This window comes from Felis catus, chromosome A3 (genome assembly GCF_018350175.1).
Source record: "Felis catus isolate Fca126 chromosome A3, F.catus_Fca126_mat1.0, whole genome shotgun sequence".
Taxonomy (NCBI): Eukaryota; Metazoa; Chordata; class Mammalia; order Carnivora; family Felidae; genus Felis; species Felis catus.
The window spans coordinates 82,574,332-82,793,236 of record NC_058370.1 but is presented as its reverse complement, the minus strand read 5'-3'; the positions used below and the strand labels follow the sequence as shown (position 1 = coordinate 82,793,236).

The following is a 218,905-nucleotide window of genomic DNA, read 5'->3' as shown; positions in this document are numbered from 1 at the left end:
TACTTTCTTGGTGCACAGAACTCTGAATTCTTGAGAGTTAGGGCCCTCTTTTCCAAACCCATATTCAAGGAAGAGCAAAGAGGCTTGGGAGAGTATCCTTTCCACCAATCTTTAAAACAAAGCATCCACCAGGCAAAAGCTCAACTTGATGTTAATGGCCAGAGGCAGGGTTCTTGGGAGTCAACCTGGGGCTTAAAAACCACACTTTACTAACCTTGTGACTGCTTTTTCTGCATGTCCCAAACCCAAACCTTTTGGTGTAAGCATAGTTACAGTACTAATGCTTCTACTTCAAGGAAAATTATTTGCAGTCCTTCCCAGTCTTTTTCCTCTAGTGGCTGGGGAGGAACTGAGGGTAGATATGAGACAGGACAGGAACTGTTCTCCTAAAGAATCATTTGGATTCCCCCTACCCAGTCAGAGATTTTGCATCTAACACAACATGAGATGCTTATGATAGGTGCAAATAACACAAAATAACACGTTTTACACAACACAAAGTAAAATACTTATAATAGGCACAAAGCATTTTTTTTTTTGTCACTGCCATGGTGCAGATGATTTAAACAAAAGTAACTATGGTTTAATAGCTTCTTTCTCCCTAACTTCAGATGTTATTTAAACAATGAAGAGCAAGATGCTTTAGGAGGTTTTTTAAATACTTACTACAAAAATCGGTGGAATTTATACAACAGCTGCCTTATTTACAACCCCAACACGAGTTTTTCTATTCTATAGCTAAGGTTACTTACAATATAGTGGTTAAAGTCAGCAATTTGGCCTTTACAAGGTATTCAAGCTTTTAATAGGTCAATTTGAGCTGGAGGAAAAAAGTGAGCCTACAAATACTCCGGGTATTGTGGGTAGTTGGTCAATTAGTCCAAGATTAGATTACGTGTTAAATATTGAGCTAAAATAATTCCTTGAGCTTCTGGTTCACTGTCGTTGGGTGCCCTTACTAATGGTTCTAAAGTTAGTGCAGTTCCACACGTAATTATACAGTGGTCAAAGTTTATGGGCGAAGAAAAACAAACGAAGAGCATTAAAACACTCATTCTATCACCAAGGAGACCAAGGAGCAGTGCCCAGGAACTTCTTCCTCTGTAACACACGGGGACGGCTGTCACATTATTCTGGCAACTAAGAGCTTGGTAAGACACCAGAGGCAGACCTCAGGAAGTCCTGGGGGAACGTGGCCATGAAGGGAGCAGTGAAATCCAAGTGTACAAGTTCATGAAGAAGGAGAAACAAAAATTCTATCAGCTACTCCTCAGCCTCTATCCTCAAAGGCAAGTATGAAAGTAAAGGAAGGTGAGTTTTTAAAAAGTTCACCCTTTAGTTGTGTTAAAAATAATATGCCAAAAGTCTGCAAATGAGCTAAAAGGTCTTTGAAAAGGGTCAAGTGACATATATATCTGTCTAGCTTTCCTAACACTGCAAAAGCCACCTTAAGTCTTTCAGGAAACAAAACAGTTTGCTTGCGGAGGGAGGGGGGACCCTCTAATACAGCTGTACCTGTAATTTGCTCTTACTGCTAGTTTTTTCCTTTCCTTATTTAAAATCACACCAAAGATAAAGACGTTTTTTGGCCAAATAAAAACACAACATTGAACGGAACTTGGCCTAACAACTAGCATGGAATTGTCAATCCACCTTGCATTAGCAAAAATGAAAACATGAATAAAAATACGAAAATGAAACTAAAGAGAAAAATGTTAACAGGCAAAACCAAGATAAAATTCAAATTTACTTTCAAAAATCTGATTTTATTTTCTGAATCAAAAAGAAGTGTATTCACGTTAAATGTAGAATGTTTAACTCTCCATTGATCTCGCAAAACACTTTCCAGATATTGTTAACAGTGCTCAGAACTGTGTAAAAGTCAACATCCAATACCATGTTTTAAAGAAAGAAGTTTAAATGTAGGACTTATTTCTAAGAAACCCTTCACAAAGGTCAAGGCATTGGCAATTCTAATTTAAAAAGAAATTTTAATCATTATTGGAAATTTAAGTGACAATGGCTCTCAAGAGCTAAAAATCGGATCTCTTTTAAAACAGAAAATATGTTAGTTTGAGGGACTCCCACCTGACAACTCCAGTTAAACCTAATATTTCAACTACCCCCCAAATAACTAAATACATTATTTTGCCTTGGAATAGGAAAATTAGAAAATGGAATTTTAAAATTATACTATATATATAAATACACCATTTTAACTGTCCTGGTTGCTAGCAGAATACTGAAATTAAAACCAAGTTCTACATTCAAGGGGCAAATGATAAATGCTCTCTCATTGTTGTAAGAGTCCATCCTTGTCCTTGTTGCTTTCTACCCCCATATATTAAAATCATGACCAAAGGCCAAGAGTTCATCCAATTTACCTGAAATGAACACCTCGTAGGTGTACTGGTCCTACGTGTGTGTCCTTTAACAAGTCCAGGACTCAAAAGGCTAGGGGGAGTTAGAACATGATTTAGGAACACTTGAGAATTCCAAAATGACTGACACCCACGTCCCTAAAATCGAGTACACTTTATTCATAGGCTATTCACGTGTACTGAGGCATGTCCAGCATGCAGGTTAACTTCTTTTACTTGTTCAAAGTGAGGTAAAACAGACAAAAATACTTAATATGAACAGAAGCTGCATTATTAAAACTAACCTCCTTTTGCTGCTTATTTCATGTAAACTGACTTTTAAGCTTCTTCACAAAAAAGGTCTTAAAGCCAATAATTTTTCCAGATGTAGTCACCTAAAAACTAAGCTTCCTCTTTCAAAGCCATTATTAGTAAAGAATGTTTTGAAATGAAGGAAAACATTTTTCCCCCAGAATCTGCATTTTGTACTTAGCATGATAGAGTTTCTTATTACTTTATTTTTCAAATTTAGAAAGAATTCAAATCTGAGTACTATTTGATATTTTTTTCAGATACAAAGCAGTACCAACAGATTCATAAATATGATTTTCTGACACAGAAAAGTCTGCTACCACTTACAAAATACCAACAATTCTTCTTTCAGGCATAAGACGACTGAGACTTACTAGTTATGATTACTTTTTCAGCACGAATACAAATTTCAATCTTGATTTTTTTTTTTTGCCAACAACATTTTAAGTAGTCAAATTATACTCCACTTCCAGATTGCAAAATAAAATAATAAAAAGACTAATGAAAATTACCCAACTGGCAACAAGTCCCATGTTTCAATGTTATTTTTAACCCCAAAACTGTAACCTACCGCCAGTAATTATTTATACGCGTCTACTTCTTCTTAAATCAGCACTGGTCAGTTACGTGAAAGAGTAACTGTAAGAATGGCACTTGGCACTGGAGTACCTTAATGCTTCTGGTATAGAAAGAAGCATTCTTAAGCACTCTTCTAATCTGTACTTGGAATTTCCAAAAGCATTTTTAAATTGTCAATTGTCCACTGATAGATTCTAGGGAGTCTATTCCCAGCTAACATGGTTGATTTAAAAAATAAAAATTAAAAAAAAAAATCGCTAAGCCACATGGTAATGGAGTATTACACTTGCTCTTTACATCAAATGGAAACAGTTCCAGGCAGACCAAAAGTCGAAGAAAACCTGCCAAATCAAAGGACTGGAAATAAATTTCATCTTACATACCTCAGAGCAGAAAAGCTCAAAAATTAAAAAGTCCAAAGACCACCCCTTCCCCCCACGCAAAATCCCATCCCAAACACTTTAATTCTGAGCCTAACATTTCCCTACAATGTTAATTCCAGAAGCTTTAAGGTACTTAAACTGTGCAGTAACTGTTGAAAGCACCACACTACAGAGGAAATGCCATAAAGGGTTCAGCAGCTGCCCACCCATCCCTTACCACCCCCACCCCAATAATATGTAAAAGCTCCTGTTAAAGTTTTTTTCTTATGCTAATAAAGGCATACCACCTAGTGTGCTAAAGACTAAAACTAGCAGCATTAGAGCAGTAAAGTGAAAATAGGAAGCCGACAGGAATGATCTAAATGCCTACTTAGAAGAAACAAAGCAGCAGACGGGGGGACCCTTTGCCCTCTCGTTGTGTTTGTAGGGAAGTGGCTGAATTAAACAGATTTACCCACTTTAACAAAAATTTAACAAAGCTTCCCCCAAGACACCAGAATAAAACCTGACCTTTCCAGTCAAAGGGCACAGAGAGGACTCTTCCACGTCCTGGAGTTGAATGAGTTCAAAGATTGGCAAAAAGGAAAAAAGAAAGCATTAGGGGTGTGATGCGAGCAAGCTCTGGAGTGAGTTTATCGAACAGTCACACCAAGTTTCTCCAGCACACGGACACCCTTTTCTTGGTATTCTTGTCGGGTCATCCAGAAGTTGTCTTTGTCTTTCATGATATCTGCCAGAACTGCACCACCCAGGAACACCATGTGCTTTCTGCGCGGTGGATCTTCGATACGGATCTTAAATTTCTAAAGGAGAAAGAGGGGATCACAGAGTGTCACTCGTGCAGAATGCTTTCTGCTTCACGAAAATGACTGTTCATACATTCTCCTGTTGAATTCTCACAACAGTCCTGTGAGGTAAGCAGGACGGTGCGATTTAGTGTCTGAGGTACAGAGATATTTTTTGTAATCTGCCCAAAGCTCACAACTAGGAGATCACACATCCATCCCAGAGTGCTTAGAGCAGTCCTGATTTACACTTGTTGCCGCATCACTATTAACAACGCCCTCTGTCACTCTCAGAAGTGTCTTGATTTGGACAACAAATTCCACGATCAGCCTACTGACAGAGCCCAAGTACCACAGTCCTGATTGTGGCAGGTTTTCCCATCAACTGGTGATGACCACATGAGCAAATCATTTAGCCAGATGTCAAGTCAAGAGTTTGGGTAAGAGGACTTCTATGATTTCTTCAAGCTCTAACGCCTCTGATTGCAGTCCCATGTAAGAGTAAGACTGAAATTCTTTTCTTATAAGCAAAGCTCACTTTCTATTGCTTCAAATGGAAATGAAATGTTCTCAAAATAAACAAGACCAAGTACAGTCAAATAAACCTTGGGGATGCTGGAAAAAATCAAAACAGTACCCAAAATTAAAGATAAGTGGGAAAAGTTTTATAATCTTTAGCCACTATTGACTGCCTAATAAAAATACACCTCAATCTGTGTGATCAGTCGCGCTTCAAAGAGAAACCTTAAAATGCCATGGTTTAATTTACTGTGCCACAAATCCTGCAAGACTCCAAGTAAACTATGTCATGTTAAGTTGTCTTCACGTCACATAAATGGAACTGTGAGATCTGATAGTATATGACACCAGATCTGATAGTATATGACACCAGAACTGTGAGATCTGATAGTATATGACACCAGATCTGATAGTAAACACCAGTTTACTTACATAAAAAAGGGGGGGGGGGCCTGGCTGTGTTCCAATAAAACTTTATTTATAAAAACAGCCAGAAGTGAAATTAGTCAGAGAAAGACAAATATCATACGACTTCACTCATACGAGGACTTTAAGATACAAAACAGCCGAACATAAGGGAAGGGAAGCAAAAATAATATAAAAACAGGGAGGGGGACAAAACATAAGAGACTCTTAAATATGGAGAACAAACAGAAGGTTACTGGAGGGGGTGTGGGAGGGGGGATGGGCTAAATGGGTAAGGGGTACTAAGGAATCTGCTCCTGAAATCACTGTTGCACTGTATGCTAACTAACTTGGATGTAAACTAAAAAAATAATGGCCCTTCAAGACCCTGCTGCCCCTGCAGCTCTCTCAACTGGCTGCTGGTTTCCTCACATCACCATCTTCCTAACCTTGGAGGTTCTGATCAACTGTTGCTCTTCACTGCTGCGCCTCTCTCCCTCCTCCCTACAACTCCAAAGTTGAAGCTCATTCTATCAGACCATTCCATCCACCACTCCTCCTTGCCAAGTCACCTACAGGACCCCCAGGTTTCTTCCTCTCATCCCTGCTCCTACTGTGCATGGGGGTACGCTCTCACCACCATTTCCTGGTGTTATCCTTAGTGACTTTGTCCTCTGCCTCTCAAAACACCGTCTTGGGTGTTCAACTCTCTACTTTGTAGCTGCGCTCAAGGAACTGAACACAACAGGTGAGAAACTCAAAAGTGTTGGTTTGACTGCATCGCTTACCTTACTTGAGCCCCTCAGTGCAGCACGGCAACCCCATTACATGTCTCTTCTCTCTTCTCTCCAACACAACCATTTCACACCTCCTCCTCCATTTCATAAACCTCCGTCTCCTGTCTCCTCCCTCTGAGCCTGCAAACGCATCCTTTTACATCCTTCTTTCTTCCTCCCTCCCCCAACAATCTATTCACACCATACTTAGTGATTCTTTTTTAAAGACAAAAAAACGACTTGAACTCACGAGCCTGAGATCAGACCTGAGCTATCAAGAGTCAGACACTTAACCGACTGAGTGAGCCACCCAGGCAAACCCAGGCTTTGTGATTCTTTAAAAACAAGTCAGATCCGGGGCACCTGGGTGGCTGAGTCGGTTAAGCATCTGACTTCAGCTCAGGTCATGATCTTGTGGTCTGCTGAGTTCAAACCCCACATCAGGCTCTGTGCTGACAACTCAGAGCCTGGAACCTGCTTCGGATTCTGTGTCTTCCTCTCTCTCTGCCCCTCTCCCGCTTGCACTTTATCCCTATCTCTCAAAAATAAATAACCATTAAAAACAAAACAAAAAAAAGAGGTCAGATCTTATCACTTCTCTGCTCAAAACCCTCCCAAGGCTTTCTATTTCATTAGTACTAAAGCTAAATCCTTTACTGTGTCTGAAAAAGACCTACATCCTGACAACCCAGGGCTTTGGCACTTGGTATTCCTGCCTAGAAGATTCTTCCCGCAGATAGTCACGTGGCTCACCCGCTCACTCCATTCTCTGCTCAGAACTGATCTCATCAGAGTCTTTCCCTGACCACACAACACGAACGATCAAGCCATCTCCCCAATGACTACCACTTACTAGCCCCTGACCTCACTTTAGTTTTCTTCACAGTGCTTATTACTATTGAAGTATTATTCATAGAATAAAAGCAGTGATTTTGTTTCCATTTACCACTGTTTTGATTGTTCTAGCACCTAAGACAAGTGTTTAACACCCAGAAGGATGTCAAGAAATTTTTGCTGAATAAGGAAATAATCACCTGAGGCTAATTTTAAATTGTATGTATAACTCAATAAAATCAGACAAATAAGCGGAGTACTTAGACAACATGGCTCCTTTTGAGTCTTTTAATTTGTTTAATGTATGTGAGTCCGTACTCAATTTAATTTCCACAATTCGAGTCACAGATGTGACATTAGTATCTCCAAAACACAAGTCCTCTGTAATATGTAATCTCATTATCTAACAGCCAATCAAAGTTGTTGGGACAAAGAGGAGAACTCAGAACTGAATGACTTCTGGCTGAATGCAGAGTATACGTACTGTACTTCACACACTCCAGTGTTTGTAGAAGAAAAATCAATCCCAAATAACCATCGACTATTACATACTAGTTTAAAAATCTCTCTCTATTCTACACATCAACAACTACCAATTTAAGTCTGTTTCAAGAGCCAGGATAGCTGGGGAGACAAAATATTTGACACATGGTGTTTTACAATCTGATTAGGGAGATAAGACATATGCAAGAAACAGCCAGAAAAATAGCCTAGAATCAGAAATGAGACAGTCCAAGGGTAGCACTGAAGGCTGGTTACATATCCAAAAAGGTAAAAAAAAAAAAAAAACAAACTCAAAACCCCCAAAGAGGCATTTCTCTCTCCATAGTACAGCAGTCCCCTCTTATCTGCGGTTTTGTCTTCTGTGGTTTGCTACCCATGGTCTGGAAGCAGATGATCCTCTCTCTGACGTATCACTACATTCACAAGGCCTACGTAGAACACCTCGCTTGATCTCCTCACGCAGGCAATTTGTCATCTCACATCATCACAGAAGAGTGAGTGTAGTACAAGAAGATATTTTGAGAGAGAGACCACATTCCTATAACTTTTATCCCAGTATATTGTTATAACTGTCCTATTTTATTATCGTCGTTTTTTACTGTGCCTAATTTAGAAAGTAAACTTTATCACAGGCATTCACGTATAGGAAAAAATTGTATACGTGGGATCCAGTACTATCTGCGGTTTTAGGCGTCCACTGGGGGCCTTCAAATGTATCCCCCGCAGAAAAGGGGGACTCCTATAAGGCAGGTTCTTCCCGTGCATTTAGAGGCACCCTGACTCCAGGCTGTTACAGATGAATCAGAACATTTGGCCCTGGATCTCACTGCTTCCAGCCACTGACTCAGAGGTGACCAGGTAGGTGAGGTGACCAGGTAGCACAAGCATTCTGAAAGAGAGTTTACCTCGAACCATTCACTTCCTCTTATCTCTTCAAGGCTGCAAGTGACTGTATTAATAATTAGTTTAGGAAGACTTCATGCTCCCTCTGGTGGTTGTCAAGATTCACAAGCTACTTTACAGGGTTTTATTTTATTTTATTTATTTATTTTTTTTTAATTTTTTTTTTCAACGTTTATTTATTTTTGGGACAGAGAGAGACAGAGCATGAACGGGGGAGGGGCAGAGAGAGAGGGAGACACAGAATCGGAAACAGGCTCCAGGCTCTGAGCCATCAGCCCAGAGCCCGACGCGGGGCTCGAAGTCCCGGACCGAGAGATCGTGACCTGGCTGAAGTCGGACGCTTAACCGACTGCGCCACCCAGGCGCCCCTACAGGGTTTTAAAAGTATGTTAACAGCTGGATTAGTGATTGATACTTACAGAAAGTTTTTCCACATCTCCCTTTAAAACTCGTTCTAAGTAAAGCTGTTTAAGTTCTCGTTCCAACCGTGACGGCAGTCCAGGGTACATAGTAGAACCTCCAGAAAGCACAATGTGCTTATAGAATTCAGATCTAGAAGGACACAAAAGGTATTCATTTGGGGTTTCAGATGGGGAAAATAATCTCTCAGAGCTCCTTTTCGTCTGTCAGCTTCAGGGGACTGCTGGGAGAATTAAATAAAATCCAACATGGAAATCACAGGGCTGAATGTTTGCTATTAATACTGTTATAACAAACCCTCTCTACATGTAAAATAATTATAATTCTAATGAGAATACTTCTAAAGCACTTGACACAGGTTCCTGCAAATGTAACCGAACCTTTTAATAACGACCATAGTTCACATTACAAACTTTCATATTCGGACTGTGTTATCACAGTGCTTCCCCGGAGCCACTGTGTGATGTGGTTGTTTACTATAATTAACCATTTTCTACTATGATTTCAGTTCTTGCTTTTCAATGTTTACATTTGCCTTTTGTAGTTTTCCCTTTTGTTCCTTTGCCTTGAGACTGTCCGCTGTTATTTTTGGTTAGACTGATGTGTTTTGCTTCATATAGCAGTCCTCTCTTCCTTGAATATGCTGCTCTTATCATACCGATAATCAAATCTAAAATAACTGCTATGTACTAAAAGTGATTCAACCGAGTGAGGGTCTGAGGAACTCTTTTCATTGTAAAGTTAGTTCAGGAGCTGAGTCACATTTATTTTGGCCTCATTCAAACTGGCTTCTAGGTTCTGAGTGGAAGAAATTCTCAATTTGTTAACCCCAGCTTCTAGGAGAGCGGTATTTTTTATCTACCTGCAGAAGTATGCACGTGAACGTAGCCTATGCCAAGCAGTTGAGGTGACATGTACCCACTAGTGTTTACATGAACACTTTCAAAATGCAGAACACACAACAGCTGAGTTGTGCCACTTCCTAATGCCAGCTCCGTCGAAAGGGTACCGAACCTGAGTCCAGGGCTTCAGGCATGCCAACGCCTGAATCACCACTGAGAGGCATGCACTTTTAAATGCAATTTTACTATCAGTGATCATTAAATCAAGGGACAAAAGCGTCTACCTAATCCCTACTAAGGGAATTTACTCCCTACTCCAAGTCTAGATTTCTGATCGTCTTCCATCAAATTTATAGCTTGTTATAAGCCAACTGCGATTTTTATTAATTTCCTTTATTATCCTGTTCCTCAGCCATCCCACAAAAATTAGTTTGGTGGTTATTTAATGCAAAGTTAAAAAGACAAGTAAGCAAACACCTGCTTTACAAAATGCTTCTGAGTGAATTCCTCCATAACCTAGCTATATAGGAGGGCTTTCCAAATATGACTCAAATCAATTCTAGATGCAATATAAGATGTGAATTTAATAACTACGTAAAAACAAATTTCTGCATAGCCAAAAACACCATAAGCAAGAGACAAATGGAAAATTAGGAGAAGTATCTGCAATGGATCACAGAACTAGCTATAATAGCAAAAGAACTTTTAAAACGTGAGGGGAAAATATTACAAAAATTCCATACACGAAGAAGCAAAAGCCATGAACAATAACAACAGTCCTAAACAAAGAAAAACATGCTCAACTCCACTCTTAAGGAAAATACAAATTAAAACTACACTGAGGTATCATTTACACTCACCAGACTGGCATAAAAGTTAAAAAGTCACCACACTGTGAACAAGCTGTGGGGACACAGGTGCCCTCACCTGTTGCTGGCGGGAAGGAGAAAGGTACAACCCGCACAGTGAGGAACTGAGCAGTAACAAAACTACATGCATTTATTTACCTTTTGGACCAACAACTCCCCCTCTAGAAATTTTTTCAGAATGTTCATGCCCAACAATACAAAAATAAAGAGTACACAAGGTTATTAATTGCAGCATTATTTGCACAAATACTGGAATCTACCTAAATAACCAAGATTCACGGAATAAACGGATATGTATACACTAGAAAAAGGAGGACGATCCCTAGGAAATGGTACAGGATTGTTTAGGACATACTAAGTGAAAGAAGGGCAAAAAAGCATTTTTACTATGCTCCCTTTTGTGTAAGAAAAAATGAACATAGAAAGGATAAACCTGAAACTAATGAGACCATTTACCTGTAAGAGGGAGGGGGACTAGGGTGGAGAACAAGGGGCAGGGAGAGTAATAATACTTCAAAGAATACTTTTTGTATAGTTTTGACTATATGGTAATGCTTCACCTACAAAATTAAAGAAAGGCCAGGAATATCCTGTGCCACAAAACACAATGTGCTCAAAAAGATAACAGCACATCAAAGGATGCAAGACCCTGTCTGAAGGGGCTCTGGCCAAATCAGGAACAATTTGAGCATTAAAACAAATAAAAATGGTAATGAATTATAATCCACTGTACAAAATCATGAGTCCACGCTGATAACAAATAAAACAAGGAAAAGTGCTTCCTTATGCTAGAATGTCAACTAATACATATAAAAGGAATGACAGAATTAGGAAATCACCTTTTTTGCAACCACAACAAAAATGCATTTAGGTATTTTAGCATCAATAGACGCTAAAAAGGGTGGGGGGCAGAGTTTAATGAGGAACAGGAGATCAAGACAGTCTCAAAGTATTTTCCCACAAATTACTTAGAAACTAAGAAAGAAAAACTACAAAAACTAAACAGGAAACTTCATTAAGAGCTTAATACTAACATCACCAATAAGGAAACAACAGATCTCATATCTGGATGTGAAACCCTGAGAAGGACTCATCACTTAAGTAGTATTCTAGTCCCAAATGCATAACCTGAATCTATTCATGAGAAAAAATACAAACTCAAGTTGAGAAAAGTTTTCTAAAATAATTGGCCTGTACTCTAAAAAGATGTCAATGTCATGAAAGACTGAAGAACAGTGCCCAAGAGACATGGCAACTACATACCCTGTGTGATCCTCAACTTGATAATCTCCTGGGGAAAAGAAAAACTATATAAAGGGCATTATTGGGATAGTAGATGAAAGTGACAAATGGATGGCACATGACAGTGTATCAGTTATCAATCTCCTGAGCTCAATAACTGCACTGTGGCTACAGAATAGAATACCTCTGTTCTCAGGAAATAAAAAGAGAATATTAAGGAGTAGAGAGGACTTATACATTCAACATACTCTCAAATGGCTCAAGAAAAAAGAGAGAATGACAGAAAGAACATGCAGAATGTTAAACTTAGTAGAATGCAAAACTGAAAAAAGAGTATACATGAGTTATCTGTATTATTCCGGAAAGTTTTCCTTAAGTTTTAAATTATTAAAGAAAATTTTTAAGTGGTTTCTGAGACATAATGATATATATTCAACACCCAGTGCCACCCTCAAAAAATTATTTTGCCTTACCTGTTCAAAAACATGAGTGAGCTAATAGACAACTTGGTCATTTTAACTACACACATTCCATCTACTGATAAATAACTTGGAAGCCATCATTTATAACGTACCTGGTATCAATGTCAGCTGCCTGGATTGTGTTAAAAAGCAATTCAGCAACACCCACGCCCTCAACATTGATCAAGTGAGGCTGAAATAAAGCTTCTGGTGCTTCAAATCTCTCTCCCCCAACTTTGATAATGCGGCCATCTGGGAGCTAGAAACCAAGAATAACCAGGTATTAGTCAGCAAAACGTTATTAAAAAATTTCCCAGTGTTCTCTAGAACACTATTAAACACATCTGTTCTATAACCAAAATCATTACCAGCAACATATTATTCCCACAATAAATTCTTGAAAAAGAAAAAAGGTAAAATAAAATATATTCAGATAGCTGTTCTGCTTTTCAATGCAGAACATGCCATCACACCATGCTCCAACACAGCAGGAATTTCTTGGGACAACCACCAAGGCATGAGTGCATTACGTTCCTTTGCTGTGTACAGCTAAGCATAAAAAGGAAATGTTCATAAACCACTGCATTTGGATTACTGCTGGTGTCAATGCTGCTTCTCTATTGTAACACATCTGTGATTTTATGGATATTTTTATTATGTGGCATAGACACATATAGTTAAAAATGTTAATTTCTCTCACCAAATAATTATACCGTGAAACGTTACTATTTTGCCATCAAAACACTTTATATATCATGTGTAAAACTTCTGTCAAATCATTTAATCCAAAAAATGTGTTTTTTTAGTTTATTTATTTTTGAGAGAGAGAGCATGGTTAAGGGGGGAGGGGCAGAGAGAGAGAGAGAGAGAGAGAGAGAGAGAGAAAGAATCCCAAGCAGGTTCCATGGGATCCCACGAACCATGAGACCACGGCCTAAGCCAAAACCAAGAGTTAAATGCTCAACTGACTGAGCCACCTAGTCACCCCTAGACTACTTTTATTAAGCAATTCTGTGTCCTATTTACTAGACCCTGTTAATAAATTTTATTTTATTTATTTGTTTGTTTGTTTATGAGGGAGAGAGAAGGAAAGAGAGTGCAGAGCCCGGAGTGGGGCTCAAGCTCATCTGACACGGGACTCAAGCTCACCAACAGTGAGATCATGACCTGAGCCGAAGTCAGATGCTTAAACGACCGAGCAGGCACCCTTAAAACATTTTTTTTTACATTTTATTTTTAAGTAATCTCTACACCTACATGGGGCTTGAACTCACAACCCTGAGATTAAGAGTTGCATGCTCTACCTACCGAGCCAGTCAGGCTCCCCTCTAGCCCCCATTAAATTTTAAATAATGGATAAACATAATTTTAATTTAAGCAAATAAAATTTAAACAACAGATCTGACATCATTACAACATAACCTTGTATAGAAAACTCTTAAGTCACATCATGTTTAACTAAATGAGAAATGTTAAGTAAAAACTTTATTTATTTTTAAAATTTTTATTTTTTAGTAAACTCTATGCCCAATGTGTGGCATGAACGCATGACCTCAACATTAGCAGACAGATTACTCCACTACTGAACCAGCCGGGTGCCCCCCCAAAACTCCCTCTCTTAATGTCTACTTATATTTTTTAGAGAGAGAGACAGACAGACAGACAGAGGCAGAGTGTGAGTGGGGGAAAGGCAGAGAGAGAGACACACACACAGAATCTGAAGCAGGCTTCAGAGATCACGACCCGAGCTGAAGTCTGACGCTTAACCAACTGAGCCACCCAAGCATCCCCAAAACTCCCTCTCTTAAAACCACCTCACAACTCATTGGATTGACCTAAGTTTTAAGCATGCTTGTATATGCTGGCATTTGACCCATTTCTATAGGAGATACCAGAATTAGTTTTACATGAACATTTCTCACAGTATATTTATAATGTAATAAAGTAATTGTATTTAGATTCTAAAAATGGCTTTTCAGTATGACAAAGTCCCACAAACCAAGCTTTTAAAACATTTACTCCATGTTTGCTATAACTGTTTACAGATATGTGCAAAAGCAATCACATTTTTCAAAACTTCCACAACTGTCTTTAAATAAATTGTATCAAGTTAAACAAACAAAACAAAACCCAAAAATAAAAAAACCCTCAAGGATACTGATTCAAACATTTACTCTTAACAAAATAAAACCATCAGGTGAGTTTAGGAACCACATGAAATCACCTAAGATATCTGGAAACACTTTACACAGCACACTTATTGGTAAAACCTCTGTAGCTCACATTTCCAGCCTCTCTGTCAGAGGGGCTTCTTCCTGTACTCTGGCTGCTGGCCAGCGTGGGGCCACCCAGCCTGGGAACCACCTACCTCTAGATACTGACTGTTAAGACTGCAGGATTCTCCTCTTTTTGCACCAAATCTTATCCCATCCTTTCTCCCCCTTCACTTATCAGTTTCACCAGTGTACTGGTTTTATTTGTTGTGCAAATGACAAATAAGTAAGAATTACGTATAACATGTTTGTTATAACAACATGAGTATGAACTGCACGGGTCCTCTGACACATGGATTTTTTTCGATAAATACAGTACAGGACTGTAAATGTATTCTCTCTTCCTTATGATTTTAATAACATTTTCTTTTCTCTAGCTTACTTTATCGTAAGAATACAGTATAAAATACCTATAACATACAAAATAAGTGTTAATCGACTGTTTATGTTATTGGCAAGGTCAACAGCAGGCTATTAGTAAAGTTTTGGGGAAGTCAAAAGTTATACACACTGTATGGGGGGGGAGGGAGGGGAGTTGGTGCCCCAAGCCCCTGTGCTGTTCAAGAGTCAACTGTAGATGTTTTTGTAACCCACCTCAAATTCTTTGACAAAGGAGGGGAGAAATTAACAAAACATATGTACACTTCTAGTTCCCTCATCCTTTGTCTCAGGCCACTTTCTTCCTTCCCAACAAGTCAGGTAGATGAAAAATTATACATCTAGAGGAACTGTCAAAAAAGCTTCAGAGAAGAATCCCTAGGGCAAATCGTGAGATCACTAAGTTGCTTATCAATTATTTGGATCAGTATTGTTTAAAAAATCAAACAATATAATTTATAAAATTAATAATTATTTTTAAAAGGACTATTTTTTACATATTTGTGATATGTAGAGCTTACATGAATCAAATAGTTTATTTTTATTTATCTTTTTTATGAATCAAATAGTTTAAGAATACTGTACTTGCTTTTATTGCCTATTACTTGCTTTTATTTTAGTAATAACTAGATCAAAGACAAGATATGAAAGTACTTTATACCCAGATGAATATAATAGACTTAGGAGAAGAACACATTTAAAATTCAGGTAGGACCAACTCCCGTGGTGTAACCTATAACTAGGTTCTAATTCTTATTAGTTACACTTTCAAGTTAACATGTGTTTTGAAGATCTCATTGTGAAAACACAAAGTCAGGAAAACACTGCCACCTAGTGAATTATTAGAGCAATATTACAGGATGAGCACTTCCCAAAGCATGCTTCGTAGAACGTTTGAAGTCTCATGAAATGCTGGAATCCTGTAGTCTAATAAGGTTGAGAAACACGCAGTATGCTATATTCTCACAGGCACACACAAATTAGCACATCAAAGGCTCTGAAAAGTCCTTCAGTAAAGCGAAACACTCCCAAACTTACTGGACAATGTATACTCCACTGTAATTTTTGTGAAAATACTTAACATCTCAGGGAAATAACATTCTGTAAAGTGCATGTTGAAAATGCTATTCCAGATATTAGAATCTCAAAATAACATCTCTTATCAATTTATATCCTAAGGTAGAAAGGCTATTTATGATTCTTGCCTTATTTCACATTATATGGTATCCTAAAATAACTTAAAGATCTTATTGTGGAAAGACATTATAAGGTCACACACACACACACACACACACACACACACACACACACACACATATATAACAACTCAAAACAAAAATACTGATTCTAAGAAAATCTCTTTAAGCATACACCAATAGTCATGGTGTTCCATTTTAAAACCACACATTTTATACACTGGAAATACTTACTGTGTAAGATTCAACTAATACTGTGGTTTCTAAGGCCAGCTTCTGCTCTTGCTCAATATTATACCCAACATAACACAATTTTTCTTTAATCATGCGAACTGTTTCAAAGTCAGCAGAATGGTTGAAGGCGTATCCTCGCAAAAGAAGCAGCTGGTAAAAAAAAACAAAACAGTAAATTGACAATCTGAATTGAGTTCAACTCTGGAAAAGTGATCACTGCCCACTAAATAGCTCATGTCAATAACAAATGCAATGGACAGTGGATCCTTAGGACTCACTGAATATTTCAGAAATGGGAAATATTACTTTCCATAAAAGGATATATATTTGTTTCACAAAGAGTAAAAGAATTATTAACAGTTCATGAATAATAAATGGGTAAAAGAGCTAAAAAAAAAAACCAAGCTAGTTTTAAAAAAAGACTATTGTTTGAGTACCAATGTTCAGACAGTTTTGTTAAATAATCAAGTCTTAAGTTTTAAACGTTTTCATTTTAGAGAGGGAACAAGAACGAGAAGGGGAAAAGGGGAGAAGGGCAGAAGGGGAGAGGGAGAGGAAGAATCTTAAGCAGGCTCCACTCAGTGCAGAGCCTGACATGGGGCTCGACCCCACAACCCTGGGATGATGACCTGCGCAGAAATCGAGCTGGATGCTCAACCAACTGAGCCACCCAGGCACCCCAAAACTCTATGTATTAATACATATTATTTTAGTTCTGTACTCCCACAATCTGCCACTTGCTCAATCAATGCCATAGTCATGAAATATCCCTAGGTCTTAGAAAGTTTTATCCCTAACTTCTAGTATTATATCTGACACGTATTAGATGGGCAAGAGCATTTGTGAATCACATAAATTATAAGAATTCAAGTAGCTGACAGAAAAACCCTATACCATAATATGTAGCATAAACAAACTGGACTTTGCATATAAAAACTTTACAAATAAGTCCCATTAGCTAATCTTTGTGAGAAAACCCATGGAAAGTCCTCAGACAGAATTCTGGCCCAGAATGAGAATATAATTCTCATTTACTTAATCTCATTATTACTCTAAATGAGACGAAAAGAACACAATGTCAAGGTAAACACTTAATACGACCCATTTTATCACACAGATATCACCCTAGAATAGTTTCTCAACAGCAGCACCAATGACATTGTGGACCTTACAATTCTTTGTTGGAGGGCTGCCCCACTCATCGTAGGATGTTTAGTAGCATTCCCACACAGCTGTTAACAACCACAACATGTCTCCAGACATTGCTAAGTGTCCCTGGGGGGCAGCATCAGCCTTGGCAGAGAGCCACTGACCTGGAGGGAATATTCTAAATAACAGAATTCTGATATAGACAGTAGACTAGACTTTTTTTCTCCCAATATTAAAAAAATATATATACATGCCTCCAAATAATTGCCTTATACACTTTCTCCAGCAATGTTTATAACTTATTATACCCAGAAGTAAACTTTAATATAGTAAACACTAAAAACTGGGTTAATTCCATGAAAACTACTAAATATTAAAGTCTGGTGCAACAGGGTCCTGTTTTTAAACAAATAGCATTAATTTGCGATCACTGTATTTTCTGGGGAAGGACAAGAAAAGGCAACCCAATCAGGATTATGGCTTTAACATATACCTGTCAAAGAAAGGTTTTATGGCAGAAAAGCCTGCCTCTATTGTTCAAGGAGGTTTTAAGGTCTCTTCTATCTTTGAAATACCTCATTGCCCAGTCCCTGGGAATAGCAAACATAATTATGTAATGATGTGTTCTATTCTCATTACTATACCGGAGAGCATGTGTGTAAATCTTACTTGGATTTTTATACGAATATTGGGGTAAATGTGTCACTCCTCCAGTGGTACAGAAGATCTGCTATGGTCCTGAGATGATATATTCAAATACTGCGTTAAGTCAGTAAACACAAACTACAAAAGCTAATTTCTACAATACCTTCTTTTGCTTACCTTGATAAGGTATCTGGTAATATCCCTCCCTGCAATATCTAGTCTCCTGGTAAGGTGAGGGAGAGAAAAGCCTTCATACACTGGACAAATGTGAGTCACACCATCTCCAGAGTCCACCACTACTCCAGTTAATAAACCTGTGTGAAAACCATGAAGTTTTAAATAAAAAGCCAGACCAGAAAAAATCAAAGCCAGCAAATTTCAAAAATTAGCAGAGAAGCCAAACTAGAAACTTCCCCAACCAGAATGGTCTAGAAGCCAGCATTTCTTTATTGTTTGCTATTCTGCAGCTTACTTCTAGTATCTGGACACTAAAGTGAGTATTCTCACACATGTCTCTTGTGAGAGAGACTCTTAGTCTAACTATGTGCCATCCCAGGAGATGGGAAGAAACAGACTCTGAGCTCAGTACAATTCTTCTTTCCAATTTAATCTTCATCCCCAAATTCCCTTCAAGTGCAATTTTCTAAAGCATCATGGTAACTTTTATGAAAACCATTGTGAGAGATAAATACTACACAAGTTGATAGTGAAGCTTATTGAAAATAATGTACTTATTATTTTTGTCATATATTCAAAACTATGTTTTGGAAAAATTCCTATTGATAGGAATGACTACAAAAGTTACCTTCACACAAGGGTTAATGCAGGAAAAAAATACATAACTTTTTCTAATTCCTATTGATAAAATTTCCTATTGATAGGAATGACTACAAAAGTTACCTTCCTTAATGCAGGAAAAAAATACATAACTTTTTCTAATTCAAATTTTCTAGTAGTTAATAGTCTAATAATGTTTTTAACCAAAAAAAAAATTTTTTTTAACTCTACAGAATATGCAATGTCTATAACTTTCTTAACCATCATGTTATCATTTTCACATCCCTGAAGAGGCTCTCTCCATTTTTTTTTTTTGAGAGTGAGAGAGAGCAAGCACACACATGCAGGCGCACAAATAAGCAGAGGGAGACAGAGAATCTTAAGCAGGCTCCATGCCCACGGTGGAGCCCGACACAGCTCAATCTCAGACCTGAGCCAATATTAAGAGTCAGTGGCTCAAATGACTGAGCCACCCAGGAACCTCTCCCTCTTCCTTTTTAAAAAAAAAAAAAAAAATTTTTTTTTACATTTATTTATTTTTGAGACAGAGAGAGATAGAGCATGAACGGGGGAGAGTCAGAGAGAGAGGGAGACACAGAATCTGAAACAGGCTCCAGGCTCTGAGCTGTCAGCACAGAGCCTGATGCGGGGCTCGAACTCACGGACCACGAGATCATGACCTGAGCCGAAGTCGGCCGCTCAACCGACTGAGCCACCCAGGCAACCCTCCCTCTTCCTTTTTTTAAAAAATGTCTATTTATTTATTTTGAGAGTGAGAGAGAGCTAGCAGGGAAGGGAGAGAGAGGGAGAGAGAGACAGAGAGAGAGAGAATCCCAAGCAGGCTCAATGCTGTCAGCGCAGATCTCGCAAACCATGAGATCACGACCTGAGTTGAAATCAAGAGTCAGATGCTTAACCAACTGAGCCGCCCAGGTGCCCAATCCCTCTTTCTTAATACAAACTTGAATGTACTATAATATTTCATCATAATGATTTGTCTTTGAATACATTTACTTAATCTACCTCCTTTGGAGGCTCATATAATGTCTCTCCTTGATTGATGGTGGACATAAATCTTCATAAAAAGGTTCATAAAAACCATTTAGTACCTTTTAATGCTGCATTCCTTTCAACAAGAAACTTCTCATTGAAAAAAAGAGGAATCCACATCATTAATTCAAAAATACTCCCAGTAATATCAACTAAAGCAGGGATTTACATTATATTTTACAAACAGACCTTCTCATGCAACTTCTACTTATTTTCTCCCACTCCCACCAGGTTACACACTAGCCTTTCCCTGTATAATCTGATCCATTTTCAGTGCCCCCCTCTTTTTCACTGGATTACTCATTCCTTCCACTTCAATTCCTATGGATTCTTTAAGGTTCAATCTAGTTCATACCTTTTCATTTACACCTTTCCTGACAATTCTAACCTCCAGATCCCCTAATTCCCTTTATTCTCCTCAGTCCTGTGTGTGCGCTGTGTAGTCGAACATAGCTTCCTAACCCACCGTGTCACTTCTCTTGTTCAAAACCCTTCCACAGCGCTGAATGCTTCTTCCTACCTTTGCTTTTGTAACTGACAGCACTAGCTACCTTCAAGGAGAATTTTATTGGAGTTCTTTTGTTCATTACTAGACTATCATTTCTCAAACTAAGGAATCAACACTTAAACAAAAATGGTTAAATATTAGAAATTAAGTGAGGGTATCTTCTCATTGGATGCAAATAAATTTATGAATATCGCTAGAAAAATCCATTAAGGTCAACTGTATTTATTCAAATATAGTTCAAACAAAAATTCATTTCAGCAGAACTGTCCCATCCTCACCCCCTAAATGAAACTATTATCACCAGTTTCGAAGCTTAGATTCAAAATTTTTAATATCTACTTTTTCCAAAGTATTTTCTGAAATAATTTCTAAAATTTATTTTTCTAAAAATGAAATAAAATTACCTGGATACAAATGCTCCTTGTACAGTAGCAAGTAATTTTTAATTCCTTCCTCAAAGGAAAAATTATTCACAGCTGGACTGTAATCACCTTAAGATCAAGAAGACCGGGGCGCCTGGGCAGCTCAGTAGGTTGAGCATCCGACTTCAGCTTAGGTCATGATCTCACAGTCTGTGAGTTCGAGCCCCACGTCAGGCTCTGTGCTGACAGCTTGGAGCCTGAAGCCTGCTTCAGATTCTGTCTCCCTCTCTCTCTGCCCCTCCCCTGCTTGCATCCTGTCTCTCAAAAATAGATAAACGTTAAAAAAAAAAAAAGGTCAAGAAGACCACATCCAGCTTACTCACTGCTATATACTCTGCACTAAACAGAGTGCAAGGTACATTCCACTTGGTGAATGAACAAAGCTTCTTTAAAAATTTAATTCCCCTAAGTATTTTCTAAGAATCTCTACGTAGTACTAAAGATGGTTTAATAAGTCAATATGTATTTTTACAAGGTGATTTTTACTAAATATATATAAAATAGGATGGCGCTCCATGATATTAAAAAGAGTTTTCTAAGTACTATGTCACATACACCGCTAACTATTAAGGCTGGAGACTTAGCTCAGGTGTCCCTTCCTTCAGAAACCTTCTCTGACATGCTGAATCAAAATGATCTGTTTCAATATCTTTGCCCCCATTAGATTCCATATTCTATGAGGGCATCTTTACATTTCAAGTACCTCAGAGACTGTGTGGCACATATCTGACAGCCCCATAAGTTCTTCATAAGACCATCAGAACATCAGAATGTAAAGAGCTCTCCCCACACGGCCAATTTTTATTCTCAATAGAAAGGAAGGCAGTTACTATCGGCAGCACCAAGAAAACATATAAGTTAGGAAGACACTGCCAAATGTCTACCTTCTCCTTTGTATTTCATCTATCATGTATAAGGCAGGCGTGATCTTTACTAACTTTTTTGGATCTCTGTATTTTTTTTCTTTAACTCTGCCAATTCTAAGGACAAATCCCATGCTCGTTTTCCACTGTACAAAAAGACGTTATTTTAATACAGTCTAAAAGAGGGAACCTCCTACTTCTTAAAAATTGAGATGTTCTCTTCTTACCTTAGGTCTTTCATTGTTTAATGAAGAAAATAAAAATATATGTGAGATTTTATTTGACAAATTTTAGAAATTATGAAAATATTTGAATAAATCTATAATACTGTGCTTTTCTGGGATTCAAAACTTATTATAAAATCAAATTCCTGTGACATAAAATGCACTTAATGTCTGAATTGTTGTTCTAAAAATTAAGTTTCACCTACCTTGAGCATACAAAGTCAGAACCGCCTGGATAGCTACATACACACCAGAAAACTGGTAAGTTTCAAACATTACCTGAAAATGCAAAAAGAAAGAAAGAAATACTGGTATTTAGAAGTTACATAATAAATATTTATGCTTTCTTGATTGTCACAGAGTGGATTAGTTGCCAAGACAGAATCAAGGGACCTATAAGAGTCCTCCATTCTCCTCAGCTACCACAGAGCTCCAATGATGGGAACAGATTTTGGATAAATACCGAGTTCTCAAGCATTTCATAACTGTTACAAAGCATTTTTTTTTAATTTTGAGAGAGAAAGAAAGCGTGGGTGGGGGAGGGGCACAAAGAGAGGGACAGAGAGAGAACCCCTCGACGTCCACCCACATTGAGCCCCTTTAACACAGGGTTCGAGCCCACAAACGGCGAGATCATGCCCTGAGCTGAAATCAAGAGTCAGGCGCTTAATGGACTGAGCCACCCAGGTGCCCCAAAGCAAAGATTTTTGAGTGTTTTAGTCAATGGATAATTAGAGTGGAAGAAAGATTTCTGCATTTAAACAAGCCTTTCTTAATGATGTCCCTTAATGGAAATATCTTTTATTTTTAAAATTTTTATTTAGATTTTAGTTAGTTAACATACAGTGTAACACTGGTTTTAGGAGTAGAATTCAGTGATTCATCATGGAAATATCTTTTAATTCAAGGAAAAACTACAGAAATTGCTTAACTGCTGACCCTCCCTCCGATTCCTCTCCCCTAAGCTGAGCCAAGATTGTGGCTCTACCTTCAGCAGTTAAAAAAATGAAAAAAAGAAGAAAAAAGGAAGGTAGGAAAACAGAGGGCAGAAAGACAAAACTGTACGCAGTAATTCCTGAAGGCTGGCAGATACAGAAACTGCCTAGCTGGTACTCCCACCTTCCCAGCTTGAGCCCTGGCTGTGGCACTGCTCTCAGCTGAGCTATGATGGAGGGAAGAGCTTCCTTGTGCCCTCTCTGGTCACAACCATGCTCATTCTCTGTAGTCCAGGTGGGCTGGGAACATGCTGCAGGACTTCTGTCATCTGCAGTGACCACTCCTTGACTGGCATGGCTGACTACCACTCTGAAAATCTAGATACTCAGAAACTTTATAAGTCACAATGAGACTTATAGAGGATTTAAACGTTGTAACTCTGAAACACATATTCATCAATTAAGCAACTAGATGTTCTAAACATTATTCTATTCCATCATCCTTTACTCCCCCTCCAGAGAGAAGAAAATGGAAGCGTGAAGTTGTATTTGCATTTGTCATCTTGAAAGTCCGTTAGAATTTGTTCTTATCAGTAAGATGGTGAAAAAGTATTTCTAGTACTAAATCAACTTTCCGGATGAGATTAAAGTAGGGCATTATCAGTCACAGCCAAATTTGCACCCACAAGTAAAAAAGAATACTAAACTGAGACCTTACATGAAGGTCTTACATGACAATCCTTGACATGGAGGTCTTACATGACAATCTTACATGACAATCCTTGTCATTCTTGCAGATTAAAAAAAAACAAAAAACAAAACAAAACAAAAACCCCCAAAACTACGTGTCCTGGTCAAATAGCTAGCTAGTGGAAGAGGCATCCAGGTATAACATCATCTCCCTGACTTTTCATCTGATTTGAACGAAAACTTGGTTTTAATTCTGACATTGTGTTGCTTTCCTAAAGAGGTTTCCGTGTTTAGGAACCTTTCAGTTTAATGCAAAAATGCCTCTACTCTGATTTTACAATGCACTGCTAAAAATAAATACCAATGACACATCACTACTTATACATCAAAAGTATTAGTAGTTATAAGCCATAAGGAAATGACATGGATTTCCTAACTAAAACCAGGATCTTAACATTTTAAAAACACTTAATATGAAACTTAAATTTTTATCCAGAATTTAAAAATATTGTCTCACAACAATCTCATTTGAAATCCTTCCAAAATTTCCATCAACACCTAAACATGGTCATGGAGCAAAACAAAATATTTACAGTAAGTAGTGTCTGCAAAGCTCCTAAAACAGAAATAATTATTCCAAGTTTCTACCTCGTATGTAACAAAAAACAAAGACAGTTTTTACCTCATATATAAGCAAATATAATGAAAGACAACCTTGAAAAGTTACTTATCTGAACTATGAAGGATGCAGACTTCTTGCTCTCTGTGTCTGCTCCCTCAGAGCCCTTCAATCTGCTCTCACTAGCTTCCCTCTCCTTAGTCCTTAGCCTTCTCACCAATGTTTGATCTCTCTTCCCTGGTGAATGGATTATCTATATCCTGATGACTCCCAAGTTTCTAGTCTAGCCTCAGACTTTTCTTCTGATCTTGATCTTTTTTACAGACTTCTCCTGTCTGAAAGTAGAGTAATCCCATGAAACCTTTGGTGAAGCTGAAATGTTGTAAATCAAAGAAGCAATGACCATTAATTTATATGGAAATTAATTTATGAGTGCTCCCAGATGTCAAAAATAACTTCTTTTAGGCTCTTCTGATAGCTTAGGGCACATCTTGCTAATGGATGCACAAAATAAAACGAGATAAAGCACAGATGCTCACTGACACAGTTCAAAGCTAGGGCGCCTTGATGCTCAGATGCTGAGTGTGGTCCTGGGGAACCAGCATGGCAGCACCACTCTCCTGCTATGGGTGCATGCTGCCTCTCTAACAGCTTGCTGCAAAACCAATGCTGAATCCAATTTTTGCTTTTCCCTCTTTTTCATAGAAGTGAAAATCTTCAGACTTTGTTCAGTTAGCAAAAACAGGTACTAGCGTAGGTCTTTGGTAAAAGCAAAGTGGCATAACATGAACTTTTGAAAAGTGGGAGATACCTCTAATTATCTACGTGACGCTTTTGACTGGATGTCTAATGAGGCCAAAACTGAACTCTCGATCCTTCCCCCCAAATCCTGTTTTACTTATTTCGTCTTCTCCTACCTTGGTTGATGGTATGTCATCCTCCAGGTGTCCAAGTCAAGACGTTTGAAGTCATCCCTGACTCTCCTCTCTATTACCCATATTTATTTAATGCATCAGAACATGCCTTGGCCCTACCTTCAAAACAGATACATAATCTGGCCACTTGTCATTACTTCCACTGCTATTACCCTAATCCTAACAATCATTATCTTCTGCCTAGATAACTGAAAGCCTTCAAACTGGTCTCTCTTCCACTCTTGCCTCCTTATGGTCTACTCACAACCTAGCAGCCACAGAAACCTAAATCTGAGAATGTCCCTTCTGTGTAACAGCCCTTCATTTCACTTGGAGTAAAAGAACGATTCCCTTTAAGGGCCTGCAAGGCCCTGTATGATCTGGCTCCATTACTTCTCTGAACTCATCTCCTGTTGCCCTCCCATACTGGCTTCCTTGCTGACTCTCTAACATACCAGGCTTATTCCCATTTTAAGACCGTCACACTAGCTACTTCCTTTGCCTGGAATGCTTTCCCCTCACACATCCTGGGTGACTCCCTTACTCTTTGTTTTAATATCACCTTTTCAGGGAGGTCTACTCCCACATCCTATGAAAAATGTAATCTCCCACAGCTTCCCCACATTTAGCATCTATTATCTTCTAACAAACCATTCAATTAACTCACTTTTGGGTGGGGGTGTTGTCCCCTGACAGAATATAAGTTCCATGGCAGCAGGGTTTTGTATACTGATATATTCTACTTAGAAATAATGACTAGTTAGGTGCTCAATAAATAGGATCTGAGGGGAAACAATTATTTTTATTCCCTTGATCCTTTATTTTTTAAAAGATTTTTTATAATGTTTATTTTTGAGAGAGAGAGAGAAACAGAGAGCAAGCGGGGGAGGGGCAGAGAGAGGAGACACAGAATCTGAAGTAGGCTCCAGGCTCTGAGCTGTAAGCACAGAGCCTGATGTGGGGCTTGAACTCACAAACCGTGAAATCATGACCTAAGCCTAAGTTGGACATTCATCCGACTGAGCCACCCAGGCAGGTTCCCCTATTCCCTTTATCCTTAACAACAATGGTAAGATAAAAGAAAGAGCATTTGCTTTAACATCACATCACAGAAACACATATGTACATATCCCACCTAAAAACACTTACCTCTACAATCTTCTCTCTGTTTTTTGTTGGGTTCATGGGAGGCTCTGTGAGTAAGATTTTACAATTTCTGGTATCTATGTTAAGTTTCTCGGGTCCAAATGTATAATCCCACAGGTGTTTCATGTCATCCCAATTTCTTACTATGCCATTTTCCATAGGGTAGTTAACTTCTAACATTGAGCGTAATTCACTTGCCTCATCACCAACCATGAGATCCTAGAAAATTATAATATCAAAGCTTTAGTCCAAATTTTTGCATAAAATATCTTCAGAAAACTACATTCCCATGATATTTTGGAAAACTTGGGAATAATTAATTTTAATCTTTCTGGCACTTTCAGATAAAGTTCTTCATTCCACAAGTTTAAAAAATCTTTTCTTTCAAGAACAATGCCTTGGAAAGTTTAATCATGAATAATAAATTTTTACGTACAACGTGGTTTAAATCAATAAATGGACCTTACCTTTAATACATATGTTTCCAAAAGAAGAGCATTAGCACAAATAAACCCCACATTTTCATATTTTGGAGGGTTTTGTATGAGGTTTCATCTGTTTCTTTTGCTCAAATGTTCAAAAAATAAGGCCTGTGATATGTGAAATAGCACATCAGGGAAAAAAAGACTTGTAGAAAAATGCTCAATGCATGCAGCACAGTTCTTCGTACTAAATATCGAAATGGTAAGGGTAAATGATACGTTTTAATGGACTATAAAGCATAATGAAAGAAGCTAAAATTAAATGATTCTTTATTATGCTGTAATAATGCAGATATGCACCACATAACTTGCAAATTTCACAAATTTCTACCTGCATATACCTAAGTTAGAATTGAAATTGAGTTTCTATACATGCCTCACCAAGATCAATGAAAATTTGTAGAGCTACAAAAAAATTAAGACACAGGGAAACAATTTTTAAAAATCATCTCATGAGCAACATTTTCAATCTTAAAGTATAATACTGGAAAACTATGCGATCACACGTGAAGTGGAGTACTCACAAGTCTTGTCTCCAATGAGAGCACACTTAAGATGCACTTAAGATGACCCACATTTGAAAAGTCAAATTTTGTATGTATAATAGAGCTAATGATGTCCTAGAATTTAAGCTTATTTTAGAAATCAGCTAGTCAAGATATTAAATAATCCTGATTTCTACATATACTGATGAATTCAACAAAAAACAAAAATCAGAAATAGCTACTATTTGCTACAATACCTTAAGTTTAAAACATGAAGAAATGAAAAAAAAAAAACATTAAAATTAACATAAAATGTCTCAAAATGAAGTTTAAACATATAGGAGTTTAAAACTTTTGAAAATAATAATTAAAAACAGGTGAGGTCTCGAAAAAAGATTTCTGGAAAATCCACTGAAAGCAACAACAAAAAGGAAAAACAAAGTTAAAGCAGATGCTAGAAATGTTCACTAAAACTTCTCTGTTGCAACTAATTTCTTATAAAGTTAATTTAGCATAACTCAAATTTACCGTAACTTAAATATTAACTGTTTAAAATCATCTGATAGGAAAACCCAAAACTAAAAATCTGTATCTGTGAATTCTAGTCAATGACACACATATGTTGAATTATTTAGGGAGAAGTACATGGATACTTTGAAATACATCAAAAAATGAGATAGACTGATGGAGAGATGAATAAATATGTGATAGGTCAGTAGAGTAAATATTAATGTCAGAATCTAGGTGATGGGTATATGGGTTTCACTATAAATTCTTTCAACTTTGCTATACATTCTAAATACTTGTTAATAAAATGTTAAGGGGGAAATCTATACCTACAAGAACATACATTACTATTGACCATTAACAAATATAACACACAATTTTCTTACTTACTTTCCTCTAGAATGTATCTTTCTACGTGTTGCACAAAATTAATTAATTAATTAATTAATTAGATGGCTTATATAATCATTATACATTCACAATTATAGTTCAACAAATTTAGAATAAGTCTGATCTGATTTCATCAGAATATTTACTTTTTTTCCCATGCAGAAAGAGGGACTTACATATGTCTGACCCAACACCAACTCAAAATAAAAGCCTCATCTATCTACTTCTAGAACATACATACTATAAAGAATTAACTGAAAGAAACATCTGGCATTGAATATTTTACCATCCCTCTGAACAAAGAGGAGGGACAGTTAAAATGGAAAACAGGTGTTAACTGATTAAATTAGTACACGTATTTGTGAGTAGTTCAAGCACCTAATTTAAAATTCATCTCTATCTAAAAATTTTAATTAAAAATATCCTAAAACATATAATCATCCCTAGAACATCTCAACTTCCAAAAACTACAAGTGCCAAGAGCTTTGTAACTTGCCCTCATACCTCAGAACCTTAGATTTTTACCACCCATCTCATCACTGGACTTCAAGCCTAAACTATCACCTACTACCTGAAAGAATAAGAAGTCACAGTAACTGTCAGAGATGCTGTTTCAAAGGCATTTATATTTTATGAAAAGCAGGCAGTGTAGCTTATATTTGCCAAGAATTATTTTGAACAATGTCACCTCAAATTGGAAAACAGTGAACACACTTTAAAACCAAAGTCTCTGTCAAAGCTGCTCACAAATAGTATCAAAAACAGACAAACCTGAAAATACCTACTACTGAAGCACTTCAGGACTATCACAAAAAATACATATTAAAAGAGTGAATTGTCTGGGATGTGCCCATCTTGAGTTCAAAAGAAAAAGGAGCCACACAATGGTATTTATTTAGGGGGAAGATCTGTTGTTTATGGAAAAGTCTTATAAGACTTTCACATTTTTCTTATTTATTCTCAAGTAATGTTGTAAAATCTGCTCATCAATAAAAATGGTATAGGAAACAAGTCAATCTCTTTTCCTCCCCTTTTACTATCTATAGTTCATTTGCTTATTAAAATTTTGCCCAGTTTATTAAATACTATGCTATATGTGCTACCAAACTGGAATGCAAAAATATACAGACTATGATAGGCAATGTTCAATTTAACATTGATCAATAAAATAGATTTATCCAAATGTAACAACTTCATCCCAATTCTCTGGATCATACATATCCTAAATAAAGATATTTGGTTTCTAATATTATGCACACCACATTCCATTTTAATTATAACATTCATCTACAAGAAACACAAGGAAAACAATTCAAAACTATGTTAGTAATTAGTTCTGGTTTGGTCCATTGTATGCAATCAGGAAAGTACAGGACTTAATTAGTTGCTACCCAGTTGAAGCAATGAAAAAGGTTAAAAATCAAAGTACTTAAAATTAAAATATGGAATCACCCCCCTCCCCAATACTACAGGGACACAAAACAACAACTACTGTCCCATCAAGCAAAAGTGGAAAACAAACAGAGAGCATGTGTGTAACCTCACTTACCATCTTTTTGTTATTCTACTTCAACAGGTCAAGAAAGGTGAAGAAAGAGAAGGTAGAAGTAAGAGTCAGAAAAGGCCTAAATAAAATCCTCACTGAAATTTTTAAACATAACAAGCAATAGAGACAAATTAGGTAGAGGTCAGATGCAGTACTATATTTTACGGAGTTAATAATTAGGGCCAAAGTAACATGGACAGTTATTACTCCTGAATGAAAATTAACTCATTAAACAATTTAAGTTTCCAGTTTTTAGTCTATCACCACATTTTAGCTAACAAAACACAAAAAGTATAAGTCAATCCACTAGGCACAGGAATTCCAAAAAGTCAAGTTTCTTTAATTCTTTACTGAATTTAAGAATCTTAAATAAGGAAAATAAATGATAACAGAAAAGGTCTAGCTGAGTAGGTAGAGGGTGAGTTTAGACTGCTTTTACCAAGTGCTAGTAGTCCGGTTAAATTTGACACAGATTTCTTTTACTATTTTCTACTGGAAGAACAAATTAACTTGAGAGACTTAAAAGACTGAGCAGATTGAACAGAACTGAGCCAACAGAACACAGAATGACAAACCATACAAGCAAATGCTACTGGGGAATTCCTCAGCAAAAATGTCGTAGAATATGGGCTAGTTTCATTTCTATCACTTGGCCTTAAAAAGCAAGAAAGTGGGAGTGAAAAGATATGTAATTATTTCTGCCATGTTAGAGAATAAAAATGGTTATACATGACGTATCCTTACACCTCAAAAATGTTATTATCCATAAAGTATATAAAAAAGACATTCTTTAAAAGCCTGATACTGAATAAAAAGTGTGACTTCCAACTTCATTAAAAGAAGTTTGTCCTTATCACTATTATCAGTTAAATTTTAACTCGTTCATTTAAGATTAAATGCAATCAGAATGAAAGGCACTCACAAAAAGAGAATAAGGTATCCCCTAAATTTCCCAAAAGACCTTGAAAAAAACCATTATCATGTTGAATGTTCCGAAAATAACAAAACAGGGGCCAGAATCATTCATTATTTTAAGTCTTTAAGAATTTAACATAGAACCTAAGTTTCAGTTGTATTTTTATTCACTGTGTAACTCAATTCTGTAGTAACAAGGGCAGAGAGCTACCAAGTAGCTAATCTCTACTAGCTATTATCACCTTCCTAGATATCTCAAACAAATGTCCCAAAGAGGTACATCCTAATTCCTATTTCAAATGACTCATAATCTAACTGAAGTTTTGCCAGACTGTCCAGATAGGACCAACAATGCTACCTTGTTCACAATTCACTCAGTAAACAGGCCCCTAAATTCAACTGCATCATTTATAATCAGATCCCTAGGCCACCTGAAGAATTTAAGTCAATTGGTGACCAACGACCTTTTGATTGTTCTATTTCTTTTCTTTCTTTTTTTTTTTTAATATCGTAACTCCCACTTGATTTCCAATCCCTTGAATACAGAGGAAAGTCTTATCATCCTTAATGTCCAGTCTCTCATGTTAAGTACAGTGAGTAGGCAATGACAACTTTCCCTCCTCTCTCCTCATGGGAAGATAAATAATGCAAGGCCAAATAAAGACTTGCGGGGCTTCCTCCTGCACACTATGGAAATCAGTTATTATATTAGTGAAAACAGAAACCAATAAAATTGATACCCTATGTTTTCCTGACTAGCTATATTCAAAAGTAGGAAGATCAGGCCATGAGAACATGAAAAGTCTTAGGTCCCAAATAGACACTAACATATAATGAAAAATATATGGAATTGAAAGACATAAAAATATCAGGCTGATTTCTTTTAAACATTATACGTAACAGAACTTTGAGTCACTAATATAATATTCACATCAATATAGAAATCTTATTAAGAGTTTACTCCATTCAGAGAGTAATGGCATCAGTCATACTTAAAGTCAGATGAAATTAATTTGTTTTTGTGCCTTTCTTCAAGTGTTGATATAAATTAAAAATACAAGAAATTCAGTTCTCCCTCTTTGCTTTTCATGGCATCATATCTTAAAGCTACTTAATTCAAAGAACCCCTCACAAGTTTTGATCCTCATTTATCAATAAATCAAATATTACCTTGATTTCAATGTTTCCCACTTTGGTGGTTGATCTGATAATAGGTCTTCCAACCAAAGCTGGGAAGATGTGTTCTGGAAAGTTAGAGCCTGCATATCCACACTTCACAAACTGGAAGAGAACAGTAAAAGTGGGTTAGTGTCGAGGTATTCACTATGTCCATTTAAAAACAGCATCTGAGGGGCTCCTGGGTGGCTTAGTCACTTAAGCATCCAACTTTGGCTCAAGGTCATGATCTCACAGTTTGTGGGTTCGAGCCCCACATCCGGGTTCTGTGCTGATGGCTTAGAGCCCAGAGTCTGCTTCAGATTCTGTGTCTCCTTCTTCTCTCTGCCCCTCCCCCACACTCTCTCAAAAATAAACAAAATATTAAAAAAATTTTTTTAAATAAAGAATAAAAATAAAAAAGCATTTGAAAAATACCACTTTACATTTATGCAATATTTTAAACTTTTGGTGCTTTCAAATTATCCAAAGTAGTCACCCAACCTATCATCCTCCTTTTATTTCCTTTATGGCAGTGACTACTTCCAGAGTTCATGTTTACTTGCCAGTTAACTGCTTAATTAGTGCTTAAATCTCCCAGTACAGAGAAAGTCTCAGGAAAGCAGGGAGCTTAACCTGAGCAGTTCATGGTGGAGCCCAATGACTCAAAGAGACCTCAGCACACAGTGGTCACACAAGTGGGAAATGGACAGATTCACTCAACAAATGCTAAGAATTTTTTAAAAGAGAAACGTTAGAAACTGAACAGAACTAAAGCTTCAATTCTTTTTTTCTTTTCTTTTTTTTTTTTTTTTTTTGAGAGAGAGAATGTGAGGGGGGAGGGGACAGAGAGAGAAGGAGAGAGAGAATCCTAAGCCGGCTATAAACTGTCAGCACAAAGCCCAGTTCAGGGCTCAATCTCACAAACCACGAGACAAGGACCTGAGCTGAAATCAAGAGTCAGATGCTTAACTGACTAGCCACCAAGATGCCCCCTAAAGCTTCAATTCTAAAGCAGGCTTTCATTCATCTCTGGCAATTCCCTTAAGCAAAATTTATCAAAATAGCGGGGGGAGGAAATGGCATCTGGACTAGCATCACGTTAACGCAAACATTTATTAGGCATTTTTTAAAATGTTTTATTTTTGAGACAGAGCACAAGCAGGGGAGGGGCAGAGAGAGAGGGAGACAGAATCCGAAACAGGATCCAGGCTCTGAGCTGTCAGCACAGAGCCTGACACGGGGCTTGAACTCACGGACTGTGAGATCATGACCTGAGCTGAAGTCGGACGCTTAACCGACTGGGCCACCCAGCTGCCCCTATTAGGCATTTTTTTTTACCATTTATATTTTCATATTTAGATGGTTAGTAATACCAGGTAACATAATTTTATATTCAGAGAGTGTACTCCTTCAATGAGGGCATAACATTGACTCTGATAAGTTTTAAGAAACTGATACACTAGGAAACTTAACAACCACAGTAAACTGAAAATAGAAACAAGGTTTTTTGTTGTTTTGTTTTTTATTTCAGAGAGAGTGAGTGCAAGCAAGGAGAGGGGCAGAGGAGGGAGGGAGGGAGGGAGGGAGGGAGGGAGAGAGGGAGGGAGAGGGAGGGAGAGGGAGGGAGAGAGAGAGAGAGAGAGAGAGAGAGAGGAGCCTGATGCGGAGCTCAATCCCACGACCCTGGGATCATGACCTGAGACGAAATCCAGAGTCAGACGCTCAACTGACTGAGCCACCCAGGCGCCCCAAACCAAGGGTTTTTAATTCTTATACCAATAATATAGTCTGCTTAGTCTTACTTTTAAGAGCAGTCATTGCAAGGAAAATGCAATTAAAACTTCAGGGCAAGAGGAGGAAGCTACAGAACAGGATATGTAATCATAGTCTCTACTCTCTTCCTTAACAAGTCTCTATTCAATGTGCAAGGATGTTTGTGTCTATTGATGAATCCCAAGTGCCTAGAACAGTGTCTGGCATATAGTTAAGAGCATACTATATAATTGATCAATAAAAACTAGAAGTTTTGTTGTTGTTTTGCGAGTATGATACTGCGATTATTTTTTTTAAATGCTTATTTATTCATTTTGAGAGAGAGCAAGCAGGGGAGGGGTAGAGGTAGAGAGAGACAGAATCCCAAGCAGGCTCCATGCACAGAGCCCAAAGCAGGGCTCAATCGCATGAACCATGAGATCATGACCTGAACCAAAATCAAGAGTCGGATGCCTAGCTGACTAAGCCACCCAGGTGCCCCGTGTGATTATTTTAATACAGAGCACATGTTTCATATTGAGAAAAAGTGCATTGTTCATGGCTCCAGGCACCATACATTCTCCGAGAATTAAGGAGAAAAACAGTATCCGAATGTGACACATGACAGCAATAACAAAAAGGCTGACAGAAACTTTTAACCTACCCCTTGACAGAAAGCTACTATCTACAAGGAACAGTTTTATTTGATGGTGGTAAAAGTTAGCAACAATCTTAAACTTACCGACTTTTGACTAACTCCCCAAAATACAGAATTTTCTTATTTCAAAGATCTCTACAACAACCTTGGTGGAAATTTTGATGAACCACATTTAATTATAAATAGCCAAGAACATTCTGCCATCCAGAATTTCAAATGAATTGTAAGACTTTTATAAATAGAGCTTTTAAAATATGTTAAAGTCATGACTTATGCAGATTAATGCTATGAAAAAAATCTGTCTGAAATACCACCTGAATTCCTACCCTCGCAGTTCATATTTACATTCTAGAATCTACATAAAACATACTGTTCATATACATTTTCTTCCAAACCCACAAAACCTAGTCCTGGTCAGTTTACCTCTGAGCCACCAAGGCTGGGGAATTTTTCAGTTACAGATACCCATTTCTAAAACTACTTATTGGATTATCTTTCAAGGCAGTAGTACAATATGATGGCATAAGGAACAGATTACTTGTTTGCTCATACCTACTTCTCCACTTGAACAGTGGTTGACAGTGAAGAACTACAATATATTCTTACCCTAAAGGAGTGTTAAATGGAATTCAGTAGTGCGAATCCATTTTTACAAGATGTCTTTTCCAATATTTATCAGTGAGACCCAGGAGTTGGAAAGACAACTGCCACAGAGGAAATGAATAATATCTAATATTTTCAAGTACGTTCACATTAAGAGGAAAAAAATAAAACCTCTCACACTCTTCTAAATCCTAAACTCTTTTGTCCTTAAGTCAAAATTCAGCTCACTTGATATGAACTGAAATGATACGGAAGGACAGAGAATCTCTTGTCATTATTATTCCAACCATACCCAAATTTCTATATAAATAAAATCTGTCATGAGCATCAGCCCAGTATCAGCACTGGTCATAATTTACCTTATATTCCAAATAGAGAAAGTAAATACTATGCAGATATTAAATTCTTATGTTTACCTCAAAGTAATGAACAGATAAGGACACTGCATGGGCCAAAACTGTCCATTCACGTAGCTGAAAATGCTCACTTATCTATGTTTTTAAAGAAATTGCAGAATGACTGAAAAAAGAATCAACAAATTTGTAAGGGTCATCTTCAGCATATTAAACATAAACAAATGATTTAAGAGAGAAATCATTAAAAACTGGAGGTGGGAGGATGAGCCTGGCATAGGAAATAAATCAAGTCCTGGTGCGGGGGGGAGGCTGTGAAGGTTGACATGCCTCCCCTCTCATTCTGAGCTACACATACTCAGGAACATGCAACATGGCAAATCCATAAATAATCACAATAGTCAATGTTTACTGATTATAAATGTTCAGATGGGTGGTTTATATCTTAAAATTCTTTTTTGAGCATATTTTAAGGCATAAAATAGTTGCCAAGTGACTAACATAAGAAGACCTCCCTGAAATTTGAGACCCTCTGAAACTATAAAACCAATTGTAAACCTACTTATTTGTGCTTTACAAAACAAAAGGAAATTTGGCTTTAATTCAAAGATATCAATCACTTATTAATGAAATTACTTATTCAGCTTAAGCAGTAGCTTATTGGAAACAGATGCTGCCATAGCAATCCGGCGAGAGCGCTCCTACAGGGTATTAGATACTTAGTCAAAACGACAATAGTTGCACTCTTTTGCATTATTTCAAATGTGAAAGCATTAATAGCTATGATAACAAGAATTTAATTAAAATAATCTATTTCTTAATAACATAAAGTGAACAGACAATCCAGCATTTCCCTTCTTGCAAAAAGTCAGTAAAAAAAAAAAAAAAATCTAATTCATGTAATAAAATGCAAAGAAAATAGTCTTTTCTAAACTACTCAATTAGTATCCTTTCAATCCTTGAAGTACCTCCCCTACTCTAATCATTTTAAGACTTGCACTTAGTTCTCTCATTGTGTGTTTAAGAAATAGATTTTACCATATATAGTTTCCTCTTCATAGCACTGTGGTTTGAACTGGCTCCCTTACTTGCCACTGAGTCATCAAATGGTAAGAACATGAACAGTATAATGTTCTTTCAAGCAAAAATTAAAACAAAAAAATCCATCTACATTTGCTCTAAAAGTACCTTTATCCCCTCAAATAATAAACTGGGATTTACAAAGCCTCACTTGGGCTCATTTAATTTGTATTTTTCCTTTATTAATTTAGTTTGATGGTGTTGACATAATCATTAATTTAATTACCTAGTGACTATTCTGATCTTAAACCACCAAAATACTTATTCTATTCCAAAGCATTTTGCAGAGCGAAGCCAAATTTGTTTTTGGTTTGTTTACACTTCAAGTACTCCTAGGTTCAACATATAAATTAGCATAAATCTGATGAAGCAGGTCATAAACAACAACAAAGCTGAGAATTATAAATGAAAGTATGATTATTCTAGCACCATGAGCTACTTTGCATCACTAGACCCTAAAAATTGTACCAGTCACACAGTAGTCACAGAAGTCTTCCTGGTCAGTGAGCTATCTCAGTGCTGATAAAAATCACCCAACTTTGGTAACAATACACATCAGGGATCTGGGCCAACTCTTGAAAGACAGCTAAACCTAAGCAGATCTCCAGACTTTCACCTATCTGGCCATTTTCAGTAGCTCTATTTAGAGGGAGCTAACTCTGTGTTAGGTTTGAATGGTTATGAAGATGGAATGCATGAATTATTGGAATCAGATGAGTTTTCCTCCTCTGGGCTACCCTAATGAGGGAGACCCTGGTATAGTTGGGAGCTAGTGAGGAAGAAAGGCAGGACCAAATCTGGCACGTGATTATAAGAACTCACCCACTCTTAGAGCATTCAAATTAGGGCCTGACAGAGGGGTTAAAAAAAAATCATCAACTTCTCAAATAGCCTAAGTTTAAAACCTAAAATGTATAAGAGGCAAGTTGCTTTCGGAAAACAACTACTCACATATGAATACCTTCTGTAATATTTAATTGTAGATAACTCACTATAGCTTCAGGTACCTAAACAAAATCAAGATGACTATCAAGTATAAGCAGTAAGAAATCTAGAATTTCTATATTTAGAATCCTCTATGGGGCGCCTGGATGGCTCAGCCGGTTAAGCGTCCAACTCCAGCTCAGGTCATGATCTCACAGTCCGTGAGTTTGAGCCCCATGTCGGGCTCTATGCTGACAGCTGGGAGCTGGGAGCCTGCTTCGGATTCTCTGTCTCCCTCTCTCTCTGCCCTTCCCCAGCTCATGCTCGGTCTCTCTTCTCCTTCAAAAATAAACATTAAAAAAAAAATTTTAGGATCCTCTAAATTTTCAGAAATATCACAGCATTCCTAGCTACATATCACACCAGAACTGTTTCTTCACTTGAAGACAATCATGTCTATAGAAAATCTGGAAAAAAAATTAAAATAACTAGAAATATAACACCAGTACATAAATTTTTGTTCAAATTAACTACATTTTTCCTTTGTGTCATAGTAATTGATCTTTTAAGGCACAAGATTCTTAAATTATGGATTAGCCATAAGACTAATCAATAACATACAATCAGCTTTCTATCAGAAGTAAACCAATAAAATAGTAACATAAATGAATTCATGGCTAACATTTCTATTCTAATTGAATATCAAAAAACTCATACACTACAAAACACAGGGTTGGTTACCCTTCAAAGAGGAGGAATCCACTGAAATACAACTGTGTCTGATTTCTAAAAAAATTTTTTTAATGTTTATTCATTTTTGATAGATGGAGACAGAGCACAATCAAGGGAGGGGCAGAAAGAGAAGGAGACACAGAATCTGAAGCAGTCGCCAGGCTCCAAGCTGTCAGCACAGAGCCTGACGTGGGGCTGGAACCCAGGGACTGTGAGATCATGACCTGAGCCGAAGTCGGATGCTCAACTGACTGAGCCACCCAGGCGCCCCAGGATTTCTAAAGAGAATATCAGGCGTATTTACAAAACAAAATATTTTAAATTCAATCTTTGAAGCTTTAAATTTAGTTAGAGGTCAATTTGAGGCTACAGGGGGAATCAGGTTACTATATTTTTTAAAAGCACCTTCAACTGTAAAAGTAATACACACTTATCCCCAGTCTCACAGGTAACTACTACGAACATACCTTTCCCTCTAAAACTTTCATGTACAAGTTTGTGGTCTTACATAAACGTATTTAATAAAGAACACTCACACAAACGGGATCATTCTAAAACTTTTTAAAAACTTAACCAGTAAGTCTTAGACATGTTTCCATAGCAGTGGAACTTTTTTTTAAGCATGCCATTTTGTATGGATGTCTCATATAAGACCTCTTCTTACTCTCGTGTTTTCAACTTAGTTCATATAAAACTAGTATAATTATTGCTTGTAAAAGTCTGTAGCACAGTACGGGCAGTGTTACGTCAGTAAATATCAGCTCCTTTTTTCCTCTCAACAATCCAGTTTCTAAAATAATTTCAAGTAAAATCTTTTTTTTTTTCAGGGTACACATAGTGATTTGACAACTCTGTATGTTATGCTACACTCACAAGTGTAGCTACCATCTATCACCATATAATGCTATCACAATACCAATGGCTATAATCCCTATGCAGCACCTGTCATCCCTGTGATTTACTCATTCCGTAAGTGGAAGCCTATTTTTTAAATTCACGGGTCACATTCATGGAAAAGAGGAGGAAAGTTACAAAATACTGCAACTCCAAAATGGTTAGAAATCACGGTAATGTAGGGGGAAATGATCACTATCGATCTTATCCCGAATAAGTAACATTTCTGTCTTCTAATGTGCTGCCCTAAGTAAGTTTTCTTTTGGGTGGGGGGTTGAAAGTAACAACTTTCAAGTGATTTCTAAATCAGTGTTTCAGCCAGATTTTTATAATCACTTCCCTTATAGAATCTAATCTAACATCTAATATGATCTGTGTTCTGCACCTAAGGAAAAAAATGAAGGCGGGGGGAATACCAAAACTAATCAACTTCCTCTAAGGTCCAAAATTAACACTTGGGCCTTGAAAGGTCCTAGATCTCCCAATATCAATGGAACATACTGTCTCTGTGGGGCTGCACCGGGGCCAAATTCCCAGTATGCAGAGCAAAAAGTAAATGATGCTCTGCTAAACTCCCCCCCCCCCCGCCCCTCAAAAACTGCGAAAGGGCTGCGGCTCATTGCGTGACAGCACTTCCCCCTTTTTTTTTTTTTTCTTTAAACCCGTTTCCTGCCTCCCGTTCGGTATCTTCCACTATACAGGAAGAGGAAGGCCTCTTGGTTCTTTCTCCTTTCGACACAACCAGCGACCCTGGGGAATGGAACCCTCAACGAACAAACCTACCCAGCCTTTTTACCCCTCCAGTCCTTTAGCCAAACTGTCCCCGCTCGGGCGCGGAGCCGGCCCCTGCCGGGCAGCAGACTGGATCCCCCGTCCAGCGTCGGCCTCGCCCGCCGCCCTGACCCCGAGCCGCAGGGGTGGCAGGCTCGGGGACACCAGGGCTGGACTCTGTCCGCTAGCTCCCCACGCCCGCAGAGGCCGGAAGAGCTGCCCCGCGCCCCTGGCCCCGGCGGCCGGAGGGCCCAGGGGTGCAACCCTGGGCGCCGAGGGCCGGCGCGCCACTAGCACATCCCCGCCCGGGCCTGTTGGCCACGGCTTCTCCGCCGGGCTCTTACCCCGGTGCCGTTGTCGCACACCACCACCTTCCTGCCCTGGCTGTCCATCGTCCGCCCGGAAGAGAGCCGCCGCCGCCGAACGACCTACAGCCCCTGCTGCCCGGCCCTTTCCTCTTCCTCCTCCTCTTTCACAGCCCCTCCTTCAGCCCAACTTTCTTCCCCCAACCGGAAGTCACTGCCCGGCCCCACCCGCCATTTAAGACACAGCCTGCACGGAAGCGGTGGAGGTGGGAGGGAGGGGGCCGCGACTGGCAGCAGTACGCTCCAATAAGAGATGGAGCCTGCAACTGAGGCCCCGCCTACAACTCTGGCTTCAGCTTCTGTTCCAGCTCAGGCGTACGGGTTACCGCCCACCCAGGTTCTTCCTCACCGCTTTTAGTTCCTGGATCTTCTCCCGGCCGTAATGGCGGCAGATCTGGCGGATGCGTCGGCCAAAGGCGTTGCAGGAGTTGAGGGGGTCGCTTACCGGTCTGCAAAAGGTGCAGGCAGGAGAAAGACCCTGGATCTGTTGCGAGATGGCAGTGGAATGTAGCGAGGAGAGACAGCCGGCAGGGCGGAGGGCATGGGAAGTAAACCTGGACATCCCCGCTGACGACCAATGAACATGGCTTGGTGTATCATAGCTTTTAGGCCTTTTTAATGAGCAGAGCGGGGATGGATACACACACATGAAATCATGCGTTTATAGTCGATGTCTCCCAATTCCAGCCCAACCCCTTTTTACCCAATTTGCTCATAGTCAAGCGAGCAGGAGTGGGTGCCTACCTTTTCAGCGTCCTCGCTCACCACCTCCCTTCCAACAGCACATTGCTTCACTCTTCTTCAGTGTATGTATTTTTTGAACCCAGAGTCTCGGCTTTGAAATCAGACAACCCGAGTTTCAGATATGGCCCTGCCACTCAAGAATTTTGTGATTTTGGACATCTTGCTTATGCATAGGAATACTAACCTCTACTTCCATGGGTGGTTGTGAGGATAAAATGCATAAAGTATCCATTCAGTGGTGGCTATTTGTTATTAATTAAATACCTTTAAATATATAGTTCTTTCTATTTATAATGCCTTTACCTTTTTCGTCAATCAGGCGACTTCTGCTCATGCTGTAAACCCAGTGGTCACATCTATGAAGACTTTGCTGGATAACCCTCAAGATGCTCTTTACTCTCTTTCTTCACTATTAGTTTACCGTGGGTATGTGAATAATATTTTTGTCCTTATCACACTCAACAAATATTGGATGAGTGATATTAAAATTTATCTAGAAAAAATGCCATCATTTTTGAGAGGTGAGAACTAGAATTGTGCCTTTCATATGGCTGTACATGTACAGGGACTAGAATAAAACCTGGATCATGAGCCCTTCAGTCCAGTATTATAATACTAGGCTGCCTCTCAATTTTCACTTTGTTCTGTTCTTAGACCAGTGGTTTCTACACTGTCATAAAGGCATAGGCGACTTTATTCTAATTTAATCTTACATGGAACCTCAACATATAAAATAGATTAAAATCTGCCATAATTGTTGGAAGTTTGAGAAATTAGAACGGACAGGAGTCCTCAGAAATATGTCTTCCCCGCACCTGCTTCAGTAGTGGTTAAGGTACCTCAGCCTGCTAAACCGTGCATTCATTCGTTCACAAACTACACATCTTCCTTTTGTGGCCCCAGTGCCTAACACTGTGCCATTTTCCTCCTGGAAGTATATTTATTTGGTCTGAGCAAATTGAACTCAAACATATCTGTGTCCTTTTAATTTTCCTCTCTATGAAATTAAATTTCATACTTTTATTTTTTTTTAATTTTTTTTTTTAACGTTTATTTATTTTTGAGACAGAGAGAGACAGAGCATGAACGGGGGAGGGACACAGAGAGAGGGAGACACAGAATCGGAAGCAGGCTCCAGGCTCCAAGCCATCAGCCCAGAGCCTGACGCGGGGCTCGAACTCACGGACCGTGAGATCGTGACCTGGCTGAAGTCGGACGCTTAACCGACTGCGCCACCCAGGCGCCCCGCATACTTTTATTTTTTACTTTTAAAGAAATTATAATTTTTGTTTTCTTACAATTATAGAAACAATACATGCAGATGATAGAAAGTATCAACAAATATCTATTCACTACACTAATGAAAATGCAGCAAACCCCTTGCTTACGCAAATTCAGATTCAGTACTATTGGTAACTGGCTCCTGCCTTCTACACCAGGCACAACCTGGTCATTTCACTTTCCTCAAAATAATGTGATCATACATTTTAAGGCAATTATTTTGGTGGGGGGAGGGGAGGGAGACTTCATTTCTAGCCTTCTGTGGCGATTTTACATACATTATTCCACACAAAAATCTTACTAGGTAAATATCCCTATTTTACACATGAGAAATGGGGGCTTTAAAACATTAAGGTTAGCAAGGTGGTAGGTAGAAGCTTACATAACAGAAATCAATATATTTTCATATGTCATTAGTGAACAATCTGAAAATGAAATTAAGAAAACAATTCCATTTCCACGAACATCAGAAAACTCCAAATAAATTAAATGCAAGGCCTATACACTGACCACTGAAACACTGTTGAGAGAAATCAAAGAAGATCTAGGTAAGTAAATATACCATGTTCGTGGGTTGAACATCCATTGTTAAGATGACAGTTCTCTCCAAATTAATCTATAAATTCGAATGTAATCTCTATCAAAATCCCAACAGACTTTCTTTCATTTTAGAAATTGACAAGTTTGATCCTAAAATGTATACAGAAATGCAAAAGAATCAGAATAGCCAAAACGATTTTGAAAAAGAAAAGCAGGGGCGCCTGGGTGGCTCAGTCGGTTAAGCGTCCGATTTCAGCCAGGTCACCATCTCGCGGTCCGTGAGTTCGAGCCCCGCGTCAGGCTCTGCGCTGATGGCTCAGAGCCTGGAGCCTGTTTCCGATTCTGTGTCTCCCTCTCTCTCTGCCCCTCCCCCGTTCATGCTCTGTCTCTCTCTGTCCCAAATAAATAAACGTTGAAAAAAAAATTAAAAAAAAAAAAAAAAGAAAAGCAAAAGTGGCAGACTTCCACTGATGTCAAAACTTGTTATAAAGCTATGGTAATTAAGACAATGTGGTATTGGCACAAGGATGGACGTACAGATCAATGGTACAGAATAGCCCAGAAATAAACTCTTACATTTATGGCCAATTGATTTCCAGCGAGTGTGCTAAAACAATTCAATGGCAAAGGGTAATCTTTTTTTTTTTTTTAACAAATAGTGCTGGGACAATTGGATATTCTTGTATGTGGAGGATAAAAGAAGAATTTTGACCCTTATTTCACACTATACACAAAAATTAATTCAAATGGATCATAGATTTAAATTTAGAAGAGCTAAAACTCTACACATTCTGGAAGAAAGGACAAGAAAAATCTTTTGATGTTGAGGTAAGCAAAGATTGCTTGGCTACAACACCAAAATCATGATTCATAAAAAAAAAATGATAAACTGGACTTATCAGAAATTTAAAACTTTTTATTGATGTATTAAGAAAAAGAAAAGAAAAAAAGAAGCCACAGACTAGGAGAAAATATTTGCAAATCATATATCCAACAAAGGACTTATATCCAGAATAAATTAAGAACAACAATAGTAAGACATATTATCTAATTTTAAAGTGGGTGAAAGATTTGAATCGACATTTCACCCAAGAAGTTTTATGAATGGCTAACAAGCACATGGAAAGATGCTCAACATCATTAATCCTTGAGGAAATACAAATGAAAACCCTAATGAGAGTGGTGGCCTGCAGGCAGCAAGGCCACAGGTGGGCTGGCTTTGGTGCCCCTCTGCCAGGTAGTCAATGCAGGGCCTCCCCAGGAACAGCTGGGACTGCAGGGCAGGCGGCCCTGCTGGTTGGTGGGAGCTGCTAGGCGAAAGCCTTGCACTCCTGCGCAGTTTCAGCATCTTCCTGCAGGGCTGCTCTGGGCAGTGGCCTTCAGCACATCGAAACTCAAACCAAAGAACCAAAGCATGAAAGAAGATACGGTTTTTAGATACTTCCAAACAAGCCATAATTATGCTGTCCATCCACTTTGCAAACCTAGCAGGTCTCATTGAAGAGGATCCTTGTTCACTTCAGCTTCCTCTTGGGACACAACTGTGGGCATGCTGCTCACCTACATGGGCGTGCAAGTCCGTCTGCGTCTTGATAGAGTGGCAGCAGTGAGAGTCCCCGTTCTGATGAACGTGGAGACCTTCTGCAGTGCAGAGCCTAAGGCAGTGTGCTTTTTAACACCATGATCAAGACTTTTTAAAAGTCTGTTGTCTTCATCCTCCTCCTCACACATCAGTGGGAAAAGGTGGCCCTACTGAGTCCCCTGAAAACTCAGACCTGAAACTGGCCATCATCATGCTGATCATCCCCTTCCTCGTCAATGCTTTGATGTTTTGGATAGTGAACAACTTCAGGAGAAAGGGGAGGACGAAAGCTAAACTAGAAGAAAGGGGAGCCAATCAGGACTCAAGGGAGGAGAGCAAGGTCCACTGCAGGAGGGCTGAGTCCCACGTACAAGGAGTCGGAATCTGCGATCCTGATCTCAACGGATGACAAGATGGAGGTGCGCAACGTGGAGGGGCACCTGCGCAGACCAATGCCCTGAAGGCTGCCGAGAAAAAGGAGCACCGCTTACTGTTGCCAGTATGATATTCCCATGCTGAGGTCAGGTTTGGGGGCCCAGCCAGCTGCCTGGTGGGCCAGCAGTCACTCCACAGTGTCCTTCCCGTCTTACTCTTCCCTGCCTCTTCTACCTCCACTCCTCTTGCTATCTCTGCTCACTCCCAGAATACTATGGGAGGACCCACCAATACTGAGGGGAACGTGGTAGTTGGAGGCATTACAGTGGGGAAAATATGCAAGTGTAAAAAAAAACCAAACTATAATGAGATACCGTATCATACCCACACTAGAATATCTGTGATCAAAAAGACAGAAAATAACACATGTTGGATGTGGAGAAACTGGAGCCCTCCATTGCTGGTGGGAAGGTACAATGGTGCAGCCACTTTGGAAAACAATTTGGTAGTTTTTGAAAAAATTTAAATATAAAATTAGCATACCCAGAGATTCCACTCCTAAGTATATGCCCAAGAGAAACGAAAACCTATTTCCACAGACTCGTACACAAATGTTCATAGCAGCATTACTTATAATAGGCAAAATGTTAAACAATTCTAATGTCCATCAATTTGTGAATGAGTAAACTATGTGATATATGCATACAATACAATAGTATCGAGCAATAAAAAGAAAACAATACATACTATAAACATGGATGACCCTAACAAACATTATGCCAGATGCAAAAAACTACATATTGTATAATTCCATTTATATTAAATTTCTAGAAAAAGCAAACTTATAGATAAAGGAAGTGGATCAGTGATTGCTGGGGCTGGGATCTAGGTTTGGCTGAGAATAGGCATGAGAGAACTTTATAGGGAAATGAAAATGTTCTAAAACTAGATTTTGGTGATGGTTGCACAACTATATACATTTACTAAAAATCATCACACTGTACATTTGAGATATGTAAAATATATTTTATAATTTCAACAAAGTTGTTTTAAAAAATTAAGTTACCTGCCCAAATTCACCTAACTATAATATATCCAAACTATGATTAATCACACGCCTGGCTGACTCCAAAGCCTGATTACCCTTAGGATTTTTGGAAACTCCAGATCTGTCATGAACCTTAAGCCCCACTTGGCATCCCAGTTGAGGATGACTTTCCTGGAGTAATTCTAGCATTTCACTTGGACCTGATTTATCCTCTGTGCTTAGGTGGAAATGGATTGGTATATTTTTATGGTTATAGAGTAAAACAATGTTAAAATACACTTGTATTCTTAGATATGTATCATGCTTGAATTGAAAAGGAAAACAATGTCTTCTAGTATTGAAGTAAAATAATAAAAATAATAAACTCTTTTCTCTCCAGAATTTATAGATATGAATGATTTCCACAGTATAGTTTCCTCAAAAAATTAAAAATAGAATTATCATATGATCCAGTAATTCCACTACTAGGTATTTACTCAAAGAATATGAAAACATTAATTTGAAAAGATATATGCACCCCTATTATATTGCAGCATTATTTGCAATAGCCAGCTATGGAAGCAATCCAAGTGTCCATCAATAGATGAATGTGTAAAGAAGATGTGATATATACACAGACATACACACACACACACACACACACACACACACACATGAATATTACTCAGCCATAAAAAAGAATGAAATCTTGCCATTTTCAACAACATGGATCTGGAGGGTATAATGCTAAGTGAAATAAGTCAGTCAAAGAAAGACAAATACCATATGATTTCAGTCACAGGTGGAATTTAAGAAGCAAAACAAATGAACAAATGAAAAAAAGACAAAAAACCAGACTCTTAACTATAGAAAACAAACTGATGGTTACCAAAGGGGAAATGAGTGGGGGAATGGGTGAAACTGGTGATGGGGATCAAGGAGCGCACTTGTCATAATGAGCACTGGGTGATGCATAGAATTGTTGGACCACTGTATTGTACGCCTGAAACTAATATAACACCATCTGTTAATTACACTGGAATTAAAATTTTTTAAATTTTTTTCAAAAGAATGGTTTCCTTAAAAATACTGTTATTTGTATCTGCAGTATCTAAATTAATGAGCAAAAAATCCCCTTAGGGATGTTTTGAGTAGAACTCTAATTCACTCCAAAGATGTTTACTCATTTTAGAAACTGGTAGTGTTACCACATATATTACAGCATATTCTGCACCTGAAGAACTCAGGAAGAGGACATCCATGTCATTTATTTAATTATTTAGTTTTAAAAGTCACTAAGTCAAAAGATTTGTATTTATCCCAGAAAAGTATTTCTCCATCTTGTCAATTATCTAACCTCTTCTAGGTCATTCCCATTTGTGTTGCTAAGAGAAACGTTTATGTTAGAAGTGTTAAGTCAAATTAGATGGAAGTAAGTTAATCCATTTGAAAGTGTTTCAGACATCACATTACTACACTCCTAAATTCTTCAGCATGCCTATAAAAAATAAATGCAATCTCTTACAAAACCATGGCATCATCATATGTAGGAAAAATTAGCAATCCGTTAGATTCCATATCACCTAACACTCAGTCCATGTTCATATTTTCCCAGTTGTCCCTACAGTGTTTACAGCTGTTTTTCTTCTAAACCAAGATCCAATCAGGCTTCATACATTGTTTTTGTTGTTACGTCTCTTTAATCTCTTAATCTAGAAAAGTCTTCTCCCTTTTTTTCTTCATGAAATTAACTTTTTGAAGAAGTCAGATCATTTGGCTATAGAAATGTCCCATGTTCTGGATTTGTCTGATTGTTTTCTCATGGTCGATTAAATTTTAAATGACATTTATACATAACTTTGTTATAGGCAAGGTGTGTTGTATGGATCTTCTTTGCTTTGTATTGATATCAGAAACAAGTGAAAATCTTGCAATACTGTAAATAGTGCTATCGTCTTGATTTAGCCGAGGATGAGCACAATTATTATGAATATGCACGCATGCGCGTGCGCACACACACACACACACACACACACACACACACAAGTAGGGATCTGTGATCTGTGATTCCATATCTCTGTTGGGGAAGGGAATAAATAATATGAAAGTTAATAAACTAAATGCTTTACTATCCAATTTCCTTTGTTTGTTTGTTTGTTTGTTTGTTTGTTTGTTTGTTTTTAGTAAGCTGTCTGCCCAACGTGAGGCTTGAACTCATGACCCTCACATGTTCTACCAACTGAGCCAGCCAAGCACCCTTTTCCTGACTTCATTTAACCTCTTACTTGCTTTTGGATGCTCTGTATAACATAAGTACATCTCAGTATTGGAGGAAAATAATTCTGGAGAATTTATGTGCTTTATGATTTAATAGCTTTAAGTTATTTTTTTTAATAATCAATTTGATTACTATTTTTGGCTTTTAGCTTGGAGATTTTCAACACATAGAGAAGTATAGTAAAATATAAGCCCATCAGCTAACTTCAGCAGTGATCAGCTTTCTGGTGTTCTTGTTTCATCTGTTTCCTTTCACACACAGTTTTGCTATTCTTGTTTGCTGGAGTATTTTAAAACAAATCTCAGGCATCATGTTTTGCCTCCTTTAAATACTTTGGTATGTTTTCTAACAGATAAAGGCTTGAAAAACATAATCACAATACCATTATTACAGCCAACCAAATTAACAAATTCTTATTATCTCCTAATATTCAGTCCATATTCAGCTTTTCTCAGTGATCTCCAAAATGTCCTCTTTCATTTGTTTTTTTTCCAATCAAGATCTCAGTAAGGCCTGCATATTGTATTCGGTTGATATGTCTCTTAAGACTATTTTAGTTCATGACACTTCCCTCTCTTTTCTTATACCATATTTTGGGTGAAGAAATTGGATCATTTGTCCTCTGAAATTTCCTCATTCTGGATTTGGCTGATTGTATCCATGCAATGTTGTTTTTCTTGTTCCTCAAGCCTCCATATTTTCTATAAACTGGTAGATCTAGGAGACTGATTAGATCTAGGTTCAACTATTTTGGTGAAAGTATTTCATGGGCAATGATATGTAATTCCTATCACATCGCATTTGAAGAAACACAATGTGTGGATGTCCCGCAGTTAGTGATGTTAACATTATTCAGCAGATTTTGGTTTTATTCAATGATCTATTACAGAGTTCCCCAGGAGTTTGTCACTTAATGGTTTAAGCAGTCATCAATGATTGTTGCCTGTTTGGACCAGAAAACAATCAAGTATAGTTTGCCTGACCCACAATTTCTCATTTCCAAGTCTATTAGGTTTTGACCTAATTAGCCACTGCAGGTGCTTTCCAAGAGAAGAATTATAGTTTTAAAACTAGGTTAATTAAATTATTTTTAAAATAAAAAAACAAATCTCATAGGCACTTAGTGTGTATAAGCTATAGTTTTAGTTGGCATTTTAGTTGTGATATTCCTCATTAAAAAGGTTAATATTCCCTGCCCACATCTCACCATATACAGAAATTAACTTGAAATGGATCAACGATGTAAATTTAAGAGCTAAAACCATGAAACTCTTTTAAAAACATAGGGGATATAAGTCTTCACAACCTTGGATTAGGCAATGGTTTCTTAGATGTGATACAAAAGCACAAGCAACAAAAGAAGAAATAGATAAATAGGACTTCACCAAAACTGAAAACATTTGTGCTACAAAAGATACCATCAAGTGAATAAAAAGGCAACTCACAGAATGGGAGAAAATACTTGCAAATTATACACCTGATAAGGGACTTGTATCTAGCATATATAAAGAACTTCTAAAATTCAATAATAAAAAATAACTAACCCAATTTTTAAAAAGGAAAAGGAGAGGGCACCTGAGTGGCTCAGTTGGTTGGGCACCTGACTCTTGATTTTGGCTCAGGTCATGATCCTAGGGTCATTGGGTCAAGCCCCACAGTGGGCTCCATGCTTAGCTTGGGGCCTGCTTGGGATTCTCTCTGTCTCTCCCTCTGCCCCTCTCCCCTGCTCACGTTCTCTCTCTTTCTCTAGGATAATTTTTAAAAAATAGGAAAAGGATTTGAATAGACATTTATGCAAAGAAGATATATAGAATGGCCAATAAACTCATGAAAAGAAGCTTAGCATGATTAGCATCAAAGAAACCATAAGGTAAATGCAAATCAAAACCACAATGAGGTTTCACTTCGTACTCACCAGGATAGTTGTAATCAAAGTGGCAGATAATAACAAGCGTTGACAAGGATGTGGAGAAATTGGAAGCCTTATCGATTGCTGGTGGGAATGTTAAATGGTATTGCTGCTTTACAAAGCAGGCTGGAAGATCCTCAAAAGGATAAACACAGTTAACATATGACTTAGCAATTCCACTTCTAGGTATATATCAGGAAAATGAAAACATATGCCCATACAAAAACTTGTACATAAATGTTCATACCAGTATTATTCATAATAGCCAAAAAAAGTAAACAGCCCAAATGGCCATCAACTAATGAGTATACAGACAAAATATAGGGTGTCCAAATATGCATAATGGAATATTATTCATCCATAGAGAGGAGGGTAGTATGCTACACAGATGAACCTTGAAAACATGATGCTAAGTGAAAAAAGCCAGTTACAGTTCCATTTGTAATTTATGATTCCATTTATATGAAATACTCAGAATGGGCAAATCTGTAGAGATAGAGGTAGATTATGGTTGTCTAGGACCAGGTTGGTAGGTTGTGGGGAAGGAACAGAGAAATGAGTGACTGCTAATCAGTATGCAATTTCTTTTTAGGATAATGAAATGTTCTAAAATTGCTTGTGGTAATGGTTGCACAACTCTACTGTAGTATTCACTTATTTTTTTCTAGTTTTATTGAGGTGTAATTGACATATAGTGTTGTGTATATTTTAAATAAGTGAATTTCTCCACGAAGCCTGTTTTTTAACCTTTCAGGATGAAAGCTAAAGTACTCCCCTCAGGGCCAAATTGCTCTACTATTAAGGGTGGACTAGAACTTGAATTACTGATTCTATCAGTACTCCTTCCAACCCCAAAGCTATTCTTCCTACCAAACATTCTAATGCTATGACTTAACAGTACTCTAGGCCCTAAATGCTGAGACTTGCTTCACCAAGTAAAGCTGAGATGTCTGGCATAAATAAATTGAATGGATGAATGTCAGTGTTCTTTCTAAGTTAGTTGGGGGAATGTTCTAACATATTAGGACTATAAGACTGACAAGCATGGCCACAGGGGCCTTTTTAAAAGTAGAGGTTAGGGGCTAAGAATCTAGCATCATAAAGACTTGGATTTAAAACTGGGCTCCCCTCCTTTCAGACTCTATGAGCAAATTGCTCAATCTCTTAAATACATTATCTTATCTGGTCCTTATATCAGGTATTGGTAGTCCCATTTTTTACAAATGAGGAAATTAAAGCTTAGCAAATTTATGTAACTAGTCAAGTTCAATTTCTGTACGTGGCAAAATGTTCATACTTTTGTCTGCCCACCTTCAAAGCTATGCCTCCTAATCACTTACAAACCACAATGGCAGCTTATTAATTTACGATGGGAGATGTATCTATTGACCAAGAGGTTTGAATCATCTCTTCAAGGTTAATTTTCCAGTTTCAAACACTTAGGAAATTTAATTAGTAACCAGAATTTTGATAGGTAAGTGTGGACTCTGAACAGAAATAAGTGAGGAACTATTCTATGCAGGGAAAATCTAGACACTTCCATCTGCTTTCCTAAAACCAGTAGGGCTCTGACTTAACCAGGAGTCGTTATTCACTCAACAGCTATGTTTAGAAGATGTACCATAAGCCAGGTCCCATTCTAGGACCTGGGCATAGTCTTGGCCTTCATGAAGCTTACATTTAGTTGGGAGAGACACACCATTAAAGAAATGAACTTAAAAACATGATGAATTCAGATAACCAAAGGGCTATAAGGAAAATAATAGAGAGTGACTTGGGATGGGGGACCCCACTCTAAGAAGATAGCACATAACCTGAGCCTTTGTGTCCGTTAGGATTAGATTAAGCAGTAAGTGACAGAAAACATAGAATAAAAGTGACCTTTGGGGTGGCTGGGTAGTTCGGTCAGTTGAGCATTTGACTTTTGATTTCGGCTCGGGTCATGATCTCATGGTTCGTGGATTCTAACTCCTTGTCAGGCTCTGTGCTGACAGTGCAGAGCCTGCTTGGGGATTCTCTCTCTTCCTCTCTCTCTGCCCCTACCCCACTTGTGCACGCGCAAAAGTGACTTTAAAAAAACCCTGATGTTTATTTCACTGCTATGTAAACAAAGTCTGTAGGTGAGAATTCTAGGGTTGAATGACATTTTACCGCAACAAGGATCTAGTCTCCTATGTCTTGTTGCACCCCTTCCCCCATCCTCAGTCATGGTATCTGATGGTTGGTTGTGCTCTAGCTATCATTTCCACATGCCAGCCAGCAGAAAAGAGGAAGGGCGGGGAGGGGTATGGAAATGGTGAAGAAGGGCAAGCATCTTCCTTTTAAGAACCCTCCCTGAAAGTTGCACATGCTATTTCCAGTTCCATCTCACTGGCTCGACTTGGCTAGCCACATCTAGCTGTCAGAGAGGCTGGAAAATGGAGTCTTTGTTCTAGACAGCCACGTGCCAAGCTAAAAATTAGAGGTTCTCTTTCCAAGGAAGAGATGTTGGGGAATGACTAGTGATCTTTGCCTTAAATGATGAGAAGGACCAGCTATGTAAATATCTGGGGGAAAGATCTTTACAGGTGAAAGAAACTGTGAGTACAAAGACCCAGAGGGCAAAAAAAAAGAATGAGTAAATGAACGAAAGAAAGAGAGAAAGAAATGAGGTTGGTAGGTTGATTTCAAGAAACGGAAGTCTATAGATCAGAGTGAAGAGATTCGATTTTATTTCAGTCACAGTGGCGCACTTTTGGAAGGTGTCGAGTACCGGCAGGTTTTGTTTTAAAACTGAATTTGGAGAAACGGTGAGGATATCAGTTAAGCATAAGACATTTTCTCCACTCTCTCACTGATTTCACAAAAATGAGATAAAATTGTTGTTTGCTTGTTTGTTTGTTTGTTTTTAAAGAATAAAGCCTACAGGGCAAGAAATGTGGAAAAGAGATAAAAGAAGGAGGTCAGCAAATATTTGTAAGCTGCAGAGCAGAAGGAGGAATGACAGTTATAAACAAACCTCAGGAAGCTTAAAATTTAATGCCTGAGGTTGGGATGCAGGGAAAAGCAAGCTTCTTCTTGAAGCAGAAACCTGAAAAGGAATTGATTAAACATCGGTTAAAAATTAGTTGGACTCCTAAATATCCCCCTTTAGCCCTTTCAGCCAGATGACACCCTGCCCTGCCTCCCCCCCCCCCCACACCACCCCTTCTGTCATGGAATGGATTGGATTTTCTCTAGAGTGAGTTAAAGCCAAAGGGACTCTGGACTCAGGGACACACACAGCTGGGGACTACAGGGAAATTAATGGGAAATCTATACCCAAAACAGCAAGACACCCAGCCTCCTTCCTACTGAACTGCTAACAAACTAGTAATCAGTTTTCATATAGATGCGGACAGCTGGGGATCCTCTAACAAAAATAGTCAAACCTCTCTACTAGATCACACTACAGTAATACCCACTGGTCAGCAGGACTCAATACCCAACACACAGCTGCCGGTCAGTTTTTCAGTGTTTCTCTTTTAAATATCATTGGACAGCTTAAGATTGTCAAACACTTGAGGAAAATCTCTGATACCTAAGACAAAAACCAAAACAGCAACAAAGTAGGAAGAAGAGAACTTCTGAAAATCAATATCATTAATGTCTTTGTATCCTGAGAGGGATGAGAAAATTTTAAACAGGATAGGAGAAAAATTCAAAAGAAAGGTTGGAACATAAAGGTCAAGAAACTTTCCAGAAAGTTGAGTGAAAAGGCAATAAAACAGAAAAATTAAATTGGAGGCTCAGGCTAGAACGTTTACTATCAGAATAATGGAATTTACAGAAAGAAAGAACAGAAAACAGAAGGAAAGAAAGAATTTGAGAAATAAGACAAGATTAATTCTGAGAACTGAGAAACAATTTTGTAGACAATGTCCCATTTCTCAGAAAGTTACTAAAGGATGTACTCCTGGAAAATGGGGGCAGTTATTCAAGAAATATGAAATCAGGAGAATTAGGAGACCAGGGATTCAAAACAGAAGAAAGATAAGAATTCCATGATTGGTGGGGCGCCTGGGTGGCGCAGTCGGTTAAGCGTCCGACTTCAGCCAGGTCACGATCTCGCGGTCTGTGAGTTCGAGCCCCACGTCAGACTCTGGGCTGATGGCTCAGAGCCTGGAGCCTGTTTCCGATTCTGTGTCTCCCTCTCTCTCTGCCCCTCACCTGTTCATGCTCTGTCTCTCTCTGTCCCCAAAATAAATAAACGTTGAAAAAAAAATTTTTTTTTAAAAAGAATTCCATGATTGGTGGTAGAACATAAATCCCAAGGAATCTGTTGTGCATCACTCTAGAGTCTGAATCAGGACAGGGTATTTCAGGAGGGAAATCTCTCCCCCCCCCCACACACACACACTAGATCATCTGATGTATTTTAAGACTTTGGGAGCTACAAATATGTACTTTTAGTGGAGAGTTTGGTGATAAACTAGTGATTATTTCTTAAACAGAGGAAAAACCAGACAATGATTAAATCCAGGGAAAAAAATCTAAATTGTAATACAAAAGGAATGTCATTATGTATTCTACATGGCTCAGTATGGGTGTAACTCCCAAATAATGATCTAATCAAATATTATGATGTGTTGCTGCTAGGAGGATGGGGGAGCGTGTGTATGTTGGGAAGGAATTGTAATGGAGTTAAATGATCGTTAATAGTAGATGGTTAAGGGGTGATGTTTAAACTGGAAAAGATCAAGAAATAGCTGAAGAAGCATGCTCAGAAATAAGGAGTTAAGTATCCAAAGAAACAACTAAAAGAGTTAAAAGTAGTTGCTTTGGGGAAGCAGAAACTGAGAGTTGAGAGGGTAGGGCTGGGACCAGATGTTCATTATTATAAGCTTTGTAAAACTGACTTTTTTTCCCCCTAAAACTTGCCCAGACTATTTAATCAGGTTACTTACAATGTCCACATTCCTGAGAATACCCCATTGTAGTGACATTGTTTATTTCCAAATTTTTCTGCATTCAACTTAAAAGGTGTTTCTTCCCAAGAAACTGAACTTTTCTGCCAAATGCGTTTGATGGAATAGGAGAAATGGCTTCATAAAATGGATTCATTGCAAACTTTCTGTATAAATCATAAAAACCAGTAAAGAAGTTCTTTTTTTTCTTAATGTTTATTTTAGTTGAGAGAGAGAGAGAGAGAGAGAGAGAGAGAGAGAGAGAGAGAGAGAGAACAGGGGAGGGGCAGAGAAAGAGGGAGACAGAATCCAAAGCAGGCTCCAGGCTCTGAGCTGTCAGCATGGAGCCTGACGCGGGGCTCGAACTCATGAACTGTGAGATCATGACCTGAGCCGAAGTTGGACACTCAACCAACCTGAGCCACCCAGGTGCCCCAGTAAAGAAGTTCTTTATTCCATCGTCACACCTTGTTTCATGAAGCATAATACATCTCATATGCTGCAGTAACAAATGCTGAAACAAGCCACTCATTGAACTTGTCCACGGTTTTCAAGTACATGTTGTCTGACAGCCACATATTCTCATCTATGTGGTTGAGAGCAGCATGAGCTAGAAACTGGTTCAGATGATGATGATGATCTTTGGATTCTGCTTTCCCAGCTGGCAAAAATTCCATCTCAAACACTGGATGATCATGGTGGCCGACAGTTACAAAGTAGAAGCTTCCAGACATTGTCTTCAATATATAGCTCCTGCGGAGAGACACCGACAATGGAGACAGCCAGTCAGTTACCCCCGCAGACCCTCACTCAGCAGCCGCTGTCAGAACTCCCTGAAAAGCATTTGACTTTTTAACCTGTGTGTGTGTGTGTGTGTGTGTGTGTGTGTGTGTGTGTGTGTAGATGTAGGTGGAATACACAGTACTAAATAATGGCTGATTTTTATTTTTTTGCTTTTTGGCTTTATTTTTATCAAAGCTTCTTTACCCTCTGCAACATAAATTGCAATATCATAGTGGAGATACTGTATTTTGCTTAAATTAAATTTTAACCCTGGATTTGAGAGCTTCCTTAGACTTCTACGTACACTATGGAAGACACGCTAGCATAATCTCATCAGCACCACTTTACAAACTTTTGCAACTTGATTATATACGTTGTTACCTCAACTTAGCTACTTAGTGTTGATTCTTACAGGTTTCTATTTCCAAGTATAATTTTTTTTTGTCCTTGAGGTTTGCTGACCTACAGGTACACAAGGACTCTTTTATTGCATAAATTTTGTCACAAGTTGTATTTAAGATCCATACTGTATGGGGCACCTGGGCGGCTCAGTTGATTGAGCAGCCAACTCTTGGTTTTGGCTCGGGTCATGGTCTTCTGGTTCACAAGACTGAGCCCTGTGTCAGGCTCTGTACTGACAGTGTGGAGCCTGCTTGGGGTTCTCTCTCTCTCCTCTCTCTCTCTCTGCCCCTCCCCCGCCTGGATGTGCCCTCTCTCTCTCAAAATAAATAAATAAACTTAAAAAAAGATCTATACTATAAGAAAATGTATAACATTTATTATAACATTATATAACATATTATAGCATATTATAACATATATATAAAGCTAAATGCACATCCAATATAACATATATGATAAAACTTGTGTCTCTAGGGTGTGTTACAAAATGACAAATAATTTTAGTGAAGATTATTAGAGGTTTTAGACAAAAGTTTTAATTTAAGAATCCTTTGAATTATCTAGATAAAATGCATACAATTTGATTGAATTCAGAATTTATATACGTTTAACCTATGTAAGATACTCAACTACTTCGACACTGTGATTAAAATCTGATGGAATAGCTTGCTATGGAAAAGAAACACGAAGCTTGCGGGGGCAGTGATAAATTTAAATCTCTAATGAAAGATTAAACAGGGATCTGTTGAATGCCCAAATCTCCCAACAGCAGCATGAGGAACAGCTTTTGTCACAAGCTGTTCCAGGCCTTGAAGCTTAACAAGCAAGTCTCAAATAAAAATATGTGAGTTTATAGAAACGAAATGGAACCTAATAAGACTAAGCACAGGCCCTGCCTCTTCCACTGGCCTGGAGGCTTATGATCTGTTTCTTCTACTTCTTGAGATTACTTATCTGTGTCATGGTCTTTGTGAGTCTAGCTGAGATCTTCACCCACATCTCCCTGGTGAAGCTGTAAGCTCTCTTCCACGATGACTCACCTCCAGACCTGGCTTTCAGATAAGGTGTAGACAGCAGGAGGACAGAGCAGGGAGTTAACTCTGATGCCACTGTGAAAGCAACATAACAATCCTAGCAATCTAGTCTAGTGGTTTCCAACTTTTTCAGCAGGAAGATCCCTTTGAATACACTTTGCTGCTTAATTTTGGCTGTTGCTCTAAAGTGTTGCCGGGCAGAGCACACACTCTCTCTGCTCAGTTTAAGCAGGTGACTATCTGACATGCGCCCCAATAACTGTTGTGGCACACCCTGAAACAATCAGTATCACTATTATGAAATAACAGTATCACTGTTCTTTTGCAGAATATTGAAAATAGCCCTCAGCTACCTGTGACTACCTTCAGATTTGTTACAACCCCATTATTATTATTTTTTTAATTTTAAAAATATTTTTTTACATTTATTCATTTTTAGAGCAGAGAGAGACAGAGCACGAACTGGGGAGGAGGAGAGAGAGACACACAGAATCTGAAGCAGGCTTGAGTCTCTGAGCTGTCAGCATAGAGTCCGACACGGGCTGAAACCCACAAACCGTGAGATCAAGACCTGTGCTGAAGTTTGATGCTTAACTGACTGAGCCATCCAGGTGCCCCACAACCCCCTTATTTTAAAGATGAGTAAGCTGAGGCACACAGAGTTAAATGACAGAATAATGAATATAGTTATATCATGGAATATAGAATCGAGCGGGAAGCGTTCTGAACCATGAATTAGAAGGCCTGACTTCTAGTCTTCTTTAGGAAGACTTAGCTTTATGATCCGGGTCAGACTTTTTATGTTTTTAGGTTTATTTATTTTGAGACAGAGAGAAAAAAAGAGGAGCAGAGAGAGAGAGGGAGAGAGAGAATCTCAAATAGGATCCACACTGCCAGCGCAGAGCCTGACGTGGGGCTTGAACTCACAAACTGTGAGATCGTGACCTGAGCCGAAATCAAGGGTCAGACGCTCAACTGACTGAGCCACCCAAGGTGCCCCCACTCTTATTTTTGCATTGACGATGTTCTAAGTAGGATGAGCATTACTTCCTCATCATATACTTGTTCCTTCCTCAGTCTCCTTCCCTTGTTTTCCTTTTCCCCTTGATTAGCAGAATAAGATTCTCCCTGTTTACCCCCATGACCTGTATTAACATTTCTAGAAATGTGATCACTTCTTCATATTTGTTCAGGTAAATGTAGATATTGACACATTACACTTGAATGGAGTTCCCTATAGATTATAAATGTAATACACCGGTGCCTGAGAAAAGGTTGTCTTCGGTGCCATCATCTCTGGTGGCACAGAAACCTAAGTATGCTCAAGTAGACTAACTCATACTGGAGACCTGTCCCATAATCTTGGCAACATGGCACTCTCACGTAACACCTAGTGCAGAGAACTTGAATTTCCTTTTGAATATCTGGATGGTTTAATCTTGGAATGTGAAGTTGCCACAGAAACAGACCTGCTCAAACCTGTTTGGGCGTTCTTAAGGATGAATGATTGCTCTTTACTCTGGTTAAGAGGAAAGACTTTCCATTGTCGATTTGGTCTGACAATCACATTAATGTAGAAAAAGGCTTTGTGAAGCATTATAGACAGTTTTGTAAATTTTGAAGACCTCAAGGAGAAGAGTTTACTAGGGATTTGCTGCTACCAACTTTGTACAACGGAAAGGCACAATCTATTACTCATTCAGGAAGAATGGAATGAGATCACTCAGCATGTGATAGCATAACATTACTCCTGAAAATGAACACTAGTCCACTTATTGGAAGTGAAGAGGAGTCGAAGGTCTAAATAAAGCTCTAAAGAAAATCATACAGTCTCATTCTTAGTAGGAACAGTAGCTTACTGTTTACTGAGCAACTTGTTTCTGCCACACACTATATAATAGTCCTTTTATAATTTTATTTTTTTTAAGTGTATTTATTTATTTTTGAGAGAGAGATTGGCAGAGAGAGGGAGACAGAGAATCCCAAGGGGGCTCTGCACTGTGGGTGCAGAGCCTGACATGGACTTGAACCCATCAACTGTGAGATCATGACCCAAGCTGTTATCAAAACTTGGATGCTCAACTGATGGAGCCACCCAGGCACCTCATACACCAAGCCCTTTTATTTTTTTATTTTTTTAAATTTTTTTTCAACTTTTTAAATTTATTTTTGGGACAAAGAGAGACAGAGCATGAACGGGGGAGGGGCAGAGAGAGAGGGAGACACAGAATCGGAAACAGGCTCCAGGCTCCAGGCTCCGAGCCATCAGCCCAGAGCCCGACGCGGGGCTCGAACTCACGGACCGCGAGATCGTGACCTGGCTGAAGTCGGACGCTTAACCGACTGCGCCCCCCAGGCGCCCCCAAAGCCCTTTTAATATACTACGGAACTTAACTAAATTCTCGCAACAATCCTGGGAGGTGAGTACTAGTATCACTGGTGAGAAGTGAGACTAAGGTTAAAGTCAGCTCGGAGGGCCTCACGCCTGGTAGGGACATCAGAATTCAAACCCACGTCTGTCTGATTTGAAGTCTGAGTTCTTTCCATGATAAAACACTGCAGCTGTTTTTTATTCTTCTGTGCTTTTTGTTTGTTTTAGTTAATAGTTAATCACATAGATACAATGTGAATTCATTCTTCTTTCAACATATGGTGCATTAGAGATACACTTGAAGTCCTCTCTTTAAGCTCATCATTAATCTCAGTTCCTTCTCACCTTCCTCAGAAATAACATTGCTTTAAGTTTTGGAAGATCCTTAGACATCATTCTTAGACTATCCATTAGATACACAGGAAAAGCTATTCAACATCATTAGCCATTATGGGAATGAAAATTAAAATCACAATGAGATACCACCATACACCTATTAGACTATTAAGTGACTAAAATAAAAAATAGTGATAACATCAAATGCTAGTAAGAATGCAGAAACCAGATCTTTCAGACATGGCCGGCCAGAATGTAAAGTGATCCAGTAAGTCTAGAAAATACGTCTATCAATTCCTTATAAACCTAAACATCACTTACCAGGCAAGAGCAATTTCATGCTTTAACTTTTACCCCAGAGAAATGAAAACATACTTTCACAAAGGAACCTATACAGGAATGTTCATAGCAGTCTTATTTGCAATAGCCAAAAACTGGAAACAACCCAAATGTCCTTTAATAAGCAAATGGTCAAACAATGTATGGTTCATCCCTATCATGGAATTCTACACAGCAGTAAAAAGAAACAAACTATCAATACACAAAACAAGAACTTGAATGAATCTCAAGGGAATTATGCTGGGTGAAAAAAAAGTCTTAGAAGGGCTACATACCATTTGATGCCTTTTATATAACATTCTAGAAATGACAAAATTATAGAGACGGAGACTAGATGAGTGGTTGCCAGGTGTTTGGGATGGGGTCTGGGGAGCATATTGGGTATGACTTCAAAGGAGTAGCATGAGAGATCTTTGGGTGATGGAGTGACTCTCTATCTGGATTGTGGTGGTGGTTACATGAATCTACATATGTGATAAAATTGCATGGAAGTACACACACACACACACACACACACACACACACACACACACAGGAGTGTATATAAAACTGGTGATATATGTAGGGCACCTGGGTGGCTCAGTTGGCTAAGGGTCCGACTCTTGATCTGGGCTCAGGTCATGATCTCACGGGTCCTAGGATGGAGCCCCATGTTGGGCTCCCCGCTGACAGCACAGAGTCTGCTTGGCATTCTCTCCCTCTCTCTCTCTGTCCCTGCTCTGTGCACACACAAGCTCTCTCTCTCTCTCTCAAAATAAATTGAAAATTTTTAAAGATCTTAAAAGTAGTGATATCTGAATAAAGTTGTGGATTATATCAATGTCACTTTCCTGTTTTTAATATTGAACTACATTTATGCAATGTATTATCATTGGCAAAAAAAAAATGGATCATGGGTACATGAGCCCTTTCTATATCATTTTTTACAACTTCTTGTTAATCTATGATTATTTAAAATTTAAAAAGTCAAATTCAAAACATATCCATTGCATACACTTACGTTCCTGTATAAAATATCTAGTATTGACTTTTGTGTGGGTTTTTTTTTCATAAATACTATCATCGTGAAGTATCCTTCTGCAAACATGATTTCTCACTCAACATTCTGTTTTGAGATCATTCAAAATTTGTATATAGACACCTAGGTGTTGTAACTACCACATAGGATTCTAATATATTAATATGTCACATTTTCTTCATCCCTCCCCAATTTATGAACATTTAGATTTTTTCAATGTTTTCTTATTACAAAGCCTGCCGTGATGAATATTCTTGTATGTGACCTGTTGTACACATGGGTAAGTTTTTCTACTGTTGTATTTCCTGTTCTTAGAGGTAATAAGGATACTAGCTATCAATGTTTATTGAGCACTGGCTATCATATTGTTATGATTGGTGAGGGATTGGGGAAGTTAACTAACTTACCAAAAGTCACACAGCCAGTAAGTCGCAGAGTCAGAATTCAAACCCATCTTGTCCAATTCTGAACCATAGTCTTTTGTTTTGTTTGTTTGTTTGTTTGTTTGTTTGTTTGTTTTGAGAGAGATAGAGAGTACACACACAGGTGAGCAGAGGAGGGGCAGAGAGAGAAGGAGAGAGAAAATCCCAAGCAGGCTTCACGCTGTCAGCGCAGAGCCTGACATGGGGCTCAGTGCCACCAACCGTGGGATCATGACCTGAGCCGAAATCAAGAGTCTGAGGCTCAACCAACTGAGCCACCCAAGCGCCCCTGAAACCCATGTTCTCAACCACTGTGATGTGCTGCTGCCTGCATTAGTGTTCAGTGTTCAGAATTTTCTGGATATCTTCCCTGACTGTTACTGTTAATCAAGGTGTCCTCAATCTGTACTTTGCAGTTTGATCTTTCAACCTAAAATGGTGTCTTTTTATTTATTCTGGTTAATTAAATCATGACTTGAGGCCATAATTTCAGCATGTTGAGATAGATACTTATTTCAAACACAAGGGTTTTTAGACCACTTCCTGTAAAGTATTCCTGCCAAAAATGTTGAACTTGAATCTAATCAGGCTTCTAGTATTAACTTCCATTTAGAGCAAATAAAAGGAACATACAGATAGTTAAGTGATACCATAGGGAAGCAACTGATATATACATAATGTAGAATATTCTATAGGACAATGAACACGGTTTTTGTGACAAATCAATACCATGAAAAAAGTGTAGATGTATTTGTGTGTGGATGGGGTGGACAGACTTCTCTAAATTAAAAGGAATTTAGGAGACATGACAACCAATTATATTGAGATCTTATTTGTACTTGAATTTAAATAAACCACCTTTTAAAAAAATTTATTTATCCTGAGAGAGAGAGAGAGAGAGAGAGAGAGCACGCACAAGCAGGAGAGAGGCAGGGAGAGAGGGAGAGATTGAGAATCTCAAGCAGACTCCAATGAGGGCCGAACCTGAACCCACCAACCCAGGCACCCCTAAATAAACCAGCTTTTTAAAATACTTATTTTTGAGAGAAAGAGACAGAGTCCAAGCAGGGAAGGGCAGAGAAAGGGGGAGACACAGAATCCGAAGCAGGCTCCAGGCTCTCAGCTGTCAGCACAGAGCCCCACTCGGGACTTGAACTCACAAGCCATGAGATCATGACCTGAGCTGAAGTCCGACACTTAACCAACTGAGCCACCCAGGAGCTCCTGAACAAGCTTTTAAAAAAGTCACTTTTCAGGGGCACCTGGGTGGCTCAGTTGGTTGAGCATCCAACTATGGCTCAGGTCATGATCTCACGGTTCATGGGTTTGAACACCACATCGGACTCACTGCTGTTAGCCTGTCAGCAGAGCCCATTTCAGATCCTCTGTCCCCCTCTCTGCCCTTCCCTCTGCTTGTGCTCTCCCCAAAATAAATAAATATTATTTAAAAAGACATTATTGAGATGAGCAAGGAATTGGGATTTTCTGTTACTAGATGATCTAAAAGGACACTAAGGGATTATTGTTAATTTTGATAAGTGCTTTAAAAGAATCGTGGTTATGTGAAAAGATGTCCACTTTAAAAAAGAAATTGGGGGTATTTGGGTGGCTCAGTGGGTTAAGCACTTGATTTCGGCTCAGGTTGTGATCTCACAATTCCTGAGATCGAGACCTACATTGGGCTCCGAGCTCACAGCACAGAGCCTGCTTGTGATTCTCTCTCTCTCTTCCTCTCTCTTTGCCCCTTCGTTACTTTCTCTGTCCCTCCCCTGTATGTGCACTCTCTCCCAAATAAATAAATAAATAAACATTTTTTTTAAGTTTTTTTTTGAGAGAGAGTGCAAGCAAGTGGGGGAGGGGCAGAGAGAGAGAGGGAGAGAGAAAGAATCCCAAGTAGGCTCTGAGCTGTCAGTGCGGAGCCTGAGGTGAGGCTCAAACTCAACAACTGTGAGATCATGATCTGAGCTGAAACCAAGAATCAGAAGAATAACCGACTGAGCCACCCAGGTGCTCCCCAAAAGAAAGATTCTTACCAAAGTATTTGCAGGTGGAATTATATGATGTCTGGAATTTTCTGTAAATACTCGGGGAGTGGGGTGGGTGAGGGGGAGGTAGATACAGCAAATGGGCAAAATCTTGACAATCACTGAATCCAGAAGATAAACACATGAGAGTTCATTGCTGTTTTTTACTATTTTGCCAAAGTTTATAATAAATTTTAAAGTGTTTTTAATTATAAAGTATTAGAAAACATGGCAGGTGAGGATAAAGCTTTGAAAATAAGAGAGGGGCACCTGGGTGGCTCTGTAGGTTAACTGTCCAACTCCTGATTTCAGCCGTGGGTTTGAGCCCCACGTCCGGCTCTGTGCTGACAGTGAGGATTCTCTCTCTCCCCCTCTCTCTGCCCCTCCCCTGCTTGCAGGCTTTCTCTTTCCCAAAATAAATAAAGTTAAAAAAAAAAAAGGTAAGAGAAAAAATACAGCTCATAACCCACTACTCAGAGACACTGTTAAAATTTAGATGCATTTTCTTCTACTACTTTTCTATGCATCTTTTGATTAAACTTTCATAGTGAAGATAAAAATCTTGATATAATTTTGTGTCCTTTTCCCCTTACCTATGTAAGCATTTTTAATATTATCGTGAATTTTCTTAAGCATCATATGTAATGATGACATAATAGTTCATTGAATAGTTATAGCCAGGCCGCATTTGATATCTCTCCTCTGTGCTTACATATCATTCTATTAAGATTTCTAATAAAGCATTTATTCGGTGTCACATTTTTTGTGTGGGGGGAGGTGCAGTCTCGTCCTACGTACTAAAACTAACACAGTGCTGCAAAATTTTAACTAATGTAAAAGAATTAATATTTTCCATAACTGAGTATATACATGATCACGATGGTGTCTGCCATGACCTGGAGCAAAGAAGGTGATACGAGATAGCACAAAGCAGCATACAATTTGCATTGAGATAATTGCCTTATAATGTGACAAAAAGCAGGCACCAAAGCAAGACTGTTTGCATCGTAGAACATTAATAAATTAGCTTGGGGAGAATAAGATTGTCAGAGAAAAATCAAAAACCAATTCGATGAATTAATTATTAGCATGCTATTTTATTTGTATGTAAGAGTGAAACGCCGACGGATGAGATTTATAGAATAAGGAAAACGGGAAAGAGATGAAAAAGAAAAACACTGGGAACAAAGAACTTTGTTTTCCTTTTCTTAGGTAAGGGCTGCCTCAAGGTGTTAGCAACAGTTTGGGTTATGGTTTCCCTAGAAAGGTTAGCTGTGAAACATTCATAACGAGCTGTCTTTGTGTGATGTTTGCCTCTGCCCTCTGTTAGCATCTTTTGTTCGTCTTAATTAGGCCAGGAACCCACATCAGAATTTCTCCAGCGCTTACAAGTAGAAAAGTAAACAGTTCTATTCAAATTACAGAATGGTAGACTACCCAGCTTACAATGGTTCGGACTTAGGATTTTTCTACTTGACCATGGTGCGAAAGCAACATGAATTTAGCAGAACTGTACTCGGAATTTTGAGTTTTGACCTTTTCCCAGACTAGCAACGCATGTAAGGCACTCTGGTAACACAGGGCAGCCGCGGTGAGTGCAGGTCTTAGCCATGCGACCCCGAGAGGAAACGACCCATAGCACTTACACCCACTCTGTACCCATACCATGATTTTGTTTTTCACTTTCAGGACAGTATCAAATAAATTACATAAGATATTCAACACTCTAGTATAAAATAGGCTTTGGGTTAGATGATTTTGTCCAGCTGTAGGCGAACGTAGGTGTTCTCAGCATGTTTAAGGTAGCCTATGCTAAGCTACCATGTTCAGTTGATTAGGTATATTCAATCTATTTTCAACTTATGATGGGTTTATTGGGATGTCCAGGAAGATCTATAGTTGCCTTGTAACTGAAAGGTGTAGGAGTAGACTTCAGGCAGAACGTGATCAGGGACCCAAATAATGACATCAGGACTCAATTTCTCTTAATCTCTTGGTTACATTTGAATTGTGTTGGCTTTATTTCAGGCAGGCTTTTACCTTGAGGCGGTAAGATGATGTCAGCAGGGGCGCCTGGGTGACTCAGTCAAGTATTCACTCTTGATTTTGGCTCAGGTCATGATCTCGCAGTTTGTGAGTTCGAGCCCAGAGTTAGGCTCTGTGCTGACAGTGAAGAGTCTGCTTGGGATTCTCTCTCTCCCTCTCTCTTCCACTCCCCTACACTCTTTCCTCTATCTCTCTCTCAAAATAAATTAACTTAAAAAGAAAGGGGGATGGCAGCAGTTCTCCATCCTATATCATTCTGGGTTCAAAGTTAGTTGAAAAGAAGTTTCTCTCCATGTTAGGCAAATTTGGTCAAACGACCTGCCCTGAACCAATCACTGTAATCAGGGGAATGGAATTCCAATTCTTGGCTGGTCTTGGCCACAGATTGAGGGAAGGTACCTATTGCCACACATAGACTAAGAAGAGGAAGAATCCCTAAGAAGAAGTCAGATTGTGGTTACTGAAGGAAGGGTAAATGGATGTGTGCCGGACAAGCAAAGTGCCGTAGGAGGCCACCATAGTGCAACAATGATATGTATCAGTTAGGATTTTTTCAGATACAAGTAACAACAACCAGAAATCAAATTCTAATTGCCTTTCACAAAATAAGAAAGAAATTTCTTAACTCCTGTTCAAAAATGTACCCAGGATTTGTTTTAATCAGATATGGTAAGACATGCAGTCATAGAAATGATCATCACGTAGGAAGAAGTTTATACTCATAGACCCCTAAAAACAGGAGACATGGTATGCCACACAGGGCCAGGTGAGGAAGCCCTAGGGCTGGTCATGAGGGAGAGAGGTGTGAGAAGGAAGAGCATGGTCCAGAGCCTTTATTAGGGTTTTTGTGAGAAGAAAGGGGTAAAGCAAGAGTAGATACAATGAGTTAGCTTAAGATTGAATAGTTTGAGGGGCGACTGGGTGGCTCAGTCGTTTAAGCATCCAGCTCTTGGTTTCAGCTCAAGTCAGGATCTCTTGGTTTGTGAGTTTGAGTGTCACGTTGGGCTCCATGCTGGCAGCACAGAGCCTCCTTGAGATTCTCTCCTGCTTTCTCTGCCCTCCCCCACCCCTGCTCATTCTCTCTCTTTCCCTCTCTCTCTTTCTTAAAATATTTTTTTTTTAAAGACTGAATAGTTTGATTAATTTCAGTAGGCTCTGGACTATAGGGATGATCTCTAGTTGTCTGTACCTAGCCTTGGGGGTGAATTAGCTAGTCCCAGAAGGGGCAGTCTCTCCAGGATCAAAGCCCCAAGTGCCAGAACATCCAAAACACAGGAAATACGAAAGTACATCAACATAGCTCCCGTAACTGAAAAGTCCAGGGAAATAAACTTTCTGGTGTAGCTAGACATGACACACACAGTATTATCTCTGCATCATGCTCAGGCTCCACCTGGTGGCTCCTGGCAGTCCCAGACTCCAAAGCTCCCTCTTCCGCCCACACTCCACCGAGCCTAAATGACTGCAGAAGCTTGTCTCTGCATCCTCTCTGCTTCAAATCCAGAAGGAGAGAAAGCGCTTCTTTCCTCCCACAGCCAAACACAACTCCCGGTTCTTATTCTTCTTGGCCAGACATGGGCCAATCACTGCAGCCAAGAGGATGGGAATTGCTTACTGACTTAGGGAGCACCCCTAGCATTGCAACCAAATGGCTTGAGACGTGGCTGTTTGGGTGTTCTGGCATGCTGTGTTGCCAGAAGAATGGAAAACCAAGAAAACAGCTGTCCACACTACATAATGGATGTCAGACATGTTTATCCTGGGTAGCTCTTACCTTGTAATTACTGCTGACTTGTTTCGTGTAACCTTGACCCTTCCAATCCAGTCACAAGTACCATCAAGAACTGTAGTATTAAAAAAAAATTTCTTTATTACATTTATTTATTTTTGAGAGACAGAGTGCACAGAACCCGAAACAGGCTCCAGGCTCTGAGCTGTCAGCACAGAGCCCAACATGGGGCTCGAACCCACGAACTGTAAGATCATGACCTGAGCCGAAGTCGGACACCTAACCGACTGAGCCACCCAGGCGCCCCAAGAATTGTAGTATTTTGATTTCCAGAGAAGATGGTGGAGTAGGAGGACCCTACACTCACCTTGTCTCATGGATACAACTAGATTAACACCCACATCAGTGTAAACAACCCGGGAAATAACCCAGAGACTAGCAGAAGGACTCTTCATAGCTAAATGCAGAGAAAAGGCCACATAGAAGAGGGTAGGAAAGGCAGAGATGCAGTTGGGAGCCAAATGGACCCATGGGACTATCTGTGGGAGGAAGGGATACTGAGGGTGTGGAAAGGGGAGAGAAACATACCTTCCCCCCAGGAACCCTAGGCACAGGGAACCTGCATGGGAAGATGAATCCCCATCACATCTGGCTTGGGAAACCAGAGGCACTGAATTTCATGAGTTCTTAAAAAAATTGTTTAATGTTTATTTATTTTTGAGAGAGAGAGAGACAGAGCATGAGTGAGGGTGGGACAGAGAGAGATGGAAACAGAATCCAAAGCAGACTCCAGGCTCTGAGCTGTCAGCACAGAGCCCGATTTGGGGCTCAAACTCAAAAGCCGTGAGATCATGACCTGAGCCAAAGCTGGACAGTTAGCCAACTGAGCCATCCAGGCGTCCCTAAAAAAATATGAATTTTGTGAGTTCTTAAAATCAGCAGGGCTTAACACTTTGAACGTAAAAAAGCAGCGGGCTTGGCTTTGGGAGAGTCAGGAAGGCAATAGGAAACTGAGTCCCTGCCTCTAAAGAGATAGTACAACAAATAGCCCTGTGGAGATACAGCATAGAAACAGAAGTTTGAAAATTTTCTTAGGTATATGGGAGGGATATTTCTTTACTAATCTCAGAGCATGTGCTGGAGGGGCAGGGATCTTTGGGAAATTTCTCCAGGAACAAAGGAGTTAGCAGGCACCATCCTCACCCCCACCCCTCCAAGCCTGGATGCATGGACTAGTTCCTGCTGGAACTAGGACAGTGCTAACACTTGCTACCTCACTTTGCTAAAAGCACACACTGGCCTATGTTTTTCTGCAGACATGCCCCCTCCACCCAGGCCTTGGCTCCAGATGCCCTCCCATAGCAGACCTTGGTAAACCTGGCTAATACCGAGGACCCCACCCCAGCACATTTCTGTGCATATGCCCCCTTTAATCTGGCCTTCCTTGGTCCTGGCAGCAGCAGGTCCTGTCCATAGCAAACAGGCATAAACCTTGCTAACACCAATACTGTGCTCTGAATTCTCCTGCAGACCTACCCTCTCCAGTTTCCCCCATGCTGGAGCTATCCAAAGCGGTTCCACAAGAGTGGCAGTGTAGAAGCAGCCCTGACAGGGACAAGCACCACTGCAAAGTGACTCCTACCCCAGGGAGAGGGGAAGATACCCATACATACCAGTCCAACTGTAGCCCCAGATGTGGGCTGGGGGCAGACGCTGGGTCTGACTGCAGGCCCCACACACCAGTGAAACTTTCTCAGGGGACAACACAGAGAAAGAGCCCCACAGTTTGATGTCACCCCATCTCTGGCAAACACCTAATCTGATTCAACTCAAGCCCAAGAAGGCCCCCGACTGGCCCCACTAACAACACAGGGACCAAACCCTGCCCACAACAGGCAAAGAAAGACATTGCTGATGACTGGACTGAAGATAAAAGTGGCTCAATCACAATAGCAGGGTGCACACAACACACATATGAAACACCCCTAAAATGCCAGGTTTGGGTGAATGAGGGACTTTGCACTTCAGGGCACTATAGGACTTCTTCTTCATAAGGCCACTACTTTCAAGAGCAGGAGACATAGCTGACTTTCCTAACACATAGAAACAGACACGGAGAGTCAGACAAAATGAGGAGAGAGAGGAATATATTCCAGATGAAAGAACAGAACAGAATCACGAGAGAGCTAAACGAAATGGAGATAATTAATATGCCTGATAGAGAACTTAAGGTAATGATCATAAAGATACTCACTGGACTTGAGAAGAATGGAAGACCTCAATGAGACCCTTAACAAAGAGATAGAAAATATAAAAAAGAACCAATCAGAGATGAAGAACTCAATAACTGAAATTAAAAATACACTATTGGGGGCACCTGGATGGCTCGGTTGGTTAAGAGTCTGACTCTTGATTTCAATTCAGATCATGATCTCACCATCATGAACTCAAGCCATACATCAGGCTCTGCACTCGGTGTGGAGCCTGCTTAAAATTCTCATTCTCTCTCTCTCTCTCTCTCTGCTCCTCCCCTCCTCTCCTCTCTCTTGTGTGTACACACATGTTCTCTGTCTCTTAGAAAAGAGAAAAAATACACTAGATGGAATAAATAGTAGACTAGAGGAAGCAGAAGAATGGACCAGTGACCTGGTGGAGAGAGTGAGTAATCAAAGGAATCAAAATGAACAGTAGAGAGAAAAAAATAATAATGAAAAATGCAAATAGAGTTAGGCAACTCATTAACACTGTCAAGCATAATAACATTCGCAATTTAGGAATCCCAGAAAGAGAAGAGAAAAGAAAAGGCAGAAAATTTATGTGAAGATATAATAGCTTAAAACTTCCCAAATCTGGAGAAGGAAACAGATATCCAGACCTGGTAGGCACAGAGATCCCCCAACAAAATCAACCCAAGGAGACCCACACCAAGACATGTAATAATTAAAATAGCAAAAATTAGTAATAAAGAGAATTCTAAAAGCAGCAAAAGGAAATAGTTACATAGAAAGGGAGCCCCATAAAGCTATCAGCTAATTTTTAGCAGAAACTTTGCAGGTCAGAGGGGAGTGGCATGATATATTCAAAGTGCTGAAAGGAAACAAGCAAACAAACGAACAAACAAACCCTGCAACGAAGAATACTCTATCCAGCAAGACTATTATTCAGAATAGAAGGAGAGATAAAGAGTTTCTCAGACAAACAAAAGGTAAAGGAATTCATGACCACTAAACCAACCCTACATGAAATGTTAAAGAGGACTATTCGAGTGGAAAGGAAAGACCATAAGCAGGAATAAGAAAAGTCGGAAGTACAAAAACAGAAAAGTAAAGTGTATCTATAAAAATCAGTCATTCACAAAATGAAAGGATGTAAAGTATGACACTATATACCTAAAACATGGTGTGGGGGAGGGGGAAAGAATGGGTTCAAACTTAAGCGACCATCAATTTAACAGAGTGCTATGTGCATAAGATGTTATATTTAAATCTAATGGTAACCACCAACCAAAAACTAGTAAAAAAAAATATGCACAAAATAAGGAGAAAGTAATCTAAGTGTATCACTAAAAAAAGCCAGCAAACTGTGAGAGAAGAGAGCAAGAGAAGAAAGAGAAAAACTACAAGAACAACTGTAAAATAAGTAACAAAAGGGCAATAAGTACATACCTATCAAGAATTGCTTGGAATGTAAAGGGACTAAATGCTCCAGGTGAAGACACAGTGTGACAGAATGGATAAAAAAAAACAAGACACATCTATATGCTGCCTACAAGAGACTTATTTCAGACCTGAAGACACATGCAGATTGAAAGTAAGGGGATGTGGGGCACCTGGGTGGCTCAGTCGGTTGGGCGTCTGGCTCTTGGTCTCTGCTCATGTCATGATCTCATGGTTCATGAGTTCAAACCCCAAGTTAGGCTATGCACTGGTGGCATGGAGCCTGCTTGAGATTCTGTCCCTCTGCCCTTCCCCCACTCATGCTTGCACACGATCTCTCTCTTTCTCTCTCTCAACAAATAAATAAACATTAAAAAAAAAAAAAAGAAAACAAGGGATGGAAAAGCATGCAAATGGAAGTGAAAAGAAAGCTGGGGTAGCAATATATACATTGAATAAAAGAGACTTCAAAACAAAGACTATACCAAGAGACAAAGAAGGGAATAATTCAATAAAAGGATATAACAATTATAAACATTTATACACCCAACATGGAAGTACCCAAACGCATAAAGCAACTAATGTCAAACATAAAGGAAATAATTGAAAGTAATACAATAATAGTAGGGGACTTTAACACCCCACTTACATCAATAGATAGATAATCCAAATGGAATATCAACAAAGAAACAGTGGCTTTAAATGACACATGCAACCAGATGGATGTAACATATATTCAGAGTTAAAACAGCAGAATACACATTGTTTTCAAGTGCACGTGGAACATTCTCCAGAATAGATCACATATTAGGTCACAAAACAATCTCAACAAATTTTTAAAAAATGAAATAATGCCATGCATCTTTTCCAACTATAATGCTATAAAACTAAAAGTCCACCACAAGGAAAAAATCTAGAAAGAACACAAATACATGGAGGTTAAATAACATGCTAATGGGGCACCTGGGTGGCTCAGTTGGTTAAGAGTCAGACTCTGCCTCAGGTCATGATCCTATGGTTCATGAGTTCGAGTCCCGTGTGCTGACAGCTTGGATCCTGGAGCTTGCTGTGGATTCTGTGTCTCCCTCTCTCTCCTTCTCTCTGCCCTTCCCCCACTCATGCTCTGTTTCTCTCAAGAATAAAACATTAAAACTTTGGAAAAAAAATAACATGCTACTAAACAATGAATGGGTCAACCAAAAAATCAAAGAGAAAATTTAAAAATACATGAAGACAAATAAAAATGAAAACACAATGATCCAAAAACTTGGGGATGTAACAAAAGCTGCTCTAACAGGGAAGCTTATAACAATACAGACCTACCTCAAGAATCAAGAAAAATCTCAAATAAACAACCTAACTTTACATCTAAAGGAGCTGGAAAAAGAAAAACAAACAAAACCCAAAATCAGTAGAAGGAAGGAAATAATAAAGACTTAGAGTAGAAATAAGACAGAAGTTAAAAAAAAAAAAACCAATAGAACAGATCAATAAAATCAGGAGCTGTTTCTTCAGAATGATCAACAAAATTGATAAACATTTAGCTAGACTCATTAAAAAAAAAAAAGACAGAGGACTCAAATAAACAAAATCAGAAATGAAAGAGGAGAAATAACACCCAATGCCACAGAAATACAAAGGATTATGACAGAATACTATGAAAAATTATATGCCAACAAATTGGACAAACTAGAAGAAATGAAACTAGAAGAAATGTTTCCTAGAAACATATAACCTCTCAAAACTGAATCAGAAAGAAACAGAAAATTTGAACAGACCGATTACTATCAATTAAATTGGATCAGCAATAAAAAAAAAAAAAACAAAAAAAACAAACCCTCCCAACAAACAAAAGTCCAGGGCCAGAATGCTTTACAGGTAAATTCTTTTTTTTTAATTTGTTAAAGTTCGTTTGTTTGTTTATTGTTTATTATTATTATTATTATTATTATTATTATTATTATTTTCTTTTGAGAGGGCACAAGTGAGGGGCAGAGAGGGAGAAAGTGAAGGAGGGAGAGAGAGAGAAGCAGGGCTCACCTGAAGTAGGTCTTGAGCTCACCTGAAGTAGGACTCATACTCACCCGAAGTGGGGCTGGAGCTCACCCAATGTGGGGCTCAAACTCACAAACCGTGAGATCATGACCTGAGCCAAAATCAGATGTTTAACCGATTGAGCCACCCAGGTGCCCTTTCACAGGTGAATTCTATCAAACACTTAAAGAAGAACTACCTGGGGCACCTGGGTGACTCAGTCGGTTAAGCATTCAACTCTCGATTTCAGCTCAGGTCATGATCTCATGGTTTGTGAGTTTGAGCCCCACATCAGGCTCTGCACTATCGGTGCAGAGCCTGCTTGGGATTCTCTCTCCCTCTCTCTCTCTCTCTCTCTGCCCCTCCTCAGAGCTTGCTCTCTCTCTCTCTCTCTCTCTCTCTCTCTCAAAATAAACTAAACATTAAATAAATTTAAAGAAGCGGGGTGCCTGGGTGGCTCAGTTGAGGGTCCAACTTCAGCTCAGGTCACAATCTCATGTTTGTGAGTTCGAGCCCCACGTCCAGCTCTGTGCTGACAGCTCAGAGCCCGGAGCCTGCTTGAGATTCTGTAACTCCCTCTCTCTGGTCCTCCCCTGCTCTCATTCTATCTCTCTCTCTCTCTCTCTCAAAAATAAATAAACATTAATTTTTTTTTAATTTAAAGAAGAATACCTATTTTTCTCACAAACAACTTCAAAATATAGAAGAGGAAGGAAAGTTTCCAAATTCATTCTATGAAGCAGCATTACCCTGATATTGACACCAGATAAAGACACTACAAAAGAATAGAACTACAGGCCAATAGCTCTAATGAACACAGATGTAAAAATCCTCAACAAAATATTAGCAAATCGAATGCAGCAATATATTTAAAAAATCATTCACCACTATCAAGTGTATTTATTCCTAGGATGCAAGGTGGTTCAATGTTCACAAATCAATTAATGAGATATATCACATCAATGAGAGCAAGGATAAAAACAACATGATCATTTCAACAGCTGCAGAAAAAGCATTTGACAAAGTACATCATTCCTGATAAAGAAAAAAACCCTCAACAGAGCAGATTTAGAGGAAACATACCTCAACATAATAAAGGCCATATATGAAAAATCCACAGCTAACATCATACACAGCTAATGGTGAGAAACTGAGAGCTTTTCCCCTAATATCAGGGACAAGACAAGGATTGCCACTTTCACCACCTTTATTCAACATAGTACTAGAAGTCCTAGCCACAGCAATCAGACAAGAAAGAAAGAAAGAAAGAAAGAAAGAAAGAAAGAAAGAAAGGGCATCCAAATTGGTAAGGAAGAAGTAAAACTTTCACTATTTGCAGACACTATATATATATATATATACACACACACATATATATATATATATATATACACACACATATATATATATATATATATATGGTAAAAACCTGATGACTCCACCAAAGAACTATTAGACCTGATAAGTGAATTCAATAAGGTTGCAGGATACAAAATCAATATACAGAAATCTGTTGCATTTCTATACACTAATAATGAACTAGCAGAAAGAGAAATTAAGAAAACAATCCTATTTACAATTGCACCAAAAATAATAAAACACCTAGGGAATAAACTTAACCAAAAAGGTGAAAGACCTGTACTCTGAAAACTATAAAACACTGATGACAGTAATTGAAGATACACAAACAAATGGAAAGATATTACATGCTCATGGATTGGGAGAACAAATATTGTTAAAATGTCCATTTTATCCAAAGTAATCTACAGATTTAATGCAATCCTGATCAAAATCCCAAGAGCATTTTTCACATAACTAGAAGAAATAATCCTAAAATTTGTATGGAACCACAAAAGACCCCAAATAGCCAAAGCAATCTTGAAAAAGAAGAACAAAACTAGAGACATCACAATCCCAGATTTCAAGACATACGTCAAAGCTGTAGTATTCATAACACTATGGTTCTGACACACACAAAAAAACAGACACATAGATCAATAGAACAGAATAGAGAGCCCCAAAATAAATCCACAATTATATGGTCAATTAAGCTTCAACAAAGCATGAAAGAATATACAGTGGGAAAAACACAGTCTCTTCAACAAACGATGTTGGGAAAACTGGGCAACTGCATGCAAAAGATTGAAACTGGACCACTTTATTTCATCATACACAAAAACTCAAAATGGATTAAGGACATACATGTGAGACCCGGAACTATAAAAACCTAGAAGAGAGCACAGGCAGTAATTTCTCTAACATTGGCCATAAGCAACATTTTTCTAGATATGTCTCCTGACACAAGGGAAACAAACGTAAAAGGAAACTATTGGGACCAAACAAAAATAAGAAGCTTCTGCACAGCAAAGGAAACAACCAACAAAACTAAAAGGCAGCCTACAGAATGGGAGAAGATATTTGCAAATGACATATCCAATAAAGGGTTAGTATCTCAAATATATAAAGAACTTATACAGCTCAACACACACATGTGCGCACGCGAGCGCGCACACACACACACACACACACACACACACAATGAATTACTGAGCCATAAAAAAGAAGGAAATCTTGCCATTTGCAATAATATGGATGGATCTAGAGAGTAAAATGCTAAGTGAAATAAGTCAGTCAAAGAAAGACAAATACCATATGATTTCACTCATAGGGGGGAATTTAAGAAACAAAACAAATGTAGGGGTGCCTGCTGGCTCAGTTGGTAGACCATGTGACTCTTGATATTGTGGTTGTGATTTTGAGCCCCACGTGGAGTGTAGAGATTACTTAAAAATAAAGATACTACTTAAAAAACTAAAGAGATCACCTAAGAAAAAAAGAAATGGGCAAGAAAAAAACCCAAATGAACAAAGAAAAAAAGAGGGGTGCATGGATGGCTGAATCAGTAGAACATGCAACTCTTGATTTTGCTGTCATGAGTTCAAGCTACATGTTGGGCATGGAGCCTACTTTAAATAAATAAATAAATAAATAAATAAATAAATAAATAAATAAATAAATAAAATGAAAGTAGGATTATTTAAAAAATAATAAGAAAAGGAACAAATAATAAAAATCCAAAAAACCCAGACTCTTAACTCTAGAGAACAAACTGATGGTTACCAGAGGAGAGGTCAGGGGAGGGATGAGTGAAATAGATGATGTGGATTAAGAGTATACTTATCGTGATGAGCACTGAGTAATGTATAGAATTATTGAATCACTGTATTGTACACCCGAAACTGCTATACCACTGTATGTTAATTATACTGGAATTAAAATTTTAAAAGATAATTGAAAACAAAATCCAATACAGTATAATCTTATTACAAACCATTTTTAAGCCCATTACAAACTGGCAGCTAGGGATAAGGATAAAATTATTTGAACCCCTGTATTACTAAACCCACACAATAAAAAGATACTTCATACAAAAACAGAATAGAACTCTAGTGGGTTTTGTTTATTATTTGGCGGGGGAGACAAAGGGGGAGAGAGAGAGAGAGAGGGAGGGAGAGAGAGAGAGAGAGGGAGAGGGAGAGAATCTTATGCAGGTTCCTCGCTCAATGCAGAACCCAATACAGCTCAAAGCAGAGCCATACCTGATGCTGGGATAGAAATCAAGAGTCCAACACTCAACAGACTGAGCCAGCCAGATGCCCAGAACTGTAGTATTTTAAAAAGTCTCACAGATACCAAAAAATTAAGAACCTCTGTCATATAGTTAAAGTTGATATATTAATTGACAGAGTTGGATCTCAGCATCCCTTCCCCACACCTTATATTACTATTGACATGTGTCCAGTCTTTCTATGTTTCATGTTTAAGATTTCTCAAATCATGATTAGCAGTTTTGTGATCATGTTTGCAAAGTCTTTTATTCCAATTCAGTGCCATTTCTCTTGACATTTGATTTCTGTCATCATAGGCTTCAATTTCATCTTTAACATAGTTATTCTACCAACATCCATCCATATCTTGCAAATAATGTACCAGCTATAAGACTCCAGGGACATATGGATGATCATAATCTCCAGGTCCCATGGAGGGCTCTGAGGGGTCTAATTCAATCGGGGTAATTCTTCCTCCCTTTGTAGTAGTCATTGATTTAGATAATCTAAATAGAAGCCAGTTGCATGGGATTGGCTGACCACTGGAATTGGGTCAGGATTGGCTCAATGAGGGAAAAAACTTTGTTTTGAAGATTTAAAAATTCTATTTTTGGGGGCACCTGGCTGGCTTACACAGTAGAGTGTGCCACTCGATCTTGGGATTGTGGGTTGGAGCCCCACGTTGAGTGTAGACATTACTTAAAAATAAAATCTTAAAAAAATTATATTTCTTTTTTTTTTTGGATTGTGTTATAGCGCAACTTTCATTGAATTTACAGTGTAGTTTAGAAATGAGATATAGATATGAAAATTTAAGTAATTTCTCCTGACATCCCCTCTGAAGGATTCTTGTCCTCCTCTCAACTGCTTGCCCTACTTCTATGTAAATTTAAATGGTGGTTATGCAGGAAACCTCCAACGTCTATAGGACATTGTAATTTCTTCTTGATTCCAATACCAATACTATGAACAATACATTGATATTTCCATCTTCAGGAGTTTATATAGCACTGTGTGTGTGTGTGTGTGTGTGTGTGTGTGTGTGTGCGCGCGCGTGCACGTGTGTGTAGATATATCTTTGTCAGTCATTTTAGTATTGTGGAACTAAGAAAGATGATGATTTATTTTCATTAGTGAGGTTGGAGATGTTTACTCTGCAGACTGAGCTTTTGGAAACAGTGAGGAATGCGTGTGACGATTTAGCTGCTAAACATGCTCTTTAAAGTGTTTTTAGAAACATTTTATAAATGTTTTATAACAATGTTGCAGTAAGCATCCTTGGTAGTTAAATCTTTGTATACATAATTATTTCCTTAGGATGTAAATTCCCAGAAGCAGAATTGCCTCACAGCTACATCTTTCAGGCCTTTGCTCCTGGCTAAGAACACCTTAGCTTTCTAATGTGTTTTCCTGCCTCTGGTTTCTCTCTCCCTCCATTCTGTCTTTTGTGGATAAGTTTATTTTCCAAAAACATTGTGCTCATTATTTTATTTCCCTGCTGAAAAACCTCCCTGTCCCCTTGCTGGGGACTGGTTCTTTATTCTGATATTTGAGGACTTTTACAACCTGACTCTGCCCCAGATTTCTAGTCTTTTCAGCCGCCACTCCCGTGTATGAATATCTTTCATTTTAACTAAATTCATCTATCTACTCCCTATCTCCCATTATGTTTTGCAATTTCCTATCTTTGCACTTTTGTTCAGGCTGTTCCCACCCCGTATAACAAAACCCCAAATCGAATAATAAAGGAAATGTTAGGAAGAGGAATGAGTCATTCAGTTTGTCAAAACCTTCTAAAGACTTTTCCTCCACCAGTTTTTCTCCACTTCACCCAAACTGTTGAGTGTCCCGCTTTCGGTGCTAAAAATACCCAAGTGTATGTGCGGCACCTCAATCCCTTCCCTTTCACCCTCTCACCTTCCCCACAGCTGAGGGCTATTGACCTGCTGCCTGTGCCGCAGCCTCTTCCTCTCTCCCATCAGTGGTCAGGCTCAACCTCCTTCTCAAAGCTGCTTTCTCTTTTGTCCACCACCACAGCCACCTGATTCATTGTCACTGTGTTCTTCACCTGCAGCCCCCTGGCTTCTCCTCTTTGCTGGCCATTTCTGGCCTTCTCTGGGTCTGCTGTCCACCACTCTCTCTCTCTTTTTCTGCTCTGCCTTTCTTCTTTTATTATGATTCCTGTCTCTCAGGTCAATGCCTCTTAGTTCCAGAGAGAAGACTCTCACAGTGCTGACAGCATGCCTTTCTGTCATTTTCGATAACTGTCTTCTCCAATCCCATGAAGCAGAACATGCTTTTCCATCCTTCTAGGCTCTTTTTGTCACATCTCCATCCCTTCCTTATGGATCCTACAGCCGTTCCCAATGTTTGGATGCTCTTGCCTCAGAGTAACAGAGAACGAAACCTCAGTGAAAGAGTTCTCATCCACAGGAATCGGGAAGATGAAATATAATAACTACAAAAGTTTTTTTTTTCAGCGTTTTTATTTATTTTTGAGACAGAGAGAGAAACAGAGCATGAACGGGGGAGGGGCAGAGAGAGAGGGAGACACAGAATCGGAAACAGGCTCCAGGCTCCGAGCCATCAGCCCAGAGCCCGACGCGGGGCTCGAACTCCCGGACCGCGAGATCGTGACCTGGCTGAAGTCAGACACTTAACCGACTGTGCCACCCAGGCGCCCCTAACTACAAAAGTTTTAAGGAGAGAAAAAACTTTCTTTGCCTCATAGGGTTTTTTTCAGTCTCAGTTTTGGTTTCTGGAGCACAATATAAAGGAAAATCTACATAAATTCTAGAGTGTTATTAGGCCCGGGGGAATGACCTAAATAAGCTTAAAATAAAAAGACTTCCATAAAGTACAGCCAAAGTGTGAACAACTCTGAAAGTGTGGCAATTGCTGATGATAAAGGGAGAGTTTAGAAAGAAAAGGCCATAATTTGGGTAGAGAATTTAGGAGACAAATACATAATTCTCAGACAGCACAGACCATCAATTTTTAAAAAATAATTTCCTTAACTTCATTTGACTGACTGGGGTTCTTATTCCCATTAAGAAACCAATTTGGGGGCGCCTGGGTGGCGCAGTTGGTTAAGTGTCCGACTTTGGCCAGGTCACGATCTTGCGGTCCGTGAGTTCGAGCCCCGCGTCGGGCTCTGGGCTGATGGCTCAGAGCCTGGAGCCTGTTTCCGATTCTGTGTCTCCCTCTCTCTCTGCCCCTCCCCCGTTCATGCTCTGTCTCTCTCTGTCCAAAAAATAAATAAATGTTGAAAAAAAAATTAAAAAAAAAAAAAAAGGAAACCAATTTAAAGATAAACCCTGTGGGGAAAATTAGACTTTTTGAATACCATAATAGATTTTTTGAGGGTAGATTCAAATGAGAACTATTATATTCCTTTTACCTGGAACCATTTTTCATATTATATCAACGTATAATAATTTAAATGTATATATGTATAATAAAATAACTCCCTTCAGTTGTTTCCATGTCTTTTGTTCACGAAGTTGTATTTGATGTGAACTAGACTTTGAAATCAATATAGTATAAGACAAAGACATAACAATGTGATTTGGGGAGTGAAGGAAAAAGGGGAGGAGAGAAAATGATCAAGTGGAAAAATGTCATAATCAATATTTTTGATATCTCATTGTTCAAAAATCTTAGACAAATAATTTTTCAAATCTTCTCATAGCCTTTTAAGTAAGGTTATGTGAAAGCACCATTTTCTTTATTATTTTGAATTATCATATCATCAACATCCTTTTGGAAATTTATATGGAAAATTTGCTTTAAAAAAATAGTTTTGGGGCACCTGGGTGGCTCAGTTGGTTGAGCATCTGACTCTTTTCTTTTTTTTTTTAAGTTTATTTATTATTGAGAGACAGAGCATGAGCGTGGGAGGGGCAGAGAGAGGAGGAGACACAGAATCCCAAGCAGGCTCCAGGCTCTGAGCTGTCAGCAGAGAGCCCAATGCAGGGCTCGAACTGACAAACCGGAAGATCATGACCTGAATTGAAGTCAGACGCTTAACGGGCTGAGCCACCCAGCGGTCCCGAGCATCTGACTTTTGATTTCTGCTCAGGTCACGATCTCGCAGTTTGTGCGATGGAGCCCCAGTATTCTGTCCGCAGTCCCTGGGGGAGAGCCCCAGGGATAACTATTCTTTATTTGCTGTATAACTATTATAGAACTGTAATAGAACTATTACAACTGTATAGAATAGAATAACTATTTCTTTATTTGCTGTATAACCGTAGCACAATTTTCAAAGACTTTAAGTGGGTGTTTTTGTAATCTTCTTCAGCTAGTTATTTTGCTGGGGAACAGATTCGTGTAGTACCTCAAGCTGCTATTCTGGAACTAGAGTCCCTTGAATTTTAGTTTTTGCAAGTAATCTTAGAATGGTTAAAGTAACAAGTCAATTGGAGAAAGCAGTTCTTATTTTTTAATTTTTTTTTGATGTTTATTTATTTTTGAGAGAGAGACACAGAGCGCGAGCAGGAGACAGGGGCAGAGAGAGAGCGAGGCAGAGAACTCCAAGAAGGGCCCAGTCTCCAGGCTGTCAGCACAGACCCTGATGCGGGGCTGGAACTCACAAAGTGTGAGATCATGACCTGAGCCGAAGTCGGACGCTTAACCCACGAAGACACCCAGGCGCCCCACTGGAATAACTTTTATTTTATTTTATTTTATTTTTAATTTTTTAACGTTTATTTATTTTTGAGACAGAGAGAGACAGAGCATGAACGGGGGAGGGGCAGAGAGAGAGGGAGACACAGAATCTGAAACAGGCTCCAAGCTCTGAGCCGTCAGCCCAGAGCCCGACGCGGGGCTCGACCTCACGGACCGCGAGATCGTGACCTGAGTTGAAGTCGGAGGCTTAACCGACTGAGCCACCCAGGCGCCCCTGGAATAACTTTTAGAAAAAAATCACAACTACGTGATTTTTTAGACTTTTGGTATATCTGTTAAGAATTGTGCACGGGGGCACGTGGGTGGCTCAGTTGATTAAGGGTCCAACTATTGATCTCATTTCAGGTCTTGATCTCAGGGGCTTGATCTCAAGGTTATGAGTTCAGACCCCAGATGGGTTGTGCACTGGGCATGGAGCCTACTTAAAAAAAAGCGGGGGGGGGGGGCGCATCCGGGTGGCTCAGTCAGTTAAGCATCCAACTTTGGCTCAGGTCATGATCTCACAGTTCATGAGTTTGAGCCCCACATTGGGCTCTGTGCTGATGGGCCCGGAGCCTGCTTCAGATTGTGTCTCCCTCTCTCTCTGCCCCTCTCCCACTTGCACTCTGTCTCTATCTCTCAAAAACAAATAAAAAGATTTAAAAAAAAACTTTTTAATTAAAAAAAAGAACCTTGTACAAATTGAAATGTCTTTACTGATCCTCAGAACAACCAATAAAAACTTTATTATGAAAGAAAAAAATAAACATAAAGGCAGTGATGATTATAAAACACAATGAAAATCTAAGTTAAGGCTTTATATTTGTTTTAACACCCATGTTCAGGGGCACCTGATTGGCTCAGTCGGTTAAGTGTCTGACTTCGGCTCAGGTCATGATCTCATGGTTTGTGGGTTCAAGCCCCACGTGGGGTTCTGTGCTGACAGATCAGAGCCTGGAGTCTGCTTCAGATTCCGTGTCTCCCTCTCTCTCTGCCCCTTCTCAGCTTACACTCTGTCTCTCTTTCGCTTTCTCAAAAATAAATAAATGTTAAAAAAAATTAAAACCCATGTTCATACATAATTATGTCCAAATCAAACTTTCATCTACTAGTTGAGTTGAGTTCATCCCCTTAGGATATATGTTATTTATATCCTGTACCAACAATTCCTTTGTATTAGACTGTATGGATTAGTAGCAACCACAATCATATCACTTTAATGAATTATTAGTTCCTTTCTTAAGTTTTGGTCTCTATTTGGATGGTTTAGCCTTTAACAGTACAAGCATGTGCAAAAGAAGAGACAGAGCATGTCTTTGTAAACACAGCAAACCTACAAACTGTACTAATTCTTATCTTCTTAAAAGCTGGCCAACGATAATTCAGGACATCCTCAGTACAGAAAACACCAAAAACATACTTGACCACTCCCCCTTTTTAAAACATAGAACATGTTAAGGTAGAAATGGCAGGATCTGTTGATGGATAGACTATGGGCTGTGAGAAGACATGAGGATAACTTGATGGCTCTGGGCTGAAGCCACTGGGGGGATGGTGTTGGCATTAAATAAAGTAGGCAGTTCTGCAGGGAGAGCAAGCTTTAGGATGTGGGGGTTAATCAGGGATATTTTAGTAATGAAAATGTTTGGGCTAGTGTCTTAATCACAACTTCACCCTTTTACGTAATTTGAACCTTCTCTCAGCTCTGGCTTGCTTTAGGCTGGAAAGGCAACAGTGGGGACAGGGCATGGTCAGCTTCTGTACTTCTTTTCCAACTTTGGTTCTCCTCCTCTTTCTTGGCTCTCACTCATCTCTTCTTTCAGGATAGGAAGGGACAGAAAGATCTCACCGAGAGTCACCTCATGGAGGTGCCCACTGAGGAAGGCAGATCTCTTCCTCTCATGGGCCTCCTCCTTGAGTCCATCAGAGATTCCTGTGCTGGGCTCTTTGATGACTGCTCCCTGGACCCTGGCAATGCCCGTCCTCTGACTGCCATTCTTGACTGTTCTCTTTCGTCTTTCATGCCACCTCTTTGTTGGGAACTGATGATCTCTCCAGGACAGAATCCAAGACAGACCTAGGACCTGCATTCGGTCCATAAGGACCACCAATGCCTTGCCCTGCCCTCAGAGGGAGTGCGGTCCACATTGAGTGTAGTGCTCTCTACTCTGCCACCACTTACTGCTTTAGCCTGGAGAATTTTTTCAGAACTAGGTTTGGCACTTGCTTCTCTGCCACACAAACTCCAAGAGAAACACGTCAAATTCTCCAAGGGGTTCCCTTAAAGGCCCCTCCAATAGTTGGCTAACATGGGAGGACATACACATTAGATTACAAAGCAAAACAAAAACCTAACAATACCAAGTGTTACAAAAAAAATTGTGGAACAACTGGAATTATCATATATTGGTGGTAGGAATGCCTCTTTGGAAAACCTTTGACATCATCTACTTAACATGACCTGGCAACCCTAAATCTAGTTAGATATCTACTATCTATATCTATATCTATATCTATATCTATATCTATATCTATATCTATATCTATATCTAGTGTATATATAGTAGATATACTATACTACTATACTACTATACTATAGTAGTATACTATACTACTATATATATATAGTAGATATACTACTATCTATATCTATATCTATATATAGTATATATAGATATACTATATATCTATATATACATCTATATGTATATATATATATATACTATATATCTACTATATATATGTATAGATATATATAGTAGATATATATACCATATATATATACTATATATATATATCTACTATATATATGTATATATATATATATACGATCAATAGAAGACATATAGAGTAATGGTCATAAACTTGAAACAACCCAATGCCCATCAGCAAGAGAATAAATATTAATAGTGGTGTATTTTCTAAATGGAATTTTTTGAAAAAGGAATGAGCTACTGCTTTATGCAATATGGGTAAATTTCACAGATGTACATTAAGTCAAGGAAAAGAAGCAAAGTACAAAGGAGTACACCCTCTTTGCGTCCATCTATATGATGTTCGATAACAAACAAAACTAATCTATGTTGTTAGAAGTCAGGATAGTATAGTAAGTAGTGACTAGGGGTGGGCAAGACAGAGGTTTCTGGGTTAGTTGAATATTCTATATTTAATATGAGTGATGGTTGCATTTGTAATGTGATAGTTCCATACATTTCTTTAAAAAATTAGTCTAGCTGAATAGTTACAATTTGTGCATTTTATAACGTTTGTTACACTTCACTAAGAAAGAAAGTGAAAACAAAATTTATGGAGAAAGTCATGTTCTCACAACTATTAATGCATTGCATTTTCATTATTTGATAACACGGGCCTGGACTTATCTAGAAGGAGTGTTTTAATTGTGGGGACATTCTGAGTCCAATACCCCTGGAAAAGACATTTCGCAAAGTGAAAATGTTATGTCTAAGTAAAAATAGCCATCTTCCTTTGCTGCCTGTGGCTGCCGTTTTTGCTAAGTTTCTGAGGGTTCCACTCAGCCAGCAGTGTGGCTTCCAGAACTTCTTCCTAGAATTTACCAGCAGGGGTCAGCCCTGTACAAAACCCAGAGGCTGAGCTTTCTGAGAGTTGGAACTTTCTTACCAGTTCAGTCAACCTGTCCTGGCCTTTTACTTCTCTGACTTCACATCTCTAGCTACGCTTTACTCTGTCACCAGTACCCACTTCCATGATCATGACATGGACCAGAAACTTCACTGCCTTCTTCCCTCCTTCAAACACACTGCTCTATCCTTCCACTTTCGCAAATAACCACCAGCAACGCTCCTTTCATGTCATCGAACCCACCATTCTCTCTCCATCCTGCTGTCCCCTCCTCTCTTCACTGACCCCTTATTCAGCCCTGACAACATGGCTCATCAACACAATTACTTTGGCAAACACCTTCAACTCTTTGACCACGCCAGACCCCAGCTCTTCACTCATTAGTGATTTCTCATCGCCCTTAGGATGAAATACAAAACCCACTCCCGTGCCCACAAGGCTTTGCATGACTAGTCCTGTGCTAGTGCGTCTTCTACCTTGACTCCTACATCACATGGCTCACCCCACACTTTTAGTTCTTCCCGACACCAGTACGAAAGTCATTTCTTCCAAGTCCATCCTCTTATTCTCCTTCCTGATGAGGTGTTTATTTCTTTCAAGACACAATGTAAAATTATACCCATCTTTGTGTACTTGTGTGCTTAATGTTTGTCTTTGACATGAGACTGTGCACTCAACAAAGGCAGTGGCCATATCTGGTTTGCTCGTTTTTCATACAAACACCAAGCACTTGACCCCACAAAGACAGGAGACAGATGTGGTACCCTCTGTTGTTATAAAAAAAAAAAATATATATATATATATATATATATATATATATATATATATATACACAGCACTTTGTATAATATTTGTGACTTCAGAGAACTTTCACTCCATTATCATAATAATTGCATAAGATAGGTTACATTAGTAAGATAAGCATTAGAATTCCTATTTGATAGATGAAGAAAATGAGACACAAAGAGAATTGACTAAAATGTCAGAGGAAGGACTAAAACCAAAATCTCCAATTTACCCATCTGTGTATCTTAACTAGTGTTCTTTTAATCAAACTTGCAGTGAGGAAGATAACTTAATAGTTAAACGCTCAGGCTCCAGGGATAGGCTGCTAAGGTTCTAAACCCTGATCCAACACTCAACTTGCTGTGTGACTTTGGGCAAATCACTTAACTTCCCTGAGCTTTAGTTTCTCCATCTCTAAAGTGGAAATAATATCTGAGGAGGTTGTAGTGAGGCCTTAATACACACACACACACACACACACACACACACACACACACATGTATATATACATATATATATTTATGGTGCTAAGCATGGTGCATGAGAAGCACTCAAAGTTAGTCATTATATGTAGAAGTCTTTTGAGAATAGTGATTATATTTCCTTTTTTCTAGTAACTCTAACAGCACAGGGCCTTTCAAGGTGATGTTTAACACAAATGCTGGACACGACCTTCTGGCAACATTGGGATTTTTGTTTTCTTGAATTTATTCTTATCTGTGAATACTGTTGCCTTTGAGGAATGAAAAAAAAAAAAGTGTAATATGTACCCTTGGTGCGACCACTCCCATGTGTATACCCTTTAAGACCTGATAATTAGGAGCAGACTTCTAGACGCCTGTTTTCTCTTAGTTCACTCATTGTAGAGTCCATTTTCCTGTCCCTCTTTGGAAGAGTGTAATTGATATAACTTGCATCCTCAAACTCCCTTTATTCTGGGATGGATACATATACGATAGCCATGGCAGTTATTGTGACTTGACCTAATAAGGCATCGAGTTAATAGAGTCATCTCTACCCCCACAGGACAGGATAGAAAATTATAGAGTAGCATGCAAAGGAGGCAGGTTAGTTCTCTTTATGGTGCAAGTCTAAAGAAGTTTATTAGCATGGAAAAATCACATGCCCTTTGAAAAATTGCTTTATGCAGGATAAAGTGATAGTTTAAAAATAAGCCTACAAAAGAGAAGTAAAGGTCATGACATTTTATCTCATTTGGATGGCCCTTTTAAAAATATGTCATGCTGTAATATTTTTGTCTCCTGCAGTTACTACTATAAACATATAAACATATAAACTACTACTATATAACATATAACATATACTATATAACATATAACATATAAACTACTACTATAAACATATGGCCCCTAATGAAAGTTGTGAAACATATGAGTGAAAATTTCTTTTCTTTTATTTTTTTTAATGTTTATTTATTTTGAGAAAAAAAAAGGAGAGAGTGGGGGGGGGGGAGGGGCAGAGTGAGAGAGGGAGAGAGAATCCCAAGCAGGCTCTGTGCTGTCACAGCAAAGCCTGATGGAGCGCTTGAACCCATGAACCTCGAACCCATGAACCTTGAACCCATTAACCTCGAACCCATGAACCATGAGATCATGATCTGAGCCTAAATCAAGAGTCAAAAGCTCAACTGACTGAGCTGCCCAGGCGCTCCCACGTAAGTGCAAATTTAAATGGAGGTTTCCCAAAAAGTTAACATAAATGACTAATGGGTTGCAATCTGTTAGAGAAGACTAAAATGTTTTGTTTAACTATGTATGGTGATGCCTCTTCCTGTCTTTGTCATCATTTATGCACATTTTTACATAACTACCTGAGATATGAATCTGTAAGAATTTGTTTAAATTACAGTAAAAGCATTTTTACCTATCCTGTGTCTTTTACAGAATTCGGTAAACTATTAACAGCATAGGACAGAATAGTCTCCATCTTAATGTTTAATGATCTTTTTAGTTTTTATTGAAACTAAATTAATCAGCTTTATTAGGTTCTCTTTTACCTACAGTCCATTTTTTTTTTTTTTAGAAATGATGAATTGGTTCTCCAGCATTCTCCAAAGATGGCCAATGACATTTTTTAAATGAATAGTTTGAACTTACTATTTATCCATATTTCATGGGTTTAAATTAATTACAGCTATTATTTCTTATTGCTGCTCAAATTGTTTCATCTTGGGCCAGTAGGAATGTCTTGAAGTTTGCTTCTGAATCATTTTGACACGATTCTATTAATCTTTGATAACTTTTTTGCTTTCTGGTAGGATCTCAGGTCTCAATGTGTATATATTCTATTTCAGACTTGGAATTAGCCATTTATTCAAGAAGTTTTGTTCCTTTTAGTAGGAAACTGTATTTAGAAACTACAATCTAATTGCTCAAGGTGTTTGCTACTGAGTTAGTCATTAACTGTAGGCTTTTCCAGAAAGCTACTTTAAACAAAAATTCTAATTGTTTCATTTAAGGAATGTATCTCATTCTATTATCTCACTTGAAAATGTCTTGCTTTCCCCAAGTTCTTTGTGACTCTTCTTACGGTCTTAAACACTCATTTTTCTACCTGGGTTTTTGGAAAGTACCCTTTCCTCCCTTGAATAAAATGTTTTGATTGTTGGAAATCAACAGAATTTGAGCATATATGATTTCTTTAAGCAGTCTGTATGGCATAATTCTAAGGGAGTTGCCATTGGAATCAGATTGCCTGGCTTTAAATCCATAATGTGGGAAATTAACTTGATGCAATGGTGATTTCCAAGCATCCTACCAGGCAAGCTATCCTAGAGTAGGTCATGGTGCAGAAAGGTTCACAGATTAAAAAAAAAAAAATCAGTTTGTTGAATCACCTTAAAGCATACAGCTAAAAAATGAGAGGTAAGAGATGAGATAGACTGAGACATTTATGAATGGGTCCGAGCCACATGGAGGACCACACTACCTGAATTCTATGTTATACAATGTCCACATGGATATTCTCTCTCTCCCTTTCTGCCACATTAGTCTTCCAGGCTGATTGTACGATTATAAAGACCAAGTAAAGATTGAACAAGGTGCTTGGCAGGAAGGTGACTGAAACAGACTCTTAATTTTGGGGGAGAGGCACAAATACTTTCAGCCCAAAGCTATAGCTTGCCAATTAGGCTGCTAAGCAGCAGTGGATTTTATTTGGATTGAGCACATGTGGAGCCAGAGCGGGACTGAAATGGGTGTCAGTAATGGGTACGTGATTTTGGAGATAAAGTTAAGATACGATAAAGATATTGGGTTATGTTTAGAAAAAAAATTTAAAGAGATATGAGTTTGAAACACAGGAGGAGAACTTGACAGTATTATTTTAGCTCTTCGGGTTGGTAGAGGAGTTGCCTTATTTTTCTGCTTCTTGGTTCTAAATCCACACAAATAAGTCAGAAGATGGTTTACAGGGTGTGCTCTTCAAAACTAGCTCCTTGGAATCTTTCTAGTGCTGAGGGAGGTTAGGGGACGATAGAGAGTAGGAGGCAGGGGTACAGGGTTGTGGGAGAAACCACCACATTCACCATTACCAATGACTTAATGGTTTCATGGGAAAATATGCTTTCAAAGTAGTTGTTGAGCCACCTTAACTGGATCCCTAATTACATGACAAGTTTAAGGCAATGAGGACAAGCTTATCAAAGCTATTACTATGATTATCAATAACTTCTACCCACTTTACAAAGGCTTATTTTTAATAAGCATTGATTCTTTTGAAATTCCCAATGCATCCAGGCAAGATACCTCATGTTAATGAGGCTATTAGTAGGAAAATTAAAATGTGAAACCTCTGAAAATGTATATGATGTACAAATTTGTGAATAAGAGAAACTTAAAACTTTTTAAAAATTTCATTGGACAATTTGTAAGATGTAATTTTAAAACATTAAAAAATATTCACAAGGCTACCGCTGTAGTACAATTATTCTAAATTTTTTGTGTGTCGCTTTTTACTTACATAAATAATTCTTAAAGAATGATCATAATGGGGCACCTGGGTAGCTCAGTCGGTTGAGCATCCAGCTCTTGATTTTGACTCAGGTTGTGATCTCACAGTTAATGGGATTGAGCCCTGTTTTGGGCTCCACACTGACAGCATGGAGTCTGCTTGGGATTCTCTCTCTCTCTCTCTCTCTCTCTCTCTCTCTCTCTCTCTCTCTCTCAGCCCCTCCCCTGCTCATGTTCTCTTTCTCTCAAGAGAAATAAACCCTAAAAAAAGAACTTTCATAATAGTTTTTCGATTTCATGTTCTGCTTTTTAATGTTTCCAAGTCTTTCTGATTATAATTTTAATTTCTTATATTTCATTCTGTTGATACACCATAATTTACTGAACTATTCTAATATTGTGTACTTAGGTTATTCTCACTTTTAAAAATATACCATACTCAGTGTTGGAAGGAAAGCTGTATTAATATTTATTTTTGCTCTGCTTCAATATTTTCTTTGGGATAAATTGTTAGAAGTGAAAATTACAATAAGATAGCATGAGCTTCCACTTTTGCTTTATATGGTCTTACTGTTTCCATAGGGTTTTATTATGTGTATCCCTGACCTGATATATAAATTAGGTAACAATTCCTGGTCTATTTCAAAATGCCTATCTAGACTCTTTCAAAAACACTGTTTAGAAGTGCCTGGCTGGCTCAGTCGGTAGAACATGCAACTCTTGATCTCAGGGTTGTAAGTTCCAGTCCCACCTTGGGTGTAGAGATTACTTAAAAATAAAATTTAAAACAAACAAACAAAAAACACTGTTCATATTTACAAATCCAAAAACCGACCCTTGAAAAGCAGACTATAACAGTAATAAAGAACAGGAATTCTTCTCATTTGCCTAAAGTGTTAACATTACGAATGTAATTAACTGATGTATTGATTTTGTTTCGGGGTTTTACAATTTTTATTTGCATATTTAAAAGTTGTTCATTCTAATTATTAAAATCATTTGAACAACAAAATGCCACTCCGATTAAACTGCATTTTATAGCCTGCAGGACACCTTGGACCAGCTTGGTTTTTACTCTAGATTTCATTGTTGTCCCATCCGGCTTCTTCCTTCACCACAATACAAGTTCTTTTCTTTCCCAGCCAGTCAGATGGGAGAAGCCGGCCCGGCCTTGCTCATCAGTAGTTCTTGGTTCTTTGATATGAAAAGGGGACAACCCTTTAGACTTGATCCACGCCCTTTGCATCTTACAAAGTTAAACAGTTAAAAGAAGTAAAATAAGGAGGCAATGCTTGTGGAATGTACAGCACACGCCTCATTACCATTCGCCTGCTGGCTTCTCCTAGTCAGCCGTTTCTTTTGAAGGCAGTGGAGTTTTCTCTTGCATTTCTGTCGTCTTCAATTTCGACTTACTGAATGTCTCAATCTCAGCCATATCAGGTTTATCAGGCAGGGTTGCATAGGAAATGGAGTGAGGTGCACGATGGAGTCAAGTCCCATCTGGGCAGTGGCTGCCACTGCGTCTTAACTGATGTATTAATTGTAAATTTTCTTCTTTCTTTGACAGAATAATGTACATTATCCCAATTATCCCAATTTTGTGAAATGTATCCTTTCTTTAGAAAATCCATCAATTACCAAATGATTCATTTTAACAGCTCACCTTTAGCCTCCAGAGCTGGCTTTATGTTTTAAGGGTGTTGGAATTCCTTCCCTCCAACTAACCAGGTTTTTGTTTGTTTTTTTTTTTAAGTTTATTTATTTTGAGAGAGAGAGAAAGAGAAAGAGCATGAGCAGGGGAGGAGCAGAGAGAGAGGGAGAGAGAGAGAATCCCAAGCAGGCTCCGTGCTGTCAGTGCAGAGCCCCACTCAGGGCTGGAACTCACAAACAGTGACATCATGACCTGAGCCAAAATCAAGAGTCAGAGGCTTAACAGACTAAGCCATCCAGGTGCCCCACGTAACTGGGTTTTTAAATCCTAACTGATTTAAACTTTTTTTTTTTTTGGATGTTTATTTATTTATTTAAAAAATTTTTTAACATTTACTTATTTTTGAGACAGGGAGAGACAGAGCATGAACAGGGGAGGGTCAGAGAGAGGGAGACACAGAATCCGAAACAGGCTCCAGGCTCTGAGCCATCAGCCCAGAGCCCGACACGGGGCTCGAACTCACGGACCGCGCGAGATCATGACCTGAGTCAAAGCCGGCCACTTAACCGATTGAGCCACCCAGGTGCCCCAATGTTTATTTATTTTTGAGAGAGAGAGAGAGAGAGAGTGTGTGTGAAGACGAGAGGGGGAGGGGCAGAGATAGAGGACGACACAGAATCTAAGCAGGCTCCAGGCTCCGAGCTGTTAGCCCAGAGTCTGGAATCACTGCGAGATCATGACCTGAGCCAAAGTCAGAGGCTTAAATGACTGAGCCACCTAGGCACCTCTTAATCCTAACTGATTTCAAGCACCCCTTTTGGGGTTATGTAAATAAGGTTCATTATATACAAAAAACTTTTATACTACCTTTTAAAAATAATTTTTAAAAATTTTTTATTTATTTCTGAGAAATAGAGGCAGAGCACGGTCAGGGAAGGGGCAGAGAGAGAGAGGGAGACCAGAATCTGAAACAGACTCCAGGCTCTGAGCTGTCAGCACAGAGCCCGATGCGGGGCTCGAACTCACAAAGTGTGAGATCATGACCTGAGCCGAAGTCAGACGTTTAACTGATTGAGCCCCCCAGGTGCCCCTATACTACTTTTTAATTTTACATAATAAAATGCACAGATATGAAGTGTATATTTTGATAAGTTTTGACAAACACATAAACCTACATAAACCATACCCCAAAAACCCCAGAAAGTAACTCCTTCTAGTTAGTGCTCTCTTTCTCCCCTAGCCTCCTGAAACAATCACCCTTCTGATTTCATTCTGGTAACTTTGTTTTTCTAGAACTTTATATAAATGGAATCATTCAGTAGGTTTGTTTGCCTCTTTAGTTCAGCATTAAAAAAAAATTCACTCATATTGTTGCATGTTATCAGAAGTCTATTCCTTGTTGTGCTGAGTAGTATTTCACTTTATGAATATATTATACTTTATCTGTTTTCCTGTGAATAGACATTTAGATTGTTTCCAATGTCCTACTACTGTGAGTAAATCTGCAATGAACATTCATGTACAACTCATTTTGTAGACATGTGTTTTTATTTCTTTTGAGCACATTCCTAGAAGTAGAATAGTTGGGTCATGGGGTAGGAATATGTTTAACTTTATGAGAAAATAATCAACTCTGACAAATAAATAAGAAAAAGAAAATTGTATAGAAGAATCAGGGAAAGACTTGAACAGATTTTATAAAGAAAGAAATCCAAATGGCCAATAAATATGTGAAAAGATGTTCTGTTTCATCAGTTATCAAGGGAAAGCAATTTAAAATTACAATGTGATCCTCTATAAAATTCGAGTGTGATATATTATACACCAGAGAGACTGAGTTAAAAAGATGGAAAATACCAAGTATTAGTGAGCACATGGAAAGAAAGAATTCTTTCATACTACCAGTGTTGAGTGATAAAAATCAGACATACAAAGGGGCATTCTGTATGATTTTATTTCTATAAAGTACAAAAAACCAGTCAACATTAATCTATGGGTTTGAAATCAGCATAGAAGTTATCCCTCTGTGGGAGCGAAGGTAGTGACTAAACGGAAACATGATGAAGCTTTTAGAATAGTAATGTACTGTTTCTGGATCCGGGTGCTAATGACATAGCTGTGCTGTGTTTGGTTCATGAAAATTTGCTGAGCTCTGAACGCATGATACATGCATTTTTCACTATGTATATGTTTCAAAAAAAGTTTTAAAAAATACTACAATGTAATATAACCACATACCCACCAGAACAGCTAAAATTAAAAAGATATAAAATAGGGGCGCCTGGGTGGCTCAGTCAGTTGAGCGTCTAACTTCGGCTCAGGTCATGATCTTGTAGTTTGTGAGTCTGAGCCCTGCATCTGACTCTGCACTGACAAGCGTGGAGCCTGCCTCCCTAGGAGAGAGAGAATAAGTAAATACAATAAATAAACTTTAAAAAAGTACTTAGGGGCGCCTGGGTGGCTCAGTTGGTTGAGCATCCCGCAGTTCGTGAGTTCGAGCCCCGCATCGGGCTCTGTGCCGACAGCTCAGAGCCTGGAGCCCACTTCAGATCCTGTGTCTCCCTCTCTCTGCCCGTTCCCTGCTCATTCTCTGTCTCTCTCTGTCTCTCAAAAATGAATAAACGTTAGGGGGGGAAGAAGAAAAAAAAAAGAATAAACATTAAAAAAAAAGTGCTTAAAATTTAAAAAAGATATAAAATACTAAGTACTGGTGAAGATCTGCAGCAACAAGAATGCTCACACAATCCCCTTGGAGAACTGTTTGGCGGTATCTACTAATGTGAAAAATATGTAAGCATATGTGTATATGTCATTTTGTGAATATTACCCAGGAATTCCATTCCTAGGTATACATATTCTATATGCATTCAATATGTAGACAACGGTTTAAGAGTGTTCATAGCAAAAGTATCCATAATAACCAAAAGCTGGAAACTGCCCAAATACCCATCAACGGTGGAATGGATAAGTAAATTGTGGTATACACATATGGCAGGAGCTATGTATCAATGAGAATCAACAAACAACAGCTGTGTGCAACACGTAGATGAACTTCACAAACCTAAAGTTGAGAACCCAGGTATCAAAACGTATTAGTCCATTTATATAAAGTTTATTTTTTTTAATTTTTTTTTAACGTTTATTTTATTTTTGAGACAGGGAGAGACAGAGCATGAACAGGGGAGGGTCAGAAAGAGGGAGACACAGAATCGGAAGCAGGCTCCAGGCTCTGAGCTGTCAGCACAGAGCCCAACGCGGGGCTCGAACTCACGGACCGCGAGATCGTGACCTGAGCCGAAGTTGGCCGCTTAACCGACTGAGCCACCCAGGCGCCCCTGTATAAAGTTTAAAAAGAGGCAAAACTAATCTGATATCAGAAGGGAGGGAATGACTAACTTAGGGAGCGTTGTGACTGGTACCAGTGACAACAGGGTTCTTGGGGTTGTGATAATGTTCTGTTTTATGGTCTATGAGCATTACATCAAAATGAGAACTTCCTAGAAACTCATCAAGCTGAACACCAATGATGTGTGTGTGTGTGCGTGCGTGTGTGTGTGCACGTGCTGTGAACTTTTCTGTATGTTATATGTCAATGAAAATTTACTTTAAAAATTCCCAAGGAAGGAGAGGGTCCAAGATGGCTGTGTAGGGAAATCCTGAGCTCACCTTCTCTGTTCAACATCCCAAAGTTACAACTACATTTTGAATAATTCTTTCCTAAAAAGACCTGAAGACTAGCAGAATAGCTCTTCCACTACCTCTTCCACAGGAAAGGAAGGAAGGAAGGAAGGAAGGAAGGAAGGAAGGAAGGAAGGAAGGAAGGAAGGAAGGAAAAGAGAAAGAGAGAGAGAGGAAGGAAGGAAGGAAGGAGCAAGCCATGTCAAAACAAGTAGGAGGGGCAGAAAAGTGGTCTTGTCAGGACCCCCACCCCTAGTGTAAACTACCCACAAGAGGAAGGCATAGCACAAATGCATGGCTCCTCTCTGAGGAGTGAGGGGTTTGAGCCCTACTTCAAGCACCCTAGCCTGTCAGACCTGGATCTGAAAAAGCGAGCCCCCAAATGACTGGCTTTCAAAACCACAGAGTAATATCTGAGAAAGCGGGAGGGCTGTAGGAAATGGAGACTCCACTCTTGAAGGGCTCACACACAGACTCAGTTGCTACAAGTCCCAATGTGAAAGCGGTAGCTTGACAAGTGCCTGGGCCATGTGTGAGGAGACTCACTGACTGGAAGAGCAGGGGTCTGTTGGAGATCTCTCTAAAGACAGAGGTGCTAGCAGGAACTTTTTTTTTTTTTTTAACTCTCTTTCTCCTTGCTAGCCCAGTGCTGGGAGATGCCATTTGGGGCACTCTCAATCCTCCTCGATAACATGGTTCACCGCATCCCAGTGTTCTCCTGAGGCCCCACCTTGCCAGACTTGGCCCAGAGCTTGTCCCCTGAGGCCCCCTGCCCTGCGAAAGCCAATGGACAGGCACACCATAGCCAGGTGCTCCTCCACTGCTGCCCTGCCCCACCAGACCCAGAAGGTGCATGCACTTCGTACAGAGGACACCCTTGAACATCTGGCACTGATTGCCAGAGGGGCTGGGACTGAAACAACTGGAGAGACAGAGCTTGGCAGCCTCCCACCCCCAGAGCACTGCACAGACATCTGACTGAAACACACCTGCTAGTGTGTGTTTCACCTTCCAGGGACCATGCCTGCAAGAACGGAAGAGACAGATGCTTTGTCTAATACATAGAAACAAACATAGAAAGCCAGGAAACTGAGGGGACAGAGGAATACGTTCCAAATGAAAGAATGAGACAAAATCTCAGAAACATACATTAATGAAACAGAGATAAGTAATCTACTTGACAAGGAGTTCAAAGTAATGGTAATAAAGATGTTCACTGAACTCAGGAGAAGGATGGATGAACACAGTGAGATCTTTAACAAAGAGGTAGAAGATATAAGAAAGTTACAAACAAAAGTTCCAGAACTGAAGAATACAATAACCAAACAAAAATTGCACTAGAGGGGCACCTGGGTGGCTCAGTTGGTTAAGCATCCAAGTTTGGCTCAGGTCATGATCTCATACTTCATGAGTTTGAGCCCCACATCGGGCTCTGTGCTGACAGCTCAGAGCCTGGAACCTGATTTGGATTCTGTGTCTCCCTCTCTCTCTGCCCCTGCCCTGCTCGTGCTCGGTCTCTGTCTCTCTAAAATAAATTAAAAAAAATTTTTTTTTTAAATGCACTAGAGGATCTCAACAGCAGACTGGATAAAGCAGAAGGACAGAAAAAACTTCCAACTGAGAATTCTCCACTAGCAAGGTTATCATTCAGAATCGAAGGAGAGATTAGGAGTTTTCCATATAAGCAAGAACTGAAGGAGTTCACCACTAAAATGGCCTGAGAGGAAATGTTCAAGGAAATTCTTTGAGCTGAAAAGAACTAGCACTAATTAACAACAACAACAGCAATAACAAACCACCTAAATATCTAAAGGTAAATATATAGTAAAGGTAGAGAATCAGTCACTTATAAAGCAAGTATGAAGGTTACAAGAAAAAAAACTGGTAAAATTAACTAAAACTACAATAATTAGTTAAGAGATGCATAAAGTGAAAAGATGTTAAATGTGACATCAAACACATAAAACATGGTAGGGGGAGTAAGTACATAGAATTTTGGAATGTGTTCAGATTTAAGTTGCTGTCAACTAAAAAATACACGGTTATATACATAGGATAAGATATGTGAACCTCACAGTAACCACAAAACAAAAACTAAAGATAAAGCAAAATGTAAATACACAATAGAAAATGAGAAAGGAATCTAAACAAAACACTAAAGAAAGTCATCAAACCACAAGGGAAGAAATAAAGAGGAGGAACAGGCGAACTATAATAAAAGCCAGGAAACAATTAACAAAGTGTCAAGAAGTACACACCTATCGATAATTACTTTAAATGTAAATGAACTAAACTCTCTGATCAAAAGACAGAGTGGCTGAGTGGATTAGTAAAAGAAGACACATCTACATAGTGCCTATAAGAGACTGACTTCAGAAGCGAGGACACAAACAGACTGAAAGGGAAGGGATGGAGAAAGATATTCCATGCAAATGGAAATGAAAACAAAAAACATAACAGGAATGGCTGAGTCAGTTAAGCATCCAACTCTTGATGTCAGCAAGGTCATAATCTCATGGTTCGTGAGTTTGAGACTCACATCGGGCTCCAGGCTTACAGTGTGGAGCCTGCTTGGGATTCTCTCTCATTCCTTCTCTCTCTGCCCCTTTCCCACTCATGCTCTGTCTTTCTCAAAATAAAGAAACTTTAAATAAAGAAAAATAAAATGAATAAAATATTTAAAAAAAAAGACTACAATAAAAGACAAAGAGGGAAATTAAATAATGATAAGGGGTCAATCTGGCAAAAAAGATATAAGATTTATAAATATATATACACCCAAAATAGGAGCACCAAAACATATAAAGCACATATTAATGGACCTAAAAGGAGAAATTGACAATGATACAATAATAGTAGGGGACTTAAACACCCCCACTTACATCAATGAATAGATTAATAAGGAAAGATCAACCTTAAACAACACATTAGACCAAATGCACTTAATAGACATATATGGAACATTCCATCCAAATGCAGCAATTTACACATTTTCCTCAAGTACAAATGGAATATTCTCTATGATAGACCACATGTTAGATGACAAAACAAGTCTCAATAAATTGAAGAAGACTGAAATTTTATAAAGTGTCTTCTCCAAACACAATGGTATGAAACTAAAAATAAGTTACAAGATGAGCGCTAGAAAAACCACAAAAATATGGAGATTAAACAACATGCTACTGAACAAGTGGGCCATTGAAGAAATCAAAGAAGAAATAAAAATATAGAGAGAGACAAAGAAAAACAGATATACCAAAATCTGTGGGATGCAGCAGAAGTGGTTCTAAGAGGGAAGTTCATAGCAACATAGGCCTAAATTAAGAAAAAAGGAAAATCTCAAATAAACAATCTAACTTCTTATAGCTTAAGGAACTAGAAAAGACAAACAAAGCCCAAATTTAGTAGAAGGAAAGAAATAAAAAGCAAAAATAAATAAAGTAGATACTAAAAACAAAACAAAACAAAAAACAGATCAATGAAGCTAAAAGCTAGTTCTTTAAAAATATAAACGAAATTGACAAACCTTTAGCTGGACTAAGAAAAAAAGAGGGCTCAAACAAAATCAGAAATTATAGAGGAAAAGCTACAACTGATACCACAGAAAGACAAAGGATTATCATAATTATATGCCAACAAACTGAGCAACCTAGAAGAAATGGATAAATTCCTGGAAACATACAGTATTCCAAAACTAAATCATGAAGAAATAGAAAATCTGAAAAGATTTGATTACTAGTAAGTAAGTGAGGGGTAATAAAGGGCTCAGTAATAAAAATGTCCCAACAACCAAAAGTCTTGGTTCACTGGTGAATTCTACCCAACATTCAAAGCCTTAATATACATCATTTTCAAATTCTTCCAAAAACTGAAGAGAAGGAAATGCTTCCAAAGTCATTTTATGAGGTCAGCATTACCCTGATAGCAAAACCAGACAAGGACACCACACACACACAAAAGAGAAGTACAGGCTAATATCCTTAATGAACAGATGCAAAAATACTCAAAAATAACAGTAAACTGAATTCAACGACACATTTTGAGAAGCATATATTGTGATCAAGTGGGATTTATTCCAGGGATTTTAAGGGTGGTTCAACATCTGCAAATCAATCAATATAGTATACTACAGCAACAAAATGAAGGATTAAAATCATATGATCATCTCAATAGATACAGAAGGAGCACTTTGACAAAATTCAACATCCATTTACCATAACCGCCCCCCCCCCCCAAGTTGCTATAGAGAAAACATACCTCAACATAATAAAGGCTATGTGTGACAAACCCACAGCTAACATTGTACTCAATGGTGAAAAGTTGAAAGCTTTTCCTCTAAGATCAGGAATAAAACAACAATCCCAGTCTCGTCACTTTTATTCAACACAATACTGGAAGATGTAGTCACAGAAATTAGGCAAGGAGAAGAAATAAAAGGCATCTATATTGGAAAGGAATAAGTAAAGCTGTTATTATTTGCAGATGACATGATACTTACTACAATAAAACCCTAAAGACTCCATTTATTAGAACTAATAAATGAATTCAGTAAAGTTGCAGGAGAGAAAATCAACTTACAGAAATCAGTAGCATTTCTATACACTTATAATGATAAATTATCAGAAAGAGAAATTAAGAAAACAATCCCACTTACAACTATATCAAAAAGAATAAAATACCTAGGAATAAATTTAACCAAGGAGGTAAAAGACCTATACACTGAAAATTATGAGATACTGATGAAGGAAATTGAAGATGACACAAATAATTGGAAAGATATTCTGTGCTCATGGATTGGAAGAATATTGTTAACATGTCCATACTACAATTCAATGTGGTTCCTATAAAAATTCCAATGGCATTTTTCACAGAGGTTGAACAAATAATTCTAAAATTTGTAGGAAACCACAAAAGATCTAAATACCCAAAGCAATCTGGAGAAAGAACAAAGCTGGAGGTATCCTGCTCTCTGACTTCAAGCTATATTACAAAGCTATAGTAATCAAAACAGTATGGTAGTGGCATAAAAACTGATACACAGATCAATGGAACAGAATTGAGAGCCCAGAAATAAATCCACACATATACAGACAAGTAATTTACAATAAAGAAGCCAAAAATACACAATGGAAAAAAGATGTTCTCTTCAATAAATGGTGCTGGGAAAACTGGACATTCACATACAAAAGAATGAAACTAGACAATTATCTTACACTATATACAAAAATGAACTCAAAATGGATTAAAGAATGTAAGATTTGAAAACATAAAATTCCTAAAAGAAAACATATATGGTGAGACCCTTGACATCAGTCTTACTAATATTTTTATGAATCTGACCCTAAAGGTGAAAGGGGGGAAAAAAAAAGCAAAAATAAATAAGTTGGACTACATCAAACTAAAAAACTTCTGCATAGTAAAGGAAACCATCTTCAAAACAAAAATGCAACCTCCTGAATAGAATAAGATATTGGCAAATTACATACTCAATAAGGGGTTAATATCCAAAATGTATAAAGAACAAGTTAACAACAAAAAAAGCCCAACAACCCAATTTAAAAATGGGCAGAAGATCTAAAGAGACATTTTTCCAAAGAAGACATCAGATGGCCAAGTTGTTCAGAAGTTGTTCAGAATCACTAAATTTAGGGAAATACAAATCAAAACCATAATATCACCTCACACTGGTTAGATTGGCTATCATCAAAACGACAAGAAATAGGGGCACCTGGGTGGCTCAGTTGGCTAAGTGTCTGACTTCGGCTCAGGTCATGATCTGGCAGTTTGTGAGTTTGAACCCCACATGTGGCTCTCTGTTGTCAGCGCAGAGCCCTCTTGGGATCCTCTGTCCCCCCTCTCTCTGCCCCTCTCCTGCTCACTCTCTCTCAAAAATAAACATTTAAATAAAATAAAATAAAATAAAATAAAATAAAATAAAATAAAATAAAATAAAATAAAATAAAATAAAATAAAAACACAAAAGGCATTTAGGGGTGCCTCAGTGGTTCAGTCAGCATCCAACTCTTAATCTCGGTTCCGGTCATGATCTTCCAGTTCACGAGATTGAGCCCCATATTGGGCTCTGCACTAACAGCACAGACCCTGCTTGGGACTCTCTCTCTCTCTCTCTCTCTCTCTGCCCACACTCTCTAAACAAACAAACAAACAAACATTCTTTTAAAAGGCACTTATATTTTCTGATTGTAAAAGTGCAACAGGCAAATTATAGACATTTGGGGGAAACGCACAATGAAAGTACATTCCATCACTTGCAGAAAATATTTCCTTGCTATCATCTTTATAGACACAAAATACACATAACCGGGGACCATGTTGTACACGTTTGCTTTCTGAAATATATTAAGCACATTTTCCCACATCAGTAAATAATCTTCAAAACCATGAAAAAAAAAGGCCCTCAGATCGGAGATCCAATTTGACTTAAACCTTACCCAAATGCTATCTTGTCTCTTTGGATCACTCTTCTTTTGTCTTTCAGGGTTATCAGAAAAATCATAGTGCCATCAAAAAGGGAAGGTATCTATTGCTCCTTGCAGCAATGTGAGCATAATACACACATGAGCTCTAGATAGTCTGGTGACACAACATTAAGCTTTGCCATCAGTGTGCAAAAGCTGACTAGTTTGCAAAAATAGAATAAAATGCAGTTTTGCAGTGTCACGTGGCTTTTACCCCAGTTAGAGAAATTATTAACTCAGGCACTCTGCAGTACAGGGGGTTTGACTAACCTTGCCAACTTAGCCAGGCAGCAAAAGAGGAGCCTGTGGCAGCCATCTTCTCTGAAGGAACAAAACAAAGAGAAATAATCTGGTGCAGAGTTCCAGGCACGACGTGCTCCCGTCCAGCTGTTGGTTCTCTGACTAAACATGGCTTCCCTCTGATCATTAAGGGGAAAAAACATCTTCAAGAAAGGATTTCAAGTGACTGGAAAGAAAAGCCCAACCAAAATATCCCTTTTCCCTCCTCAAGTGGGAAACTTTGGGGGAGGGGGGGGGGGTTCAGTAGGTTGTTGACTTATCTACTACAAAATGTCAAAAAATGAGCTAAGGAAAGTTTAAATGTTTTATCTGCTCCCAAAATGAACTTTCCCTGCTCATGGCCGGCAGCAATTTCTGGGTCCACGGACACCTTCTTTGGCAGCTGCAAAGAATAATGCGGCTCCCTTCGTGATGCGAGCTTACTCGGCCAGCAGGGGGCGAGCGGAAACAGTCCCCTCCCCCTCCCGGCCCGAGGACTTCAATGAAGTCCCATATCTAGTGCGCGCATCCCGTTTGTGGCCGCCCGGATTCACCTACCCGAAGGGAACCAGGGTGAAACTGCCTCGGATACTTAGCGCAGCTCTCCACAGCTTCACAAATTAAGCATAAACTCCATGATTCTTCAAGATTGGCTCCAGATGACTGTTTCAGTCAAAGTGGATGGTTTATGTTGGTTCTTGTTGGGGAAGTGCAAAGGCAGACCCAGTATATTGCAAGAGTCTGGGTAGTGGGGACAGTGACAGTTTAGTTTAGCAACCACACTTTCTCCATCCAACTTCGCTGTTAAAAAGTCTATTGCTTTTGAGGGAGGACCCCATGTGAAGAAGCAAAGAAAGCCAGCGTTGGCCAAGAAATATAAAACCCCCAAAATGGCTTTCTCTGGTATTCAAATTTAGGCAATTACTTGCAGCTCTTCTCAGCACTCATCCCTAGGTCTTGTTATCACCTGGAAAGAAACTAGACTACTTTCAGAACTGCCACACTTTTCAACTACCATCAGATAAAAGTCATAGTTTAAAAATCCTCATCTGATTTCATTTCACCAAATGGTTAATATTTTTCTACTTCCTGTTAACAAAATATCAAATGCTAGGCTAGCTGCTGGACTAATCATATTTAGAGGTATAAACATTTCTTTTTCATCAGCTATATAGGAAATGTTTGAAGACAAAAGTGGCTCCCCTATAGCTTCCCGACCTGCATAGGAAACTCTAAGTGTAAGCCAGGGTATTTGTACGTGTCCCATGCCGTGTCTGGAATATGGTGCTTTGCAAACAAATCTAAATTAGAATAAAATAAAATAATAAAACATTAGAAGAAAATATGAGAGAATATTTGTATAACCTTGGGGGTGTGGCAGTCTTCTTAAGCAAGATGAGAAACCCAGAAAAAGTAAAGGAAAACAACAGAGGGGTGCCTGGGTGGCTCAGTCAGTTAAGTGTCCGACTTCGGCTTAGGTCATGATCTCACGGTTCGTGAGTTCGAGCCCCAAGTTGGGCTCTGTGGTGTCAGTTCTGAGCCTAGAGCCTGCTTTGGGTTCTGTGTCTCCCTCTCTTCTCTGCCCCCTCCCCCATTCATGCTCTGTCTCTCAAAAAATGAATAAACATTAAAAAAAAAAAAAAGGAAAACAATAGACATGTTCAACTACATAAAAATTAATACTTTTTTTGCAAGGCAAAAGAAACCATAACCAAAGTGAAAAGGTGAAGAAAAATGTTTGCAATAAAAATGATGGAAAATGGTAAATACCTTAATAAACTAAGCCTTCAACAAATTAGTAAGAGACAACACAATAAAAATGAGCCAGTGTTATGAAAAGGCAATTCATAAAAGAGGAAATAGGTGAAAGTGCTCAGTTTCATTGAAAGTCATGAAAATGCAGGAATATAAATAGATGCATGAAAAGTATAAAAATACCCAACTTATGAGGGACTATCTTAGGGCCCAGGGACCTAAGGGAGGTTAACAAGCTTGGGATTGGAAGTCAAAATGGCTTTCAACTTTTTTTTTTTAATGTTTATTTATATTTGAGACAGAGAGAGACAGAGCATGAGCAGGGGAGGGGCAGAGAGAGGGGGAGACACAGAATCCGAAGCAGGCTCCAGGCTCTGAGCTGTCAGCACAGAGCCTGACACAGGGCTGGAACTCACGAACTGTAAGATCATGACCTGAGCGCAAGTCAGACGCTTAACCGACTGAGCCACCCAGGTGCTCCAACATGGCTTTCAACTTTAACTGTAATGCTGTATTTCTTCTCCTAAAATATATTAGGATTTATGGGGAATGTGGCAAAATGATAACCATTAACCAACCTGAGTTGTGTCTTTTGGTTAAAATGTAAGTGCATTTCTGTTGAGCATATGCCCAAGAGTAGAATTATAAGGTCATAGGCTACACGTTGGTCTAGAAATGTTCTCTTTCTTAATCTGGGTGTTGGCTATAGGGGTGTGCTCAAGTTTATGAAAATTCACTGAGATATACACTTATGATATGTGCATTTCAATAAAAAATTAAACAATAACAAAAAGTATAAGGCAACAACACTTCACAGCCATCAGCGTGGCTAAAATAAAACAGTAGAAAATACCAAGTTCTGACAGGGATGTATAGCAATTGGGTTGCTCATGTATTACAAGTGGAAATATACCTCTATACAATCCCTTTGCAAAAGTGACATATTCTACAAACAGTGAAAATATGTGTACTCCATGATCGGACAATTCCAGTGATAGGTAGACCTACTTAGCAGAAATTTGTCTATATGGTTACCAAAAGACAAGGGTTAAGACTTATGAGATGCCACTTTTTTAATATATTTTTAACGTTATTTGCGAGAACTTTGGCATTTAAAAACTGTATATATTTAAGATGTGCAACTTGATGTTTTGATACATTGTGATACCATTCTTAAACCATCGGATGGGAGGGGAGAAATTACAGAACATCAAAGACATGAACTTCGGACAAATTTATATATATTATTAACTTGGTGGGATATCCCTGAGAAGTTAAGTGAAGAAAGCAAGTTGTATATAAACTGACCTCATTTTTGTAAGGATAAAATCAAAGACAAAACCCTTTTTATTTGCATGTATGCTTGTAAGAGCAAGAGACTATGAGTAAGTTAATCAAATCAAAATTTTAATATAGAAGGGAAAAATTAAATGGGGAATGAGGAGACAGGTGATTAGCTTTTTCTTTAGTTATGTCTGTATTGCCTGACTTGCTAAACCTAGAATTTTTTTAAGTTTATTCATTTATTGGGGCGTCTGGGTGGCTCAGTCGGTTGAGCATCTGCCTTCAGTTCAGTCATGATCTTGCGGTTTGTGGGTTTGAGCCCTGTGTCGGGCTCTGTGCTGACAGCTCAGAGCCTGGAGCCTGCCTCAGATTCTATGTCTCCCCCTCTCTCTGCCCCTCCCCTGCTCACGTTCTGTCTCTTTCTGTCTTTCAATAATAAATAAACGTTAAAAATTTTTAAAAAAAAAGTTTGCTCATTTATTCTGTCTTTCAATAATAAATAAACGTTAAAAATTTTTTAAAAAAAAGTTTGCTCATTTATTCTCCCCTGCTATGTCATAGAGAGTTGACATAGCAGGGGAGGGGCAGGGAGAGAGGGAGACAGAGAATCCCAAGCAATCTGTGCTAACAGCACAGAGCCCAATACAGGGCAACCCACAGACTATGAGATCATGACCTGAACCGAAGTCAAGAGTCAGACACTTAACCAACTGGGCCACCTAGGTGCCCCAAGAATTGTTTTGAAGTAATTATTTTTGAGATAATTCACATACAATAAAATTTGCCATTTTAAAGTATACAATTCAGTAATTTTTAATATGTTCACAAAGTTGCACAAGCATTGCCACTACCTAAGGACATTTTAATCATTTCCCTCCCTACTCTTGTAAAAAACAGGTACCCATGAGTAGTCATTCCCCATTCCTCCTGCCTCCCAGCCTCTGGCAACCACTAATCTACTTTCTGTCTCTAAGGATTGCTTATTATGCACATTTCATTTAAGTGGAATCACTTTATATGCATGTGACTTTTTGTGTCTGGCTTCTTTCCCTTGGCATGTCTCTGAGATTCAACCATGTTATAGCATGTATCAATGGTTCATTCCTTTTTATGGCTGAATAATATTCCATTGCATGGATATAGGACGTTTTAATTATCTGTTCATCAAGTATTGAATGGACACTCCAGAATAATCTTATTTTAAGGTTGTCTGAATAGCAAACTTAATTCCATCTGCAACCTTTTACCTTCTAAAGCTAATATAGTCACAGGTTCTGGGGACTAGGATGTGGACATCTTTTCTCTGCAGTTGGGGGGTGGGGATTATTCTGTCTACCAAATTCCTCATCACAAACTTTGGATCAGAACACAAAAAATTTTTTTTTGAGAGAGAGGGGGCACAAGTGAGTGAGGGGGCGGAGAAAGAGAGAATCCCAGGAGGGGCAGAGGGAGAGAAAGAAATGGGGCTCACCTAAAGTGGGGCTCAAGCTCACCTCATGTGGGACTTGAACTCACGAACGATGAGATCATAACCTGAGCTGAAGTGAGATGCTTCACCACTGAGCATCTGGGTTCAATCATTGAACCAGCATAAACAGCAGGCATTGTGCTAGGGGTCAGCAACATGGCTCTGAACAAGGCACAGAACCCCTAATGCAAGCAACCTCCCTGCCAGGTCCTCCCCTGGTTGGGTGCTGCCACTCAGGGAAAGGGTGGGGCTGAGAAGCCCATGCCCCCTCTCCTCCACACCCCCACTAACAGCACCCCTGCCCAGTCCTCTTCAGTTTTCAGTGTCTCCCTGACCCTCCACCTTCATCACACAAAGCGTGTCTTCTCCTCTTTTCCCATCTCCCCTCCCCCAACTACTAGCATAATCCTCAAGATGTAATAATCCCAAACAGTCCACTTCCCAGGTTGGATTTTTCAAGTAACGACATCAGGGCGAGGCAGGAGTGATATGTGGGCCTGGAGGAAGCAAGGATAGGCGGGGTACAGTGGGAAGGAGGAGCAAGAACCCTCCAGTTCCTGTCTTCTTCAAAGCGCAGTGTGGTCAAGTGGTTAGAATCCCGGTGTCTGAAGGCCCTTGTTGCCTGCGTTCGAGCCCAGATTTTCCCCTTGCCACTGGAGCCATCTTGGACGCTGCTCTTTAACCTCTCAGTTCCCATTTCCCCATCCTTACCACAGAAGAATAGTTATTTGTAAGGTTTTATTTCCTAAGGTTGTCTTCATCCTATGGATAGAGCACACAGAGCAGCACCTCAAACACAACAAATGCTCTGTGTGTTAGCTAAGAGCATGGTTTGGGGAGCTCTGTGCCACCATGACACCAAGGCAGGCCTGCCCGCTTCTGTCTGTTCTCCTCTGCAGCTCGTGCGTGTACCTCTCAGGCAAAACTCAACAAACGCCATATCCCAGGACTAACAGCAACTCCTAGGGACAACAGACTAAATTCATTTTAAGTAGAAAAAGAAGGTTTGGGGACACCTGGGTAGCCCAGTCCGTTAAGCGTCTGACTCTTGATTTCACCTCAGGTCATGACCTCACAGTTCGTGAGTTCAAGCCCCACATCAGGCTCTGTGCTGACAGTGTGGAGCCTGCTTGGGATTCTCTGCCTCCCTCACTCTCTGCCCCTCCCCCCACCCCTCTCTTTGTTTCTCTCTCAAAAATAAATAAACATTTAAAAAAAGAGAGAGAGAGAGTAAAAAGAAAGTTTGTGTCCAAGAGACAAATCTGCAAAGGTTTCCGTGACCCCCTGGCAGACGACCTCCAAGATTGTCATGCCCAGTGATTTTCTTCCTCTTCTCCCAACTTCCTGCTTCTAGATTTGGCCCAGGGGCCTACTTCTGCCTGACAAAGCCCATTTCAGTGCCTTTCCAACAAGAAACATCCTTTGGCAACCCTCCTAGAATGTGCAAGCAGCTCATTTTAAAATAGAATCCCTTTTTTTCTTTGGTTCTTCTACATTTAGTATACAGCGTACTAAGTGGAAAATAGTCATCAGAGTGCTTCTTCCCATTTTCTGCTCTTCTCTCTGCCCTAGTCTTTTCTTCTGGGTCTCCCTTTCCTTCCCCTTTTATCTTCTCTGTTCTCTGTTTCCTCGAATTTCTCTTTATGGCTGCTGTTGTCCTGGACTTGGCATTGTTCTCAACCAGACAGACTCAAGTCTGGGAAATAGTTTTTCTTTTCTGAATTCAGTGCTTGGCTTAAAAGGGAGAGTGGAGAGTTTCTTGGGTGAAGACTCAAAGCTGGAGAGAGAAGCAACGGAGTCCAGAGAAGAGACATCCTGAGCTGATGAGCTTATTTCCGGAGCAGTGGTTCTCCAGCTTCCCGAGAGTGGTCAGACTTACTTTCTCTTAGACTCAGGATCGAATGCGTGTTGAACCCAAGCATTCCCTGGTCTTCAATCCAGTGTCTTTTATCTCTGGGTTTCAGGCTGTAGATGACATCAACTATTTTTATTGTTTATTGTTAAGTGCCTTTCTACTCTTGAATTGATGTCTGATTTATTTTGTTGGTTGTTATTTCCTGAGTCGTGAAGGGAGAGGTTCCAGCGTTCAGGAAGCCCAAGAATGGATGAGATTTGCCTGAACGCTTAGCAACCTCTCTCTAAAACTAAAGTTTTTCAGAGCTAAGGCTCAGGTCCTGGGACCGAGTTTGCTCTTAACCTACAGATACCTATTTATCTCAGCTGTTATTAGACTATGAACAATATTTCAAGGAAAAGAAAATATTTTAGTGTTTAACCACAGTTTATTTAGTGTAGGTAGATGTGAATAGCACCTTTAAAAAACAAAGGGTTAGAGGCACCTGGTTGGCTCAGTCGGTTAAGCGTCCGACTTCAGCCCAGGTCATGATCTCATGGTTTGTGAGTTCGAGCCCCACATCGGGCTCTGTGCTACAGCTCAGATCCTGGAGTCTACTTCGGATCTGTGTCTCCTTCTCTCTCTGCCCTTCCCCTGCTTGCACTCTGTCTCTCTCTCTCAAAAATAAATAAAACATTAAAAAAATTATAAAAAAACAAAGCATTAGCTGTGTAATCAGAACAAAAAATCAAGTTGTCATTCAACTTCTTTTTTTTCTAAATTAATCTCTGAATTTGATTGATTGGTTTGTTTTAGTTCTGCAAACTGATTTTTTTTTTTTAAACCAATTCAGGCAGCAATGTTGAGAAGAAGAAGTAATTTTCCTTTTACTATGCTGAGCTCTTGGCTGAGACCTCTATAATAAATGATAGATTAATGTAATGAAAGAAAAGCAAACAGAAGTTGATTAACACGCATACCTCAGTATACATGGGAGATACCAGGAAAAAATGAGTAACTCCCTGCAGTGGCTTAGAATTCAGGATTAAATATGATCTTAATAGCAAAAGAGAAGAGAGTGCCTGGGTGGCGCAGTCGGTTAAGCGTCCGACTTCAGCCAGGTCACGATCTCGCAGTCCGTGGGTTCGAGCCCCTCGTCAGGCTCTGGGCTGATGGCTCGGAGCCTGGAGCCTGTTTCCGATTCGGTGTCTCCCTCTCTCTCTGCCCCTCCCCCGTTCATGCTCTGTCTCTCTCTGTCCCAAAAATAAATAAAAGTTGAAAAAAAATTAAAAAAAAAAAATAGCCAAAGGGGAGGAAGAATGTAGATCTCTTAGGAGAGAGTAAATGATTTTCAGGAAAAATGAATGGGCCCCTAGAAGAACAGATGAGAGGTATGATAGTGTGTGACAAAGTCTGTCTGGGTGTGGTGTGGATTTCTAATCTCCTCTCCAGTGATAAAAGTGATAAAAGTCAAACTTCCCGGGACGATGAAAATCCCGGGAAGGGGATTTTTGACAATTGAGTTCCTTTTGGAGGATCAGTCTTTGGGCAGATGAGGGAGTCCAGAGAAAGCCTTTCCCTGCATTATTTAAAAAAAAAAAAAAGTTTTCCCATCACCTTCAGCTCAAACTAATCAATATACTAAAGTGGCATATTTTGGAGGGGCATATTCTGCTACCTTTCAATCCTTTATGGAGTCTATGACCCAGGGCTTAGTAGGTTGCTCATTTAAAAACAATCCAAAGGAGTTATTGGATTCTTTTCATAATTAGTAGAAGGAAATTGTCAGTTTCACAAGCGAAAAGGAGAAACCTGAAGTTATAATACAATAGCTTTTGTATCTGCCTCTTTACATTTTGGTAAATGTAAGCAATCAGAAGAGAATGTCTGCCAGACTAGACTACTCTCTTGGTTTTTGTTTTTGTTTTTGTTTTTGGGGGGATTTTTTTGGCTTTTTAAGGATTTTTCTTTTTTTTTCTTTTTTCTATTCTTTTCTTTTTTCTATTCTTTTCTTTTTTAATTTATTTTTATTTTTAAATTAATTAATGAATTAATTTTTAAATTTACATCCAGGTTAGTTAGCATATAGTACAACAATGATTTCAAGAGTAGATTCCTTACTGCCCCTTACCCATTTAGCCCATCCCCCACTCCAACAACCCCTCCAGCAACCCTCTGTTTGTTCTCCATATTTAAGAGTCTCTTATGTTTTGTCCCCCCTCCCTGTTTTTATATTATTTTTGCTTCCCTTCCCTTACGTTCATCTGTTTTGTATCTTAAATTTCTCATGAGTAAAGTCATATGATATTTGTCTTTCCGTGACTAATTTCACTTAGCATAATACCCTCTAGTTCCATCGATGTAGTTGCAGATGGAAAGACTTCATTCTTTTTTGATTGCCGAGTAATACTCCATTGTATATATATACCACCTTTTCTTTATCCATTCATCCATCGATGGACATTTGGGATCTTTCCATACTTTGGTTATTGTTGATAGTGCTGCTATAAACATGGGGGTGCATGTGTCCCTTCGAAACAGCACACCTGTATCCCTTGGATAAATACCTTAGTAGTGCAATTGCTGGGTCATAGGGTAGTTCTATTTTTAATTTTTTGAGGAATCTCCATACTGTTTTCCAGAGTGGCTGCACCAGTTTGCATTCCCACCAGCAGTGCAAAAGAGATCCTCTTTCTCCACATCCTTGCCAACATCTGTTGTTGCCTGAGTTGTTAATGTTAGCCATTCTGACAAGTGTGAGGTGGTATCTCATTGTGGTTTTGATTTGTATTTCCCTGATGGTGAGTGATGTTGAGCAGTTTTTCATGTGTCAGTTGGCCATCTGGATATCTTTTTGGGCGAAGTGTCTATTCATGTCTTTTGCCCATTTCTGCACTGGATTATTTGTTTTTTGGGTGTTGAGTTTGATAAGTTTTTTGTAGATTTTGGATACTAACCCTTTATCTGATATGTCATTTGCAAATATATTCTCCCATTGAGTCGCTTTTAGTTTTGCTGATTGTTTCCTTCGCTGTGCAGTAGCTTTTTTATTTTGATAAGGTCCCAATAGTTCATTTTTTGATTTTGTTTCTCTTACCTCTGGAGACATGTTGAGTAAGAAGTTGCTGCGGCCAGCCGTAGTAATTTCTTACTTGACACATCCCCAAAGGCAAGGGAATTAAAAGCAAAAATGAACTACTGGGACCTTATGAAGATAAAAAGCTTCTGCACAGCAAAGGAAACAGCCAACGAAACTAACAGGCAACCAACGGAATGGGAAAAGATATTTGCAAATGACATATCAGACAAAGGGCTAGTATCCAAAATCTATAAAGAGCTCACCAAACTCCACACCCGAAAAACAAATAACCAGTGAAGAAATGGGCAGAAAATATGAATAGACACTTCTCTAAAGAAGACATCCGGATGGCCAACAGGCACATGAAAAGATGCTCAACGTTGCTCCTCATCAGGGAAATACAAATCAAAACCACACTCAGATATCACCTCACGCCAGTCAGAGTGGCCAAAATGAACAAATCAGGAGACTATAGATGCTGGCGAGGATGTGGAGAAACGGGAACCCTCTTGCACTGTTGGTGGGGATGCAAATTGGTGCAGCCACTCTGGAAAACAGTGTGGAGGTTCCTCAGAAAATTAAAAATAGACCTACCCTATGACCCAGCAATAGCACTGCTAGGAATTTACCCAAGGGATACAGGAGTACTGATGCATAGGGGCACTTGTACCCCAATGTTTTTAGCAGCACTCTCAACAATAGCCAAATTATGAAAAGAGCCTAAATGTCCATCAACTGATGAGTGGATAAAGAAATTGTGGTTTATATACACAATGGAGTACTACATGGTAATGAGAAATAATGAAATATGTCCCTTTGTAGCAACATGGATGGAACTGGAGAGTGTTATGCTAAGTGAAATAAGCCATACAAAGAAAGACAGATACCATATGGTTTCACTCTTATGTGGATCCTGAGAAACTTAACAGAAACCCATGGGGGAGGGGAAGGAAAAAAAAAAGAGGTTAGAGTGGAAAAGAGCCAAAGCATAAGAGACTCTTAAAAACTGAGAACAAACTGAGGGTTGATGGGGGGTGGGAGGGAGGGGTGGGTGGGTGATGGGTATTGAGGAGGTCACCTTTTAGGATGAGCACTGGGTGTTGTATGGAAACCAATTTGACAATAAACTTCATATATTGAAAAAAAAAAGTTGCTGTGGCCAAAGTCAAAGAGGTTTTTGCCTGCTTTCTCCTCAAGGATTTTGATGGCTTCCTGTCTTACATTTAGGTCTTTCATCCATTTTGAGTTTATTTTTTTTGTATGGTGTAACAAAGTGTATATGGTTCATTTTTCTGCATGTCGCTGTCCAGTTTTCCCAGCATCATTTGCTGAAGAGACTGTCTTTATTCCATTGGATATTCTTTCCTGCTTTGTCAAAGATTAGTTGGCCATACATTTGTGGGTCCATTTCTGGGTTTTCTATTCTGTTCCATTGATCTGAGTGTCTGTTTTTGTGCCAAGGATTTTTATTTTTTGTAATGTTTATTTATTTTGAGAGAGGGAGAGAGAGAGAAAGAGAGGGAGAGAGAGGGTGAGGGGCAGAGAGAGAGGGAGACAGAAGATCTCAAGCAGACTCCATGCTGACAGCAGAGTGCTGCAGGGCTCAAACCCACAAACCCCTGACCTGAGCTAAGGTCAGACACTTAACTGACTAAACCACCCAGGCACCCCCCTCTTGGTTTTGTCTCCCTCAGTGATTGTTCCTTCTAGGTTCTTCCTCTTCTCCTAGAACTCTTACCCTTGGTATGCCCCAAGGCTTCTTCCTTGGCTCCTTCACTATCTGTATTCACTCCCGTGTTATCTTATTCAGTCTTGTGACTTAATATTCCTGTCAGGAATGCAGGAATGTTCAGAAATGAAGCAACCAGATGCCTCCAACTCTCAAATGGCTTGTTTAAACAAACAAAATAAAAGCAGATCTAAATAGAAAAATATAGATTTAAAATGGAAAGATGTTAATACTTATTGAAGGGAGGTAGAAGGTATATGTACTAGATATATGTTCATTTCTGTACATGTTAGAAGAATAGAAATAAGTAAATTAGTATCTATACTCACTCTCAAATTATGTCTCCTGCCCAGACCTCTCTACTGAACTCCAGACTCACATATCTAGTTGCCCTCTGGCTTCTCCATTTGGATGTCAAAGTAATATATCCACCCTGAACTGATCTGCCCTCCTCCCTGAAAGCCTGCTCCATCAGCAGCTTCCACACCTCAGTTGATGACAACTCCGTTTTTTTGTGGTTGTTCAAGCCAAAAACCTTGGAGATATATTGACTCTTGTCTTTCTCTCCCAGACCACATCCCGTCCATCAGGAAATCCTGTTGGTTCTGTCTGCAGAGCATGCCCAGAAAGTGGTCACTTTCACCACCACCACTCTGTCTCCTGGTCTAAACCACTCCCAGCCCACCCTTGGACCATTGCAGTAGACTCCCACTTGATCTCCCTGTTTCTGCCGGGTCCTCTTCAGTCTGTTGTCAACTATGAAGACAGAGAGACTCTTTTTTTTTTTTTTTTACATTTAAATTTAAAATTTTTATTTAATTTATTTTTTAAATTTGCATCCAAGTTATTTAGCATATAGTGCAACAATGATTTCAGGAGTAGATTCCTTAATGCCCCTTACCCACTTGGCCCATCCTCCCTCCCACAACCCCTCCAGCAACCCTGTTTGTTCTCCGTATTTAAGAGTCTCTTATGTTTTTGTCCCCCTCCCTGTTTTTATATTATTTTTGCTTCCCTTCCCTTATGTTCATCTGTTTTGTATCTTAAAGTCCTCATATGAGTGAAGTCATATGATATTTGTCTTTCTGTGACTGACTCATTTCATTTAACATAATACCCTCCAGTTCCATCCACGTAGTTGCAAATGGCAAGATCTCATTCTGTTTGATTGCCAAGTAATACTCCATTGTATATATATACCACCTCTTCTTTATCCATTCATCCATCGATGGACATTTGGGCTCTTTCCATACTTTGGCTATTGCTGATAGTGCTGCTATAAACATTGGGGTGCATGTGCCCCTTCGAAACAGCGTCCCTTTATCCCTTCGATAATACCTAGCAGTGCAACTGCTGGGTTGTAGGGTAGTTCTATTTTTGATTTTTTGAGGAACCTCCATACTGTTTTCCAGAGTGGCCGCACCAGTTTGCATTCCCACCAGCAGTGCAAAAGAGATCCTCTTTCCAGAGAGACTCTTTTAAAATGATTTCAAATTGTGTTCCTTCTCTACTCAAAGGCAGACTCTCACCCAGAGTAAACAAGGAAGTAGTGGAAGCTGAAATTCTTCAACAGCCTCAGGCCCTCTGTAGTTTCCTTCTACTTCCCTCCTGCCCCACCCTGCTCCGGTCCCTCTGGCCTCCTTGCTGTTTCTGGAATAAGCCAAGATCCTCCTGCCTTCTTGGGACTCTATACTGGTGCTTACCTCTTCCTGGAAGTCTCCTTCCCCAAATTTTTGTTCCTTTTCCAAGTCTTTGCTTATAGTTACTTCTTAACAAAGCCTGCTCTTGTAATTGAAGCCTGTTCCTCCACACATGTTAGATCCATCTAACTTTGCTCTTATTCCCGGTAGCTCTCACTACCTTTTACACAACCTAATTTACTTAAATACTATATTTATCATCTGTCTCTCCCACTTGGACATCAGCTCAGTGAGGAGAAGGGTGGTTTGCTTGTTGTCAAATGCCCTGTGCCTAAAACACCATCTGGCCCTATATGGGGCCTGGCATGCAGTAAATATTTGCAGAATGAATGAACTGAGTGCATAGTCACACTCTGCATTGCTTGAGCAAAGCACCTAAAATGTGGCTTTATCAGGCCATACATTAAACTTAAGTCAAAACTCTTTTAAATCCAGAATCCCGAGCTCCACTTTCACTCCAGCTTGGTCTTTATTTTCTGACTATGGTGGCACAAACCTGTCTGAATGGCCTCTTCTATGAATGATTTCATTGATCTTTTTATTCTGTATGTAGCAATTCTTGGAATAACTATCCATTCAGCTGTTTCATTGATTTCACTTAGTACTTCCTCAAACTGAAATGACATTACTCAATATGTGAGCATGAGTGTGAATTGCAGTCAGAGTAGGAATAACCCCCACTTTGAACTGGCAGAATTTCAGCAAGTGCCCCATGGGATAGGAAGATGCACCTTTGATATCCATTCTCCTTAACCCCCCCCCCCCCCACACACACACACAACATTCCGCATTCAGTAACGAGCTGGGTTCTTTCTAAGTGTTCTTAGTCCCTTGAGCCAGTGTAAAAAAATTCTTTTTGATAACATAATAGATTTCTCCCAACCTTTCTTGGCTGATTCCTTAATATAGCAGAAGCAGAGTTATCATTACACTCCCAGGGAGAGCTATTTATATAAGGCAACACCCTTCTTTCCTACAGTAATTCTGCTACTAAAAATAGTCTATTGTAGAAGGTTGCCCCGGTTTTTTTGTTTTGTTTTGTTTTGTTTTGTTTTGTTTTTTAGATTGACCATATTCATAGACTTATTAAGTGCCTTTCTTGGTTTCTCAAACTGAATCTCATAGTTTTAAATGCATAAAGTGGTGCTTGGGTGGCTCAGCCAGTTAAGCGTCTGACTCTTGATTTCAGTGTGGGTCAGTGATCTCACACTGGTGATACTGAGCCCTGCTCCTCGCTGAGGGTGCAGCCTGCTTTGGATTCTTTCTCTCCCTCTCTCACTGCCCTTCCCCCACTCACCCAAGCTTTCTCTCTCTCCAAATGTATACATAAGCATTTAAAATATATTTAAATGAATGAAAACCCAGTGGTTATGGAATGGAGTAAGTTCATCTTATCCTTTATAGTCCATCTCTCCCCTTTCTATTAGGACACGACATTTGGTGAATTCAGAGGAAAACACAACTCAAATAAAGCACTAAGTGGAAATGAATTGTATAGAAGCAAGTTGAACAGGGGTTTAGAAAAAGGTCTGATCACTGAAAGGGAGGATGATAAAGCGAATGTGGCAAACTGTGTTTTGGAGACACTTCATTTTCTGCCTGGGCACTTGCTCACGTACTGCTAGGGACTTGCGGGCACACAGCAGGCCATTTGTAACTACTCTTTTGGACAGTCAGAGATTATGTCTTCTGATATAATACAAGGAAGTACCAACATCACTTATGGCAGTCTAGCCAAAAATGTTTAATTGGAACATGTTAGGGCGCCTGGGTGGCTCAGTCGGTTAAGCGTCCGACTTCGGCCCAGGTCATAATCTCACGGTCCGTGGGTTCGAGCCCTGCGTCGGGCTCTGTGCTGACCGCTCAGAACCTGGAGCCTGTTTCAGATTCTGTGTCTCCCTCTCTCTCTGCCCCTCCCCTGTTCATGCTCTGTCTCTCTCTGTCTCAAAAATAAATAAACGTTAAAAAAAAATTAAAAAAAAATAATTGGAACATGTTAAGTATTTCGATCTAATTTACAGTTCACAGGAAATAGAGGAGATAGAGAGAGGATTAAGCTAATATACATAAGCAAGCAATCAGGCAAACTGAGAAAGTGGGACAACCGGCCAAGTCTCTGCACTAAGTCAGTGTCATGCCTCAACACGACTGGGGTAGATTGAAAGAGATTTAAAGGCCCAAATAACCAGATGCCATGGAAATCCTGGGCTGAGTCTTCTTGAATAAACCAAATGATAAAGACAGTTTGGGGTCTGCGAGTTAATTAAGATAAAATTTACTAAAATGGACAGAGAACATGTGCAACATAATCTAATTTTAGTTAATAATTACGAAGTTAGGATTTAGAATGTGCATTAAATGTGATGCCCTCTGGTTTTTATTTTTGCTTATTTGCATTTCAGGTTTTCCACTGCATATATACTACATCTGTAATAATAAGAGGTTGTTTAAAACATGTTGGAAAGTCCTTTTTTACTTCAATAGCCTAGACTGGCTCTATCTCACCTTGCTATGATTCCTTACGGTTTATTCACTATATAAAAAAATATTACCACACGGAAAGTCAATTGTTCAATTGGTTTAATTGCAAGAGGATTCAAGTTCATATATCACATTCCTAAGCTATTTATTCATTGATATTAAGGAATGTTGCACCAAATGATGTTTAATAGTGTGCAGACAGCTAATGCACAGCGATTGTTTGTACTTCACTCTGTGTTCTGGTGGCTTTGTCCACTGTTATGTATTTTGCAGCCAATAAACACCTTTTGGTAATTATATGTAGGAAAAGTTCAGTTAGAAGATTTGATCTCTCATTTCTGTAAGCACTACAGTTTGGAGACAAAGTTATGTGTTTCTGTCCTCATTTTCATTACATTCTGGGCACAAGCAGACGACCTAGTTACTGTTCCCTGATAATAAAGTAATTACATGTGGGCATTGGTGCTCCTATTTCTACTTCTAATATTCTACAGATCAAAAATGGCAGCAGATTTGGAACTAGCGTACTTGAATACCGGTCCCAGTTCAGTAACTAACCAGCTTCGTTTTTCACGTATTTGAAGTGCAAAGGCAAGGCTAGATGAAACCTAGGGTTCCTCCTAGCTTCAAAATTCCATAATCCTAAGATATCGCTTCCTTATATTTTTTCCAGAATGAGATGCTCCATGCCAAAACAAGCAAACAAACAATAAAACCCCACATAGATTGTCAGCCTTTAGCCAGTAGCCATTTGTATGAATGCCATCCCCTAATACGCACATGATGATTTCTTAAAGACAGTGAAACTAGAAGTTATTGTCATTTTTTTGTATTTCCAGAGCAAATTAAAGTAGTAGTTTGCCTCTAGGTTACTAATGATCCAGCGGATTCCAATATATATTCCAATATATCCAATGGGTAATAGATGCTCTGTTATCCATCATAAGGAAATACAAGTTCATAATTCAGGTTAGATGTTAACAAACCTAGGATACCTGTCTTTTATTTTCATGGGCTGTGGGGTCAGGCTATCCCAGGTTTAAATGACAGTTTTGACACTTTCTTGTTATTTTCCAAACCTTCCTTTGAGCCCGTCATTTTCATTTTTGAATTTTTAATTTCCAGGACCATTCTCTGGTTGTTTTCTTTTTTCCCAGTAGCATCCTGTTCTTGTATCATGGTTACTGATTGCCTTCTCCCTGCATCATCCCTGTTTCCTACAAGTTTCTTTTTTCTGTTCGTGTGTCCTGCTCCACGTTTTGGTGTTACAAGCTTCCTTCTGATGTCTGTTAGTCCTCAGGTGTCTGTTTTTATTCGATTGGGTTGTCTTAATGTCTGTTAATCCTTGGGTGTCTGCTTTTATTTGATTGGGTTGTCTTTTGTTGTTGCTTGGTAATTGTGTTTTAAATTATTCTGGAACACTGGACCCTTATCAGATATATGATTTGCAAATATTTTCTCCCATTCTGTAGATTGTCTTTTCACTTTCTTGGTAGTGTTCTTTAATACACCAAGGTTTAAAATTTTGACAAAGTCCAATTTAGCTCTTTTTTTTTTTTAGCTTATGATTTTGGTGTTATAGCTAAGAAATGACTGCCTAATCCAAGATCATGCAGATTTGCCTGTTTTCTCCTAAGAATTTTATGCTTTTAGCAGTTATATTTAGGTCTTTGATCTATTTTGAGCTATTTTTTTTTAAGATTTATCTTATTTTTACAAAGAAAGAGAGTGAGCAAGGGAGGGGCAGAGGGAGAGAGAAAGAAAATATTTTTTTTCTTTGTGTTTTAAATTAATTTTTTTCTCAACGTTTATTTATTTTTGGGACAGAGAGAGACAGAGCATGAACGGGGGAGGGGCAGAGAGAGAGGGAGACACAGAATCGGAAACAGGCTCCAGGCTCCGAGCCATCAGCCCAGAGCCTGACGCGGGGCTCGAACTCACGGACCGCGAGATCGTGACCTGGCTGAAGTCGGACGCTCAACCGACTGCACCACCCAGGCGCCCAAATTAATTTTTTTAATATATGAAATTTATTGTCAAATTGGTTTCCATACAACACCCAGTGCTCATCCCAAAAGATGCCCTCTTCAATGCCCATCACCCACCCTCAGGCTCCATGCTCACGGCTGAGCCTGATGTAGGGCTCAATCACAGGACCCTGGGATCATGACCTGAGCTGAAATCTAGAGGTGGATGCTCAACCAACTGAGCCACCCAGGTGCCCTGAGCTAATTTTTGTATATGGTGTGAGGTGGGGTCTAATTTATTTCTTTTGCATGTGCATATCCAGTTGTCTCAGCATCATTTGTTTAAGAGATTATTCTTTCCCCCATTGAACATGGTCTTTGCACTGTTGAAAATCAGTTGACCATCAATGTATGAACTTAAATTTCTCTTCCATTGATCGATGTCTCTTTGTATGCAAATACACACTGTCTTGATTATTGTAGATTTGTAGAAAGTTTTAGAATCAGGAAGTGTGAATCTTCCAGATTTTTTTTTCAAGATTGTTTTGACTTTATTTGGAATCTCTTATGATTTCATTTGATTTTCTGCAGAAAAGGCTATTGAGATTTTGATGGAGATTACAGTGAATCAGTAGATCACTTTTGGTAGTGTTACCATGTTAACAATATTAAGTTTTCCAGTCCATAAACATAAGATGTCTTTCTATTTATTTAGATCTTCAATTTTTTTCAGCAATATTTTTTAGTGTCAGAGTACAAGCCTGAACTTTCTTGGTTGCCTTTATTCCTAGATATTTTATCTCTCTAGTATAAAGGCAGTTGTTTTCTTAATTTCATTTTTGGATTGTTCATTGCTAGTGTATGGAAATACAATTTTTGTGTGCCGGTCTTGTATCTTGTAACTTTGCCGCTTTCATTTATTAGCTGTAATAGTTTTTTTTTTTTCCTTTAGGATTTTCTATATATAGGGCCACGTCGTCTGCAAAAGAGAGATAATTTTACTTCCTCTTTTCCAGTTTGAGTGCCATATATATCTTTTTTACCTAATTACTCTGGCTAAAATTTTCAGTGCAATATTGAATAGAGTCAGTGAAAGTGTGTGTTCTTGTCTTGTTCCCAATATTACAAAGCTCTTATTTGAAAGAGAGCACGGGGAGACTGAAAGTCCATTTCGAAGCTTTTGACGCTTTGGGTGCACATGTGGACCTTACTGACTGAAATTTCCTGTGGCTGATTTGGCTGCACCGACTAGTTGGGAGAACTTTGATGTCATTACCTTTATGTTCCTCTGTTCTCCTCAGAACACTGAGTGTCTCAGTCCATTAAGTGTCAGGCTTCAGCTCAGGTCACGATCTCAGAGTTTGTGAGCTGGGGCCCCACGTTGGGCTCTCTGCTGTTGGCACAGAACCTGCTTTGGATCCTCTGTTCCCCTTTCTCTGCCCCTCCCCCCGCTCTCAAAAATAAATGCATTTAAAAAAATAATGCCACTCTCACAGGATTTGTTATAGGGACTAAATAAAAATAATTTATACGTGATTCAGTATCCATTGACTTTTATGAATCACTGTGCTCCAAAAAAAGATGGTCCCATCTTTCCCCCACAGTGAGCCTGCATTTTGCAAACAAAAGGGTGCTTCAATAGTGCCTGTCATGACATCTTCCTTCATTGTCTTCTCCCAGTTTGGATCCCCTTGTCCACTACTGCTATCTGCAGCCTCCTGGTGAGACGCCCCCCTGATTCCCACCCCGAGCTGTGGTCTCTGGATTCTCCCAACACTTCCAGTCCTCAGAGCCCAAGAACAGTGCTGGGACAACTAGACATGGGAGGAAGGGGCCTCCTCCTCTTCCTTCCTTGGTTTTGACAGGTGTCTCAAAGTCTCTTTTGAAGACCGCCATCAACTTCTAACTATCTCCTTCACCTCGGCCTTTCCCCCTCCGCAGACCTCCTCTCCACGTTCTCTGTTACAAAATACAAGTTCCTTACACATGAGTGCACACATGCTAGCTAATACTGACCTGGACGTAGGATCAGTGGTGGAAGTAGGGTGTCTACACTGGCAATAACCAAACCATAAATGCCCTGTTTTGTACATAAGTGTTTGGATACCGATTGCACATCCCACATTTATAACTCTCTTTTACGACTTTTAGTTTGATTGAGTAGTATACGGTATTTTGTACATGATGTATCCTAATAGAGATAGACCCTCAAGATCTTCTCTTACTGACAAATCAATTCCACAGACACAGTGTCAAGTATTTATCGATAGGATTTTATGCAATGAAAAAAAAATGAGGGGTCGCTCGCACCTTGATTTGTCAGTGGATGGGAGAAAAAAATGTTAACTCTCAACTCTTAACTAGCTGAATAGTTTTTTATTTGTTTGTTTGTTTATCTGAATAGTTTTTGAGGCTAATGAACTGAGTCCAAGGTTGAGACTCTGAGAAAAAAAAAAAAATACAACGTGAGTTCTTTCTTTTGATTTGTCCAAACTAGTTCCGTGAGTTCCCATCGGATTGGCTGGTCTCAGCAACTGGATTTCAGGAATGACTGAAATGGTTGGCGGCCACAGATGCAGCCTAGCTAGACATCTAGAAACGCATTTGACCAGATTTCAAAGAACAAGGGGGGTGTCTGTGGATATTACATTGATGTCATGCCCTTTACCCCAGAGAAGAGGATTTTTGTGAAAGAGGTATTGTGGTTGCATATTTTTATGTACGTAGAGTATTTTTTTAAGTTTACTTATTTATTTTGAGAGGGGGAGAGGCAGAGAGAGAGAGAGAGAGAGAGAGAGAGAGAAAGAGAATCCAAGCATGCTCTGCACTAACAGTGTGGAGTCCCACGAGGGGCTCAAACCCAGGAACCATGAGATCGTGACCTGAGCCGAAATCAAGAGTCAGAAGATTAACGACCGAGATACTCAGGCACTCCTAGAGTATTTTTATATTGCTGAATATTATGATTTGATTCTTATTGTATTGTGGCAAAATACAAATATAAAATTTACCCTTTTTATAATTTTTTTTTACATTTATTTATTTTTGAGAGACAGAGAAACAGAGCACACATGGGGAGGGGCAGAGAGAGAAAGAGACAGAATTCGAAGCAGGCTCCAGGCTCTGAGCTGTCAGCACAGAGCCCAACGCGGGGCTCGGACTCACAAACCATGAGATCATGACCCGAGCCGAAGTTGGACACTTAACTGACTGACCCACCCAGGTGCCCCTACCCTTTTTATAACTTTAAGTGTAGTTTAGTGATGCTAAGTATATTGTTGGGCAAACCATCACCATTATCACTCTCTGGAACTTTTTACCATCCCAAACAGAAACTCTATACCCATTAAAGAAAAACTCCCAATTCCCCAGAAATCACCATTCTATTTCATGTCTCTCTCCATTTCACTATTCCAGGTTCCTCGTATGAGGAGAATGGCACAATATTTGTCTTTTGCAACTGGCTTATTTCACTCGGCATAATGTCCTAGGTTCATACGTGTTGTGGCATGTGTCAAAATTTCTTTCCTTTGAAGGTTGAATAATATTCCATTGTATGTAGACAACATATTTTATTTGCTGTTGATGGGCATTTAGGTTGATCCCACCTTTGGCTATTGCGAATACAGCATGTAACTCTCGCGGCTATGAGCATTGATGTCGGACAAGCTGAAAGGTATGCCTCTTACTCACAGAGCACTTTTCAGTTACCTCAAAGCGCTTTGAAAATAACTTACATGAGAAAATTGAAAAGAACTTAAGTAAATTCCCCCAGAAAATGTAGAGTTATTGCGTCTGAGAAGAAAATGAGGGGAAATAGGTTATAAACCTAAAGCAAATATAAGAAATTATTGGAAATGTTAGAAAAATATCAAATGTCATTCTATGTTTCATAATGGATAGAAGAATACAGACCTGTTGTTAGGTCTATGAACCACACAGTTCAGAAATAGGTGGCTGCTCTTGGTTGCCTAGTTTGATCATTCCATTTGCATTCTCATTTCAGTCAGAGAATGGGCACAGGGACTTTTTTTTTTTTAAATCAAATTACAGAGTTCCCATGTTGAAAGGATCTTGTATTTTCTGTTTAATATAAATTCCAGTTCTTGGTTGCAACTTTTGACCTTCAGGTATAAAATGAACTGAGTTTGAAAATATATTTAGAACAAACATACTAACCCGGCATTTTCAATTGGAGGACTGCCTGAGACATTTAGCAATGTCTGAAGACAGTTTGGGTTGCCACAACTAGGAGGCTGCTACTGGCATCCAAGAGGTAGAGGCCAAGATGCTGCTAGATATCCTAAATCGCACAAAATAGCCCCCACGCGAAAGTTATGTGGTCCGTGATACCAAATGTCAATAGTGCCACTGTTGAGAAAGCCAGCACTAAACAAAGTGTCTTGAACAATTCTAATCAACTAGGACAAAATCAGTATTTGAAAACAGTTGATCACAATGAGGCTATATTTCCAGTCCTCATGAAGAATATTGATTATGGGGCTCTGATAATTTTTTCACTCTTTCTTCCTCTTCGCCTACCTTTTCTTCCTGCCCGCCTGTCTTCCCTCCTTTCCTTCTTCCTTCCTTTTTGTAGTGATAGAAAAGAAACTTTTCTATCACTGTCTTTACTTATTTTGGAACTTCAGTATTATTATAAGTGGTTACATATATGATGGGGGGGGGGTTCAGATTGGAAGTCAGATAGCCTAAACGCAGTCCTACTACCTTGAAATAGAAAATGTTGACTTTATGACCCTAGGCATAGTTTTCCTAACCATCTATTTACTCCTCTCACACATAGGCTGGACAGTTTTCCCCATGGGCTCTGCTCCAGCTGTACTGGGAGTTCCCTGCTGGTCACTTCTGATTGGTTCATGCCCCATTTGGACTGGTTGGTGCCCAAGCCAACTATTTTTATTATCACCACACAAAGTGGATATAACAACTACACTGCCCATCCAAAGAGGCTTGGAAGGATCTTGCCTGGTAACTAAAAATACTTTCAAAGAATAACAACCATGTGAATGTAAAGTCCTAAGGAATAAAAAGGATATAAAAATACCAAGGATGATAAACCGTAGATCAAAATGTGCATGTCCCCATCTGGGGGTTCAGGGTGAGGTTATTTTTAATTTGTTTTGCTTTTTAAGCTAAGTCTTTCCGCTACCATTTAATTTGGAGAAAACAAAGGCCATTATGGCCTTGAATTTTATCTCAGAGTAGTTCAAATCCTTTTTTCATCACAGGAGAGCAAATTACGACAGCAAAAAAAAAAAAATCTTCTAAATAATTGGGTCATCATGGCATGGATCCATGTGAGCTCTTCTGGGACAAGATTTAATCACTTCATAAATTGCGTATGTTGATTGTGTTATAAATAATAATCCTGTGTGCCTCATTAAGCCCCAAACGCATGTCCTTGAGTGAAACTCATTCTTTTCTTGCCAGCCTGACTAGATGCATTGTCTTTGGAGTTGTCTTGGAAAACAGGTGCACCTGGCTCAGTTAGGCAGGTGTGAGATGTCTCAAGAGCAGTGAAATTTTATGCTCAACAATTTTGACAACCCAGGCTCTAGATTAACTCGCAGGGCTTCTCTCTCTCTCTTTTTTTAATTAACCGGTGGATCAATTAATACACATTGCCAAATAGGAAAAAGAGCTTGACTTCTGAGACTTCAACTGTCATATTCTATATTTAAGACTTGAGCCTTACAAAATGCAAGCCTGTGCTAATTTCTTCCATAAAAGCCATTTAAAATACACTTGCTTGGGATGAACCAGCTTCCTTGAAAAATAAACCGTAGAAGTTGAATGGATTTATTTTAAAATTAAAGAATGTAATAAGGAACTCCTGCCTTTCTCTGGTGTTTCATTTATAAGAGACTTATTTATTGTGAAATTGGGCAATATGAGATTTACCTTCCTAAGACAGGCTTGTAGGGCAGTGCTACTCAAGGTGTGACCCATTGACTGGGACCAGAGGCTAACTGTTCATTAACTTTGTCCATCCATGAAAACACAAGCACAGAAATCAAGAGTAGGCATCTAGGAAGTTTTATGGCAATCTAAGCATAATTATTTTTCTAGTACTTTGTTTTCATTTAGCAAAAGTGTCAGTTCATTTTGGATTGGAAATGAAAACCCCTGGTCCTTCACCACAGTTTGAGAAGTGCTATCGTAGGAAATTCTTTCAGTACTATACTATCTTCTCCAAGGATGGCTGTCTTCATTAATTTTTCTTAGGCAACAGAATAATACTATTCTATCCTTCTTAGCTGCTCTGCTTCAAGTATGAGGACACATGATAGCCAATGTCTTCACCTGCAAACATCAGTCCTTTGGTGGAGAATCAATTTCCATTCCTTGTGCCCTTCTAGTCTTCTGAATCCTTTCCCAACAGACTCATTTCCTCCCGATCTTATGCAACAGCAAAAGTGTCCCCTTGTAAGATGTTCGTGATGCTCTGGTTGGGTTCCTGTGTTTAGAGGGGTGCTAAGGAAAATCTCTCTGGTGCCTCCACATCCCTCCCTCCCAGTCCAGAAGGAGTTTGTGTTATTATAATTACTGCATTAGACACAGAGTTAGGTCAGGTGGTAATAGGATACGCAGTGACCTTCCTTCTTCATAGTCGGCCCTCGACCGTGAAGGAAGTGGAGCTGACTTAGGCACACCCCCAGCCTCTTTATTTTATTGCCCCATCAGCCCTTCCCCACACTGGCAAGCACGCTTGGGAACCTCTCAAGCCTCCAGACCTCCTCTGTTGGGCAATATAGCACTGATTAAACCTGTTAGGTTTAGAGTCCGTTTTGTATACCTGTATCTCCTTTTTGGAGCGGTATGTATGTATTGGGGAGCAGGGGGACCAGACAAACAATTTTTTTATTAAAAACTTTCAAGTCCAGAATTAAAAAGTGCTAATTTTATCATCTTTTGAATTTAATTTTGGCATTTAATTGTTTGTATTTAAAGAACTATCATATTAAGTCCTCCCCAGTCTCAGTTTGCTTCCCTCTCTTCCCTGATGTATTTACTATCATGAGGTTGGCAGGTACACTTCCTGTCTCTGCTTTTATACTTTTACCATTTTATTTCTTTTAATAAACTCTTATATAACACCATACAGTTATCTACTGCTGCATTACAAATCACCCTAAAAATTACTGGCTCAAAGTAACATCAACAATTGTATTATCATCTCTCATGGTTCTGTGGGTTGACTGGACTCAGCGAGGTGTATCTCTCATAAGGTTGCAGTCAGATGGCTGCTGGGGCTGGAGTCTCTTGGCTTCCTCACTCATCGGCCTAGAGGCTAATGCTGGCTGCTGGCTAAGACCTCATCTGGGGCTGTCAGCTGGAACACCTGCATGTGGCCTCTTCATGCAGCTTGGGCTTCTTTCCAGCATGGTGGATGGATTCCAGGAGGGACTGTTCTGATCTACCTTCAGAAGTCACATGGCGTTATGTCAGCAATAGTCATAGCCCACGGAGATCCAAAAAGAGGGAACATAGACACCCTCTACTTCTTGATGGGAGAATTGTGAATGCCACATTGTAGGAAGATCATTTAGGATGCAAAACATTGTTCTGGCCATCTTGGAAAATACAACCTGCCACAAGCATTTATGTGCCAGGTACTATTATTCTAAGTGTTTTTCAAATAGTGTACATCCATAATCAAGATGTGATACTATCTTACATGTTTTTAATCTTTTTGTAAATGGTAGCATCATTTTGTGACATTTTTCATTGGGCTTTATAGTTTTGAGCTCTACCTAGCTGATACATGAGGGCTAATTAATTTTTTTTAATCGCTGGTTTGTGTTGCATTATAGGAATATGTCACAATTTGTCCATTCCCTATGTCCACATATCTGCATTCTTAAGTTTAACTCACATAGTACATATTACTTTGTGACATCCCTTAAAAAACTACACTAAATGGCCAGTACTTTCCTATTCCACCATATACTTTCCCAATGCAAAAATTTTAGTGGCCTCATTCTACTCATCCATCATGTCAATGGAACATAATCTTTAAACTTTGAGTTGAACCTTTAGGTTTTTTGTAACTTTTTTCACTATTATAAAGAAACCACCACAACCATTCATATGTATATCTGTATACATCTTTTATTATTTTCTTAGAAAAATTCCTTACAAGGGGAAGGAGCAAATGAAAGTATATAAATGATTTTGAGGCTTTCGATACATATTGCCGGGGCGCCTGGGTAGCTCAGTCGGTGAAGAGTCCGACTTCAGCTCAGGTCATGATCTCACGATTTGTGGGTTCGAGACCTGTGTCGGGCTCTGTGCTGACAGCTCAGAGCCTGGAGCCTGCTTTGGGTTCTATGTCTCCTTCTCTCTCTGCCCCTCCCCCAATCACACTCTGCCTCTCTCAAAAATAAACATTAAAAAAAATAATGAAAAAATACATATTGCCAATATTGGATCCACTTTTATTTATTTTTACATTATAATAAATACCAGAAACACTTAGGTATTCCCCACCCAACTTAAGAAGTAAAACAAGATCGGGGCGCCTGGGTGGCGCAGTCGGTTGGGCATCCGACTTCAGCCAGGTGACGATCTCGCGGTCCATGAGTTCGAGCCCCGCGTCAGGCTCTGGGCTGATGGCTCGGAGCCTGGAGCCTGTTTCCGATTCTGTGTCTCCCTCTCTCTCTGCCCCTCCCCCGTTCATGCTCTGTCTCTCTCTGTCCCAAAAATAAATAAAAACGTTGAAAAAAAAAAAAAGAAGTAAAACAAGACCAATAGTTGAATAGTTGAATTATTCTGTTCACTCTTTCCATTTAATCCCCTCTCTCTTTCCAGAGGGCCTCACCATGCCAAATTTCGTATTTACTATTCTCATGTATTTTTATGTTCATATAAATAAAATCAAACTACATATATAGAGATGTTTTCCATGTATTTATGTATTTATATTAATGAAATCATACTACATGTATCATTCTGCAACTTTGATCGATATTATATTTGTGAGATTTATCTGTATTGATACACGTAACTCTAGTTCATTCATTTATTGCTATGTAGTATTCCACTGAATGGATATACCCTTTAATTTATTTACCCAACAGTGGTTTGCCACACTGAGTACTGTCAGATTTGCCAGTCTGATGGGTGTGAAGTGGCATCTCATCGGGGGTATCACATTTTATTTTATTTTATTTTATTTTATTTTATTTTATTCTAAAATTTATTTATTTAAGTAAGCTCTACAACCAATGTGGGGCTCAAACTCATGACCCCAAGATCAAGAGTCACATGCTCTTCCGAGTGAGCCAGCCAGGTGCCCCAGGGTTATCACATTTTTAAAAAGCCTCTGGAACGGGAACCCTCTTGCACCGTTGGTGGGAATGCAAATTGGTGCAGCCACTCTGGAAAACAGTGTGGAGGTTCCTCAGAAAATTAAAAATAGACCTACCCTATGACCCAGCAATAGCACTGCTAGGAATTTACCCAAGGGATACAGGAGTACTGATGCATAGGGGCACTTGTACCCCAATGTTTATAGCAGCACTCTCAACAATAGCCAAATTATGAAAAGAGCCTAAATGTCCATCAACTGATGAATGGATAAAGAGATTGTGGTTTATATACACAATGGAGTACTACATGGCAATGAGAAAGAATGAAATATGGCCCTTTGTAGCAACGTGGATAGAACTAGAGAGTGTTATGCTAAGTGAAATAAGTCATACAGAGAAAGACAGATACCATATGTTTTCACTCTTATGTGGATCCTGAGAAACTTAACAGAAACCCATGGGGGAAGGGAAGGAAAAAAAAAAAAGAGGTTAGAGTAGGAGAAAGCCAAAGCATAAGAGACTCTTAAAAACTGAGAACAAACTGAGGGTTGATGGGGGGTGGGAGGGAGGGGAGGGTGGGTGATGGGTATTGTGGAGGGCACCTTTTGGGATGAGCACTGGGTGTTGTATGGAAACCAATTTGACAATAAATTTCATATATTGAAAAAAAAAAAAAACTCTGGGGGTGCCTGGGTGGCTCAGTTGGTTAAGTGTCTGACTCTTGATTTTGGCTCGGGTCATGATCTTAGAGGTTGTGGGTTTGAGCGCTGACAGTGCAGAGCCTGCTTGGGATTCTCACTTCCTCCCTCTCTGCCCCTCCCCCCACCTCTCTCAAATATAAATAAATAAACTTAAAAAAAATGTTTAAAAAGCCTCTGAAAATTGGTCTTAAATCCAGTGAGAAGTGCCCAGGCTGGTGAAAGTTATGCAAACATACCACATTAAGAAATAACAGAAGAAAATGAAGCTGGTTGGCCAGAAAAAATAGGAAGACCAGTAAGGGTTATATTGATAGTCCTCAAATATAGGAAAAACAAATTATGTTGGCGGGGGGGGGGGGGGGGGGGGACTTGATTCATTGTCACTCCAGAGAACAGATGTACTTAGTGATCAACTACATCAAGCAGAAGTGAATGGCCAGGTTTCAGGAACACAGCAGAACACTGGCAACCTTGGTGGGGGAGGGTCAAGGATCGGCTTTGAGAGTCCTAGAGAGTGATCCTCCTAGAGATGTTTGCAAGCTGTTGGTGAAAGTGCTGGTTCTTTGGGAGCAGAGTTCTTAGCTTTTTCTCTCAAAAAAAAAAGCTAGGTATGACCTAGGTATGACCTAGATACGACAGGCTGGACTAAGATCTTCCCTGGGGCTTATCTAACCTGCTTTAGGGTTTTGTTTTGCTAGTGGGAGATGATGAGTACCTATTGATGGGGATATTAGAGGGGATGGAGGGGGTAGAGGACAGACTGTGGAAAAAGATTAAGAACTGGTCAGTTCAGTTCAGAGGTGGGAGTGGTTTGAATGAAAGAAGAGAGATATCTAATGGGAACTTCTGGTTGTTAGAGGCTTAGCCTGCCCATGAAAATATCAGTAAATGGCACTTTGGGAATAATTTTTTAGGTATATGTGTAAGGAAGTAATTTCTTTGCCTGGTCTCAAGATGGAGCAAAGGACCAGAGTAAGGTGTGCCCAGTAGGCACTTTCAGGTGGCACATGCATGTACACAATAAAAATGTTTGCATTTGGCCTCCAAGCATCCTTAAGTACCCAGTCACAATTAGATGATACTGGTTCTTCCAGAAATGACTTCATTTTGAAAGACCTTTGGAAAGTAAGCAATGCAAAACCCCGTAGGTGCCTCATTAATCTTGGAATTTCAATCATTGGCTAGGATAGATAGATGGATGATTAATGTTGGGGAACTTCCTGGTTCCTCTCAGATCGTACCACTATAGAAAACAGCCTAGAATCATAGAAATTGGGAGGCTAAACTTCTGCATTGCAAAGATTCAAAACAGAAACACAGAACCCCCTTTTTCGTGAATAGGGACTAGAATTAGTGACTGACTTCTAATAAATGGAGTATCAGGAAAAAGTAATAACCTTATGATGGAGAAATCTGGCAGGCACCACCTTAACCAACCAATCAAATTGACATCACCGGTAATAAGTTATGTTGATATCATGTGCCCCCTGATAAGATAAGAAGGGCGCATCATTTCTTTACTACTTTTTCCCAAAAATCTATAACCACAATATAATCATGAGAAAACATCAGACACCCCAAAATGGAGAGAAATTCTACAAAGTACTTCACCACTACTGTCCAAAAGTGTCAAGTTCATGAAAAAACAGGAAGAGACTAAGAAGCTGTCAAGATTGTGGAAAACATGATGAGTAAATGCAATGTGACATCCTGAATTAGATCCTGGAACAGAAAATGGATGCTAGTGGAAAAACTGGTAAAATCCAAATAAAAGCTGTAGGTTAGTATTGTACCAATGTTAATTTCTGAGTTTTGATAAATGCGCCATGATTATGTACAATGTTAACGTTAGGGAAAGGTATATGGGAACTCTCTGTACTCTCTTTGGATTTTCTATAAATTTGAAATGATTTCAAAGTGAAAGTTAAAAAATACAATTTCAGTGAAAAAAGTACTAAAGCACAGAGAAGTTAACTGATGTTCAAGATCACACAACAGATAAGTTGTTTACCTGAAATTACACTGCAGGTCTCTAGACCCAGACCTAGAATTATTTATCCTAAAAGGAATCCCCATGGGGCGACCCTAACCCTGGGGTCCATCATTCTATTCATCTTGGTGGATATATTTATGAATTAAATTTCTCTGGACTTTCTGGGCAGGACCTAGATAAGATTCTTACAACCACCATCTTTTCTGCAACACTGCAAACCCATTCTTCCATTGTGAGAAGGAACCATTTAAAACTTTTTCCACTTCTCAGGCTTCCAGCCCAATCACCTTCTTCCTTACTCCCTCATATAGCCAGTCTACTTCACAGCAAGAGCAGAAGCCATCAGAGGACTTTCAGAAGTTCCTGTGACTAAACCTACAAACCCACCTGCTTCCACACCTACCTACCTGCCTCCATCCCCTACCATTTCACCACAAGAGGTTTCCCCAGACTGTCTCCAACTGTACCCTGGATTTTCCCAACTGCTACTGCCTCAGGGACCTTCACCGATCTGTTTCTCCTGTCTCTCTAACTTCATCCTGTCTACTGACATCTTTAGACCTCTTTTCTTAGCTTCACTCTAAAAACCATATTTCCTCAATACTATACCCACTTAGATATTTAGCTTGTCCTTCACAGCCAAACTTCCTGAGAAAGTTATCTAACTCATTTCTTGCTTCATCTCCCCCTGCACTGTTCTTTCCCCATTTGATTTCTCTGAGCATTTAACACCATGAACCACAGCATTCTTTTCTTTTTTTAGTTCACCCATGTAAAGTGTGCAATTCAATGGCTTTTAGTATGTGAACAATTAGTTGTAAAACATTTTCATCACCTCACAAAGAGACCTTGTGCCCTTTAGCTGTCATTCTCCTTTCTCATCCTCCCTTAGGAACCTTAGGCAACCATTAATATATCTTCTGTCTCAATGGATTTGCCTATTCTGGACTTTTGTATGAATAAACTCACTTAATATGTGGACTTTAGTGATTGGCTTCCTTCACTTAGCATAATGTTTTCAAGGTTCATCCAAGTTATACCATGTATCGGTATTTAATTTCTTTTTATGAATGAATAATATCCCATTGTATGGCTATACCACTGTTTGTTTATCCATTCATCAGTTGATGAGCATTTGGGTTGTGTCCACCTCTTAGCTATCATGAATAATGCTGCTATAAACATTTGCGTGCAAGTTTTGCTGTGGACATAGGTTTTCATTTTCCTTGGATATATACATAGAAGTGGAATAGTATGTAGTAACTCTGTGTTTAATCACTTGAAGAACTGCATGCTGTTTTCCAAAGTAGCTGCTGCATTTTATACTCCCACCAACACTGTATAAGAGTTCTGATTTCTTCACATCCTTGCCAGCACTTATTATTATCTGACTTTTTGATCTAGTCTTCTTGGCGGGTACGAAGTGGTTTCTCATTGTGACACACCATTCTTGAATATAAGTGATGAAGCCACACTTTAAGAATGAAAATATAATTTTTTGAAAAGTTTAAAACTCATGACTCTTATATAAATCTGAAATGAAAATGGGTCAACATTTAATCAAATAGGGGCACCTGCATGGCTCGGTTGGTTGAGCACCCGACTCTCGATTTCAGCTCAGGTCCTGATCTCAGGGTTGTGAGATTGGGCCCCACGTTGGGCTGTGTGTTGAGCACGGAGCCTGCTTGAGATTCTCTCTCTCCTTCTCCCTCTGCCCCTCCCCCATTTGTGCACATGAGCTCTCTCTCTAGAAAATTTATTTTTAATTAATTTTATTATTTATTATTAATTATTATTAATTATAAAAAATTATTAATTTGTTGGGAAACCAGTTAGATGGCAAAGCTGGTTCAAAGAACATTTTGAGAAACCAGGGTTTATATAATCCTTAAAAAAATCTTAGATTAAGATCGTTAGGTTAGAGACAAAATTGGTTAACGTCCTACAGGGTAACAAACCATAACTTTTTGAAGTTACCAACTAGCATGCTGGACCTGGATCATACCACCTTATTATTACATATTCAGGAACTTTTCAAGCCAGTCTCTCTTCCTCCAGCCAGTTTACCAGCTTACCACTGATGCTACTACCATTTTTTACTGAAGAGATATTATTCAAATCTCTACCAGACACAAATGAACATGTTAGTAAGTAATTTTACAGAGTCTTAACCCTTAATTGATAATAAAGAGCAGGGGCACCTGGGTAGCTCAGTCAGTTGAGCGTCTGACTCTTGATTTTGGCTCAGGTCATGATCCCAGGGTCGTGGGATGGAGTCCCATGGTGGGCTCTGCACTGAGAATGAAGCCTGCTTGAGATTCTCTCTTTTCCTCAGCTCCTCTCCTCCCACAGCCGCACTCACACACTCTCTCTCTAAAATTAAAAAAAAGAGAGAGAGAGAGAGAGAAAGAGAGAGAAAAGAAAATATCAAATGTCAACAAAGGGGGCACACAATTCAGCTATTGCTTGATCTAGAATATAGCATTTACTCTCCACAAAGTGTTGGGAGACAATTCTCCATGGGTCTCTCATGTTTCTTCACATCTTGTAAGCAGAGGCACCAACGGTATTTTGTTCTCTACTATCTTTTCAAGGATAGTATAGCCTAGAAAGTTGGAGACAGTATCTATTTTCAGTTTTGTTTGCTATGCAATGTAATAAAGATAATGTCTCCCTCTGGAACAAAAGTTGAGCAATGGGTTTGCTTGCTGTCCATTATACAAAACTGAAGTTTCTTAATCTTGGGGTTCCTCTCTTGGAATGCAATTAGCAAAAAAAAAAAAAAAAAAAAGGAATGCAATTAGCTGCACGTGTAGGCACCACCCAGCCCTCATTATGTCACCTGGAGAAACTGGAGCCCAGGAACTAATATGAGAAAATAATAGTTCTCTGGCTACCACTATTGCTGTAATAAACTTCGTCAGTAACCCAGGAGATTTGTCTTTGGTTAGCATCTATAAAAGTGTGTCAGACTAACTTGTTAGCTTGCAAGTGGGATAAAAATCTCAAATCCTTCATGGTTCTTGACACAAAGCAGTCATTTATAGACATTCATATTAATTGTTCAGTGATCGGGGAACAAATGTTTTAAGCACCTTACAATCTAATATAGTTGATTATCACTTATATATAGGTGCTTTGCAGTGTTTTAGTTATGACTTAGAAAATTGATTGGGAGTCTGGGGTTGATGTTTTACTTTTCTCCCTTTAAACACTACAAAAATAGGCTCACGGTTTGGATTTTCACACATAGTTTCTACTCTTCAGAAGAACATTTCTGATATTGTGTGGGAGATGCCTGTGCATTTGTCCACACTTATTGGTATGTGATTTGGGAAGTACCTTAACTAATTCTCTCAGTGTGAGCTTACCATGGCCAAGTACTACCTCAAAGGCAAGAGTAATGCTTGCTACTCTTTTGCATCTTTCCCCTCCTCCTTGTAAGGTTTGGTAAAGTATCATCCAAATTTTATCACTCTTCCAATATGGTAGATTGTACTTTCCAAACATTGCTGCGATGGTATCTCCTACCCCTCCCCCATTGCTCTTGTGCAATGTTAACTTGTCACTCCCTCATCAAGAGGTGGCATCTATTTCTGCATCCCCTTGAATCTGGGAAGGCCCTCTTACTGCTCTGACCAATAGAATACGGTGGAAGTAACACAGGGAAGTCCTTGGCTTAGTCCTTTAGTAGCCCAGCAGCTTCTGCTCCTGCTTCTTGGAATACTTGCTCTTCGGCTGCTTCCGGTCATAACTCAGCCTTCCTGTTGTAAGATGCAGGGACCATGTTGAGGAACCACAAGCAGGGTCTCTGGGTAGTAGTCTCAGCTGTGCTCCTGACCAACATTTAGCATCAACTGCCAGCCAGGTAAGTGAGCCATCTTGGATGTCTAACTTAGTTGAGCCTTCAGGTGACCACGGTCCCAGGTGACTTCCAACTGCAATCACATGAGAGACATCAAGCAAAAACTGCTGAGTTGAACCCAGTCAACCCATGACAGATAATAATAAATTTTTATACACAGTCATGGAGAACCAGAGCAAAGAGGCCCCTGAATAAAGAATTTCATTTGACCATGTGGTTCTAAACCCACCCTTGACTGCTTACAATCCTAAAAAACAGAAAGCGACTTTCATTCAAGATTTAGTATGGCAGCCTGTACCAGTAGAAGTTATTGAAGTATTCTTATGAATAAATGAATTATTGTATATAAAACAAATCACTATAAAGCAGAGGTCTTAATCCCAAGACTTTTTTTAAATTATCAATTTGCTCATTTATAAATTAAACACTGGGAAATAACTCTTTTCATTCTAATTTATTTGGCCTCTTGGGCATGGCCAAATATCCAGGCCAGAATCAAAATAACCTGTTTGATCACAAGTTTGAGCACAAGGAGGAGGATATTCTAGAACTGGTTTTGCTATTGTTGGGCAACAATTTGAATATGATGTTGTATGGTAGCCTAGCATGGAGGCTCATTCATCACTCTTTTTAAAGCTTTGAGAATGTTAGATTTTAATTCTGGGGATATTGTCTTCAGACCTCAGAGCATTAAGTGTTTTTTGTCTCAAAAATAAAAAATCTCTCTGAAGCATAGCAATGAACAGCAATCTCTTGCCCACTCATAGTCAATTAGTCTTCACTGTGTGCTCTTTCCTCTCACTCTTTGTGCTCCAGTCCTGCTAATCTTTCAACAAGTCCTCTTATACCATATTCTTTCCTGCCATAGGACTTTTGCACATACTATCTTATCTTCCTACCCCACCTCTCCATTTCTTCATCTTGATGAATTCATTATTTTGCCTCAGTTCAAACACAAGTTCCTCAAAAATGCTTTTTCTGACCTTTGCGGAGTAGGTGAGGTGCCCCAGTTATGTGCATAACACAACATAGCACCCCATCCATCACAGATCATTTTGCAATTTCAATTACATATCCTTAATTGTGTAGTTACTTTATTTCTTTGAAGGAGTATATTTTTCACATGTTGATGGCACTAAGTAGCTTACTGTATACATTAACATGACTTTACTCTTCTACTGCTGTCATCAACATGACTCTACCAGTCCACGCAACTCTTTACCAGGAAGATTAATGTTACACATGACTTAATTGTTGCATAAAAGGCTCATCTACTCTTCAAAATAAAACATCAAATGACAATTTCTATTTCAAAACTCTTTGAGCCCCTTGCCTCAATTGCTGTGTCTACCAACCATAAACTATTATATTATGATCCTTATCCAATGCTCACCAAGACTCCATCTCCCCCCAGTGAAAGATCTACCTTAAACCAGACTTTTAAAGTTCAATAAATAGCTCAATTTTTCCCTTAACCTTCTTTGAGATGCTACAAAGCTTATCTAGATAATGCTTTCCCTTAACTAGGTAAGCAATAAACTGAGTTTTGTCGTATCAACACATTGCTTTAATGGTATGTTTGGAGAGGAATTTTTGATGGTGACATCGATTTGATGGTGCACATTTAATGTGGTAGCACTTCTTCCCCCCCCCCCAAATTGTTATTAAATACATGATGGAAATCAACAGTGCCTTAGATTTGAGGAAATATAGTAGTTAACTGATATGTCTCTTATGATAATTTACGTTTTTCATAAGGGCATAGACCTGATCAGGTTTTTTTCATTGGTTTATCTTCATGTCAGAGCAGAATAGGTGCTTAATGCATAATTGTTGAATGAATGAGTGGATGACAGACCAAGAGAGATCTCATGGAGTGCAAGGGCAACTCTTACTGATGAGACATCCTGGCTGAGAATCTTGGGGCAAAATGAATCAGAGAAGATAGCTCCACTTTCTCACGCTTCCATTTTAACCCAATTCCAGAGAACGTCACACAACTATAAGGATTTTACAAGGGGCTCTGAGAGTAATCTCATGTTGTCATACAGATGCTTATATAGTAGTTTATAATTTTGATTTCCCCAACCTAGTTATGTAACATTGCAATTAGGTGAAATAGAAGTTGTCCACAGGGATGCCATTGTTTGAGAAGTGAATGAAAATGAGTTCCTTGTGGCCCATAATATGTCATTGTGGTTTGGCTAATTGAAGAGTGAGGGGTAGCTAATAGGCCACCCCAAAATATGCCACTTTGGCATGAGGATTATTTTGAGCTGAAAGCAATTGAGAAGAAGCAGATCTAAGAAAAACTCTCTGTCCTCCCCTATTTGCCTAAAAGCAGGATATAAATTTCTAAAGATATACCCCTCTTTTTTTGTTTTTCTATCTGGAAGGACAGGATTTAATCATCAGAGGCAACTCTAGACCCTTATTAGCCCAGAGATGACACCAGAGGAATCTATGTACCCAACTTTACTAACTAGCCTTTGTCTTCCATTCATTCCCCAAATATATACCTTCCCACAATTTGCTGCCAGTAGAAACTCAAAGTCTTTTTCCTTTGTATACACTTCTCTAGAAATGTATTATTCTTATGTTAAAATGCTGTATGAGCCAAGATATTTATTTATTTATTTATTTATTTATTGAGAGAGAGAGAGAGAAAGAGAGAGAGAGAGATTGAGATTATTGAGAGAGAGAGAGATAGAGAGAGAGAGAGAGAGAGAGAGAGAGGATGCATTCATGAGCAAGGGAGGGGCAATGGGTGAGGGAGAGAGAGAATCCCAAGCAGTCTCCATGAGATCATGACCTGAACCAAAATCAAGAATCAGATGCTCAACTGACTGAGTCACCCAGGCGCCCATGTAAGAGCCAAGTTCTAAACACCCATTTGAGTTATTCATCTCTGAGTGCTCCCATGTGTATGCATGATGCACATGCTAATAAGCTTCTGTTTTTCTCTTGTTAATCTTTTTTTTTATCAGTTTAATTTACAGGGTCTCACCAATGAACTTAAGATGAATAGAGGGAAAAAGATGCTCTCCTAAAACAGCATCAACTGGAACCTGAGTAATCCTGTGAAGATGAGAGCATTACACTCATGGGTGGTGCCTTGGCAGTAGCACTGGGACATAAGAAGAGCCATTGCTGAGATTTGTCAGTCAGTAGTGTAGCTGATACAAGCCCACCGCTGCTTTGTTTGGATTTTTGTTTGTTTTTATTTTTTTTAATGTTTATTTATTTATTTTGAGAGAGAGAGACAGACAGAGAGAGACAGAGAGAATCCCAAGCAGGTTCTGTGCTGTCAGCACAGAACCGGGTGAGGGGCTAGATCTCTGAAACCATGACATCACGAGCTGAGCCAAAATCAAGACCTGGATCCTCAACAAACTGAGCCACCCAGGGACCCCTGTTTGTTTGTTTTTAGAGAAAGGGGATGGGGAGACAGGGAGAGGGGCAGAGAAGGAGAGAGAGAGAAGAGAGAGAAATAATCTTAGGCAGGCTTCATGCTCAGTGCAAAGCCCAATGTGAGGCTCCATCCCATGCTCCTGGGATCATGACTTGAGCTGAAATCAAGAGTTGGATGCTCAACCAACTGAGCCAGCCAGGTACCTGAAGCCCATCACTGTTATACACATATTAGAATATAAGTGACCAGGGGTGCCGGGGTGGCTCAGTTGGTTAAGCATCCAACTTCAGCTCAGGTCATGATCTAGTGCTTTGTGGGTTTGAGCCCCAGGTGGGGCTCTGTGCTGACAGCTCAGAGCCAGAGCCTGCTTGGGATTCTATGTCTCCCTCTCTCTGCCTCACTGCTGCTCACGCTCTATCTCTCCCTCTCTCAAAAATAAACGTTAAGGGGTGCCTGGGTGGCTGAGTCAGTTGGGCGTCCAACTTTGGCTCAGGTCATGATCTCGTGGTTTGTGGGTTCGAGCCCAACGTTGGGCTCCGTGCTAACAGCCTGGAGTCTGCTCCGGTTTCTGTGTCTCCTCCTCTCTCTGCCCCTCCCCTGCTCATGCTCTATCTCTCTCTGTCTCTCAATAATAAATAAATGTTAAAAAAATTAAAAAAACATTAAAAAAATTATTAAAAAGAAAAAAAAGAATATAAGTGACCAGAAGACTGTGACTTGCTTTTCTATAGGGCTTATTTAGAAGCTTCACTCACTCAACATTTACTTAGCACTTAAAACATCTTAGGCACTATGTAAAGTGCTTTGAAATATGAATATTTTTTGAAGAGCACTTTAAAATCTTTGTCCTAGAATGCCTGGCTGGTTCAGTCGGTAGAGCATGTAATTCTTCATCTTGGGCCGGTGAGTTCAAGCCCCATGTTGGGTGCAGAAATTACTTAAAAAAAGAAAAGAGAAGAAAAAGAAAAGCCTTGTCCTGAATATATTCTATTATGGAGCAAGATGACTGATGACTGATGACTGTGTGTTTAATATAATTAACTATTTATTAAAATATATTTTTTGATTTGGGGGTGCCAGGGTGGCTTAATGGGTTGTGTCCAATCTTGGATTTGGCTTAGGTCATGATCCCAGGGTCATGGGATCGAACCCCATGTGGGGGTCCACACTGACTATGGAGCCTGCTTAAGATTCTGTCTCTGTCTCTGTCTCTCTCTCTCCCTCTGCCCCTCTTGCCCACTCATGCACTCTCTCTCTCTAAAATAAAAAATAAAAATAAAAAATATATATATTTGTTGATTTTATAAACAAACACTAGTTATTTATAGAAAATCTGTTATGGGCTAAGCGCTGGAGGCACTAAGTAAAAAAATCCTCAAGATGCCTAATGGAAAGCAACAATATTCATGCCAACAGAGTGTTGAGGGGCCCAGCAGTGTGGTGGTGGGAGTTCAGAGGAGAGAGGGATCATGTCCTGGGTGGTCAGGAGAGAGTTCATGGAGATAAAGGAGACTTTATTTTTTTTATTTTTTATTTTTAAAAAAAAATTTTTTTTTTCAACGTTTATTTATTTTTGGGACAGAGAGAGACAGAGCATGAACGGGGGAGGGGCAGAGAGGGAGGGAGACACAGAATCGAAAACAGGCTCCAGGCTCTGAGCCATCAGCCCAGAGCCCGACGCGGGGCTCGAACTCACGGACCATGAGATTGTGACCTGAGCCGAAGTCGGGCGCTTAACCGACTGAGCCACCCAGGCGCCCCTAAAGGAGACTTTAAAATGTAACCTTAGAATGGACAAGACTCTAAAATGTACCTTCCTTGGAGGAAGAGAAAAAGGAGCTATAGCTCAGGGCTAGATGCCCAAAAGGGAGACAATTTTGAGGCGTCTTCCACAGCAGTTGTTTTCACAAACATCACCTTCCTTTAATCAGCTTAAAAAATATAGGGGACAAGGATGACAATGAGGTCTTTCCTCTCAGGACATAAGTATTACGGTTGGAACAATCAGAAAACAACAGAAGATGATAGGGAAGGAAAACACTGGACTGAATATAGTCAAGCGTGGTTCAGCTCTGGCTTGCTGGAGGATTTCTGGGAGAGATTAGCCTTCGGTAACTAAATCCAAAAGCCTCTGATTGAGATCAGATAGGTAGGTGAGAGCTGGGGAAGGTCAGGCTGTGAGAGGTGAGCTCTGAAACAGGTTCAGATAGGTGCCCCGAGCCCTTAGTCACAGGTGTTACACTCGTCTGTAATGGTTCTGAGACCTATTTAGGGAATTGTTTTTATCTGATTATTTGACACACCTGTGGCGTGGCCCCTGCCCTGCCATTTGCTGAACACTGTGGTGACCTTGGCAGCACCTTGACCTGAAAAATATTCCAAATTGGGGACAACTCCATGGGAGGTAGAAGTCAGAGAACTAGGTGTGCAGACAGAGGTTCTTTTTGGAGTGTTGAAGGCCTGGAGTTCAACATCTATGGCAGGCATAGCACATTTTAGCCAGTCCTTTCCTTTGCCCTTTCTTCCTTCTGACCATGCCTGTGTGGACTGGAGTTTCTTATCTATTAGGCTTTGACACATTGTTCTTCTTTATGGAAAGATGGACTGAGCTTTATTTTTGGTTGAGAATAAAAGAAAAAGATTTGAGTAATCCTAGAGCTTACTAATGAGGCAATTCTTTCCTGAGGACCCAATCAATGAATATGTTGGATATTTCTTAGGTATAAGGCACTGTGCTAAATGCTGGTGGGGAGGGATATAGAGTTGATAAAGGTGTGGTCCCCGCCCTAAAGGAGCTCATAGTCTATCTGGGAAAATAAAATATATACATACAAATTTATAACTAGGGGCATTTGGGGAGCTCAGTCAGTTGAGCATCCAACTCTTGATTTTGGTTCAGGTCTTGATCTCACAGTTGTGAGATTGAGCCCCATATCAGGCTCCACGCTGAGTACGGAGCCTGCTCAAGATTTTCTCTCTCCCTCTCCCTCTGCCCCTCCCCACAGGGTGTGCATGTGTGCTCTCTCTCTCAAAAATAATCATAATAGTATATAGAGCTGTCTAATAGAACTTTCTGTTCTAATAGAACTAATGATGGAAATGTTCTTTAATGTGTATTGTCTAATATGGTATCCACTAGCCTCTTGTGGCTGTTTAGTACTTGAAATGTGGATAATGCAACTGAGGAACTGACCTGAATTTTTAACTTAATTTTAACTCATTTAAATAGCTATATGTGGATCATGGCTTCTGAATTGGATAGCTTTGTACGAGGTATGACATGAACACTAACAAAAGAGCTGAGGTAGATAAGAGAAGACGAAAGTCATCTACTTCAGGTTGATGTAGACAGAGAAGGCTTCCAGAAAGGGGTGTGATTACAGGTGGTCCTTAGGAATACGTAGCATTCTGAGAGAAGAATATGTAGAAGATAGCACTAGCTTCTGGGAACTTTCTCAGCACTGTTGGGGGTACCAGAGAGTAAATATTGAACAGAGTAGAGTCCTATTTTGGTTTTCATCCGTCTATTGTGTTAAAAAGATGGTTGGATTTTGAGGCAATTATCTCTCTTTCGTGCCCTTTGACACTTCCTCTCCAGGGGTCTGAGCAAATAATCTGAAGGGCAATGTGAAGAGCACGAGAATGGGAGTCAGGAGACTTGGGTTCCATTCCTGCTGTGTCATTAACTCACACACGAGTTTAGGTTTTTTGTCTAAAAAGAATCAAGGTTTCTTTACTAAGTGTTCTCCAGGTTTCTGTCCTGTGTCAGTGCTCTCTGATTCCTGTTATATTTTAGTGGAACAGAATGGTACAGTCCAATGTCACCCAACTTAAAGTCTTGCTCAGGGTGGAGAATGGAACTCGATATGGGGGGTGGAGGATATACGGATGCAAGAGTCTATGACCTCAACACCCTTCTGTTTTGGAGGAACAAAGCAGAGGTAAAGAAGTAGTAAACTCACTTCTAAAGTCTCTCAGCCCTAAGCTAATAGGTGTGGAAAGGTGGAATAGAAGAGGGAATCACCTTAGAGTAAAGTAGGGATGAGTTTAATGTATATTGAGAGTATACATTTGGGGTAAGATTGGGTATGGGAAGAGGGTGTCTGAAAAAAGGGGGTGGTGGTAGCTGGGAAGTTCAAGTCCTGGAAACATTTTCCAACTTTGCAATTTCCCCTAAGACTTTTCGCCATTCCTGCCTGCAGATCAAATGTGGTACATTGGATCCATTGACATAAAGAAATGTTTCTTACACAATCACTGGACATCTTAAATGCAGGATTCTGTCTTTGACCAAGGCTCTCTCTGACCAAACTCTAGTCAGGCTCCTTTGAGCCCTCTTCTCAAACAGGTCTCAACCTTGGCTTATAAAAATGACCGACTCTCAGCATAAATGATTTTATCTGCTCCCATACACTAAGAGATTTGAACAAACACCAGGATAGTTTCTAACTGCTGAAGGCCATGTCTTTGGGATGACCCAAGCCTGCCTGAGAAAGCTCAGTGCTGCCTGAGGAATTTATTGTTTGTTCTAGGCAAAACATGGTGGCAGGGAGAGAGGTCTCCAAAACCCCTTTTAGAGTAGTCACTTTAGAAAGCTTGCAATTATAAATCCTTCCTTGCTTCCTGTCTCTTGGAAATGCAAACATTCAAGGAGATAATTCTCACTCTCAGCCCAGTGGGCACTGAGCACCTTGCTTTAATTTGCACTGCTGCTTCCTGTCATAAAGATGCACAAAGTTTGTCTTCTGGATAAGTGCCAGTTAACAAACCCAGATGGCCTAGACACATGGACTAACCCCTAGACATGTGTTAACCCTGTTAACACCTCTCAGTGCCTTTTCCTTAGCACATGCCAGCTTTAAAAAGTCTAGCTTTTATTTTAATGATGGTGAGTTCAGTTCACACTGGGCCTTTTTCCAGCTATCGCAATAGTTGTTATTGATGAAGTCTATTCCTCTTACCACTTTAACTTTTTTCTAGTTTTGTCTTTGTTTGTTTGTTTGTTTTTAAGTGTATACATTACTCAGTGCTCTTGATGATAAGTGTACTCTTTAATCTCCATCACTTGTTTCACCCATCCCCCAACCTCCCTCCACTCTGGTAACCATCAGTTTGTTCTCTCTAGTTAAGAGTCTTGGGGGCCCCTGGGTGGCTTAATCAGTTACGTGTCCAAATCTTGGTTTTGGCTCAGGTCATGATCTCACAGTCTGTGGGATCAGGCCTCTGTTGGATTCCATGCTGAGAGCATGGAGCCTGCTTGGGATTGTCTCTCTCCCTCTTTCTCTCTGCCCCTCTCTCACATATGTGCATGCTCTCTCTCTCACTCTCTCAAAAATAAATAAACTTAAAAATTTTCTTTAGAAAAGAGTCTGTTTCTTGGTTTGTTTCTCTCCCTTCCCTCTGCTAATTTGTTTTGTTTCTTAAATTTCATATGTGAGTGAGATCATTTGGTATTTGTCTTTCTCTGGGTGACTTATTTTGCTAAGCATTATACTCTCTAGCTCCATTCATTTTGTTGCAAATGGCAAGATTTCATTCCTTTTTATGGATGAATAATATCCCTTTGTATATTTATACCATCTCTCCTTTTCTTTTTTTTAGGTAGACTTCATGCCCAGCACGGAACCCAATGGAGGGCTTGAACTCAATGCCTGAGCTGAGATCAAGAGTCAGATGCTTAACTGACAGAGACACCCAGGTGCCCTGATATACCACCTCTTCTTTATCCATTCATCTGTCAGTGGACTGTTGGGCTGCCTCTATAGTTTGGTTATTGCAAATAATGCTGCAGTAAACATAGGAGCATGTATCCCTTTAAATTAGTGTTTTGTATTTTTGCGTTAAATATCCAGCAGCGGAATTACCAGATCATATGGTAATTCTATTTTTAATTGTTTGAGGAACCTCCATACTGTTTCCACAGTGGCTGCACCAGTTAGCATTTCCACCAACAGGTAAGAGGGTTCCTTTTTCTCCACATCCTCACCAACATTTGTTTCTTGTGTTTTTGATTTTAGCCATTTTGACAGGTGTGAGATAGTAGCTCACTGTGGTTTTGATTTACATTTCCCTGGTGATGAGTGATGTTAAGCATCTTTTCATGTGTTTGTTGGCCATCTGGATATCTTCTCTGGAGAAATGTATGTTCATGTCTTCTGTCCATTTTTTAATTGGATTATTTTTTTTTTGGGTGTTGAGTTGTATCAGTTCTTTATATATTTTGGATACTAACCCTTTATCAGGTATATCATTTGCAAATATCTCTCCTATTCTGTAGGTTGTCTTTTAGTTTTGCTGATTGTTGCCTTCATGGTGGAGAAACTATTTATTTTGATGTAGTCCCAAAAGTTTATTTTTGCTTTTGTTTCCCTTGCCTTAGGAGACATATCTAGAAAAATGTCGCTGACAGCCAAGGTCAGAAAAATTACTGCCTGTGCTCTCTTGTAGGATTTTTATAGTTGTAGGTCTCATATTTAGGTCCCTAATCCATTTTGAGTTTATTTTTGTGTATGGTAAAAGAAAGTGGACCAGTTTCATTCTTTTGTACATAGCTGTCCAGTTTTTCCAACACTATTTGTTGAAGATACTGTCTTTTTCCCATTGGATACTCTTTCTTGCTTTGTTGAAGATTAACTGTGGGCTTATTTCTGGGTTTTCTATTCTGTTCCATTGAACTATGTGTTTATTTTTATGCCAAAACTATACTGTTTTAATTACTGCTGCTTTGTGGGGCACTTGGCTTGCTCAGTCAGAAGAGCATGCAACTGTTGATCTCAAGGTTGTACATTTGAGCCCCATGTTGGGTGTAGAGATTACTTAAAAATAAAACCTTTAAAAAATATCACTACCACTTTGTAATATAACTTGAAGTCTGGAATTGTGATACTTCCAGCTTTGTTATTCTTTTTCAAGATTGCTTTGGCTGGGGCACCGGGCTGGCTCGGTCGGTAGAGCATGTGAGTCTTAAGCTCGTGAGTTCAAGCTCCACATTAGGTATGAGCCTACTTAAAATAAAAATAAAATAAAATAATTCTATTTAAAAAGTGCTTTAAAAAAAGATTGCCTTGGCTATTCAGGATCTTCTGTGGCTTCATACAAATTTTAGGGGTGCTCTAGTTATATGAAAAAATGTTGGTATTTTGATAGGGATTGCATTAAATCTGTAGATTGCTTTGGGCAGTGTGGACATTTTAACAATATTTCTTCTTCCAATCCATGAGCATGGAATGTCTTTCCATTTCTTTGCATCATCTTGAATTTCATTCATCAGTGTTTTACAGCTTTCAGAGTATAGATCGTTCACTTCTTTGGTTACTTTATTCCTAGATATTTCATTATTTTTGCTGCAATTGTAAATGGGATTATTTTTTTCATTTCACTTTCTGCTGCTTCATTATTGGTGTATAGAAATGCACTATATTTCTGTAGATTGATTTTGGATCCCGCGACTTTACTGAATTCACTTATCAATTCTAGTAGTTTTTTGGTGGAGTCTTTACGGTTTTCTGGTTTTGTCTTTGACAATCGTGTGTGTGTGTGTGTGTGTGTGTGTGTGTGTTTGCTGATATAGAAGGGGAACAATTTCTGGTCATTCTAGCACTTCTACACCAGGGCAGCTTTAACTTTGCCCTCAAACTGCATAGCACTGCCGGTCTTCCACCTGCACCCTCTCCAATGCCCCTCTCTTCTGTTCTCTGGCTTTAATTGGGGCCTTGGTTTCCATGCTGGCAGGTAAACTGGATGTCTCTGAGTCACTTTTGAGCTCCTCTCCTCCCTCCACACCTTCAGGTTCTATTCTCTCTGGAGTCTCCTCTCCTTCCATTCTGGATGCAATTTGCCCTAGGTCAGGACACACCATCTCTTGCCTAAGTGAATCTAATTACCTTTTAACTAATCTCCCTATCTCCAGTCTCCACAGAACTCCAAAGTGCTCCTTTTAGAACACTGAGCTGGAAAAAAAAGAATAAATAAAAACAATAAATAAATAAATAAATAAATAAATAAATAAATAAATAAATAACTGAGCTGATCACCTCACTTTCCTTCTCAGAACTTTTCTTGGCTCTCTCCATGACCTATTGAACAAAGTTGAAACTCCTTAGCAGGCATTTGGGGGCCCCCATTACTTGCCTTAACCTAAACACCTCCTCCCTTTTCTACTATGGAAACTGTGATTTCTATTTCTTAAACATGTGCATCTTCACACTTCTAGGGTTATGCTCACATTCTTTTGTCATTCTAGGATAAATGGCTCCCTCTCCCCCATTTCTGCCAATAATCAGTATTTTATTTTTTTCGAGGCCTGATTCAAATGTCACCTTCTTCATGAAAACATTCCTAATAGTCTGAGTCAGAATTGTTTCCTTCCTCTGTACTTTCAGCTCATATCGTTTTTTTGAAAGTCAGGTTCATAACTGAGATATAATTTATACACAGAAAAATTCACCCCTTTTAAAGTGTATATTTCTATGAGTTTTGACAAGCATACATAGTTGAGTAACTTATCATTACCACAATGAAGTTATAGAGTATTTTAGTGAAACCAAAAAGTTTCCTGTGTCTCTTTATAGACAATTCCCTCCTCCCATTCCTAGTTCCTGGCAATCACTGGTCTGTTTTTTTGTCCTTATACACCTTATATCATTTAAATAGCATTTCCCCCTATGGGCTTCATTTGTGTACACATCTTTCTTTCACTGGGTTGTAATCTCCTTGCAGGCAGAGAGCTATAATCATTCACCTTTGCATTGCTTATGGTTCCAAGCACAAGTTCCAAACACATTCATTATGTGCTGGGTCACAAATATTTGATAAATGAAAAGGGGAAGAAAAGGGAAAGAAAGGAAGACTAGAAGAAAGGAAGGAAGGAAAGAAAAAATAAAGGAAGAAAAGAATGAGCCAAAGAATAAATGGACAAATAGGCCTAGGAGAATTCTGATTCAGCAGTGGGGCAATTGACAGGGTACACACTAGTTTAATGAATTATTCTGACTTCTTAATCCGAGTTACAAAAGCAGTTAAACACCTAAACATAAAATATATTGAAGTTTGAATCAGCAAGACGGACGCTCTAAGTTTGGGAAGGAAGTCTTTTTTTTTTTAATTTTTTTGAATGTTTATTTATTTTTGTAAGATAGAACGACAGAGCATGTGCAGGGAAGGGTCAGAGAGAGAGGGAGACACAGAATCCAAAGCAGGCTCCAGGCTCTGAGCTGTCAGCACGGAGCCCAACGCAGGGCTCGAACTCACAAACCATGAGATCATGACCTGAGCCAAAGTTGAACACTTAACCAACTGAGCCACCCAGGTGCCCCAAGGAAGTCTTAATGTAAGTGACCTAAGTTTTGCTAGTGGGTAGGAAACAACCACCCACCAATCCCAGGCTAAGCTGTCTCTGATCTCCTTGCATATCACACCATCATAACTGAGATATGAGATGTTTTGTTCTTAGTGTACAGCACATGCACTTAAAACTTCCGAGGGAGTTAAAGGAAGGAGAAAGGTAATGTTAAGTAACCCATAGTCATAGTGTTATATGCTTTATACTGTTTTATTTAATTCTCACAACTACTCTTTCACTGAAGTTAAGAGTAAGTAGGAAGTAACTCTTTGTTGGGAAAGGAAATAGATAATTAAAGGAAGTTTAGGGGTATACTTCCAAGGGAAGGGGCAGGTTAAAAACTATTTTTAGTTCAGGATAAGTTCTTTGCAGTTGTTCTTCTGTGAAATCACAATAAGCAAGAAAGGACAAGAGTCCAGGGTAATAAACTTTTTTTTTTTTTTTTTTTGAGGTCTATCAGTTCAAGGTACTTCTTTCTGCTGGTGTGGCCACCATGTTCATTTCTGAAGCCAGTATGATGTGAAGGAACTCTAGTGTGCTATTTGATGAGGTTGTCAGCTGAGGCACATGGCAGAATTTTGGGGCTAAGGGGTATAGTTAATAAGTGGGTATTAAGAACTGCCTTCCTTCTGTATTACGGTGTCATGGGAATTTAAAGTGATTTTGCAATCGCTCTTGGGAGATAATTTTCTTGGTTCTTAGAACAAGTTGGAAGATAAACTTTGGACAATGTATTATACTATGCCCTTTGCAATTAAATAACCCAAGATAATATGTTAAAGTTTAGTGGAGATTTAAATTCCTGAGCTGATTAAAGAGTTAAGACTATTAGGTTTTTAAAATGTTAATATGACTCCCAGAGTTTCTAGGCATTATGTAGTGATGAATTGCATGTTTCCATCGCTTATTATTTTTCTATCTTGCAGAACAGCTCAGCATTAAATAACAACTAAAATTACAGTTCAACCTGAAGCCTTGGGCCAGAGCAGGAAGACCTTGAATTTCTGGCTGACTTTGGGCTGCATCGCATCCACGAAAAGTCGAACCATTGAAAATTAAGGGTTTGTTATGGAACTGCTGTTTCAGGAAGATAAACCTGGCTGCGTTTGCAAATGTCTGGGACAAAGAAGAGATAGAGGCAGTCCACTTGGAGGCTACTGTAACATCCAGGCTGAGGTGATCAGAGCCGGGGTGTAAAGGAAATGGTAAGAAATGAAAAAAGAAAATAGTGTCTGCAACCAACACTAGACGATAAACAGATCCAGTAAGGTTGGGTGAGTGAGGAAGTGAACTGAAAGAACGGCTCCGTGTTCTCCAGAGGCCCGAACTTGTGAACAGAGGCCCCTCAATTCCTCTTCCGTCCTTAACGCGGACGTCCTGGTATCAACTGGAAAGCTCCAGCCTCAGGCTGGTCAGGCCAGCAAAAGACGCATAGGCGGAAGGACCCGCCAGGCGGACCCGCCAGGCAGGTCCTCCAGCCTGCCCGTCCTCGCAGCCTCCGCTCTAAAGCAGTCCCTCTGGTTTCTACCCTTCTCTCCTCACCTTTGGGAGTCCCCAGATCACCCCCCACCCTCATCCTCCAGCCTTGGCCGGCACCGCCCTCTGTCCCTCCCCTCCCCCTCCCCCTTGGGGGGCTGACTCGTCCGGCTGCCACGTCTCACTGATGACATCACCAGGGCCGCTCGGTCTTAGCCAATCCGCTAGGGGGAGTCCGAGCGAAGTCCAAGCCAGCGAGTCAGCGGGGCGGGGACCAGGGAGGGGCAAGAGGGTGGGGAGGTGAGAGAGTGGGGAACGGGGCGAGCGACAGGCTCTCAAGTACGCATGCGCCAGAGGCGCGGGGTGTGGCGGGAAGTTGAGTCCTGGTTGACACACCGCACCGTCCGTCTCCAGCTCCCGCTGTGGGTTCGAACTCTCTTTCCCGGCGTGCCACGCGGTGCGGCCGCCCTTTGGGCTGTGTAAAGACCCCTCGGTCTAAGGCTTTCCTATTTCCTGGTTCGCCAGCGGCCATTTTGGGTGGAAGCGATAGCTGAGTGGCGGCGGCTGCTGATTGTGTTCTTAGGGGACGGAGTGGGGGAAGACGTTTGCTCTCCCGGAACAGCCTATCTCATTCCTTTCCCTCGATTACCCGTGGCGCGGAGAGTCAGGGCGGCGGCTGCAGCAGCAAGGGCGGCGGTGGCGGCGGCGGCAGCTGCAGTGACATGTCCAGCATGAATCCCGAATAGTGAGTGCAGGAGAGCACCGGTCGGCTGGGTCCGTGGGCCTGCTTGGAAAAGCTTAAGAGGGGCGAAGAGGGCTGAGGCGGGAGTGAGGGCCTCGGCCAGGGTGAGGTGAGGGTGGTAAGGCAGGAGATGCTGGTGGCCCGGAGTCGGGCCCCATTGTCTGACGGAAGAGGGGTGGCCGGGGGGAGGGGTCGGGTCGAAGGGGTGAGCCGCCGGGGCCTGGACCGGGTCTGGTTGGAAGCCCTCAGTGCCGGGCCGGTGCAGAGGAATAGTCTGTTGAGGGGGTTGGGGAGTTTGGGAGTCGGTGGTGGGGCGGCGGGAAGGGGGGTAGTTTCTCGCAGAGGCAGTGACTTTTGAAGGAAGACTTATTTTTAAGGGGGGAGAGGATAGACTGGGAGAGCTGTCCTAGAGGGCACTGTCAGACCCTGCGCCCGCACTCTGCGGAGCTGTCAGAATCGTCAGGGTGGAAACCTGCTTTACTTGTAAATCTTGAGCTTGTTGGCTCTTTCTTTCACTCTCCCGGCCAGGCTGCAGGTAATATGGATGCTTTTCCCACTGCGTGGGATTGAGGGGAATGAGTAGATGGTGAGAAGAGATTTTATTTTACATTTTTAGTTTAGTTGTTTTTTTTTTTTAAACTTATTCCCTGGGGTTCTTCAAGAACTCACGGGGCCCATTGCCTTTTTTTTTTTTTTTTTTTTTTTTTTTAGAGGACACTGAAGTCATTTTGTCTTGTGTAGGTCGAGAAAAGAAAAACAACTAAGACGTAGGAACATTTTTCTGATGTTATCAAACTAAAGGAAGACTGCTGTCAAGTTGAAAGAGAAACGAATGGGCTCTATGATCTGTAGGTTTTGGATTACCTTCTTGAATGCTCGAAGATAGGGAATGAGGTTCCATGACGTGTCATGAAAAGTTAATGCATTTCTTTTTCTTAGTCAAGAAGTCACCACAGCATATGTGACACACCTGGCACCTTTCCTGGGAACTGGTGTTCACTTTTCTTGGGAAGACTTCTTTGGGCTGTCTTTAATGGTCCTTAAAAAAAAAAAAAAGTCCTCCTTCAGCTTACATATATAAATTAATGGAGGAGATTTAATTGGTGTTCTTCAGCATCAGAAGGCTTTGGGGTAGAGAGGGATTTTTTTTTTTTTTTTTTTAAGCAAAAGTAAGTATTTTAAAAGTTGACTTTATTTGCTTCTTTGGTCAGTTAGTGCTAAACAGTTCCCCTAAAAGGCCTACCCATCAGTTTAGCTGACTGTCATGTGTGTGTCACATGGTTCTTGCAAAATGCATTCTGACTTCAAGTTTTGTAATACGGTGGTTTGATGCTGAAATGTCCCCTTTTGCACTAAACAGAAGCCATTCTATTTCATTAAATTTTTATATACTTTAAGAAATTGAGGATTGTGTTCCCATAGTGCCATGTTTGCTGTGTTGGCAGTTTTTAATTTCTTTATCAGACTCCTAGGACAAAGTTGGTTTTGCACAATTAGGGAGAGTTGAACTTGAGGATCCTAATTTGGTGGTTTTCCTGGCAACAATAAAGTACATGGATTTGTCACTTTATGGAGACTTGTAAACCTTGTCCATTAGGGGAGTTCCTTCTATATGCTGAATATATTTAGTACTATAAATAGATTTTGAAGATTAGTTTAACAGAACCATGACAAATTATTTGGCCTCTGAATTTGTTTCTCCTTCTATAAAATAGGATAGCAGTCAGTATTCCTATCAGGGTGGTTGTGAGATTCAAGTGTATGCAAAAGAAGAGCACTCCAGGTGGTGTGTGTCATGTCATTATCATGTGTGACATTCTAGTAGTGCTAGGATTTAGGAATATAATCCTTACCCTTAAGAGTTTATAATGGAATATAGAAAATAGTTTGGTAAATGCCAGTAAGTTCATTCCAGATGTGCAGCATGGATAGGAACAGCAAGAGTTCACAGGAGGGTGGAGGGTTGTGGTTGGGCAGTTGGGTTCAGGAAGAATTTATAGAAAAGAGGCTTGTGAGAGAATTATTAGCAGTAGATTAGAGAAGCTCCAGGGAGTGGGGAGGATTTTTCAAGGGAGAAGAAAGAAAAATGGTTAATAAATGGCAATGATAGTAATTCTTAAGTAAGTGCCAAACCATCCGTTAGATTAATGATCTCAACAGGATCAAACCCAGAAGTCATTTTTATACTTTTTCTGCTATCGAGTATGCCCGTAACTGGCCAATTATACTTCTAGTCTAGACTGTGTCTAATAAAATAGGAGTTGGGAAAATCTTTGAAGAGCATTAGTGAAAATTACTTGGAGAGGAGGTGATGGGTATTTTATTAGGGAAGGTCACAAGGGCAAGCAGCAATTAGATTTTTAACAATGTGACTTGCGTTTTTTCTTTTTGTCTTTAATGAAGTTAACCATCATAAAAGTAGTTAGTGAAAAATCGGAAAATAGAGAAAAGAACAAAAATTCTTATACGTCTATTTACTTTAGTACCTGTTCTAAACTTTAAAATCTTTTATTTTTTCTTAAAACTTTTAATGGGTGAGTGCTTTCACAATTCTATGGTGTTGTCTTAACAGCTTATACTTATAGCCGTATATGTTAGGTATAATATACGTTACAATACGTGTGTATTTTGGCATACACATATGTTGATGTGAAAGGGTAGAACACTAGATAATGTTTAAAAGTGCTCTCTAAATATTCCTTGTTTTTGTTTTATCATCTAATTTATCTTATTCCTTTTAGAAACTTTTAAAATCTGCTTCATGGGTGCCACTGAATTTGGTAAAATGAAAATGGGTTCTTGATAAAAGAAAAAATTTGGTTCTCTCAGAAGGAACAGGGTTTTTTTAGATTATTGATCGACATATAAGATTGCCTGTTGGTAGCTTTTTTATTGAATGCTTTTACTTTATGATCTTTTAGTTGTAAACTTGGTTTGGGAGGAGGAGAATGAGAAATATAGCAGCCAAAGATTAAATTTTAAGCTGTCCCTTTGACTACTTTCTACATTATTTGGCTAATATGGGAGAAATGACAACCCTGGGTTATCTTTATGGCAGAAATTAAGGGTAATGACTGATTTGTGAATTTCAAGTACAAACAAGAAAAAGCAACTGGAAGTGGAATCTCAATAGTGGGAAAAGTAGGTGAAAAGATCAAATTCTTCTTTTTTCTGGAGATCTGAAGATTTTTTGAGCTAGGTAGTGAAGCAGGCAGTGATTATTTCAGCACACTGGTTAAGAAATACTTAGCATTATTGTCATACCAGAAACATTTTTCTCTAATCCATAAGCTTTTGGTGGATTTTTTAGTGTCAAGAAAACCATTTTGGCTACTTCATCTGTAAGGAGTGTGTTAAGAATAAAGTGTGGGTACTTATCATGGATATACCAATTAACTACAATAGGAAGGACTATAGTCATCTTCTTGGATCACCTGTAGTTCTTTAATGTAGAAAAATTTTATAGTGGGGACCCTGGGTGGCTCAGTCGGTTAAGCGCCCGACTTCAGCTCAGGTCATGATCTCATGGTCCATGAGTTCGAGCCCCACATCGGGCTCTGTGCTGACAGCTCGGAGCCTGGAGCCTGTTTCAGATTCTGTGTCTCCCTCTCTCTCTGATCCTCCCCCATTCATGCTCTGTCTCTCTCTATCTCAAAAATAAATAAACATTTAAAAAAAAAGTTTTATAGTAAATGCCTTGTTTATGTTTTAACACGGCTTCCGAATGATGTTTGAGATCATGGCCCAGGATTTAATCAGTCTTTCAAACTGTGCTCTTCTAACAGGAGACTAATAATAGTAGACTTAATGAACATTTGCCTTCTTCTTTCTTTCTTTTTTTTTTTTTCTGCCTGCACTTTTAACAAGAGTTTGAAAGTAAAAGCAACTTAATATGTTTTGTTATCTGACAATAATAAGTATGTCATAATTGGCTTTCATACACTTTTTTTTTTTAGCACTTTTTATTAGAAAAGAAATCAACTAAAGTAAGTTGCCTTTTTTTGGTTGTCTTGATGAGTTTTGGGTGGTGTTGATAATGGTTTGAAAAATTCAGAAAAGTTTAAAGAAGAAAAATAACCAGTATTCTCACCATCCAGAATATACTTTCTTAATTTCTGTAGAGAATCAGCATGTGTGATTTTTTTGGGGAGTGTGTTTCCGGCAGCTATGTAGAATCTACAGCATGAATCTTAAGAGTTTTGTGTGAATATATGATCTTGTCAGGTCATTTGAAGAGAACTGAAATTTGGCATTTAATATTTTTTTTCATCATTAAGTTAAAATGAGAATTTTTGACAGTTTCTTACATATTCCAAATAAAAATTTTTAAAAAATATTAAAAGATGAGCTTCAGAATCCAGTGTTCTCTTGAAAACTCTTTAGTTGACTTTTAAAGAGAATTTTGCTTTCTGAGTAATTTTGTTTCTTGGATATTTCAGTCTTTTTTATTCTGAAAGCAGTCTTAGTAATTTATCTGTGTGCTACCATTTTGTTATATTCACATCCTACTAGCAATCCTTTGTGTGCATGTATTTCTTTCCTTGGCAACCTTTGACTATACGTTTAGGATAGTTTTACTATTTGCCATTGTAGTAAAGTTTCATTTTTGATAATTAATAGCTTTTTTTTTTTGCTAATGTTATCTATTCTTGTCTCTTTCTAATGTATGAAAATATTTAAGGTCAAGTAAAATGCTTTTTAAGGTTTCTGAGATTTAAGGTTTGCTAAAAAATACTTTGAGTGTTTTAAGATGAAAATAAACTAAAAATGGATATAGAATGCCAATGCATGAGGTATTTTAGATATGTAGCTTATTAGCTTTTTACCACTGTCTGAGCTCAACTTTGGAGTTTCAGTAAAAGAGGCAAAATGCCTCCCCCCTTCCCCCACCAAGGAGAGAGGCATGGTCAGACTACTCTCTTTTCCTGTAGAAGGTGGAGCTGAGATTGCTTTTTTGATGTCTAGAATAGTATTTAGGGAAGAACACCTAGGTCTTGGCTTTTCTTTCAAACTGCTCTGTTTCAGATAATAAATAAAAGGGTAATGTGGGGTGATATTTGGAAAAAAAAGTCCTGAGGAGTGAGAGAAAAAGTGTTGGTTTGTTGAGAAATGGGGTACAGAGGAGGAGTAGGAAATGAAGTTTTCCTTGGTAGTTTTGTGACTCAGTTGGCTGAGTTGGCTCAGTTGGCTGGAGCACTCTGCTTTATTAAATCCAAGGTTGTGATAGGTTCCGATTAAGTTTACACTGTTCCCTGTTTGTAGATTTCCTAATTCTGACAGGTGGTGTTCATGTAAACGCCTTTGTTTATAAGGGGGACCATTCTTTGGAAACATCATTTTTTTTTTTAACGGAAGCTACTATTTAACGAGTGCTTACTATGTGCCAGCCACGTGGCTTAAGGGGCATTTTTTTTGCAGTCTGTGCTTCAAACTAGTGAGCAATTACATAAATTATGTAATTGAAGTTTTCTACGAACAGTGATAGATTCAACTTGTCTGAATATATTTCCTTTGAATAACAATAGTACTTAAATGAATTATTCTTTGTTTTTTTCACTCTGCCTATAGATATTTTCCAATCACTTGATTTAGGGCAGTTATTCTTTTTTTGTTTTGTTTTTTAATTCCAGTTAACATATATTGTTATATTAGTTTCAGGTGTACAATTACACCTGCAACAGTTCAGCACTTCCATACATCACCTGGTGCTCATCACCACAAATTCACTCCTTAATCCCCATGCTTATTTAAGCCACGCTCCATCACCCTCCTCTCTGGTAACCATCAGTTCTCTATAACTGAGAGCCTGTTTCTTGATTTGTTTCTCATTTTTTTTCCCTTTTGTTTCTTACATTTCAAATATGAGTGAAGTAAGGTATTTGTCTTTCTCTGACTTACTTCCCTTAGCATCATATGCTTTAGCTCCATCCATGTTGTTGCAAATGGGAAGATTTCATTCTTTTTTATGTCTGAATAATATTCCATTGTGTATATACACAAACACACACCCCACATCTTTTTTGTCCATGGATCAATCGATGGACACTTGGGCTGCTTTCATATCTTGGTTCTGGTAAATAGTGTTGCTATAAACATAGGTGTACATGTATCCCTTTGAATTAGTGTTCTTGTATTCTTTGGGTAAATATAAAGCAGTTTTTCTTAACCCATTTATTATGGTCATGTACTCCTAGGAGCATTTGATGAAATCTGTGGACATGCTCCCTTTGTGCATACATACTTAAAACATTTTGCATAAAAGTGCATGCTGTTTATACTCAGTTTAATTTAAAGTCTGGTATTGAGCTAATTAGCTTTAAGATGTGAGATTTATTTGGGTATGCTTTATTTTCGTGAACTATTCTGTGCTTTCCTTCTTTTTTTTTTTAAAATGCTACCTTTCTGTTTCTCATTGAATTACTAATATATGAGTTGTTTCCAAGAGCCTTGAAACAGGCACATGAAGTTCACAGAACATTAGTGTTTGCATTAAGAACAATAGATCATTTCTGTAGTATCTTTACTACCTCAGTAAAGGATATAGTTAGGATAATGCCTAGCCAAGTGTGATATAGTCTTAAGTGTTTGATGAAACTTATACAAATAGTCGAATAGCTAGGTTTATAAAAGGACATTTGAAGCAACTTTGTGAAATACACACTGGATAATCATTTAGTGCTTTATTTGTAGATTGGTGGCTAGCACCTGTCTTCATAAAGACCAATTGGATTCATCACTTACTAAAGCTAATGAAGTCTGAACTGTAAAATTTACCATGCTTTTTTGAGCCAAGCTGACTTATTTTCTACCAACACAAATGTTCTAAGTTAATTTAAGCAGTGAATCACACTTTACTTTGTATTTGGTCAGGTCCTGTGTACTAGTTCATAATCGTTTGACTCATTCTGATAGGTTTTATATGTATGACTTAAGGTTTTTATCATCTGAGTATGTAAAATACATCATAGCATTTGGAGTTACAAACCCTAGGTTTAAGTTCAGATTGACACTTACCTCTGCAAGTCATTTATGCGTTTTTCGCCTGTTTCTTTCTCTATAAAATGTGATTAGTACCACCTCAGTTCTGAGTTTCAAGAGTAAACTGTACAGTGCTATAGAGATGTTATTTGACATGTATATTCTAATAAGGGATATTAGACTATAAATGGCCAGTGGTTTCAGTTTTAAAGCTTTTCTCACACATGATTACTCATCACCCAATTAGTCTGTTTTTGTCTACTTTAACAATACACATTTAAAAAAAATCTTCTAGTAAATGCATACCTATGTGTGTGTGTATATGCATGCACACACACACAGGGGTAATTTCAGCCTTACAAGAAAGCTTGGTAAAGAAAACAGCCAGCCCTTTCTCTGTCATTAGTTAGAATATGCTAGGAGTTGGGGCAGGGGATTGGGAGGGGGGGGGGTTTTTTGATTGTCAAAGATGGACTCTGCTCGCAGGTGCATACCAATTTGTTAAGAAGATGACTCATGGGGGCACCTGGGTGGCTCAGTAGGTTAAGCATCGGTTAAGTGTCCCGCTCTTGATCTCCGCTTGGGTCATGATCTCTTCGTGGGATGGAGGCTGTGTGTCAGGGTCTGTGCTGGTGGCATGGAGCCTCCTTGGGATTCTCTCTCTCTTCCCCTCCCCAATCCATGCTTTTCACTTTCGCAAAATAAATAAGTTAACTTTAAAAAAAAATATATGGCTCATGCTCAAACAAGTATAATTGGTATCACAGTATTATCACAGATTAAATCTTGTGATACTTTTAAAAAATAGAATGGCAGAATAGATGATGCAGAAGATTTAGAGAAAGGGCCTATGATTTCTATCATTAACGGGAAGTTTTACTTATGTTTTCTTTAGCTGGAGAGTAACAGTACTGAGGAGGACTCTCCAGAACCCTTGATGCTAGTCTTGGGATGTAGTCAAGAGCTAACAATTTGAGTTGTCATCAATAGCCAGAAATTTTATTTATGTACATTCTTTCCTTCAGTCCTGTGAAGAAATAGTGTCCTAGGTTTACAGATGTGGAAACAAAGGCAGAGAAGAGTTTAATGGCTTGCCTAAGGGCATTCAGTAAGCAGCAGAATTGGAATTTTAACTCAAGGGCCTGTGATTTCACAGTCCTAGTATGCGGTTTCCAACTTACTGTGTGTGCTTAACTCTAGAAATTTAAAATTTGAGCCAGTTAATTAGGCGACTAACATTTTTGTGGTCAGTGTCTTTTAAAATTTATGATTAGAGAGGTCTTTTTAAAAATGTTAAAGGTTTGTGAAATACATGTTACGAGGTACATATTATGGTCTTTGACTTTCTCTTTCACATCTTGGGTTGGTATTTAAAGCTTCCTTAGGCTTGAAGTCAATTATTGTATCCATTCTCAGTTTTTCTACCCTCATGACTATTCTTGAATATTTATACTTGGGGCTTTGGAAGTCATGGATGTGTTTCTGTGAGTAAAGCAAGTGAAGCAGAGAACTGCCTTTCTTTTGCTGGAGAGGGCACCCTTGCTGCAGACCATGTTACTATGTTGTGTGTGCTAGGCTTTGGGAGTTGTGACTGGTGTGACCATAGTACTTATAACTGTTAGTTGGTAATTTTTAAACCTTTATTTTAGATTGTACTAGTAAATTCCTGTGGTATTTTGTCACCATCATCTGAACAGAGGGTTTGGATAAATAGCTTTAAAGTTTTTGTCAAAGCTCTTAAAGGTTTTCGTCAGGTTACCTAGCGGTTTGGAGGGAGGAAGGGAAAATAATAATAATTGCCACTTATTGTGCTTCTGTAATGTGCCAGATACTGTGCTACAGGTTTTAGAGGCATTTTTTTCTAAATCTGACAAGAAACCTAAGGTAGAGGGTGGAGCTTGAATTCAAATACCGGTCGTTCCAGCTCTAAAACCCGTGCAGGCTTTGAAAGGTAAAAGAAGTAGAGGATATTTACATCTCCTCCCTGGCATATTTTTCAGCAAATACTGGTTACATAGGTTGTAAGACCTATCTACTTTTATTGTCCTCTTGTATGACTTGCCGCTTTGTTTAGAGCTACCAAAGTATCCTTCATTTTCAGAATTCCAACTTTGAATTTTTGGAACACTTCTAAACTGAGCTGAAATGGAACCTGGAAAATTAATTTATTGTCTCTAAATATCAAAGAAAAACGTGTACTTTTATGAATAGATTATGAGGACAATTTTTAAAAAATTGCTTGGCTATTTCGTTAAATTTGGAAGAAAAGCTGTTGTACTCTGAGATACTTGATGATTACTTTGACAGTGCTTTTGTCCATAGCTGAAAATTTATTTTTTATTGTTTTTAAGTTTGTTTGTTTGTTTATTTATTGAGAGAGAGAAAGAAAGAGTCCTAAGCAGACAACGCACTGTCAGTGCAGAACCCAGTGCAGGGCTTGAATTCCCAGACTATGAGATCATGATCCAGCTGAAAACAAGAGTCGGACCCTGGTGCCCCTGTTTTGTTTTTATGTAGTTTAGTCTTCAAAGTAATATGTGCTTTATAAAATTCAAACAATGGAAATATGTGAAGGAACTAAAAGTTTTTACCTCTTTTCTCCAGCCTGATGGTCAATTTTGAATTGTTTTCCGTGGAGCATACTTAAAATGAGTGAAGGGGAGCACCTGGGTGGTTCAGTTTGTTCAGCGTCCGACTTCGGCTCAGGTCATGATCTCACAGTTCTTGGGTTCTAGTCCCACATGGAGCTCTCTGCTGTCAGCACAGAGCCTGCTTCAGATTCTGTCCTCCCCCTTCCCTGCTCAAGTGTGCGTGTGCGCGCGTGCTCTCTCTCTCTCTCTCTCAAAAATAAAACATTAAAAAAAAAAAGTGAAGAAGAAAAGTTGATGTCAGACACAGTTAACTGCAGCCCAAGTTTTTATTAATCCTTCCATACCCTAGAGTCTAATAGAACAGTGTATAGTTTAATAGTGAATTAAAATTTGGCCACTGTGTCATAATATCATAGTCATAATTTTGTTTTAAATTTTTTATGTGAGCTTAGGTTATTTTCAAGTATGACATTTATAAAAAAGGTAGAATAACATTCTACCTTTCTCAAGGGAATTTGCTCTGGATGAAAAACACATTTACTTTCCACTTAACTTTAAAAAATAGTAGGCCTTTTCTAAGATATAGGTGACATGGAGTTTGTATTTTGGGAGTACTGTGTGGATAAAAACGACTTTATATTATAGCCAATTGTTTTGCTTTTGTCTTTTCTTCCTTGGTATGTTTCCAGAGGGTGGAATATTGAAAGTTGTGTTAATGTCAGTCAGCTTTCTCTTACATATGACCTATGTTTGGTAATCTAAATTTTATTTCATAAAAGAAAAATGTTTATTCTTATTTAATCCAAAAAATTGACTTCATATACTTGTGGCTATATTGGGAATGTGCCAGTGCTATCTTGACTCTGCTCTACCTATTTAGAAATCATTTATGTTATGGTAGTAATGCTGGATGAACTTGCAGAGGTGTTAAGTCTTTGGAAAAAACCTCTGGTTAAAACTTTTCTTCCTCTCAAATAATTTGTTTTTTGTTATAAGAGTGATATGTATTTATTGCAGAATGTGAAAAAAGTAAAGAAGGTATCAGTTGTAATCCTAAAATTTAGAAGTGTCCATTTTCTCCCAAATCTTTTATGTATGTGAACATTTTTTAAAAACAAAAGTGGGAAATGAATTATACTAAACAAAATGTAATCTTTTCACAAGTGTTTCACATAAACAGTCTCTACAGGTTTTAGAATTCCCAGTAGCATTTTATTTTATTTTATTTTTATTATTAATGTTTATTTTTGAGAGACAGAGAGAGCATGAGTGGGGGTGGGGCAGAGAGAGAGGGAGACACCGAAACTGAAGCAGGCTCCAGGCTTTGAGCTGTCAGCACAGAGCCTGACTCAGGGCTGGAACTTGGGAATGGCAAGATCATGACATAAGCTTAACCAGCTGAGCCACCCAGGCGCCCCTCCCGGTGGCATTTTAGATTCAGACATAAGTGGATTCATCCCTTACTACGTATTTTATGTACAGTGTGGTAACTTCATGAGAAGGAAACCACTTTAAGTAGAATTTTGAACCAAAGTTTGTTTTTGTAACTTTTTAAAAGTATAATCATGTTCTCACAATAGGGACTTTTTAAAAAATACAGAAAATTATCAGTGCTTGCATGCAAAAATGGCAGAGGTATCAAGATTATAATCAGATCATAAATAATGGAAATAGAGAATGTCCAATATTGCTGAGGTAGACCATGAATTGACTTACAGGAGATAGTGAAAGAATTTTTTTTTCAATTGCCGTTATCTTTGATGCCCCACCACCCATTTGTTAAAGGCTGTTTATTTCCCTGAATCTGTCTCTTTCTATCCAGCCTTAATCTGTCAGTCTACCTTAACTGTCTTTGCTTTCTCACTGAATTATCTCCTGTTTAAATTAAAATGTAATCTTTGCTCATGTTAATATAAGTTCAAGCAGTTCAAGAGTTTTCTCTAATACTTGTGCCTCAAAAGCAGCTTTTAAGTCTTTATTTTGTAGATTCCAGCAAGATTTCTGATTTGTTGATTTAACTTGAGAAAACACAAAATATGTCTCTTATGTTTAAAAAATAACAGCTAGCTTTTCTTTTTCTTAAAAAAAATTTTTTTTAAATGTTTATTTTTGAGAGAGAGAGAGAAAGAGTGTGACCACAGGAGAAACAGAGAGAGGGGGAGAAACAGAATCTGAAGCAGGCTCCAGGCCCCAAGCTGTCAGCAGAGAGCCTGACACGGGGCTCAAACCCACAAACCAGCCCCACAAACCGTGAGATCATGACCTGAGCTAAAGTTGGATGCATGATCGACTGAGCCACCCAGGTGCCCCAGGAGATAGCTTTTCAAAGAGATTGTTATTCTGTGCCCATTTCACTAATGTCCTCATACTTAGTGTTTTTTCAAAAAATATTTTACTCCTTCCATCTTTGTATTTATCCTGTTTTTATTTTTTTATTATGTTATTTTTTAATGTTTATTTTTGAGAGAGAGAGAGAGAAAGAGAGCACGCACAGGGGAGGGGCAGAGAGGGGAGACGGAGTATCTGAAGTGGGCTTTGTGCTGACAGCAGAGCCCAGTGTGGGCCTTGAACTTACAAACTGAGATCATAACCTGAGCTGAAGCCGGACGCTTAACCAACTGAGCCATCCAAGCGCCCCTACTTTGTGGTTTTTTAAAAATCTTTTTGTTTTGAAATATATTTATAGAAGAGTTGTAAGAATAGTACAGAGAATTCCTGTATATCCTTCACTTAGCCTCCCCTAATACTAACATCTTGCATACCAAAGTACATTTATCAAAATTAAGAAATTAACATTGGGGGCGCCTGGGTGGCTCAGTCGGTTGAGCTTCTGACTTTGGCTCAGGTCATGATCTCGCGGTCCATGAGTTTGAGCCCCGCGTCAGCCTCTGCTAACAGCTCAGAGCCTGGAGCCAACAGCTCAGAGGCTGGAGCCTGCTTTGGATTCTGTGTCTCCCTCTCTCTCTGACCCTCCCCCGTTCATGCTCTATCTCTCTGTCTCAAAAATAAATAAACGTTAAAAAAAATTATAAAAAAAAAAGAACATTGGTACATTATTAACCAAACTACAGACTTTTATTGTAGTTTCTCTAGTTTTTCTCTTAATGTCCATTTTCTATTATAGAATCCAGTCCAAGATACCATGTTGGAATTACCTGTTATACATGTTAGCCTTCTTCAGTCTGTGTTTTTCTCAGTCTCCTGTTCTTCATGATCTTCACACTTTCAAAGAGTGCTATTAGATATTTTGTAGAATGTCCTTCAATTTTAATTTGTCTGATGTTTTCTCATGATTAAACTGGGGTTATGGACTTTGAGAAGATACCTTAGAGGCGGAGCACTCTACTCATCACATTGTATCAGAAGGTACATGAAATCAGGGTGACTTCTTACTGATGATACTCACCTTAATCAGTTAAGGTGGTGTCTGTCTGGTTCCTCCATTGTGAAGTTACTATATTTCCCTTTCCATACTCTTAGAAAGCAGTCTTTAAGAGCGCACACTCAACAGAAGGGAATTAAGTCCATCTTCTAGATGGAGGAGTATTCGAAGAATTTGTGGGCAAAGTTAAAGCCACCACAGTAATAAATATTTGAGGGGACATACTTTGAGGCCATGTATATATCCTGTTTCTCCTTAAAGTTTCACCCGCAAATTTTAGAAGTCATTGTTGGATTTTGCCTGCAGCAGTTATTACTGTGGTGATCTATTGATGATTTTCTACTTCTCCTATTCCTTCTACATGTATTATTTGGACTCCTATAAGGAAGATTGATCTCCCAGTTATTTATTTAATAATTGATACCAGTATGAACTCATCGTTGTTTATTTTATTCATTGGCCTATAAACCCAATACATGGTTTATTTTGTGGTTCAGGTTATTCTTCCTTGGCCAGTGAGGGAACTTTCTGTTGGTTCCTGTGTCCTTTTAACATGCTGTGTCCCCATCCATTTTTTTTTACCCATAGATTTTGCCAAAATGTTAATCGAGGATGGCCATAGATCTTTAGTTGTGTCTCACAACAAAAGAGACCTGATTAAAAATGCAAATTTAAAATGTTCTCTGGTCTCTTAGCACATGCTTTGTAAAAGGTACAATGCCAGGTTTTTGGATATACAGATGAGTAAGTTAGTTTATCTTCATACTCACAGGTATGTCTGTGAAATGAAGGGAATTAAGGAAATGGATTTTCTTTTTTTTGAGAGAGAGAGAGTGAGTGTCTGAGCAGGGGAGGGGCAAAGGGAGAGAGAGAATCTTAAGCAGGGTCTCATGCCCAATGTGGAGCCAACCAGGAACCAGGGACTTGATCTCAGGACCATGAGGTCATGACCTGAACTGAAATTAGAAAATCTAATTTAGAAGAATGTGGTGATTTTGTAACTCTATAGATTTCTGAACTAGAATAATCTATTTTTTTTTTGCACTCTGGTCAAAATTATATTGTAAACTGAAAATCCAAATTCTTGGGGAATAAATGAAAACACATTTGCTAAACTGTTCCTGACTCTATACCAGAATTGTCACCTCGTGCTTTCTAATTATAGATTTTTGTGTTTTTGTCAGCATTTTTACTGTGTTCTGTTTTGTAAATTATAGAGACATATCTTTAAGCAGTCTCAAATCTCTGAATTCTCTTGAACATTTGGTATATTAATAATTTAGAAATAAGCTACTACAGTAGTAGGTAATTTTAAATGTTCCAATGCAAGTAATGTGCTATTGATCACACTCTCCAGGTATGTGTATTCAGTAAGAGGAAGAAGTTTGTGAGTTTGATTTTGTTTGCCATTCTCCTCCAAGTCTCTTGTCATGTTAGTAAAACTGGAAAAAGTTTTTACTTTTTCCAGTGATTAGCTCATTGCAGAGAAGAGTGCTCAACTGTTCATACTATTTATAATAGCTGTGAACTGTAAATTATCAGAAACTCATAAATTAACTGTTTTAAATTTTTTTTTTCAACGTTTATTTATTTTTGGGACAGAGAGAGACAGAGCATGAACGGGTGAGGGGCAGAGGGAGAGGGAGACACAGAATCGGAAACAGGCTCCAGGCTCTGAGCCATCAGCCCAGAGCCCGACGCGGGGCTCGAACTCACGGACCGCAAGATCGTGACCTGGCTGAAGTCGGACACTTAACCAACTGCGCCACCCAGGCGCCCTAAATTAACTGTTTTAAAATAACACTGTAAAAGTTAAAAAGAATGTGATAATTGAAAAAGTTGATTTTTAGATAATTAACTGTTAATTTCTTTTAACCATAATGTAATTTATAACACACTTAGGAAGCATTCTTGTTTTTTTCCAGCCTTATGTTTATGCTGAAGTAGAGAAAGTTGATCTTTAAGGTAATGAACAGTATTCAGGCAACATTTGTGGCCCAGTGCTGTCTTTTATTGTAACAGGGTCCAATACAGCTGATTCAGGGGGTGTTAATTGAGTGTTCACTGGATGCCTGGCACTGTGCTCTGGGAGATTGGTGATTTCAGGGCATTTGTTGTGTCTAAATTTCTGTTAAAAGCTAAGTAAAGTAGTATCAGTGGTGTGATTATTCTTGCTAACTGCAATGTAAATTGTTAACATGTACTCATTGCTAATGTTCATCATTCTTAAGAATTTATTTGGTCTTGGGCGCCTGGGTGGCTCAGTCAGTTAAGCATCGACTCTTGATTTCAGCTCAGGTCATGATCTTGCAGTTTGTGGTTTTGAGTCCCATGTTGGGCTCTGCATTGGCTGTGCGGAGCCTGCTTGTGATATTCTCTCTCTCTCTCTCTCTCTCTCTCTCTCTCTCTCTCTCTCTCTCTCTCTCTCTCTCTCTCTGCCTGTCCCCTGCTTGTGCACGTATGTGCGCATGCTCTGTCTCTCTCTCTCTAAAAATAAATAATAAACTTAAAAAAAATTTTATTTGGTCTAAGCAGGATGTCAGTAGTACTAACGTCAGTTCAGTATTATTTATTATGGGTAAATTTTACAGTCATTATTCCCTTCCCCTCCTTTTTTCTTTAGGATCTCAAACTGGAAAGGATGTTAATTATTTATTAGTTCATCCTGTGCTTAAATCCCCTTTATGACTTAAGAGCTTCTTGTTTCCTTCTATGATTTTTATTTTGTTACTGAGTAGGGCACTTTGGATTTAAAAAAAATTTTTTTTCAGATATAATTAGGGACAATAAGTGTACTATGATAACTTGGTAAAACTAGAAAAACATTTTAGGTAATACATAATCACTGTGTAAACCTAAGTAGCAGTTGATGGATATCTACAGAGATAATCGCTTCTGAACGTTTTACATATTGCTTACATTTAAATAATTGTAATCTAAATTTAAATTGTGATATTTGGGTTTCGCTTTAAGTGTATCATTTTTAAAAATTTTATTTTTTAAATTTACATCCATGTTAGCATATAGTGCGACAATGATTTCAGGAGTAGATTTCTTAATGCCCCTTACCCATTTAGCCCGTCCCCCCTCCAACAACCCTTCCAGTAACCATTTGTTCTCCATATTTAAGAGTCTCTTATGTTTTGTCCCCCTCCCTGTTTTTATATTATTTTTGCTTCCCTTCCCTTGTGTTCATCTGTTTTGTTTCTTAAAGTCCTCAAATGAGTGCAGTCATATGATATTTGTCTTTCTTTGACTGACTGATTTCGCTTAGCATAATACCCTCTAGTTCCATCCACGTAGTTGCAAATGGCAAGATTTCATTCTTATTGATTGCCGAGTAATACTCCATTGTGTATGTATATATATACATACCACCATACATACACCACCTCTTCTTTATCCATTCATCCATCGATGGACATTTGGGATCTTTCCATACTTTGGCTATTGTTGATAGTGCTGCTATAAACATTGGGGTATGTGTGCCCCTTCGAAACAGCACTTCTGTATCTTTTGGATAAATACCTAGTAGTGCAATTGCTGGGTCATAGCGTAGTTCTATTTTTAATTTTTTGAGGAACCTCCATACTGTTTTCCAGAGTGGCCGCACCAGTTTGCATTGCCACCAGCAGTGCAAAAGAGATCCTCTTTCTCCACATCCTCACCAACATCTGTTGTTGCCTGAGTTGTTAATGTTAGCCATTCTGACAGGTGTGAGGTGGTAACTCATTGTGTTTTTGATTTGTATTTTCCTGATGATGAGTGATGTTGAGCAGTTTTTCATGTGTCAGTTGGCCATCTGGATATCTTCTTTGGAGAAGTGTCTATTCATGTCTCTTGCGCATTTCTTCACTGGATTATTTGCTTTTTGGGTGTTGAGTTTGAGAAGTTCTTTATAGATTTTGGATACTGACCCTTTATCTGATACGTCGTTTGCAAATATCTTCCCATTCTGTCGGTTGCCTTTTAGTTTTGCTGATTGTTTCCTTCACTGTGCAGAAGGTTTTATTTTGATGAGGTCCCAATAGTTCATTTTTGGTTTTGTTTCCCTTTGCAAGTATCATCTTTTAAAATCACAAAGGACAAAACTGAAAATTATGAATAGATTTTCTTTAAAAAAAATCTACAAATTCTGGATTTTTTTTTTTTTTTTTAAATTCTTAACACAGAAGTAGTCCGAGTTAGAAAGGAGGTATGAGGGACTGGGCAGTATGGAGGCCATCTGGTCCAGGAAGGAATCCTGCTCCGTGAAGGAATCCCTGGGGCTGGTTTTTTAGTTAGTCCTGGCAGTTTCATGTACATAAATAGAACCTAGCTTTCAGCATTTTCTGAAGAATGCTTTAAATATCAAACTTAGAATGTTGGTAAAGTGTGTTGACATAAGCAGCGTTTGATTTTACCAATCTTGTCTAAAATATTTTTATTTTTTTTAAAGTTTATTTATTTATTTTGAGAGAGAGCAGGAGAGGGGCAGAGAGTCGGAGAGGGAGACTCCCAAGCACTGATAGTGCAGAGCCTGAAGTGGGGCTCGAACTCACAAACCATGAGATCATGGCCTGAGCCAAAACCAGGAGTCAGATGCCTAACCAGTTGAGCCACCCAGGTGTCTCTAGTCTAAAATATTTTTAATACAGGTTTCAGAAGTTAATGATTCTTTTTTTTTTTTTTTTTAAGGGTAGAATTCCAGGTGGATGTTAGGAAAGGAACATAAAAGCCCCTTCGTTGGAGGATTGCTATGAAATAATCTGATCTTGAAATTTGAAGGAGAGATTTATGTTTCATAAATAAAGGAAATTATATTTCCTTTCATTCTTTCCTTGGAAGTAGAAGTTCACTGATAGAGATCACGGGTGGCATTGCCTGTCTTACTTTTATAGAATTGTGTCCTATTCAGTGATTCATGAAAAGGGCTTTTGCTTTTGGTTGCAGTTTTGGCTTCTGAAGCCATTCACGGGCTTTTCAGGAGTCCTCAAGTGAGCTATTATTCTTGCCTTATATTTTGGTTGTAGAGCCTACAGTGCGGTATGCATTTTATTAATGTGATTTTCTTTTTTTTTTTTTTTGCAGTGATTATTTATTCAAGTTACTTCTGATTGGCGACTCTGGGGTTGGAAAGTCTTGCCTCCTCCTTAGGTTTGCAGTAAGTTGAAATTGAAATGCCTTTAAAGAAGTTTATGCTGTGTTTTCTAGGTAGTCAAAGGATTAAACAATTTTATTCAGAATAAAGTAGTTCTTCCTGAATTTATATATTTGAAAGTCTCCAAGTATACATTCCCAGTGATATGTTGGACTCTTAAGCTCTTGATTTTAAAAGAAATTCAGCAAAGTGTGATTATAAAGTTAGAATGTCTAACGCTCTTGGTAGAGTTCAAATAGTTGGCTTGTGTTTAAGTGACTTGATGAAAAATGAATCTTCAAGTAAAATTTTAGTAGGATAAAAAAAGAAAGAGCAGGGCCTGGTACACTTTTTTTTTTTTTTTTCTTTTTTTTGACAATGGCATAGTCTGTACGCTACACTTCACAAACAGATATGTAACTTTGAACCTACTGAATAGAATCCACAGTCTTCCATAGTCTTTATCAACTGCCTTCAAATTTAGCATGTTTTCCTTCTCACTGTCTAGGTCATTGGTTCTCAGAGTATGGTCCAAAGACCCCTGGGGATCATCAAGACTTTCTCAGAGGGTCCATGAGATTAAAACTTTTATCCTAATAATACTAAGCCATTAGTATTTACTAAGTATTTACTTAGTATTAAGACAAAAGACATTTGCCTTTTTCACCGTGTTGACATTTGCTCTGATGATGCAAATGCAGTGGTGGGTAAAACCTCTGGTGCCTTAGCACCACATCAAGGCAGTGCTAAGTGCCAAACTCTACTCTAGTCAAAGTATTTATTGTATTTACTCATGGGATGGCAGCAGGGGGGGTCGGGGTGATTTTCACTTAAGAGTGTCTTTGATGAAAACCGTGAAAATTATTAATTTTTAAAAGTCTTGATCCTTGAGTATTCTTTTTTAAATATTCTGTGTGAGAAAATCAGGAGAACATATAAAGCACTTGAACTGCAGACTGAAGTATGTTGGTTGTCTTGAGGAAAATAAAAACACTTGTATAGTTGTTTGAGTTGTGAGCTGAACTAGCTCCTTTTTTCTTTTTCTTTTCACTTGTTTCTTACTTGAAAGAACAGCTGACAAACTGTAGTTATGTAGAATTTGGTGGTATTGGGCAGACATTTTCTCCAATGTACTGAGACTGTCATTTCAAGGAAAATAACTGATAGCATTTGCTGTATGTAATGAAATTTAAGCTTTCAGGGGAAAATTAGAAGTTTAGAAAACTTGAAATTCACTGTGAACTTGACAGCATGTCATACTTGACTTTTCTGATTGACAGTATTAATACCACTTAAAATATATGTTGTATATATATGTATATATGTATATGTGTATATACATATAAAACAGTTAATGAAACCAAGGAACCAAGCTAAAGAGCCACCTATGTTTTATTCTAAGGAACTACTAGAATAGAACATAGGTGGCTCTTTATCTTGTGTGAAAATATTTCCTAATATGGAAACAAATCAGGAAAGAAAAGATTATTAAAATTAAATTGATTGCATTTAAATTGATTAAAATTAAATTATTAAAATTGATTGCATTAAAATTAATGTCAAGCACTTAAAAGTGTTAAAAAACCAGTAATACTAGCAAAAAAATATACATGAGGAGGGGATATTCTCAATATATAAAGCAAATGTACATATTAGTTTGAAAAGGATATTTGTCATAATGGGAATATGGGCAAATAACATGAGTGAGCAATTCACAAAAGAAGAAATAAAAATTGACAAAAGTTCAATTTTATTTGTAGTTAAAGACTTTAAAATTAGGTAGTACTTTTTATTAAATTGGCAAATATTAAAATCAGGAATCATCCATAATAGTAAATCAGTAATCCTGGGTATGTGGGAAGAATCTGGCATCTCTTGATGAAAATGGTTATAGCCTGAGGTGTCTGTTTTAAAGAAAATCCTCTCTGGGATGCCTGTTGATCTAAGCCACAGGTTTCAGTACTACCCACCTACATGGTAGCATTTAAGCATTTAAGAGAATACTGATTCCTGGGCCCCTAGAATAGAGATGAGCTGCAAAACATATAATAAAGAAATGTACAGGGACACCTGGGCGGCTCAGTTGGTTAAGTATCTGATTGTTGATTTCGGCTCAGGTCATGGTCTCTGCAGTTTGTGAGTTTGAGCTCTGCATTGGGCTCTGCACTGACAGTGCGGAGCCTGCTTGGGATTCTCTCTCTGCCCCTCCCCTGCTCTTGCACACTCGCTCACTCTTCAAATAAACTTAAAAAAAAAAAAAAGTATAACTATGGGAGCACAGAGGGAAGAAACTCTAAGAATTGGCCAAGGAAGTTGAGGAATGTTTGGACAGTCAGTATTGCCTGAACTCAGAATTGAAGAATGAATAAAAATTGTAACCCGGGGACTGGGGATTAGGAGGTATGCAGAGAGAGATGTTGAAAATTTGGACAGAAGGAAGAACATGTGCAGTGGCTCAGAGGCATGCAAATAAGGCACATGTAGGGATTTATAAGAATTCTAACAAAGCATTCGTAAGTATTTCCAACAAAGCATCTATCATGTAGAAGTGCTAAGTGAATGTTCATTGCGCTCATTTTGTTCTCTGTCCGCTTTCTGTAGTATCTGATATTTATTAGACAATCAGTTAAAAACAAATAAGATTTTTAAAACGTTTGTTCATTTTGAGAGAGTGTGCACGAGCTAGGGAGGGACAGAGAGAGGGAAGAGAGAATCCCAAGGAGGCTCCATATTGTCAGTGTGAGCCTGATGTAGGGCTTGATCTCACAAACCGTGCACGTCTAAAAACTGGACATTTTGCGGGGCACCTGGCTGGCTCAGCTTGGTGGAGCATGCAACTCTTGATCTCGGGGTTGTGAGTTGGAGCCCCACATTGGGTGTGGAAATTACTTAAAAATAAAATCTTAAAGAAAAACTGGACATTTTATAAAGTAACAGTGCCATTGTGAGCTTACAAAATGAATAAATAGCCCAGATTGTCTCAGAAATGTGGTGTCACAGTTGGTTTGAATCAGGATTCAAGCATGTTCTATACATTCCATTTGGTTGTTTGCTGCTTCATCTAAGTTGTTCCAACCTCCTTTTTTATTTATGTCTTTTACTTTTTGCAGAACCTGGGTAGTTGTCACATAGATTTTCCAACATTTTAGATTTGTCACTTTGCTTTTTTGTGGTGTCTTAAAACTTGTTCCTTTATCCTTCTTGTTACAGTAATTGGAAGCCCCAGAACCATGCTGTTTTTATGGTAGCTATGAGCCCCATGTAGTCACTTGAATTTAAATTAATTAAATATGCATAAAATTTACAATTCAGTTCCTTGTTCTCCATTAGCTTAGTGGTAACTGTATTGACTAGCAGTTTGTAGAACCTTTCCATCATCAAAGAAAGTTCTGTTTGACAGGGCTGCTCTTAATAGATTTAGGCCCATCTTTGTTGGCAGAATACTTCATAGGAGTTACCTTGTGCTTGCTAAGATTATTCAGTGAGTTTAGGTGGTGATAGCTTGATCTCTCCTTTCACATGTCTTTTCACAAACATTTTCAGTTAAAGAGAAAAAAAAAAGTTTTGTTTCCATTCTAAATAAAATGTCATGGCAGATACTTGAGAAAAATAGGTATAATTTTAAAAGTTTATTGAGTTAAACATTGTTCATGCAAAAACTTGTGCATAGGTGTTCATAAAGCAACATTATTCGTAATAGCCAAAATGTGGAAACAACCCAAATGTCCATCAACTGATCGATGGATGACAAAATGGCTTATATCCATACAATGAACTATACTCAGCCATAGAAAGGAATAAAGTACTGGTACATGCTGTAACATGAATGAACCTTGAAAACTTTATCCTGAGTGAAGGAAGCTAGACATAAAAAGCCACATATACATGATTCCACTCACATGAATGTCCAGAATACACAAAGCCACAGGGACATAAAGTGGATTAGTAGTGCTTTCTGGGGTCTGGGGGAGAGGAGGAAATGAAGAGTGACTGCTACTGGGACAGGGTTTCCTCTTGGGGTGATAAAAATGTTCCGCAATTAAATAACGGTGATGGTTGCACAAGCTTTTAAAAGTCATAACTAGGAAATAAAATTGACTTCTACAAAAATGGAAGAAGAGAAGGACCTCCTTCCTTTGTGGCGAATATATTGGATGGAGGGTCACGGAGGGGAATGAGTGTTCTGCTGATTAACAATTAGAAACATCACTTGTAATCATTAAAAATATGAAACCTTTTTCTATATGATGTATGTAAAGAATTTGCAAACAGATGTTTGATAAAATTAAAGAACAGCTGTTAAGAAAATCCTAAGAAGAAACTATTAAATAGTGCGTTGTAATCAGAATGCAAACTGAGTATTGGGATGGAGTAGCTATTCTCAACATGTTATGCTTTATAAACTTTATCAACTTTATAGATAAAAGTTGAAATTGTATTTTCTTATTTACTTTATTGAACATTAATTTTATTAACTTTTTTTCCCTTTAGGATGATACATATACAGAAAGCTACATCAGCACAATTGGTGTGGATTTCAAAATAAGAACTATAGAGTTAGATGGGAAAACAATCAAGCTTCAAATAGTAAGTCATTTTTAGACTAGAATTTGTTTTGGAAATTATTTTGGTAAATTTAGAATGTATTTGTTATGATCTTCAGAATCTCATGTACCTATGGTAGAGTGGGAGAATCAGAATTGTTTAGGTTAAAAACGTTTTCTCTAAGATTACCTTCCTAATTGAATTTTCTGTTCATAAAGCAGAGAAATACGTTTTAAGTCAGACTTGGTCCTAGTTCTTTTTCTTGTGTTTTTATCAGGGGGCGGGAGGAAGGGGGGTCTAAGTTGAAGTTTACCTTGTCCTAATAGTGAAAGTAGTTTGAGTATTTTCTGATGCCTTACCGTGCTGAATACTGTGGAACATTAAAAGAAACGTAGGAGAGGGTCTTCATATGTGGCTTAGATGAGGAGTTTTATTTAGTTCTTTTGTATTTGTTTATATGTACCAACTCTGTAGAAACAATTTTATTGGAAAGGAACTTAGCTTTTCTAACATGTTTCATAGCTCAGAAAATTAACGCCAAGAGATATAATGACTTGCCCACAGTTACTGGCAGAACCGAGTGACTCATTGCTCCCTTTTTTCAGTATTTGGTGCCCTTGTGGCATCCTAGTTTGCTCATCCATCCTTCCATCCCCAACCCCGAATTAAAAGTAGGCCGTTGTGGTAGTTCAGTTATATCGGCTTTGTATGGGTCTGGGTACTGCCAGTGTACACATCAGTGGTCTTTAAAAACATTAATTTCTGAGTATCTTTTGGTGTTGGTGTAGAAAACCAGTGACTGCTGCTTTTCTGGATTTGGAGTCAGAAAGAAAACTTGGATTTATTGTCTTCGTTCCGGTATTTACTAGTCAGTCGTGTATTTAACTCACTTCAACCTTTTTCCTGGGACTTCCCTCTTCTATGACCATGATGATACTTGATTTACTAACTCGTAAGGTAGTTGTGAGAACCAGACCCAGTAGCTCTGTGTATGTGGATACAATAATGTGTGCGAAAGGCCTTTGTAAACTTCTGGGCATTATGTAAATGTTACTGGTGATGTGACATACCCAAATAAATGGATGTTTGATTCCTTCTTGTTTTTTTAGTTGCTCCCTTTTCTTATCTGCCTTTGATAGCAATAGCTTTAAATACTTTCCACCAGTGAACAGATTACCTTCTATATTGATTTTTCCCATTGTATGTGGAGTGCCAACTTTATACTTGGTAGCACAAAGACTGTTTCAAAAAAGAAGTACTCAAGCCTCTAATCTAATTACTGGTGTGAAATGATTATGTCATGTGTGATCACTGGTCTCGGTAAGCTTTGAATGTCTATTTGTGAAACATTCATTTATTATGACTTTACTGGGCTAGAAGGCATCTTACAGGTCATTCAGTCTTCCTTTCATCTTCAGTAGGAATTTCCTTTTGCTATCTGGTGTCCTTTTTTTTGAACACTTCTGGGAAGCAGCTAGTTCTGTTTATAAATAACTTCTGATTGTTTCTTTATGTTGAGCTAAAGCCAGTTTCCTTTAATTTCTCTTACTCCTCTGCCTTTTGGAGCTGCCTAAACACGATTAATTTGTTTTCTGTTGGCAACCTGCGCTCTTTAGATTGGTCTTATCACAACCTTCTACCTCTGAAGTCAGTCATTCCTTTCTGGAAGCATGCTTCCAGAACCTTTCACAATTTGGATCACTCTTGCATGATAGAAGTGCCTTTTATTAAGGTATGATTCCTAAAATCAAATATAAGAGTCTAGCCAGCGTGGGCTACATGGGCTAAGTTTTCTTTTGATTTGGACTCTGAATTTTTTTCCCCCTCTCCTGCACTTCAGGACTCATGCCCTTTCCTCATAATTAATCCATTCAAAAATAGATACGAGGTTACAGAGATGAAGGAAACCGAGTTCCATAGGAGGAGATTCCATTTCAGTGGGAGAGACAAATATGGAAAAATCAGTTACCCTGTGATTATGAGGGGTTATGAGAATTATATACTAAGGGTGATCAGTTAGAGAGGACAGTAGGTACTGTTAGGATGAAAACTCAGGAGTTTTCAGAGTGGCAAGGAGAGCAGAAATTTTACTCTTTGGACGTCATTGCTTCGACAGTCACAGTTATTTGTTAGCATTTATTCAGAAACAATTGCTTCCTTTTCTTGTCTAGCTTTGCTATGTTAGTGAAAGGGCTGGTGGAAAAGGGAGCTAAGATTTTGTTGAGCAGCTTCTATAGTCAGGCTAGGCAGTTTATTAACATCAGTTCATTTAAACCTTTTAGCAGTTCTATAAGGTGATCTGTAGATGAGGAAACTGTTAAGTGACTCTCCCTAGTGTTAAATAACCAGGAACCTAGATTGGAAGTCAGGTTGGTGTGACTCCAAAGTTCTTGTTTCTCCATGGATATCTTGAAAGACTTTGAGGCTCCTTACTTGCACAGCATATCTAAATAGTCTTCTGCACGCTCCAGCTTAGTACTTTGGACAAAAAAGGTAATGAAGCTGTGGTGACTTTTTTTGGTTTGCCTTAGATTAACAGTTTTAACATCTTTTTTTTTTTTTTTTTCTTTTTCTTACTGGAGCATGCTAAAGTAAATTACAGACATCATATTTTACTCCAAAAATACTTGAGTATGCATCTCTGTTTTACTATTTTCACCACTTTCACATCTAACAAAATTGACACTACTGCCATAATATTCTCTTAATATCCAAGCTGTATTCACATTTCCCCAAAATTGTAACTTGTTTTCAACAGCCCTATTTGGGCTGGCTCTTTAAAAAAGGAAGTGATTTCACTGAGTGCTCCTGAACCTTTAGTTTTGCCATTTAAGACACTAATGGAGATCAGTGTAAAATTCATGAGCTATATAATCCAAAACTTTACAATTCCCTCCCTTAATTTAAAGGCTGTTGCATGTTAATCTCCACTTGCTTTAGGCATCAAGTCCGTTTTTGGTTTTTGTTTTCAATGGTAACAATTCCCATTTTGCTATTTCCCCATCAGTCAAGGTGTTATTTTTACCAGGTGCTTTTAGTGGGGTAGGTAGCTATTCTGATTACACACATATTTTAAGAAGATGTCATTGACTAGGAACAATTCACACAAACTTACTGTTTTTCTTAAAACCAAGGCTTTTAAAATCTAACCATTGAGCTTGCCTCTTGATATTTTTAACAATTAGTCTTTTAAACCCAGAATCTTAATGTAACAACATAAGCATTTGTTTTCATTGTTTGAGTCTATATGGTTGAAGTGTGGCAAATGGCTCTTAAAATGAGTTTTCTAAAAGTATTTAGAATCATCTTCTTTACATTGTTTTTCCCAGGACTGAGATAGTATCTTCCTGAGATGGTTAAAGTGCTATCGTGACTAGTAGTTATCTGAATTAGGTCCTTTCAGTGCTTTTCCATGAAGGTAAAATGTCCTAACAAGTGATTTTGTCTTATTTGTGAGAGTATACTGTTCAAGAGGTGTTAGGCTACTAGCTTTCCTAATCAGGTCAACCTGTCCGCCTTCATACTAAATGCCTTGCACAGTGCTAAGGCTGTAGGCAGGAATATCAAGAGAATGACATATAGTCTGTGACTCAAAGAACTCATCGGGAGCATTACCACAAGCTGAAGTATTGGCACAACCTTTTCATCCTGAACCTTCAGGTATTTGGCAATTACCATGCAATCTAGTAGTGTGAGCATTGAGGGTTAACGTTCCCATGTCAAATCTTAATAATCTCCAAAGCTGCGTAAACAAAACTGTTCTCCTTCCTGCCCTTTCCCCCACCTCTTATTTAATGGAACTGTTTGGATTTCTTGATTGTTTTATAATAGTGGGACACAGCAGGCCAAGAAAGATTCCGAACAATCACCTCCAGTTATTACAGAGGAGCCCATGGCATCATAGTTGTGTATGATGTGACAGATCAGGTAAGTTCCAGGAGGAAGTTGTGTTACAGTGACAAAGTAGGAGGTTACTATTGGATAAATACCAGATTCTTTTACTTCGTGTATTTGGCATCAGTATTATTTATAGGGCAGAATACTTTGTCCACTCCCAAATAAATGAGTCACATAAAAAACATTTATTTTAGAGGCATCTGGGTAGCTCGGTTGGTTGAGTGTCCGACTTTAGCTCAGATCATAATCTCACAGTTCATGAGCTCAAGCCCCACAGGCTCTCTCTCAGCTGTCAGTGTGCAGCCTGCTTTGGATCTTCTGTCGCCCCTTCCCCCCGCCTTTCCCTCTCTCAAAAATAAAATAAACATTAAAAAATACTTATTTTAAAGCAGTACTTTAAAAAAGAACAACAGGTATATTGTTACTTTTCTCCCCTCTGTTATAGTAATAAATTGACCAACCAAAATTTTGTATTTTCCTTTAGCAAATAGAAAACTTAGTAATTGGTTTTACATTTGCTTGCAAGGGACTCTGCTTATATTTATTATGGACTAATAACTGATCATTCTGACAAGAGCTCATAGGGAGCTGTGGGTTGTTTGGTGTATACTGTGTTCTTGGTTTTAGCAGTTACTAATTACTAATTACTTAGCAGCAATTTGCTAGTAATTTAGACGTCTCAGAGTTGCCAAAAGCAAGATTAGAGATCTCTGCGTCTGCAGGATGTGGTTCAGAAATAGGATGAGCTAGAGGACAATTCTTTTAAGAGGACCATGAGGATCTAAAAATTAGCTGTTACAAGAAGGTAGGAAGGAGGGTGTAGAGAAGGTGTGAATAATGTGGTCTGAGGGCCATCATTGTTCTTTTGATCAAAAAGAAAATTTCAGGGTCTTTTTTTTTCTATCAAAGTATGAAAAATAAACTTTGAAAATTAGGATTTGTTTTTCTTGCATCAAATGTTAAGTCTCATCTCAACTATGAAATCATAGCTAATTAGGAGATAACTAGAATCATAGACTTTATAGAGTCCATGCCATTAGAAATATTGGGGGAGTAGTATCAACAGGAAAACAAAGAAGTGCTAATTAAAAATGTCTCTAGTCATTACCATGAAATACTTAAATAAGAAAATCTCCTTCCCCTAAATAGGCTTGTGGGAAAGGAAACAAGCATCTTTACCTTGGACTCATTTATTTAATAATACCTTTTGACATCTCTAGTATTAACACTTCAGGTAGGCTCTCTTGTTCATAAACTAAAATTTGATCAAATGTCAAAACACAAGATTTTATAGGTGCTTTTAAGTTGTTTATTCCAAAACAGATCTGACTGTAGTTTAATGATGAACTGTATTTCCCTCCTTTAAGCTTTCACATTCTAATGTCTTATGCATATATGTATAGTCATTGTAATATATCACTTCACTTTCTTCCCAGCACTTTAGTTACTGTTTTGTAGCTAGACTTGTCTACTTCTCAGGCCGGGAAAGACACTTCTGTTTTTACGTGCTTATTTAGAGCAGTTGTGTCCAGACTGTATGATCATTCTTAAAAATGTCTGTCTTCTTAGGAGTCCTTCAATAATGTTAAACAGTGGCTGCAGGAAATAGACCGTTATGCCAGTGAAAACGTCAACAAGTTGTTGGTAGGGAACAAATGCGATCTGACCACAAAGAAAGTAGTAGACTACACAACAGCAAAGGTATGTTTCAAGTTTGATTTTTCAAACTGCATTTGAAGGTATTCAGTTTGAATTATTTATGTATGGGTATGGAGTCCCACAACAGCCACAACCATTTACAGCTTTTAAAATACATGCACTGGAGAGGCATCTATCTGGTGGCTCAGTCGGTTAAGCACCCAACTGTTGATTTCTGCTCAGGTCGTGATCTCATGTTTTGTGAAATTGAGCCCCGTGTCAGGCTCTGCACTGATAGCACAGAAGCTGCTTGGGATTCTCTTTGTCCTCCTCTCTGTCTGCCCCTGCCACACTTGCCTTCTCTCAAAGTAAATAAAAACTTAAAAAAAATAATACGTGCAGTAGCATATGCTGATAATGGCAGTTCACGTAGTGTCTTTTCGGATTCAGCAAACTTAGTCCTTCCTTCACTCCCCGTTTCAGATGACAGAAATGCACTAAGTGGAAGAAACTTTGTGTTAATTAAACCTTACTATTCTCTTAGGAATTTGCAGATTCCCTTGGAATTCCATTTTTGGAAACCAGTGCTAAGAATGCAACGAATGTAGAACAGTCTTTCATGACGATGGCAGCTGAGATTAAAAAGCGAATGGGTCCTGGAGCAACAGCTGGTGGTGCAGAGAAGTCCAATGTTAAAATTCAGAGCACTCCGGTCAAGCAGTCAGGTGGAGGTTGCTGCTAAAATTTGCCTCCGCCCTTCTCTCACAGCAATGAATTTGCAATCTGAACCCAAGTGAAAAAAACAAAATTGCCTGAATTGTACTGTATGTAGCTGCACTACAACAGATTCTTACCGTCTCCACAAAGGTCAGAGATTGTAAATGGTCAATACTGACTTTTTTTTTATTCCCTTGACTCAAGACAGCTAACTTCATTTTCAGAACTGTTTTAAACCTTTGTGTGCTGGTTTATAAAATAATGTGTGTAATCCTTGTTGCTTTCCTGATACCAGACTGTTTCCCGTGGTTGGTTAGAATATATTTTGTTTTGATGTTTATATTGGCATGTTTAGATGTCAGGTTTAGTCTTCTGAAGATGAAGTTCAGCCATTTTGTATCAAACAGCACAACCAGTGTCTGTCACTTTCCATGCATAAAGTTTAGTGAGATGTTATATGTAAGATCTGATTTGCTAGTTTTTCCTTGTAGAGTTATAAACGGAAAGATTACACTATCTGATTAATAGTTTCTTCATACTCTGCATATAATTTGTGGCTGCAGAATATTGTAATTTGTTGCACACTATGTAACAAAACAACTGAAGATATGTTTAATAAATATTGTACTTATTGGAAGTAATATCAAACTGTATGGTGATAAGTATTGTTTTAATTCTTATGGTTAAAGGGAAATAGAGCCTTGCATTATACTCAAAACAGCCATTTGTGTGTGCAACCAGGGCACTGTAGACCTATCTTAGAGCAGCATCCAATGTGCTTTTCAGATAATATATCCAGTAAATGACCAGGGAGGCTTCTGTGCTGTATAGGGATTTAACCAGGCTTAGTGGTCCAGGGAGACTAAATTATATGGAAAACAAGTTTAGAATGTATGCTATCTAGTCTCTTATCTCTGATCCTTCTCGAAAACCATTTGAAATGGCTTCATCGATCAACATTTTTGTTAATTCTTCTGCGGTAGAGGTGAAAAGCAGCACATTTTTCCTAACTGGCAAGTGATCGGACTCATGTTGTGTGCTGATACTGTTTCTTCAGTGCTCTGAGTCAGATGTCAACTATCTTATCCTCCACAACTGTATAATTTAGGTTGGAGGAGAGTTAAAGCATTAAAGTAGAAAGCAGGAAATTTACTATTGATTGCCCTAATTTTAGGAATCATATCCCTAAAAATTAACCAAGAACACAAATGCAGGGTGGGGATGATAAATGAAAACAATGTATTTATTTCAGTGGAATTTTGCACATGTGAAAAATTTTGTTAAAGAGCCTAAGGTTTGTTTTTATTGTGGGAAACAAAAATCTTTTGCTAACGATGGCATTTTGAGGTGGTAAAGTCAGAGATGGTTTCCTTGGGGTTGAAATAGCAGCCAAAACATTCTTAGGCGCTTGGGATGTGGCTGTTGGCAACACATTTTACGGTGGGATCTTTAATCCAGTGATAAAATTTTAACTAAAAACAAGCCAAAAATGATAGGTTTCTTTATTTTCACTGAACAGGCAATTGAAATACATGGTACAAAAATAAGTGGTAAGATTATTGTAAAATGAAATGGACAGAATATTCAATTTAATTTTCCATCTGAGAATTTCACAATAAAATCATAGTTTACTTTGTATTATAGATGTGCTTGTTGGATCTATTCATCCTCGCATAAGGCAACTGAAAAATCCCTCAAGTTACCAACAGTTATGTGGGGGAAGTTGTGGTTTTTTTGGAAGTTTGTTTTTTGCCTTACTGATACCGTATAGAGGGGGAAAGAATTCAGAAGCTATTTCCTAAAACAGATGAATAATACAAATGTTAGTGTGATGCTGTGCACTTCAGTTTATACAGCAAGCTGTTCCAACTGTCAGCTTACTGGTGAGCTAGCAAGAAACATTACATGAACTTATTTTAAGATGTAAGCATATTTACATACTTATTTAGGTCTGAAAATCTAGTGTTCTTTCCCCCACAGCAGTCAAGACTGGGCTTCCCGCAAGATGTCTCCGAGTACAAACGCTTCAAGTAATAATTTGTTCATTTAATAAGGGGAATTCCCACTTGTCATATTTTAATGTCAGTGGCTTCCATGAATCAGCTATGGGAATAAGGGAAGTGTTCTAAGCCTGATTGGTTACAATCTCTGGGAAGTCCTTGCAGAACGACAGCCATTCTGGCCTGAGCAAAATGTCCCGTTCTTTGACTTGCGACTGAAATTGCCTTTAGCATGCATGCTGCCACTGCAGCATCTTTTAGGTCAACCCTACTTTATGTCCCCAGTTAAGCTGAAAAACAGCCCTGTATTGATACTGTCTCCTATCTGCAGATGAGCCTAGCCACGGAGCTGCAACACGAACCCAGGGCTCGAAACCGCCAGTCCAGCTCTTAGTACTACCACTTCCCCGTGGACTTCAATTCTACTGATTTAAAGGGACTACTAGGAAAGTTTACGACAGGTAACTATGGCTATGTCAGTGCAAGCTAATGCTGTCCTTCAGGCTCATGTGTACCAACTGCAGTCGGTGCAGTGGCCAGCCGGGCTCTCTGCGAGTCTGACCCCGCCACATTTGCCCATGGAAATGCTGCTGGCAGCACCTTCCTGGGATGAAACGATTTCAACCTGAGTCTTCAAGGTGGTCTTAAACTGCTTATAAGCACTGCTAAAGATATAATTAACGGTTCTGTTGATACTCTTCAGTGGCATTCATAGCTAGGTCCCGAGTATCTTCAGTCACACCTTGTTTCAAAGGGGATAAACAAAAACTTTCCTGGGAAACGGGTTATTCCGAAATAAAATACTGTGAAAATTCCTATCAGGTGAAGCTGGTAATCATTAGGCTGGATGGGAACAGAATGGCATACTCAGCATTCAGCTGCTATATCATTGGCCAGTCTGTTTCTGTAGGGTTGTCATCTTAGGTTTTTTGGTTAACCTAATAGAAACCGTCTCTCATATACTAGCAAATAAGTGGGTTTAACGCCTCAGGGCTATCCCGTAACACTCAGTAGAAAGGCACGTACCAGTTTATAGCCACAAAGAGAAGAGAAAATAGATCAATTCAAGAACAGAGGCCATTAGGGGCACCTGGTTTGGCTCAGTTCATGAGATCAAGGCCCACGTCCGGCTCTGACAGTGCGGAGCTTGCTTGGGATTCTCTCTCTGCACCTCCCCCGCTCGTGCACATATACTCGGTCCTTCTCTCAAAAATAAATAAACATTAAAAAAAATTAAAAGAACAAAGGCCATTAGACGTATCTGTCGTTCCTAAGGAAATTTTACATATACAATTATTTGCTCTGGAGGGGTTTTATCTTCTTAAATCTCACTATGGAACCAAGATTAAAGGCCTGAATTTCTTTTAAAGAAGTTAATTTTGTATTAAATGTTCTCTTCTGAGGAGTATCAGAAATCTCGTGAGAATAATTGTTCTAATGTCACCTTTAGATTTAAAATCTGTGCATTTTTTATAAACATAAGCTCTTCCTTTCTTAAAAGAACCCTCCTCAAATGAGAATCTGGAAGGAGTTTGAAAAAAGATGTTTAAGTGCAAAAAATCCTTTCCGTAAGTCCTAGCCCACCATAACGCTACAGATACTTGGCGGGGGGGGGGGGGGGGGGGGGGGGGCGCGGGCATGCTTTCTTCCGTGTTCATTCATGGCACAAGAGAAATGTTTTAAAGGTTGTTTTTTGTTTTGTTTTGATTTTTTGCAGAATTGGTTACCAGCAATAGCTGATCGTTTTGCTTTAAAAAGCTTTACAACTGATGATTTAAATGGTTGATCCATAGATTTCTTTTTTCCCCTATCAAGTTACGTATCATGCAACCAAACATTTCCCTTTTTTCCTTCCCTAGTGACCGCACGCCCCCTTCTTCCCTGATCTTGGACTGCTCTTCCAAGACAGAGTAGGAATGCGTGGATAGACGCGTCCTCCTAGAGGTGCCCTTTAGGTGTGGATAATCAGGTCCATAGTCTTGCAAAGCTCAGTAGCAGTTCCCTATGTCTGACACGTTTTCCTTTAAGATCTTACTTAGGCAGGCAGACGGAGCATTACTAAGCCCCTAAGATAACTTAAAAGGTGTCCTAACAACCCAAAATAATTTGAGAACTATTGATTTGGAGACTTAAAGTCTCTTCTAAAATCTTCAAGGGGGATTTATAAACCTAAGCTTAAGTTTATGAAAAGACTCAAGTTCCTGGCCAACCATTCAGTTTTTTCAGTCTCCTGGGTCTTCTGGTATGCCTGAGAATTCCATGTATTTGGTACCTTCTCTCTCAAACGAACCTTCTTTAAATGACCTTTATAGCAGGTAGACTATTTTAGGAGCTCTGCTGTTTTTAGCTGGATTGAAGGGGATGATAGGCCTGTAAGCCTTATTAGCATTATTTTATCAAAAACTGCAAAGCCACATGCTTTTGTTGAGAAGCACCAAAAAGAAAACCTTAGTTTGGAAGGATTCATTTTAAATAAAGATAGGAACTCAATAGCCCTTACTTCAGGGAAGAGAAAGGCATTTTAAAACTAGTTACATTAGAGTTAAGTTCCCCTTGTGATTTCAGTGTTATAAATGGCTCTTACAAGGGCTTCCTGAAAGCTTCCCACCAGCCAGGTTTTAGCCAACAGATTACATCTCTGCCTTAGAAGATGCCTGAAAGAGAAAGAGAAACATTTTTACAGGCAGAATGCAGCAGAGGAAGAAAGGACACCCGCAGGCACTGTGTTCATTTTAGAACTACAATGACTGTTGCTCAGATTTCCTTGATGCAAGTACAGGGCCTCCCTGCCCTGGACACACCTGGATTTTATCCTTTACTTTCACAGTGAAGTCTTACCTAGAAGGTCTGTGAGTGACGCACCACATTTTGGTTGCAGGAGAGGAAGTTTCAGGGAAAGCAGGTTGGGCAGTGGCGGCCCCACACTGGGCACGAACCCCCTCTGCTCTCAGCTCCTTTTCCCTATCATTCCCTGTTGGACTTTCCCAAAGATGAAAAGAAAGTTGGACTGTTAAGTCTCCAAGGCACGTTACCCCACCTATCCCCTAGCCCTTTTTAGAAGGGAGTTTGCAGAGATCATTGTTGGGAAGGGAGGGGTGAGGAATAATCAGTAAGTTGCTTGAAGATGGGCCAGAAGAGCCTCCAGAACAGGCAGCCTGAGAATGGCCCTCTACTGGAGACGCAGACATATAAAAAAGTAGGCACAGGGGAGTTCTGCCACTGTTGTCTTTGAGGGGTTGGAGGTGAAGGGACTGCCACGGAAGTGCGAGCATGGGGCACCCTAGTCCTTAGTGGGCAGTGGGGATGAAACGGAGTTAGTGGAAAGCACCTCAGTGAGCCAGCTTCCCACAGGAAGACCCCCAACCTTCTTCCTGGCAATGGCAGCATCTCCCTTTTTCAGCGTCTGGGTCTTCTAGCATCTCATTGTTTCAGTCACTGTTGGTTCAACAGTCTTCCAAGAGACAGTCAACCTTTAGAGCAGGAGCTCTGTACCCTCACCTGGCACTGGGGTCCAGTGGACACGTTTTCTTCTCTCGGGTTGCCTACTCACCAGACTAATCCCCTTCACGTCGGTGCTCCTGTGTGCCACTGGCGTGTTGTCAGGGATGAGGGTGCAGCCGGCCAGCATGTCCAGGGAAGCTAAGATGGCATCATACAGGCGATCTGCATGGCTCTCCAGCTCACTGGGCTGCTTCGAGATCCTCCCGAGGACATCCTTTAACACTAACAAATGAGGTTCAAAGCATTTAGGCCCCAAAAAAACCCCCCAAAAAAAACCCAACACCCAACATGTAAGCATGTTTTGGAAGAATCATATATAAGGGTGCAGTGTTTTACACAAAACAGGAACGTGGCAATAGTTTCAGGATGTCCACTCTTTTTAGCGGTGACTCTCTAGGGACTGCTGTTTGTTGCGCTGGAGAATCTGTGGTGTTAACTTATGATTAAAGCGGAGCAAAGAATCTCACTGGCTTCACTCTGGATTTACGTAATTCACCAAAAGGCACAGAAACAGGGTGCTCTGGTGACTGGTTATCATCCTCTGACCTTTACAGTTAAGACACAGGGCACACCCAGACCCTACAGGGCAGAAGGCTTAAATGAGACGAAACAATATGCCAAGATTAGGACACTGGGCCCCGCTGCCAGGTTCCTAACAGCTTCTACTGGCTGGGGAACTGTTACTTGGCATGTATGCAGCTAGTCTGGGAACGTATTTGGGAATGCTCGTGAACCTTTTGTGGGCCCTAAGCGAACAGACTTCAAAAGAAAATTACCTGAAAGCAGGCTAAGTAAGACAAGAGGTTAGTAAGGCCAAGATTTCCTCCCACAAGCCAAGTGTTCATTTGCGGAAAGGATAGGCTAGGTTCAGAGTGCATCACACACAGCAGGCTTGTTTTTCTCTGAGAAACCTTATTTCCTTTGTGAAACACAAAGGCTGCCTTAGCTTCCTGAGCCTTTATCAGCTGTGTTAACACTCTCTCTGGTTTCCTGCTACAGCTGCAACATCTGCCAGCAGCGGAAGGGAAAGGGGAAGCTGCGTATCTGCAGGGGATGCTGGCAGACGGTGGCAGGAGAAGGGACATGGGCTCGCTGTGCCGAGATCAGGCCCCCGGGGAAGCCACATGAGTGCCGTGTCATCTGGGCGGAGTGCCGTCCTGGCGAGGCCCGGCAGAGGAGTGCGGCCAGGGTGCACGGTGCAGCTCGTCTGTAAGAGCGACTGGGCTGGATTTTCCCCTCCAGACCTTTGCTCAGTCCTCCTGTGTGTCTGTCAGAATTCAGGGACCTTTATTTTTTTTTCTAAACATTTATCTTAGGATGTTAGAGTATTTGGTTGGGGCCAAGTAAAAGGAAAGCTGGGAGTAAGAATGAAGTAATCTTTCCCAGTAAGACTTTCCTGTTTTAATTGAACACATACACATAGGAGCCTGAATCGTCACCGCTAAGGAGTGTGGGCTCCAGAAAGGACTGGCGACACGGGCACCCAAGCACTGAGCCTAAGCGCAGCGAAAAGCCAGCTGCCCACAGGGAGGCCTCGGCAGGAGGCTGAGACAGACATTTCGGAGGGGGAGTTAGTTTGGTTCCTGTCCCTACAGTTGCACTGGTGATTGCAGAAGGAAGCAGGCCGTGGAACTGGGTAGGAGTGCTTGTGCCCAGGCTCTACGGACTCTGGAGGTGCGCCCCACAGAGAGCTAAGCAGTCCCACACATAGCTGGAGAAACCCTGTGCACGTCTAGGGGAACTTGTGATGTTCACACGACACCAAAGTTCCTCATTAGTCCAAGCCAAGGACGGGAGGGGCAGTGTGTCCATCTTAAAGAGCCTGCACATGTATCTGAAAATCACAGAAACCCCAAATGCCTTACTTTGGCAGTAAAATACCTTTAGACTCCTTTTGAGACAAGGGCAAAGTGAAATGTTATTACAGATTAAGCACCGAGAACTATTACTGGATTGGTTTTTAAATGAAGGTCAGAACCTGTAGTTTTTTAAGAGGCCCACTGTTCCATGCGGCCTCTGGGAGAGTTTCCTGGTATGGAGGGCTTTCCCTTCCTGCTCAGGCCCCTGCACTTCCAGACACAGCAGCGGGGGAGTCGGCAGAAAGGGGTTTGAGCCAGGCTGCCACTCCTTGTGTGGTCTCAGGCAAATTCACAACTCCGAGGTGAGAGTAAGAAGAGTACCTATCTCACGAGGCTGGGATTAAATGGGAAAAAAAAATTGGTACATTAACTACTTCACAGTGTCTGGCACACAGTGTTCAGCACGATGCTGATGTAACTACACGCAGCAGAGGAGGCTGGCGTACTGAATTCTGCCCCAGTAAAACCCAAAAAACCCTAGTGCAAGAGCCAAAACAAAGGCCTCCTGAGGGCAGGGGATTGCCAAGGGCTCACATAATTCACACCGGATAATCCCCGCTAGAAATCCTTCAGTAGTTCCCTGTCCCATTGAAACCCTTCTGCCTGTTCACAGCTTTCAACCCTGGTCATTTTTCTCCCCAGGGGAAGAAATGTCTGGAGATATTCTGGGTTGTCCCAACTGGAGAGGAGGTGCTACTCTTCTATAATGGCCGAAGGCCGGGGATGTTGCCAAACATCCCGCAACACACAGGACAACCCTCCTCACAAAGAAAGTATCATGTGGCCCAAGATGTTGATAATGCCCAGGTCGAGAAACCACCCTATACCACCTGCCTAACACGAACCCACCGCTGCTGGTCAGGACAGTGCCACCTCACTCCCTCTCGAGCCCGAGGGCCCCGCCCAGCTTTGACAATGTGGTCTGTTCCCGGGATAAACCACACCTCACTCCAAAACTGAGGCATAATCTACATGGGCTCTTTTAGCTCTTGGTTGTTTAGTCTTCTAGGAAATGAGGGGCTGCTTTGGCGATCCATCAGTTCTCTTTAAAGCTAGCATTCCCCCACCTCATCCTTCCCTATCCCATCTGCCCTCAGCAAGAGCAAGGCCGACTGTAAATCCTTGCACCCTGCAGGCTTAGGCATACTCTTAATGTCTGTGACCTCACATTTTCCTAAGTGGGGAGTCCATCCTACAGAATGAACTTGAGCTTACTTGGTATACCACTATCCACCTGTCCCTCTCTCTCATCAATTCACTTCTTCCCTTAGTCTGCTCCCTTAGAACAGACTGACTGCTCTCAGATGCTGAAACAAGTCTCCTTCAAGGCAGAACACAAAGCAGATAACCAGAGAGGGGTCCAGCCTGTGCTGGGATAGGAGCGGAACCCCTGAGGGCTCCCTACTGTGTATATCCTACCAGAGAACCAAAGACCGCTGGGTTAAAACCAGCACTCCTGCGCAGGTCACTACCAGGAAAAGGTAAAAGTGTGTCACTCTTGCAGGCTCCAGGCCTTCTACTCAACTTACCTTTCTGACCGTGACTGGTTCCCCCTGTGGCCGTGGGGCAACGACAGTGGGAGGGCTGCAGCCACAGGAATCTATGGCAGTTGGGGGGACGGGGGTCTTTACCAGTGACAGTGTGGCTCCCCGGACCTGCTGCCGAGGGATGGAGCGCGGGCTCAATTCAAATCTTCAAGCATCTCACCTGGGGTGTTATCCAACAGGCACTGAAGAAGAATCTCCCCTTTCTGTAAGACACTCTCAGTCAGGGACTGGTGTTCATCTATATCTTTCTTAAATTGCTTAAAGCATATGAGAAAATAAAGAAAAAAAGCTTCGTTACTATTGTTCTATAAAACTTACTCAAAATGATCCTCTGCAAAGGTAGTTCTATTCCCCTCTAACCTGGAAGACAAACCCACTCGATCTTCAGAATTCCCCAAGTAAACAGTACATTAGTTTAACTCTCCCTTCTTTGATTCTTTGAACCCAAAATAAATACAGAGTCAATCTTTTGTTTACAGTCTGACAAAAGAGTTTTCTTTTCCCTGGCAGAGCCTGGTTCATGAACAGATTGGGGGGCAGGGGTTCTTTTTGTTATACCTCACTGGGTTTTCTTTAAACTCACAACTCGCTATGGGATTCTCAAAACACAATGTCTTCTATTGTAACGGACCTGGGAAATGAGAGCCACGTTAAGAGGTGCCTCGACCCACTTCTTCCCGGAACGTCCTACTCTGTGCAGACCTTGGGCCTTGGGGAAGGCATCAGGGAAGCTGTGAGTCTCCCAAGTAGCTGACTTTTTTTCTCCTCGTGGGTACCAAGCCTTATTATAGCCGACTGTCTTGATGTTCCTTTAACGCTAAGACGTGTAAAGTCAAATCCATGACAACCTTTAGTACAGGGTACAGAACTTGGTGGTTCACATTCTCAAGTTATCATTTTACTCTTGGATTTAACCATATTCTTTAGTTTTCTTTTGCCCTAATACCTATGCTGATTATTTTATTCTTTAGTATTCTCTAGTTTATATGCTGCCATAAACCTACTGTGTTAAGACAGAGAGTGAGACAGAGTCACAGTAACAACATGTGGACACACACACACTTGCTTGTATGAGCTATCTAAGCGGGGGGGGGGGGGGGCGGGGGTCAAGGCAGCTCATACATATTCATAAGTCATGCACCATTCTGTGTGGGGAAGGGGCTGACAGAGCTGTCGTGCTTTATGACACAGCTGTGTGGTGACACAAGAGGGACAGTCTTCACTGACTTGTGAGGGTTAATTCCCAGCTCAAATCTCAGTTCTATCCACAAAACAAGACAGCTGTTCTGGCCAGCCTGGAAGGTGAGGCAGAGAAGGACAGTGAGGGATACAATGGAGGGAATGGACTTGTTCTACTTGGCACTTGCTCTGACGGGGATGGGGCCGAGGCACTCTGGAGAGACCACCCAGATAATTCTGAGGGCAACTTCCAGGCAGTTTCCTCTCCCCACAGCGGTACTGCCCCTGGACCCCCAAGGGGTGAGCCCTGCTCAGCTACACAAGCACACTCAGGAGCTGCGCGCAGAGGGCGCTGTCACACTCAGCCTTCTCCTCCTCCCTCTGGCACACTCTGGGCAAGGAACTCAGGGCCACCTCTCTCCACACAGCAGGAAGTAGCACTCCCACTAAGGCAGGACAGCTGGCCACCCAGTCGAGGCTCCAAGCCGGAACACCAAAGGCCTATCCTCCCTCCCGCCAGGATGTGCCGGGGGGCTGGGTTGGTGCTACTCTGGCTGAGGCAAGGGTCAATAACATCTTCCTCTGAAGGCACTTGATTAGGTTACAGAAATTCAAAAAACTGTCTCAGAAAACCCTTTCTAGACTAGCATCAGGCTCAGACCACAATTCCTAACTACCTCTGCTCCTTCAGAAGAGGTTAAAAATGCTTGGCCAACCAGACAGTGCTATGGGCCTCTGGGTAGTTCAGTCAAGGTTAATGTTATACTTTGCATAACCGTATAATTTATCCTCCAATTCAGAACACTTCTGAGAATGAAGGGGGACCTGTTGATAATTATTCTAGAACAGGCACAAACTATCATTCCAGATACACCTGATCTAAAGTCAAATGAACCAGAACATACAGAGACGTTAAAAATAACGGAACCTTAATGAAAAAGAGGCAAAAAAAAACCCCAAAACCAAAAAACCCCAAAACAAAACACACAGAAGCAAATTCCAGTCAGTGCTTTCCAAAAGAACTTTCTGTGATGATGGAAATGTTCTTTCTGCATTGCTCAATATGGTAGTCACTAGACAAATGTGATGCCCAGACACTTGTGATTGTATCTAGTGTAACAGAAATAGGAATCTTTAATTCTACTTCATCTGAAGAGCCACATGTGACTGGTGACTCCGTGACTAGTGCAGATCTATACTTAATCCCTGAGACATTTGGAAAATTACATTACAAATCATCCCTAAGGATATTAGAGGATGAATAGGTTTTCTCCAAACTCTTCTTGGCCTGGGAGAGAACTCCTACATTTTGCAGTTTTTCAACAAAAAGAATTTGGAAAGGACCTCTGATTAGATTTTAGGTAGAACAGTCAATTGCGCCATAACATACCGAGTATCAGTTATTTGAGCTTTTACTTTGTAATCAAGTACTTAGCCACCACTCTGGTGGCTAAGAAGCCAGGACCACATATTACCCGGTAAAGCTGCAGAGAAGACTTGAGACCTGTAAGATTGGACTTGGATGGAATCAGGTGGTCGGTGACATCTGCTATGTTATACAGCCAGCGGATCAGCTCTTCCAGCTGACAGCAGAATGTCTGTAGGCAAATAAAAGAACACATGGTGTTACTGACCAAGCTGCTGTTTACATTTTCAATCCAGGGGATGCTGGGAGAAAGACTGCACTTTGCTGGAGCGTTCCCTCACTTGAGGGGTCACTCCCCTCCCTCCCCCCAACCTGTTCCCACCCTGACTCCAGACCTCCGCCAGCACAATATGAAGAGCCCCACCTTGGCTGTCTCCCCTCAGCCTTCGTGACGGCAAAAATGACAGGCTGAGAAAAGCCTGCTCTGCACGTGAGAAGAGAGCAGCTAAGGGGAGGGGCCGTGGACAGGGAATGGCCCCAAAGCATGCCAACCATGGAAACCAATTCTCGAGTGAGCACCAGTGCTAACTTTGTTAACTGTCCCTGAGGAAAACAGAAGATAATGACTATAATCGCGACTAACTTGAACCTATGGCAGGAAACCAAGTGAATTACAACTGCTCGTCCCTGTTCTGTTCCCACAATGCCCAGGGCACTTGGCTCCTAGACTCCTGCTGGCCACTCACCCTAGGGAGGCTATGAGCCAAGCACTTTGCCTCGCAGTATTTCAGTCTTTTATCACAAAAGAGGCACATGCTAACATCTGTCCTACCTGCTTCACGGGACAAATGGAAACATCTACTGCACTGGCTCATGGGTTCAAGGTTTTCCAGCCACCTGTGCTGCTGTGTGTGTGCAGTGTCCATGCACTCACCCAGGACACAAGGCCGTATGTGGGACTCTCCATGTGCAGAGAGCCACATACCTGAACGTCCTAGTGTCAGGGACGATACAAAGCCCTCAACAAGAATTATTTCACGTAGGGGCACCTGGATGGCTCAGTCGGTTAAGCATCCGACTTCAGCTCAGGTCATGATCTTGCAGTTCGTGAGTTCGAGCCCTGCATGGGGCTCTGTGCTGACAGCTCAGAGCCTGGAGCCTGCTTGGGATTCTGTCTCCCTCTCTCTCTGCCCCTCCCCCACTCGCACTCTGTGTCTCTAAAATAAACATTAAAAAAAAAAAAAAAAAAAAAAAAAAGGTTTCATTGTAATCCATACAACATCCCTGAGAGGCAAGGCTTCACATTTTACAAATGAGCAAACTCAAAAGACTAAGCTGAAATTCCAAATATGGCAGTGTTATGATTGAAATTCAGATCTGTCTGATGCTGACGACCCCATTCCACAGGGTATTAATTCTATCGCCAGAGAGTCATGAGTCCACAAGAGGTTTGGTGATCAAAATGTCTTAGGAAACAGTACATGAAGTGACTCTAACTCCGAAGTGCCACCACTTTATCAAACTGAAGCTCTGAGAAGTCCTGCAGTCAAGAAAGCCATTTACCATTGTTTAGTTCAGACAATCGAGCCCAGACCTTTTTCGTGCAGAATACCTCTTAATCCTCAAGGTCAAGAGCTCTAGGAAACAGCCAGAAGTAACGGTTAAGCTTAGGCTCCAGCCCTTGGGGGGGCAAGTTACCTACCCCTTCAAGGCCTTTCTCCCAACTGTGAAACGACAACAATAGTCCTTATCGGGCAGAGGGGTGAGAATCAAGTAAACTGAGGCACAGCACAGTGCCCGGCACATGTAAGTGCTCAAGGTCACTAAATTTGATTCCCCGTGCACTGGCAGAAGAGCTCCCTCTAGGCAAAGCCTCTTGAACGTGGAGTTTACCTTCACACACTGCACGAGTGATTCTTTTCCGGGCTCTCCTTTCCCAGGAGGCTGCCCTGCAGCATCTAGGTCTAAGAACGCATGCCGATCCCACACAGCTGGCAAAGAAGAGTGTGCTCTCAGGGGTCCAGAGGAGACTCCCAGGGCCTGGCTGTTCCCCAGACCGCCTTCCCCTGCAGAGCCCCTTGCATGGATGAAGGAGCAGAGCAAACGGTGGTTCTGGCCCTCAGGGCCCCTGGACCCTCTGAGGGCAGCCTCAGAAGGAAGCTGGCTTTGGCTAGAGTCCGACGGGAGGGAAGCTGGCCCATCGCTGTCTGACACGTCGAGGGAGGTCTGCCCTTCGGCAGCCCCCGTGGGCAGGGTCACCAAGGTGGGGATGGAACCTAGATGTGAAACCAAACTAGAAACCTGCGTCAGCCGAGCGGGCAGGGCGAGATACTCGTCATCACTTTCCACCTCCTCTTCTGGTTTCCATCCAGATTCTGTGCAGGCAGGGTGCCAGACACCCTGGCTGGCTCCCTTCTCTCTCTCTGTCCGGGGCAAGGGCCACCCTCTCTCCCATGTCCTCCGCTGGGGAGAGCCCGCCTCAGGGTGCTTGCCCATGTACCCAAGCCAGTCCTTCACACCCCTCGGGGCTGGCTCTCTGCTCTCCCAAGGAGCATCCCTACCGCCCGGGGCTCTGGGGGTAGATGTGAGCTGGTTACAAGACGCCAACCCCACACTGCCCTGCTTCTGGGGTATGCCAGAGGACCACCGCCTAAGGCCTGGATCTCCGGGCCTAGAGAATGGCAGGGCAGAGGCCTCTGCTGATGGGCAATTCTGGGAGCCATCAGTGGGTGACTTCAGGGTGCTCGCGGGGGAAACAGAAAAGCTATCCAGGTCTACACCTGAGTCCTGCAGCACAGGGTCAGCCAGCACGTGGCTGTCAAGGTGCTTTGGGAGGTGAGGCTTGGGCCTGAGTGGGTAAGTATAGTCCAGCAGGTCTTCGTACTCTTTATTCGGGTTCCAGAGTGGGGAGTGGCGGTCGGGGGAAGGAGGTAAGGAGTCTGGAAGCACACAGGCCCAGTACTCGGCCTGGAAGGAGAGGCGCCTCCTGCCCAGCCCAGGAGCATCAACCCCAGAGGACGCAGGCTGTGGTGACCACTGGAGCCGTGGCCCTGACCCCACAGAGGGGGCTGAGTGGGGCGTGGCCAGCTCCAGGGAGGATGAGACCTTGGCAATGGAGCAACTCTGAGGTTCCGCCTTCTCCTGGTGACCCTGGAGACTGCTGCCCGGGGAGGAGGCAGAGACGCTGCGGCTGGAGAACTGAGGAACAGCAGTCCCTTGGCTCACCACAGACCTCCATCTTGTCGGGAAAGGGAAACCTGAGCTGTGAGGCTGCTGGCTGAGGTCCAGCGCCCGTGGCGACTCAACTGGGGACGGGTCATCTTCGGTATCAGCATCATGTCCTGAGCAGAGACCTGTGGCTCTGGGAACAGTAAGAGTCTGAGGTAGCTCCTCTGAGGCAGAAAGCCTGGTCTCCTCCATCTGTAACGACAGAGGGAAGAAAAAGCAGTCAAGTAAAAGCAAGCAAACCAAATTTCGTTCTTAAAGGACAACTTTGGAATGTTCCTTGGGGGCCTAGACGATATTCAGGAAAGGTCTTGAAATTAGAGCCCGCTATCCGATGCAAGAACCGGACAGCGTGCGGCTAGTGTCCGGCACGGAAACTCCGCGTGCTCCGGGAGGCAGACTGCCCTCCCCAAACTGATCTCGCCCTCTGGCCTCCATGCAAGCAGAGAGCAGGTGCAACTACGACAGCTCTGTCGTGCTACGGAGCCCGCCACCTAACTTCTGAGAAGCGCATCCCGGGCAGAAGAAACCTCTGACTGTGTGAAGGAAACATCCAAACCAACGGGCAGGTGATCCACCAGGCCACACCCTGCTCCGCTCACACCTGCGGGAACTGAACGCTGGCAAAGCGAGTCACGCGTTTCAGCCTCTTCCCTCTGAGTTTTTAATCTGCTCAGCGAAGAACCTGCCCCCGGGGGAGGCGGGATAGCACACCCGTTAAAGGCGTGGGCTTTGGAACCAGACAGACTCGATGCCAACCCCTAACTGCCACCTTCCAGATGTATGACTTTGGGCCTCACTTCCCTCATCTGTAAAACGGGGATAGTAACGGTACCACTTCCTCAGGACATGAGGATTAAAGGGGCTCACATGTGAAAAGCACAGGGTAAGAGCTCAACAAACAACAGGTACTACAACAAGCAGCCCATTTTTAGTAAGCTCACAAAATGGCCCATTTCTATGTTTGCTTATGTGCTTCCTGCCTCACTGAATCTCTCATGGGTGCCCTGAACTTCCCACCACCCCTGGTTCCCAGGCAGATGGGTCCAGTTTCTGTTTTCTCCCAGACAGGCATACTCAGAGCATCTCACAGGACAGAACTGCATGGGGCAGTATTCAGCAGCCGAGGCCAGAGTGATACTAAAGAGATCAAAGCCATCCCATGGAAGGCCTTGGCAAGCAGAACATAACAGGATGCCAGAGCCGGAAGGGACAGATCATTCAGGTCACCTTCCCAAGGCCCTCACCTTTCTGAGGGCCTGAAAGACTTGGTGATACGTCTGAGGTCACAGAGTCGAGGAGAACTCCTTGATCCATGGGACTCGTACTAGGCAAGGCTTCCCTGCAGTCAGGGAGGCGCAAGAAATTCTTCCCTAAGGACGGTGCCGCCTACTACGGGGGCTCCAAGCCTCTGCCAGGTTCCTTCGGTCCCAGGGGATCCAGTCTCGGAGCCCACAGCCCTGGACCCAAGTCTCCTCAGGGCTCCCCCTGAAGACTTCAGATCACCAAGTCAGAAACAAGACACGGCCCCATGGTCTAGCCCTCTGGGCAATAGATCTTGGCCATAGCATCCCCAGTCTTCACAAGGTCACCAGTCACACTTTTGAGGAACAGGAGACACTGTGGACAGAGTCCCCAGGGCCCAACTCTCCAGGTGAGCCTGTAAATCAGAAATCATCACACCCAGACTCCCTTAAGTCCCCACCTTGTACAGAAGCTGGGAAAGCAGGTAAGAGGGTGAGAAGAATGCTAGAACATACTGCCAAATGACCACATTAGTTAAATCTAAAGTCCCATTTGCCTTATTACCTACCTGGCTTTCCACAGAGTGCAAAAGGTCTCCAGTCCCCGGGCCAGCAGAAGGAAGCAGGCAACCAAGAGCAGGCTTAGATCTACCAGCTACTGGCTCCCTTCTGGTGTTGTTGGCCTGTGGCTGGTAGGCTCCAGAGGGGCTGGGGCCAGCCCTGTCACAGCAGGCAGGGGCAGGTAGCCCCTCTGTTCCCCACACTGGGGATGCAAGCCCGCCCTCAGCTTCCAGGTGTGGTGGCTGCTCCTGCTCCCCACTTGTGAGCCCTGGGGTGTCCACTTCCCGCTCCCTGCAGCTCCACTGTCCATAGGACAGGGCCTTGGTGTCTGCGGGGGCCTCCACCTCCGCCTTTTCTTCTCCCAAAGCCATTGAGATGTCACTAGGTCAGTGTTCCCCTGAGGCCTTCAGCTCTCTACAAAATGGGAAAGGAAAAAAAAAAGATGTATTTTCTGCATCTGTGTCCAGGAAACCTTGCTTTTTAATGATTAAGACAGACATTTGCACAGTGAAGGAAACCACCAATAAAAAGAAAAGGTAACCTACTGAATGGGAGAAGATATTTGCAAATCGTGTATCCTATAAGGGTTTAATATCCAAATATATAAAGAACTCGTACAGCTCAATACCAAAAAACCAAATAATGTGATTTAAAAAATGGGTAGACGACCTGACTAGACATTTTTCCAAAAAAGACACAGATGGTCAATGGACTCATGAAAAGATGCTCAACGTCACTAATCAGAGAAATGCACAGCAAAACCACCATGACAGGGCCGCCTGGGCGGCTCAGTCAGTTAAGCATCTGACTTGATTTCGGCTCAGGTCATGATCTCATGATTCCTGAGATGGAGCCCCCTGTTGGGCTCTGCACTGACACCAAGGAGCCTGCTAGGGATCCTCTCTCTCTCTCTCAAAATAAATAAGCAAAACATTAAAACAAACAAAACAACCATGACACATCACCGCACACCAGTCAGAACAGCTAGAACAAAAAGGACAAGAAATAACGAGTGTTGGCAACAAGGTGAAGGAAAGGGAACCCTTGTGCAGTGTATGTAAATCATTGAAACTGGGGCAGCCACTGGGGAAAATAGTATGGAGGCTCCTCAAAAAACTAAAAATAGAAGTACTATATGACCCAGTTATTCCACTTCTGGATATTTACTGAGGAAAACTGAAAACATTAATTTGAAAAGATGCATGCACCCCCATGTTTATTGCAGCATTACACGGAAACAACTTAAGTGTCCATCCACAGTGAATGGACAGAGAAGATATGGTGCATACAATGGAATATTACCAAGAATATTCAGCCATAAACAAAGAATGAGACTGTGCCATTTATGACAACATGGATGGACCTAGAGGGTATTATGCTAAGTGAAATAACTCAGAGAAAGACAAATACCGTATGTTTTCATTTATATGTGGAGTCTAAAAAACAAAACAATAACAAAAAGAAACAGACTCATAAATACAGAGAACTAGTGGCTGCCAGAGAGGCGGCAGGTGGGGGAGATGGGTGAAATAGATAAAGGGGATTAAGAAGTACAAACTTCCAGTTATAAAGTAAGTCACAGGGATGAAAAGCACAGCATAGGGAATATAGTCTATAATATTGTAATATAATCTATATACTGAAATAATGTTGTATGGTGACCATACTTATCCACTTATCGTGGTAAGCATTTTGTTAAGTATACAATTGCTGAATCACTATGTTGTACACCTAAAACTAATATGTCAACTATATTTCATCAAAAAAAAAATTAAGGACAACCTCTTTCCTCCCTCCCTCTCTCCCTTTTTTGGCCAAAGAAAACAAAGAACAAATGGTGTCTATTTCCTCAGAAGAGAACACAGGTCTGGCTTTTCCTTGGCCCCAGAACCTTCCAAAGGGGATGCAGGAGCAAACCATTTTGTCCTCTGCTTTTATATGGCCTGTAACAGCCCCAGCACCAGGTGCCCAGGAGGGTCGATACAGGTCCAAATCAGAGACCAGGCTTAAATCCACATTTTCGTCCCTGTCCCTTTGGCCTAGTGCCACTGGGGTAAGGGGCCCGGCCTGGGCCCTCCCTGGGCCAGCCCCACGACAGTTCTTTTGCTGCAGTACTCCCATCAGCAGGCAGCTCTGGCCTCTGACTGCTCTGCCGTAGGGAACAGCAAGTCAGGGCAGGCTCGGGCCTTGGCTGAGCCCAGGGTCTTCATACAGTGCCTGCTTTTGCCTGGCAGAGGAGGCAGGACCCTCTCTCGAAGCACAGAAACCACATCCCAGGCGGTGGAGCAGGTAGCGATTTATTCCTGCCAGAGAGAGAGCAAGCAGCAGCTCTTCTCCCACTAGCTCGGGTTATGATTAACTCGCACTGAGGGAAATCCAGGTGGGTGACAGCGGTAATGGCCACCAAGCATGCATGCATATGACAGTGAGAGCCCTGGGCCGGCTGGCGGGCAGGCAGGTGAGGGACAACCGGGGCGAGCACTCACGGGGGGAAGACGGAACCATCTGGGAGCTGAATGTGAAATAGGCCTGTTCCAGTAAGAGCTTCAGGGATTACAGACAGAGACTAGCTCCCCTCAGCCTAACAGTATACCCAACAACTGCCCCTGGGGGCACCGGTGGACGGGGCCAGGCCAAAAAGCTGGAAGGAGGGAACGACTCCCAGAAGATTTGGAAGGGGAACAAGGGAAGCAAAAGTGCCCAGGATTTTGGCGGTCACCTGGAATGCACTGGGCGAACCTCAAAGCTAGAACCTGGACAAAAATAGCCTTGTTTCCTCAGAGACCAGGAGAAGCAGTGAGAGCAAGAGGAGGTGCCAGGAGGAGCGGGGAAGGCGGAGGCTGAAGACTGGGGCTCATCCTGCTCAGCTTGCACACCAGGGAAACCGCGCGGGGCACAGTTATGTCTTCAGAACACCCCGCCCGGTACTGGAAAAGGGTCCTACTCTGCTGGCCTGGGCACACGAGGTTCCAGACCCATTCGGAGGTGACTCTAAAGCAGAGCACACAATTCACATTGACTCTCTTCTCACAACCGCTGCAAGGGACAGAACAATTTTTTTGACAGGTAATCTGTGGATGAAATATAAAATGCACTGCAGATATAAGTCTCCTTCTGTCCTTGTCCCCATTCCTCACTGTAACAAGCTCCTGCATGATGCAGGGCATTAAGACAGTGCCTGGCACACGGAGTGTGCTGTGGGTCAGCTGGTGCCAACAGTGTCATGGCGGGAGTGTAGGGCACAGAATCAGTGTAACAAGTCACCTTACAGGCAACAAAGGAGTCCAACAGAGAGAGAAAAAGCAGCCAATGTCTCATATAACTCAAGCAAAATATTTACTACTAGATACTCCCATAAAAACAGGTAAACAGTCTCATTAATTCTGTACATAGGTCTCTCACTGAGCTCTTGATGTACAAGCAAACACAACAATCTATTTCATCCTTCTCCCTCTTTGCATAAAAGTAGCACTGTACAGGACACCCTGTTCAGAACGCTTTCTTTCCTTTTTTTTTTTTTCCTCTAAAACACACACACACACACACACACACACAGAGTATCTTGGACATCTGTTCTCAACAATACCCAGAGAGCTTCTCTTTCTTTTACACCACTGCCCAGTACCATATTTCATGTTAAAGGTGTCACTGTCCCTTTATCTGTGAATACTGGGATTATTTCCAATCTTTCCTTATTACAACCCATGCTTCAACAAACAACTGACCAAACAGACCATCAAGGGCACACATCTCTTGCATGCATGCTAGCATGTGCACAGCAGAAACATCCAGAAGAAAAGCTGCTGAGGCGAAGGGTACCTGCACATACCTCGGCATACGTTACCAAGTGGCCCTCTAAGGCGTGGCATCAATTTATACCCCAACCAGCAGCATGCCAGAGTGAGTTTCCCACGGGAGGCAGGTCCTCTTATCTTCCCTCACAGAGGGGGAGACAGACCAAGGCTCAGAGAGATTTAAATGCAGGACCGTGTGACTCCAGAACCCAAGCTCTTTCTGAACCATCAAAGGCAACAAGTTACAAAGCAGAGAAGTACATGAAGGAGGGAAGAGAATGACAGGACAAAGAGATGAGTGACCAAGTCCTGCTGCAACATGTTCATGGAGCCACATCCTCACCTTGTGGCTAGTTAAAAAACTACACATGAAGCTGTTGACAGGCAAATTCTGTTTTCGCAACTAGAGAAATACGTGGAGACCATGAACTGGGAAAATCTAACCTGTAGCTCTCAACTTCTACTGTTGCTCCATTCCTAGAAACTCTCTCAATGGCTAGAGTCAGGCCTGATGGGTGGCTAATTCTCCCTCCACTAAAAGGGTGTGGTCTTGCAACCAGGGCTGAAATAAGATGATGCTGGGGCAAAAAAAGGGTGCAAATGATCGGTCTTTGTTTTGATGATGTAGTTTTAATTTGTCCTGTCTGGACCTCATTATTCAAAAAGAAGCTATCCATTTATTCTGGGGGGTTGGGAGTGGTGAGCTAGAATTATAAGCTACTTATAAGACACCCTAGGTAACTTTCAAGTGTACAGACAAACCTGAACTAGGTTAACACTGTCGCCAGAGGCCCTTGAGCAACCAGGTAAGATGGTCTGAGATTGAATGATTTTCATGGAAACAGTACTTCATAAAAGGCAGGTTTATTTCCTCAGTCTGGATAAACAGTCTTTTCCTAATCTTACTTATTAATCTGCCTACCAAATCATGCTCTCCCCTTGGCTCCACAAGTTATGAGGAGACAGATACATGTGAAAGAAAAGATTTCAAAGTCTGTAAGAGTCAACCGGGATAGAAATAATCAGGGAAAACTGAAAGTGATGACTGTTGGAAGCAAAGCCATTTTTAAAACATCAAACATGATGAAGTGGCCTAGAAAATGCACAAGTTTTAGATTTCTGAGCCTCAACTCCATCCACGCTTGCCAGGTGGGCAGCTGTAATACTGCATGAAGGTCCAGCCCTCATTTCTATAGCTTCGTTGCACATCATTTCTTCTAACTTTCTGGGGTGAGGACGGAGGTAGGGGTTCCACTTAGACACTTCCAATGAGAAGCAGCTTAACTCCTTTTCAAAGCACCCATTTCAAAGACCATTTCGAAATGGTCTGCTCTGGACCATGAATATGACTTGTGGTGTTGAACCAACACTGTCTCCCAGGTCAACAGCTTTACAAAACCTACTCCTTACTCTGTGGGGGGCCTCCTTGCTCAGAGATAACTTCTCTTACAGAGTTCCTGCGAGCTAGCCGGCCTCCTCCCTACCAGGGAAGAACCACAAGGTCGGAATGAGTGCCTGGAGCCCTCGGAGCATAGACAACGAACAATGAATTCAACCCTCCATCTGAAAAATCTGTACATCCCAGAACTGCCCTGTCCTTGGCCAAACCAAGAGACAAACCACATAAGCTTCAGGATATTGTAGCAACCACCTGGACTCTATTAAAATACTTCATTAGTCTCCGGCAGAGGCCATATGACCTACCAGATATATATAATTAGGAGTGATGTAGGCTTGGCATCCGCTTGCCCTACAGTAAAAATACGCTCATACGTCACATATGTGGCAACGCTAACTCTGTAAGCCTGGACATCTGACCCTTCTCATGCAGCCCTGTCACAGCTGCCAGGCCTTCCTCCCACTCACTCCCATCCAGGATGGACAAAGGAGGGCTGGGAATTAGGGGGGAGGGATGATGCCCCTCTCTTAACTAAACCATTCTGAGAGAGGAATGGTCAACCGGGGATCAATCCTCCTCCGATCAAAAAAAGACTACCTGCCAAAAAAAAAAAAAAAGACTATCTCCAGGACTCATTAAATCACAACCTCCCTCTGAGATAATCTGTATTTATACCAACTTTGCCAGGGAAGCTGTGTACAGGCAAGGCCCATCTCTATACCCAAGCACACAGCCAGCCACCTGTACCAGCCATGCAGACTACGTATTACTTGACAGAGCAAGCCCTACCAGTTTAGGGGCCAAAGGCTTCAAACTCCTTGTGTTTTCACAGGAGGCCACAGGTATAGGTGGCAAATGCCATGCACACATTGCGGCAGAATCTGGCCAGAGAACCAGACAAAGAGGCTCTTAGTACTATTGCTCTTTCCCTAAAAACATAAAACTGCCCACAAGGAACAGGGGAGGGGGCGGGGTAGGATCCAACATCCTCAGGTTGTTGGAAAGCTTCTGGGGGAACTAATTTATGGGAGAAAGAAGCTTAAAGGCAGAAGCCAATCCAGGCGTGGGAAGCACCATGTTGGGGGTAAATATATATGTGGGGGAGGCCAACAAAAGGGGCAGTCACAAGAGGCCAGGGCCTGCCTCAGAGCGGGGTGGGTGCCAGGAATGCTGTGGCTTTGAGCCACAGGTTTGAGACTGGGAGGTCAACAGCCAAGAGCAACCGCCATTCTACCTGCTCCTTCCCTGGCTGCTGAAGACCCCAAGTCCCTTAGTCCTCCACACCGACCCTGTCTTTCCCTGTGGGGCAGGTCACCCTGAGCACCGCGTCCACCTCCTTTGAAGGTTCAAGCCAAGTGAAAAGGAAGAAGAGGTTCAAAGCTATGGAGGGTAAACGTGTTTCCCGTGGCTTGGTAATGGGCTGAGGCCATCCTCAGGATGCTCGGGCACCAGCAGCCCCTTTCTTTTTCCTCCTAGGGCGACTTCCCTCTGTTCTGCTTAGAGTTAGAGACAGTCCTCCAGGGCCTGAGGAGGAGCCACTGGCTCCCTCTAAATCAATTTGGTGGGAGGGCTGTGGCCAGGCTGCTCCCCTCACTTTCTCACTCGCTCACTCACAGGCTGACTGGGACCACCAGACAGCCGTGCAGCAAGGCCAGTCTTCTAACTCACCAAGCAGGTCTTCAGAAGGCCTCAAAAGAGATGCAGCTACCACATCTACAAGGAGCTTGGCTGAGCTCCCAGCCTCCCGTCCACTGGAACGCAAGCTCTCGGGCCTCCTCCGCAAACTGTCCCCATCCAACAAAACTCAAACTACAAGGATGTGGAGGACTCAACATGTTAACAACCGTATCCTCTATTCCCACCATAGAGCAGGCAGAAAACCGGCTTTCCTGTAACAAAAATCTCTCCTGCTGTCTAAGGAAGCTGGCCCGGGCATACAGGGCTGCCGCTCCAGAGGCCACTGCTTTTACTGTCCTGGGCATTTTCTGTGAGGTAGTCAGGTCACATGTACGAAGACTGATAACAATGTCACTCACTGTACCAAAGGATCCTCTTTTGGAGAAACCACTGGAGAATTCTCTGGTCTCAGTAACAAAAACAACCGTTTCACTGAACAGCCAGTTTGTTTTCACTTCATAGGTATTGGCAAAACTGATAAAATTTTCCTCTTTGCATTGACTACTAGGAAGCTCAGGGCCAAATCTGCAATCCTCCTCAAGCAAAAAGCTTAGGACAGAAAGGCACTCACCTTTTATACTATTCTCACCCCTGAATTCCTCCTACTTTTCTTTCAACCTATCTGCCTCAGTTACTTTTATTGAAAAATCTTGTTCTACTGAAAGTACCTTGGAATGATTTCTCAAATCATTTTTTGGAACAAAATATAACAACTGTTAAAAACAGGGGTGCCTGGGTGGCTCAATCGATTGGGCATCCTCCAACTCTCGATTTTGGCTCAGGTCATGATCTCACAGTTGTGAGTTAGAGCTCAGGCTCCACAACGAGTGTGGAGCTTGCTTGAGATTCTTTGTCTCCCTCTGCCTCCTCCCCCACTTGCATGCTCTAAAATTAAAAAAAATAAAATTAGGGGCGCCTGGGTGGCTCAGTCGGTTGAGCGGCCGACTTCGGCTCAGGTCATGATCTCACGGTCCGTTGAGTTTGAGCCCCGGGTCAGGCTCTGTGCTGACAGCTCAGAGCCTGGAGCCTGTTTCAGATTCTGTGTCTCCCTCTCTCTCTGCCCCTCCCCCGCTCGCACTCTGTCTCTCTTTCAAAAATAAAGAAACCTTAAAAGAATTAAAAAAAAAAAAAAGAAAAAAAGAAAAAAAAGAAAATTAAATTAAAAATTAAAAAAGAATTGTTAAAAATAGAATAACATAATAGGAAAAAAAAGATCATAAATCCAAACCCATAAGGAAACATAATCTGTTTTTAGCAATACTTCTAAAAACCAAATGCAAGTACTTATGTTAGTACCTTTCTACAAAGTGTGGTCTACAGACGAGCAGTATGTGCATCACCTCAGAGCTTGTTGGGAATGTAGATGTTAAAGTTCCACCCCAGAGTCTTGGAATCAGAATTTGCATTTGAGCAAGATCTCCAGCGATTGGTAATGTTTCAGGAGCACCAGGTTAATCAGTAAACCTGTTTCAGCAGGCTGGAAAGGAACCACTACAGTGGCTTTGTAACCATTCACTGAGTGCTTCTCTTTTTTTGTTTTTTTAAGGCTTTATTTTTAAGTAATCTCTACACCAAATGTGGGGCTCGAACTTACAACCCCAAGATCGAGAGTTGCATGCTCTACTGACTGAGCCAACGAGGTGCCCCAGTGATTGCCTATCTTATGCCAGGTACGCTTGGGAAGGAAATTTATGATCCATGTCCTTAAAGTCTTTGCAATAGGACACTAGAAAAAGTTCACATCTGTGGCAGGTTTTTAATATAATAGCTAATTATAAGTATGTTACAGCTGGAAAGGCGTATCCAGAAAGAACCGTATTCCCTAGAAAAGATTCAAGATTCATTATGCCTACATTAAAAACAGAATCAGAGACCAGAATTCTCCTGTGATAGTTACAAGTGAAAAAGAGACAGCATTTGTCTCGATGACTCCAAACAATTTAAGAGAAATCAACACAGTTCAAGGGGACCTCCAGCTGAAAGGAAATGTACAACTTGGCCTGCTTCCTGCCCCCAGAAAGTGGTACAGGAAAACCTGGAAGTGAGGCAATAGCCCCTAGGGGTTGTATCTGCCACCTCTAGGTCTGGCAAACAGGTCTAAAGCCAATGAGAAGGCTTCTTCCACTTTTCACAGTGTTTGTGAACAACTCCAAAGACAGGAGACAGTTTCTTCATGTGAACAAAGTTCTAAGAAAAGAAGCCACCCCAAGTCCATCTCCACAAGCTCTGCCATTCTGGCTGAACCAATCATCCTGAAGATTTCCTGTTAGCCACAACAGGCCCCATCTGTTTTACTCCTCTGCTCTTACAGGACCATTCTGGGTATCAGACCACGTTAAGAGTATATCAACTACTACTGCAGTACTTGGCCAAGTTATTATCTGGCACTTCATCAATCTGTAGTGGGTGGTAAGGCTCTAAATGCATAACAGATAGTCTCCTGTGGAATACTTTTGCTATGGGGGGAAAATCACGAAAGGCTTAAGGACTTTTTAAAATCAAGCCACAGATAAGGACTAAAAGGCAGAGAGACCCTGAAGGGTGAAGTACTATATAGATACTTAATACTAGTAAATCTATTGAAGTATCTGTTTATTTTTATCCTAACAACTGCTAACTGCTCCTGAACGTTTTCTTTGAGCCATGAACTATGCTAAGCACTTTATATCAATATCTTTTTTTGTTGTTGTTGTACTATTTTTTGAGAGAGAGGGGAGAGCATGGGAACCCCGGGAGGGGCAGAGGGGAAGAGAGAATATTAAGCAGGCTCCACACTCACTGTGGAGCCCTAGGCACAGCTCGACCAAGGGCCCTGGGATCATGACCTGGGCTGAAACCAAGAGTTGGACGCTCAACCGACTGAGCCACCCAGGCACCCCTATGTCAATATCTTATTTAATCCTCAGAACCCATGGAGTAGGTGCTATTATAACTCCTATCTTACAGATAAGGAAGCTGAGGCACAGAGAAGTTAAATAATGTATCCAGAGTTAGTACCTTGGCAGATAAAGCCTGATTTGACTTAAGAGAGCCAGAAGTCAACAGCTTCCCTAACCAGTAATAATAACTGGTCCAACAAATTAAAGGAATGAAAATTTTTGTTTTGTCAACTTTTGGCTACACTGCTGTTTTTCTGTTTTCTTTTGGCTTCATCCACTGAGTGCCTTCCCTGTTCCAAGCACTGTGCTAGGAGCTGAGGAAACCACACAACTTGATGCTTGTAAAAAAAAGAGGCAATAGAAGGTAGCCTAAAGGAACAAGAGATTATTAGCTGTGGGGTGGGGAAGAGCTTTAAAAGCTTTTCAGAAGAGGTGAAACGGAGTTCTTTGCTCTTTTCAGTACTGAGTGGTCTAGAATTGACCCAGGTGATGGAGGCAACAGGATGAGAAGTGGTGACCTGTACTTCTTTTAACCAAACCCTCGGCAAACTGATCTAGTACATTTTGCCTGGCATTTTAACAACATCCTTCCCACCCTAGATCTGGGAGCTGTTAGGGTATTTATGAATACAACGTATCATCGTGCAGGCCCCACTCCCCACCCCCCGAGGAATTCCCAGTGAGGTCCAATCTGCTCCCGCACTGGCAGGTTTCCGCTCATTTTTATTACAAACAATACACCGAACCCAACCAAATAATTACAAAGGGCCTGAGCATGTGCCTCCAGGCTGCTGAGAACACTTCTAGTGATGACAGCCGAAAAGGGTGGCCTTTCTAGGCAAAAAAGCAAGACATTTTGCGCTTTCCCCTCGGCAGCCGGGGGCTGCTGCATTCACGGCACCAAGAAAGCATCATTCGTCTCCATCTTTCTCGTGGGAAGGGCCGTGAGCTAGTGACAGAGGGTCTCGGCGTTAGCCCCGACCGGGAGCAGCGCGAGCCCCTTACTCCCTGGGCCCCCGGCGAGCGCACAGGGTAAACAGCACACGCCCGGGAGAGGCCGCGAGGGAAAGTGAATTCGCCCGGGGCCAACCAGACGCGCAGCTGCTCGGACCGGAGGATACGTGGACACGCGCGCCCCCTCGGCTCGGCCTCACCGAGCTCAGGCTTTTCCAACCCGGGCCTCCGGCCGCCGCGCCCCGCACCCGCCGGGCCGCCTGCAAAATGGAGGCGAAGGCAAGAGGCGCCCCTGCCCCCCACCAGGGAGCCTTTGTGCCCTTCCCGGCGGGGGACTCGGGGCCCGGCGACGCGCCCAGCCCGGCCTCGCAGACCTGGAGCGACCGCTGGGCAGAGGGTCCGGGCGAGCGGGAGCTGCAGAACCCCGACCCCCGTGCGGGAAGCTGCCTACCTTGCCTCAAGCGCTTCGGACTCCCTGACTGGGCCTGCGGCGCCAGCAACGCGACGCTGCGGCCCCGACGCGGGGGTCCCAGGTGGAGACCGAGGCCCTCACGCCCGAGCCCGCTACGCCCGGGGCGGGACCGAGCCCCGGCCACGCCCTTCGGGGCCGCCCCTTCTCCGCGCAGAGGCATCCTTTGGCGCGTCGTGGCCAATCCCAGCCCTAAGGCTGGAGGCTCAACCAATACGCGACCTGTTCGAAAAAGAGCCCGCCCCTCGTGCCGTTCTGGCCTGTGGGAAGCCTGATCTTCGTCCAACCTTCTTCCCTCGCCTTCCGCGCTCGGGGGTCAGGTTCGCCTGTTTTGGGCGAGTCAGGTCCTGCGGGGCATGAAGTCTTGGAGGTGTGTGGAAGGGTGCCCTTTCCCAGCGTGTAGGTCGCACCCTGAGTCACGTGTTCATTCATTCATTTTTGCGCAGGGCACGCGGTTGTGTTTCTGGAGCGCCGCCTCGGGGCGGGGCGGGGCGGGGCGGGGGGGGGAGGGAGGCGGTTTCAGAGTTTTTTACTGTGCGTGTTCGCATTCGCATCTTAACACGCCGGCGTGTGACCCTGGCCCAAACGGTGCCACCGGGCACCAGCGCGCGGGGTTGGGAGGGCGGTGTCCAGGACGAGTGGATGGGGACAGCTTCAGCAGTGAGGTGGGACCTAGGCAGGCTCGGAAAGGGTGGGAAGGGTTGGATAGTGGGCCGGCAGACACTTAGAGGCTCTGGGAGCAGCCTGGTCTGATAGGAAATCGGTGATGAAGTCCGAGGGGAAGTGAGATCCTGACTGTGGAAGGCTATGATGCATCACCCCCGTCAGCAGTGAGACTTAGGAGTCTAATGACCCAGCTCTTTAGCGTCTACTGCCCAGCGGAATCCTGGAGCTTAGAGGAACTACCACCGTGGGGTAGGGAAGGGGTCACATTGTAACCCATAGACTTGTTCCTCCTTTCTGATCCTTTTGCTTCAACAGCACTTTCGGCAATATGGGTTACATTGAATGCCTCACTAATTTATAAAACAGCTCTGTAAATGTCTGAGCCTCAGCTGTGGACAGCGTAATAAATTCCTTATCACGGAACTCCTGGGCCGCAGGCAGTTTAGGACATAAAGACTTGTTGGGTTTTCCTGAACCTGCCCTGATAGCTATAGGTTTTGTCTGAACCAAGAGTCACGAACTTTTGACAGCAAAAGCAGAAACTAGCCTACAGATGGTTTTGTTTGGGCAGCACATTAATTTTATTTGCTTTTGGTTTTCAATAAAAATTTAAATCCCGCGAGCACCACTTGTGTATTAATGAACAGCCAGCCACTTCACACATTTGTTACCTGCTTGAAATCAGAAGGCATTTGCGTTTGTGACCCTTGGACTTCTCTGAATCTCCTAAGACTTCTGGGGGAGTCACCTAATCCCAGGGACTGAGACTCAGGTGTTTTCCAGCCAAGACACGTAGCTGGAAAGAGAACCGGGCCAAGTCCAAATAGGCAACCAGGTCAAGGACACCAAAATCCAAATGAAGGGAATGTGGAAAAAAATCAAGGCCAAACGAATAAGATCTCAAAAAGCCAAGTAAATTATGGGTGGAGGAATTTAAGAGAAGCAGACTATGAGCAGAAAAGTACTTAAGAATTTAGCAAAAGACCAGGATAGTCCACCCACTGTGTGTCAGGTCCGAGCTTAGGTCCCCCTACCTTCATCAAGCCTCCCCTTAATTTCAAGGAGACCTGCACTGCCCTTCCTTTGAAACTTGCAGCACTTGGTGTGTACCTTTCCTATGGCCTTTATCGTTTTCTACCCTGTATGGTTTACTCATCAATAAGAGGGGGTAGGATGGATGACTCCCAAGGTTCTTTTCAGCTCTGACATTTTGTAATGTTCTGTTGAGCATCTTTTGTTTTTGCTTGACAAGTAATCTTACCTTTGAGGAACCACCTGAAATCCCCTGAAAGGGGAAAAATGGATCATCACCTACAGATGTGGACTTGGGGGCAGATAAAATAATTCAGGAGACTGAGCTGTCGTCTTTTGAGGAGAGGATGAGTGCCTTTGTTGTTGTTGTAGGAGAGATGGTTGCAGTGGGCAGACTTAACGATGGACTCATGGAGTTCCTGTTGGCTACCCAGCATCTGAATATCCAATTTGGAGGGAGCCTCCCCTACTCTCAGTCTTGGAAGGAGTCTGGGCCTCTCCTCCCACACTAGAAGCCAACGGGTCTAGAGGAAGCCACGATAGAAACCAGAACTCTCCTTGCCTATTGGTAGCTAGAACACTGGTGCATGACCTAGAGTAGGACGAGCCAATGGTCTTGTACAAAACTGAATCTTGAGTGAATAACTATTATCACAAGAATTGAAAAACTAATGGTGGCACTAGAAGTGCAAGCATGCACCCTAACCAGAGTGCTGGAGCAGCATGGCCTTGGCTCCCTGCACCCAAGTCCACATCTGTAGCTGAGCATCCATTCTTCCTCTAACTTTCATCGTCATCCTATCTCAGTGTTGTAGCAGTAGACTAAAATTTAAAACTAACCATCACTAATATACTTTAAATACGATAATGAAAGGAGATGAAAGGACGCTAGGTAAAAAATCTACACTTGTACATGACACAGCAAGAAAAGAAACACCACTAAAGTGGTGTACCACATCATAAGGCTTCATTGACATTGATTATTTCCCTTCTCCATTACCCATTCCAGGTTCCCCTTACCTTCAAGCTGGCCAGGATTCTTTACCCGATAGGGTGAACCAAATCTTTATTCTCAAGGAGTCTGCCCTAGTGGACCTGCCTGCGTAGTGCAGTACCTTTCCATTAGCGTGTATCTCTGGCATGGAGTGATAAGGTGTCCCAGGAGATCTCCTAGGCTCTAGTCATACTCTTCCTGCCTCTCTCCCCTTGCTGGTCAGGACCAGTCACCAGCCAACACTGTACTGGCACGAGAGGACCACACCCATCTCAGCTTCGAGTCTGTAGGAACCACTGTTCTAGGCTCTGGTGTGAGTACTGCACTTAAATATCTAAACCAACTGATGTGGAGGAAAGGGAAGCACACATTTTGGAGGGGAATCATTAGGAATAATTTGAGAGGTGCCACACTTGCTTTCAGCAGCTGGTTCACTGACATCTGCCTCCTGTGGGGGAAACTGGAGCGGCCCTTGGCTCAGAGTGTGCACTTCACCCAGAAGGACAATACTATAAACTCTCAGGGTACTATCTCCCAGCTGGCATTTCAACTGATCTTTTTTTTTTAATTATATTTTTTATGTTATTAAAGTAATATGTACATATATTCTTTTTTTTTTTTTTTTTTTTTATCATGTAGTACTAGGGATGCCTGTGTGGCTCAGTCGGTTAAGCCTCCGACTCTTGGTTTTGGCTCAGGTCATGATCTCCCGGTTTGTGAGTTGGGCCCCATGTTGGGCTCTGCACTGACAGTGTGGAGCCTGCTTGGGATTCTCTTTCTCTCTCTCTCTCTCTCTGTCTCGCTGCCCTTCCCTGGCTTACTCTCTCTCTCAAAATAAATAAATAAGCTTAAAACAAAAATCATGTAGTACTAAAAGACTTGTAAGACAAAGGAGTCTATGGCCCATTCAACCCCATAATCTCTTTTATTAGAGGCTTTCATGTTCAAATTTTTACCTTTATCTTATGTTATTTACATATTTTCAAATAATGTACTGTTATTTTTGATTTATGAATATGGGATCTGATCTGCTGACTTTTTACTGTGTTTGATGAAGATTTAGCCCTATTATACCCCTTTCCTATTTTCTGTCATCCACCTTATATTTGCTATAACACAGTTTTCATAATTTAAGTCAAATATTCTTTACTAATGAGTTCTATACAACGGTATGTTTCCTTTCTCTTACAGCTTTTGTTTTTCCTGGAGCTAAAGATTTTTTTTACCTGCACAGATTTCATTGTATCTGTTCTTACTTTTTCCATTACATGTGTCATATTTCTACCAGCACTTTGTCTTAAAATGCTCACAGTCATCCAACATTTCCATTTTCCCCCAGAGATGTCCCTCCTAAGAAATCATCCTTCCTTCCTTCCTTCCTTCTGAGCTGTTGCTTGAACCTTGACCTATTACGTAGGGCTCCTACACTGTCGTCTCCCCTCAGTTGAACCACCTCTTATTTCTGGTTTAGGAGGATCCAAGACTTTTTGGAATAAACAGCAAATGGCAGCTGACATCCATATAAGATAACTGCAGAACAAAATAATAATCAAACCGTTTTAGCTAATGAAAATACAACCAAAACACAGAGGAAAACTGCAGCACAGTTCTCTTAACATGAATGAAATATCATTTAGGGAGCAAAAGGCAGCTATAAAGAATATTTAAAAATCGGGGCGCCTGGGTGGCGCAGTCGGTTAAGCGTCCGACTTCAGCCAGGTCACGATCTCACGGTCCGGGAGTTCGAGCCCTGCGTCAGGCTCTGGGCTGATGGCTCGGAGCCTGGAGCCTGTTTCCGATTCTGTGTCTCCCTCTCTCTCTGCCCCTCCCCCGTTCATGCTCTGTCTCTCTCTGTCCCCAAAATAAATAAACGTTGAAAAAAAAAATCAGATACTGAAGAGCTCAAAATAGAAAGCAGCAAAATGAGGATTGACTGAACTCAGGAAAGAAAAACACAATCTTGAGATATGAAAACTAAATTATATGATGTCTAAGGGAAAATAGGTTAGACAAAGAATTCAAAAAAGGACATTGAGGAAAGAAATTTAAACAGGAGAACCAAGAGTAAATTTGGAAAGGAAGTAAAAATATCAGAGAAAAAGTGAGAGACACAGAAGACAAAGAGCCAACATATGTATCATCAGGGTCCCCAAAGAAGAAAAACATAAGAGTAAAACAAAGCTATCATACAAGGACATTTTCTGGAAATAAAATAAGACATGAGCTTTTGAAAGGGACCAAAGGTATCAGGGCAAAAATGGACTCACTATCATTAGCCTGAGGGAAATACATACCAAAACCAAAATGAGACATCATTTCACATCCACTAGGATGGCTACAATCAAAAAGATAGGTAATAACAAGTGTTAGTGAGGATATGGAGAAATGGGAGTCCTCTTACGTTGCTGCTAGGAATGTAACATGTTACAGCCACTTTGGAAAAGTCTGGCAGCTCTTCAAAAAGTTAAACGTAGACTTCCCATATGACCCAGCAATTCTACTCCTACATATATCCCAAGATTAAAACGTGAGTTCACACAAATACCAGTACATGAATGTTCATAGCATTGTTTATAATAGTCCAAAAGTGGGAATAACTATAATGTCCATCAACCAATGAATAGATACACAAAACGTGGCCTATCCATAAAATGGAATGTTGTATGGCAATAAAAAGGAAAGAAGTACTGATACAAGCTGACACAACGTGGATGAACCTTGAAAACATAATGCTAAGTGAAAGAAACCATTCATAAAAGACCACATACTATGTGAACCCATTGATAGGACAAATCTATATGGGCAGAGAGTAGATTAATAGTCGCTTAGGCCAGAGGGAGTTGGGGGAATGGAAAGGGACCACTAAATGGGTAATGGGTTTTTTTTTTTTTTTTTTTTTTGCGCGCGGGGGGTGGGGTGATGACATGTTCTAAAATAGATTTTGACAGGGTGGCTGGATGGCTCTGTCAGCTGAGTGTTGGACTCTTGATTTTGGCTTAAGTCATGACTTCACCATTGTGAGAGTGAGCCCCGCATCAGCCTCTGCACTGAGCATGGAGCCTGCTTAAGATCCTTTCTCTCTCTCTAAAAAAATATCAATCAATCAATCAATCAATCAATAGATTTTGCTGATGGTTGCACAACTCTGTGAATGAACTAAAGATCATGAAATTGTATGCTCTAAATGAGTGAATTGTACAGAAGGTGAATTCTACCCCAGTAAAACTTTAAAAAACAAACAAAAAAACCCAAAAGCCTGAAAGGGTTTCTCACTGGCCAACTTTGGGACAATTTGTACATCAAAAGGAATAATGCTAATTGATTATAATATAATAAGTTTTTTTTTTTTTAATTTTTTTTTTCAACGTTTTTTATTTATTTTTGGGACAGAGAGAGACAGAGCATGAACGGGGGAGGGGCAGAGAGAGAGGGAGACACAGAATTGGAAACAGGCTCCAGGCTCTGAGCCATCAGCCCAGAGCCCGACGCGGGGCTCGAACTCAGGGACCACGAGATCGTGACCTGGCTGAAGTCGGACGCTTAACCGACTGCGCCACCCAGGCACCCCTATAATAAGTTTTTAAAAACATGAATTCATCATGATTCTAAAATGAAGAAACTGGGCATGAGAAAAAGAGGGAGCAAAGGAAAAGTTCATCTTTACAGAGTGACACATGTAGAAGGAATGATAGACAATCAGCATTTGCAACCCCAAATGTAGTAATTAAGCAAGTCAAGGACTACTCCTGGGTGCTAAAGGGCTGGGAGGAAGGTTGTTGGGGAACAGGATATTCACACAGACTCCCAGTACCATCCCACAGATGACTAATGACAAGAGGGAAGTTATTATGCATTTATAAAAGAGAAATCAAGCAGTCATCAAACATCACTAACAGTGGTCCTACCGGACATGTGCCACCTAAGTATTCTTTCCAGAATTGTTTAACCTAACTTCCTGCTTACAAAAACCACAGTGGATACAGGGAGGAGTTAAACACCGCCATCAGCAGGGACCCTTGGGTGGCTCAGTGGGTTAAGCGCCTGACTCTGATTTCAGCTCAGGTCGTGATCTCACAGTTCGTGCTTAGGATTCTCTCTCTCCCTCGCTCTCTGCCCCTCCCCCTCTTGCGCGCGTGCCTGTGTGTACAGACACTCTCTCTTGTCTGTCTCTCAAAATAAATAAAAGAAATCAGAACATAATCATCTGCAGAATATGGGGCGTTCTACAAAACAATTGGCCTGAACTCTCCAAAAATGTCAACAGTGTGAAAAACCAGAAACAGATGGTATTGGGAAGAACTGTTTTAGATGAAAAGGGACCAAATAGATATAGATAAAACAATCAAAAACTACATGGGGACCTCGACTGGATACTGGAGCAGAAAAAAAAAAAGAGCTATAAAAGATACTTTGGGAAATTTGGGGAGAGGTACAGTGTGGTTATGTTATGGTTATGGAGGAAAATGTCCTCATTCTTAGATGCATGCTGAAGTAACTTGAGGTGAAATGTCTCGATACCTGTAACTTATTTTTGACACTTTTACCAAAAAAAGTATGTATGTGTGTGTATGTATGTATACATGATATACACACAGATATATCCATATCTACAGTTGACCTTTGAACAGGTTTGAACTTCATGCATCTGTTTATACACATAGACTTTTTTCGATACAGTACAGTACTGTAAATATGTTTTCTCTTATGATTTTCTTAAATAACATACTCTTTTCTCTAGCTTACTTTAAGAATACTGTATAAAATATATATAACATACAAAATATGTGTTAATCGACTGTTTCTGTTATCCTTAAGGCTTCTGATCAACAGTAGGCTATTAGTTAAGTTTCGGGGGAGTCAAAGTTATGCATGGAGGCGCACCTGGCTGGCTCAGTTGGAAGAGCATGCAACTTCTGATCTTGGGGGTATAAGTTCGAGCCCCATGTTGGGTGTAGGGCTTCCTTAAAATCAAGAAAAAAAAGTTAAACATGGCTTTTCAACCGTGGGGCGGGGCTGGGGGGGGGGGTGGCGTCCCTAAGCCCGTATATCTGTATCTGTAGCTATGGCTTCATAAAGGGGAGGGGGAGCAAATGGGGCAAAATGTTAATATTCCATGAATCTGTGGTTTCCAGCCTCTGAGATGGCACTCAGTGAACCCCGCCCTTCCCTCCTACAATTCATACCCTTGTGTAATCCTTTTCCCTTGAGTATGAGCTAGATAGATTTAGTGATTGGCTTCTAGCAAACAGCATGTGGCAGAGATGATGGGATGTCACTTGTGGGGCGTCTGTCTTGGACATTCTGTCTCCCTCGCTAACTGACTCAGATGCAAGTTGGCTGCTGTGACCTTCCCCACGGAGAGGAGGGTCGTGTGACAAGGAACTGAGGGAGGCTCCAAGCCAATAGCCAGTGAGGAATGGAGACCTTCTGTCTAACAGCCTGTGAGGCACTGCATCCCGCCGCCCACCAAGGGAGCTAGCTTAGAAGTAGATGTTCCCCAAGACCTGCCTCCACGTGAGACCCCAATCTCGTGAACACCCAGACTGCAGCTCGGTGGGAGGCCCTGAGGCAGCAGGGCCTGCATTCCTGAGCCACAGAAGCTGTGGCACAATAAGTGTTTGTCCCTCGAACCTGCTGTGTTTTGGAGTCCTTGGTTTCACGGCAGCTGATGACTAGTTCACTAAATAAAGGGTATATCCCTGTCCCCTTTCATAGTTCCTGGAGATTTGCAGTTTTTCTCACCATGGGGAAAGTTTGGCTTGCATGCTCTGTTGGCACCAAGGCCACTGTATCCTTTCTAAATGCTGCCACTGTTGACATTTGATGATGCTACAATTATTCCTCAACTGATTCTGAGTGTCTGATTCAGTAGCAGGGTCTTGATGTTGCCAAATTCCAGCTTCCCGGGTGCGGGGCAGAAAGTACCCCACGCTGTCAGCTTTCACAGCGGGTACTGTGACCTGTCTTCTCCCAAAGCTCAGGCAACAGGGGCGTCCCTTCAGACCAGGAGGTTATTCAGATGCTGGGTAGGCCAGAGAAAAAGAAGAGGAGGGGAGGGGGCAGGGGAGATAAAGGAGAAAGGAAAAGAAAAAGGATGGTAGGAAGAGAGGGAAGAGACAGAGCAAACATCTCCTACACTTTCTTCTCTACTCCCCAACTGTCTGGAAAGTTCACCTGCTATAGGAGAAAGAACATCTACAGAGGTCCCAGTGCCCGAATTTAAATCCATGGGTACTCACTAAGGTAACTCTATCTCCGTCTCCACTTTGCCTCTCCTGCTGTCTCAACTCCCTCTGACTATAACTCCTTGTGTTACAGAACCAGGCTGGAATGCTGGTGGAAAAACCAAGCGTCACTCGGAGATCTTGGTGGGTCAGAGATGTATTTAACGTTGGCGGGCTCAGAGGAGACGGTTTCTCCAAAGATCTGAGCTCCGAATGAAGGGGGGAAGGGTAATTTGTAGTTGTCAGCTTCCATATCTGTGGCGGGTTTTCGTGCGCAGGGCAAACAGGGCAAGAAGAACCCAGAAGAAGGGTCTCCAAGCTAGAGACCAGGGCTTGTTTTAGTCCCCTCGGCCATCTTTGAAAGCGCAGTACTTTGTTCATTTCTCCAACACTTGAAGCCCCCAGAGAGATGATCTGAGTGGTTGGCCACCATGTAATAGAGGGTGTTCTGGCTGGCTAGCACATTCACTCCAAGCTACTGAGAGGGTCCAGATTGGCCACTAGCTCAGATGCCTTTGTGACTGGGTTCCCACCAGTGGGTTCCCTTCAGTGGAAGGGAAATGTGGGCTCTCTCCACATTTGCCTTTGAGATGGTACCAGACAGAAAAACTTCTGCAAAGAAGCCCCTAAATTAGGGCCTTTGGCAGGCATTTTGAGGCTCCCAGAAGGGGACAGTGTAGAGAGGAACATGGCTTGGCCTATACACTCCCATCTCATTGACAGGAATGACATGTGCAGAGGAAGCTGGCTCAGGGCAACAACAACAAGGTTGGTTTGGGACATGAAGTGAAAGGAGGCGTGCTTTTCTCCATCGGCTGGAGATATGGAGGTGAGGTTCAGAAGGCAGGGCAGGAGATGAACATGGGATCATTGGTCATAGGGCCAAGAAAATTAAAGCTACAGGCAGGAGAGAGATTTCTATAGGCATTCAGACACTATAAAACTGGAAAAGCCAAGTGCAGTCGCTGTGATAATATCTGTTCTTTCAACCATCTTCACCAAAACTTCAGAAATTTGCATCTGGAATAAATGAGTGGGTGAATGGGTTGATGCCCAGACTACGTCAGCATCTCTGTGAAGCCCACAGACTCCATGTCTAATATTCACACTTCTGACACTGCTTGCTCCAGCTTCTCAAGGTAAGATAATTTTTTAAGATACTAATGTGGGATTCCCCCCCCCCCCCCCCCCCCCCCCCCGCTATTTTTCTCCCTTCCTCCTCAAGCAGATGGTGGGCTTTGTATTTACTTTCCTCCAAGGAGATTTGTGGGAGCTGAAAGAAGTTGCCTACAAATCACTTCCCTTCCTGGCTTTGTTTTCAAAAGCCTAAACCCCCGGAGGTGATTCAGTGACCGGAGGAGGAGACAGGGAATGGCTCTGAGGGAGACCTGCGAGGGCAGGCATTGGTGAACTTTCACCAGGCAAGGGATCCTCAGGCTGGGGGAGGGGTCCAGGGCTGGGTGCCCTGCTCCTGGACAATACCTCGGGAGGTGGCCAGATCTTGGAAAGGAACAGCAAGGAATGGCCCCACCAAATATCCATGTGTCCCCAAGGGTAGCATGTAAGCTAGGGAGATATTAGACCTGAGGGAACCAGGCAAACTGAGATAGTGGGGGCCTCCACAGTGACAAAGGATGACCCATGCTGCAGGGGCTTCCAAGGATCTCCCCAGGATGGCCTGGGGCACAATTTCCTATTAGTTTAGAGTTGAAAAGGACTATTTTTTTTTTATTTAAAAAAAAAATTTTTTTTTCAAAGGTTTATTTATTTTTGAGACAGAGAGAGACAGCATGAAGGGGGGAGGGGCAGAGAGAGAAGGAGACACAGAATGGGAAGCAGGCTCCAGGCTCCGAGCCATCAGCCCAGAGCCTGACGCGGGGCTCAAACTCACGGACTGCAAGATCGTGACCTGAGCTGAAGTCGGACGCTTAACCGACTGCGCCACCCAGGCACCCCTGAAAAGGACTATTTTTTAAAGTTTATTTATTTTTGAGGGAGAAGAGAGAGCATGTGAGTGAGCATGGGGGAGGGACCGAGGGGGAGATGGGGGAGAGAGAGAGAGAGAGCGCGCAAGAGAGAATCCCAAGTGGGCTCCACACTGTCAGCGTCGAGCCCATGGCGGGGCTTGAACCCATGAACCTCAAGATCACGACCTTAGCCAACCAAGAGTTGGATGCTTAACCAACTGAGCCCCCCAGGCCCTGAAATGAACTAATTTAGACAGTTGGTTCCCTAATGGAGTTTTAAAAAAGTTGTAGAGGATGAATATACCACAACAATAATACTGCCCCTGATGTGAGAAACAAAGGCAAAAGGAAATGGCAGATAGAACTAAATTTCCTTACAACCTGCAGCTCATTGACAAATACTTGAGTAAAACATTTCTCTAGGAACTGCCTACTGTCTTTTTTTTTTTTTTGAGACAGAGAGTGAACGGGGGAGGGGCAGAGGGAGAGGGAGACACAGAATCTGAAACAGGCTCCAGGCTCTGAGCTGTCAGCACAGAGCTCGAACTCACAGACCGCGAGATTGTGACCTGAGCTAAAGTTGGACGCTCAACCGACTGAGGCACCCAGGCGCCCCATCTACTATCTTGATGTTAATGCTTTGCTAGGGAGAAAACAATCTTAGCTTGACAGTAGCTAGCCCTCCTGTATCCTGTGAGTCTTCTTTAGCATATGAAAAGCTCACTGGAAACTTCCCCCTGGACTTTATCTCCCCCAACTCCATAGTGTACAACCAGTCTCTCCTCATGATCCTGGGGCAGCTCTTCCTGCCCACGGGTCCTGTCCCCGTGCTTCAATAAAAATCACCTTTTTGCACCAAAGACGTCTTCAAGAATTCTTTCTTGGCCATTGGCTCAGGACCCAATGAACCGAACTATCACCCAAAAACCTCATCACCCTCACCGTCTTTGTGATGAGGGAGCATAAGGCAAACTGACACCCCACCCCCAGGTGGAACATATGTGATATTCCTCAGGCACAAAGGAAAGGAAGAAAAACAAACAAACAGCTAACTGATAGAGATCACAGTCGTGCAGGACAGGAGTCTCCATCAGTTTACAACTTTCTTAGTAAATTACAAGAAAAAGGCAATCTTATCCATAGCCTAATCTCCAAAAACCTGTAGACTCAGTTTCCTGGAGTCCCAATATCACCCTCCCCACCATAGTGATGTGGGGAACAAAGGCAGTAAGGAAAGGGCAGGTAAAATTAATTTTCCTTATAACCTGTAGCCCATTGACAAATACTTGAGACAAACACAGAGTATATATTTTCTCCAGGAACCCCCTATTGTTGTAATGGTAATGCCTTACTAGAGGGAAAACAGCCTTAGTTTGACAATGGCAAGGTCCCTGGCATCTTCTGAGTCCTTTTTAGCATATGAAAGTCTTTCTGGGGGCCTCCCTTTTGCCTTTACAGCCCCCAACTCCATAGTATATAACCAGTCGCTCTTCACCACCCCAATGCAGCTCTTTCTGCCCACGGGTTCTGCCCCCGTGCTTTAATAAAATCACCTTTTTTGCACCAAGGACATCTCAAGAATTCTTTCTTGGCCGTCAGCTCCTAACCCCCACCATTCCAAAACCCCATCATTTATTTGTGCATTTAGCTTTTTCTATACACACGGGATTCTTTTTTGTAGGTAGATTCACAGAAATAGAATTACTGATTGAAAGGGTATAGACGTTGTTAAGGCTCTTGATACATGTGCCCAAATGCCCTCTGGGGAGGGTTGTACCTCTGCAGATCTAGATTTTAAAACCAGGACCTCTCTTCAGTGGGGTAGTGTGCAGGAGAGACAGGGAGCCTGTTAGGAGGCTCTTGAAGTATTTCAGATGAGAGACAGGGAAGGGCCAAAGTAAGATGGTGACGGTGGGAAAGAGGAAAGGACAAG

General features: G+C 40.4%; 4 protein-coding genes and 2 pseudogenes across 10 annotated transcripts; 3 read left to right on the top strand and 3 right to left on the bottom strand.

Annotated features, from left to right (window-relative positions):
* Positions 1-1,745: 1,745 nt before the first annotated feature.
* ACTR2 (actin related protein 2) lies at positions 1,746-39,951 on the bottom strand. Of its 2 annotated transcripts, XM_003984060.6 has the most exons (10): positions 39,812-39,951; positions 31,713-31,823; positions 29,631-29,645; positions 26,221-26,436; positions 22,120-22,192; positions 18,247-18,383; positions 16,276-16,425; positions 12,308-12,453; positions 8,780-8,912; positions 1,746-4,437 (listed from the first exon to the last, which is right to left on the bottom strand). In XM_003984060.6, exons 1-10 carry the CDS (start codon positions 39,857-39,859, stop codon positions 4,267-4,269), a joined length of 1,200 nt encoding a protein of 399 aa, XP_003984109.1. In that variant the 5' UTR covers positions 39,860-39,951; the 3' UTR covers positions 1,746-4,266. The 2 variants fall into 2 exon arrangements, with proteins under 2 accessions (XP_003984109.1, XP_003984108.1); XM_003984059.6 differs by lacking the exon at positions 29,631-29,645.
* On the top strand, positions 39,417-41,167 carry LOC109498195 (transcription initiation factor TFIID subunit 4-like). The gene is made up of 2 exons (XM_045054288.1): positions 39,417-40,290; positions 40,896-41,167. The coding sequence occupies exon 1, from the start codon at positions 39,454-39,456 to the stop codon at positions 40,009-40,011; it is 558 nt and encodes a 185-aa protein (XP_044910223.1). The 5' UTR covers positions 39,417-39,453; the 3' UTR covers positions 40,012-40,290; positions 40,896-41,167.
* Positions 41,168-42,829: 1,662 nt separating this feature from the next.
* Positions 42,830-45,913, top strand: LOC101091932 (annotated as a pseudogene).
* An 8,629-nt stretch (positions 45,914-54,542) lies between these two features.
* LOC101091687 lies at positions 54,543-101,801 on the bottom strand (annotated as a pseudogene).
* A 47,529-nt stretch (positions 101,802-149,330) lies between these two features.
* RAB1A (RAB1A, member RAS oncogene family) lies at positions 149,331-180,078 on the top strand. The gene is made up of 6 exons (XM_003984057.6): positions 149,331-149,571; positions 167,590-167,662; positions 172,130-172,225; positions 176,015-176,110; positions 177,650-177,781; positions 178,263-180,078. Exons 1-6 carry the CDS (start codon positions 149,549-149,551, stop codon positions 178,458-178,460), a joined length of 618 nt encoding a protein of 205 aa, XP_003984106.1. The 5' UTR covers positions 149,331-149,548; the 3' UTR covers positions 178,461-180,078.
* On the bottom strand, positions 176,166-206,209 carry CEP68 (centrosomal protein 68). Of its 6 annotated transcripts, XM_019827291.3 has the most exons (8): positions 206,072-206,209; positions 194,926-195,331; positions 191,781-193,307; positions 189,997-190,119; positions 187,503-187,599; positions 183,986-184,158; positions 183,020-183,089; positions 176,166-178,215 (listed from the first exon to the last, which is right to left on the bottom strand). In XM_019827291.3, exons 2-7 carry the CDS (start codon positions 195,286-195,288, stop codon positions 183,066-183,068), a joined length of 2,307 nt encoding a protein of 768 aa, XP_019682850.3. In that variant the 5' UTR covers positions 195,289-195,331; positions 206,072-206,209; the 3' UTR covers positions 176,166-178,215; positions 183,020-183,065. The 6 variants fall into 6 exon arrangements, 5 of the variants coding, with proteins under 5 accessions (XP_019682850.3, XP_006930204.3, XP_044910218.1 ...); XR_006595632.1 differs by having other exon boundaries at positions 183,020-184,158; XM_006930142.5 differs by lacking the exon at positions 176,166-178,215 and having other exon boundaries at positions 179,920-183,089.
* Positions 206,210-218,905: the final 12,696 nt, after the last annotated feature.

Excerpts from the sequence above, each read along its gene's own strand:
- RAB1A (XM_003984057.6), top strand. The coding sequence starts at position 149,549 with ATGTCCAGCATGAATCCCGAATA. Across the intron at positions 167,663-172,129 it reads GCCTCCTCCTTAGGTTTGCA|GATGATACATATACAGAAAG; the intron begins GTAAGTTGAAAT and ends TTTTCCCTTTAG. Across the intron at positions 172,226-176,014 it reads AAACAATCAAGCTTCAAATA|TGGGACACAGCAGGCCAAGA; the intron begins GTAAGTCATTTT and ends GTTTTATAATAG.
- ACTR2 (XM_003984060.6), bottom strand. The coding sequence starts at position 39,859 with ATGGACAGCCAGGGCAGGAAGGTGGTGGTGTGCGACAACGGCACCGGG. Across the intron at positions 22,193-26,220 it reads ACAGAGAGAAGATTGTAGAG|GTAATGTTTGAAACTTACCA; the intron begins GTAAGTGTTTTT and ends TTGCATTTTCAG. Across the intron at positions 8,913-12,307 it reads GCAGCTGACATTGATACCAG|ATCTGAATTCTATAAGCACA; the intron begins GTACGTTATAAA and ends GTGTCCTTCTAG.
- LOC109498195 (XM_045054288.1), top strand. The coding sequence starts at position 39,454 with ATGGAACCCTCAACGAACAAACCTACCCAGCCTTTTTACCCCTCCAGT.
- CEP68 (XM_045054283.1), bottom strand. The coding sequence starts at position 195,288 with ATGGCTTTGGGAGAAGAAAAGGCGGAGGTGGAGGCCCCCGCAGACACC. Across the intron at positions 187,600-189,996 it reads CTTCTCTGCAGCTTTACCGG|CAATTTAAGAAAGATATAGA; the intron begins GTAATATGTGGT and ends ATATGCTTTAAG. Across the intron at positions 184,159-187,502 it reads CCTGTTGGATAACACCCCAG|TGTTAAAGGATGTCCTCGGG; the intron begins GTGAGATGCTTG and ends CTCATTTGTTAG.